The 255,400-nt window shown below is 46.4% G+C and overlaps 3 protein-coding genes and 2 non-coding genes across 8 annotated transcripts; 3 read left to right on the forward strand and 2 right to left on the reverse strand.

Annotated features, from left to right (window-relative positions):
* Positions 1 to 13,389: 13,389 nt before the first annotated feature.
* Positions 13,390 to 63,191, reverse strand: TRIM66 (tripartite motif containing 66). Its single transcript, XM_036258771.1, has 21 exons — positions 62,955 to 63,191; positions 54,810 to 55,116; positions 40,196 to 40,299; positions 38,386 to 38,533; positions 37,378 to 37,510; positions 36,962 to 37,078; positions 35,087 to 35,201; positions 34,360 to 34,506; positions 33,717 to 33,834; positions 31,274 to 32,157; positions 29,779 to 29,937; positions 19,346 to 19,871; positions 18,994 to 19,089; positions 17,548 to 17,608; positions 16,941 to 17,115; positions 16,347 to 16,636; positions 15,763 to 15,889; positions 15,359 to 15,433; positions 14,831 to 14,983; positions 14,193 to 14,411; positions 13,390 to 13,449 (listed from the first exon to the last, which is right to left on the reverse strand). Exons 2-21 carry the CDS (start codon positions 55,036 to 55,038, stop codon positions 13,390 to 13,392), a joined length of 3,936 nt encoding a protein of 1,311 aa, XP_036114664.1. The 5' UTR covers positions 55,039 to 55,116; positions 62,955 to 63,191.
* A 3,681-nt stretch (positions 63,192 to 66,872) lies between these two features.
* RPL27A (ribosomal protein L27a) lies at positions 66,873 to 69,881 on the forward strand. Its single transcript, XM_036259502.1, has 5 exons — positions 66,873 to 66,936; positions 67,242 to 67,305; positions 67,705 to 67,780; positions 68,421 to 68,595; positions 69,589 to 69,881. The coding sequence occupies exons 1-5, from the start codon at positions 66,934 to 66,936 to the stop codon at positions 69,715 to 69,717; spliced, it is 447 nt and encodes a 148-aa protein (XP_036115395.1). The 5' UTR covers positions 66,873 to 66,933; the 3' UTR covers positions 69,718 to 69,881.
* Positions 67,956 to 68,087, forward strand: LOC118629156. Its single transcript, XR_004959398.1, has one exon. It is a non-coding gene; the product is annotated as a small nucleolar RNA SNORA3/SNORA45 family (small nucleolar RNA).
* LOC118629155 lies at positions 69,353 to 69,481 on the forward strand. Its single transcript, XR_004959397.1, has one exon. It is a non-coding gene; the product is annotated as a small nucleolar RNA SNORA3/SNORA45 family (small nucleolar RNA).
* Positions 69,882 to 77,645: 7,764 nt separating the features above from the next.
* On the reverse strand, positions 77,646 to 236,787 carry DENND2B (DENN domain containing 2B). Of its 4 annotated transcripts, none has more exons than XM_036258639.1 (21): positions 236,664 to 236,787; positions 189,559 to 189,647; positions 127,166 to 127,270; positions 111,354 to 112,613; positions 108,327 to 108,463; positions 100,747 to 100,898; positions 98,985 to 99,200; positions 97,992 to 98,088; positions 97,459 to 97,503; positions 96,295 to 96,479; positions 95,217 to 95,326; positions 94,965 to 95,034; positions 91,551 to 91,628; positions 90,826 to 90,966; positions 86,823 to 86,971; positions 82,545 to 82,722; positions 82,208 to 82,249; positions 80,938 to 81,049; positions 79,973 to 80,212; positions 79,014 to 79,100; positions 77,646 to 78,412 (listed from the first exon to the last, which is right to left on the reverse strand). In XM_036258639.1, the coding sequence occupies exons 3-21, from the start codon at positions 127,243 to 127,245 to the stop codon at positions 78,378 to 78,380; spliced, it is 3,414 nt and encodes a 1,137-aa protein (XP_036114532.1). In that variant the 5' UTR covers positions 127,246 to 127,270; positions 189,559 to 189,647; positions 236,664 to 236,787; the 3' UTR covers positions 77,646 to 78,377. The 4 variants fall into 4 exon arrangements, with proteins under 4 accessions (XP_036114532.1, XP_036114533.1, XP_036114535.1 ...); XM_036258640.1 differs by lacking the exons at positions 189,559 to 189,647; positions 236,664 to 236,787 and adding an exon at positions 188,835 to 189,007 and having other exon boundaries at positions 111,354 to 112,024; positions 112,527 to 112,613; XM_036258642.1 differs by lacking the exons at positions 189,559 to 189,647; positions 236,664 to 236,787 and adding an exon at positions 188,835 to 189,046 and having other exon boundaries at positions 112,527 to 112,613.
* Positions 236,788 to 255,400: the final 18,613 nt, after the last annotated feature.

Genomic DNA, 255,400 nt, shown 5'->3' on the forward strand with positions numbered 1-255,400 from the left:
TCTCTCTCTCCCTCTCCCTTACTCTCTCTCTAAAATCAAAAAATAAATGTTTCTATCTCTCTCCCTCTCTCCCTTACTCTCTCTCTAAAATCAATAAAGGAAAAAAAAATTAAAAACAAACAAAACAGCAGTATAATCAGGTGGCTTTTTCTGGAAACTAACCCTGGATCTTCAGATAATGTAACTAGGCCACCTGGATACAGTCGATTGCTCCAACAATAAGTACCTGACTCAAGCCAAGCGGATCATGTCCCTCTCCCAGGAATTTGGAATTAGGACTGAGAAATTTCCTTTTTTCTCTAGGTAGCTAACATATTAACATAGAACATGGCAACACAGGCAGTCAGGAGCTGTCCACAGACATGTTTTCCTACTATGTGGTCTGGAGAAATGCAGAAAGCCAATTTGCAGGAAAAAATGTGAAAAGAACAGGAAGGATCCACAAAGAGGAGAGAAGAAACAAAAAGAGTTCTGACAGATTTCCATCTCTTTATCACAGTATTTTCTGAAATGAGCTACATTCCTGCCTTTGAATTCCATGTAATATTTCAAATCTTTATAATAAAGTGCCCTCTTTTGCTTAAGCTAGTTCAAATGGCCGTGTTACTGTTATTGCAACCAAAATGAATTTAATTACATTGGTTTTACATAGCTGTCATAACAAATTACCATAAATTTGGTGACTAATATAATCACTCTATGTCCCTTACAGAAAGGTCCATGCAAGAAATGTACTTCCATCCTAAGTGCCAGAAAGAAATCTTTTTCCTTTTGAAAAACTGACACTTTTCCTGCAGAAAAAAAGTAAACCATGAAATTCATCACATTTCCCTTTTCACTTTGGCTTCCAGGAAGAAAGGAACCAAATTTGCAGCTCAACTTCTTATAACTTTGTCAAACTCTATAGCTTGCATACAGGCATTACAACTTTCTCCCATTCTGTCTCTTCTATTTTTCCTTCCTTTCTATTTATCTTTTTGTATTTTTTTCATTGTGTATTTTAAGCTGCTTCAAGTATTTTGCACTTACTGCTTCCTCTGCCTGTAAGGCTCTGCCCCAATACCTCCACAAGGCTGGTTCTTTCTCATCATTCATATCTCAGCTCACTTGCCACCTCCTCAGAGAAGCCATCCCTGATTACCGTATCTAATGTAGTCCCACTCCACAGTCTATCACAATACCCTACTTTGTTGTCTTAGAGCACTTAAAACCATCTAAAAACAATCTTATTTTCTTTCTCTAAGCCAACAGGGACCCAGTCTGTTTATTGCTTATTCCCAGTGCCTGGCACTTAGTAGCTATTTAATAAAAATCATGACATTAGTAAATGAAAGAATGAATGGAAGAAAGGAAGGGAGGGAGAGAGGGAGGAGGGGAGAAAAGGAAGGAAGAAAGGGAAGGGGGGAGGGAGGAAGGAAGGGGGACAGACTTTGTAGAACATGGTGAGCCCTGGCTAGTATGGTTCAGTTTCATCATCCCACACACTATAAGGCTGTGGGTTTGATTCCTGGTAAGGGCACATACAAGGTTTTGGGTTTGTTCCCCAGTTGGGGTGCATGTGGGAGGCAACTGATGGATGCTTCACTCTCACATTGATGTTTCTCTCTTTCTCTCTCTCCCTCTCTCTCTCTCCCTCCCTCTCCCTCCCTCCCTCTCTCTCTCTCCCTCCCTCCCTCCTCAAATCAATAAAAGCATGTCCTTGGGTTAGAATTTTTTAAAAAAATGTATAGAACATGGTGATATATAGATGGATAGATAAATAGGTGGGTAAGTAGAATGTCATTAACATTTGTAACAAGAAATCAAAGAAACTACACAAAGAGGTAAAACACAACTCCCTAAATATACATAGAGGTACTGGGTTTTCTTGGGGAACCCTTGATGTAAAAGCCTTAAACAAAACTTTTTTTAAGTTTTCAAGCAGCTCAAGTATTAAATATTATGACTAGTTACCATAGCTAAAGCCATCAGTTCTCAGTGAGATAATGGATTGCAACCATGACTACCAATATGACAAACTCTTGATATTGCCAAGGAAACTCAATCTATTGCAGGGGTCATTACCACACAACAATCTGCTCTCTCATTCTATTCCTGTAATATTAATGTCACCATTAGCAACAAGCGTTATACGCTGTTGACTTAAATACTCTATGGTAACGTCATCATTACAATGCAATATCAAGTTGCCTGACATTTAAGGAAGAGAGAACAGAACTGAAGTTTGTCAATATAACAAAACATAGAAGCAATTAGTACAGTTTGTACCAGGGCTTGTTGACCTTGTTAGTAAAAATACCAGAGTTTGGAGGGGGGAGGAGAGAGATGGACCTCAGTTTTTGTTTTTTTTTAAGTCCAGAAGCAGTTGATTTATGCATTAATTAAAATTTACCTGCTATTCAAAAGATTTTTAAGAGACTCCACATCACAAAAAACCACCCATAATTTTTTCTGTTCTATAAGATAAAGTCAGAGATGTTTTATTAAGTATTATATTAGAATTTATTTTTCTTATTGATTTTAGACAGAGAGGGATATAGAAACATTGAGGAGAGAGAACATTGATTGGCCACCTCCTGTGTGCCCCCCCTACTGGGGATTTAGCCTACAACCTGGGCATGTGCCCTGACCAGAAATCAAACTGGCAACTTCTAGGTGCATGGGTAGACGCTCAACCACTGAGCCACACCAGCCAGGCTATGTTAGGATTTCTTAAATGGGGACATGTCTTTGAAAAGTATATAATGTAAAATGTAACTTTTTTCTAATGAGATCTATCTTTGACTACTGGTAGGCTTTACCAATTGATGCAAGTCTTTCTACTTTTCTTTTCTTCTACCTTGACAAAAGTAAAACTGTACCTTGCACCTGTAGCTCAAAATGAAATAAACATTTGGCAATTAATTCAGTGTGTCTGGTCGATTATAAATGTCTGCCCCAGCCTCGCTGTCAGATCAAACTACTTAGAGGTCAGGTTAGTGCACACCAGAACTAAATTAATATTTCATGGATTGAAAGACTTGCTGTTAAGATGGTAATACTGCCAATTTGATCTATATATTTAAGTATAACGGTAATATAACCTTTTAACACAGGGTTTGGAGGAAAGGCAGAAAAATTGCCCATAATGCCATCACCCTAATATATAACCACTGGCAACATTTTAGTGTATTTGTATTTGTATCTACTTTCTGTTCTTTTACATATAATTCTGTGCTCTGTTTCTTTTTCTTTTTTTATTTAGCATCATCTCCTAAGTATTTTCCATGTTGCTCTTATAAATGCAAAGATTGCATACCTCATATTTCACTTGTTAAAATTATTTGCTCTTTTCGCCCAGGCCGGTTTGGCTCAGTGGTTAGAGCATCGGCCTGCGGTCCAGAGAGACCCGGGTTCGGTTCCCACTAAGGGCACGTACCTTGGTTGCAGTTTGTCCCCAGCCCTGGTTGGTCGTGCGGGTGGCAGCCACTCGATGTGTCCCTTTCACGTTGATGTTTCTCTCTCTCTTTCTTCCTCTCTCTCCCTCCCACTCTATCTGAACAAAAAATGGAAAAAATGTCCTCAGGTGAGGATTAAAAAAAAAAAACATTATTTGCTCTTTTCCCTATAAGAATAATGCAATGAACATCCATATACCCTTCCTCCAGATCACCAACTGTTAAATTTTACCACATTTGTTTTACTTCTTTCTAATAACATAATACATAGTTTTCTTGAATCCTGGAGACTTAGTTGCAGGCATCATGACCCTTTATCCCTAAATACTGTTATGTATCACCTAAGAACAAGGACATTCTCCTCACAACCACAGTTCCAACTTACATGCTCAGGAAATTTAATACTGTGATATGAGTCGCCATACATGATCACTGGCCAGATTCATTAATTCCTTAAAGGCTAAAAAAATGGTGACATTAAAATCTATCAATCCTTCAATTATTAGCTGGAATACTTCTGAAAGAGACACTTTCCCTTATCAACTCTTTGGTTACCCAGAGATACATTTCATATAGGAAAGAGGATGAATGCTTCACGAAGCTAATAAACTGAAAAAGTCACAGAGGCACTGCCCTGGCACAGCCTTTGCTATGAAGTGGCACTGCCAGTGGGGTTCACTGGAACTGGTGGGGAGCAGAGCCCTCCATAAGGACAACAGCTTCCACCAGCACCAAGCCTTGGACCTTGGTCCTTAGGTCCTTGGTGTTCGTGTTTCCATGCACGGAGAGATCTTTCTTTTCTCCGTGAATGCTGAGCCTGCAGAGCTAGAGGCCAGGGGCACAGAAACTTCCAGGAAGCTGAAGAATATCCTCTCAGCCCAGTGGGCAAATAAAGCTGTTTTTGGAATATTAAAGAAGTGATTTTCAAACGGTATGTCACATGTTTTTAAAACATGCAATCCCTGACTATTCAGCCAGGGGCACTGACCTCTTTTCCTTAAGATTGTCACAAAAATGACAATAGCCAACACAACAAGAGCTGATTTGTGTGAATGCCCAATCTTGAACCATAAATATATAGGTCATATAATAGAGTTGCATCATATTAGTCATGTCACATAATAAGGTTGAATCTAATTGGTTAATTATTGGCACCAGAAATCCTTATACACAAATATAGGCACGTGACTTTTTTTATAAGTCACTCTGGAGCAAAAAGAGTAGGTAATTAATATATATATGTAAATCAATAAAAATAACCTATTTTTGTCAGATCAGCAAAAATACATTTTTTTTGGTGTGCCACAGAATTTGGTTATTAGTTTATGTATGCCATGAGATGAAAAAGGTTGAAAATCGCCATATTAGAGTACAGGTTTAACTGCTGGAACAACCAAAAACAGAAAGACCCCAAAATAAAGGGGCTTTAAAAAATAAAAATGTATTTCTTTCTTGGGTAACTGTCCAAGAAGTAAGCAAGCAGGCAGTTCAAGGTAGGTTCAAGCAGATGGTTCTGCTTCATGAGATTGTCAAAAAACCTAGGGTCTTTATTTAGGGTGTCTGCAGAAATGAAGTGGATGATCAGTAGCTTATCTATGTTCTTGTCTGTCTAAAGGATAAAGACAGAGGAAGTGGATGAGTGATTTCACTTAAAACCTGTGTCCTGGGCCCTGGCTGGTTTGGCTCAGCGGTTAGAGTGTAGATTCAAACCCCTGGAGGCCTCACACAGTATATGGTTTGGGAACTGGCTGGTTTGGCCTGCAGACCAGAGAGTCCCGAGTTCGGTTCCCGCTCAGATGCGGTTTGTCCCTGGCCCCCGTTGGGGTCGTGTGGATGGCAGCCGCTCGATGTGTCTCTCTCACACATCAATGTTTCTCTCTCTCTCTCCCTCCCACTCTATCTCAAGATAAATGCAAAAATGTCCTCAGGTGAGGATAAAAAAAAAAAAAGAAAGAAACCTTTGTCCTGGAAGTTGTATGCATCACTGTTTCTCACAATTGGCTGGCTAGAACTTACTCATAGACAACATCAGCTTGGGGGTGCTGGGGGACTAGGGGAAGGTGGGGAAGGGGATTATTACTGAAAATAAGGAGAAAATGGATACTGGCAACAATTAGCAGTCTCAACTGCAGTTGGAAAGTGGCCTCTAGGGACTGACTATACACTCTCTCAGTTCCCAAACCATATACTGTGTGAGGCATCCAGGGGTTTGAATCTACAGGAGGAGGTCCTCACCTCACAGCTCCAAGGCCCTTGGACAAGGGCTCTTCCCAGAACTAGGTATTCTTATTCTAAGAGGCCCTGCAACACACATCAAACGTTAAAATGCACCTACAGCCTATTGTTAATTTAGTTTTTACTGCAAATTTTTTAAATTGTCTTTATAATATTACCTTTTACATTATTTGGCTAGCAGTAATTCATTTAATTTGCCATTGGCTCAGGTTTCTTAGCAATCATCTTGTGTATGTAGAATTTTTTGTGAAGTGAAAAACCATAACCTTCAAAATGTTTTCAAGTATAATAATATTTTTATGAAGTTATTATAAAATTAACAATTAATGGGTTTAACATATGATAAGTTTGTAGACATTCAATTATATATTTGTTTACTTAGGTTTTAACATTTTTTAATTTTTTAGGATTCATTTTTATAGGCCCCTGAAAAACTCTAACCTACTAATTGTTTTCAAGTATAATAAATTTTTATGGAATTGTCATAAAATGAACAATTAATGGGTTTAACATAAGGTATAGTGCACAGACATTTAATTATGTTTATTTAGGTTTTGCCATTTAACATTTTTTTATAACTTATTTTTATCAGGCCCTGGATAGTCTGCCTATAGTGCCCAGGGGATAAAACATTCCAAAGGCCACACATGAAGGAAGAGGAGGTCTGCTTCAGACCTGTCTGCCAGGGCAGGGCTTGCCCTAGGGAGTGCTACTCCAGCAGCTTGCCATGGAACATGAGGACTGGGGAGCAGAGAGGCTGTATGTCCCTGGGGCCTAGAAAAGGATAGTGCTAATAAAATTAGAAAGCCCGGAGAAGGTGTGGGAAAGGTTTCAGGTATTAGGGCCAGTCTGAGAAGGGATGGGGGGTCAGAAATGATTTCCAGGTCTCATCTTAAGCATTAAAAGGAATGATCATCCTTCCTTGAAATACAAACTTCTCTGGCTTCTCTGACACCACATCCCCCTGATTTCCTTCTGAATGGTATATGGGAACATGGGGCCTTTCCCAAGCTCCAATTCCCCCTCTTACCCTGTGGGATATAGTGAAGGCCATCTGTAAGCAGACTGTAAGACCCTGGGAGCCTGGCTGGCTCCTCAGTCAAGAGAGAAACTGCCTCTAAATGTAAGGCCAGACTCTAGACAACTAGAGAGAAACAGTTTGTGCTTTGATTTCACACAGCCACCCTGCATGCCCTGTTTGCTTTGTTTTCTCTATATAACCCTGTACTTAGAAAGCTTGGGTTGCAGAAACTTTATTGGCCGACAACCCCACCCCCACACCTACATTTTAAATAGGCAGTTCACAGAATTGTTTACCTGGTATGGTGGTAAACTTCAGTGCACAATGGCCAACATCAGTGCAGCACATTAAGTCCTAATAAACCCATTTCTTTCACAGCCAGTCCTCCAGGTTATTTCTTTGGAATCAACAAGCAATATATGCTGAGGTTTTCACGCACCTCGGCTCTTTGCACAACACTTTCCCACATCCCTGTTTCTGAGATAGGGAATATGCAAGGAAAAACATGTGAAAGGCCCTGGAGGATGGCTAGTCTCTCAGGTGACATTAAGACAACCAAATGAAGATGCTCAATAGACCATAGGACAGGTGGGTCTGGAACTCAGATAGTGGGTCCAAGACTTTATCAGGCTCTCCGAGATTTCTGCATCAAGTAGGGTGCTAGGTTGTAAGAAAAAAAAGAAAAAAAACAATCCCAACTAACTTAAGCAGGAAATGAGTTTATGAAGATACTTTTTAGGTAGTTCACAGAATTGTTGGGAAGGCCAGAAAATTAAACTAAGAGTTAATGGGTCTGCTGAAGAAACTCTCACTGCCATCAAGACCAGGTGCTTCGACTTGTTCTGCTGCTACTGCTGCCGTGGAAACCCCACCTTGATGCCACCAACACTGCCACCAGAGAAGTCTCTGTGGTGCTGCTTTTTAAAAAATTTAATTACTACCACTAGCTTTGTGGTAGTACTACCATTATCCTGGCTGCAAGGGATGCTGGGAAATAAGGATTTTACAATATGTAGCTTCTGTAGTGAGACGTGAGCTCTGCCTCTCAAGACTCCTGAGGTGGAGAATCCCCTCTCCCCAGGAAAGGGGTTCAGGTTCCATGTAGTCAAAATGAATGAAAAATATCTGTTACAATGTCCTTACCGTAAATGGCTAGAAACCACTGGTGTAAAGTGGGCAGAGAGGAGAACTAAGGATAGATGACTGGGGAATATCACTACACAAAGCACATTCTTGAAATGGTTAGCACCTAGAAGTGGTAGGCATTCATAAGACGGTTTTCCCTAGCCCCACCTCAGACTTGCTGCCTTATTTTGAAGAATAGGCTGTGTTCGTGCAATAAGAAGCAGAGAGCTCAGTTCTTCCCTAGAAAGAAGGCTTCCCAGTTTATTCTTCCCTACCTTGTGTCCTTAATGATGTTGGTCTGGGGGCAAGAAGACCATGAAGTATGTTCGACCACCTTCACTGAAAAAACATTCCAGGACACAATTATTGGTAAATAAAAGTGCTATTTTTTATTTGTTCTTGAATGTGTAGGTCTTTTTAAGATCAGTAACACTTCCCCTTACATATTGCTCCCTCATGCCCCCAACCAAAACTTTGGATTCCAATGGCCACTTCTAAGAAAAGGCCTAGGAGGAACTCACCCTAGATATCCAAGAAAGGGGTGCAGCTTGAGGAATGGGCATGTAGCTCCAGAAGCAGCGCCAGCTACTGAAGACTCTCCTCAATCAGCTCAGTTTGGCCTGAGTCCCTTTGCCCTGCCTTGGCCAAGACACCCAGCTATGTCCTACTTCCATGTCCTCTTGTTACCCATGTGGCCTGGACTTTAAGAGTTAGAATCACCATTACCATCTTTAGAGCTGGAGAACCTGAGAGATCGCTGTTTTCAATACTCCTCCGATCCCACGGTTTACAGATGAGGAAACTGTACCCAAGGTCACACAGCTCATAATTGACAGAGACAAAATTTAGGTGTTCACCATCTCAAATCAGATATCCCTCTTCTGTATCTCCCTACTTCCAAGAAAACCACCCACATTTGCCTCCAGCCCTAGCAACTGGAGCAAGCAAGTGGTTATGATCAGTACAGATGGGACAGACCTGGTGAGAGGAGGCCAGGCTGACCTCAACTGAGCCCCAAGCAAGTGATAAATCACAGCACTTCTCAGTTTTTCCTCCATCAGACTGATCTCAGTGGCAGACACACACTGTGCCAGGATTCTCCTCCTGGATAGCAGCAATGAACCATGCATGGAAACATATTTTACCATGATCCTAAGCTCCTTACCAACCAGACAAGTTCTAACTGGTATGGGGATCATGGTAATAATCTACCCACTAGCCTGATAACCCTGTTTACCAAACTGCTTCTTGGTAAGACCCAGTCCACACTCTTGGGCTGATTTTAGATGGGCCTCTGAGCAAAATTGCTAAAATCCGTCTCTGTACTGTGCTGGAAGAGACACAGGGAAGGACTCACAGATGCTCTCCTCCCATCAGATCTCATAAACATGCTTGGCATGTGGAGAACTGAGTCCAGGGGGAGAAACAGGCCAAAGCGGCCAACAGAGGGGAGCAGAATAGCTGGGGAGCAGGAGCAGCTGTGCTTCCTCCTGCCTACCCAACTCCTGAAGTGAAGAGACCAAAGAAAGCTACAGATGTGTCCCCCTCAAGGTTTCAAAGGAGGCTCAGACTGTGTGGCTGAGAGGTGAGAGGAGAATCTAGAGACTTGTGGTGTCATGGAAGCCAAGTGAAGAGGGCGCTTCCACGAGGAAGCGGTGGGTGGTGCGAAATGCTGTAGAGAGTTCAACAGCTGAGGACTGAAAGTATTTGTTTAATTTGGCAACTAGGTGGTCACTGGTGACTTTTATGAAAAACCATAAAGGGCAAAGATTGAGAAGAATCTGTGAAAAAGATTCTTTTTAAAAGAAACTAGGCTGACAAGGTAAAAGTGTGAAGAGGAACAGACTCTAAGAAATTTTTTTTAAATCTTGGGGAGGCCCTTGCTTGTTTGTAGGCTGTGTGAGGGTAACCAATGGAGAGGGAGGATGAAGAAGCTGGAAAGTGGGAGAAGTGGGACAAGTGACAGAGCAATGTCTTGAAGGACAAATAGCATCAGGATTCAAGAAACAGAGCACCAAACAGGAGCAAGAGAAGGGACAGAGGCACAGAGAGATGGGTGTGGGACAGAAACATGTGGGCAAGGATGTTCTTGGTTAGGGCCTCTCTTCTGTGAAGTGGGCAATGAGGTCAGACATTTGCTGAGAGCAAAGATGAATGGCATGGACTGAAAGCAGAATAATAATAAGTCAGATATACCAATCAATACTGAGAGACCAGCTGAGGCTGTCAACTGTGAATCTGCCATGCTTAGCAGCCCAGGAAGAGGGGGAAAATAGGTTAATGCAAAAAATGGAGAATGGTTAATAGTTTCATCAAAAGTTGGAGGGGATGAGAAATTTCAGGATGCTGATCAAAATGTCAATGATGGGCCCAGGTTCAGGCTGGGGAGAGGAAGAGGTCCAGGAGAAGGCTGAAAGACTGGGAGAAAGCTGAGGTCATGGAAATAGGCTGAAGGAGCAGGCAATTTAAATAATCAGCAGTGAGGGAGTGGCAGAAGAGGAAGCACAACTGCAGTGATCCAAGAGGAGCAACTTCTCAGTTCTGGGGCTCAGAAAAGAAGACTCTAGGTGATACCATGGACTGAGAAATGAAACAGAGAAAGCTCAGGAACAAATAAGAAGGGGCCTTGGTTTTAGGTTTTAGGAGCGAGGCAACGACCTGATGCCAGAATGGGTACCAGGAGCCAGAGTGAGCTGGGGTTCATGGCAGGGCCTGCCTACAGCAAAGGCTACAGAGGGTCTGGTGGCTGCCACTCGGGATACCTGCAGAGGATGTGCAGTTGGCAACAGCTAGAAGTCAGGCAGGATCAACCTACCCGCATTCTGGAATAGTGCTCTGCAAGTTCATCCTGCATCAATGTTTGCACTAAAATATCCTTTGCATCAATTGAAGCCAGCTTCATGCTACTGTTTCTTGGCACACCCAAGTAGCCCAATTTTTTCTCTAGGATGCCATTTTGTACCATAAGAATGCAGAACTCATTGTGTTTCCATTTCATGACTTTGTCAAGGGCCAAAGGACTTGACTAACTTCAAAGGGGGGCCATTTAGAACTAAGTCAAAAGCAGGATCCCTCAAATGTTTGCAAAATGCCACTGAAGTCCATCACTCTGCTAGTAGCTTTAAAATTTTTTTATAAAAAGTCATGATGTGTTTTCTGCATGCAAAAACAACACAGAACCATGACTCATAACATTGATGCCAAGCACACAGGAAAAGCCAGGGAGTGGGCGGTGTTTTCAGGTAACCAGTGTAGGGATGGTATGGTGGGCCAGGGCCTCGAACCCTTGGAGGAAAGGACACCCTGCCTCCTGCCCTTCCCAGCTCAGGTGTCTAAAGGGGGAGCATCCCAGCATGCAGGGTCTCTGTAATTAGAAGGGAATATGTGACTCTAGTACAGTACTGAGGTCCCCTGGCCCAGCAGGCCCATCATGTTATACTCAGGCTGGAAGGAAAGCCAACATCTAACCAAGCACTTCTGCTTCATATTTGTGGTCTCCAACTGGTCCTGGGGAAGGAGCTCAATCAAGTTTGAGGTGGTCACAGCCTTCACCTGGCTGCCTAACACAAAGCACCATGAAGCTCTCAGGGGAGGTGGGAATGTGGGTCACATGAAGGAAAGATTACCAAGAACAGGAATTATTGAGGTAATTACAGAGGGAACCTTGCCAAGCCAACCAAACAGAGAAAAAGATTCAAAAATTGAAAGGGAAGTGGCCGGAGCCCAAACCAGAAAGTCATGTGAGCAGAGAGCTAAGTCCAAAGACTGCCTGGCTACGGGAGTATTAAAGACACAGTTACCCCAAACTAGAAAACAGGAAATGGAAGCCCACCTGCTTAGGAGAGCTTGGTAAGTGCTGGTGAAAGAATGGCAAGTCAATGGGCACAGTGTGCTGTGGAGTGAAGATGATTTTCCAGCCTGGGTGGAGAAGGAAGTGAGTACTACCATCAACACACAAGGAGAGAAGAAATGCTTTCTCTGATTAAAAGTTTCCTATCAGCAAAGACCCTAAAAACAAGAATGTCCTTAACCTGCATCTCTTAGCAAAAATAAAACCATGAAGTAAGGTTCCTTTGAAATTAGCCAAACCATGACAGGACCCAGGAGAGCTGTGTCTCCAGGCCACTGAAGTGCCAGGCCCACAGCTCCCCCACAACATCAGCAATAGGTTCTTTCCCAAGCAAGCCTTTGCTGGGGAGGTGGCCTGATCCCCAGTATCTGCCTATGCCGCTTCCTCCCAAACACCCTGAATGGACCATGAAGATCTGTCCCAATGCAGCCTGGAGCTCTGCTCTGCTTTCAAGGAGAAGTAAAGTCCTGAAGTGGCTTCAGGGTCACTGAAGGGCACTGGTTTTTTGCCCCTCATTGTTCCCTTCTCCATCATAAACAGAACTTCCTCATGAATGCTTAGGTCTGGCTCCTGCCAGTCACTCTGACCTTCTTCAACCTCCAATAAAAAAGAGCTACTGGTAGAGACTTGGCTTTTTCTGGGCTGTGGACAGCCGAGAGCAGGCAAGTCAGAGGACTCGTTCTGATCTTTGGCTCTATGGATGTGGACAGGTTGAGGACTAGAATCTCTAAGCAAGAGGAGAGGCCCAGCAGAGTGAGCTGGTTGTGGGTCACTCTCCTTGCCCAGGGAACTCTGTACCTGAAGCAGCTGCCTCACAGTTTCCCAAGCAGAACTCCGGATCCAAACCTCAAAATGGAGATAATGAAGGGGTGGCCACCAATAATCACATCTAGGAAGGCAGATTCTGATGCCAAAGAAGAGCTATTAGCCCACAGAAAGTGGCACAGAGGGCTGGCTGACACTGACACCCTCTTAAGCTCAGTACCCTGCCCAGGGCTCGTGCCTCTGAGCCTAAAGATGGAAGTGGTCTCTGCACAGCCCCCAAACCCATCAAGAATACCACTCAGAGCACTTCCACAGCAGCCACCTGATCAACGTCGGGGAGGGGGCATGTAAAGCAAATACCCTGGAAACCGTTAGAACCCAAATAGGCACCATTTGAGACCTCTGGCCTCCAGAAGTCTCCATTACCCTGCCCAGGGCTGGTGCCTCTGTCCCGGCAGGCCAAGCAAAGGCAAACAGTGACAGTCTTTGGCTGTGCTGGACCAGGGATCACAGGCCTGTCATATGTCAGAACCTCTCTCCCTTCCCTTACCCTCTTCTGAGCCCAAAAAAAGTTCAGATATATGCATTGCTCCTAAGTCCTGCACTCTGAAAGGTGAGGAAGGTCTGCTTTCCTCAGCGGGAAGAATTCATCAAGGAAGTTAGGTCCTCCCGAGCCCGACCAGGCTTGGTCTTGTCAAGTTACCCTATATATCTGATTATTCTGGTTATAGGCAACACCTCCCTCTTTGCAATTTATTACTGAAATCTTCTCTGTAGTGGATGCACTATGGCTTCCAAATAAATGCTGTAAGATGCAAATGGCAAAGAAGGGCACTACACCAGCTCGACAAGACTTGTCTCACATCCACAATCTGAAGAGAATGAGCTGAAAGGTGAGGAGGAGTGGTCAACAGGATGTGGTGCCATCTGCCAGAGTGCTCAGTCTCCTTCCAGATCTACACCTGGGAGATGCTGTTGGCCAGGCGGAAAGACATTCTTTTTGCTCTTTCATTCTCCTGAAAGAACAAAAATATATATGGAATTAGAATGGTCAAATGTAGGGTGAAAAGGCTGTAAGTGTCCAGATTGGGATTTGCCAGAGCCAAGATGTTTTTTCCTACCCTAGGAATGCAACAGCAAAATTCACTGAAACCACTAAACATTGTGTGAAACTATCGCAAACAAGTAGGGAAGGCTGGTCAGACACTGGCACATAGTAGGCAGGCCATACATTTTGGTAGAATTAAGTCGTTTCAAATTAATGTTTCAGATCTGCACAGGTGGAACCAGCCAAAAATGTCAGAGGAACTCTCTTTGTTGCAAGCAACACCTCTCCTTCCTTCTCCACACCAAGGGCTAAAAAGGTCCCTTCCTTTCTCCCAAACCCAAGTTGAGATCAGGCTCTGAGACCAGGCACTTCTCTTCTTATGGACATCCCAGTTTAGAATAACCAGCACTGAGCTGGGAATCTGCAGACCTCATTTCTCACCCTGAGTGACTCTAAGGAAGTATATCCACCTCTCTGAATTTTGAACCTGGGGTCGGGGGGGGGGGGGCACATAATTGGAGTTAATGAGCCCTGCACTGCAGTCCTTCCTCTTCAGCAAAGAGACTGGAAGTGAGGGTTCACTGTCACCACTCTCTTGTGCCACGTAAGCAGCTTCACTCCTGGCTGCTCTTGTACATATTGCTCAGGTGGCCCCTGCACGCCCAATCATCCAGCCACCCACCTGCCTGCCAGCTGGCAGCAAATCTTTACCATGTGTCGCCGCCGCCTCTTGGGTTGGATGCCCTCCTGCACGTAGGGGGGCCATGGGAAGCCCTGGGGAGTGGAACACCCACTCTCGCTAGACACCTCCTCGGAGTCTGAGTCCTCCTGCCTTGGCTGGGCGAAGTGTTTCTCTGGGTAGATCTCCTTCAGCCAGCCCTCAAAGAATACTTCCAGGCAGCGGCCAGCCTCTGCGACCTCAGAGTCAGGCTGAAGGGGGAGGAAAGCAGTGATGGTCTGGCCTCTTTCCACCAGCCCATCTCTTCCAGGCCTCTCAAGAGCTATAAAAAGACCACAAAGCCTAGCTGGGTCTCTTGGACGTCTGGAAATTTATGTTTTTCTCCTCAGGACTCAAAATAACCAGTAGGGTATCAGTTCTTAAAACAGAAATGACCCTGACTGTTACCCACAGATGGCCAGTCACTAGCACTCCCCCATCTTCCTCCTAAGTCCATGCTGAGACCCAAATGTGGAAGAGAGCTTTTAAACAATTACTACTACAGTAGGCCCCAGAGTTCTTCTCCCAAGTCCTCCTAGCAACCCAGGACCAAACCTGATACCCATCCAGCCATGACAATCTTGGGGACACTGGGGAATAATAGGGGAGAGGTAAGGCAGGCAAAGCGTACATAATTGAACTTAGCACAGTTCCAGAACATGAGGCGCACGTCTGACACCACCTCCTCCGGGGTGGTGTAGTGAGCTGGGTCCTTCTTCTGCAGCTTTCTCCGGATGATTGACAGGTCCATGGGTCTCTTGATAATCTGGTAGTAATGCCGGGCCTAGGCAAGAAGGAGGCAAAACAGGAGGAGAGAAGTGAAGATAAGAAAAAAGAGATGGAGAATGAGTTGGAATAAAAGTGAAAGAACATACAAAAGAGAAAAGCCATCAAGAAGAAATGTACAGAGAAAGAAGACAAAGAGCAGGGAAAAGGAGGAATGTTTTACTTGTCAAGTCAGGTCTGCTGCAGCAGCAGTTGGGGCGGGGAGGGGCAGTGGTGGCCCTGGCCCCCTGGTCTCCTGGACCATCCACAAATTAATATAATTCCAGTGGCTGTGCTCTGAGCCCACCTGGGTACCACCGTGATCTGCCCCCAGGCCTAGGGCCCTCTGAGCAGAAAGCACAGTGGCAGGCAGGAACAGCAAGGCCTTCCTTACCAGCGGGCTGACAGGTTCGTGGAAAGGCAGGCTGAGGCTATTGCAGCATAGGGACAGTACCAGCTTCTCACACTTCTGCAGAAATAAAAATTGGCGATAGTGTTACTTTGTTTTGCCCACCTCAATAAGAACTAAAGGTAGTGACCCTGATAACCTGAACAGGGTTGGTTCTGTTCCACAGGGTATGAGCCATCATACTAAGGCACAGTTCAGACTCCCAGGCCAGAAAAAAAAAGCTGGCAGAAGGAAAATTGTAGCAAACTCCCAATGGGCCAAACTGTCAGGCATAGCCCCATAGAGAGGCACTGGGAGAAGCTTCTCATCCCCTCAGAAAGACCTCAGCCCCTGTTGGCACTGGGGGCTGTCGCAGGCATGGAACCCTGATCCCAGATACCACACCCTACCTTCTGGTCAGATACGCTCAGGCCAGGAGGGGCGCGCACTCCAGGCTGGTTATAGCGGGCATTCTCGCAGTCATACTCCATCTCGGGCTGGGTCAGGTTTCGGCACAAGGTGCACACCCAGTCTCCCCTGCAGAGGTGAACGAGGCCAAGTTAGACCTCCACACACTGCCCAGAGCTCCCTGCCCTGTCCCTGTGCCACAAGACAGGCATGGGGGGGTGGGGTATGGAAAATTGAGTTCTTAGCCCTGCACTATAGGGAAATGCTTCCTAGCCATAAGCTTGAGAGAAATTCAGTACCTCAGGATTTAGTGACTGCAGGAAAAGAGAAGTTATGAAGGGGCTAAGACAGGAGTATAGGGACAATCTATGTGCAAGAGGAAGCAAGGAACCAAGAGGGAAAGGAAGCCACCTGAATTTCAAACACCCACCTTTCTGTGTGCCAAAGGAATACAGCTATAGGACCACTAAGACATTTATGCAGTCCCAGGAAGGAGAGGAAGCCCACCAAAGGGAGCTCTGAGGGCCTGGCCTGAAATAATCATCCTTGGAAGATCCCCCCACTAGCCTGGATTGGCATGACTCACCCTGGGAAACTGAGCAAGGCTGGCAAGTGGCAGGAAAGGTGGTACACTTTGGGGCAGCGGTCACAACACAGCAATTCTCCCCCATTGAGGCACACAGCACAGAAGTCCTCGTTCTCTATTGGTGCTGGAGGCCCCTTCTTGGCTCCAGGAGCTCGAGAAATGAGTCTGTGTTCTTCAGGAGATGCCCCCTCCACCTCTGGTGACTGCTGCCCAGCCACAGATGTAACAGTGACCTTTCTTCCCCCCAGACTTGGGGCCTGGATGGCATCAGGCAGGTTGTTCTGACTGACCTTGGAGAAGAAGTGAGTCTAAGCAGTGAGAGCACAGCACCAGTAGGGTGTTGAGGGAGGGCAGGAAGGGAGGGATTGACAAGCCTGAGCACCGTCTTATTCCAGGACCACAAGCCAGCCAAGCCCCATGAGTGCTGGCAGCTCACTGATAATGTGCATCTCCCAGGCCCACAACAGCGGGGAAGGGTCTAGCCATGGTGCAGCCCCACTAAGACTCAGGTCAGAGCCCAAGCCAGAATTCTGGCTGTAGCAAAAAGAAAAGAAAGGCTCCAAGGTTCAAGGCCAAAGCAGAGCAAAGTGGTACCTTAATGGACATGCTGGAGGATTCAGTGCCACACTCGATGATCAACAGGAAGCTCCCATCCTGATCACTCTTCTGTGGCTTCAGCTTGAACACAGGCATCTCTCCCGAGGAGGTAGCACAGATCTTGAGTCGCTCCAGTCTCACATAGGGAATCTTGGGCTCACTGTTGTAGGGTCTACGGAAAGAGAGATCCCCCTGGTTCTCAGTGGGAACTTCCTCTGGCCTCAACCTCTAATTAGGGCTCATCTAGGATCCCACAACTAAATTGCTGCTCAAGAGCTCCTCAGTCCAACCCTCGAAGAGCCCATATTCTGCCCTTCTGTCCAGCTCTGCATGGCCAGGCCCTGTCAGCCTCTGGGAAGCCCTTTGGCCAAAGAGAGGGGTCCGTGAAGAGGGAGAACTGCACACAAAGCACATGCTTCATGGTGCAGGAGCCATGACATCCACCCACACAGACCCTACTTGAGGGTCTAGGGGTTGAAGAAAACAGTTGCAGGCAAACTTCTGCTTCTAATGAAGTCATCAAGGATGCTTGCTTCCTGTGCCAACCTCCCAGGACATGAACTTGAGGGGGTGGGAGAAAGAGGTTGGGCCAAGAATCTGTTACCTGATGCTCTGGTTCTCTTTTGTATCCAGCTCTAGGGCTCCGTGTTCAAAATTCTCATACTCTAAGGCAAAAGACAAATACCCGTGACATATATTTATGACAACATATCCTGTCACCCACATTCATATCTGCTACTCATACTTTTGGCCACACACCTGTCACACAATTATTATACACACTGTCATCATTCATAGTGGTGACAATCCTGCTATGACTCTCCTTCCTGAGAAGGGAAGAAGGCCACCTTCTTTTAAAAAGATAAACACTGATAAGACTTGCCACCTAGGGGTGAGTGTTGGGTCAGGTGCTGAAAGCCGGCTTCTCACCTTCAGAATGAGCTCAGAAATCACTTGTTCTCTATGCACTGGTGTTACCTGCTCTCAGGTGTCTCTTGTCCGGCCTCTGCCTTTTCAGCCAAGTGCTGGAATCCCAGCACTGCCTGAGAACTCAACTCACACTCCATGGCCAAGAGGCTCCTGGGAGCCCTACCCTGAGCAGTGCAGTCTGTGTAGATGGGCGGGCGGCAGTGTGGAGAAAGAGGAGAAGACCAGCATATACTGAGCTCCCAACTCAGCACCTGGCACTGTCCTGGGCACTTTCCACAGGGAAACAGGACCCGAAAAGTTTAATTGCTTAAAATGTAGGATTACATTATTGTGCAGTTAAGAACCAATAAGTTTTCAATTGGTTATTTTGTCAGTGTGAGGGAAAAAGAATTGTTTCATATTCATTTATCAAATTTATAGGAAATAGACTAATCATTACAAACTAAATACACATCATACTAGCCCCCACCTTCCACAGAAGAAAGGAATGTTAGTCCAGCCCCACTGAGGAGGGGTGTGCATAGATGAGGACAGAAGCAATCTCCACTGGTCCAAATTCCCTTTACTATGAGGCACAGCATAAACCCATGTTACTGCTGGGTGCAAGACAGATTCTTGTTACTACAGAGTAAGTCCCCAAATGATTTCCCTTGTCCCAGCAGCCTGTGAGGCAGGTAAGATTAGTCCCATTTATAGAGGAAAAAATCAGATCAGGAAGGTTAGGTGTCTTGCCCAAGATCAAATATAGAGATAGCGCTGGTTTTCTAACTTAGATCTGACTACATGCTCTTTTCCCTAAAATAGCTTGCCAGGGCCAGCCCTTCTAGGGTGAGTTCTTCCTGTTACCCCTACCTATAACCCAGACCCCCAAAACGTTTTGCATTGGATTGTTACAAGGAGGCTAAGTCCTGGCCATGCCTGTATCAGCCATGGCCACAGCAAGGGAAACAGAGCAGAAGTCAACAAGTCAGTTCTGGAGGAGAGAGGGAAGTGAGCCTGAGAGAGAAACACTGCTGCCTCAGGCTCAGAGGTATCGGCTCCTTCTACCTCTCACCTGGAAATGTTGAGCCCATTTGCTCAGGTCTGTGGCCCACATGGAAGCTGCCCACTTAAGTCTTACCTTTTGGGTTCTGGTACTGCTGCACAGACACTGATGTGCTGACCACTGAGACCACAGGTGGTTTTTTCACAGAGAGATTAATTGGTTCCTCCAGTTCTGAGGGTATAGCCAAGTCCTTGGAAACATCTAGACCAGGGGCCATGGGGCCTTGTCCCAAAGAGTCATTGCAACGGGTGGAGTCTTCACTTTCCATCTTTCAAAAGTAAAAGACCAAGAAAGAAATTTTTTTAAATCAGACATTTTTACCATCAGCGGTCACAGAACTGTTAACTGAAAGCCAGGATAAGGCCTTCAGGGGGCATCCTTTTGCCCAGTGATGAGCACAGAAAGTTGAATGGAGTTTTTCCAGGACTTACCTTACACCGGGTGTTCCCCATGGAGGGGTCATCCCCATCACCAGGACACAGGCTCCCTGCAGCTTGGCCAGGGCCAGGGCTGCCATCAGCTCCAGTGTCCAACTGCATGTCAGAAGCTGGAGGCACACTCTGCAGAGGACAAGGTGTGAGACTGGGCACAGACTGGCTGGGACCAGACATCAGGTTGGGCCCGGACTGAGAATAATCACTTGCCAGGCTTGTGATGACCTGGGAGGAATCACTCATTAGGTTGGGCATGGACTGGGCTGCGCTGCGCATGAGGCTGGGCATTGTCTGCAGGTGACTGGCTGTCAGGCTGGACATAGCCTGGTTTTGGCCACTCATTAGGCTGGACACAGTTGGTGGGGGGCCACTCAGCAGGCTTGGTACTGCCTGTGGGGGGCCAGCTGTCAGGTTGCTCACACTCTGGATCTGTGGCTCCAGGGCCCTCGTCAGCCTCGTTGATGACAGCTCCATCTCCAGAGTGTTGGAAAAGCCCATAATGCTCACAGAGGCAGAGTGCTGCAGGAGCAAAGACAGGGTAAAGCCAGGCTGTTAGTGGGAGGTAGTGAGAGGGGTAGGGGAGATTCAACCCATACGAGTTCCCCTCCTTTATGCTCTCACAAATCCTTGTACTTTATTCTCAGAGCCCAATCTGTGACACCATTTGATTAATGTCTGCTTCCCCTACAAACTGTAATCTCCATTTAGGGCATGGATTTTGTCTATTTTGCTTACCTCTGTATTCTTGGACCCAGGAGCAGTGCCTGGCTGAATAAATGAATTAATGAGCTATTTAAAAAATTTTAAAAACAACAATAACGCATGACTTGTTTATTCTACAAATCTTAAGCCAAATGAATAGCAGCTTGGCTCTACTGACAACTGATTCTATGAGCCTCTCTAAAACAATTAATTGTTTTTATACTGCTAAAATTTATTAAGAATTTATAATATGCAAGGCAATTTGCTGAGTGTTTTACATACAATTTGTCATTTAATCCTCACAACAAACATTAAAGGGTTGTTGTGAAGGCCAAAAGAAAGAATCCATGTAAACATTTTGAACAAGTCTGGCGTATTTCAGGTACTCAATAAATCCCAGTGCTGCCATTATTATTGTGATTGTTGTTGTGACCCTAATTTTACACCGGAGTGAAAAGCTGCAGAATATTAAGAGTTACTCATTTTGGCCCTGGCCAGTTTGGCTCAGCAGTTAGAGCGTCAGCCTGTGGTCCAGAGAGACCCAGGTTCGGTTCCTGCTAAGGGCATGTACCTCGGTTATAGTTTGTCCCTGGCCCTGGTTGGGCCGTGTGGGTGGCAACCACTTGATGTGTCCCTTTCATATCGATGCTTTTTTTCCTCTCTCTCTCTTCCTCTCTCTCCCTCCCACTCTATCTGAACAAAAAATGAAAAATGTCCTCGGGTGAGGATAAAAAAAATAAATAAATAGTTACTCATTTTGTGTACAGAAAGAAACAGAGCCTCCATCCAGAAAGGCATCTGAAGATTTTTTGTTTTGTTTTTTTTTAAATACTCACCCAAGGATACTTTTTTTCCATTTATCTTCAGATATAGTGGGAGGGAGGGAGGGAGGGAGGGAGGGAAAGAGAGATACACATTGACTGGCTCCCTCCTGCATGACCCCAACCAGGGCTGGGGACGAAATAAAACCGAAGTACATGCCCTTGACAAGAATAAAACCTGTGGCTCTTTGGTCCGTGGCCAACCCTCTAACCGCTGAGCCAAATCAGCCAGGGCTAAAGTTTTTTTATTTAATGTTACTGGAAACCTAATTTTGTAAATTTCCATTTCTTTTTATTTGTGCTCACATATAGAAAATACAACTGATTTTTGTATATTGACCGTCAACCCAGAGTCACTTTGGGGTTTTTCTGTCAAATTGTATCATCTGTGAATAGTGAGTTTTATTTCTTCCTTTCCTTACATTTATTTTTCTTGCCTTATTCCACTAGCTCAGACCTCCAGCACCAGGTTAAATAGAAGTAGTAGCCATCCTAGTCTCATTCCTGATCTCACAGGGAATCCTTTCACTATTTCACCACTAACTAGGACTTTTGTAGATTCAGAATCCAGATCTCTTGCACAGAAGCCACACTTTCAATTCTGGCCTGTCTGCCTCATCCTTCTCTATGCTTACTCTCTCCCCCTATCTCCGCCATACTCCATTCTTCCCTCTCTTTGTCCTTCCCTCACCTGCTCTTTCCCTCTGCTGACTTTCTTTTCTTTCTTGCTCTCCTGTTTTTCTTTTATTATCTTTTTCTCTTCTCTCCAAACCTTTTTCCCTTATTGTTTTAGCAAAGCTTATATTTTCTATTCTTAATTCTCAATTTTAAAAGCACATGAGTTAAATACCCTTTATCTTTCCAAAGAAAAGTTTGCTTTTTATATGTTCCTTGGTAGTTAAATAGCCTTCAGTAAAAAGGGTTCAATTTGCCTCCAATCTATGTCCTAAGATAAGAAAGAATGAGGAGCCCGGCTGGCATGGCTCAGTGGTTGAACATCAACCCACATGCACCAAGAGGTGGTGGGTTTGATTCCTGGTCAGGTCATATGCCCAGGTTGAGGGCCAAATCCCCAGTGGGGGCCAATCAATGTTTTCTCTCATCAATGCTTCTATCTCTCTCTCCCTCTCTCTAAAGTCAATAAAGAAAAAAATTAATTGGAAAAAAAGAAAAGAAAAGAAAAAATGAGAAGGAAGAAAGGATGGGGAAATGCTCAAACCAAATTGGGCAGACTAGGCATGGAGCCCAGCCTCAGGGACTGCTCTCAGAAACCAGGGGCTATCTCAGACATCCCCTGGTTGTCCTGGTTATGGACTACCATAGCTTTCTAATAATAGTCTGTATTTCTTTATCTATGGACAAGAATATCCAGTGATGACTGCATTCCCTTTTGTTACATAGGGCAATCTAATACACTGAGCTGGATTCTTTCACCTTTTCCCTATGTGACATGTATATTTAATACAGTCTGGTGTTCATTTCATCTACAGATGACACAGATGGTTCTCAGTATCTCAGTGAGTTCCTTAGTGCCAAGCATTAAGAACACCAAAATCTACCTGGGCCCGTTCCAAGTAATAACAGTCAGGTACTATATGTCACAAAACATGCACACAATTAAATTCCCAAAGACAAAAGTTTCCAGATTAGGGATAGAGATCCTATTTGTAGGAAATCAACTCCCCTGTCCTGATTACTTATGGCATATCATCAAATGTGAGTTAATATAATAATAGAGGAGAAGAGGGCATGCAGACTGAACCATGGAATTGTAGAAATTCTGTCACAGTTTATTTTAACCTGGACCTGATGGACCTGCTCCCATAAATACCCATAACAGTATCATAATAGTTCAAGATCAGTAGCATGTCCTAAGACACTGATCTCAAGGAGGCCAAGGGTATCAGGAGGTGGTGTAAAGCGCTGGCAGTGTTAACAAGGACCTGGGAAACATCCATGGGGGAATTCTGAGAAGGGACTCAGAGAAAGTGCTACGAGGAAGTCAGCCCCAACTCCATTTCTACAGGCTATACAAACACAATGGCATTTCTGGATCCTATGTATGCTAAGTGTTAGTTATTTTTTAGATGCTTTATCTATCTCTCTGAAGTGAAAAACTACAAAATAGTAAAACAAAAGGTACTCATTTCATGTACAGGAAGAAAGAGGGGAGTTGAGAGCCTCCATCCTACTCTCCTGCCAGGGCTACCAGGTGAGTAGGGGTAAGGAGAGGGGCTACTTTCAGGGTCAGGAAAGCAGGCTGAGTCTCTAGGGCCTGCAAGGAAGGAAAGGGCTTCTGAAAAGCATGCTGGGATTGGAGAAGGGCTTGGGAATGTGGCCACACCTGACATTTGGTGCCTCACACACAGGAGGAACTCACCCACCTGTCAATAGAGATGATGCCACCTGCCCTCTCTAGCACCCAGGGTCATTCAGAGGTCAAATAAGAAAAGGTAAAAAGCTACAACCAACTGTAAAGTCTGTATAGGGCAATCACTGACATTTCCAAGTTGGCAGGTACATAACTGACACCTTGAGCTCATCTATACATACAAAATTTTCAGATCTTCATCGGGGGAAATGTATATTTGAGGTTTACAAGTGAAAATAACCATTTTCTAGTTTAGGGAGGAAAAGAAGTCGAAATGCCAAAAACATTCACTCTGATAATCTGCTCAGGTTACCTTTGGGTAAGATGGCAGACTGACCTGAGCCTAAAAGGCCCTTCTTATCTCTGGCCTAGCCTATCCTCACTTGCCCCTAATTTTCTCTCCTCTCCAAACTGTCTGTTCCCGTCCCTGTCCCTTTCCTCTTCTTGTCTCTTATCTCTGTTTGCACCTGCCTGACCTGTCACTTGTCAGAATCACCTCATCTAGAATGTATATAATCTACAACTTGCCTGGCCTGCTACTTCCCTGGATTGTTTGATTCTCACCCTCTTCTACTGGACACCTACGCAACCCTTCACCCATCTAACCTGTCTCCTGCTTGACCTGGGCTGCCACCTGCTGCCCTCCTTCCCTCTCCCCATCCTCACCACCTAGATCTTTTTCTGTAGTTCAATGTGTTAACATTATTATTGTAACTATCACTACATGGTGAGGTCAAATATCAGAGAAAGCAACGTCCTTTCATTTTAACAGGGAGGAAAATTGAGACACAGAGTGATTACCCAGATTTCCCAAGACCCTAAGGCCCAAGACTAGGAACCTGAGGAACCTGAGCCCAACCTTAAAATTCTGCTGGCTGGTCTTGATTTTGTGCCATTAGCTAGAAAGGTACTGCCCTAGAAAGAAGGAATTGAGAAGTCAAGAAACAGACACTTCGTGCAAATGCCCTGAGTTTAATATCAATTTCAGATTCTTACAGCAAGGTAATAGTGCTGGGGATAAAGTAGCCCAGATAGGGTGGTGTTCCACAGAAATTCATTTTTCCAGGTATCTGAAACATACCTTAAAAATATTATTTTGAATGGGAGTACTTCTGAAACACTTTACACACTACCCTGTCTTATTAAACGAAATCCATGGAGCCTAATGAGACCATTTCTTTAGTGACACAAAGGAACTTTGATGAACTTCTATTACTGGGGTGGACGGTAGTTCAGTGGTGCTTTAGGAAATTTCTAAGAATGCAGAGCTTCGCTTGTCCTTTTGGTCCTCACACCACACTTTTCCAGGTGAAGCTTCTTGCATTCTCCCTTGTTGTGAGCTGCCATTATCAAAGTCCCAACTCCCTTCTTCTGATCTGCTTACTGCTACAATGTAGGAAAACTAAAAATTTCCAAAGAAAACCATACAGCTAAGCTTTCTAGATTAAGACTGCTGACTAGACACCTGAGTGTGGGCTTACGATCTCATATAGAATACAATGCATGGAGTTCGTGACATCTGTTTTTGCTGCTGCTCCGAAGCTTTGACTGATCACTTCTGGTTTCAAGGTTTTGTTCCAGTAGTTAAAATTGTCCAAAACTAACCACACCATGTAAATGTGCAGTACAAGAAGGGACCAGTGACCTGGCAGTTGTGTCTTGAAAACACATTGAAGGCCTTCGCTCTGGCTGAAGGAAACAGATAAGGAGAAAAGGATAGCGGTCAATAGATTTGTGAATTAATTCCTTGGAATATTTGAATGCATCAACAGCTTCAGAGGAGGTAGACTGGTTTGCTGTAGCATAGCAGATCTTGAAACAGCTGAATCAGGTAGCAGAGGAAGGAACAAACTTTCCAGCAAGTGGTTTCACAAGCTGATTTTTAACAGTGAGGTCTTTGCTCTTGTTGGCAATCAGGGCTACTGCTGTGGCTGTAACTATGCTGATTTATGCTAAAAGACCAAAGCCAAATAAGAAAACATTCATGGGTGGTAAAGAGAGAACTAAAGAGTTCCCAGTGCTCTGATAGTTACACAACAGAAAAAGCAAAGAGGATCCCAGAGTCTGGTGGAAGGAAGAGGAAAAGAATCAATGGATTCCAGTACATCTGACGTGAAAGCCAGAATGAGTGGAACCCTCAGAATGCTTGGAGAGGCTCCAGCACTGGCGACTCAGGATAACTAGGCCAGAGGTACTTTGGCCAGGCTAGGGTAAGGACATTTAAGACCTACAGGCAAGGGCCTGTTTTCTCATGGACCAGGAGGCCTAAACAAAGAGTCTGAGTTTGGTCTGTGAATTAAACCAAGCTAAAGAGACAGGGTTCCTAGAAGGAGCTAAATTCAGGGAACCAGGCCTGGAGAGTATGTGACCTGATTCCTGAGTAGGACAGAGTGGATCTCTGTAGAAACCTATACACTCTAACACAGGCTGCACCCTAAGAAAGCCTTATCAGGCACTTTGTTCAGGAACATTCTGAGCAACAGCTGCTCTCAGGGCTAGGCAATAAGGAAAAAATCGTTGCTGAGGTTGAGAACCCATGATCTGATCTGTGGCAATAGCTTTGGAGACTAAAGACAGGATGCCTAGTATTTCCTCACTTGTGCCAGGGTTTAGGGAATGAGGTTAGGCAAGTCATTTCCCATCTCTGGACTTTAATTTCTACCTCCACAGGTCAATGTGAATCTCACTGAGATGGAAGAATCAAATTTAAAGCTCAGGCATCAGATGGTAATAAATGCTATCTGTATGAGTCATACTCCTTTACTTTCTCCATCACTCTTAATCTGGACCACAGGAATGCCTACTGCTTCAGTAACATTTACTGAAAATACATCCCAGACTCCTCTCGAGCCATAAACAGCATTCTGATGGCCTCACAGTCCTCTGTTAAAGATCTGGGGCCACGTTATAAGCAGAAGAGAGATCCCTTTTGCAGGTGAACGGAGCTCGGATAGGGCTCCCTGTGAGGCCTCCAGCCTTGACTCCAGGAGAGCTTTGCGTAAAGGGGTGTGTATATTTTTCAGCAGTCGACTAGCTCAGAAGTATGACATGAAGCCATCGAAACGTCCCAGTTTCACTTGGGAGGTGAGAGGGTTTTCTGTTGTAGAGCTGTAACCATGGTCTTTCTTCAGAGTGGCTAAACCAAGGCCAGGGAGCATAGGCAACAGCTAGTGTTAGACAAACTTCAAACTTCATTCAGAAACATCCTGGTGGATTCAGGGAAGGTGGTGGGATAAAATGCTCCTGAGGTTGCAGAGCTCAACCCCCTAGAAAGCTCACTCTAGGACTTCCACCGTGTGTTCATCTAGTACAGAGTTCTTGGGTCTTGTGCGCAGCTGCTCTGCTGTAACAACAATCTTCCTCATGGTGATGGAAAATTTGTGAGCGGCTCAGAGCATGGACAAGCCCCTGTGGAGCACACATACAGGTGCCCATTGCCACAGGTTCCTCTGATCTATGATTTTTAGATAGACTTCTGACTTCCTTGGCACCCAGGCCAGTACAGGCTGAGGAGTGGGCTGGAGGCTAAACAACCTTTACTGAATAAAGAAAACCAAGGCCAAACTAGCCTGGTTCCTAAGCCCTCTCCCCAGCAAGGCCTCAGGCTACTTCAAAGATTGCAAGGACAGGAAAACCTAGCATATGAGAGGCCAAATGGACTCCAACCTTTCCCACTGCAGTGCACAAAGATAGGCAATTCAACCTGGATACTAAATACAGGGCTGAGTCAGGAACCTGTGCTCTGGTCCTGACATTGCCAATAATCAACTGTATAATTCTTATACGGGTCACTTAGCCTCTCTGTGTCTCAGTTTCCACATCTTTCATAGGGGAGCAAGAAAGTGGCTTCCTCATAGTATTTCTAGGATAAACAAAGAGATAAAGTGGAATAATCTGTGCAAAAATGTATGGTAAAAGTAGAAAATGCTATATAAATATTATCATTCAATCATAAGATGCTCAAAATGTTACTTGGTATCTTCAAGCTTCACACCCTCACCGTGCTGATTCCAGGCTCAACACAATGAAAGCCCTCACAAAGCAAGCCCTTTTTCTTATTCAAATAGCTTTGTGTATAATTAGTACTCTCTCAGTCAGGTAGACCCACAGGGTACTCTGGGCCAGGATGGCAACCATGAGGTTCCTTTTTCTGCGAGTCCAAGCCATGAAGAAGCCTATAAAACATCTGAAAAATGCCAGGCCCACTGCCCTCTGTTTCTGCATAAGCCCGGGTTAATAAGGACTACGGCAGCTCAAAATGAGAGGCTAGAGTTTCTAGGACCTTTACTAAGCCCCTACCAACCTGCAGCCACACAGGAGGGCAGCATCTCCTTGTTGCTCAGACAGCACAGACTCCATGCTTGAGCCTGGCTCACCTTTCCTTCCTCTGTCCTGTGTTTAGGAATAAAACTGAGACTTGTTAAACAAGCAGTGACCCTTTCTGTATGGCTTCCACTACCACTTGAACACTGGCAAGGTCAGGGAACCAAACAGAGCTAGGTGTTAAGCCAAAAGACTTTCTTTCCCTCACTTCCCATCACCAAGCAGACTCTGAGTCCAAAAGCTCCTGTAATCGGGTCTCTTGAAGTCCTTGCTTCCTTTTTAGTCCCATCATTACTGATTTCATTCAACCTTTCCTATTTCTCCTCTGTACTATTTTGGTCTCCCTTACTTGCAGCTAAAGTGACTTTTCTAAAATTTACTTCAAACCAGGTCCCTCTTTGCTAGATTTTCTTCATTCATTCCTCACACCCCATAGGACTGGATGCCAACACCAAAGCTTCATTCGCAAGGCCTTCATCCTCTCTGGTTTCACTCCCATTCCCCAATACATCTCATGTTCCTACCAAGACAAATTACCTGAGACCCTCTAAGTGCTCGAAGCTTTCTCTCACTTCTGGGGCTTCCTACTTGCCATTCCCTTTGATTGTTTATTCTAGCTCCCTACCCCCACCCATTTCACTAGCCTAACTTTTCTTCAAATCTCAGCTCAAAATCATGTCTTCTAGGAATCTTCCCTGAACAGTCCCTTCTCCCAGGGTTAGGTGTTCCTTCTATATAACCCAATGACTATCACAGCACTTTACCCTACTTTACTGTAATGATCTCTCCCACCAGACTGTAAGTGCCAGTGTGAAACTATTCACCAATGTGTGCCTGACACCTAGAACAAATACTTAGCACATACTAGGAGATTAATATATATTTTTTGAATATTGAGTGAATAAACCTTTGGATGGATAGGCAGTTGGCCTAAGTAGAAGAATTTAAGGACCCAAGTATTAACCCCTAGGAGCCTCAAACGACCTATTTACAACATTTCTGTGGGCTCTTGGCCAAAGCATTTCCAGCAAGCAGGGAGGTGAGTGAACAGGTAGGACAGGACAGGCATAAACCAAAAGCCACTAATACTAGAGACCTAACCAAACTTCAAGACTCACCAGGGATTTCCAAGTTAACTTTCATTCTGACAATCCCTTACTTTTCTAAACTCTCTTCCCAAGTACGCTAAGATAGACTGACCTATGCATATAAGGCACTGGTGCTACTGGGGAAACATGTGAGGGGTAGGTACACAGAACAGTTTGTGAATGGGGGCTGAGGGTGCAGAATAGCTGACAGAGCTGCAGGTACAGGGCTGAGTGGAGGCATCAGAGAGCTGAGGGCACCAGACAAGAGAAGGCAATAGGACAATAGGAACAGGGCCAACGTACATAGGGAGGGATGAGTGGAGGGCATAACTGAGGTTCCAGCTAGGAGGATGGCAGAGGTAGGGGTAAAGGGTAGGGGTAAGAGCAGGACAGCTGAGGAATTGTGGGGTTCTGGGTTATCACCAGAGCCAATGAACATTTCCAACAAGCAGGGAGGTAGGCAGACAGAAAGGGCTCTAGTAGCTGATCTTCAAGAGATCTCAGTGCCCTCAGTGCTCAGGACATCCCTGCTCACCCAACAAATTCCACTGATTCTAATTCTAAAACCAACAAATTCCATTGATTCTAATTCTGAGGCCAACAAATTCCACTGATTCAAATTCCATTGTGGCTGTGGAGTCACATAAAATATTTTCCCCAATTTCATTGCAGAGAGGAAAAAGTCCAGGCTTTGGATTCTGACAGACCTCATTTTAAATAACCCTTGGCCCTTTCATCTACTAGTTATAGGGCCCTGGACCTCAGTTTGAATAGCTGTGACATGGGACTGCCCACCTCACAGAGCTGCTGGGAGGGTTGGCACACTTGTGAAGCACATGCACAGTTCTAGGCACAGACTAAGTGTTCAATAAACTGGCTCTTTCCCTTTCTAAATGAAGCTTAGCGGGTCCCATTTTCAGTATACATGTGGGAGTGGAAATGGGCATGAGGAGGACTTACTTGCTGACTCATTAGGACAGAAGGCATGAGTCAGAGTGGTGTAACACCCAGGGATGGAACAGGGACATGCCTCCCCCCGCCCAGTCCTCCTCATCCAGCTCCCTGGGGTCTTGGCTGGCAGCGGGTCCCATGTGGTTAGGAAAAGCAGGCTCCGGTAGTACCTTTCTCACCACATTTGGAGAGGAGTGCTGACTGGTGCTGTCCAGTGAGGGGACACTGTGAGGGGTTTCTTCCCCAGTTGACTGGGGCAAGTTAGCAGTATTCTTGTCAAGAGAGAGGGATGGCTTTGGGCCGTCAGATGCTGGGGGCTCATCTGTAGCCTGAAAAAGAAAATAAAAACTTGAGTGGGTTTCACTGCAAAGTAGCAGCAGCTGCAGCAAGGGTTAGTACCCACCCTGTACTCCCCATTATCACCACTGGGAACTGCTTAAAATTTTTTCAGAAAGATGTTCTTATCTAAATTCTTCCTAAGACTACATTCTAATAACAGTCTTAGGATAAAACCCCAACAGAGAATTCTGAACTAACTCTGTCTTATTTGCCTTGGCAGTCGTAACAGTTATGACTTACATTTAGCTTGTGGTCCTCTATGAACCCTACACCCTTTGCTGCCATTATGAGGATCATTGTATACCCCCTCATAGAAAATGAACCTCAAAGAAAAACACTGAAACATGATCTAAAGTTGTGAGTACTAAGCATACATGTGAGGCCTTATGTTTTGTAATAAAGTAAGTCCTCAGAGCTGCTTTGAAGATATCAATGTGATTACAGATCTAAAGGAGACACCGCTATGGGAAAGCGAGAAGCAGAGGAAAGGGACTAGAACAGGAAACTCCAGAAACAAAAAAAGCAAGAGTTAAGAATGAAGATGTAGAAGGCAGTAAAGATCCCAGAGGCACAAACTATATCTCTTCAATGGCTTTTAACTGAGAAAAGAGAGGAGAAGCCTCTCCTGGGATAGACCAAGGCCCATTCCGTGGCATTGCAGAGTCAGCAGGCCTGGACCCAAGCCTGGTTCTCAGTGTTTTATGATCTCAAGGCAAACTCCTCACCCTCTCTGACTTCCACTTCTGTACCTATGACATGCAGATGAAAAGGCCTCCCTAACGCTGTTGTTGATAGGATAAATAATAGAGTGTATATAAAACATACCTGGTTTAGTAGGCTTGAAATACATTTTAAGTCTATAGTTGTGCAGTGTTATAAGGATGCTGCCCACTAGCATCTAGTGCATACCCTCCCTCTGCTCCTTAAGTTTTCCCTTTCCCCTGTCTGAGATTCATAAGTTCCTAGGAAGGAAAGTAAGGAGGTTACAAAAATAAGAGACAGCCTCCCTCTGCATGGCACTGTAGGAGTCCAGCAGAGATCAGAAGGTTCTAGTCATGGACAAGGTTCCTGGTGACACAGAGGAGGACAGGGCTCAGCTAGGCCAATCTGGAGAGTATTGAGCCCAGTTCTGTGTTGGGATTAGGCACTATGTTCTCTGGAGCTTTCCTGAGATGGAACGTGGAGCCCAGGGAAGCCTTGAAATGTGAGAGCTGTGCTCAAGGCCACCCTAAGATGAAGAGACTGTGTTCCTGTACCACCCTGTGATTGGGAAGGCTGTGTTCCTAGGGTGGGGAGAATTGTGCCCCAAGCCACACTGCGGCTCACCTGCACGGTGTCCTCCTGGCTCTGGGACTGCACGGGTGCTGGCTGCCTCACGATGTAGTTGATCTGCCCCACAATGGTTTGCTGAAGATGCTGAGGTGATTTGGTCTGACTCAGTTGCAGGCTGGGTTGTTGAGCCTGAAGGAGAAGCTCCAGGTCCTTCTGCATTTCCTCCAGCTCAAACTTGTGGTGCATTATGTCCACGTTCTGGGAACAGGCAGGCCCAGGAGGGCTCTCATGCTGACCAGAAGCCAGATGCTGGGGTGGAGGTAGAAGTGGGGGTGGCTGCTGCTGGGGTGGAGGGGGGAGAGGGGGCAGCTGCTGCTGGAAGTGGCTAAGCTTTAGCTTCTGGTGGTGACCAAGCTGGACTTGGATAGAGGGTGTCTGTAAGGTGGGCTGGGCATGGGGTCCTGACTGAACATCCTGCGGGGGGACGATGCATACCGGCTGTGAAGTCAGCTGATGCCCCAGCCGCTGGGATGTGCTCTCCGGCTCCACGGAGGGCTGGGTTTCCAGCCAGGGCTGCAGCAGCTTTGGTGGGTGAGGATTGCAGGGCACCTCCTTCTCCCTGGGCAGCAGGGTAGAGCACTGCAGTGACCCTAGCTGTTGGGGCACCATCTCAGAAGGCTGCCTAAAGCTGTGGGCTTGGTGTATGCTGGGTGGGGGGAACTGGCCTTTGAGGGAGGGTGAGACTGGGGAGCAGTGGGAGCAGCACACAGACGAGGAACACAGTGCTGAAGAATGAAACTTGTGTGAGGGGTGGCTAAGAGTTTCTTGCTGAGCCACTGGAGACTGGTGGCTTTGATAGAAGGATGACGGTCCCTGTAAACTTCCATAAGCAGGGGTATCTGCCTGGGACAGCTGTCCACCTTCTGTAGTTATACAGCCTGGAAATTCAGAAGAGAGATGGTTTCCAAAGGTAACATGCAATTCTTCCCTACTTGCTACCTCCTGCTCCTGGGACCAATGGACATCATTCAACAAACCTGTGCTAGGCACAGAGATTAAGAAATTAAACTCCTGACCCCTAAGATTCAATCTTAAATGAGACCAGTATGAACCAGCATTGGGGACCTGGGACGTTTGAGGAATTAGCTCTGCTTTTTCCAGATGCTCAGTCCTGACACTGTATCCTATTAGAGAAACCACTGGCGCCCTCAAAGAGAACCCCATTCTTTATTTAACAGAGTAGCTCAACAGAGACTGAGACACAAACACACAAAATAAACATTGGATAAAGGAAGGGAACGTGTTGGAAAATAGCAAAGAAGAGACAGTCATCCCCTGGACAATGAGCAATATAGGCCTGGGGAACTGTATGTTGGGCAAATAGGGTGGAAGAAAGTGGGGAAGCGGGAATGCAGCTCAGTGCCAGGTACAGCACTGTCCTCTGAGGTCCTGGGCCTCGTGCATGCATAGATGACATCTATTGCTAGCTCAGTCTAATGGCTTCTTCAGCTCATTGCTGTCATGAGGCTTACTTCAGGGAAGACTGAGCAACTTGAGGGCAAGAGGTGTTTTATTCACCTTTGATCTCTTAGTGCCCAGAATAAGACCTGACCAAAAATAAAAGCCCACCAAAGGTCTGTTGAGTTAAATCAAAGGGGAGATGGCAGCAAAACAAAATCCTAAATATCATTCATTACTCTGTCAAGTTCAAAAAATTTCAATGAGATTAATAGCCCTAGATGAAGGCAACATTTGGCTGTTAGTTCAACAACCCTACCATTAGGTTGTCAACACAGACACAACTACAAGTCTATATTCTGCCTAAGCATGAATGGCAGCAAATGATTGCAGCAGGAAAGAAAAAGGCACGAGATCACAAATTATCTGCTTACATCTCAACTCCAAAGAGTGTGTGCAACATTCACACTCTCTCTCTCTCTCTCTCCCCTCTCTCTCTCCTCTCTCTCTTCTCTTCCTTCTCTCCTCTTTCCTTTCTCCTCTCTTCTTTTTTCTCTCTCTTCTTTTTCTCTGTTCTCTCTCTCTCCCTCCCTCTCCCCTTCTCTCCGCTCTCCCTCTCAGTTGCTGAGATACCCATTTGTGCCCACACACGTGTACACCTTGTTTAACCACAGACACATAGGTTCACCTTCACTGCCATATGACATGCTGTAGAGCAGGGCCACTGTCTTGTCTCCTCTCCAGCAATAAAACCAAGGTAACAGGGACACTCGTGCAGAATGGGAAGCTCAGATTTCAAATGGTTTTGTTACAAAAGTCCTGTATAGTCACTGATATTTAAGCTCTTCACTGTCTCACCCATACCCTAACCAGCCACCCTCCCAAAAAAAGAAAGTTTGCTGAATGATTCCATAACCTCAGGCAGTCTCAGGGAGTGCTTTCTTTTGGGCATATGCTGACCTATCCAGTAAGCTAAGCAGATGCTCTATATTTGTTCTTAGCAACTATGTAAAAGTCCACAGGGTAGGCTCTGGCTCACCAAGGGAAGCCAGCTGCTTGGTCCAGAAGTTAGGCTCCCAGGTGAATCTGATACTCCAAGGGGAGCCAGGATCTGTGTTACAATTTGTCTCCAGCAATCGCTGCATCTGAAACACAATCTGACAACAGCACCAAAGTCATTCTTTGGGCATTTTGCACCTGAATGACAACTCCCTCTCCCTCACTCTTTGGACAGGTTGAAGGGCTCAAAACCATGGCTCTTTAACCTCAGGTCCTCTGCCATATGTTCATTTCCTAGAACCTTAGTATCTTCATATCCTTCTCCTGTCTCCTCATCCAAATATGAACCCCACCAATGTCTCTCAAAAATCCTTGCTCCTTCTCCTAGGCATCCTCTTCCTTCAACCAAGCCCAACACTTCAACTTCATCCTCAACTTCTTTCCTCTTAGCCCCCACTTAAACCCAAGTAACTTTGTATGGGATGACCAGCACACCACTAGTGTCCAGGATAATTTCTAAATCCATGACCTAAGACAAATAACAACAGAATTTCCCAGTTGAATTGCCTAGAAGAAGGCAGGTTGATTTTAGCACCTGGCCCTTTGCACTGGGGGCTTGATAAAAAATAGCATTCACTTACTAACTCAAAAACAGTGATTAAGGAGTTAAGAGTTCTTCTTACCAGCTCTTTGCTGAAAAGGAAAGGGACACTGGTTTTGCTGCAGACAGCCCAATTGATGAAATTCTGCACATGCTCGAACTGACGGTTGAGAACCATGATGCTCTGCAGCTGCTGCTCCAGCTTCCGCTTTCTCTCATTAGTGATGCCCTGGGTACAGAGAGAGAAGATAGAGTCCCTGATCCTGTTCTTGGACTGCAGTCTACTTGCTTGGGAAATCTGGTGGCCTGTGTGTATCAGTGTGAACACTGGTGGAATCAGACGAGACTGCACCTGAAGAGGAGGACAGCAGGACAGAGCACTGCCAAGGGCTGCTGAGGGATGGAGAAAGGCAGGTAGAAAAGTGTGGGTGGATTTTATAGTGCAAATATGGAAGAGGTGATAAATGAGTGAGAAAATGAATGAATGTCTACATCTTAGGCATAACTTGATGAAGAGGGTGGGTTGTTTCATGACTCTCTTCCAAGGCTATAATGCTGCATAGTCCAGGAAGGCAGTTGTCTTAGAGCCATAGCACTGATGGGAGTTTGAACTAACTTTCTAGCTCTTAATGAGCCACCCTCCCAAAACTAGACTGGACATTTCAAATTACAGGGAGCAAGAAAGAGCACGCAAATTCCAACCCAAGGAGCTCTGAGCCCTGGAACCAGTTTCATATTTAAGGTGTGTCTAGTTTCTGACCTAAGGAGAGCACAGGACCCATCCACCTGATCCATCTGTGCACATATACCTCCAATTCTTCGATGAGCCCGTTGGCCTGTTTGTTCAGCTCATTCATTAGAACCATCTTGGCCATTTTGATCTGGTTTTCCACCTTCCTGTGTTGATGTTTCACCTCAAAAATCCTGTAAACATGATGAGACATTGCATGGTGAGTCCTTCCCTCCATTATGAGGGCCTAGGGATAGCAAACATAAGAGCCAACAAGTTGGGGGCAGCCTGTTGAGATCATGGCCCAGCAGGTACCATATATAAAGAAACAAGAACCTTCCTCCACCACCCCACCCTTTGTATAAGCCAGCCCACTTTATCTAAGTGGGCCAATGGCCCAAAGCTCAACCTGGTTTTCTCTAGGTAAACTTCAGGTCCACACCCAGGTATACCCAGCAGCTCAACAGTTCACACAGACTAGAGGCTGGACAGAGTGAATAAGTGTGGGTATGAGTTCATATAATCTGTTGTCTAAAAAGGAGAATGCACCACTAAACAGTGCCACACAGTAAAAAGAGCATGGGCAAAAACAGAAAGTAGACTAGTAGTTGCCAAGAACTGGGGATGTTGGGGAAATGGGGAATGACTGGTAATGTGTATGGGGTTTCTTTTTGGGGCAATTAAATGTTTCAAAAGTAGATAATAATAATGGTTGCACAACTCTATGACTATACTATAAACCACAGAGTTGTACATTTTTTTTTATCCTCATATTTTTCCTTTTTTGTTCAGAAAGAGTGGGAGGGAGAGAGAGGAAGAGAGAGAGCGAGAGAACCATCGACGTGAAAGGGACATATCAACTGGTTGCCACCCACATAACCAACCAGGGCTGGGGACAAACTGCAACCAAGGTACGCGCCCTTAGCGTGAACCAAACCCGGGTCTCTCTGGACCGCAGGCCGACACTCTAACCACTGAGCCAAACCAGCCAGGGCCAGAGTTGTACATTTTATTTTATTTATTTTTTTTATCCTCACCCGAGGACATTTTTGTTCAGGTAGAGTGGGAGGGAGAGAGAGGAACAGAGAGAGAGAAAGAAACATTGACGTGAAAGGATCACATCGAGTGGCCGCCACCCGCACGACCGACCAGGGCCGGGGACAAACTGCAACCGAGGTACGTGCCCTTAGCGGGAACCGAACCCGGGTCCCTCTGGACCGCAGACCGACGCTCTAACCGCTGAGCCAAACCGGCCAGGGCCAGAGTTGTACATTTTAAAAGGGAAATTTTATGGTATATAAATTATATCTCAGTAAAACTGTTAAAAAAAAAAGAACATAGGCTTCAAAGTCACACAGACCTAGCTTCCAAACTCAGCTCAGTCACTGACTGTGTGAACTCAAACAAATCACCTAACCTCTCTGGACTCAGTCTCCTCATCAGTAAAATGAAGATAACTCAACTCAAAGAACTGTAAAAATTGAGCAAAATAATGCATATATGATGTCCAACCCAATGCCTGCCACATGGTGAACTCTTAGTACCTAGTAATTCCTCTTTCTCCATAAAATACCAGTGATTTCATATTATTTATATATTTCCACTGAAAACACTGGGAAAGGGGTGCTAAGGACAGATTACCACTTTTTGTTGCGCCTGTAGGATAAACAGCACTCTGCTCCCCAGTTATCTACTCTGTGTCCTTGTTCTCAAGTACCAACCTCTGGCTACTTCATGGCCACTTTCAAAGGGCATGTACTTTGGCCTAGACTCACACTGATCATTCTGACCTAGTTTCGTCCAATTCACTAAGTGATGGCCCAAAACCCTTTCACTGGCCCTGAGACCTCTCAGGCCTTCTCGATCATATGCCCACATCTGCCTAATGGCATGTCCAGGATGGGAGGGAACAGAACATTTCCTGAGCTGGCAAGGGCTAGCCTGTGTGTGCTACCTGTCCTCAATTTGTTTTGCAGATGTCTGTAGACTGGATTTCTTATGAGCCACCTGTGCAGTCACACTTTCCAGAAGCATCCTCTGATTTTGCAGAACTTCTTCAAGATGTCTGCACCTAGAGGAGAAGGCAGAGAAAAAGCTGAGAAAAACTGAGTCTTATTCTGGGCATTTCAGCCAAGCAAGAATCCCCACAGTGTGTCTCAGCCAGGCTGACGGAAGCTGAGATTACATCTAGGAAAAGTCAGAGATACTGCAGGCTCTTGTTTTAGTCCTTATGCAAAGAAGCCCCACAACAGGAGCAGAGAAAACTTTAGCCCAAGGGCTGAAGGTTGGCTTAGGCAGGGAAAGAATTTTGATGCATTGGGAGCCAACACTCCCACAGGTAGGGAGTCCAGAGCAGCCAGCCAGCCCCACCTGTGTTCTTTGTGTTCCACCATGAGGCAGCTATGGCATGTGAGCACATCACAGGTCTCGCAGAATAGTTTGAGCACTTCCTGTGTGTGTAGAGGACAGTACAAGGCGAAGTCCCCGGAACCACCATTCACTCCTGCCAGACAAGATGGAGAAAGTGAGCTTCTCTTGCTCAGGAAGAACTCTCAGTTAAGCTCCACTGAGCAGCCCTTGGCCCTCAGTGGACAGAGGAGAGACAGAGAGCTTTAGGGATATGGGTGGTACAAACAGAAGAGGCCTCTTGTTGGGTCACTGAGGTTTCAGGAGCACAAGTAGGAATGAAGGCGTAGCCCAGCTAGCCAAAAATAACACACTGTCAGGCCCCAGGCATTCCCCCACCTGCCAGAGGCAGAGGAAGTTACTTGCTACTACCACAGCACATGGATCACCTGCAGGATAACGACTCCTCAAAATTCAACCTAAACCTCTGCATTAACCAGGATTCCGTATGGTGGGGCTGAAACAGCTACCCAGCCTCACCAGGCTCCAGGCCAGATCACATGGATCGTTAAATCTGGTTCCTGTGGGTATGACAAAGGTAAAAACCCTCCCATGGTTTAAGAGCCTTGGGAAAAGACTTTCAACAAAAACTGTCATTTAAAATAAAGGGTGTTAAATAGACAAATGGACAAGCCCTGATACAGGCTGTTTAAGTAAGTAACTAAATAGAAGTGAGGCATGATTGTTGTAAATAGAGGTGAAAATAAGGAACTCAGCTAGCTTCTATAATTCAAAACTATTCCTCCCTGTACCATCTCACCCACACTCACCCTCTCCCACCTGCCACAGGAAGAGCCCAGAGTGACTTACACTGTGACTGTGACTCTGGAGGAGACAGCTTCCTTTGGGAAAGGCTCTGAACCCACCCCTATTCCCAGCTGGGAAACAACATCAGAGAGCTCTTCTCTCAGGATTTTAGGGTTCAGCACTGCTTAAGGGCATGTGAGCTGGTGGGGAGTGGAAAAATGATACCTGGAGACCCCTTCTGGGCCCGGGAGAAGAGCGGCCCCCCAGGAGCAGGGCCATGCCGGTGCTCCTCGGTGCAGGAGCTGCACAGCCAGCGGTTGCAGTAGGTACAAAGGATGTGTGCCGCCCTCTTCTCCTTGCACTCAGAGCAGTTCTGGAAGCAGAGAGTTCCAAAGTTAATGACAATATCCTTTCTGGGATCTGCCTCTATGGGTGCTAAGTGCTCTAGTGACTGGGTCCTGCAGAGCTGTTCCTCCACTAGTTTGGAGTGCAGTCCATTTGGAGAGCTGCCTGGGAGTGACTGACATGTGGGGGCTTGTAAAGAAAAGCAACCTTTGTGACTAAAAGAATAGTGGCCTCAGGGGCTATTAACACATGTACTGTGCTGAAGATGAGGACACCCAAACAAATAAGGTACACAGCCTTGACAGGAGTAACGCTGTGATAAACTATGCACCAAGCACTAAGGAAACAAAGAGAAGAATCCAGGAGCTCAGTCTAGGAGAGGCCAGGAAAGGTTTCATAAAGAGGTGACATCTGAGTTGCATATGGAATGATCAGTAGTTTACCAGGCAGACAAGGGAGGAAAGTGGAAAAGCAGGAACAGAAAGTTCAACGTGCCTGCAGAGAGGAGGAAGCCAATGGTGTGGTGTACTACAGAGAGATGATTGTACACAGCCAGGAAAGACCAAGCATAGACCAACACTCAGAGCTGTTTCTACAACTGAAGCCTGCTGGGCCCAATAGTACCCAGTCCTCCCTAGGCCAAATGTCCATTCATTTTGGTCAGTAAATACCTTGCAGGGCTGATGTGAAGCACATGAAGAAGAGATTTGGAAAAAATTAGTCTGTCTGTTCCTGAATAATATAGGCCACTAAACTGATGTAGATTCTAACAGCTTTCTCCTCACACTGGCATCCAGAAAACACATTGGGGGTGGGGGGTGGGGAGGCGTATACAAGTTTTACTAATTAAACTGTGAATTCCTTGAGGGTAGAGAACATGGGTCTGTCTGCCTAGCACCAAGTACAGGGCCTAGCACAGGTAATATATTCAGTAAGACTCAGATACAGGAGCAAATAAGTAAAATGGCAAATGAATAAAATGTAGTGGTTAGGGTACCCTAGTGGAGAAAGGACTGGAGAGAGAACCAGTCAGTGAGTCAGGTGAAATTTCAGGAACTCGGGTTAAAGGTATTACTTGTTAAATTCAGGCAAGATTGATGAACCCATTTAACCCAGGCTGGTGCATGAGTTTCAACTCAGGGGGAGAAAAAAGAAAATGCAAGCTCAATACTGATATTTTTTGATAAGAACTGTAAGACAGCCCTGGCCGGTTTGGCTCAGCGGTTGGAGCGTTGGCCTGTGGTCTAGAGAGACCCGGGTTCGGTTCCCACTGGGGACGTGTGCCTCGGTTGCAGTTTGTCCTTGGCCCTGGTTGGCTGTGCAGGTGGCAGCCACTTGATGTGTCCCTTTCACATCAATGTTTCTCTCTTTCTCTCTCTCTTCCTCTCTCTCCCTCCCACTCTGTCTGAACAAAAGATGGGAAAATGTCCTCAGGTGAGGATAAAAATAAAAAAAAAGAACTGTAAGACAGAGGAAAACACTCCCATTTTGCTTTCTGAAACATTTTCATTCTTTTCTGGATAGATGCATAGAAGGACAGACGGACGGACGGATGGACGGATGATTAATTAGGCAGACTGACAGTGGGGTAACAAGTTTGATGGAATGATAAATAAATAGACAGACTTATGTACAGGGCCCCACAGATTTCTGAAAAGGATCAGCTGTTTCTTTGCTTGTCCTGACTTACCCTGGCCATCTTGAATTGCCCAGCAGAAAAGTACTGCAGAAAAAAATGTTCAGTTACATCCCTGGTAGGGTACACTCGCTTACACCCAGGACAGGAGATGAGCTCTGGGAAGGGGAAAAAAGACAGCAGAGTCAGGTCAACATGGCAGATTATACATAAGGCCTGGACATGAGGCTTTCTAATACACAACACCAAGGTATGTGCCAATACCATTTGTGCCAAATGAAGTATGTTTGACGCCATAGCCTGTACTTTCCATCTAGATATTGTAAACATGACCACCCGATTAGGCACGTGCCCTACACACCTCTTTACATCTTTATCTTTGCCTGATCCTACCTTCTTCCCCCTTCCACACACCATTCTACTACAGGCCCAACCCTACTCTGGTTCTGATAATTGGGTGCCTTCTGCTGTTCCCATTCCTCTTTCCACAACCCTAAGAGCCCAGTTCCCATTAATGGCTAAGCTCCAGGGAATCCGTGTAGCCTAGAGCACAGCTCCAGCCATTAAGGTTACCGGGTAGCAGAATTACTTTCAAGATCTTAAAACCAGAGCTTCCAAAAGGCCCTAACCAGAGAAAGGCAAGGCCTTCCTAACTGCTCATCTAGGAGGTATTTTTCTCTTGGTACTGTCAAGACCAAGTGGTCTGCCCCTGGGGCTTAGAGAGCTTTTATTGGGCCTTCTCCAGTTAGTCCATGTTGGGTGCATCACATATATGTATGTTTCACCTGTGAACATGAATATCTCGTCCTAACCCCCTCTTACCAGAGAAATGCAACCATCTCCAAAACGTTCCTCAGCATAACGGGCTCCTGAACTATATATACAGCATCAGACTGCCCCCCTGGAGACTATAGTGCTCTTCAGGCCCACCCCAAGCACAATCAGCTCACCAGGTTCAAGGAAATGAGCCTCATGAGCAAGACCAGGTGCCTGTGCCCGGATAAGAACGACATGAAAGGGGCTGCCTATGGCAGTGAATGCTGCAGTACCACCAGTCTTCTATCCTCAAATAATCAAAAGGGTACAATGGCAGTTGCTCTAGACTTACAGTTAGACAATGTAAGTTCGAACACCAGGTTTACCACCCCATGACCTTGGTTGGCAAGTCACTTAAACTCACTTAACTCCTCTGTGCCCAGTATCTTCGTATGTGAAATAGAAAGGGAAAACAAGAGTTGCTGTGGGAATCAAATTAGATAATACTTGAGAAAGCACATGATCATCTATGAATGTTGACTTTGAATTCAAAACATTTCTCATATTCCATTCATGATGGTAATGACTCTCCCAGATGATGAAAATCACATAGTCTGAGAGGTAAACTGAAAAATGGCCACAAACTCTTCCCCTCTGTGTGTCTGTGCCTTTGTAATCCCAACCACTAGAAGACTGAGTCTGGTCTCCACCCTTTGAAGCCAGGCTGGCTCCTGATCTTCTTTGACCAACAGAACGCAGCAAAAGTGACACTGGACAAGTTCTAAGCCTAAACCTCCCGTGGCTTTGTATGGCTTTGCTCTTGCTCTCAGAAACTCTAAGAGTGCCACATGAACAACCTCAGGTAAGACTGCTGGAAGATGAGAAGCCATTCGGAGAGGGCCTCAGCTGTCTCAGGTGTCCCACCTGAAGCCATCATAAGCCAGTTCACTCCCACTGACTCACCAGCTGAACCCAGACACAGGCGTGAGCACAGTTGAGATTAGCCAAGCCCAGCTCAACCCAGCTGAGAATCCCAGCCCAAATAGCAACCTGTAGAATCATAAATTAAAGTTTAATTGTTGTTTTAACCATGAAGTTTTGAAGTGGTTTATTATGAAGCAAAAATTAATGGATGGAGCTGGAAAAATTAAAATCCACAAAATCATGAAAAATAATAGTTTAATACTCTTTCTCCTTTCACTCCCCGCAACCCCCCAAAATTTAAAAACCTCCCCCAATCTTCACAGAACCATGGACAGAACTGGATATGGAATCTCCTAGTCTCCTGCCCATCAAGAACAGTGGCCAGAGTGGAGAAAGATGCTCCCCACAGGTGGCCTTGTCCAGGGGAATCAAGTGACTGTTCCTCCCTTCCATTTGTCTCACCCTGGGGAGACCCTACTCATCTACCCCTAGGTCAGAAATGCTGCTCTAATCATTGAAAATTTCCACAGGCTCCCAACTCCCTGGTACCAGAGGCCCACACATTAGTCATACTAACACAGCCTCATTAGCATCAGGAAAAAAGAGAAATAACTGAATAGATCAGAGAAGTCCTTATCACATATCCTCCACCTCCCTTTGCCTCAAAGGCCCAAATCCTCATCTTGGTTCACAGGTCCTTTCCAAGCTGGCCTTCTCTCTCTCTAGTTGCATCTCCAGCTTCATCTGCCACACACCCTATGTATGTCCTTGCCATGCCAAATCTCTGCTAGCTCCTGAATACACCAAATTTTGCATAACTGTAAAAGTGCTCTTCCCTCTCCCTGAAATACTCTTTCTTACTCGCCTCCTTTTCAGATAAACTCCTATTCATCCTCTCAAACCTGTTCCAATTGTTCTACCTTTGAGAAGCAGGGTTGATTTCCCTCCGGATAAGTTATTTATTCCCTCTTCTGAGTCCCCACACCATCATGAACATCCTTCTAGTGTAACAAATATCACCTTGCATTTTAATTATCTGTTTATATGTCTCTACACAAAAATAATCCACAATTGGTACTAAAAAACATTGCATGATTTTTAGCAAATTAGACAATTATGTTTCTTTTGGGTTTGAGTATTCCACCTGTATTCCTTGTACTCAAAGCCACTGAAAGTAGTAAGAAGCCATGTGGAAGTTTTAGGGTGATAGAAAAAATCCATCCCAAGAGGATAAATGAATCAGGTCTGACCCAGAGCAGGGCTGTGGTACTTGGGAAAGACTGGAAATTGGGAGATGTGGGTTCCAGGCCCAAGACTGGCACTATCTGTGTAACCTTAGGTACGTGACTCCCTTTCTCTGAACCGTACTTTCTACATGCTTAAAATGAGGGAAATGGGAATATCAGAGAAGTATGAATTATCCAACCCTCTTCTTCTGCCTATTTTAGCCAGGCTTCAGAAATATTCCCCTGGGCAAGATGGGAAGGCACAGACAGCCAAACAGCGTCCTGGCTATCAAGTCCGCAAGTCCAGAGACAAGCTTGTGGGCTTGGCCCATGTGAAGAAGGGCTGCTGCAGTAGACAACAGGAATGGAGAATCATGGCAGGGGTGCGAGCAGGTCCCCAGGAGACTGTGGGGCCCAGAGTGAACACACAGGGCATGTGTTCTCTGTGTCACAACACTTTGTCCAGAAGGTCCCTAACCCCATCAAGCTGTGTCGACCTTGAGCTTTTCTTTTTAAAGAGAATTCCTCATTTTTCAATGAAGATACCAAAACAAAAGTTTTAAAGACATGTGGAATACATGAACTCTTAGGGCTATGTTATATATGTAAAATGATCAAACATCTACTTATAATATTTAACATTAATTTAGCTATTAACACATGTTAAAATTACATGTTACATAAAATATTATTTAGATATATTGCTTTTTTCTATTCAAATTATTCAAGTAACTGCCTTGAGGTTCTATTTCATACACAGAAATATCAACTGTAAGAAATGGTCCAAAGGCCACACAACTATCCCCACAGGAGGTGGGGCTTCTGCTTCCAGAATGAAGAATGAAGAAGTCACAGGCACCAGGGGTCCTCCTGGAGACCTAGCAGCCTGGTAGAGTGGCTCTGAAATCCAAGGATATTCAGTCAGTCTATTGTGAAAGTGAGCACTTCTGGTCCCTGGGATATGTGGTACAAATTACTCTTTTATCACCACTTCCCGTGTTATCAGGCACTTTACTTGTGTTATCTCATTTAATCATCAAACCACCTCTGAGATGTAGGCAATATCCCCACTTCATAGTTGGAGGGACTGAGGCTCCAAGAAGTAGCCACTCATCAAAGATCATACAATGCAAGGGCAGAACTACAACTGAAACCCAAGTCTGGCCCTGGCTAGTTTGGCTCAGCGGTTAGAGTTTTGGCCCATGGACCAAAGAGTCACAGGTTCGATTCCAGTCAAGGGCACATACCTTGGTTGTGGTTCATCTACTGGCCCTGGTCAGGGTCGTGTGGGAGGCAACAAATTGATGTCTCTCTCTCACATCGGTGTTTCTTTCTTTATCCCTCTTCCTCTCCCTCTCTCTCTCTCCCCCCTCCCATTCTACCTGAAAATAAATAGAAAAATATCCTTGAGTAAGGATTTAAAAAAAAAAGAAACCCAAGTCTGTCTGTCTCTAAAGCCCAGCCCTTTTCACTATGCTAGGCTCCTCTCTAATCCAAGTGTAAATAAAAAAGGTAATTTTATGTTGATCAACTAAATACTTTAATTATAAGTAAAAGATTTCATAATAATGATCAGACTCTAATGATGGCATGGAATCAGCTCTCGACCTGGGAATCCAGAAGAAACTGAAAGCAGCCCCAGCTATGCTTAAAGTTTTAAGAAATATGATCTTTGAAAAAAGGCAAGTGAAGAGAGTTTTTCTGGAGAAAATAAATCTGAGGGCAGTTTCATTCTACAGACCAGTGTTTCCCACACTTTGTTATATATCTGAATCATACAAGGCACTTTTAAACATCCTGATGTCCAGTCCACATACCATATCAATTAAATCAGAGTTTCGAGTGATAGGATCCAGGCATCAGTACTTTTAAAAATTCCCTGGGTGACTGCAATATACAACCGAGTCTGAGGACCCCTTAGACAGAGTACCCCTTTCCCTGTGGCTGAACCTGATCGCTCTGTCTCCTCTACCTGGCAGCTGAGAAAGGCAGGCTCACCCAGTTTTAAAGAGGCTCCAAAATGCTAAAGAATCTGCAACTGTGATGCATTTACTTCTCTGACAGAGAAGAGCAAATGCCAGATGTTCAACATACAGAAGGGTATCCTGATACCTAGGTCCCCTGGGGGTTGGCAGTGAGTTGTCAGACATTTTGCCTCCCTAAGCCCCAGCTCCAAGGAAGCACCGATGAGCTGGCTTAGAGTACAGCCTGAGATTTGGCAATACAAGGCTACTACAGGGTCCTAGACTGTGTGCTGAGCCCAGGACTTAGTGAGGCAGCAAGGGAGGGGGCCAAGATGGGGTAGTCCACCCTTCAGACATGAACAGCAGAGTCAAGGCAACCTGAGCACCAGGGGGCTGGGGTGGACAGAAATGCCAAAGTGATCTCAGAAAGCTAGCATTGGGTCAGCTCAGCCCACCAGGTAGGGACAAATACCACAGGTGTATAAGCCTGAGCTCAGTGCTAAGTAACCAATCCTCTGAGGGTTAAGAAGTCCTTCATTCTACAGCTCTTATCTAGGGCTCCATGAAACTTTGTAGCTGGGGCCCAAGCTCTGACTCTAACAAGGCCAGTGGCATCCTCTGAAGCAGACAGGTCTCACCTGTAAAACCAAAGCTGGACAGACCTAGCTTTTTTCACTGCTCATCTTGCCCAGAGAAAGGAAGGAACTTAGCTAAATACCACAGAGCCCTTGTAAAACAAAGATGGTATGAGCAGTCCCTGATTACCTCTGTAACTACAAGTAAGACATTCTATCTCCCTATGCCTCTCTGAGACTGTACAAGGAGAAAAAACACTCTAGTTGTATCCTCTGGTGGGCTGGCCATCCTCACTAACCATTCCAGTCCTGCCACCCAAGGTCAGCTTCAGGGTACTGGGCATCAGCTAAGACCCCCACCACACAAGCCCCTGAAGGCTTCCTCTCTCTAGCTAGCCCATAGCTCAGAGCAGCACTCTGAGAAATATGTTGCATCCACTCCCCAGATGCCCAGTCCCTGCTAGAAAGACAGATTTGGATCCCGAGTGACTGCTGCTCCTGCCCCTGGCTGCCAGCAGGCTTACCTGTGGCCCTTGCTGCCCTGTGATTAGAGCAACACCTAGGAGAGAAGTCAGAAGAGCGACAGGTGAGCCCACCACAGGCCCCAGAGGATGGTGCTTACCAAGAGCCCAGGAACACCCACCCAGCATGCTGCAGCCAGCTGGGCTGCAGGGCCTAAGCCCCAGGGGGCTGGGTACTGGGTGGGGTAGGGGAGCAGCCTGGATCCTCTCCTCCTTTCTCTGATGCATCCTCAGCCAGGGTTGCATTTCTTCAGCTCACCTGAGATGCTGCTGCAAGAAAAGGCTTGGTTGGCTCCTCCTGTTCCTGTTTATCTCGAAGGCTCTGCAGCAATTTTCCCAAACTGAACAGCAAGAGGGAGACCTCAAAGAGGCGACTCTCTTCCTAGCTGCAGCTCCTTCCTAATCCTCTGGGTGCCTTGGAATAGAAGCTCAGAAGGAAGAAAAGGAGATTTTCAACTTTCAGGAACTAGCTCTGTCGCTCTCTGCTCAGCTCAGGAGGCCATCACTCTCAGCCTTTTAGGACTCGATCCAAAAATCCTTCAGCCCTCCATGTTCCCCAAAATGACAGTGCTCATGTATGGCTGGAACCTGCCCGGATCCGGCAGCTCATTTAAATAGAGCTCATCACAACAACAGTGTTGGTGGAGAAGTGAGTAGCTGCAGGGCCCTGGGGACCCCCTGTTTATACGTAGGAAGAATGATGCAATCTGGGTATCAAAATAGCAACCCAGAATGGAGTAACAGGCTCACGCAGCAGCGGTGCCTGCACAGCCAGAGCTCAAGTTGACACACTCTGTCAGCCCCACACTGCTGCAGCACGCAGATGCCAGGCACACACTCTCACCGCATCATTTTTAAAATCAGCAGGAGCCCGAGATATCCCTCTATGCCCCGAGCACTGAAGGAGGGTGGGGGTGGGGGGCTTCGACAGACATTAAAATCTGTCTCCTACACACTCACCTGCTCCTGCCACTTCACCTGAAGTCCTTATCCTGTGACGTCACAGTCAGTTGCCATAGTGACCAATTGTCCGTCACAAGTGGAGGATTAGGACTTCAGATGGAGAAGAAACATATTTTATGATGCACAAAGGTCCTGGGAGGTGTCCCTTGGCAGTTAACTCCACCCCCAAGGGAGATACAATCATACAGGAGCAGGGAGAAAAAAAGGAAGGAAAAACAGGATCAGGCTGGAGCAAAAAATATTAGAATGGGGCAAGACTACAAGTACAAGATAATTGCAAAAGTACAGAGTACGGGAAAATTTCAAAAGCACAGATGGGAGTGACACAGAATGAGCTTGGAAACTGGCAGAAGAGTAAGTTCCTGAAGGGAGCTAGGGAGCTTGGCCTTTGTACTAAAAGTAAAAGCAGCCCAAAAAGGTTCTGGAGAGAGACAGAGCTTGGCTTTATGACTACCTTGATGGACTAGAGAGAGAGGCAGTCAGGGAGAAGGCTTGGGCAGCTGAGCATTAATGGGATCCTGACCAAGGGTAGAAATGGAAAGAAAGGGACAGAAGAGTCATCTCAAAGAGAACCGACATAATATAACCAAAATAAGATATTGGGGGAGGGGGGGTATGTAAAGAAAAAGAAGTCAAATGGATGGGCTCGTAAACAGAGACAGGTAACAGGAGGACGAAGAGGGCAGCTGCCAAATCCTACCTGATTTGTGTCCTACTTTCTCTGGCACCCATAGCCATTGCCTTGATGGATCAGTGATTCACAAATCCAAAGGGTTTGTTAGAAATTCCAAAGCAACCAAATCCAATCTCTTAGGTATGGGTGTGGGACCAGAAATCTATATTTCTACAAAGTTTCACAAATAATTCTTAAGCATCCAGGACCAGCTCTGGTTCAAGACCAGTAATCTAGAACCAATGGCCTGGACAACTGGAGGAACCTCCTAGCAGGTCTTCTTGCATCCTGTCTTGTCTCCTCCAAGTCATTCTTGTGAGGCAAAATGACTTTTCAAAAATACAGATTTGACTATATTCCACTGACGAAGAACCTTCGATGGTTCCCCACTGTCTACAGAATAGTTTAAATTAGTTGAGATCCATCACAATGTGGCCCTAAATTTCCTTTCCAAAGTTCCCACTTCTCTCCATCAAGCAATCCTATATTCTAGCCAAAATTAACTCCCTCCTATTCCTCCTGGCCTCTCTGCCATGTGCCTCCTCCTAACACTACCCCTAACTGGGATTCGCTGCCATATTTATCTGGTTCTGCCTGGCTCCTACACAGCTATTCCTACTTGATGTCACCCACAGATCCAAATACCACCCAATTTCCCCAGGCAGAGCCTAAAACAGGGGTCAAAGCCTGAAACACTCCATGCAAAGCCACTGTCCCCATTTCCAACTGGGCCTGGACAGAAACACAGTAGGGGAACCAAGGACAGCAGAGTCCCTACTCTGGCTCTCCAGTTCCTATTGCCCTTCAAGCCAAGGCAAGCCCTGGACTGGCAGGGAAGGGAGCTGGATATTTTTTCTGATTCTGTAAGTGACCAGTTATATAACATTCAGCAGGTTCTAGCCCTTTCTGGACTCCTGATGCCCCAATTATGCAGCGAGGGGTTAGAGATAAGCTCCAAGAGTCTTTTCTGCTCTCCATCCTCCACAATATCAACCATGACTGATCTTCCTTGAATGAGAGAGTTCCAGCAAACAAGAGACCCCTCCAAGACTTGTCGTCCTTCAATCACAGCTACAATGAACTCCCTCCCTCACCAAATCTATTCTAGCTCTGACTTTCCCCAAAAACATAGCCTGCCTCCTTCCTACTGCCAAGGGAATTGCTCTCCCAGTAACAGGTACTGTTCTGAGGTGCACAGTGTGAGTCCCAGTGCCCCGTGTGAGTCCCAGTGCCCCAGAGAGCCAATTAAGTTGAGGAAACTGTTCATGAACTAAAAAGCCATCCTGCTGATAGGGTTCCGGAGCTCCAGCTTCTGTACCTGCTGCACATCCAGCTCAGCCCAGGTCCAGCCTGACCTCCACCTGGGAGACCTGGGTCACTGTCCACAACAGGCCCCACAAGGATGGACACTATTTAGCAAATAGCAGTTAGCCTGCCAGGCTCCTGGAGCTGAGATCTCACCCCTCCCACCTCCCACCCTCTCCCCAGGCCATTAGAGCCCCTCCAGCTGAGCCACTCATTAAGATAAGCATAATTTCCCACTCTGACTCTGAAGTTGTAGCACTTGCATCAGTTTCCTCTCTTTGGATCTTCCCAAAGCTCCAATGCTTGCCCACTGAGGGACAGAGATTGCTCCCCCTTTCAGCATTTATAATTTACAAGGAACATGCTGTCACCCATCACTAGCTTCAGGAATATGAGACTATGGTGGTTATTTGGAGTTCTTAGAGTTCTTCAAGTCCAGCCCTGAAAGCCAGAAAAGACTCAGGATCTCCCAGTCTATTAGTGTTAGAGTCCAGATAGAGCACTAGGGCTGTGATTGCTGGACCAGGGCTCTGGCCACATCTTGACTGCATCACCCACATTGACAATGGGGAAAGTAAGATACTAAACAAGTAGATTCTGGGCATTTAGATCTCAGAATCAAGGTCTCTAAGTTAGAATTTGTCTTTTAGTAGATCTGAAGAGAAAGAATAATGTTCCTTTTACTTTTATGGTGAAGAACATACCCAATTATTTGTCCCTTCTCCACTAAAACAACAAATAGAGCCATACATGCCTGAGAATTTTGAAAACAGACCCAGCACACAGTAAATGTCAGCTTCAGGAAAGCCAGCTCCCTCCAGACCTTGCTATATTTATTTAATATATCACTTTGGAACTCAATGGCCAACTTTTTCGATAGTATTTGACCAGGGACCATTTCAATTAGGCTTGAAATTGAATTGACCCAAGTAGGTATTCTCATTGACTGAGTAAATCCATTTCCAATATTCAGCCTTTCTGCACAGAGCCTGTAGCTCCAGTCATCCTGCTGCATGGCTAAGCCACTGTGTACTCTGCACACTACTGCCTTTGCTGGGTCCCCACCACTACTTTTGGAAGACTTTGCCTGCTAGTCTCCTCAGAGCCCTCAGACCTGATGCAGAGCCATTTCCCAGAGTGATGGAGTTGCTGGAGAGAATCTTAGCTAGGCTGTGGCTGCATTAATTAAAGATTTGCACCTGATGACTCAGGTTGCAGGGTTGGTTCTTTCCGCAAAGATTCTCCATGGAGTCTCCCATCAGTTCAGCGATTCCTGTATGCTTAGAATCTCCCTGAGCAAAGTGCTACAGTACAGATCACAAGCTTTGAGGATAGGTGAACTGGAATTTGACCTGATCTGATAATCAGCTACCTTCTCCCATATTTTACCTTTGAAAACTCCAGATTGGCAGAAATGAGATAAACCTTTTAGCAGGTCTATGCTCCTCATATGCTGGATAAAGTAGCCATAGTAAAAGCTCTTTCCAAAGATCCAGAGTCTCAAAGCATGGCTTCTCAAATTATGGACCAGAAATCTAAGTCCAGGTATTGGGTATCTCACCAGACTTACCAGAGATAGGTGACAGCTCTGCTTTTTATTAGACAGCTTGCTTGGGTGCCATTCTTTTAGTCCTTCAGAAAACATTCAGGAAGCAATTGACATTCACCAGTCCTGGTGCCTGAAGAACCTTTCAGAGATATTGTTCCTTTGCCTGAACTTGAAACAATCTTCTCTTCACATTCCTGCCACACTGTATGATTACCATCTGTTTAGGAATCTGCCCTTCAACAGTATGAGTTTGCTCAGCTGGTGTGGCTCAGTGGAATGAGTGCTGTCCCATGGACTGAGAGGTCCCGGTTTGTTTCCAGTTAGGACACATGCCCAGGTTGCAGGCTTGATCTCCAGTGGGGTGCCTGCAGGAGGCAGCCAATTGACATTTCTCCCTCACATTGATGTTTCTCTCTCTCTCTCCCTTCCTCTCTAAAAAAAATCAATAAAAACGTATTTAAAAATACATATAGTATGAGTTTCTTGAAGGCAAGAACCCTGTCTTTTCATTTCTGTACCCTAAATGCTTTACAGCCTAGTACACAAAAGTCAATAAATATCTGTGAAGGAGATAAACATAGAAACCAACAAATACCACACATCATATGGTTCTAAAACCTCCAAGCAGCAGAGGAAGATTATTCCACTCTTCACCCATAAATGCAAATATGGAAGGTAACAATGGCCTAGCCAGACCATAGGACATACTAAAGAATATAAGACACCCACATATTCAAGAAATTACCTCTCTGGTTCCAAAACAAACTTATTTGCATCTAACAGATTTTTTTCTACTTCAGTTTCACAGGTTCTAAATAATAGTATGGTTTTTCACATTTCTTGGTCTCTTACTATACCCTAGGCATAGTACAGAATGTTTTATGTGTATGCTCTCATTTAATCTTTATAACAATCCTCAGTTAATTACTACAATTATCACCCCCATTTTAAAGGCAAGCTATACAACTATTAAGTGGCAGGTATATTAGGACTCAGATTATATTGACACCAAAGTTAATGATTTTGATCTCCATTGCACTTAGAAAAAGTAGATAAGTTGGACGATCAAAATTAAAAACTTTTACGCATTGGCAACAAATATTATGATTCTGATGATTATCATTAGTATGAATTTAGTTTTCTGACTTTAGAGTCAAACAAAGCCTTGAGACATGCATATCAGTTTATGTTAAAAATCTTAGGAGAGATTATAGACCTAAACATAAGACCAAAAACTAAAACTTTTAGAAGAAAACAGAGTAAAAGTTTCATGGCAATGGATTTAACAGTTATTTCCTGGAGATGACACCAAAACCACAGGCAACAAAAGAAAAAGTAGGTAAGTTGGACTTGATCAAAATTAAAAACTTTTACAATCAAAGGACACTATCAACAGAACAAAAGGCACCCAAAGAACAGGAGACAATATATATGCAAATCATATATCTTACAAGGGTCTAGTATCCAGAATATATAAAGAACCCCTACAACTCAACAACAACAAAACAATAACTTCATTTTAAAATGGGCAAAATTAGCCCTGGCCGTTTTGGGTCAGCAGTTAGAGCGTCGGCCTGCGGTCCCGAGAGACCCGGGTTCGGTTCCCGCTAAGGGCATGTACCTCGGTTGCAGTTTGTCCCCGGTCCTGGTTGGGTTGTGCGGGTGGCAACTACTCGATGTGTCCCTTTCACATCGATGTTTCTCTCTCTCTCTCTCTCTCTCTCTCTCTCTCTCTCTCTCTCTCTCTCCCCCCCTCCCTCCCTCCTTCCCACTCTATCTGAACAAAATATCAAAAAAAAAAAAAAAATGTCCTTGGGTGAGGATAAATAAATAAATAAATAAAATGGGCAAAATTAGCCCGGCTGTTGTGGCTCAATGGATTGAGTATTGTACCGTGGACTGAGAGGTCCTGGTTCAATCCCCAGTCAGGGCACATGCCCAGGTTGCAGACTCAGTCCCCAGTAGGGGTCATGCAGGAGGCAGTTAATCAATGTTTCTTAATAGATGTTTCTGTCTCTCCCTAAAAAATCAATAAAAACATATCAAAAAAACTAATAACAAAAAAAAAGTAAAAATGGGCAAAACAAAAACCATACTATTAAACAATAACTCTTCATTTCCCCCTTCCCACAGCCCTTGGCAACTACCATTCTACTTTCTGTCTCTATGAATTTGACTACTCTAGGGTACCTCATGTAAGCAGAACCATAGAGTGATTGTTTTTTTGTGACTGGTTTATTTCATTTAGCATAATGTGCTCAAGATTCATTCATGTTTTGGAATGTGTCAGAGTTTCCTTCCTTATTAAGGTTGAATAATATTCCATTGTATGTACATACCACATTTTTTTTATCCATTCACCTACTGGGTTGCTTCCACCTAGTGGCTGTGACAAATAATGCTGCTATGAACATGGGTGTACAAATATCTGAGTCCCCACTTTTAATTCTTTTGGGTATATACCCAAAAGTGAAATTTCTGGATCATATGGTAATTCTACTTTTAAATTTTTTTAGGAAATACCATACTGTTTTCCACAGAGGCTGCAACATTTTATATTCTTATCAATAGTGTATAAGGATCCCAATTTCTCCACATCCTGGCTAACACTTATTTTCTGCTCTTTTTAATAGTAGCTAATAGAAGTGAGGTGGTATTTCATTAGGGTTTTGATTTGTATTTCCCTAAGATTAGTGATATCAAGAATCTTTTCACATGCTTAATGGCCATTTGTTTGTCTCATTCGGTGAAATGTCTATTCAAGTCCTTTACCACTTTTAACTGGGTTGTTTATATTTTATTATTGAGATTCAGGAGTTCTTTTTTTTTTTAATCTTCACCCAAGGATATTTTTCCATTTATCTTCAGAGAGAGAGAGAGAGAGAGAGAGAGAGAGAGAGAGAGAGAGAGAGAAACATCGATGTGAGAGAAACACATTAATTGGTTGCCTCCTGCAGGACCCCAACGAGGAGGGCTGGGGACTGAACCACAACCAAGTTACGTGCCCTTGACCAGAATCAAACCCATGACTCTTTGGTCCGCGGGCCAACGTTCTGACTGCTAAGCCAAACCGGCCAGGGCAGGAGTTCTTTATATAGTCTGGATATTAACCCAACAGTGCTAGAACTTTGAAGACATACTTAAGATTCACCATATTTATAAATTTCTAAGAGTTCTTTAAGTAATTAGAAATGCTTATTTGCTAGACAACTGCATTACTTAAAAATAAAATACACTTAATTTATAAAAGCAAATACTAAGTTTGTAAATATGTTCAAATGTTAATGAAAGGCCCTTAAAAATGATTGTTAAAAATTGCCACATTTATAAATAGAATAATACTTGTAAGCTAAAAATCAAGGTTAAGGAAAAACAAAGCTTAAATTATAAGTTCAAAAATTAGACATTAATTTAAAAATTCAAAGTAGACCACATCTTCTCTATGCTCCAAACTCTCAACAGAGACTCAGAAAGGTTAGGTAGCCTGCCCAAGAGTTTAGAGGGCTCAAAATTCAGATCTAAAGAGAGCCTACACTTGTACTACAAATCACTTTGAAAATACTGCCAATAGAAAAACAAACAAAAAAGATGTTTCTAAACACTGTCAACTTATTTGACTTTCTCATCCTATTAAGTTCATTCAACAAATATTCTTTGCACCTCTGTAAAGTGCCCTGTGCTACAATGCTGAGATGAAGGGACCTGATTCCTGTCTCCAAGGATTTCACAGTTCTCAAAGAGATTGTTTCCTAGGAAACCTGACATTCAGAAGCAAGATACAAGCTCCTCCTCCCTGCTGGGCAGCAGGTTAGATGGTGAATGGTTCACTAGTCAGTGTGTCTGTTCAAAATCTATTCCTGACCAACCCTAGGAGCCCAACCCATCTCCCCCTGCCTCAGAAGTTTAGTGAGTCAGGACACGTCTCTCCATCTGGGGAGTCAGCCAAATGTTGGATCAAAGCCTTCCCAGGTTTCTTAGTCTGCCACTAATTTAAGGAAACCCCAAACATTAAAAGTCCCAGCTTACAAAACAGATATATTAGGCACCAAGAGGATTTGCTTTGTCTCACAGATTCCCCAAAGACTAGCTTCAGCAATGAGTGTCCCTTGGGCATTTAAACTCTGATTCTTTCTACACATGAAATTCAGTTCCTATAAACAGGAGAGACCTGTTACACAGAAGGAGGTGAACCTGTGCTGCTTTTGTACTTACCATCTGGGACAATCCCATGAGCCTTGGCAATCTGCCCTAGCTCCTGGATCAAGCCCTGGAAGCAGTCTTTACAGAGTAAATGCTGGCAGGGTAGGAGCCAGGCACCCACATATTGCAGGTTCTGTTGGCACAATGAGCAAGTCAGTACCACGGCCTCCATCTGTCCACTCCTGTGTTTCTGGTCAACTAGTGGCAGCCCCATAAAGCTCATGCCCATATCCATGCCCATGCCTGTGCCTGGGACTGGGCTTTTCCACTGATATCCTCAGTCATGAAGCAGCACGTAGAGTGAGCAAGCTCTACTCCCCTGTAAGGGAAGCACAAAGCACAGTGATTTGCTCTGGCGGAGTAGCTCATTTGGTTGTGGGTTTGACCCCCAATCAAGGTATATATAAGAATCAATCAATGAAGGCATAAGTGGAACAACAAACTAATGTTTCTCTCTCTCTCTCTAGAAATCAATTTTTTTTTTTAAAGCAGAGTGATTTATTTTGGAAGGGGGATGTTCCAGAACAGGCCAGAGAGGACTCAGAGACCAAGGCCTCAGAAGTCCTCTCAGACTCAAAGAGAGAGCCCAGCCTCTCTGCTGTGGAAAACAAAGCCTGGGGAGGTCTGCCTGGTTGTGTGTTTCTCACAGGGTTTGTTTGGCTTCAAAAATGTCCCAGATTTACCTGTGCTTCTTTATTAGTGGACAAACTTGATCCAAGATTTTATTTTGGAAAAGAGGAGGAAATTTATTAAATGCCAAGTTTATGCCAAGTGCTTTATATACTTGTATCTCAATCCTCATAGCTACCCTTGGAATTAGAGATTATGATATTTTCACAAATTATATAAAACCATGAGGGCCCTGGCTGGTTTGGCTCTGCAGTTAGAGCGTCGGCCTGCGGTCCAGAGAGACCCGGGTTCGGTTCCTGCTAAGGGCACGTACCTCAGTTGAAGTTTGTCACTGGCCCTGGTTGGGTTGTGTGGGTGGCAGCCACTCAATGTGTCCCTTTCACGATGATGTTTCTCTCTCTCCCCCCTCTCCCTCCCACTCTATCTGAACAAAAAAATGAAAAAATGTCCTCGGGTGAGGATAAAAAACAAACAAACAAACAAAAAACCATGAGGGACAAGATGAGGAAACTGAGGCTCAGAGAGGTTGGGTAACAGCACAAAGACAGATGGTAAACAGCAGAGTTTAAATTCAATTAAAACCCAGGTCAGTCATTCCAGACTCCACACTCTTAACTACTAAAATTTTTTTCAAGCTGAGATCCACACATATATTTTCATGAGTTTCCCGCCAATATATTTTTTTAATTAGTGCTTCATTCTGGTAAGTGTTTTTTAAAATTTAAATATTCAGGCCCGGCTGGTGTGGCTCAGTGGTTGAGTGTCAACCCATGCACCAAGAGGTCTCCGGTTCGATTCCCAGTCAGGGCACATGCCCAGGTTATGGGCCCCATCCCCAGTGGGGGGCAGGCAGGAAGCGGCTGATGTTCTCTCTTATTGTTTCTATCTCTCTCTCCCTCTCCCTTCCTCTCTCTAAAATCAATAAAGGAAAAAATATATCTTTTTAATAAATAAAATAGAAATATTCTGATTCATCTATATACTGACGAATATGAGATTTTAGGGGCAGTGTTAAACAGTGGTTCTCAACCTGTGGATCATGACCCCTTTGGGAGTCGAACGACCCTTTCACAAGGGTCACCTAAGATATAACAGCAGCAAAATTACAGTTATGAAGTAGCAACAAAAATAATTTTATGGTTGGGGGTCACCACAACACGAAGAACTGTATTAAAACGTCGCGGCACTGGGAAGGTTGAGAACCACTGGTTTAGGATCTAGTTCACACCAAGTACTACTTTATCTCAGGCTAATGAGAAGAGAAATGGGGCAGACTTAACTAATATGTAAAGGATGAATTCCTGCCATATGAAGTATAAATGACAATGGGTACACAGTGATGAATATACATGACCGTACATACTTGGAATGGACGAAGGAGGTGGGGAAATTGGGCCATCATCACTAGGTAGGAGGGTAAATTAGCCAAACTTAGCTATACCAAGAGGTACCACATTTAAGTTACAGTGGCAATTCAGTTTTATAATTGTATGGGAACAAATGGAGTGTACCTAATTTTATATTTGTGCTTACTTAAGAAACAAAACAAAAGTCATTTAATTCAAATCTGAAGCTCTGTAATTATGCAAGTTTGAGAGAAGTTTCACTGAAGTCCACAGACTTTGGGAGACAAGTTCATTAAGAACAAAGGGTGATGGGGCTGGGAGAAGCCCAGCAAGATGCCACTAAATAAAGTAATGGGTAGATTTTCAACTCTAATTCATTGTGAGGCTGTAAGGGCAGTTATTTCCCAGAGAGCAGCCATAGTAGCAGCCCCAGTGGAGGTGAGGGCAGTCATTCCTAGAAGATTTAAGTGGCTGAGTTTATTTTGATAGACTTTGAGAATATAAAACTTTTTGGTCTTAGAACCCCTGAATATTTTTAAATTAAAGAAACCCCGAAGAGATTTTGTTTATGTGGGTTACAGCTATTACTATTTTCCATGATATAAATTAATACTGAGATAATATGAAAATATTATTGCATTAAAAAACAATAAACCTATTACATGTCAACATGAATAACATGTTAGGAAAAATTAACAATTTTCAAAAAATAAATTTAGCAAGAAGAGTGACAGTTTCCCCATTTTGCAAACCTCGGTAACATCTGGCTGAATAGCAGACAACTGGATTTGCATACTTGCTTCTGCAGTCAATCTGTTATATGTTGTTTTGTTTATTGTATATGAATAAAATCCAGCCTCACACAGCTATACAGTTGGAAAAGATAGGAGTATTTCAATAGAGCCTTATCAGATAATTGTGGATATTATTCTTTGATACTAAATCAAAATTCAACAAGGGGTCGTTTCTTAAAGGTTAGTTGTAATATGGACTCTGAAACTACATTAATGGACTTTTATTATTCTGTTACATTAAATTCTATTCCACTGGTCTAGTTTTGCACTACAAATTGCTCTTTCACCCAGGCATAATTTTATAACACCAAGCATAGGTCATTTGTAAAATACTGGTTCAACAACTTACATAGATGCTCCAAATATTGACACGTTTCATCATATAATAACAAAAAAAAATCACTCTCTTTATCAACTCTAATCTCAAGGAAAAGCTGTTAAACTCATAGAAGGAGCTATACTTTACCAGAATTCTAATTTTTGCCTGAAAACTAGAATTTTATCATTAGCAGCAAATACTGTCATGTATTCAAGGACTGAGATTTAATAAAATATTTACTACTTTATCATGGACATTCTTTTTTTCTATTCTCACTCAAGGATATGTTTATTGATTTGAGAGAGAAAGGAAGAAAGGGAGAGAGAGAGAGAAACATTAATGTGAAAGAAACATCGATGGGTTGCCTCTCCTATGCACTTCGAACAGGGATCGAACCCACAACCTAGGTATGTGCCCTGACCTTTTGGTGTACTGGACAATGCTCCAACCAACTGAACACAGGCCAGGGCATCATCATTGACATTCTTAAGTGAAACTGGCTTTTTTATTCTCTTTTTTAATGCAAATGCCCAGCAGTATACATGACTTGTACCAGCAGTTTTACACACCATCTTTGGCTTTTGCTTTGGCACCATCAACGCAAATGTCAACCCGGTGAAAGGGGCAAATAACATCTTAGTATTATGATGAAAATCGTTTTGACCTTGCAGACTCCCTGAAAGAGTCTCTAGGGCTCTTTAAAACAAAACAAGACAAGACAAAAAACCCGCTTTCCTTTATTGATTTTAGAGCAAGACGAAGGGAGAGGGAGAGATAGAAACATTGATGAGAGAGAACATGTATTGGCCACCTCCTGCATGCCCCCACTGGAGATTTGGCCCACAAGCTGGGCATGTGCCCTGGCTGGGAATCGAACCAGCGACCTCTTGGTGCATTGGTCAATGTTCAACCACTGAGCCACACCAGCTGGGCAAGGGTCTCTAGGTCTATAGACCATACTTTGAGAACTGTTGCGTTAAACCTTGAATAACAATTCTGAGAATAAGAAGAAGGGGCATGGCCTTCCAACACCAGTGGGCTCTACAGAGTAGAAATACAAAGAAATAAGTATTTAATTCCTGTCTTAGAAAAGCAACTGAAGTAACTCTGAGGATAAAGATTAAAATAAAGGCACAGCCAAGCAATGAGTCTATGATTTAAGGATAAGAGGAGAAGGTCAAATGACTTATTTTTTATCCTCTTCTCTGGCTGCTTTTCACCATAACTTAGTTCTTCTTATCTTCCCTGACCTGGGAAAGTGGAGAGAATAGAAGTTGGCAGAATGTACTTAAGCCAGGGGTAGCAAATTCAAATACCTACAGGGGCCAAGCATATTCACCTAAAGTAATGTGGGTCAGTGTTGCCAAACCTTAGTTTTTCAAAACTCTAGAAATCCAGATTTTTATTTAAATTTTAAAACATTGCCCTGGCTGGATAGCTCAGTTGGTTAGAGTATCATCCCGATATGCCAAGGTTGCAAATTCAATCCCTGGTCAAAGCACATACATGGGACAACCAATGAATGCATAAGTAAGTGGAATAACAAATTAATGTTTCTTTCTCTCTCTCTCTCTCAAATCAACCAATACATTAATTAAATTTTAAAGTATTTAATTTGAGATGTTTATACTTATATACTTATAGTTTGGCAACTAATTAAAAAACATAAGAAAACAGCATGAATCAAACAAAATATACTAGTAATTAGCTTGCGACCTCTGTTTTAAGTCACAGAGAAACCTGGACTAAATGAAACAACAGGTTGAAAGATGGCAAACTTCACATATAAGATTAGCTTGCTCACCAACCACCTCCCTTTTAATATCCCACATTTGGGGATCTGAGAGAAGGGAAATGTTTACCGATTTCTGTAACCTTACCAAGAAATGAAAGAACAAGTCATTCTATGACACAAATGGGAGTAATAATTTCAAAGATTGTTTGCAAGAGTATTACAGAATAATTTATCATTAAAATGTACTCATTTTAGGGAGAAAATGGGAGAGAGAACACTAGGTAATGAGAGAGCACCCATGCTATGCTAGGCTGTGTTGAATGTAGTATATTATTTATTTCTTTACTTGTTTACTATCTGTTTTAGACAGTCTTAAAGCAGGACTTTGTCTTTCTTGTTCACCAATGTACCTGCCATTCGCAGCCTGGAAAGTATATATAGTGCCTGAAAGTATATATAGCAAGTACTCAATATAATATTTCTAAAATGAATGAATGAATCTCAGTCATTTTTTCATTACAGAGACAAGAAAACTAAGCGTCAAAGAGTATTTGTTCAATAGCATTCAACTAGTAAAAACAGAGGTAGGAAATAAACCCAAGTTTTTTTCCAATGATTTTATAATCTGAAATGAAATTAATACCCAAATATTTAAGCTCCTCTTTGCTGTGCTAGTGGGGAAGGTGCTCTCAAAGATCCTAGAATTCCTCTCTTCACATTTTGCTATTCTGAGTTTAATGGCAGCAGGGTTTTCCATCCTAGCTTCCAACAAAGCTTCTAGGAATGCACTTACCATGGAGCACAATGAAATTAAAAAAAAAATATATATATATATATATATGTGTGTGTGTGTGTGTGTGTATCCAACACAGAAATGAAAGACTCCTATAAATTCCTAATCTTCAAATTAGATTATTTACTTTGTGGGCCTATGGAAACCCCTGTGGGGCTATGGATTTTCCCCTAGCTGCCATATTGCCATTTATCAAAAACTACTGATAAAAGTGGGAAAAAAAAAACTGAGCCTGGCATAGTTGAAAATGGAAACTATACATGCTGCAGATGCATAAATTGGTATAATCCATTTGGAAAAAAGATGTAACAACATAAAATGATTTATAAAAATGTTCATACCCTATAATCCAGCAATTTCACTCCTGGGGATTTATTTTAGACAAGTTATTCAACAGAAGAAAAAAACTACATCTACACTAATGTACATTGTATCATTGTCTCTAAAAGCAAAGAACACAAGAACAGAAAAATAAAAACAAAATATGTGAGAAAATAGCTTAGTAAATTACATATAGTACATGATAAAGATAATTTAATCTTTAGCTGTTAAAAATAATAATTAAGGCCCTGGCTGGGTGGCTCAGTTGGTTGGAGCATTGTCCCATACACCAAAAAGTTGCGGGTTTGATTCCCAGTAAGGGCACATACCAAGGTTGCAGGTTTGATCCCAGGTCTGGCACACACAGGAGGCAACTGATCAATGTTTCTCATATCAATGTTTCTCTTTCTCTCTCTCTCAAACCAATTAATAATAATGATAATGATAATAATAGTCATCATGAAGACTGGGTGGTGATACAGAAAAAGGTCACAGTATTAAATGAAAAGCAGAGGAATTTGTATACTGTGATCATCAGCTTTGCAGACAGCTATGTCTCCATGTAGATGGAGAGCTGAAAGGTAAAATTCAGACATGAAAACAGCACTGTAGGGTGTTGTGATTTGAGGTGTTTATACTTATATTTTTTTCCTCAAAAAACTGTTAAATGTTTTACTATCTTTTCTATCACATAAAATGTTTAAATTCTTTCTGAAACCAATTTGGATTTCTAAGTTTTTCTCTAATTCTCACTTAGAACAGAAATCTAGCTCTTCTATCTTAACAATCCTCTACTTGAAAAAGGAAAGCAATGTATCTCCAAATGTCCAAATCTAAAGATGAAGAGCCAAAAAACAAGGCTGAATCCATCCATGCTGCTGTTGCTGTCTGAAGGACTGCTGAACTCAGGAATCCAGAGAAGACAGGAAGAGAGAGGAACCACCAGGGCCCTCTTCAGAGTGGCAATATGATCACAAGGCCACCTGGAGAGAGGCAATGGGGTAACAAAAAGGTCAGTACCGCCCTGGCTGATGTGGCTCAGAGATTAGAACATTGGCCCATGCACGAAAGGGTTGTGAGTTCGATTTCCAGTCAAGGGCATGTACCTGGGTTGCAGGTTCAATTCCAAGCCCCAGTCCAGGCACATGCAGGAGGCAACCAACTGATGTGTCTCTCACATAGATGCCCCTCCCCCCCCATCTTCCACTCTCTGAAAAATCAATGGAAAAATATCCTTGGGTAAGGATAAAAAAGCTTTTAAAAAAGGTCAGTACCACCTTTACCTGCCTCACCAGACTGCTGCCTGGCATCATCTCCTTTCTGCTCATTTCACAGGTATTTTCTGAGGCCCTGACTCTCTGGAAAAGCCCAGATGCCTGAGATGTCACAATGTCATACTCTAGTTCAGAACAGATGTCACAGAGAAGGATGCCTCTCAGGGGTCATGTTCTGTGTGCCTGACAGGGCCGAACAGGTCACTTAATGCCTAATGTCTGGAGGTTGCTTAGCTTTGCAGACATAGAACTCAACTTTGTTTGCTCTCCCAGAGCTGGTTGGCTAGGGAAACTGACCCACACTGACAAGCCTTTTGATGAAGCTACATGACTACCTTGCAAAGAAGAGGAAGCTGGCTGGAAACCAGAGCCATACAACCACCCACAGGACTCCCTACCCTGGAGAAAAAATCCCATAAGAACGTTAGGTGAGCAAAGAACCCAACGTGTAGTGCTAGTCCACTCAAGGAGGCCTCCCATTCAGCCAGGTGGCCTGACAAACAGGATGTAGCTCTTCTATAACCAGTGACCCTGGCAAAACTATCCAGAAGCAGTATCCCACCATCCAAAACCCTACCTCCACCCCCTGGACAGTTTTTTTTGTGTGTGTGTGTGTGTGTGTGTATTTTTATCCTCACCAGAGGACATTTTTCCATTTTAAGTTCAGGTAGAGTGGGAAGGAGAGAAGGGAACAATGAGAGAGAAACATCGATGTGAAAGGAACACATCGAATGGCTGCCACCCGCACGACCAACCAGGGCCGGGGAAAAACTGCAACCAAGGTACGCGCCCTTAGTGGGAACCGAACATAGTTCTCTCTCGACCACAGGCTGACGCTTTAACCGCTGAGCCAAACCGGCCAGGGCCTCCTGGACAGTTTTGGTCCTTGCTTCAGGACACCTAGTTACAGGACACCTTTCATTCCCATAGCTCTACCCAGCTTACCTTAATTCATAAAGCATTGTCCCAGGGTAGTTTCCAGTTAGGTCAGCTCATCCCATGTACATTTATTGGCCAGTTTTGATGTCAAATATAGGGTGATCTCTTCTTAGACTTTGCCCTGCACCCTCAAGGCCCCTCTTTCTGCTGGTCATAGGCACTATGTGATTAAGGACTGAAGAGTGATGAAGACCATAATGCTGTGAGGTCAGAGAAGTTGTGGTCACTGAGTTAAAAGCAGGGGATCTGGAGAGAGAGAGAGAAGACTACTAAAGGCTAAGCTCTCTTTCTTAGCAGCTCCACAGCCTCTAGCAAGTCACTCAACTTTCTGTGCCTAAATTTTCTCATTCATAAAATGGGGTTGATGGCGTTTTCTCAGGCAGATGCATTTTGTAAATTGCAAGGGGTATTTGGCTATTATCACTGTGGACTGGAATGTTCTGGGAAGCAGATTATAAGGAGGGCTTAAAGGTTGAGGAACATTCAGGATACATGCTCAGGAAGGGGATAAGCACTGCAAGTTTGAGAAATGGAACATCAATCAGAAAGAATATATGCACCCTTATGTTCACAGCAGCACTAGTTACAATAGCTGAGATCTGGAAACAGCCCAAGGGTCCATCAACAGATGAGTGGACAAAAAAGCTGTGGTACATTTACACAATGGAATACTATGCAGCTGTAAGAAAGAAAGATCTCTTACCCTTTAAGATGACATGGAGGGACAGGAGAGTTTTATGCTAAGTGAAATAAGCCAGTCAGAGAAAGACAAGTATCACATGACCTCAATTATTTGTGGACTATAATGACTAAAATAAGATGACAAACAAAACAGATCCAAAGACATGGAAGTAGGGAACAGACTGACAAACCTCAGAGGGAAGGGGGATGGGAAGGACGGAAAAGAAATCAAAGAACTTATATGCATATATGCATAACCAATGAACATAGACAACAGTGTGGTGAAGGTGGGGGCAGGAGCAGGGAGGAGGCTGTCAATGGGGGGAAAAAGGAGGGACATCTGTAATACTTTTAACAATAAAGATAAATAATAATAATAATGAATACAGTATGGTATTGGCAGAAAAACAGACACACAGATCAATGGAACAGAATTGAGAGCCCAGAAATAAAACCATATGTATACGGGCAGATAATTTTTGACAAAGGAGCCGGAAACACACAATGGAAAAAAGAAATCCTCTTCAATAAATAGTGCTGAGAAAACTGGAAAGCCACATGCAAAAGAATGAAACTAGATTACAGTTTGTTCCATGTACAAAAATTGTTCAAAATGGATCAGACCTAAATATAAGATCTGAAATAATAGATTACATAGACGAAAACATAGGTACTAAACTTATGGACCCTGGTCACAGAGAACATTTTATGAATTTGACCCCAAAGGCAAGGGAAGTAAAGGCTAAAATAAATGAATGGGACTATATTAAACTAAAAAGCTTCTGCATAGCAAAAGAAACCAATAAAACACAAAGGCAACTGACACAATGGGAGATGATATTTGCAAACAACAGCTCCAAGAAAGGTTTAATATCCAAAATTCATAAAGAATTCATAAAACTCAACACCAAACAATCCAATTAAAAAACAGGCATTGGACCTGCACAAACACCTCTCCCAAGAAGACACACAAACAGCCAACAGTTCTAAGAAAAGACATTCAACTTCACTAGCTATTAGGGAAATGCAAATCAAAACTACAATGAGAGCCCTGGCTGGTTCGGCTCAGCAGATAGAACGTCAGCCTGCAGATCATAGGTTCATGAGTTCAATTCCTGATCAAGGGCACGTACCCCAGTATGGGTCATGTGAACAGCAACCAAGTGATGTCTCTCTTTCACGTTGATGTTTCTCTCCCTTTCTCTCTCTCTCTCTCTCTCTCTCTCTCTCTCCATTCCTTCCACTCTAAAATAAATCAATGGGAAAATATCCTCAGGTGAGGATTAACAACAAAAAAAACTACAGTGAGATACCACCTCATACCTGTTAGAATAGCTATTATCAACAAGGCAGGTAATAGCAAGTGCTGGAGAGGTTATGGAGAAAAGGAAACCCTCATTCACTGCTGGTAGGAAATGGAGACTGGTACAGCCACTGGTTCCTCAAAAAATTAAGAATAGAGTTACCATACAACCCAGCAATCCCTCACCTGGGTATCTACCCAAAACACTCTAAAAACGTATTCGCCAAGATATATGCACCTCTATGTTCATTACGGCACTATTCACAGTGGCCAAGACATGGAAACAACCAGTGTCCATAAGTAGATGATTGGATAAAGATGATGTGGCACATATACTCAGTGGAATACTCCTCAGCCATCAGGAAAGACAAAATACTGCCACTTGCGACAATATGGATGAACCTTGAGAATAGTACGCTAAGTGAAATAAATCAGTCAGAAAAAGCTAAGAACCACATGACTACCCTCACATGTGGGATAGAAAACTGCAATTCATGGGCACAGACAACAGTGTGGTGGTTACCAGAGGGTAGGGGGTGGTGGGGTGGTGGTGTTTGCAAGGGACCTAATATACACTGATGGAAAATGGTTTGACTTTGGGTGGTGGGCACACACTGCACTATACAGATTTTGTTATCATGGAAATGTATACTTGAAACCGATATGATCCTATTAGCCAATGTCACCCTAATAAATTTTTTTTTTTTTAATTTTAAGTGAAGAAAGAGAGGTGAAGGTAGGTGTATTCATTCACTTAATCATTTGTTGAACACATACTACATCCCAGTTCCTGGGAGTGCATGGATAAAATAAAATAATCCCTTGAGGCCTTAAGGCAGCGGTTCTTAACCTGTGGATCACAACCCCTTTGGGGGGTCCAACGTCCCTTTCGCAGGGGTCACCTAAGACATAACAGTAGCAAAATTACAGTTATGAAGTAGCAACAAAAATAATTTTATGGCCCTGGCCAGTTTGGCACAGCGGCTGAAGCATCGGCCTGTAGGCCAGACAGTCCCGGTTCCGTTCCTGCCAGGGGCACGTACCAAAAGAAAATAGTTTTACGGTTGGGGGTCACCTATAACATGAGGAACTGTATTAAAGAGTCTCTGGCGTTAGGAAGGTGGAGAACCACTGCTAAGGAATTTGGCCTAGTAGGGAAGCCAAAAGAGGACCAACAATTATGTAACAACTATGTACTAGATTTAGTGGTGGCACAAATGGAGTTAAGAGAGCAACTATGACTGAATGGGTCAAAGAAGTTTCACAAGACACTGTATTGGGTACAGGTTGAGCAGGGATTTGGGGGGAGGGGGTGTCACCGGTGTCATTACATGTGGCGGCTAGGAAATTCACAGGGTCTGCATTAAAAAAGACTGTAAAGCCACCAGGCACTCAAGTCCCTGAAGTATAGCAGGTTGAAACTGCCCATTCACGGCGGGGGGGGGGGGGGGGGGGGGGGGGCGGCTGGCAGGTCCCAGAGGGTGAGAGACTTCTAGGGACCGGCTGCGCACGCCCAGGGTCAAACATACTGCCTCACTGCTCCGCACCGGCCCGGGCAGGGAGGCGGCAAGGAAGCAATCTCTACCGCCCGGGCTGAGCGGACCGCGGGGAACAGAGCAGGGCGCGTGGCGCGCTCACGGCCGGGGCGTGTGGTGAGGAGCTGAGACGGCGGCCTACTGCGCTTCCTGGGCCCCGGCGCCAGAAAAGGGCCCGGCCCACGGCATCCCAAGTCTCAGATTCCGCAACAACTCTCGGCCTCCGAGCTTGTGCACACGGCGGGCGGCACAGAGAATCGCTCTTAGTCGCCATACCAGCAAGACAGCCAGGGACCACGGCGACAACCTACAGGAAGAGGAAGAGGTACAACCTGCAGCCGCGCAACACTCGAAGCGCACCCTAGGCGCGGCCTCCCTGGACGGAAGTGAGGTGGATTGGCTCCGCCCCCGTCCCATACCTCGCGAGAGTTCGTAAAGGCCTTCCTCTTGCGTCTCGGCCACCGACATGGTAGGTTATTCTTTTCGTTCCTCCCTTTTCCTGCTGGCGCAGGCCGCGAGCGCTACTCGCTTTGCACCCCAGCCACCTACCCTCGACCGTAGCCCGGTCTTCAGGTCGCGCATGGCGGGCCGCAGGGTAGAGGCCTGGCGTGGGCCAGGGTCCCTGGGCTGCGTGTTCGGCCTGGGTTTGGGATCTCAGACACGCGGGCCCGGGCACCGCCCGGATGAGGCCGCACGGGCCCCTCGCAATCCGGCAAGTTTCTACCCCTGCCCCATCTGTCTTAGTCCTTATCCCAAGCACCTTTTTACACACAGCCATCCAGACTGAGGAAGACCCGGAAACTTCGGGGCCACGTGAGCCACGGCCACGGCCGCATCGGTAAGTGCCGGCTTTCCAACCTGCTTGGCCTTGCACTCTCCCTGCCTGGTGCTTACCTGGTCAAGAGGTAGGTAGCTTAGAAATGGGTTAGTAAGAGCTTTCTGCAGTCGGGTCGGATTGAATCTGACTTTTTTCTTTGAGAATCCTCTAGTGCTTCAGTTACAGAGAATATCACATAAGTTGGGGAGCTGAAAATGGAACGGGGCACAGTATTGGTTAAAGTGATGCAATACTGTAGTAGTGCTACAAAGAGATGTTTAAGCCGTGTCTTGAAGGAGTAGCAATGCTGAAGGAGGTGGTGTAGACTGGGGACGGCATAAGCAAACGCAGAAGCGTGGGGGAATGCTTTTGGGAGAAGTATTGGACTGGGGAAGGCCATGTAACTTTGTAATGCTGCAGGCAAGCACAGGAAGCACCCGGGAGGCCGAGGTAATGCTGGTGGCTTGCATCATCACAGAATCAACTTCGACAAATAGTGAGTGTTTCTTGCACTGTATTTTGCTGACAGTTTTGGAGGTGGGGGTGGGGACTAGGGGAGGCTTCTTCCCAGCATCTTGAACGTGAAGCAAGCCTCTTAACCTCCACAAACCTTGTCTATTGTTGTTGGCTTTTACCAAGTTAACACTTGCTGTGTACTGAGAACATTTGTCCTTGAGGCTAGAGTCACGCTTGGGTATCTGCTATTGCCTTTGTGTGCTAGAGTCCTCGAAGAGTAACTACTGACCTTATTCACTGACTGTGGCCCCCCTATGACATAGTCAGTCACCAGGTTAGTGACATGCATCAGATTGATCTATACAACTGTTAGATTTATTTATTATGCCCACAAATTAGGGGATGGTATTTTAACTATTTGTTTAGAAGATCTCTATTATTCAGGGACTTAAAGAACCTGGTTTCATGAAATAAAGCTAGTCTTTTCCTTTTGAAAGTCTTTGGTGGCATTTTATAAATATTTGTTTTATTCAGCAAATGATGAGTGGAATATCTTTTATGCCATAGTTCTGCGCCTGCTAAAAATTTACAGTGTGTGGGGGGGAGATGGATAATAAAGATGATAAGCATAGATTCTTAATTGGAGGGAGGCTGTGAAAGTAGTTGCCTTCTCTTTCCAGTCACCCAGGTTACTTCGGAAAAGTTGGTATGAGGCATTACCACTTAAAGAGGAACCAGAGCTTCTGCCCAACTGTCAACCTTGATAAATTGTGGACCTTGGTCAGTGAACAGACACGGGTAAATGCTGCCAAAAACAAGACTGGAGCTGCTCCTATCATTGATGTGGTGCGATCGGTGAGTGAATGAATATTTTTACCTTTCTATGGATCCTTACCTCTCCTTGCAACCCTGAGTAATCTTATTTACTTGACCTCCCACCTGAAGTCTGTACCCAGTTACCTACTAGACAGTTCTACCTTTTGGTAGAATTTCCAGAGGTAATTCATTCACCAAAATTGAACTCCAGGTCAGTTGTGATTCAACAATATTTGAAGAGTAATGCCCTCTTCTCTTCATTCTTTCAGTTACTTTATTTTCATTTGAATGTTTTTCCAATCAGTAATCTCATTCCTACTGTTATTGCCTTGGTTTGTACAGGTTTGATTTCTTGCCTGAGTTACTGGCAATATCTTAGCTCAACTGGCTCTGGTGTGTTTTACACAGGTTTGCATTAGGCACAGGTGTTGACCCTTCATGTTCCCTACAGAATAAAATTCTGATATGTTTGATTGGTATTTAAGGCCCCACGTTACCTGAAGAGCCACCCCCTTCTCCCTAAAAACCCCATCCAAGCTTGCCCTTTTTTTGTTTGTTTGTTTTTATTATTTGACATTCTGATCCTTGTATCTGTCATACCCTCCCATGAGTATAGAAGTAGTCTTAAGCCTTGAGGGGGGCTTTCAGTTAAGCATTAAATTCCCTTTCCCAGCCTATTTACCATCCCTTGAGAAATTCTGATAGTCAAGACTTCTTGGAACATTTCTGGGACTGTGGTTTTCCTTTTTTTGCTTATTAGATGGTAACTGAGTAGAAAAGGGAGGATTGTGATTTACCCGAGACTAGAGTCACATCCTGACAGCTGTTGTCCTGGTGTGCTAGAGTTCTCGGAGAGAATCTTCTGGTCTTGATTCACTGGCGAGGGCAGTCAGTGTCCCCGGTAGTGCCCAGGTCAGAAACATACCCTCGCCAGCTCCTAGATGGAATGGGTTGTCTGGCATGTTTCCTCATACCCATTAGGGAGTTGGTACCTGCCACAGTGTGTGATAACCCTTTTTTCTGTTATTCTAGGGCTACTACAAAGTTCTGGGGAAGGGAAAGCTCCCAAAGCAGCCTGTCATTGTGAAGGCCAAATTCTTCAGCAGAAGAGCTGAAGAGAAGATTAAGGGTGTCGGTGGGGCCTGTGTCCTGGTAGCTTGAAGCCACATGGAGGGAAGTTCCCAAAAGCAGCTTGTAAATTCTTCAGCAGAAATGCTGAGGAGGATATGAAGGGTATTGGCAAGGCTGAAGAGCTGAGAAGATTGATGGTGCTGGTGGAGTCACATGGAGAGGAGCTCATTAAAATGTCCACAAGTGCTTTTGTCTTCTGGTCTGAGTGTAGATCCTTTGGCATCTATCTCTTCTTCCCTACCTGTGCTTCAGAAACCTCCCTAACAAGTTCTAGGATTTAAGGGTATCAGGGCCTGGGTTCTTCTGCCAACCACCCTGAAAAAGTGTGCGAGAGATAACACCCACACTTAGAGGCCCTGGTCTGTTACCTGACTTGAACTTTTCATTTATAAAGTAAGAATGATACCTGTTGGTGATGTGTAAGAGAGTGTGTGTGTGTGTAGATAAACATAAAACAGTTGAAAGGCCTGTTTGCATTGTATACTCAGATTTTACAATGAGTGGAAGACTGTCCTTAACTGTCCCATGGGGCTCAAAAGGGAAAGACTCGGTTTTGATGGGGCATGGTCTTTACAGGAATTTGATGGGACGTGTTCTAAGGAAGAGTGAAAGAATTAAGGCAGTTCTTAAGGACAAAATTCCTTAATCAAAGGAATTGATTGCCGGGGCCCAGGTTTTCTACCTGGCTCCCTCATCTTGGACTTTGGACTAAACTGTTCTAGTCATAACCAAAATCTTGACCTGGGCCCCGGCAATCTGAATTTTAAACACCAGGACTTTACATATCAAAGTGAATTATAGAAAGCAGTTATCAGGATTTAGGAGTCCTTGTGAATAGGAGGCTTAATGTTCAAAGAAGTAGATCAAGAAATGCTAACAATTTTTCTTCTAGTTTGTAGTCTATGTTGTAGACATTTGGGATAACCTAAAGGCCAGAAACTGGGTTTTTGTATATCCTACAAAAATCTCATGATAAGGCTTGTGTGCGCACAGGACCCCCTTGATCCTGGGGGTAAATTATAATTTGCTACAGTGTTCAGATTTCTTTGAAAATTTTTTAAATTTTGGCCCAAAATAAAACTTTGCAGTCTGGAATCCTAGCCAAAAAAGCAGTTAAGATAACACTTAAAACTCAACTGTTTGGTTTGGTGGATAGTTTCCTTCTGAGTGCTCTATGGGATCATGCATGGGCTGGGAACCATCAAATAAAAGGAAGGGTGGGGGGAGGCTTGATTGGTTTAAATAATGGGAAATAAGGCTTTATTCAGTTTGGACAAACTAAGAACTAGATTGTTTGGTTTTGCATCTTACATAACAGTGCTGAAGGAGAAAGGTGAAGTGATGAGTTTTCCCTTAATGTCTTTGTGAGGACTTATGGAAGCTAAGGCCATGGATCTAAAACAGGTGGTCAGTAGTTAAGGATTGCAGGATGATTTTAACATTTGAGTTCTGACACTGAAGGTACAAAACTAGAGTCTGAAATATAGATCCAAACCTAATTGTTGGGTGACTTAGGGTTAGTCCCAATTAACTAAAATGGAAAGCATTTATTAAAACTTGCTGACTCTTGCCAGGCTGGTGTGGTTAAGTGGTTGAGCATCCACCCATGCAGCAAGAGGTCACTGGTTCGATTCTCAGGGCACATGCCCAAGTTGTTAGCCAAATCCCGGGTGGGGGGCATGCAGGAGGCAGCCAATTCATGCTCTCCCTCCTTGATGTGTCTTTCCCTCTCCCTAAAATCAATAAAAAAATATATCAAAATTGTTGACTCTTAGTAACAATTATGTAAGTGGATTATGGGAGCAGATGAGAAGTCAATTAACCTTGGGTCCAAGCAGAGGGGAAAACATTTAGGAAACCAACTTGGAAAGGTTAGGCAAGTAACCTGTTACATGGAACATAAACCTGGAGAAATGGGTCTGGGCTACAGTGGGAAGGGTGGAGGGTGGCACCGACCAAGAAAAGGAATGGGGTTCTCAAGACAAAATGGGCAAGACTGAGTTACCTATTTGGGTTGGAGACTGACAGCAATAATGGTGAGGCCTGGAATAGTGGGGTTTAAGGGAAGAAAGATGATTGCTTATCCCTTAGTGGTCAGCTTCAACCCTAGCAGTTGGCAACCTAGAAACAGTACAGAATAATGCTTATCCCAGTCCTGTATGAAGGTGCAGGTGAACATGCTAAAATTTAAGTCTAGTACAGCCATCCCATTTCTTGGCCTAGGAAGAGCAGCTACTGATCTCTTTGTTCCAGCTTGGGCACTCACCAGAATCTACAGCTAACAGCTGGGCAGATTTTCTGATTCCTCTCTGGGTAGTAACGCCTGCGGAAGCTAGGTGACTGCAAAGCCAAACGTTCATGTCCCAAATAAATGAAGGACACAGACCTAGAGGGGCTGGAACCAAAGGCAACCCTTAGGTTTTTATTTTATATTTCAGTTGAGGGTAACAGGTGTCACAGCTGAGAGATAAAATATACTCAGTGCACAGTTATCTGTTCATGAGACCCAAGCTTCAATGAACATGTCCTGTAGGCACAAACTCATAATGCCACCCTTCAGTGGCAGTAGGCATCAGAGCTCTGGCAGAAGCTCTTTTCGACCTTTTGTTCATGTATATGAAAACTGCAAAAAATGATATTGCCTAGCACACTGGGATGACAGCTAAATTTCCTATAAACTAATTAGTACGGATATCACTACTGGCCTAACATACATGCTTAAAAGTTTTTTTTTTTTCATTCTCACCTGAGGACATTTTTCCATATTTTGTTCAGATAAGAGTGGGAGGGGGAGAGAGAGAGACATCTATGTGAAAGGGACACATCGAGTGGCTGCCACCCACACAACCCCAACCAGGGCTGGGGACAAACTGCAACCGAGGTACCTGCCCTTAGCGGGAACCGAACTCGGGTCTCTCGGGACCGCAGGCCCACACTCTAACCGCTGAGCAAACCCGGCCAGGGCAATGCCTAGTTTTCATACAAACCTCGGAGCTGCAGCTATAACATAATTTATGGGGAACGTCTGCCATATATTTGGCAAAATCAGCTAAGTCGGACTTGAGTTTTCAATTCTATCTCTATTTGATGGCCAGCCCGACCCATGAGAACAAACGGGCGGTGCGCACCCCGGCGGACGACGTGTGGAACCCGCCTACACCAGAAGGCGGCAAACTACGGGGCTCCCGGCCGCACTCCGCAGCCACCGTTGGTCCGTGTCGCCGGACTCGCACGGCTTCCTCACGACACCCAAAGCCCTTTCCAGGGTGAGAGTCTGGTTCCGGGGTCACGTTGGCCTCCGCCGCGCGACCGGAAGCACAGTCGGCGCCGGCTCCATCCCTCGGCTCAGCCTGTCGGGCGGGGGCGGGGCCTGCGCGCGGGGCCTGGCGCCCGTTCTGCCCGCCCGCGAGGCGGGAGGTTTAATCCCGGCCCCGGGCGCGTGGGCCGCCTGCAGAGCAGAAGTCTCCGCCGACCGGCTCGCTTCCCAAGTCCCGTTCGCGCGGCGCTGAACAGGGGGCATGGTCTTCGTTTCCAGGCGGGAATTTCCAAACCTGTCAGAATTCACTGGTGCGGTTTGTCAAGACCGCGAGCACGCCTATGTGCAAGGCACCTGGGGCTAAACAAGTACCGGCACACACACGGGATGTGCTGGAAGAACGAAACACACGGGGTTTCCGGTGAGGGGGAAACGCATAGTACTTCCCTATTAAAAGGCGATATAAACGGACAAAAATAACTTTTTTTTTTTTTTTTATCCTCACCCGAGGACATTTTTCCATTTTTTACTCAGATAGAGCGGGAAGGAGAGAGAGGAAGAGAGAGAAACATCTATGTGAAAGGGACACATCGAGTGGCCGCCACCCACATGACCCAACCAGGGCCGGGGACAAACTGCAGCCGAGGTACATGCCCCTAGCGGGAACGAACCCGGGTCTCTGTGGACCGCAGGCTGACGCTCTAACCGCTGAGCCAAACTGGCCAGGGCCGGACAAAAATAACTTTAAAACTTGCCAAGAGCCCTGGCTGGTTTGGCTCAGCGGTTAGAGCGTCGGCCTGCGGTCCGGAGAGACCCGGGTTCGGTTCCCACTAAGGGCGCGTACCTTGGTTGCAGTTTGTCCCCGGCCCTGGTTGGGTCGTGTGGATGGCAACCACTCGATGTGTCGCTTTCACGTCGATGTTTCTCTCTCTCTCTCCCTCCCACTCTATCTGAACAACATATCAAAAAATGTCCTCGGGTGAGGATTAAAAAAAAAAAAAAAAAAAAAAAAAAAAAAAAAAAAACTTGCCAAGAACTTGCCAGTGCTGAGAAGTAATGATTTCTCCCATTCCGGAGGTGTCACGACCTTTGAGGTTGCCCCGCCCACCGCCGTAAATGAAGACGTTCTGGAATGCTAGCCCCGCCCGGCGTGGCTCCCTGCTGTCCGAACGGAAGGGGTGTTCCCTCTGGCCCCGCTCAGGCCAGTTTTGTTTTACTCTTATTCCTATTGTAAGTTGTTGTTGTTTGGGGAAACAAGGTAGGTTTCAAGTCCACATGTGAAATACATTGTTTTTAGCAAAAATTTAACTGAGCTGTGATTGCAATTAGAATGATTTTCTTGGGGCCCTAATTACACAGACCATCCAACGTGAACCACACTTGGAGTAATAATGCTTTCCAAGGGCACTCCTTCAAAACACTGCCTAAATTTAAAAAACCCAGACTCCTCATTTCAACACTACAGTTTACGGGAACGTGATTACTGACTGAAAAGAGCATTTAGGAAGACCCAATGGAGTAGCCTGCCCTTCTTGCAAAGTGACCAGACTGATTACAGGAGAAAACCAAGGGCCTTTCTGAACTCTAGAATAGATGAGGGCCGACACCCCATAGGCACTGGGACTTCTAGTAGAGGAGACAGCATTGCCTTGTCCGAGTAGTTGCCCCAGGGTTGTCAGGCTGGCACTGTTAAAGGACACCTGTTCTCAAAGGTGGCAGTACCATGGGGCTGGGGTCACAGTCATGGAGGGGAAGCAAGCAGGGATGCTAGCTGTCCTGCAGTGGATGGGTGGATTCTTCTTAACGAAGGACAAAATCTACCTTAGAACCTAACTCCATTTACATGTAATCAATACGTGTTGTGGGGTTTTTTGGTTTTGTTTTCAACCTACTTCTCAGTTTTCCAGGATCCAAATACTGTTTAAGTCAGGGGAAGCCCACATAGTGTTTTGTTCAGAATATTAACAGAAATTGTTCATTCCAGAAAACTTGCCAGTGGTAACACCTACTCAATAGAAGATGAGTTTCTAATACAGCACACTTTTATCTGCCTGCAGCTATTCAGTCCGTTATTCTGTGTATCAAGTGTAAACATCTGACACCACTGTATTTTCTAGTACAGTTGTGCCCAAGCATTTAGTTATTTAAATGTATGGTGTTTTTTTTAATAAAGTACTTCCCTTTATTTTTCCTTTTATATTATAATTAAGATGTGTTGCCCAGCCGGTGTGGCTCAGTGGTCGAATGTCGACCCATGCACCAAGAGGTCGCCAGTTCGATTCCCAGGTCAGGGCATATGCCCAGGTTGTGGGTCCAATCCCCAGTGGGAGGCATGCAGGAGGCAGCCAATTGATGTTCTCTCTCATCAATGTTTCTGTCTCTCTCTCCCTCTCCCTTTCTCTAAAATCAGTAAAAAGAAGGAAAAAAAAAGTTAAAGATGTGTTTAGGTACATTATATTATCTGTGAATTTCATTTCAGGATAATGAAGGAGTTATAGTATTTGCTATGGAAAAGGCGAGTGTTGGATCTGACATGGTTGCGAACCATCTGTGTAGGGGTTCAGAGATCTGATGAAAGCAGAATGTGGAAATAAGCCCTGAACACTTTTTTGTCAACCCCAAACCAGGTCCCCTGGATACACCAAATTCGATTCCCATAAGACTTCTGGGCCTTGTCCATAGCAATCACTGTATGGGTCCTTGCAGCTCATTCTAAACCATTATGTGCCAGTATTGGTTTTCTGAATTGAGATGAGAGTTGTGGACCATAGGAGGAGGAAGAAATCCCTAGAGTTAATCATAAGTCTTTTAAAATTATTGTTTGTTTGTTTGTTTCCTCACCCGGGGATATTTTTCCATTGATTCTTAGATACAGTGGGAGGGAGAGAGAGAGAGAGAGAGAGAAACATGGATGTAAGAGAGACACATCACATCGATTGGCTGGGGATCAAACCTGCAACCCAGGTATGTGCCCTTGACTGGCAGTCGAACCCAGAACCCTTCAGCCCTTGGGCTGATGCTCTAACCTCGAAGCCAAACCAGTCAGGACTTTTTAAGATTTTAAAGATACATAAATGTATCTAACCTTCCACCCAAAAAATTTACACCTATATATCCTGTGATCTGATCACATCTTGTGGATTCTTTGAAGCCACATTTAAAAACAGATGGAAAGGCCCTGGCCGGTTTGGCTCAGCCATTAGAGCGTCAGCCTGCGGTCCCGAGAGACCCATGTTCGGTTCCTGCTGAGGGCATGTACCTCGGTTGCAGTTTGTCCCCGGCCCTGGTTGGGTTGTGCGGGTGGCAGCCACTCGATGTGTCCCTTTTACATCGATGTTTCTCTCTCTCTCTCTGTTCCTCTCTCTCCCTCCCACTCTATCTGAACAAAATATCAAAAAATGTCCTCGGGTGAGGATTAAAAAAACAGACGGAAAGGAGAGGAAAAAAAGCACTTTTTGGAAACTGTATTATTTATTATTAAGGAATCCACTTCTATGACTGTCACAAATCTCAGGCTGTGTTAATAGTGACACATCCTGGAGGTAACTACACCCCATTTTGGACTTTCTGATTATAACCACGGTCTTTTCTCTACCTCAACTGGAAACCCAGACTCATGAGGCCTCAACTTCTGCCCTCCTATTCCTGGAAGATGCCGAGGCCAACTATGTAGGAGGTTTTTCAGAGGAGGAGACAATCCTCTACTTTGCTTTATGAGGCAGGCAGCAACCCCAAATCGTAGACAGGTTGGGATCTGCACAGGCCTCATTGGAGATGTAGAGAAGGAGGAAAGGGAGCTAAGAATGGGATTGTCTCCTATTTAAGTAGGCTAGGGTGGAAGAATAGGAAAACTTGACTTCACAGTTCAAATCCTTCCAGATCCAGACCCAATACTAATGTACAGAATTCCAGCTCAATGCCTCATCTTGGGAATTTTCAAGGTCTGTGCTCTGCAAAGGCCTTGGGTAGGTAGAAAGCCTAACCCACCCATATTCCCCACCCTGCTTCTCTCCTTGTTCTTCCATGGCAGGGAGCAGGACTTTCTGTATTCAGTCCTAGGGTTCCAACAGAAATAACTTCACAGAGTGACATGGAGGAGCCACAGGCTCTCCGCAGGGCTATCAGCAAGCCCTAGGTTGGCTTTAGCAGGGCTTCTTTCCACCAATGTCAGGATACTCAATGATGTCTTGAGGGCTTCATACCGAACAGGAAAATGTTAAGATTCACCTAATAGTAGAGCCTAAGGGCAATGAGAAAGAATTTTCCTTCACTGGAAACACTGACATAGAGTCTGAACAGTTGGCTATTAGAGAGGGAAGCTGAACCAGAATGATGATTAGGTATTTTCTAACTCTTAAGACTAGTCATATTTTCTGGCCAGGTAGTTCAGTTAGTTAGAGGATCATCCCGATATACCAAGGTTGTGGGTTTGATCCTTGGTCAGGGCACATGCAAGAATCAGCCAATGAATGCATAAATAAATGGAACAACAAATCGATGTCTGTGTCTCTCTCCCTTCCTCTAAAATCAATTAAAAAAAAACTAGTCATACAAGTCAGACCACAGAACCCTATTTCTGAAGCTAAACTTGTAATCAAGTACTCAATTTCCTGCATGATGGTGTTTCACCCTTGAATGGCCTATCTCAGTCCATCCCCCAGGAGAGAAAATTATAGATAATGAAACCAAGGAACACATGGGGCTCTGGGCCCAAACAACTGTACACTGTTTATTGAGAACACCCGTAGATGGTGGGAAGGAGGGATGCCCTGTACCGCATCATGGCCATCACTGACTGGGAGCCGGGCCCGGAGAGCACTGGCAGAGCTGGGGGGTGGGCTTCCCATGACTCACTGACCATCACCAAGGTGGGAGGAACAAGAGAAGGCCAAGCCCAAGAGCCTGGTGTCATGCTGCAAATGGGGATTGATTGACCTTTGCCTTTGAAAAACAGGGTTAGGGGAGGGGGGACTACTAGAAAAAAATAAAAACTCTAAAAAATTTTTTTTAAAAATAGTCCCCCTGTACATAACAAGACAGCATCTGCTCTCCATGGCCCGAGACTGGCAGCAGGGGCCTCAGGCAGGCAGGCCTTTAGGGGAAGATCAGTGGTTTGGCTGAGACAGTCAGCTGCACATAATTGGCCAGTCACCAGCACCCAGCAAAACTTCATCCATGCTCAGGGCAGGGCAGGAAAGCACCCAGCCTCTCGGGAATATACAAATATTTACCAGATTCTCTTTGCTTGTTACAAAAACAGATAAGAAAGCTTACAGCAGATTATTTACAAACAGTATCTGGGATATGAAGGCAGAGGTGGGCTGGCTTGGAGGGTGGGGTCTGTGGGGACAGAGCAGCCACAGCAGCCCAGAAGGTCCCAGGCTGGGCCCCCTCCCCAGGCTCCAGGTTCTACAAGGCACTGTGGGAAAGGGGCTTAATTCTTCTTGTGGAGGAACTTCATTTTGTTGCCTGTGGGCCAGAAAGGGCAAGAGTGAGAATACTTCAATGACATCTCTTCTGACAGCCCTAACCCGCTCGGTTGGAGAGAGGATTAGACAGACTGGCTTATGACAGATCTGATCCATGGAAGGGAAAACACTCTGGAGCTCTAATGAAGACACTGGTTAATAATCACTGTTTGACTTTGGGCAAGCATTTAACTTCTTTGGCTTCAATTTCCCTTTAAACTGAGACATTTTATGGTCTAACTGGCTGAGCTCTTTGAAAAGAGTGGAGGTTTTCAGACACAGCACTCTGGCACTGCTAGTTTTGCAGACCCCTCGTGGCCTAGAGGAAAGCTTTCTGGTCCTAGTGGCCCTCCTATTCACCCAGACCTGACTCCGGTGAGGATCTGGGGTTTCTCTTGGTTCTGCAATTTGGTAAATACTGTGCTAAATGCCCCTGAAGCACTGGGCTGGGAACCTTCTCTTCACCAAGGGCTGTCTTCCTGTTCTGTCTGTAGCCCAGTATAAATACCCTTTGACATTGGTTTAGAGCAGTCTGGGGTACAGATCCCCTCAGACCCTCCCTTGCTGGTGAACATCTATCCATCAATGATAAGGCTACTTACCCAAACCTCGGAGAAACTTATTCATTCCACTCTGCTCAGTGTCTGGGAGTTCCTCTAAATACTGCTCTACTCGCTGCTCAAAGAGGCCTGGGGAAGAGGAGAAACAGAAGCAGGGAAAAGAATGGTCACAGGAGGAAGGGAAGAGGAGGCCAACAACAGGGCCCAGATCCCAAAAATGTAGAAACCAGTGATCTGCAATTATAATTTACAGCGGCATCTTAGGATTCAGACTGGCTTATCATAACAGTCATTAGTGACATCTCACTGGTGTTCACTGATCACGGCTGGAGGCCCTCCTTACCTTGCTCTGAGGTGCACATAGTGAGCTGCATTATGACAAAGATGCTACTCCTCGTTTCAAAGCTGCTCCTGGGTAGACACCTTCTCTAGTTCCCTTAGACCACTCTACCATGTTGTTTCAAAAAGGTTTGTTAGGCTAAGTGGACAGTATTAGTGGGCAGAATAATAACCCTGATTTTCGGCAGAAAGATGTTGATGAGGTGAAAAAGCCCTAGAGTGAACAGAGCTAATGAAGTAACTAGAGAGAAGAGGACCTTCTGCTCTGAATGCCTTCTGCCACCAACCTAAGACAGAGAGCTAGCTAGCTCATTTCTCTCGGAGGGCCTTCGCAACTCTGGATTCTCAGATCGCCCAACTTGCTCAGTCAGGTCTTTCTGAACAAGAAGGATGTTTGAGGAGGGGATGGGCAACCAATGGCATACTGTTCTTGGAGGAGATGATCCCCTCTCTAGCCACATGGCAGCAGCCTGTGGGTGTGTACTGAAACAGGAGGAGAAGAAAGCTCCATTAGGAGTTTCTATCAGAAGAAAAGGGACTTTAGGAGGCATGGCCCCAGCCAATACCCAAGAGCTTCCATTAGTGCTGAGTTATTCAGCCCTGCTGGTAACAAACATTAGAGAAGGGCCACGGACCCCAGCCCCAAGCTCTTCTAACCTTACCCTTTGCCCGACACTTTCTTAGTTCCCTGTCTTGGATGAAGCCAGCAAACATCTGAGACTCCATAAAAACCTCAAGAAAACGGCGGATGCTTTTGGAGGCCACAGACTTGCGGAAGGCTTCTCGCTGAAAGGCCCTCTCCCCCTTCTCACTCTGGGTCAGGAAGAGGGAGTAGTGCCCAACAGTCTCCACAAAGAATCGGATGAACACCTCCGACACCAGCCCATTGAGGGTATTACATTCTGGAAGAGAAAACAAAATCTATGAGGTTCAGGTCAAGAGCCTGCATCTTCGACCTCCAGCTAGTGGTGTCTCCCTCTCCCCAACAAAATTCCCAGCCAGAACCACTTATCTGTTCTTGAAAAGACCTCCTGTGCTCCTAGGCTTATAAGTAGCCCAAAGCTTGGAGGCTGGAAACTGCGCTGAACATGGAAGCTGGCAATACTTGCCACATGATTGAAGTTGAAATCAGAGACCAGAGGACCCCTTTCCCCACACCCCATGCCCTTGGTGGTTTTCCTGGCTTCACTGGGAGAGCTTGCCCTCCATCTCCCAAGGGGAAGGACTGACTAGTTTCCTGTCATCAAGAAGAGTCTTTGTAGCTGTTACAGGTCTGGGTTCTCTTTCCCAAGCCTCCTGAGGTAGAGAAGACTCAGAGGGAAGAGGGTAGCTCTGTTGCCTGGGCCACCCAAGAAGCAGCCTCAGTACTGTTATGTTCCTGAACTCCCTCTGATAAAATACCACAATACTTCTCTCCCCTCAGACCTAGTCAAGACGTAACTCCCTGAACCCCACTGGTGAGGGGGTAGAGAATTCTAGGCTAGAGTGAGATCAAAGTCCTACAACTGGAACCACATCAGCCTGAAGGGCCTGGTGCATAGAAACAGTCCCGCCACACGAGGCCCAGACCCGGAGCAGAGGGAGTCTGGAGCCAGAGCTGGCTGCGCTGTAGCAAAGCCTCACTCACCATCGTCGGAGTCGCTGTCAGAGTCCTGGGAGATCAGTTCATTCTTCCTCTCTAGAGCCTGCTCCAGAGCCGCCTGTAACTTCCTAGGTAACAACGTGTCCTCATCATCCATCTGCAGGGGAAGGAAAATACTCAGTGATAATGATCATAGCCGACACTGACTGAGCACTTACTATGTGCCAGGCCCTGTTTGAATCACTTAAATATACTATCTCATTCAATTCTCCCAATAACCCTGATACTATTTATCAACCTCACTTCAAGATGAGAAGCTGAGGCCCAGAAATGTTAAGAAACTTGTCCAAGGTCACATGGATAAGAAGTGGTACAGGGGGTGGCATTCACAGGACCAGCTAAGGGTAGACTGGCATCCTGATGCAGTCTCCCCAATTCCTCCATCTTCAGCTCCAGGTGGGAAGTGCAGTTGGCTTGGGGTGGGGAGACTGTGGCCCAGCCTGTGTCTCAGGCATGAGGTTAGGTTGTCATCCCTGTCTCTACATTCAGTGTCTACAACGATGCCTGTACCTGGAGTTGTAGCTCTGTGGATGCTGTGTAACAGACTGCACACTCCCAGGGGTACAGCATCAGGCTGTACTTTTTTTTTTTATCCTCACCCGAGGACATTTTTCCATTTTTTGTTCAGGTAGAGTGGGAGGGAGAGAGAGGAACAGAGAGAGAGAAACATTGATGCGAAAGGAACACATCAAGTGGCTGCCACCTGCACGACCAGCCAGGGCCGGGGACAAACTGCAACCGAGGTACATGCCCTTAGCGGGAACCGAACCCGGGTCTCTCTGGACTGCAGGCCGACACTCTAACCGCTGAGCCAAACCGGCCAGGGCTAGGCTGTACTCTTTGTAGAAGAAAGCCAGTAGGATCTCCATCACCAAAAAATGCTTTTCGAAGTTGACAACAATAAATGCAAACCTACATTCCATGGCAGTCTATGTGTCATGTGTGATCAATCCCCCAGCAACATTTCAAGGCAGGTGCTATCACCGTGCCTGGTTTAGAGACGAGAACTTGGCTCAGAGCAGTTCAGAGGCCTGTGCAAAATCATGTGGCTCAAAGGTGGCAGAGCCCAGAGGTCTAGACTTCCCAGATGACCTTCTCCCACCCTTGTCTGTTCTGTGGCTGTGGAACCCAGACAGCTCAACAAACAGGCGGTGAAGGTCGGGCAGTGTGTGCAACAGGGCTGGCTGCTCTGCCGTCTGTGTCAAATAAGCACCCACCCGAGGGCAGGCCACGTTCTGCGGCGTCCCACTCTTACCTGTCGGATGAATCGGTCAGATCCCAGATTCACCATCAGTGCCTGAGGAACAGAGTCATTAGCAACAGTGATTCAGGTATGAATCCCTGCAATGCCCTCCCCAGGCCTCCACACCCCCTGATTCCCAGGGTCAGACAACAGGAATAACTCCAGCTGGGAACAGTCGTCCCAGGGAGAAAGGGCAAGAGCTAGGTAGAAAGGCCCAGAGGTCACAGATGAGAAGATCCCAGGGCTTTTCTCGCCTCCACTCCCCCTCTGCCCTTCCCTCCTGGGGGTTTCTGTTCCTTCAGTCCCTTCCTTCTTCCCGCCCCACCAGCTGGTTCCCCAGGTGGCCTACCTCCTCCACAGGCAGCTCCTTCAGCTTGGGAAGGGAGCTGGAGAGCAAGCCAACCAGGAAGGGGGTGGGGCAGCAGACGATGTCAATCATGGAAGCCGGGAGGACAGGAATGAAGGTGTGCTGCCAGGAGAAGGGGTAGAGCAAGGCCACCACCGCGTGGGAGCAGCTGGAGAGGGTACTGGTAGACAGAGAGAGAGAAAGTGCCTGAAGCCAGGTCCAGAACCTTCAAGGAAGGGGAGTTAGAGCCTGCTGGGGGCTCAGAACATCCTTTTATGTTAAACCTCCCAGTGCAACACAAATAAATGCTAATGGGGTTTACACCTGAGTCTGACCCTACAAGCCAGTGAAGCCCCCACGTTCCCACTGGTCAGAGCCCCAGTGACACGAGTACTACCTTCTTTGGTGACTCTATCTAGAAAATAACCAGGAAGGTATGTAGCAATGCTAGAACACACAAAGGACTCAACCCCACCCCCACCAAAGGGCCACTCAAATGCACAGGCAGGCCTGGCTCGTGCAGGGGTACCAGCTCAGGCTGGGAAGCACAAAGGTAAAGTGAGTAAGAGTTGATCACAAATTCACAGCATGTAAGAGCTGGAAGGTCCTACATAGGTCATCTCATCAGTTCAATCTTACAGCTGGGGCCACCGATACCCAGGGTCAGTTTAATCACAAGTGCAGACCTGCAACACAGTCAGACTTCCTGTCTCCCAGCCCAGCGTTACTTCTGCTGTTCTGCCCTCTCTCCATCCCTTCTTCTCCTGGATTGGAAAGCGTGGTCTGACTGAGGTGAGGGGGCTGGCACCATTCTTACCATCTTTCCTCTCAGGCTCCAAAAAATAGCCACAGGTCTCAGTGGGGTCATCCCTCTCTTTGCCTAGAGGGGGCTCCAGGCCTCTATGCCCAGGTGCACTACAGGGCCAGCTGTGCAAGCAGAATGACCAATGGGAGCTGAGGACAACCTCTAGGATGCTAGCTGGAAGGTACAAGTGAGCGCACACGCCCTGGGTGCGTTGAGGGCTGGGGAAAGGCACAGGAGACACCCCGGCCTGAACTTTCCATCTGTCAGGAGCAAAGTCAAAGGCCCTCCTCTAGGGACCACATTACAGATAAGGAGACAGAGGCCCACAGTCAAGATCACTTTCAAGCTTGACTGTCCCACCCTTTCCTTCACATCTATTCGTCCCACCTATTCGCCACCGAAGTTTGGTCCCTACATGATCAGCTCCAGTGTGACTCTTGCCCTTTCACAACTAATGTCCTGCTAGTCAGAGGACATGGTTCTGATCCACGACAGAAACAAAACCCCTCTTCTAGAAGGATCTCTGGATGGTCACGAGTGTTTTGTTAGCCAGTGCCTTGCTTGGCTGCCCTGCCACCCTGTGGACACCCAAAATACTGCTGGGCCTTGAGACAGAGACACAGGTGTCCTGGCCCTGACAGCCCTTCCCCTGGGGACCACAGCTCTCCCACCCCAAGGAGAGCCATCTGAAAAAGATCTGGAGAAAGGTGATCACAGGGCCTGGGGACACACTGACTTCCACAATCTCCTCCAGTGGGACTTGGGAGGCTAAAGGCTTTGTATACTCCCTAGGTCTGATCGCTGCAAAGCTTGTGCACGCACGTACGTACACACACACACACACACACACACACACGGACATCAGAACCAAGTCAAGGGTCAAAGGACTTGTGGAATACCTAAATCATGAGCACCGGACAGGGGCTGGCTGCACTGAGCCCTGACCACATTCCAGGCCTGTGTCCATCACTGGGCTCCCTACCCCTCTCCAGTGAGAGGCAGGCCCAGGGCAACACATCTTTTCCAAGATCCAAGACTGGCAGAATTTGAATGCCCAGCCAGGCCAAGAACAGGACCCTGGGGCATTTTCCTCCCTGAATGGTTCAGAATGTGCTCAGAGGCAGCTGCAGCCGCAAGAAACAATAGTTGTTTTCATAGCCATACTGGAGCTGGGCTAAGGGTGGGGTGGCAAAGCGGACACTCTGCCCCCAGTGAGGGAACAGAACCTCTCAGAATAAAGGCCTCAGGGTCCAGGTTCTGTTAGGGGCACCAAGGTCTGGCCAGACCAGAGCCTCACAGCTGGGCAGCTGGGGTTTTGCTGGTGGACAGTGAACGTGGATGGCAGAGAGGCACCAGGGCGGGCAGGGCCCATGGAGCTGTCGTATCTGGCCAGCTCCAGCTGCCGGCCTGGGGGGCCCACAAAATACACAGGACAGTGGGACAGAGAAACACTAAGGCTACGAGGAGGAGTAAGGGGAAGTTTTCATTTTTAAACTTAGAATTTCCTGGAAAAGTCACAGCTTTGGTTTTTCCTCCTTTCCTTCTCCTGGGCTAAGGGTGGGCCGGGGGTCCTGCCCCGGTGGCACTGGGAAGTCCATTCCTCCTGCTCCCCTCGCCAGCCCCTCACACATAGACAGAAACAGCTCAGGGATCCTGGGTTTCCCGGGACAAACCCGAAGGAGGACTTTTCCTTTCTGCCTCCCACATCAGCACCTGGCACGGGTATGGCACACAGCAGGCAGCTTAATGCCTGGACGAATGAACTCACCCCTTAGAGAAAGCACTGCTTCCTGTGGTGGATTCTCTGATAAAAAAAATAGCCCTGGCCAGTTTGGCTCAGCGGTTAGAGCGTCGGTCTGCAGTCCAAAGAGACCCGGGTTCAATTCCTGCTAAGGGCACGTATCTCCGTTGCAGTTTGTCCCCGGCCCTGGTTGGGTCAGTTGGGTCATGTGGGTGGCAACCACTCGATGTGTTCCTTTCACATCGATGTTTCTCTCTCTCTCCTTCCCATTCCATCTGAACAAAAAATGGAAAAATGTCCTCAGGTGAGGAAAAAAAATAAAAAATAGACAATGTGCTGCCAAGATCTCGTCCTCTCTCTGACTGTCCCACCCCCCACATACATGCTTTGCTATGGTCTCCCCTAAATGTTTGTGTCTCCCCAAATCCATATGTTGAAATCCTAACCCCCAAAATATATTAGGAGGTAGGGCTTTGGAAGGCACTTAGGTCATGAGAAAGGAGCCCTTGTAAATGGGATCAGTGTTCTTACAACAGAGACCCAGAGAGATCTCTAGCCCCTTCCACCACATGGGGACACAGGGAGAAGGCACTGGCCGTGGACCAGAACGCAGGCCCGCACCACAGTGCAACCGTGTCAGTGCCTTGATCTTGGACTTCCAGCATACAGGACTGTAAGAAATGAATTTATGTTGTTTATAAGCTACCAGTCTATACTATTGTGCTATAGCAGCAAGACTAAGCTCTTTAAAAAAAAAAAACATTGGTGGCCTAGAAGAGCTTGGCATCTTCCAGAATGCCTCATGTCCAGTGACACTCCTGTCACCCTTCCCATGGCCACCACCAGACCCTGGCATCTGGAACTCCTCTAAAATCGTCAGAGCCAATGCTTCAGACCAAGACTTGTGAGCATCCAGCTCTTCTCTCATTCCTCCTGAACCAGCCTCCCAGCCTCCCTGAGGCTCCAGTTCCGTACCTCTCCTTGTTCCCTGTGCCAGTGTGGCCAACGTTCCTGAACCACGCCCCTCCCCAGCGCCTTCAGCACCTTCTCCACAAATCCCCAAGTGCCTGGCCCCGGGTCACAGTGATCAATTACCTACTCCAAGTGACACCCTCGGCTGGCCCCTCAGTGGCTGGCCCAGCACTCCTCGTACGTCCCCTACCCCTAGTCAGTGCCCTGGCCCCTTCCTCGTGGGGACTCTTCCTAGGGTTTGTCACTCCTCAAACTCAGCATCCCACAGAGATGGCCTTGCCTCCCCTTCGGGCGGAAATGCGGCCCTCAGCCAGAAATCGCCTGACTTTCTTACCTCTCCATAGACATATACAGGAGTGGGCAAGAGTAGGTTTACAGTTGCTTGTATGAAAAACAATACAATTAATAAATACCAATACAAGAATAAACTGTGTTCTGCGTACTCACAACTGTACACCTACTTTTGCACATCCTGTATAAGCATCTGCACAGTCTTGGCTGTTGCAAAAGAAGTGTCCCTCCTCTTCCTCAGGCCAAGCCCTCCACTGGGGTCTCGATCCTGCCACTGTGTGTGCTCCCGAGCACTGCTCCTCAACCACCTCTCTTCCCAGGCTTGCCAACCTTTCCCTCTCCACTGGATCTTCACCTCACCACACGCACACGCACACACGTGCGCAGGGGCTGGCCGACTGGGGCTCGTAAATACATGCTGCACGAATCAGTGATGTGCCTTCCCCTCGTCACCCTGCCCTGCTGGCCCTACCTGAGCTTATCTGCCACAAAGATGACCCGGCGCTCCAGCAGCAGAGAGGCGAAGATCCGGATCAGCTGGCGCACACTGAGGCAGGTGAACAGGCACTCGAAGTCCACGTGCTCCAGCCGGGAGTCCATGGGCCGCCGCAGCTCTAACACCTGTAGGACAGCGGCGGGAAAGGGGTCGCAGCAGGCCAGGTGGGTGCACTCCCAGGTCCTTCACGGTGACTGGATGCTGCTTTCCCTTCCCACTCTCTTCTCCAGGGTCTCCTTGGCCCCTGTGCAGTAAGACCCAGTCTCTTCCTCCCCTCAGACCATGGCTCTGTGCCCCATCAGACACCTCGGTGAATGTGGGGAGGCTCCAGAAGGGGCCGAGGGGCCACCCATCAGGCTCTCAGGAAAGGGAGGAGGAGAGCTGACTGCTCTCACAGGTAAGGAGAATGAGGCAACAGCAGAGCTTGATCTGTGGGGTCCTCCCCGCCCTCTTGCCCATCTCCCCAAGCAAACACCTTGGCCCCCACACGGACCAGACCCCACAATGGATGGCCATAGGAAGAGCATCTCGCACCCCGGGCTCTGTTCTCACCCACCTCGGGAAAGGCAAAGCTAGTGTCTTTGTCGCCATGCCCCCCACTTCCTTTCCTGCTAGAAGAATTTCCTTCCAGAGGCTGTCTGTCCTGCTGTCCTCACCTCTCTACCTGTCCACCTGTCTAGTCAGGGACAAGAAAGACATGAGGAAAGGCTGCCTATCCTATAACCTTGCCAGGAGGCCGGCTTCCTTCCTCAGGCCCAGGCCCAGCAATCTCTCCTCCCAAGGGGTGGCAAGGGCACATCCATGGGCAGTGCCACCGCGCAGAGCCACTTCCCCAGGCGCAGTTCTGAGGGTGGAGGGTGGCGGTGGGCCCTAGCAGTGTGAGTCAGGGAACCGCTGGCCTCAGGCCACACCTAAGTGCTGTCACTGCTGTTGCCCAGTCTCACCCTGGGTCCCTCGGCGAAATGTGCACACGGCATGGACGTGCAGGTCGCCCAAGAACCGAGAGACGACAAGCGCCCTCTCACAGCCTGTGGTGCCAGAGCTCTCTTCAAGGGCCTTCACCCCACATCATCCCATTGGTGCCTCGGGGTCTAAGCAAGTGAAGTTTAAGTCCTAGCTCAGTATTCATCCCTCTGGGCCCCAGAGAAGCAGCAAAATGGGCACACGTCCCCCTAATGATCTGTTTATGCCCCATCTCTGCCTCCGATGGTGTACTCCCACAGAGCCCATGCTGGGTACCCCAAAATGCTCAGTGAATGTGGGCTGAAGGAATCCCACACCACAATTATGCCGGAGACCTTTGCACCCCTCCTGTCTCGACCAGAAGTCACAGTGAAGTGCCTCCACCCTGCTCCCGAGAGCCTGTGTGCTGTCCCAGAGGCTCTGCCCCGTAGCACACAGCCCTGTGCTCCTGCCGCCCTCGGGCACCCTCCGGGGAGCGAGGATCCACCCGGAAGCTCCGGATCTGGGCCTCTAGTCCTTCATCCCTGCCCTCAGGAGCGCACAGCCCAGTAGGCCCGGAAGAGCCTAATCACATCCCTGGAGACTGGTGTCAGGACAGAGAAAACATGACGAACACCTGCAGAGGGGCTGAGAGGGCTCTGAGGAAGGGTGCCCACCTCATCGGGGGCAGCAGCTCGGCACAAGGTGCTGAACTTGGAGAGAAGGGAAGTGTCTTCTAGGCAAAAAGAAGCAGGCTTCACGGACAGGAAGCAACTCAAGTCACAGTGACCACATCCTGAAGATCTCCCAGCATGCTGTGGGGCTCTGGGGCAGAGTCGCCTGTCCCAACCAGACCACTCATGAAGCCTAAAGTCCCTCCAAACAACGGTGGGTGAAGGGAGGCTAAGAGAAAGGCCTTAAATGGTATTCGCCACTCCCCGCAAACCCAACATTTCTCTCCTTAGTGCCTCTCCCCTCTCTGCAATCATGGATTTATTTCTTCTTCCCTCTCCTAGAACCCAGCACCCAGCTCTCACTCTCAGAAGATGACCTTCTCTATTTTGAGAAAACAGAAGCCATCAGATGAGGATCCACACTCTACAAGCCATCGCCCTTCCCTGGCTTCACACAAAGATGTGCCCTTCTCCCCTAATAAAGGCCGTTCCCTCCCTGGATCCCACCACCAGGGCCTTTCAATGACAGCAGGATCACCCCCTCCCTTCTGCATCCCCTGAGGGGCCACTCCTACCAGCATCCACACAACCATCCTCAAAAAACTCTCCTGGCCCACACCTCCTTCCAACCACTGTCCCCTTCCCTAGTTTTCTCCACCGCCAAGCCTCTGGAAAAAATGTCCACACAGGCTGTTTCCACTTGCTCACCCCCATCCATTCACTTCTCAATTCATACAGCTCTGGCTTCTGGCCCCCAAGCCCCCACTCTTCTGCAGTCCACCCTTGTCAAGGCATCTTGCCATCCTCACGCTGACTCGTGGCAGTATTGATCAGTCCTTCCTTCCTTCCTTTTTTTTTTTTTTTAATCCTCACCTGAGGACATTTTTCCATTTTTTCTTCAGACAGAGTGGGAGGGAGAGAGGGAGAGAAACAGCGATGTGAAAGGGACACATCAAGTGGTTGCCACCCTCATGACCAACCAGGACTGGGGACAAACCGCAACCGAGGTACATGCCCTTAGCAGTAACCGAACCCAGGTCTCTCTGGACCGCAGGCTGACGTTCCAACCGCTGAGCCAAACTGGCCAGGGCAGTCCTTCCTTCTTGACATGCCCCCTCCTTGGCTTCCGAGCCCTGCCCTCTCCCGGCATGCCTCCTACCTTCTCAATCCAGGGCTGCTGCTCCACCACGGACCTCTCAGCGTCCGAGCCCCTCAGGACTGAGCAGCCCCGGGGCCTGCTCTTGTCTCTCCCCTATGTGCACTCTGCTACCACACCTTCTCTTGGAGTCTCACAGGCATCTTAGAGGCAACTTGTACGAAATCAAACTCTTCCTCCTCTTAACCTACTCCTCCAGCAGGGGCTCCGTCAGCTACCTGCTGCTCAAGCCAGAAGGCTGGGAGGTAGCCTTAAAATCTCCCTAACCTTATTCCCTATGTCTAATCAAGCACAAAGTGCTCATGATCCTAATTCTAAAATGCATCTCATCCATCTACTTCTCGTCATCTTTTCTAGCACACTTAATCCAAGCTACTATCATGCCATGCCTACACTGTGCAGCAGTGGCCTACCCGGTATCTCTCCTTTCACCCCAATTCGTTATCTATGTAACAGCCAGAGTGAGATTTTAAAAACATATCTCACTCTTATAGCCCTGCTTTGAATAAAATTCAAAATCCTCGCCTTGGCCTAGCAGGCACATTGTGCTTTGGCCTCTCCACCCTGTCAGCCACCTGGCCTTCTTCCAGTCCCTTGACGAGCACTCACACAGTTCCCCAGCGCCTGCCTTCGTGTGCGCTGGAATACCCTTCTCTTCCGTCTCCCTCCTCCCACTTCACGGAGTGGACGCCTCACCTTGGGCCCCAGCTGAAACGTCCCTTCCTCAGAGGAGGCCCCTCCTGGCCCCGAGTCTAAGGCAGGTCCCTTGTCACGCACGCTCACACCTGTGCTTTCAGCTGGCACCTAACACGTGTAGGGATCACGTTTACATGTAGAAGCATGTCCTTAGTGTCAGTCTCTCCCACTGGACAATCGACTCCGCACGGACAGACCTGCGCCCCTCTTTAACGTTAGGACGCTGACTTTGCGGTCTGGCCTGACCCTGTCTGTGAGAGAACACACAGCCACCACGTGATGAAGGAGTGAGAGGAGGGCAGGCGGGGTGCAGGGTCGTCCAAACAGGCCAGGGGCACCCCGAGGAGCTGCAGAGAGTTGGGCAGAGAGTTCGGTGCCTACTGAGGGGGTGCACAAACCTGGAGAGCGAGGACGGGGCCATGCTCTGTGCCTCCCGGAGACTGCACCCTTGGCGGGGCAGGCCTTACAGCCACAGCCCTAGTCTGAGAGAAGAGGCAGCACAAATCCCTACCTCGTTGCCAGCGCCGGGCAGGAATGTCTTCACTTTGATGGTCTTCCCTGGAGCAGGGAAGGGTGACTCCATGAGACTTCTCATGAAGGGATAGACCAGCGCAGCGGAGATCCCACGCCGTCGTTCCACCTCATCTAGGACCTGTGCCCGCCACCAGCAGCCCAAAAAGGAAGGGTGTCAGGGCACTGCCCTTCCCGACCTCCTGGGCAGAGAAGAGGGCAGCCTGGCATCTGACCAGCTCAGGCCAAAAGTTGGGAGACAGGAAGACTGTCTTTCCGGGAGCTTCACATTCCCACCATTCCCATTGCCCTTGGCACCCAGTGACTGCTGTGCCCCTACTCAGTCCTTGCCTCAGGCGCCAAGAGCTGAGTAGCTGGGCAAAGGAAATACCACTTGAGAGTCTGGTCTCTGGGCACTTGGCTTCCCCATGGTGGTCTCTGTCCCCAAGAAGCCTGTCTCCACCCAAGGCCCAGGGGGGCTGTGACACAAGCAGACATGGCTGGTGCGGGAGCTGGGACAGGCCCGCTGGCTGCATGAGGAGCCAGGCTGGCGGTCAGGAGGCGGCAGAGCACTTGCCTGCCCTTGTTCCTTTCTCGCTTGCATTCCCTCTTTCTCTCCCCGCTCCCCCCCACACACAGGTGGTTTTCTCATCTCAGCTGGCTGCAGATACTCCTATGGGAGCTGTCAGCGGGGGGAGGGGAAGGAAGGAAGCCAGAGCCTCTTACCTTGGAAAACAAGCCGAAGCAGCCAAGGCGGCTGATGACACAGTATACCTCTGGCAACCGAGGCCCTTTCCCACTTGGCTGGGCCGGGACAGGGAGGAGAGACACAGACAGAGAGAATGCATGATTACCTCTGGCTCCTTTTCCTTGGGAACTGCGAACTAAGGACTACTCTTCCAGTGGAAGAAGGCTCCAAGCTGCTAAACCTCTCCTCGACCAGGCCCCAAAGGAGAGGCTGCTACTCTTGTGGGGCAGGCTTCAGCCTCTGGTAGGCCTTCCAGCCCAAGGTGCCAGGCTCCTGCAAAGCTCTACCCAGGCTCTACCCTGCCTTCCAGGAGGTCGCCGGCGGGGCTGGCAAAGGACACAGCAGTCTGGCAGAGGCTATAATAGGATGTGTGGGTTTACATCCTAAGGCTGGGACCCCCAAGAGTGCAATGAGAGGAACTTGTGTACATTCTTAGCAGCAAGCCACAGAGTCTTCTGCCCTCTCAACAGGGGACATTCTGCAAAACATTCCTTTCCTCGGTTGCTCTTTCCTTCCTCACGTCCTTGATCCATCCCCATTCTAGGAAGACTCATGGAAATAGATAAGGGGAGCGAGCTGCTACTTATTATATGTTTACCATATCTGAGTCCTGGGCTTGGTACGTTACTGAACTAAACTTGTGAGATAAGCACTATTATCCCCATTTTATAGATGAGTAAACTGAGTGAAAAATATGAAGCCATTGCCCAAGATCATGCACCTAAAAGTCATGGAACCAGGGGTCTGTTTTGGCCTCCAATTTGCTGTTTTACCTCTAAAGCATGCTATTTTCTGACAAGAAGGAAGAGAATAGGATGTAAAAAGCCACAGAACAGAGGAAAGCTACAGAGTAGAGGAAAATAAAGGAAAAAAGTGGATTTGAAAGGTGGGCAGCTGCAGAGGATGTGCACTGAGAGCTCCCCATGTCAGGGGCCCTGAAATACAGGCTGGGGTGAGTCCACAGGAGTCTACTGCTGCAGCCAGGGGCTGGCAGGGCTCTGTGGCCGCCTCTGGCTTAGAGACCTGGAGTGCCTGGCAAGGCCTGGTGGGGAGGGAGGAGAGCAGCAGGTGCTGGCCCCTCATGCAGGCTGCTAAGCAAATGCAGATGGGGCTATTTCAGTCTCCAAACCTGCTGGCCACACGTCACAGATCTAAAGAGAAGGCAGAATCTGTTTTTGTCCATATTAGGTCTGAAACTCACTCCTCAATCCTTCCCTCTCCCCCGCCTCCCCTAAAGCCCAAGTGATTAAATCAAGTATGTGGGATTTGGGTTAGAATCATTGTGTCCAATCTGCAGGAATGCCGAGCTAGTGCCAGCCCCCTTGGCAGGGACCCAGCCCAGGCCCTCTCTGAGCTCGCCAGGACAAACATGCTCTTCCCTGGGGGCAGCAGGCCCACTGCAAAGGAGCAGCTCTGATCCGTCTCTGCTCCTGCAAAGGGAGCCTTCCGAGTGCTCCCCTTCAGGCCCAGATGAACCCGGGGCATGCAGGCCTCCGCCTGGCTCACCACCTGCATCTCTACTGCTCCACACCCCCTTAGCCCCATGCCCTGGGCATTCTATATCCATATATCACTCCTCCCCAGACTACCCTTGGGGTGGTCCAAGAGCACCAGGCTTGGTGGTAAAGGACTTGGGAATAAATGTGGCTCTGTCCCTCACTGCCTGTTTGACTTTGGAAAGTCAGTCAACTCTGAGTCTGCTTCTTAATCTACAGAATGGACATAATGCTACCTTATGGGTTATTTTGAGGATTGAAGAAAATGACATACTGAAAGCATCTAGCCTGGAACATAATAGGTCCTACATAATAGTTTATTTCCGCCCTGGCCGGTTTGGCTCAGCGGTTAGAGCGTTGGCCTGTGGTCTGGAGAGACCCAGGTTCAGTTCCCGCTAAGGGCGCGTACCTGGGTTGCGGTTTGTCCCCGGCCCTTGTTGGTCATGCAGGTGGCAGCCACTCGATGTGTCCCTTTCACGTCGATGTTTCTCTCTCTCTCTCTGTTCCTCTCTCTCCCTCCCACTCTACCTGAACGGAAAATGGAAAAATGTCCTCCGGTGAGGATAAAAAAAAAAAAAATAGTTTATTTCCTTTGTCTCCCCTTCTACACTGCAAGTCCTGCCCCTCTGCTCTACTATCTAAAGGGAGGGTCCATGTCTAACATATCTTTTTTTTTCTTTATTGATTTTAGAGAGAGAGGAAGGGCGAGGGAGAGACAGACAGAAACATCAATGAGGGAGAACATCGATTGGCCACCTCCTGCTTGCCCGCTCTGGAAATCGGGCGCACAACCTGAGCATGTGCCCTGACCGGGAATTGAACCAGTGACCTCTTGGTGTGTGGGTCGACGCTCAACCACGGAGCCACACTGGCCAGGCATGTCTAACATATCTTGATATGTGCCTTTAGCATGTTACTTGACCCTCAAGAGGTGTATGATACCTGTTTCTGAAAGAATGAATGGCCCCGAATCCTTCATTTGGGGTCCCTGCTATACATTACCCTTGCTGAGGACCCCCCTCATCTGCCCCTAGACTGGCATCTACTAAGGCCTTCTCCTACTAAGGCTTGGGAACCCCAAAACATAGCCAACAACACTCCTGGTGAGTTCCAGGGGACAGTGCAACTGGACTCTTACCATCACCTCGATCTATTTCCCAGGACTAATGGGAAGAGAGGTAGGAAAAGGGCTTCTCTCTCCACAACATAGCTTCTGTTTTCAAAACCTTCCCTTTCCCGTAAGTTCGAGGCATCTCTCCCAGAACCCAGAGAAGGTACTGCTCTGTTCCTGTTCGGCCTCCAGTCCTACCAGACGGTGGACAAGATGCCTCCCCACATCAGACTGGCTAGGAATGGGGGCTTTTCCTCTACTCCAATCTGTTTCACACACACCCACACGGCTGGGATGACACAGTCCTGCCTTCAGAATTAGCAATCAGAGCTCAGAAGCCCAAGGCAAATGAATGAAAAGAAAAAGTATAGGTAAGCTAAAAACATATGGCAGCCCAGTAGAAGGCAATCCATTCTCTCCTCTTATTACACATAATCTTAGATCCCAGGGCCAGTCAGAGCAGCCACTTTGAGTCCTGCCATCCCAGGAGTACCTCATCTATGAGACTGTGTGTGTGTGTGTGTGTGTGTGTGAGTGTATATGTGTGTGTAAGAGTGTGTGTTGTGTATGAGTATATGTGGTGCATGTGAGTGTGTGAGTGTATGTGTGTGAGTGTGTGTTGTACGTGAGTACATGTGTGCGCATGCGTGTGTGTATGTATGTAGGGGTGACCCCGGGAACAAAGGACAAAGCAGAACATAGGACACGTACAAACTGAAGTTGCAGAAGGGCACATAAACATACAAACCCTGGCCCAGTCCTGAGGACTGAATGGCCCTACTTACCAGTAAGCGCCTGCAGTAGCCAAAGCGTCTGCTGCCATCCTCCCCAGTCAGCATGAAAGAAAAAGTCTCACTGGAACAGGGAGAGGTCTGGCATCAGGGAAGCATCAGAGGACCCAAGAGACAGCCCCCAAGAAGAGGGCCTGCCATCCCAGGGAAGGGTGAAGGGCCAGGCTGCTGCAGGAGAGGAGGGTGGGACTAGGGTGGGCTCTGCCCTTCTCCTCCTCCCTCCGGCCAGCCCAGGCCAGGCCTCACCTGGTATACTCTGACACGGGGAGCCAGTCCTTAGCATCAGGGAAGCAAAACTGGGGAATAGCCTTGAGCCTCTCCTCTGCCTCGCGCATCTGCTTGGTGGGTCGGTCCAGCTGCAGGGAAGAGGAATGGGGAGAAATAGACAAGGGAAGGCACAGAACCTGGGGTGGCGAGAAGCATCTCCCCCCCGAGAGCCCTAGATGGCATCCTACCAACTGGCATGCTTCTCAGCAAACCCTGTCCCCACTCCCAATTTTTACAAAGGGGTCTGTGGGCTGAGTCATCATTCATCCATTCCATGTGTGTCAAATGAGCACTTTGCCTGTGGCACCTGGCACTGTGCCATGCACTAGGGTATGGAGGAGACAAGTGGACAGGTCCCTGTCCCTGCACGTTCCGGTCAGGAGAGGGAGAAACAACAACAGTTCAGAGTGTCACAAGGGTGATATGACAGAGAGAACTGGGCAGGGCAGCGGCTACTGTAGGGTATCTGGAAAGATCTGGAAAAGGAACTATCTGAGCAGCGAAGGAAGAATGAAAAAAAGAGCCAGCAGCCATGAGATGAGCTGAGAAAGAACATTCCAGGCAGATGCTATGGCAGAGAGAAAGGCTTGCGTGTTAAAGGAAGGGAATGGAGGCCAGGGCATGGTGACAGGCAGAGAAGGAGAGGTAAGCGGTAAGGTCGATGGGGAAAGGGGGGTGACTGCTGATGGGCACAGAGTTTTTTTTTCAGGCTGATAAAAATGTTCTAAAGCTGACTGTACAACTCTGTGGATATACTAAAAGTCACTGAGTTGCACACTTAAAGTAGGTGAATTATATAGTATGTGAATTAGAGAGAAAGCAGCCGGGGGCCCTTCCTCAGGAAACTTGTAATCCTTGTCGTTTTACTCTAAGCACACCGGGAGGGGTTCTCCCTGCCCTCACCCTCTGCACAAACACCCACAGCCCCTGAAGGCCCGTCTCCCCTCCCGGCAGCCAGGTGGTGCTATGGCGGGAACAGGGTCTCTCTCCTTGCCCAGAAGGGCCAGGCAGAGAAAACATGGTAGAGGAGGGGCGCCAGGGATGGGGATGGCCTCACCTTGGGAAACTGGTAGGAGACTTCAGGGAGGTAGGTGTTTCGGGACGGCTTCTTCTTGAGGGACACCACCACGAAGTACTCAAAGAGCTCCCGCTCCTGCCACTCGAGCAGCTCCAGCTCCAGCGTCCGGTAGCTGGGGGCGCGCTTCAGCATCGACTGGATGTGGACCAGGCGCTGTGTGTGGGCTGGGGGTAGGTCACACATGAGGGGACAGACCCCACATGAGGCCCCCTCCACACCAGACTCAGGGCTCAGTCTCTGTGGGTCACCTCGAAGTGCATGAGCCTCATCGACACCCTCACCCAGCTGGGTCTGGGGAGAAGCAGCAGGAGCATGGTGTCTGCCCCAGCACAGGGACCTACTGTTCTGGCCCTCCTGGAGCCTGAGCTGGGCCAGTAGGACTGCCCACGCCAGGCATGTATCACTGGCACCCACCCAACCCTGCCCCTGAACCAACAGGACTAAAAGATATGAACACCCACAAAGGCTGCATCCTTGGGCCTCTATGAGTCCTTGGACTGAACCCTTTGTTCCTGTCCCCAGGCCCAGAGTCCACCTGCCGACTAGCCTGGGGCCAGCAGAGGCAGGCGGGAGGGGACTAGCTCCCACCTATTTCCATCTTCCGGGAAGGTCTAGGCAGGGTTTCCCAGTAGAGAAAGAAAAGATTTGTCCAAGGTCCCTGGAATGTGAAGGTCCCAGAACCTTTCCAGGGAGGTGCCCGTCCTCCGCTCTAGGGAAAGGGGACATGAGTGGCCTCAGAGGACCAGTTTCCTCAGACTATGGCACATTCTTTATAACCAGAAGAGGTCCTTGTAATCTCTGAACCCATCTATAACCATCCAGATGCACATTTACCAGGGAGATTTAGTACCCAAGTCCCACAGACAGCAGCCTGGGGAAGTGTGGGCAAGGACACCAGCCTGAAATTTGGGCAAAAGGAGACATCTAAAGTTAACCTCACGAGGCGGAGTTCACCTGACTGCAGACACGGACGCCCCTCCCCACAGCGCCTCACCCTGCTAGCCCGGCATCCTGCCTGCCTGCTGCCGCTCCAAACCAGGCCAATTTGGGATACGGGAAGTACACGTGCAGAGGGAGGGAAGGCTTATTCCCTAGAGCCAGGGCTGGGAAAGGGGTCCGTGCTCTTGGGGAGCCACACCTCACCTTTGAACCTGTCGTCAGAGTCGCTCTCACTCTCGCTATTTTCATCTGGAAGAGAAACAGCAGGAGCACATGCTTGCTGAGCCCCTGCCCACAGCAAACGTTTCCTGTGCCCCCTCCCAACTCTTCCCACAAGGGACGGTCTGGAATCCTGGGGGTCCATGGCCAGGCTCTGAGTGGCCGGAGGCCACGGTCCCTCAGAGCTCAAACCGCAGGTGCTTACCTATACACAAACCCTTATCCATCCTGTCCTGACCTGGGGGAAGCTGAGGACCTGAGTAAGTCTGGACTTCCTTTTGCCGAAAGTATATTCCCACAGCCACCTCCCTACTCAGGGCCTCACAGACCAAATCCTCAACCACCCCATCCAGGGCTTTCTTCTCTCCTTGGCGTTCCCCTCTTATGTGACCACTTCCTGGCAGGGCTCCAGCCTCCTAGAAGGCAGGAGGATCCCCATGATTGGCCCACCAAAGGGTAAACTGAGGCTGATCCATGCCTCTCCTGTTTTAATGCCCAATTCAGGTATCAAGGCCTACCTCTCAGTGATGCTGTCTCAATGCTGGACATAGACAACTTTTTTAATCTCTTCTTTCCTCTCTTGGCATTGTAGATGGAGTTAATTCTTTGGACAAGCTGGGCAAGAAAAGCAGGGAGGGTGAGCTAACCCTAATACCATCTGCCGCAACTTCCAAGACGGCTGATTAGTAACCCACCTGTTCCCTCCCCGGTGCAGGCTCCGGGCCCTCCCCGCTCCTGGCTCAGCGCCGGTCTCCTGGCTGCACTGAGACCACATGCAGACTGCCCGGCAGCTCTCCATCTACCCAGCCCCCTAGGTAGACTCCTGCCCCAAGGCAAGGACATTAAACTTAGCTCCCCAGAGGAAGGAACTGCGGTCCAACTGGACAGGATGGGAACTCTTGGGTCCCGAGAGTCACTGACCCAACTGAGACAAAGAGCTCCTCAGATGTAATAACAGGAACAGGGATTCCAGCCTTTCCCCTCTGGGCTATAACCTAGAGCCCTGACAGGAAGGAGCTAAAGTCCCAATATACCCAAGCATTGTTTGCAGGCTAAAAATACCATTTAGCTAAATCCTGCTGCACTGGGCTGAGGGTTTGGGCCTGGTCGCCTGGTGTACGAACGATTTGCTGAAAACTCAATTCTGAGTTAAAGAAAGAAAGACCCGTGCTTGAATCCGAGGCCCTTCAAAGCCTGGCAATGTGTATGCACAGAGCCCTCAAGATGCATACCCCACGTGCACAAATGGGAGCCTCCAAAGGACTGGTGTGCACCCATCCAGGGGCATGAGCGCTCCCTGGGGGCAGAGGCTGGCCTGTTCTTCCCCTAACATCCGCCCACCACTAATCACTTCGTGCATTTTTATTGGGAAGAAAGAGGGATTAACCAGAAAGGCCAATGCAGGGACCCAGAATATACTCAAGGAGAACTGAGGAAGCAGCCTCAGATTAGGGGAAGGAAGGGACAGAAGAGCCACCTGCCTGCCCGCCTGCTCCTTCCGGGGAGGCTACCTTGGGAATGCGGCGGGCCCGGCGGCTAGACAGCAGCTCACTGGTGGTGCTGAGGCTGTCCTCATTGAGGCTGGAGGGCGATGATGGCAGGCTCAGCTGAGCCAGGAGCAGCATGTCATCATGGCTGTGCCTCTTGGGTAATCGTGGCAGCCGGTGGCTCTTCCTCTCTGACCAGTTCCCACTGCGCAGGGTCTGGCTGCCGGGTTTCAGGGAGAGCTGGCATGGGGGAGAGAACGTGGAGGGACTCGCCACAGAAGCCATGGCTGGCACCATCTGCTGGGGCCACGTGCCGGCATCACTGGCTCCCAGAATCCCACCCTGGCATTTCCATCCGCCAGGGTTTCCTCTCTCAAGACCTTAGCTGCTAATCAGCAGGTCAGGGCTAGATCAGAGACTTGCTTCCACAGAGGAAGCTTAACTGCTTCATCCAGAATAAAGAAAGCAGAGGCTAAGAAAACTGGGCTGTCATCTGAGTGGAAAGAGAAGGCCAGCCGGGGACTCTGGGGGCTCCTCCTGAGCTTTGGGACAAGGCTTAGACTTAGACTTTGCTCATGACTGAGCCTGGCCACTGCAGCCAGCCTTTCCCACCACAGCCCCTGGTCCAGACCTAAAAGGCTGCTTCCATGCAGTAATCGACATGCCAGCCTGGCCCTGCTCCTGTATTCCAGGGCCAACACAGCGCTCTGGCTCTCACCACCAAAGCCCAGCAAGGCAGGCCGCATAGCCAGTTGGCTCCCTCACCCACACGGTCCTAGGCTGCCCCCAGCCCCAACCCTGATCCACTCTCTGCTTCCCTCCGTCCAGGCAGCCACCCTACAGTACAGGGCACCTTCCTCTCAGCGGATTCTGCTCGTGGCTGCAAACTCAGCATGCCCACCCGCCACCCGGGCCTAGCACTGCCTCTCATCACTCTTCACCACGTCCTCCTTCTCCCTGTCTGTCAGCTTCCTCTTCCCACCCAGTCAGTCTGGCAATGCAGCCAGTGGGAGCCTGTCTGAACAGAACACATCAGGAAGGTAAATCTTTTATAAAAACAATCACACTATTCCAAAGTCGGGAGAAATCATTTTTATATTCTCTGGCCAATGTTACAAATATCCAGGTCCCCTCCATTTGCATAAAGAACTAGAGTTACCTGGGTAGGTCCAAGAAAGCATCTCGACTGTCCTGCCTCCTGTCCACTAACCTGGACAAGGCCAGAAGGAGCTGAAGTCTAAGGGCCTCCTCTGACCCTTCACCTGTCTTCTCATTCTGCCTTCTATCAGTCTATTCCTTGGAGATTCATCCTTCTTCCCTCCGACAGGAGTGGCTCCAGGTTGCGTGGACACCTGGCTAGTTCTCAAATCTGGTTCTTGGGCCTATGCCTGGTCTCCCAAGCACCAGAGCTGAGATCATTTCTGCCAGTGCTGCAGAAATACCAAGATCCACCCAGGGCCCCGTCTTCCTCTTTCCCACAGAAGGGGGGAACAAGGATAAGACAGCAGACTACAGGGACTCCTGCCTTGGTCTGGCAGCTCAGAACTCCAGTAGAGAAAAGAAGACAGTTGGATAGGATGCCCCAAAGAGCGTGTTTTGATTGCCCCTAAGGGCTTCACCATGCCACAAGTCCCTGACTGCAGAGCTCTTTCCTGACTGAGGTCACCTCCTTTGCCAAGCACTAGTGAAGGGAGAAAGCCTGAGTGGAAGCTGGCCCACGCCTTGGTTGGCCAGGCCCCCATAGTGACCCGCAGGCAGACGCAGGTCCGAGTCTGGCTGCTGTTACCTGAGTGGGTGGGTTGTTGTATTTCCTGTCCTGAGGACTCCACATCCTGTGCAAAGAGTCCAAGGAATTCTCTGACAGTTGCTGGGATTTTCGTCCTGCTCTTCGGCTCTTTAAGTCCACATCCTCATATGGATTCTCCTTGGGCAGATCTCCTGCAGAGAAGGAAAGGTTAAAGTAGGGGGAGAAGGGAAGGAGGAAACACACACGAGCTCCCTCACACACACACAAATAAACAAGCAGAATTCCTGTGAACCAAAGAGAATGGCTTCTGCCTGGCCCTTCGGCTCATGAGTCACGCAGCAGCCCGTCTGCAGTGGGAGGCTACAAACAGATCCTGGCTCCCAGTGCAGAAGCTGAACCCCCCACCCCCAGTTCAGCTCAGCCTTGTCTGGCCTCTGCTTTATAAATTCAGGGATTGCACAAGACTGGCTCAGCCACCCCTGCCTGTGCCCAGCCAGAGGACAAAGCCAACACCAGGCGTCTTTCCTTGGCTCCAGTCCCCCTGCTGCAAAAGCCCCAGAGATACACAGTTCAAGGTGGCAGGGGCTTCCAGAGGTCACAACGCTGTCCCTTTCCTGACTGCTCCCAAGGACTGACTTTTGGGGGATGAGCCTTGAGAAACTCTAAAGAACTCTGGGGTGCAGGGCTTTCCCAGGCCTCGCTCTCACCTGTCACACTGCAGTTCTTCTGTCTGGTCCATGCGGGAACCCCAGCCAGCACAGACAATAGCAAGTAGTGAGCGTTCAGTAATTATCTGTTCAATGAACAGCTCTTACACTGTGTCGCTCTACTTCCTCTACTGCTGAGCTCAGCAGACAAGAGAATGACCCCGCTCCCCTTTTGGAATGAACTCTCCGGCTGGGTCACAGGGGAGGTGTGAAAGGCTTGAAAGGAGTCGGGGCCCAGTCCCTGTTAGCAAACACGGTAGTGCCAGGCCCAGGGAATCTCGGAGTCCAAAGCACAGACCCTGCCCGTGAAGAGCCACCCCTGCCCATAAGCAATACCCTCCTACCCCTTTCCTTCCAACACATGCCTGGGCTTTTCTAAAACGCAGTGATATCATCCAGGTCAGTTCGGCCAGAATCGTGGTGGTGCTAAGGTCCATGGGGACTGTGCGTGAAGACAGCCTCGCCTCCCCTCTCCCTTGTCTCTCCATATCCCCCTCCACATCAACACCCCTCTGTGGGACTTGGGACCTGGGCACCAGTGACCAGAATAAGGTGCTGCTGGAAGTAGCACATGTGGGAGAGCAGCGGGATTGAGCCTGGGTGACCCGCGAGCCCAACAGATGCCTGGACGTGCCTCACACCCCAGAGGAGGTCAGAGGCCACTTCTCGGGGGAGCAGGCAGAAGAGGGAGCTGTAGGGCTAGAAACAAAGGCCACTGGGAACTGAAGTTTTTCTAGGATAGGACACAGGAGAAACACTAATCCCCATATGCTTCTACATTTCTCAGTTTCCAAAGCCAAGATGCCTCCTAATTGTGGAAGCTACTCATTACTAGCAAGAAAAACTAGTGACTTTAGGAAATGCCTTTACGGAGGAGGTGCCGGGGCAGGGGATGGGGGAGGTGTGAATGGAAGGTTTCAGTCAGAGCTGATAAGACTGCCTTGGGAGCAATTCTCTGTAATATGAGTCAAAGATGGGTCAAGAAAGGCTTGGGGACTGGATTAAGTGATTCCCAACACCAGCAGAGTCCCCAGCAACTGAGCAGCCGTTTTCCTGTAACACAGTCATGGTATGAAAATGACTTGTCTCCATTCCAGAGCCCTGACTAAGCAGAGCTGGCCCGGCAACCCTGCCACAGGAGCCAAATATTAAACCTGGCATGCCCTGCATGTTGTCTCCAGCTGAGCTCACTGTGGGCAGGTAGCTGGAGTCAGGACAGACTACCTGTGGCAGGGAGGCGCGGGGACCAGGGTCAGAGCAGGCCAGGACAGCCTTCCTGGCCTGGAGAAACGGGACCAGCGCACCACTGTTGAGATGGGGGCAGGAAGAGCACTTATTCCGAGCTCATCAAATCCAAACTGCCTTGGGCCAGACAATCAACCAGAATCCCTGTCGTCATCCCCCAACCTACAGCATGACCTGTCTCATGCTTTAGATCAGAGCTTCTCCAAACTACTGATGTTTTGGGCTGGATAATTCTTGTCCTGTACATTTGTAGGATGTTTAGCAGCAGCCCTGGCCTCAATCCACTAGAGGACAGTAGCATCCCCTCAGTTGCAACAACCAAAAAAGTCTCCTAAGCAGATGGATGGGTGGGTGATGAATGGATGATGGAAAGAAGGGAGGAAGGAAGGAGGGGAGGAAAGGAGGGAGGGAGGGAGGGAGGGAGGAAGAGAGGGAGAGCCCCCCACCCCCCAGTTAAGGACCACTGCTTTAATAGGGAATATAGTCAATAATATAGTATTAACTAGGTATGGTGTCAGATGAATACTAGACTTACTGGGGTGAGTACTTCGTAAGGGCTAATCACTACGTTGCATACCTGAAACTAATATAATCTTGTATGTAACAGTAATTGAAAAATAAGTTTTGTTTTTAAAGAACCACTGCTTTAGATAGATGTTTCTGAATTTCCTAATCGTTTCTGAGTGACATGACGTGTGTCCCAAATTAAACCCTCTTTTTCTCCATCCTTCCCTTCTCCTCCTGCCCTTCCCTCCTTCTCTCCCTTCTTTCATTCCCCAGATTCAGAGCTTTGAACATTGTAACAAAATCCAAACCTAAAAAAAAAAAGACTAAAGTCCAGGGAAGTTAACAGGTGTACAATGTTGCTGCATATCAGTGACAACCCAGGAGAAACAGCTGGGAACACCAGGTACCCAACAGTAGTCTTGCCTCTGGAAATGAAATTTCAGGAGAGCCTCCAATGCCTGCTCCTCCTGCCTGCCTAACCCCAATATCAGCCTCTCTTCTCCAGCAATGTTTGTCGTCCTGTCTGGTATAACCGGGCCACTAATCATCTCCCCAGGAAATGACTGCTGGCCCCAGCCCAAGCCCTGCTTCCCCAGCCTCAGCGGGGGCCCTTCACAGCTCTCGTTCACCTGCGACTCTCAGCGTCCCAGCCTGTCCCTGCCTGCCCTTTCGGAGCTCTCTCACAGGGACTCCAGTCATCTGTCCAGGTATAAGGGTGCCGAGGGGATGGGGATATGCAGAGACCCTGAATCCTAGAGCCACTCGTGTGAACCTGCTGAGAGCAAAGGAACACCAAAACAATAGCCCAGAGCTTGGAGAGGAGGAGGCTGGAGAAAAAGGCTCAGCACGTCCCCTGGGGGAGCAGAGCGACAGCAAGGCTGGAGATGCTAGAGCTGAGTGGAGGAGGGACCTGGACAGGAGACAGGAAGCTGGACAGAGCGCAAGACTTCCACCTGCATTCCTGCCCACGCGACTTCCCCGAGGTGGCCCCACTCTGCCCTGGGAGAGGGAGAGGAGGAAGGCCCTCTTCCCTGGAGGCCTGGCCCTGAGCAACCCCATCTCATTTCACCAAGCCCAGCTGGGGAAGCCAGAGGTCTCAACCCTTCCCAGCTTTGCTGATGAGATAAGGGACAAGGGCATCGCCAAGAATTTCTGCTTTGCACTCTTTTAAAGAGGCTCGTCAGAGCCCAAACTTATCGCAGTGATCCTCTGAAGGAGAACCCAGCCCCAGCCAGCCCTGCCCCACTCCTCCCCATAGCTCCTTTGGTCATTAACCACATGTGCCAACACCCCCTCCCAACACACACCCAACTGGAAGAACCAGTTAGGGAAAGTGTGTGTGTGTGTGCACGCATGTATGTATGTATGTGCACACACACTAGGAATTTCTCCAAACAGAATCCCAAACTTCCTGGACCACACCCATGGCTAGGGCCCTGGGTCTGTTGTTCCCCTCCCCATCCATCCCTCTCTGGGTTCCAACCAGCTGTTTCTTCTGGTTCTTGGTTTCTCCGCCCCCCAACCTCTCTTGTGCATACACGCGGTGGAGAGAGAGCCAGGATAAGGGCCCATTCTCCCCACAATGCATAGCACATCAGATGGGGAGTCTAAGGGGCCAGTTGTTACCCACCCTCCAAGCCTGGACACCATTTCCCAACCGCCTGGGCACACTGTTCCCTGGGCTTTGCCTGGGGCTGCAGCCTCTACACTGCCAGGTGCTCTGGGGTTCTTACTGGTTCCCAGTCTGGGGACAAAGGAAGGAACAGGGCAGAGAGAGCTCAAACAGCTTTGCAGTCAGGCTGACTGGCCTGTCCCCCGCTCCCAGCCCACTCAAGTTCCTGGAAACTCTCCCTCAGCCCGCGAGCTGACAGGAGTGGGAATCTCTGCAGGAATGCAGCCCGGCTCCCTGGTCAGGCGCCGAGGCCACTCCACATAACTCCCTAACAAGCTGCTTCCTTGGGTGCATTTTTAAGTGTCGGGCTCAGAATGCAGACGACTATAAGGCTTACAGTCTTTGCAGAAGAGCAGCACCTTCCAGGGCAGATGTCAGGTTGGAGAGGTGAGAATTAACAGCTCCAGGAAGCAGCAAGGCAGTTGCTTTGCTTTTGAACCCCTCTGTAGGTCAGCAGGATAGACCTCAGTCTGCTTTGGAGAACCCTACCCCAGTTCCCAGGCATCCTGCCTGGTGTGGGTGAGAGGCCAGCCATCTCCCAAGGCCCCTTGTTCAACTCCACTGCTCACAGAACAGACATACAGTCTCTGGGTCCATGGCCCTCAGTCTCTGACAGACCAGAAACTGCAGTCCCATCGGCTGGTCCCCAAGATGAAGATTTAGCCTGGGTGCTCTCCCCTTCCAGCCCCATTACCATACACCCCAAACAGAGCTTCAGGCATCCCAAAAGTCCCTCCTCAGGTGGGGCAGCCCAAGTGCTGGGTAATCCAAACGGAAGCAGAAACGACCAGACCCTCACCTCACAGAGCACAGGCTGGGCCAAGAACAGAGAGACAGGCTCCCGAGACGTCAGAGGCACTGGTCAATCCCAGGCAAAAAGTGAAACTGACATTCAGAGTTCAGAAACAACCCCCCACCCCCACCCCAAGCCTCTGGAGGAGGGTCCAAATTCTTGGGCCTGTCTCCAGGGATAGAGAAAGGAATAAATCGACCAGAGTCCAAGAGAGAGAGAGATTCTCCCTCTAACCTCCCTGGTCATGTCTACAAATTCAGACTGGGCTGCGGAGGGAGCTACAAAGAAGTAAAAGGTGCCCTGGGCACTGAACTAACTACAGACCTGAAACCTACCCTTCCCCCACAGGCAGAGTAAAACCCAGGTGCCTGGGTCACTCCCCTGCCCTGCCCCCTACACCACCTCCCCCCACTCTCTACACAGGCACTGAAGACCCAAAAGCTAGTGAGCAGCTAAGGAACATGTCCTCACTCAATGTCACCCATCTGGCCCTTACACCTGGTTCTAAATCATCCCTCCAAGGCCGCTCCTGTTGTTTACTTGCCTCCTCATGCCATTTCCCAAAGTGGCAGAAAGTCCCCTCTACTGAGTGAGGCGGCTGAACCCCAGACCCGCCTGCCTCCCCCTTCCTCTTCCTAACCTGACCCAAGGCGGCCCAGGGAACAATTCTGTTGCTCGGAGAAGTGGCTGCAAAATTCTCACACACACACCCCACCAGACACTGCCCCAAACAACCCCAAACGGAGTCCGAGAACCATGGAACTCTGGACACTTCAAGGGGCGAGAGCATCCCTCTCCCTTACTTCAGTTCAGTTGCTACAAGAATACCCCCACCCCCCAAAATCCCTGGGCGGCACTGAAGGGCTGCTGAAGCTTCAGAGAGAGAGAACAGTGAGGACCCATGTGGCAAGTGCCTCTTCTGCGCAGCCTCATTACAGCTTCTTCCCAACGAGAGGAAATCGGAGTTCACCCTGCAGCTGGGGTGGGGGGAGATGGGGTTGTGCCTGCAATTCCCACAGCTCTTGACCTCGACGTTGGGTGACCCGTGGCACAAAGCTTTTTCCCAGTGGTAAGGGACGAGGCCTCCTTCCCCAAGCACTTCGGTTGTTCAAGGGATTTCACTGCCACAGTCTTCCTCTGTGACCTAACTCTGGATGGCTACCTTCCGGCCCTGGGAAAGCAGTCCCCGTGTGGATCCGAGCATGGCGGCTGTCGCCCCAGAAATATTGGCCCAGCCAAGTTCCCGGGAGAAAACGAGTCTCCTGGTGGCTCGGATCGCAGGAGGGGACAGGTGGTTCTCTTCTCCGAAGAGTCCACAGTCTTAGGAGAACCGAGGGGTCCTCCACCAGGGCCACCTCGCTCTACTGCCAACTTGGACTGTCCTCCAGCCTCAAGGCCTCAGACAGACAGACAGAGACGACAGAGGAGAGGAGAGCGGGCAAGCAAACAGGCACACGGCTTCTCTTCAGCCCCTACCGTAGGACACACTTTACTTGAGCAGAATTAAAGCTCCCCTGAGCCCTGGCCGATTTGGCTCAGCAGCTGGAACTTTGGCCTGCGGACTGGAGAGTCCCAGGTTCAGTTTCCGCTAGGGGCACGTACAAAAAAAAAAAGCTCCCCCTGAAAAAAAATGAGGCCAGAATTAAAGTGAAAGCCAAAAATAAGCCCAACCCAGCCTAGATTATTGGTTTTTTATTGACCCTCACACACAAGTTTGCCAACACCAAGCCCTCCCAGCAATTCGCCCTGTTGTCTTACATTTCTGACCTTCTGAGCAGGAGAAATCAATGGTTCCAGACGACCTGCTCACAGATTTTTATATAGCAAACAGCCTTGGAAGACAGGAATCGTGTCTCCCTCCAGGGCAGAGGCAGCTCTGATTCCTGACCGAGTGATAAGGATAATGTCTCCTATGGGCAGGTCTGCTAGCAGCCCCTTGAAAAGACGGGTTTCCTGAGCCGTGAGTGTAGCCTTGACCTGGCCCTCCGTCCACTGCCCCCTGGGACTGGGGAGCAAGGAGACCGACCCCATGAGAACACACAGCTCCTGACGCCTGCTTCGCCCTGAGGAACAAAGTCCTGTGTCTGTGACCAGGAGTCTTGTGTCTGCTGCCAGCTTCGGGGAACCTGGGTCAGGCTGCACTTGTTAGCTTGCGGGCCGAGGAAAACCTCAGACACTTTCCAACAGTTCCTCACACCACTTCTCCAAGGGGAGGGGACGGGAGGTGCATATGAAGAAACCATGCACTATGCTGGGTCTCAGGTATATTTTTCATCTCATTTAATCATAACAACAATCCCATGAAGTAGTATTACTAGTATTTTTGTTATCATATCATCATCATTTGAGAGAATAGAAGCCTCAGACAAGTGATTTGCCTAAGGACAAACAGCTAAGGAAGGGCACCTGTTGGACTCCAAGGCCTTCTAAGAATAAAAGAAAGGGATGAGGTGGTTTCCCCCTTTGTGGTCCCGGAGCCCTCCGGGTTTCAGTGCATTCAAGGCCGGGCTTTCATCTCCTAGCTGCCCAGTCGCTGCTAAGCTGCTCCCTCTGATGACCATTTCCTTGACAGGTTCCAGAAGCTGGGCTGTGGCTGCCCACGGAGAATGAAGTGGAACCTGGGGTGTCTCCCTCCTATTCCTGTTCTGCTGCAGCCCCCAGAGATACCGCGCCCGCCACCTCGGCCACGGCTTACCCACAATGTCTTCATAGGCATTCTCTTCTAAAGTGCTTTTGGATCCAAACTTGGGTTGGCTCTCAGTACCATTCTCAGTGGGAGAAGAGGGGTACAGGGACTGGAGACTGGATGCATCCTCAAACTCAAAGGATTTTCTGTGGGTAACAAGAACAAGAGTCATTTCAGCGGAACTAGCTTCCCGCTGCCTTGTGGGGAACGGCCAGAGGCACCAGCAAAGACCAGGAGTCCTCCTCATGAGACCAGCTGCTGAGCAAATCACCAGGATGGATCCAAACTTACCACCCAAATGGAGAACTAGGTGGTCTGAGAGGCCCCAGCCTGGGGGACTGCAGATGCCACGTGACAGCTACCACCAGCGGAAAGGGTGCCACGTGTCAGACGCAGTGTCAAGTGCTCTGAGTTATCTCATTCACCTTCACAATGTGGACTGTGCCATTTTACCAATGAGGAGATGGAGGCTCAGGGCGACAAAGTGACAGAGGCAGGACTCGCCCAGGCTGTCTGACTCCAGGGTCTGAGCTTCTGACTCAGGCCTGCCAGCCTGCAGAGGGTCCTCCTTGGGAAGCACCTGCCGTTAGCACAGGAACCAAGCACCTGCTCTGCCCTCGGAGTCTCACGCCACCTGCGCATCCCAGCGAGGGCTCCTGCACTGAGCAGGTGGGAAGGGCTCAACACCATGAGTGACTCTGGGGTTGTTTGGGGGTCGGGCAAACGGTTGGTGGTGGGTGGTTCGTTGGAATGGGAAGGGCTGAGCCCTCAAAACCAATCACAGCACTTCTGAGGCTGAACGAGAAGGGCAACCTGCAGCCAAAAGCTACTTCCAAGACCCAGCTTCCCTTCGGTTAGTCGCTGGCTTCTTTTAACCCCTAACTCACCTTCCCCTCTCCTGCAGAAGTTCAAAACCACAGCCTGTTCACTCCCCAGACACCCTGAGCCACAGTACCCTCTGCTCTCCTTCACTGGGGGGCACTGCCCTCACCTAAGGCTGGACTCCCTCTGCATCCTCTGCCTCTCCAAGGCAGATCCCCAGCAGGCTCCCAAGAGGGAGATGGCGGGGCACTGACTGAACCCCTCCCCTCACCCCGAACACCTCCCTCTTCTTCTGGGTCCCGTTAGACCTTTCAGTCAATGAAGTCCTTTCTCTCTTGTTTAGTGAACTCCTGCTAGGAATCTTGGGGTGCAAGTCAAGGACTAAAAGTGTCCTAACACCCACATCTCGTTCTCAGCTTGCCTGGCTCCTCTGCCGCACCTGCCACGGCCTCCCCACCTCTATGACACTGTCCTCGGGTTTCAACAGCCTCGCTGGTGACTGCTTTCCAGGCTCTGGTGAGGGATCCCGTCCCCCACTTGCTTTTCAAATGCCAGCGTCTCTATGAGTTCTATTTTCAGGACTCTCACTAACTCGGCACTCTCTGGGGGCCAGATACTGATGGCCATCACCATGATTACCACTTCTACCAGGATGACTCCCAAATCTCTGTTCCTGGCCCAGATTTCTCAACCAGTTCAATATCCAATGGCTGAGGGCAGTGGTCACTGCTGGTCTGAGACCAAGCTTTCACTAATATCTACAGTGGCGTCAACACCTTAGGCAGGTAGTTAAATAAGACACAAATCATGTTCAGCCAAAGTATCCTTGAAAATCCCTTTGGAAGGTCCCGTGTCAAGGATCAACACACTGTCTTTCATTAAGACTAATATAGTCAGTTTTCCCCCAGATTTCTTTTTCTTTGGTTGACTACCAGAAGAAATATTTGGCTTATATTTTTTTAACTTAGAAGTATGTTAAATATGAGAATCATACCTGGCACCACAGATACACACCTACCATCTCACGCTCCTCAGTGGAACATGCTCCCTGTGCGGAAAGGCTGACGAAACAGCTGCACTGTCCGGGCCATTTCTCTTTTTTCCCCAAGAGCACAGATTTAAATTTGCCAAGTTAATTCCTTTTTCCTTTTTGCTAATCCTCACTCAAGGATATTTTTCCACTAATTTTTTTAGACAGAGAGGAAGAGCGAGAGGGTGGGAGGGAGAGGAACATCGATGTGACAGAGAGAAACGCTGATTTCCTCCAGCACGATCCGGACCAGGGCCAGGATCGAACCTATAACTCAGGAACGTGCCCCTTGAGTGGGAATCGAACCCGAGACTCTTCGGGGTCCTCGGGCTGACCAACCCTCTGACCACTGAGCCAAACAGACCAAGGCACCAAGTTAATTCTTATATGAAGTGAGTCCACCATGTACGGGGGTGTGTGTGTGTGTGTGTGTGTGTGTGTGTGTGTGTGTGTAGACTACATACAAATGTAATGTGTGGAAGTACATGTAAAACCTTCAGGCTGATCTCCTGTCTCCCCACCCCCTCTCACCTAGCTCACTGCTTTTTGCTGTTCTAAATTTAGCTCAGCAGTTCCATGAGGAGCTTCCCTCACTCCCCAGTCTAATGTAGACACCTCTCCGTCTAGGTCTCTGCAGGGTCCTACACTGACATGGACCAATGATTTATTTGTGCTTCTGTCTCCGGCACTGGACCGTGAACTCCCAATGGAAGAACGTTGTCTGGTTTGCCCTGGTGCCCTCTTGACCAGCACAAGGCTTGGTGCACAGCAGGCTCTATCTAGGTAGGCATTCAGAGAATGCTGCAGGGGACTCAATTTTGAATGCTGGCACTTCAGGTAGTCAGGCGACTAAAATCCTACTTGTCTTCTCGGGCCTGTCTATTCTATCTAACAGTAACATGACCCTACCCTTCCCAAAGAAGACCAAGGAAGCTCCAGTGCGTGGGAGCACTCCCAGCTCTCCTAAGGCCACACCCAGGCAACAGGTTCAGTCCACAGCATCCGGAGGAAGCACTTCACCCCCCCCTCCGGTTATCTCTGTTTTGCCTAACTCACGCTACCCCCTGACGACAACTTGTGCTTCAGAACTTACAAAGCACCATGGTGACCCATGACTACAGTCTGCTTCTGCATCCTCCCTTGACAAGAAAGCCCAGCTAGGACATGGGAGGATCCTTTGTTACCTGCTCTGGGACTTGCGGTGACCACGCAGGTCCTTCTTGGGTCTCCGGGTGACTGGTGGGGCTGGGGTGGAGGGCAGGGGAGGTGGAGCAGCAGGTGTGGGCGAAGGAGGTAGACCATTGCTTGGCTTACTCTTAGGATTCTTGTCAGCCTCATATTCAAAGGTGCGCTTGGGTTTGGGGACAGGATTCACAGCGGAATCGGGGGAGCTCTTTGATGGCAGCAGCTGGGAACTTGGGCTATTTCCAGGGGTCCCTGGTTTAGTGGAGCCACTGCCTTCTCTCTCCAGGGGTGGGCCCGCCTCCCCCCCAACTCCAGCCACTCCTCCTGCCCGGCTGCCAGCGCTCACACTCGCGCTCCCCGTCAGTTCCTCCAAGGTACCCAAGGTCCCAATCTTCCTTCTTCCTCGGTCTACACTGTAGCAGCTGCTGGGGAGCTGGGGGAGTCCCCGGCCTGGCTGCTCCTTCAGGGCCTGTTCAATCTTCTGGATGCGACTCAGCACGGCTGAGCTCTCCTTCCTGCTGCCATGCCCCCTGAGGAAGGCACTGGGCTCACTCCGGCCTGGCCATTTCTCCGGCCGGTAGAAAGAGTCCCGGACAGGGAGTGCCTCTCCTTCCTCCTCGGTCTCAGGGTAGGAACACTCAGAGAAGGTCCTGCTCATCCTCCGGAGGCCCTTGAAATCAAAGGTCTTTTCTGAGCTGCAGGGGGACGGCACAATGCTGGGACAGCCCACGCTGGGGCAGCCCTCACTGACCGCACACTCGCCCCCAGCGCCCTCCCGCTTCTCCCCACACGTGCTCATCCTGGGCAAAGTCTCTCGGCGACCCTCCCATGCTGAAATCTTCTCCCGGATGCCCAGGCTGTGGGCACGGGTGCCAATGCGGTTCTGAAAGATGCTCCGTGGGCTGGACGCTGGCCCCAGGGATGGAGTGCTGTGGGCAAGGGGGAGGCAAGCAGCGACTCCCTCTACATCCTGGGCTGCCCCTTGGACATTCTCTTTCTGGTCCCCTCTCTTGCACACTGAAGGGCTTCCGTCCAGATAACTGAAGCTGGTGGTCTTAAGGGGACAAATGGGTGGGGAAGTGTCTGGGGAGGAAGCTTGAGGATTTGGGGGTGAAGGCTCACGGGGGTGCCAGTCCTTGAGGAACAGCCGGGAGCTGGAACGGCTCGGGTACCTGCAGGCTGACGTCTCACTGTCACTGAGGGGATAGATGGGACTCCTTGGCGGGGAGAGAACTGGAGGTGGAGAGACTGACTGAGACCTAGGGGCAAAACAAGAAAGAGAAGAGAAACGACAGTGAGTGGCCTGGCAATCGAGGCGTTGTGTGTCATCCCCACAGGGCTCAGTAACTCCTTCCGTGAGACCGACAAGAGCACTCTGTGCAAGTAATACACCTTCAAAGCTGTCCCCGAGGAAAGAAACGGCTGGTCGTCCACAGCAGGCCTCCCTGCCCACTTCAACCCCAGAGACGCTGAGCACTGCCTGCAACAGAAGCCGGTTCTGTGCATCCCGGGAGCTCACATCTGCCAAGCAGCCAACAGTAAGACCAGTGGTGTGCAAGAGTTGGACCAGCGGCTATGGGGAGAAAGCGTAGACTGGTAGCATTCGCCAAGTTCCGCAGTATAAACATTCCTACCAAAGCTGGTTTCAAGCTATCAACATGATGTCGCTGAGTGTGGCGTTAGGAAGTGATGCTAACGGTCAGTGCTCATGAGCTGGTGCAAAGCAGCTTGCAAACAGTCCCTGAAGTGGCCCCCAAATACGCCCTCTGACCTGTCTCCTTAACAAGCCCCGTCTCGCCCGAGACTTCTGCTACTGGACACAGATCCTGCTCCTCAGCATGGGTCTTGATCAGAATTCAGATCCCTACAAGTCTTGAAAGAACCAGGAGGACCCCTCCTTTCCTCTCAGTGAGGAGGCGAATGGGGAGGGGAACCCCTCCGCAGGCAGCTCTGCCCTCCGGCAGGGGCACCCCATCGAGCGAGCACAGCTATTCCCAGCTCCAAACCCACAGGCAGATCTCAGCGAAGACTGGGAATAGTTCTGAATAAGTGCTTTTGCATAGATTAACTCATTCAATCTTCATAAAAACTCTATAGTGTTATTATCATTTATCAGTAGCCTCATATTACACCTGAGAAACACTAAGGCATAGAAAGGTTAACTATCTCATTCAAGGTCACTCAGCCGGTAAGTGGGAAGCCAAGGCATGAACTCACTACACTATGCTGCCTCAGTGGAGGAAGCAGACGGCCACCTCTGTGACCGTCCAGCCTCCAGACAGAGCTCAGCAGGAGCTCCCACCTCAGTGGGCGCAGCCCTGTCTGGAATGCAGCATGTGTAAGTATCAGAGGACCTCCCGGGCTTCCCTACCCGGCAGTGATTTCGCCCAGGTGGAGGAACACACACTCAGTGTCTGGAAAGTACTCAGTGAATGATAAATCAAAAAAGAAAAAAAGTAAAGGTGAGCTTACTGAAGACAACCATGAGGATACTTGCTTTTCAGTCCACTTTTCTAGCTGTCTGCTCGGGTAATCACTGTCAACTTTCAAAGTTCTTTCCAAACAGTTTTAGCTCAAAGACAGCAGGGTTCTGCCAAGACGGCATGCCACAGAGGCCTACCTGACCCTAACGCCATGGCCCTCAAAGCTGGGCAGTCCAGCTCGCGGGCCCCAGAGTGGCATGCCATCCACAGGACCGCAGCCAGCTGCCCGAGCCAGGCTGCTGTCACTGCCTGCTCACATACAGAAAACTGGAGCTTGGGTGAGTCAGGGATTGGCCGACAATTCCCAGTTGGGTCACAGCCTCTGGCTGCCCCCGATCAACAGGAAACCTCAACATGCTTAAGTTGTTTTTAAAAGGGCAAGTCAAACAAGGGCCATCCCACGTGTACACGGGCACAGATGAGAGAAATTCGGTGCCTAGCCAATTCGATGACCAAAGAGACTCCGCTCAGCGAGGGGGTGTGAATAGAATAGACCTCTGCACTCCCTAAGGCAGGAGCAGCAGGACACCGTGCCAGGCTTGAGCCTCCTCACAGCTGAGAGAGGCCTCGGGTCCCTCACTCATTTTACGGAACCACGGATGTTAGGGTCTTCAGTCCAGCCCTATAAGCCAGTGGGTGTCTGGGCTATACAAAAGACTCTATGTTTCAGCTATTCTCCGTTGGAGGTGGGAGGCGATGCCTTTAATACACGGTGAGTTTATCATTTGTTTATTCATTCAACCAATATTTAGTGCGCGCATACTACGTGCCAGGCCCTGCCCTAGGAGCTAGATACAAGACTAAATAAGAGATAAGAATTCAGGTCATCGTGAAGCTTCAATTCTAGGGGGAGATGACCGGCACCTAATGAGACTCGATCTGTTCGGAAGCCTTTTCAGACTCATCTCTCCTGACATTTTGATATATGCTCCCTAGAGATATGTCTCCTCACCTCCCAAGGTAAGAATTCAGCAGTCCACAAAGCCACTGTCACTTATGGAAAGCTGAGGTGGCAGGACGCCCATAGGTGGGACAGAAAAGATGGTGATGACCTCTGTCTCTAATTCCAGCACGCTTTCCGAAAGAATCAGTCTTAACTTCCTTTAGTAGTTCCAGCACAGAGAAATCCCAAGTTACGAAAGTCTCTCACTGCCTAAGTCTGTTTCCGCAAAGGTTCAGTTCCTCTGCTCTCATGACGGTAAGACAGAGAAGAGACTGGCCTTTTCCTTTCAAGGCCCTGGTCTCCGTGTCCCTGCTGCGCTGGGGCCAGAGCTCCAAGGGCTCCTTGCCCGGCCGCCCACACAGGCAGGTCCAATGCGCTCCAGCAACTCAGGCCGGGAAAGGGGCTATGCATGCGGACCTGGGGCGCAGCCCTGGCTTCTCACACAGAGGCAGCATTCACTCACTCCAAGGTCCCAGGATGAGTCTGTAAACAATACAGATAAGGCCCCGCCCTTCCCTCATGGGGCTGCAATTCCCACTTGAGGGTCGAACTCGCTGCTCTCTCTCCATATTTCTGATTTTACCCCTCATTAGGAATATGACCATCGGCAAAGCCACTCACTGTTCCAGTTTCAATACATCACCGGGTTGTCGTAATGGGCAAATGAAACTATGGGTGTGAAATGCTGTCAAACACTGGAACCCACGGTGACACACTGAGTCTTCCAGCAGGTTGTGTTAGGCCAGCTGTTCTCAGTAGAGAGTAAGAACATCATGGCCTTAGGTTCAAGTTTCAGCATGCCACTGACAAGTTACTGGCTTTGAGCAAACAACCTAATCTCTCTAAACCTTAGTTTCCTTATCTGTCAAATGGAAGTTAAAAGAACCAAAGAACTTATATGCATATATGCATAACCCATGGACACAGACAATAGTGCAGTGAAGGCCTGGGGGGGGGGGGTGGGGTGAAGGAGAACAATGTGAGAGAAAGGGGGGGACATCTGTAATACTTTCAACAATAAAGATAAATTTAAAATAAATAATAAAAGAATGTATCTCAGAGGACTGTGATAAGGAATAGAGACAATACATCTCAAGGGTTGGACTCAGTCTTGGCTTGATCATTCGTAATATTCACAAGGAGCTGACCCTGCAGAATAATCACTTGGCAAACTTGTTCAAACAGCTTACCTCTCTGTCCTTAGATTCTAATTGTCCAGGGTGGGAGCGGAAGGGAATACATTCAATATAGCCATACAGTCTTTTCAGTTTACACTATCAAAAGGTAGAATCTATTTTTCTGCCCCTTGAATCTAGATGATCTTGAGATTTGCATTGGCCAATAGGATGTGGTGGACATTAAGCTGTCCACATTCCAAACCTGAGGTCTCCAGTGGTCTTGCCGTTTCCCCCTCACACACTTGGCACGCTGCCCTGAGACTGTCACGTCAGGAAGCCAGGCCAGCCTTTCAGGGGATGGAAAGCCACGTGGAGCGTAACCACGGTACCTCAGCCAGCAGCCAGCCACCACATGAGCCTGACACAGGAGTGAGGTCATCTTGGACCCAAATGACCCCAGCTAATGAGTGAGCCCAGGGGAAACCAGGAGAGGAACTGCCCAGTGAATTCATAGAAATGTGAGAAATAATAAACTGTTCTAAGCCACTGTGTTTTAGGGTGGATTGCTGCAATGTAATAAGAAAGTGAGGCAGGTAGGAAAGGCCAGGCTTGTGTGTAATTGGCCAGCCCACCCCCAGGCCTCCCTCCTCCACTCCCCATCCACACCTGGGCTGTGTGTCTTCTCGGTGGTCCATCCCTGTGTTGCTCTCTGCTTCCTTCACCCCTGATGTTTACTTCTGCATGTATTTCCAACTCATTCCACGCAGGAAAGAAAATGTCCAGGTTTCTTTTATCAAGCATCCGGACCTAGCTCCCTCCCCCAAAACACTGACCTGCTTGATTACAAAATCATGTCAATTCTCCATCCTTCACACCTCCCAGGTCTGTCCCCCTTCTCCCCATCCCCACTGTTCCTGCTACTTCCTTGATTCAGATAATTCTTTCTCACCAAGACTATTAAAACAATCTCTTCTCTCTCTGCCTTCAGTCTTAACCCAGTTCAAGTCCATCCTCTCATTTTCTGACGTCTTTGTAAAATACAACGCTCATCATGCTGGGAAATCTCCATTATCTATAGAATGAAACACAAATTCACTGGCACGGATGGCAAGTGCCCCGTGATCTGGTCAGCACCTGCCTTCCTTTGTCAGCTCATGCTGTCTTTTCCTCCATGCAAGCCCACATCCCACCCGGGGCCAACCAAACTCCTTGCTTTTCACACCACTAGGCCCCCACACATTCCCTCCCTTTGCCTGGAAGGACGGCCCGTCCACTGCGTATCTCTAGTTCCTCCATGGAGTTTCTCTTGACCCCACCCCCCTCACCCAGGTGGAGATGGGCATTTTTAATTCCTCCACTGTGCCTGGAAAAATGTCTATTAAGGTACTTGTGACATGTCATTGTTTCCCCACCTGCCTCCCTTACTAGGCTGTAAGTGCACCTACTTGAGGGTGGCAGTGTCTTGTTAATCTTGACATCCCCTGTTCTGTGCACTGCACGTAGGATTTCATAGGAATTAATTATCTGTGTTGAATGACTGAATGAACAAGTAAAAACAGACGGTTAAAACCTGCCTGCCCAGGACACTGTTAGACTTCCTCGCCCCCTTCTGTGCCATGTGACCTGTGGAACAACACAGAAAGGTGCGCAAAGCACTGAGTGCAGCCCAGCATGGCTGTCAGTCCCCAAAGCCCGTGGGGCAAAATCCGAAGGCTGGACCAAGAGTCTAGAGACCTGGGTATTCCTCTCGTCCCGGTTCCATCATTTCCTGGGTGTGCTCCTAGGCAAGTCACCTAAAACTTCTCTGAGCCTCAGGTTCTATACCTAAAAATCAGGGGAAAATACTTGCTCTGAGTATCCTGATATTCTAGCCGGGTGACTAAGGTGATATAAATTTTAAAAGTGTTTGAGCAGCCCAGCAGGAGTGGTTAGTTAGTTGAGCATCATCCCATGCACTCAGAGTTCCCAGTTCAATTCCCAGTTGGGCACATGCCTAGGTTGTGAGTTCGGTCTCCAGGACGGGGCCTGCAGGAGGCAGCCAATCGATGTTTTCTCTCTTACATTGATATTTCTCTCTCTCTCTCTCTCTTTCCCTTCCTCTCACTCTAAAATCAATTTAAAAAAACTATTTAGGCACCATCAATAGTTGCATGAAGGTAGAAGAAATATGAAAGAAAAGTCTAAAGCGGCTACAAGACACCTAAGACTCCACTCTTACCATTTCTCACTCTTTATTCTAAAATTCCAGAGTTGCCCCTAGGGAGGCAGAAATTGTGAAACTGGGCACTCATGCCTTGCCAGCAGGCAGCTAGTCATGCCATTCAGCACAGGCGTGGATGCCAACACTGCAGCACACGACGGGCCAAAACTAACACTGCAGGAGAGGGAGCAAGATAAACAGCTGAAAGGAGAAAGAGAGAAGAAAGGAGGCAGAATGTAAAGGAAATTTAAAAGAAACAGAGGAGCATAAACACACACAGACAAATGCCTAAGACAAGTGGGTAGGGTAGAAAGGTATGAACTAAGGTTAGAAAAACAAATTTAAAAAGAAAACAGTGTGTGAGTGTGTGCGTGCGCACGCACAGACAGAAAGTAGGAGTTAAAATGCAAAATGCATGCCCTTCCCTCCGGTATTATTTCATAAAAACAAGCCTGGGCCATTGTCAATAACATAGCAGGAAGCATTCATGCCAAGGGATGCCCCATATATTGTCAAATGCACCCAGGGGCTTTTTTGGAGGAAAGGCTGTCATTTGTCCTTGATGACAAGATGGTTCTGAACTCAGCCTGTTCTGGACACAGGGCTTCTGGAAGTATCAGTATTGGGAAGAGGACCAAGTTGGGGTCAGCTAGGGAAGGTTCCTGGGAGTCCAGCAAATAGCCCAGGGGCATCAGGATGGGCTGTAGGTGCCATGAAGTGAGTCTGTTTGCAGGTTAAGGGTACACAGGGCCCAGCTTCCAATATGCTTAGTCTCTACTAAACAGGTATATAGCTCACGTCCAAATGAAAGTCCTGGGTGTCTGCCATTCACCATTCTAGGCTGCTCAACTAAGGTGGGTTCTGTTGGCCCGGTGGGCATCAACATCCTCCCACCACTCCATCCTCCCTCCAACTTTGCGGATGGCATTCTCGCCGAGTTCCCCAAGACCATTCTTTGAGGCACACAGGAGGAGAAAGGGGAGGAAGGCTGCCGCAGTCCTATCAGTAAGTCCAGAGCACAGGCTCAGCCCAGTACCTCCCACCGACATTCCACTCTGGGACGGTCCTGATACAAAGCCACAGGACAGGGTGACACGCACAGTCTGGCCTTCCTGCTCCTAGAGCAACCTCTTCTCGAATGGTTAGATGTCTGCAGCAGGGTCCAGGACAGCCTCATCCTCCAAGTGGGCTACCCCTGGCCCACCAGATGCAGAGACTCTTGAGGTCAATCACAGCTTGTTAGGGTCAATAGAACGGTAGCTAACTAGGGTCAGAGCAGAAACAGAGTCAACTTTTCACCTCAGGAAGACTCATCTAAGAGCCCACCAATGCCTTACCTGCCTGCTCCCATGCTGACTTCTAGCAAAGCACAGAGAAGACGGATGAGGTCCTCTCTGGGTGGGAACCCCAAGTCCTCTGAGAAAGAGCGGCAATGAGCACAGAGAATGTATGACAGGGGCCCTCTCTGAGGCAGGGAAACTTTGGTGGCTTATAAGAGCACCCCCAATGTCCTAGTCCCGTAAAGAGGGGACTGCTATATGGAGTAGAGCCAGGCACAATGCAAAGCCGGGAGGGACAGAGATGCAACTCTGTGAAACCATGTGAAAGACACTGGTGATGGTTTTATAGCATGGTCCCCGACTCCCTGACATCTCCCGTCTCTTGAATCAAAGCTTTGTGACTACCTGACCAATAGAATAGAGCAGAAATGAATCGGTGCCACTTTTCCAGACCTACACCGCAAGTAGCCAGCAGCTTCTACTTCGGGTCTCCCATGCTGTGAGGAAGCCCAGGCCACGTGGAGAGGGCACGCGCAGGTGATCTGACAACAGCTGTTAAGTCGTAGGAGCCTTGTTATTTACAAAGGATCTACAAGGCACCTGTGACCCTCAGGAGGCCTTTGTGAGAGTCTATGAGGCAATACTTTAAATCTTTTTTTAGGTCTTAACAAAGAATCTCTCAGTCCCACTCCAGATTTTTAAAAGATTTATTGAGGGCTCATTAAAGCACAATAAACTGTGCAATTTAAAGTCTACAGTTTGATGAGCTCACACACACACAAACACACTCACACACTATAAAACTGTCACTATAATCTGGAAGCCAGTTCTTTTTTTTTCTTCTTTTTTTATTTTTAAATTACACTTTACTTTCAATATTACTTTGTATTATTTTCAGGTGTACAGCGTAGTGGTTACACAAATCGTATACTTTACAAAGTGTTCCCACTGATTTTTCCGGTACCCACCTGGCAGCACACATAGTTATTACAATATTATTGACTATATTCCCTTGCTGTACTTTACATGCCAATTTGTACTTCTTAATCCCTTCACCTCTTTCACCCGGCCCCCAACCCCCACCCCTCTCCCAACCACCCGACCGCTCTCTGGGTCTGTGAGTCTGTTTCAATTGTCTGTTCGTTTATTTTGTTTTCTTTAGATTCTACATGTAAGTGAAATCATATGGTATTTGTCTTTCTCTAACTTTTTTCACTGTTGCAAATGGTAAGGTTTCATCCTTTTTTATGTGGAAGCCATTTCTTGATTTGAGAATTGTTTTCCTGCCTAGAGACAATGAGAATGAAAGAGTTTCATTTTCCAATCCAGAAAGCCCTCTCTCATTTATGTTTCCTTTCAATTGTGTTTGAAAACCAAACAATACCTTTTTTTTAATTTGCTCATCTCTTTTCTCTTTTACTACTGGCAGCTAGAGTAAGTTTTTAGGTCTTCAGCGCACGAGGAACAGTATTCAAGGACCTGCACACAACAAAAAAGACTGCACCCAAGAGGCACAGCTGTGCCTGGACCTGCTTTAGATAACAAGGTCTTGGATGTCAAGCTGACACCATTAACAGGGTGAGATGGGATCTGAAGGGAGAGAGTGAGTGTACTTTGCATTTGGGAGGGATGTGAATTTTTGTGACCAGAGAGCAGACTGTGGCAGATGGATCTCCCAAAGACAGAGGCCACAATACTCTACCTCAAATGGCTTTCCCACAGGGCGATGATGATACTCCTCTCATCAAGTAGGAACTACTGTCCTTCCCCTCGTGCGAGGCTGTGACTTATAATAAATACATATTTGATCTTCATCCCTGTTTCTGGCACAGAGCTCCTGAAACCCTCGGAATTTCTTAAGAAATGACAGGGATCATGGTGTCTTCTGTTTTGTTAATGAAGTGACTTTTGGGCTTCAACTAAGGTTGGGAGCTGATTTCCAGAAGAACCAACCTTATGATAAGAGGGTTGGAATATTCAGTCCACCCCCTGACCTCTGGGGAGGAAAGAAGGGCTGGAGGTTGAATGAACTGCCAATGGCCAATGATTTAATCAGTCACGCTGATGCAACAAAGCCTCCATAAAAACCCAAAAGCACAAGGCAGAAGAGCTTCCAGGCTGGTGAAGCAGAACGCTTCCATGCTGGTTCCAAGCTCCATGGGGACAGAAGTTCCCCTGCTTGGGACTTCGCGCTACGTACCTCTTCATGTGGTTGTTAATTCTTATCCTTTACTGTATCCTTTGTAATAAACTGGTAATCTAGTGAGCAAACAGTTTCCTCAGTTCTGTGAGCGGCTCTAGCAAACTAAGCCCAAGGAGGGGGTCATGGGAGCCTCTAATTTACTGTCAGTCAGTCCGAAGCCCAGGTGACAACCTAGACTTGCAATAAGCACCTGAAGTGGATGGCAGGCTTATGGGGCTGAGCCCTTAACTGGTAGAATCTGATAACAGATTGTGTCAAAACTGAGATGAATTGTAGAACACCCAGCCAGTGTAGGAAAATTGCTTAGTGGTATGGGGGAACCCCACACTCCCACATTGGAAATTTGATGCTTTACCTTGAACTTAGGCAAACCTTTATTAATGACTTTATCAATTAGCATAAAATCAAAAAACACTATGCGATTTCTGAGGCTAGGTCATTAAAAGGCCATACATTTCTGACTTGTTCTCTTGAGATGCTCACTCTTAGACCCCCATGAAAGCACACGGCCGAACGCAGAGGCACGTGTAAGTGCCCCCAGCTGAGGGCCCATCTGACTGCAGCATCAACAGCCAAGGCCTGTACGTGAACAAGCCTTCAGATGATTCCAGCCCCTAGCCATTGAGTCACCCCCAACCTTCGAGACACCCCAACGGATGCTGCATCAAATAGAGATGAGCTTTCCCTAATGAGCCCTACCCGAATTGCAGTTTGCTAGCTAAATAAATGACTGTTATGTGTTAAGCCACTAACACAATGTTTTAAGGCACTAATGTTGAAGCCATCCTTAGTTTAGGGGTGTTTGTTTTGCAACAGCAAGTAATCAAGCTAACACAGATGACATCACGGTTGGATTTTTAGGATGCATCTCAGGAAACGGGAGCTAAGGCACAGGTTTAGCTCCTGACAGATGGCCTGCCATGGCCAGGGTAGGTTCTGCAATACTACCTTTTACCACGGTCACTACTCTCAGAACATCTCCTTCCCTGTAAGCTCTTACCCTCTTCCTGCAATCGAAGGCACAGGGTCCAAATCTGTACCCACTTTGGCGGTGGGATTTGAAGACCTCTCTGGACTTCCCTATATCACAAACCAAGTCCTCCTTTGCATAGACACCTGCACAGGTGAGCTGAAATTATGGATCCACTGTCAATTAGCCACATGGGGTTTAGCTTCCTGGTACATAACATCAAGCAACTGAGCCCACAGAATCCCAAGATTCCCCTCCAACTCTAACATTCCCAAGAGTGTGCTGTGCTGCGAGGCGCTCCGATGGAGGGGGAACGAGACCCACACAAGTACCCACTCTACAGGGCACTGTCTGACAGGGCCACGTGGAGGCTCCGGACTGAGGCTTCTAGGAGTGAGCACTGAGGGGAGAGGAATCCTTCCTGGCTGGAGGCCAAGAAAAGCACTGAGAGGAAAACGACTACCATCTCTTGCACCCAGACGGGCAGAAATGCAAGGTTTGCATTAAGAGCAGTAAGATAAGGGTAGAAAGAATGACCAAGGCTTTTTATGAAAGCCTTACAGGCCAGGCCACATTTGACCGTATCGCAGACGACAGTAGTTTTTGAGCAGAGAGATTCCAGTCATGTTTACAGGGAGGTGAATGGAGTGGTACATTAAAAAATAAGAGATAAACCAAAGGACTGACATGCATATATGCACAACCAATGGACACAGACCACAGTGTGGTGAAGGCGGAGGGTGGGGGGAGCGGGGAAGAGAGTGTCAATGGAGGGAAAAAGGAGGGATATCTGTAATACTTTCAACAATAAAGAAAAAAAATAACAGAAGGATCAAGCAAGCTAGCCTTAAGTTCTTCCTCCCATTAGCGGTGCATCCTTCGAACTCCCTTCCCTGCGTCTGTTGCCCAGGCTACAGAACAGGTGGATTTGACTGAATGAACTCTAAGGTTCCTTGTCAGCTCTGCCTTTCTCAGGGTCTATGGACTAAATGGAAAGGGAGCTCAGAGTTAACGAGACTCATTAGGAAGGTACTACAAGGACTCATAGTTCAGTAGTAGCCTTTGCTCTAAGAAGCTGATTTCCCAGCCATCTAGTTAACTGGTCAATAAACAGTTACTGTTTTCTACATACTGGGCATTGTTCAAGGCTCAAGGGAGAGGGCAAGTGACCCCCAAGAAGTCTACACTGTTGCAAGCACCCAGGTTCCCCACACCTACATCCAGAGGCAAGTTCCCAAACACAATCCTGACAGCCTGTAGTTCCAAGTCACAATGACCCCGGTGCTGGAGTCGCACAGTGACAAAGCGGTACAGGCAATCAGCAGGCATGACGAGTCTGCCGAGAACAGCCCCTGCTGCCTGCCGAGTCTTACAGCACATGGAAAACCTCCTGAGACCAAATGGCAAAGTTCACACCATCTAGGTGGCTGGATTTGAGCTAAACATAACACTTCCTTGTTTGCATGTCACCAAGATGCTTCTAGCCCCACCCCAGCTCATCAACACCAACATCGTAATTCAGAGGAGCTTTGAGAGTCCCCCCCGAACACACACCCAGAATCGGATGCCACCAAATCTTCTGAGCTGGAGTAGGAACAGCCTGTGGAGAGGGTGTATCTGGCAACTAAGGGTGAAGTCTCATCAACAGAAAGAAAGGAAACCTACTCCAAGAGACCAAAACCGAGCAAAGACCAAGGCTTTGGTGGTCAAATGAAAAGGCTTAGATTTCCTCCTCCTACGTATATATCTTGCCAAATCAAGACTGGGCTACAAAGTAAAAGGAAAACTATAAATTAGCAAAACACCCATAAAAACCTAATAATGGAATGGAATTCAGGATCTTTAATCCATATTGGCTTAGTGGTAGCAACAGGTGAAGTCTTATTCAAATTAAGGATACAGCCTTGCAAATTCATATCTTGCCAGTTCCACAGGGTCCCATCAACCCTTCCCCATCAGCTTCCCGTGCCCCAGAGGACACTCTGTCCCCAAATCGAGATGTAAGTGCCTGTTAGTACATTGGGTTCCTCTGCCCCCATGTGGATGATGTGGAGGATTCCAAGGCAGCCAGGGGGTCAGAGGCCCCACTTCCCAGGCCCTAGGGCCCTTGCACTCCCCAAAGTTTCTGTCAGTCATGCCAGGGAGTCTTTCCCACTGGGACTCCTGGGCTGGCAATGATAAAAGGGCCCCGGGTTACTGCCAAACATCTATTGAGAGGTCAGACTAAGAAATTCAGGTGCCAAAGGTCACCAATCCAAGTTGTAAAAGCCTTGAAGAAAGGGAATGGATATCCCTCTTTGTCCCCTACTATCCACCACAGAGCCTGGTACCTAGGGGAGCCCTCAGAGTTCACTGACAACGACTTCCTCCATGGACTGGTGACTCACTGCCCTACTCAGCCCAAAGAACACGCCCAGCGTGGCCGGGGGTGAGGCAGCCAGAGAAACCACCAGATGACAATTTCAAAAGGACACCTCCAGCCCAGCAGCAGCCTGAGAGAAGGGTGTAGCTAGCCACGGAGGCCTGTGACTCCATGCCAAAAGCTCAGGAAAGGAGGGAGGGAGGGAAGGAAGCGGAAATGTGACAGGAAGGAAGGAAGGGAAGGGAAGACTTAGAAGGGAGGCTGGAAAAATGCTTTTTTTAGGCACATCAGAAGCTCAGATATTTACAAACACCATCCATCTTGTTATGATATCAAGCAAGCAGATGATGCTAAAAAAAGAGCAACTTCTAAAAACATTTAAAACAGGTAGATATGTATTCCACACAGAAACCGAGGAACCTCAGCAGTCCCAATTCCTCTCCCCTCCCTGCAGAGTGAAAATTAGAAGATAAAATGAATATTTAAAGGAGTTAAGGGCTACCGGGTATGATAATTTCTAATTCAGGTTCTAAATATACTACTTTTTTAAAATTAAGAATAAAACCACACAATCTCATATAATGTGTATTTCACCTCGACAGTCTCCCATTAAGAATATGAGAACTGATTCAATCCCCAATCTCCATTGGCTATCAGCGAAGTTCCCCTGAAGTAGACAATAAGCTGAAGACTCAGATCTAGACCTGTCTCCCCTTAGCCATTATATGCCCTGGAAGATTCAATTTTTCTATCTGTTTTACCCACAAAGTTGATGGTCCCTGCTAGTCTCAGCCTCACCCAGTTCAGGGAAGCAAGTGTGCAAGCAACTCTAGGCTGGGTTAGGAAGGGTGCGTGGGCAGAGGGCAGGCTGTTCTCATTGGTTGTGTTGCCATAGCGAGGATATTCAATTTGTCTAAGTACCAAGCTCTCAGGTACTTAACAAGTCAGAACCTACCAATCTCTGTTCGTTCAGTTGGCACAGCCCATCCAGGCCATTTCCCCTGGGTTCAAACCCTGCGTGTGTGGTATAGGGAACTCCTCCTGCTTCGCTCGCTCATGCCAGTGACTCCCAGGGGCTAAGCCCTGCACCCCATTCTACCAACCACCTCCAAGCGCCAGCTCTGTCTACCACCGCCACGTCGGGCCAGACCTGAAGGTGCTACACCCCACTGGACTCAGCCTGGCACTGCACAGCCCAGACATCCAGGAAGGAACAGCCCGATCCCACCCTAAGCTGAGCGTCCTTCTCATAGCTAATTATCCATTCGAGGGGCTGAGTTACCAAAAGCCAAATGTGTCCACCCGAGATTCAGCAGAAGGAGCGATGAAAGGTACGTGGCTTTCATAAAAGAGCCTGGAGGTTCTTCTAGGACACTGGCATCCAGGCTTGGCCAAGACCTGAGCGGCCCTGGCGAGAGCTGGCCTTCCACCTGGCAGCTCTGGGAGCTTTGATCCCATCACAGAGAGGGAGCTAACACCGACTGGCGGTGTGCCCGGCACTATGCTATGCACTGACATATATCATGTCAGTTAATCCTCACGGCAACTCTGTGACACAAGTACTATTACTACTTTATAGAGGAGTAATCAAGACTGTAGAGGACATAAGAAAACACCCTGAGATCTCACTAATTGGTAAGTAGTTATAACTTGGATTGAAAGCCAATTCTATGAGTCCAAACTCGTGGCTTTTCTATGGTCCAACATCCCCACTTTTAAAAAGAAGACAAAACCAGCAAAGTGGATTATAGGTTACGCTGCTCTGTTTGCAGCCCAGCCTAAATTCTTGTAGACCTAGACTTCTGCTCGGAACTTGTACTAATATGCATAACTGCCTCCCCCTCCCCACTGTGGTCAGCCTTCCTCGCTACAGCACAGCCTAGCTCAGGGCAGCCCCCAAGCTCTCCCCACCTTGGGAAAAAAATACATCCAGAAGAACATCAGCTGCTTCTTGCTGGCTCGATTCCTGGAGCGTGAGGCTCCCCCAGCAACACAAAGCAAAGTCTGTTTCCCGTTTGCTCTCTCCTATGGAGACTTACAAAACTAGAAAATGATACACGTATTAAAGACGACTTTTGCCATGAATGGTCAGCGTGAGCTGGGCCCAGATTATTTACCTGGATGATGATCAGAGTAATGATGATAAGCATGGATATTTCGGCAGGGATCCTACCCAGGACCTAGGCCATTTGGCTGTCCCTTGATGACCCCTCCAGTGAGCCGCAGTTCCCCAGCAGTGCTCCCCTACTCACCTGCTCAGAGTCCCCCGAGGGGCCTTAGTGCCTCCAGCTCCGTGGGTGATGCTGGAATTCTTGTTGGCAGTCATGGTCATTTCGGCTCTCTGCAAATCCAGAGCCCTGCAAAGACAAGGCCTATAAGCCAAGTTTCCACGGGCAGCCCAAAGCACCTCAAACATTTCCAGATGACCTCCAAAACTGCCAAGAGGGTTTCTGTGGCGGGTGGTAGGAACCACTTTCCCACATATATTGAATCCCATGTATTACAGCTTAAGCGCCTCAAATGACCCCTGACATGGGTTGGGAAAGAGTCTAACAGATAACTTATCTGTTCACAGAAAATGGTAAAAACTCCATCTCCGTCCTACCTCTTCCCATTTAAGTTAGAGTTTCCCAAATTCCTAGCATGCCATACAGCCTCTATAAACTTTGCCATATTTGTCTACCTCGTGAACAACTATTTATCCAGCATTTTTCTTGAATCAACTTGAAATTGACTTGCTTTTTTAAAAATGTTCTAAATAATTAATCATTTATTCAACAAATATTTCCTGAGCACCCGTGTCCTAGGTACTGCCATCCAGCAAAGAAAGAAACAAAGTTCCTGCCCTCATGGAGCTTACATACATCCTAGTGGGGAGAAACAGACTGTGAGCATGCATGTGTCACAGGGGTATGGCGCACAGTGTACATTTGTACATAATACAGGTGGTGATGATAAGAGGGATGAGGAAAAAATGAAGCAAGAGAGAGGGAGAGTAAAAAAGGTCTGTTATTTTATTTTTTTGTTAATCCTCACCCAAGGATATTTTTCCATTGATTTTTTAAGAAAGAGTGGAAGGGAGGGAGGGAGAAGGAGAGAGAGAAGGAGGGAGAGAGAGAGAAGGAGGGAGGGGGAGAGAGAGAGAGAAGGAGGGAGGGGGAGAGAGAGAGAGAGAGAGAAACATCAATGTGAGAGAGACACATCAACCCCAACTGAGACCAGGATTGAACCTGCAACCCAGGTACATGCCCTTGAATGGGTATTAAATCCGCAACTCTTCAGTCCACAGGCCAATGTTCTAACGGCTGAGCCAAACCAGCCAGGGCAAAAGGTCTGTTATTTTAAATAGGATGTTCAGGGAAGAACATTCTGATAATGTGACATTTGAGCCAACACCACAGAATCATAAACTATCACATTTTTTTCTAATAGTTGTAAGAATAAAATTAACATCCATTTAGGTTTTTAAGTACTTATAAAATGGAAAAAGTCCATTCACGTACCATATACAGTTAGCTAATATATTTAGGGAATACTATTTTATGTTAAAATAATGAAAGAGAAAAAATGGTTAAAATTTAAGGGTACATCCAGATTGAAAAGGAAGAAGTAAAATTGTCTCGTATTTGAAGATGGTATGATCTTGTATGTAGAAAACCCTAAGAATTCCACTAAAAAAACACTTAAACTAATATATGAAGTCAAACAAGTTTGCAGGATACAAAGTAATATTTTTAAAAATCTATTAGATGTCTATACATTCATTAGCAGTGAACAACAGGAAAATAAACATCAAGAAAAACATTTCCATTAATAGCAGCAAAAAGGATAAAATATTTAGGAATAAATTTAACAAAAGAAGTGCAAGACTTGTATACTACAAACTCTAGAACATCACTGAAATTAAACAACACATAAACAGAAAGACATCCTATGTTCATAAATCAGAAAACTCAAAATTGTTAAGATAGTAATATTTACCAAATTGGTCTAATGGTTAAAGAGAATACTCATCAACTGCAGAAACTGACAAGGTGATCCTAAAATTTCATGGCAAAGAAAAGGACCCAAAGCAGCCAAAACAATCTTGAAAAAGAATAAAGTTGGAGGCCTCACCCAGACCTACCAATTTCAAAGCATATTATAAAGTCAGAACAATCAAGACATAAGAATAGAAATAGAGATCAAAGGAACAGAACTGAGTCCAGAAATAAACCCATACATTTATGGTCAACTGACTTTCACAAGGATGCCTAGACAATTCAACAGGGAAAGAAGTCTTTTCAATAATTGGTGCCAGGACAGACAACTGGGTATTCACATGTGCAAGAATAAAGTAGAACCCTTACCTCATACCATACCAAAAATAATTAACTAAAAATGGATCACAGACCTAACTTTAAGAGTTAAAACTGCAAAAGCAAAGCCTAGAAAAAAATATTGAGGTAAATCTCGTACCACTGGTTTCTTCCTTATGATACAAGCAACAATAATCATAAAAATAAATTAACTATATTAAATCAAAATAAAAAACCTTCGTGTTGCTAAAAAAATAAAATACCATCCAGGAAGTAAAAGGATGCCCACAGAATAGAAGAAATTATTATTATTATTATTTAAAATATGCTTTTATTGATTTTTTAGAGAGAGAGAGAGAGAAACATCGATGTGAGAGAAAAACATTGGTCAGATGCCTCCTGCTCGCCCCCTTACTGGGGATTGAGCCTGTACCGGGAACTCTCAGTCCATGGGATGATGCTCAATCCACTGAGCCACACCAGCCAGGCGTGAATAGGAGAAATTATTTGCAAATCATATATCTGCTACATACATATACATACATATTTATGTATCTAGAACACATAAAGAACTCCTAACAACTTGATAGAAAGACAACCCAATTTAAAAGCAGATAAAGGATTTGAATAGACATTTCTTTGAAGAAATAAAATTGGCCAATAAGCACGCGGAACAACGTTCAACATCACTGATCATCAGGGAAATACGAATCAAAACCACATTAAGGAATTACTTCACATGCACTGCGGTGACTATAATCAAAAAGACAGATAAAAACAAGTCCTAGTGAGGCTGTGCGAAACTGGAAACTTTATTCAAAATGTGCAGCCGCTTTGGAAGTTCCTCAAAAAATAAAAGAGAGCTACCACACGACCCATCACCATCCACTCCTAGGTATATACCCAAGAGAAATGGAAACGTGTCCACACAAAGACATGTTGTACACACAGATGTTCATAACACCAAAGTGGAAACAACCCAATGTCCACCAATGGATGAACATGTCAACAAAATGTAGTATTTATATAACATGCAATATTATTCAGTCATAAAAAGGAATAAAGCACATTGATCCATTCCCTGATGCCATTTTTTTTAAATGTCCAAAATAGGGAAAACCTACAGAGACAGCAAGTAAAGCATTGGTGGTTGAGGGATGGGTTGAGGGTAGACTGAATGAGTATAGGGGTTACTTTTTGAGGTGAAAAAAAAGTTCTAGAATTAGATAATGGTGATGGTTGCATGATTCTGTGAATACAGTAAAAACAACTGAGTTATATGCTTTCTAAGCATATAACGTTTATATGTGAATAAACGTTATGGTTGTTGAATATTTCAACCAAGATATTAAAATAAAACTTAAAGGCAAAAAAAAATGTTTTTAAGTGCCTTGGAGAGCAGATGTCCAGTCTGGGTGGGATGACACCACCTTCATAGAGGCTGATGATTCAGGAACAGTCCTTCTCTCCCTCTGATTGGCATTCTCATCACACTGACCAATATCAAGCATGTTTGGAAAGTTAAACATATGTATTTATGGCCACTAATGACCTTAATCCCAGAGGCCATCAATTTATTACCTTAGTGCAAAGAAGTGATGGTCAGTCTCAATGACAGAAACAAGCCAGACCCTAATTTTTTATATCATTTATACTTCTTTCCGAATTTCAACATGAAATGCACTCTGTCTAATTTCTTTAACTTCATGGAAGCTGCCAGGGTTGTGGTTTTGGTGATGGTGGAGTGGGTGTTGGAAAAGGAAGAAGCAGCCAGCAGGAATATGGGAGACTGTCTAACGGTGATAGAGATGAAACATCTCTCCAAGGTGAACACTACAGATGCTTTAGGGAAAAGGAAACCAACCCTGAGCTTCACTTTTATCCTTCATAAAGTAGAGAAAAGCCACCCCCACCTGTTGGGGAAAAGTGTTTGTAAACTGAAGTATACAGCATAATGTTAGTGAGGAGGAGGAGGAGGGCGAGGAGGAGGAGGAGTCAGTCCTGCTGCCAGGGCATCTATGCCCACTGGCTCTGGAGGGATATTCTTCACTTGCAACAGCCCAGTGCCAAGTTAAGAGCTTGACATATGGCTGTGTGTGTAACAGAAAGAAGGACAGAAGAGGCAGCCTCTGGAAGCTTTCCCAGGCCAGTTTTCAGGGTCTTCAGGGGAACACAGTGTTACAAGGAATCAACTTGCTGAGCATGAGCTTTCAGCTGTGCCCATGGTAACAATGGTAGCAATAACCATGTAAACCCATCAAAACAACATTGGACGTGCTCGAGCAGCTCCAGGGCGAGCCCCCAGGGAAAGGGCAGAAGACTTGTGGAAAGATGGAACACCGAAATATCTGAAAAGAACATGATGAAAAATATATTCTCTTTCCCTGAAAGGAGGGTGAACCCACTGCTCCGAAATGCTATTATGTAATTGAATATGAGAACAGAACCAACTTAGTAAGAAGAAAACATGTCGAGGACTCTGACATTTACTTGAACCACGAAGAAATATTCTGGGAAGATGTAACCAAGCAAGGAGCGAATCAAAATTGCTACCAGGCCCCTGGCAGGGACCCTTGGTCACACTTCTGCAAGGGCCTAGCTGCTATTCTCAGAAGTGGCCTAGGAGTTAAGGCATTTGGGGCAGACACTGCTGAGAACCCCAGAGAGCCCATTAAATCAGAAGAACAGATGAAAATATATTCTCTTCACTGTCCTCCCTCCCACCTGCTCTCTACAGGCTGGGTCTCTCAGGGTCAGGGGATAACCTAGGGCGTCCAGGAACTGAGGCCCTGGCTAATGCTTGACACCTGCAGCTCAGACTGGAGCATCCTGCATGGCTGGCTTCCTAGGCGACACTGCTTCTGCCAGGGTCCGAAGGGCAACCCCAGGCTCTCCTGTGTGCTTTCAGCCTGACACCCTGGCTAGTCAGGCTGCAAAGAGAGAAGACGCCCCCAAGCAGATGAAATAACCTCTGGGAATGGAGCAGAGAAGCAAGGGATGCCAGGCTGTTTTGCTAGTTCCCAGGCCCACCAATGGCAAAGTCCAGGCAAAAACTGCATGTTTGGAAACATGGAATTGTTGAATTAGCATCTACCACCAATCACGAGTTGCTCAAAACCCCAGCTCTGACAAATGAGAAACTATCTGAAGAGTTACAACCCAGAGAAAGGAACACAATTAGGCACCGCTGGAATTCTTCTACAAAATGCAGTGACAGAGACCCCAGTCCCAGACACTCCCGATGCAGTGGGAAGAATGCCTAACTTGGAGTTAGATGACTGAGTCCAACCCTGCCTCTCTCAACTACTACTAAAGTGACACTGCACGAGTGATTTTCAAAGACAACTTTTCCATAGTAAGAGCAATAATAAGAACATGACCTGCCTCACATGATTGTTATGTCTGGCACACAGAGGCTTAACAGTAAATGGTTTTTCTTCCAGCTTATGCTTCTCTAGGTATTTGGAAGGCAACCTCTCCATTCACGAGCTTGAGTCATTTCTCAGAGTCCCTGGCACTGCAAGTCAATACATTTACTCTATGCTAGGCACACACAGGGTCCAAGACACAAAAATGGACAGACACGGTCCCTGCCCTGGAGGAGCTCACTGTAAAAGGAGAAAAGTCGAGTCAATGGTCAAGTAAATGCAAGGCCTCCTAGGGAGGCAACATTTGAAGTAAGCAGCCTTAACCTGTTACCCACAGTCATTGGATCCAAGGAAAAGCAAAGGTACATTTACTATGAGACACACTACTAGATTCGTTATGTAACTATAATAGCTAAAGTTATATAGCACTTCATATGTACTGAATCATTCAATCCTTGTCCCAACCTTATGAAGTAGGTTCTGTTATTATTTGCACATTACAGAGGAAACCAAAGTACAGAGCAGTCGAACGGCTTGCCCAAGTCCCACGGCTAGAGTGCCAGGCAGGACTCTGAGCCCAGGCGGCCCACACCAGTGCCCCAGCTCTGAGCCAGGACGTGCATGGCCTCTGACCATCTTCCACTTCAGCTCTCACCATTCTCTGAGGTAGTAGATGACACAGACCCCTTTTTCCAATCAGGAAGTTTAAGTTCCGAAAGAATGAATGACTGGCTGAAGGTCACTCACCTAGTGAAGGAACAGAGCAGGCATGTGGACTCAGCTCTGCCTGACTCCCCTGTCCACGTCTCTCCTTGACATTGGTGGGGGTGCTTATTAAAAATGCAGACTCCCAGGCCCCATCTGCCCTCCTGAATGGGGATCTGTGGGGACAGGGCCTAGGAATCTGCATGTTCAGAAAGCTCTTTAGGCCAGTGTTACATACCGGTACGTATGAAAACATGCCCTACAGCATGCTTGCTGAGGACTCGGAAAGGCATGAAGGGTCACTATGACCATCTTCTCAAGAGCTTGGCCAGCTGTGAGCAAATAAAGATGGACACTTGGTTCCTCTTCCTCCCCCACCCTCGGTGACAAAGGAGCAGGTATACACTGGATCCAGGGGAAGCATTTCCATGGCCTCCTCTCAACATTTCCGCAGCCTTCAGGGGTGCTCAGGGTTCTTGTATCTCAAAACCACTCCTCACCACCTCTGGCAGCTAACAACAGCTTTCCTCACGGTTCCTCCTGGGGAAAGTTTATACCCAAGGACCTAAACCGTTGTTTGCAAGAGCAAAAACATATCTCAGTTGGTCTTCCCTTTATTTATAAAAACTTTGAATCAGTTCTCAAACATTTTTAAAATTGGGTCTGTACAAATAAAATACAAATAAAAATTCAGATTTGGGCTGCTCTTGAAAAATCAGAAAACCTGCCCTTCCTGTCTCCATTTCTACACAGGGGTGGCGAACACAGGTTTACAGTTGTCCGTACGGAAAAAGACCTGCAGGTTATGATTATTACAATAGCTTTATTAACTGTTTCACACAGTCACAAGTATAAACCTGCTTTTGCCCCGCTCCCCATGGCCACAGGTGGCCAGACCTGAGAAGTTGTCCATTTACATGCAGCATGCTCTGGCCAATTTACCACTCACTGTCCCTCCCAGCCAATGCCTGCAGCCGGCCAGCCCTCTGCACATCTGTCCCCGACTCTCCCATCAGCAGGTGAGTACTGCAGCCCCCGCAGGGAAGGGTTAGGAGGTGCTGCGCTGTGGGCAGCCACTCAAAGCCTCCCGGGTGGCTGGGCCTGAGCAGTGCAGTGAAGTCTTTTCCAGTTCAGGGCACCACCTCTTGGCCACTTAAAACCCCACATCTATCCCGTCAAGTGCCATTGGAAGAAAGAGCCTCTGGAAGGCTCCCTGCTTTTGCTCCGGCCAGCCTTCATCTTGCAAAGCTCTCTCCAGCTTTCTGAGTGCCCCTTGTCCCCACCGTGCCATCCCATCACCGGATCCAGATGCTCTCCCCAAAGTCCATGACGGGCCCCACTGGAGGTCAGTCTCTGAAGGGAGCGCCTTCTGAGGGGTACCCAGCCTCGAAGAATGAACCTTCTCATCCTACAGCAAGAAACCAATGCCCCTTGTTCATTTATTTTATTTTTTAAATATGTTTTTATTGTTTGTTTTTAGAAAGGAAGGGAGAGAGAGAGACTGAAACATCGATGTGAGAAGGAAATATTGATCGGCTGCCTCCTGCACGCCCCGCACCGAGGATGGAGCCTGAAACCCAGGCCTGTGCCCTGACCGAGAATCGAGCCAGGACCTCTGCGCCCATGGGACGACACTCAACCCACTGAGCCACACCGGCCCAGCTTGATGCCCCTTGTTTAGGTGACATTTCTAGATGTCTATGTGGTACTTTTCCACCAGCCTAACTGGACAGGACGGTAGGCCTTGCAGCTGAAGAAGGAGACATCTGGACCCTGGGAGAGACGAGGAACAGATGCAAGCATTTGGAGGGAGCCTCCCACTCGCTGGGGCTGAAGTCTCCACCGGGAGGACGCGCACTGCAGGGCATCCCGCTTTCCTCGTCCAGGCGAGAAGTCCAGACACCCGGCAAAGGAAACCTCAGAACCACACTGAGAATTTCTGCCGACATCTACGTCCCACTAATTTCTTAGCAATCTCTCATGTGGAAGTAATAACTTAGGAAACAGCCTAAAGGAAAGGAAGAACAGGTGGGAAAGGGAGCGCCCAGGGCCTGGTTTCAGCCCACAGACCAGAGCTCAGCACAGCTGTAGTGTGGCTGCCCTGAGGCCCACCTGCCTGCTCACCCTGCCCAGGGAATGCCCACTCAGACCATCCTGATTATTTTACTGTCTCCTACATCCTGTCTGCAACCCTAGGCGCTGGTCAAAGAGATAATGAACAGGCTGCAGCTCCCCACAGCAGGGCCTAGCTCTTTAATTTCTTCCTCCAAGAGTCTCAGCAAGCCTCTGCAAGCTTCAGGGAGGGTCGTCATTAGAATGCGTTCCTTGTAAGTACCCAAACCAGCGCTCTTAGGTCTGAGAGCCCTGGCCTGTGTGGCTCAGTTGGTTGGGCATTGCCCCATGCACCCAGAGGTTGCTGGTTTGATTCGGTCAGGGCACATGCCCAGGTAGCAGGCTCGATCCCCAGTAGGGGGTAGTGTGCATACAGGAGGCGGCCTATCAATGTTTCGCTCTCACATGGATGTTTCTCTTTCTCTCTCCCTCTCCCTTCCTCTCTCTCTAAAAAATTTTTAAAATCTTAAAAAAGCATGAGAGCTCGATTGTTCCGTTCTCTCCTGCAGGTGTCCCTGGATTGGGCTAAGGTGGGAAGGGCTTTGATTACCTTCCATATCTCTGCCTGGACTAACAGCCCAGGCCTAGCTGGAGCAGCTCACCTGCACGGCCTCTCTGTTCTCCGGCATTCCCAGGAAGTTCAGTCATCCCACTGGTCTGTCACCCTGACCCCTCCTGTCCCCACAAGTCCCCACATGGCTGAGAAAGCTGTAGGGCAGTGCTAGCTAGTTCTCCAATTACTGAACAATCCTCCGTACTTAGCAGAGTTCCGCACACACAAAAATGTGCTCAAATAAATGTCAACTGACTTGCTAACTGATGACAAAAAGGGCCCCGAGGAGTCAAAGGCAAGGATGACGGATGGCCCTGGAAATTCTAGCACTGGCCACACCCCTTCAGGCGCGCTCCTCGTCTAAAATCGGTTGCTAGAAAACCAGTAAGAGTTTTCCAACGGTATGCCATCCAGGAGGACAGTCGGGCAGGCCTCCCCCACCCCACCCCACCCACCCCAGCCAATCTTGAGCTTCACAAGTGTCCCTGTTATCTTCAAGGACCCTGCTGCAGTACCAGGTGTTCACCCAGCAGACCCGTGAGGAAAGGCTGTTCCTGGGAAATCTGCCTTCATCTCATTCATGTTGGTTTCCTCCTCCCTCTTTTCCTCCTCTCTTTTGCATCCCCTCCTGAGGCGTTTCTCACAGGTTCACCTGCCCACAACCTTGTGTTTGGCTCTGCTGTGCCTAAAAACAAGGGGCACCAAGGGGAAGCAGAGAACGTAGGCTTGAGGTCAGGTGGGTGGGCAACTAAAGCTTTAGAAAGGGAGCCAGGAAGGGTTTTCTCAAGTTTATTCCAGAATTCCCTCAGAAATGCAAGATGCCTTTTCTCCATCACTACTTCTACATACCTCGTACCCTGGATATTTTCCATTCCTGCCCCAGGTTCTGGGACTCTAGGCCCAGAAAGCCCTTCCAGCAACAACGCCAGGGGGTTATGAGCTCAGTCAAGTGGAGAGGAACCAAGATCTGTTTTTCTGGAGGTCAGAAGAATAGCCGGGTATGCTGACAGGTCCCTGTGATGGTGGAATCCTCCTCAACAGCCACAGGAAAAGATGATTTTGTTGTTGCTGTTGCTGAATAATAACGCCCCCAAAATTAAGCTCTCTTCCCATCTCTTCACCGTCCATGTATCGCTCCCACATCCTCTTTCCCAACCCTCCTCCTCAAAAAGCCCTTTAAGTTTGGGTTTTCAGCCTCAACCATGTTTAATTCCTTTTCCTGCCAGATGGTCCTTCTCCACTTCAGTACAGAGTCGTGGAGGTTTGAAGCTGGTTTTAAACATTTCCTGAAAGCCTGAAATGGGGTGAGGGTTTGTTAGGCAATTCCAGGCCAAAGAAAATCTGGTTGCTTCCAAGTGTGTTTTAAAAACCTAGACACAGCTGTCTCTGCCAGTCTGGAAACTCAGCCTCCCAGCAAGTGGCTCAGCCCAGCTCTGCCAGGACGATGGAGCCCACTAGGCCCAGTGACTTAGAAAAAGAAATCAGCCCTGGCTGGTTTGGCTCAGCAGTTAGAGCGTCGGCCTGCGGTCCGGAGAGACCCGGGTTCGGTTCCCGCTAAGGGCATGTACCTCGGTTGCAGATTGTCCCCGGCCCTGGTTGGGTTATGCGGGTGGCTGCCACTCGATGTGTCCCTTTCATGTCGATGTCTCTCTCTCTCTCTTCCTCTCTCTCCCTTCCGCTCTAGCTGAATAAAAAATGGGAAAATGTCCTCGAGTGAGGATAAAAAAAGAAAAAGAAATCAGCATGAAGGCTTGCCCCACTAAGAGCCTTGCTCCCGGGGGCTGACCACTGCTTTCACTTTGGCAAGAAGAACCTGGTGGGTCCCATAATCACGATGGTGATTCAAAGGCCACAGACCTGTCTGGCACCAGCACCTTCCTTCTGGCCAGCCACAGCAGACTGGTTGCCATTTCCTGCACGTGCTAGGAAAGTCATGCCCCAAGCTTTTCCGTTCAACCAATTCCTTCCACGATGTCCTCCACCTCCATTCTCTCTTAAACGTCAGTTCAAATACCAGTCAACTACTTTCTGAAGCCTTTTCCTGATCTTAAATCAACCTCATTCTCACCCCTCCCATGCTCTCTGGTCTAGCTGAACTCAACCTAAGCGATGGCAAATGCCTCCCCTGCTCTAGAAAAAACACGCCACCCACAAGCCAGCTTTCTCAGAAGACTAGGAAACAGTAAAGGGACTGAGTGAGTCTCGATACCTCCATTTTCCTACCTGTGGCACAGGAAGAATACCCATCTCTGTAATGAGGAATGAAGATTAATGTGACACCATCAATAAAAAATAGAGGATACGCAGAACCAAGAGGGACTACACTTGAAGTCTCTGGGCCAAGGGGGTAGCTTTCTCCTAGCTCTCGTCCTTAAGACCTCTTCCCTCATCCTCATTCTTCTTTTTAATATGTTTTTATTGATTTTTTTTCCCTTTTTTTATTTTAGACAGGGAGGAAGTCAGAGGGAGAGAAAAATAGAAACAGAAACATCGATGAGAGAGAACATCGAATGGCCGACCCCTGCATGCCCCCTCACCGGGGATCAGGCCCACAACCTGGGCATGTGTCCTGACCGGGAATTGAACCGGTGACCTCTTGGTGCATGGGTTGATGCTCAAACACTGAGCCACACCGGACTTTACTGATTTTTTAGAGAGAAAGGAAGGGAGAGGAAGAGAGAGAAACATCGATGAGAGAGAACCATCAATCGGCTGCCTCCTGCACGACCCCTACTGGGGATCAAGCCTGAAACCTGGGCATGTGCCCTAACTGGGAATCAGACCAGTGACCACTGGGTGTAGGACACCCAACCAACTGAGCCACGCCGGCCGGTGCTGTCCTTCCCTCTTTTAGCTGACTTTGCTTCCTACTTCACTGAGAAAATAGACACCATCAGAACAGACCCTCAATAGCTACCACCATCAATCAATCACCTTTACCCACCACCAGCATCATCTCATTTCTGTGCTCAAAATCCTTACAGGGCTCCCAATCACTCAAAGTAAAAGCCAAAATCTTTACAATGATTTACAAGGCCCTTCATCCTCCTCCCTGACATCTTTGACTTCATTTAATCTACACTTTACTCTTACTCCTCCACACCAACCACAGCATCTCCTTGTTTCCCCAAACACATCACACACATTCCTGCCTCAGGGCCTTCGCACCTGCTAGGCCCTGTAGCTAGAACATTCTCCTCTGAGAGAACATGCTCCCTCATGGCCCAGGTCTTTGATCTGATATCATTTTCTCAGTGAGGCCTTCCCTGACTACACTACAAGAAAATTAGTATTAAAACACTATTAAAAACCTTCTTCCACCCTACTATCCCTCACCACCCCATTCCCCGTTTCATTTTTTTCTTTTTCTCCATAGCATGTATCACCATCTAACATACTACTTTTCTTTTCCACTTATTATGTTTATATAAGCTCCCCAAGGCTAGAGACTTTTGTTTGTCCACAGCTACATCCTCAGTGCCTACAACAGTCCCTGGGGCATGGTAGAACCTCAGTAAATATTTTTTGAATGAAAAAACATTTGCCACCAGCTCAGAGTGGTCCTCCCTGGACAGAAAAGGCAGCTTCGGGCTCCATTATCCAGGCCCATCTTCCAACCCCACCAACCTTCCCAGTCCAGTCTGACTTACCTGTAGCAATCACACCCACTCGGAAAATTCAACAGGGGGCCATGCCCTCTGAGCACCCTAAAGATTCAGGGCAGGAATGGTTTCAGCCCACGAATTCAACTGAAATTGTTTTTGTGCAAAGATGACCATCACTTTCCTACTGGGAAAGGCAAAGGTCCGTTCTCTGGGGCCTAATGAATTACAGGGTCTCCCTTTCCTGGCTTCCACTGTTTGGGACACTATCGATTGAAGCAGCATTGTGAAATCCGCCTGGGAGCTCTTTATGCTCATCAGAAGGGGACACGGTTAAGGATGGCTGGGGAACACTGCCGGCAAAGTAGAGAGAGACAGGTGTGGGCGGTTAGGGCTTTCATTTGTTTACTCATTCAAACTCTGTGAGGGCAACTTCCCCCTGCTACTGGACTACACTCTGGACCTTGCCCTTGAGCAGCTCCCCATCCTGGCCTGAGAAAAAAGAGTAAAGAAAAGATTCTGGTTCAGTGTAACAGTAGCTATGATAGAGGCATGAACACAGAACTCTGGGAGCAAGGAGAAAGACACCTGATTAGGTGGACAGCAGGGATGTGGGGGAGGGCTTCTGGAGGAGCAGGAGGTAACACTGGGCTGAGTCTTGCAGGACTTGTGGAAGATAAAGCAGGCAGAACATTGCAAGCAGAAGAAAAACCATGAGCAAAAGCCAAGGAGACCTTGAAGTAAATTGAGATTTTTTTTTGAACAGGACATAAAAAGCGATAACCATAATAGAAAACATTGATAAAGCAGACCACATTAAACAAGAACTCTGTTCATTAAAAAATGCCATGTAGAGAGTGGAAAAGGAACTTACAGAGCAGGTGCACAGGCTACAGGGCTCAGCAGACTTGGGAACATTAAATACACGGAGCAAAGTAATCAGGAAGAAATGGAGTAACCCTCAAACTGCAGAGGTTGGCCAGATCCTGAGGGCTGAATTTCCCTTTGGGGAAAAGCCCATTTTCCTCGATTTTAGAGGAAATAGAAAAAAGTGCACATGTACCCCAGTCTCTCCCGGTCCTATCCATGTATTTGTCTCATTTACTCTAGTTGTGACGGTCTCTATTTTATGAAGAAACTGAGGCTCAGGTTGAGTAATTTGCCCAGGGTTTCATCATCAGTGCAGACCCCAGAGTCTGGAGAAATGGGTGCTGAACTATATAAGTGATGCCAGAGGACATCAGTCCTTTGGTCTCTGTCATATCTTGTGGCAAGACACCATCCTCCATCCCAAGTAAACCCCTGCAGCCCAGCTCTGTCTGGGTAGAGTCAGAAAATAATATTGGTAGAGATCCCATGCCTGGACCCCCAAATTCTTGGTGTAAAAATCCCATTTTTCTTTAAGCCATCTATCACAGAGCCCTGAATCAACACCAAGTAAATACAAGAGATGCTCCTCACCTGCAGTTCTTCAGACCTTTCTCTCCATCATCCCTCCCCACCTCGGGACAGAGGCCCTCCGACACACAGACCCTGGTCAAAGAAAGGCCCCACCTAACAATGCAGTTCAGCTGGAGCCGAGACGGCAGATGAGGGGAGTCTGTCCCTCCATCCACCCAACTTCTTTGAGGATCATGAGAGAGACACAACTTGCCTCTTTTTCCTCCTTTAAACAAAATAAGCACTACTGGGCAATGCCAGGTCTGTGGCTCTCCAGCGGGGTGCTGAGGGCCCCAGAGCCCTGCAGTGGCCTCGCAGGGGTGCTGCAAGGTATTTGAAATTTTTGAGGGAAACAGCACAATACTCAACATTTTTCGGTCACCCTGTGAGCTCCCAGCTTTAACATCAGACTGCACTACATGCTTTCAATGGTGTCATTTTTGTGAAACTAGGTTTTCCAGCAGCTGCTGTGATACAAAACAAAACAAAAACAAAGACCACGTGGAAAGCAACGTGGAACAGGAAACGAGGATGGCAGCATTCGACCTGATTCTAAGATGTGAGATGCTGCGCAGCGCCCGGTACATCCCATTCGTTAGTGGCTGCGGTTATTGCAGAAGGAAATAGCGTTTTTCCTATGACTCTGTGTATAATTTTTTCAAACGGCTGCTCAGTTGTTAGGAGACAAACACTTACTACACTGTTTAGACCTAAGTACTCTGTAAATGAAACTCGGGTTTTCTTCTGGCCTATGAGCACTGTGAAAAAAAAAAATCACAGAAATGCTAAGGGCCCATGAACTGAGAAAGTCTGGAAACATCCACGGCAGGTGTGTTTAAGTCTGCATCCAGGAGCCAAGGAGTTCCCAGGACAGGCCCAGCCCTGCCCCAGACGCAGGCGGGCAGTGAGCCTCAGGACTCTGGATGGCGCACTCCAGCTTCCCAGAGCGGCCGCCAGACCACGGCCCCTCTGCCAGGACAGGAGGGCTCGGCTCCGGCGCCCTCTCCGCCCAGGGGCTGTGCACATCTGCTGCAGCTTCGCCCCAGGCTCCCAGCCTCTCCTCTGAACTCCCTCCTTGAAAAGCTCTATTCAACAAGACCTCATGAATAAAACCCAAAGCCAGCCCAGAAGCCAGCCAGCAGGGGACTTCCACACATGCTCAGACTTGGGTAATGTCCACAAACCAAATCATGAGTCCACAGAGGGAGGGAGCTGCGGGAATCTGGGAGAGGGTTTCCACTGGCAGCCCAACCACTGAAAGGCCAAGTGGGCCTTTTGGGTGAAGATTTGCATGAAAATAACTCCTTTGTTCCTAAGGGGCGTCTTGCCCACATCCTCCCTCCCTCCATTCTTCCCTGAAGTCATACTAATGGTGACATCACAGCTGTTGATACAATAGCCAACTGTTGTGATGTCACAAGACTCAACTTTGGTCGATTTCAGTGGGGGCTGGGGAGGTGAATGTGACAAAGGGCTGGAATAGAACCAAGTTATAGAACCGGAATTGCATTTTCATGATAATATCCCTGTTGATAAAGGGCAGTGGTTCAGAAGAGGAAGTGCAAGCATCTGGAGGCAAGGCTGCAGAGAGACTGTCTGTGCCAAGGGCGAGGGGCAGGGAGGGCAGGCAGGGCAGGCGAGGGCAGAAAGGAGACAAAAGACAGGAGTTCTCAATTCCAAGATTAGCCCAATGTGAAGATGTCCGCGGTGTGGTCCAGTCCAGACCCTCTCTCTCCATCACTCACTGTCCGAGCCCAGAGTAATGGGAGAAGAGCTGAAATGTGCACAAGGCTCTGGGCTGAAACATGCTGTGGAAGTTGTTCTCCACACTGCGCAGACTCAGTTTGGACTGCAACCTGAGGACGGTGACCAGGGTGGAGAAGGCACTCAGGAGCCCATCAAGGAGAAGGGACTAAAGGAACTGAGAACGTTCACTGGGGAGAAGAGACGTGGACAGGGGGGCTGGCAGTTGCCTTGAGTATTCTGAAAGGCTCTCAAGTGAAAAGGGGACGACGTGTGTTTTCCATGGTCCCCCAAAGAGACTGCAGACAATGAGATCAGAATGGCCAACATGAGGGAGAACTTTTTATCCTTAAATTCCAAACAGAGTCTATAATTTTTAAACATTCCTTACTTCTCTATTACAGGCTATGCTCCTAAGGACAAGGACTATCTTGTTCGCTATAGCATATCCCAGAACCTGACGTGGCACTAGAAGGGGCTTATTAATACTGGCTAAATAAAGGAACAAATGAAGCAATGACACTGGTCTGCTGAGGTTGCTGGTGTAAGGGGCTCACTCCTTTGCTAAGTATTTTTTTCATCCCTACCAAAAGCCACTCACTCCGTTAAGATGCTGGGGATACTGCAGCGAAAGAGGCAGAGAAGGTTAGACTGTCTCACACCCCCTGCCCCTCCTCCAGCTTTGTGAACTAGCACAGGTGGTATGTAAGGTCCCTTCCAATAATGAGATACCTTGATTCTTAGAGTTAAGTAAAAATGTTTAAGCTGAGAGAAAAGACGATCCCAAAGGCCACAGAAATCCTACCCAGCGACCACTATTCAGAAGCCTGGAAATCTAGACCAAGCTAAGGCTGCCTTCTCGGCTGGAGAGAGACCTCATGCTAGGAGAGCATTGTGCTGGACCACACCAGACCGGAGCAACCAGCCAGGCATTGATCAAAGCCACCCCTCCACCACCACCAAAGTAGGCTCCTATGCAAACCCGGCCCCCTCAGCCCAGCAATAAATAACTATGGTCCAGTCAGGTAATAGGAGGTATTTCAGATACCCTCACTTCTCTCAAGGAACTTAAAATTTCCCCATCAGCCTCAAGTAATTATTCTCTAGGGGTCATCTGAACGACAACATAGTTACTACAGAGCAATTTTCAAAGAAGTAATTCCAAGGTCTTCTTTGCCTAGTTTGTGTTAGGGCCACAGGCTTGATTCTACCTGAGGAGGGCTTGAAAGTACACCTACAGTTAATGAAACAGATCATTTAACAATAACAATAAAGTAGCTGCTCCTTATCTGCGGACGATACATTCCAAGATCCCTAGTGGATGCCTGAAACCGAGGATAGTACCAAACCCTGTATATACTGTATTTTCCCCCCATACAGTCATACCTATAATAAAGTTTAATTTATAAACTAGGCACAGTAAGAGATGAACAACAATAATTAATAATAAAATAGAACAATTATAACAATATATTATCATAAAAGTTATGTGAATGTGATCTCTCTCAAAATATCTTGTGGTACTGTTGTGCTCACTCACCCTTCTTGTGATGATGTGAGATGACACAATGCCCAGGCTAGGAGATGAGAAGAAGTGAGGTAAATGATGTAGGCATTGTGACGTAGTGCAAGGCTACTACTGACCTTTGTATAACAAGGGTTACTTGAACACAAGCACTGTGACACCTCAACTATAGATCTGATTAGTGACTGATGAGCGGAGAGTATGCAGTTGGCCCCTGTATCCACAGGTTCTGCATCTGCAGATTCAACCTACTGCCAATCAAAAATATATTTTTAAATTTACATTGTTGCTGACATGGACTAAGATGGTAGCATCTGTACCAAAAATGTACAGACTTTCTTTCTTGTCACTATTCCCTAAATAATACAGTATAACAACTATTAACGCAGCATTTACATTGCATTAGGTATTATAAGTAATCCAGAGATGATTTAAAGAATATGGGAAGATGTGCATAGGTTATATGCAAATACTATGCTATTTATATAAAGGACTTGAGCCTCCAAGGATTTTGGTTTCCACAGGGGATCCTGGAACCAGTCCCGTGGATACTAAGGGACAACTGTATACAGCGTGGATACAATGGACAAAGCAATGATTATCGTCCTGGGTAGGACAGAGCGGGATGGCACGAGATTTTATCATGCTACTCAGAACAGTGTGCTATTTAAAAGTTATTAATTGTTTATCTCTGGAATTTTCCATTTAACATTTTCAGACCACAGTGGATCACAGGTAACTAAAAGCACAGAAAGTGAAACCGTGGACAAGGGGAGACTACTGTACACAATATACCAGATGTCTCCTTTTCAAAGTAGTCCTTAGGGGCCTGCGCTTCTATTCCCACATGGTCTCAAAGCATTCTGAGATTCCTGTTTGCAATATGACCTTGAAACATTTGAGTGTCTCTGAAGGAACATCCTTCAAGGGTGCTAACTCATTCAGAGCCATACGACAAAAACGAGAGAAATCCATCTTAGATCAGAAAAAGCAGTAACTGCCAAGTACACTGTATAGCCTTGAGATCGAGGGGGGAAACACACTGAGACTGTCCCAAACCCCCACCCTAGAGTACAGTCGTGGTCACTCTCTCTGAGATCACAGAGCCCTGCGAGTATGTAATAAACCCCAGAAACCTCCACAGAAAATTTATATGCACATAAATTTCTATCTACTATTTTAGGGCGTTCATAAGCTCCCAAAGTTCCTCCAAAGACTCGTTTTAAGAATCCTTGTTCTAAAAATAATAATAATGCAAAGGCAAAGAGGACGTGAGATGAGGCACCTACCAAAATGTTTTCTGTTGTTGAAACCTCAAAAACAAAAAAGAATCCTTGTCCGAAGCCATTCCACCTGCCCCAACAACGAACAGGTACTGAATGGAGTCTACGGAGCTCAGCAGACACACCAACGCTGGGCGCTGGAGAAGCCCACTTGCAGCCGGCACCCTGCTCCCGAGTCCTTGCAGCACTGGTTCTAACTTGGAAGACAGTGATTTACAACTATACTACATATCACAGGCCTTCAGGAGGGTTAGAAATAGTTAAATCCAAAAACATCAGACTCACAAATGCCAAGGGGCCTGAGACTCAAATGTGACATTTTCTAATGTGTTTTGTAAACCAGTGGTAGAGACAATTCCAAAGAAAGGTCAACTCTCCCTTCAGATAGCCTCATGCATTAGCTGTGCAAGCGCAGAGAGGAAGAGCAAGCTCTGGCCACAGCAGGCATTTGTTTGCTCCCCTCAGTCCCCGTGTCCTTGAGGGAGGCGTGAGGAGCATGCCTCCTCCCTGCTCCTGGGCCAGCCAGCATGCTCCCCACGCAGCTCCCAACACACGAAAAGCCACCCAAGTCACATCTGACTCACGCCATCGCTCTTTGTAATGAGCTATGCCATGTATCTAAGCCCTTGTATATTTTCATATTTGTAGCCTACAATTAGGCATTTTTGAGGGATGTAGCTGACTAGTGGTTCTGTTCGGGGACCTGTAATTACTCACACAGGCACCACGGCCAAGCCAGGCAACTATCAGGCTGGAGGTGCTCTGTGCTCAGCCCTCATGGAGGAAGCCGCTGGCTCTGGGAGGTCTCAGGAGGACCATCCTGCTCTCCCTTGGCTGCACAAGGTACACGCCCCTCTCCGTCCCCTTCACCCCTTTCTCATCCACCGCCTGGTCAGCATACTCCCCAAGCCCAAGTGTTGGCACATTTGTGGGCCCGATGCCCACACAAATGGACCAGTTTGTTGGGCACAGTCTCCCTTACCAAGGCAACAGCCATGTAAAGCAACTTCTACAACTCCCCACAGACTTGTCCCCTGGGGAAACGCGGGTCACACCCACCAAGCCACGGAACCCTGCAGTCCACAGCTGTGCACCTGGACTTTGGGAGCTGACACGGGCCTCAGCTCTGAGCTGGCCTCTCTGCCACCCACTGCAGTGGCCTCGCTGCTCCCAAAGGCCCAACAGAGCAATTCTCCCCCATACAAACGCCCGCCACCCTGCTCGCCCATGTCCCTGGCTAGAAGGGAAAGGCTGGTTGGCCCTAACGATCTGTCCCTATTGGCATTTCACATGTACATTTGGCTCCAATAAAAATGGGTTTCTTTAGCCCTGGCTGGTTTGGCTCAGTGTTTGAATGTCGGCCTGCAGTCCAGAGAGACCTGGGTTCAGTTCCCACTAGGGGCACGTACCTCAGTTGCGGTTTGTCACCGGCCCTGGTTGGGTCATGTGGGAGGCAGCCACTCGATGTGTCCCTTTCACGTTGATGTTTCTCTCTCTCTTCCTCTCTCTCCCTCCCACTCTATCTGAACAAAAAATGGAAAAATGTCCTCAGGTGAGGATTAAAAAAAAAAAAAAAATGGGTTTCTTTAAAGGCATCTCAAATCTTGATTCTAAATACAATCAAAGCTACGGCACCAGCCAGCCCAGTGCGGCTGTGAAACAGTGTGGCCGGCACTCAGAGCAGCACGTACGTTAAGTATGAGCCCAATATCCAAACCATCTAATGCAAGTTCCTCTCTTCCCCAGTGCTGGCTCCAAAGTACTTCAGAGTACATCCTACTTCTCAAAAACACTTTCACACGTTATCTCATGAGAGTCTCCCAAATAAGCCCGGGGGGGCGGGGGGGGGAATGCAATAGGTATTTTCTTCATTTTCCAATGGAGGCTGAGGCTCAGGGAGGCATTCTTGCCCTCAAGGTCCCTCAACTACTACATGCAGACCCAGGCCAAGAACACTTGGTAGCTGTGTGACCTCAGTTCTTCATATGGCAACAATTAATGCAGCTACTACATAGGCTTATCGTAAGGGCAGATGGGCTAGAAACCCAAAAGTGCTTGGAATGGTGTCTGGTCCATAGTGAGGACTAAGTTATTGTTGTTATTGTTATACCACCAGCCCCAGAATCCCTGATTCTAACTCCAGAGCACTTTCCTCTCCATCCTGCTGCAGTTTTGAAAAGATTCCTCAGGAAGTCATTTCATCTAAGCTTGAATAAATCCACACCTAATCCCAGTACTGTGTCTATGGAACCTAGAACCCCGTGGGCTCTCTACCTTAGCACTCCACAAACCTCTTCACACTCTCGTGTGCACACACATGCACGCATGCACACACACCCCACCTTTGCTGCAGGTCTGACTCTGGTCTCCTGGCCTGTGTCACTCGGGCCCCGTCAGCCAGCACGCTGTGGCTGCCCTGCCTGCCGCGCCCAACTCATCCTTCATTCAGTTCCTTCCTTCAACAATCATTTCATGGGCACCTGCTGTTTACCAAGCACCGTACTGGGTACTGGGAGACATAGTCCTTGCCCCCAAGTACATCACGGGAGCAGTGCAGGGAGAGGGGGGTGAACAGAGGAGCGGCAGCACGGAGGTGCTGGAACAACTGTCGCAGGGTGACACCACAGATTTCAGAGAAGGCATCACCAACAGAAGTTACACAGAGTGACTCGAATTTTCGAGGCAGAGGGCGAGAAGGGCATTCGGAGCTAAGGGAACAGCATTTACCCCGGGATACAGGGCGGAATCACACCCAGCATGATTGTCTCACACTGCCAGCACGGAGGGGCTGTGTGTGTGTTTCAGAGTCAGAAAGAGACCCAGACGGAAACAAAGAGAAGGGAGAAAAATTGGATGTGGGAGCGTGAGCCCATACTGCCTGGGGGCGGCAGGCTGTTGGGACAACAAACATCCCGCCTGCCTTTCCATGGGCTGAGTGGCAATCACGACTCCCTGGCTGAGCTTACTGTGGACCAATTTTAAATGCAAAATCCTTTAACAACTGTTTTCTCTCTCCTTCTGTCTTCCCCTTCTCCTCAATAAGAGCTGTTTATCCCTACTCTCATTTCTGCCCCATTCTGCACCCTGAGTGTTAGTGCCAATGCTTTAACACAAATCCAGCTTCACGTCCTGAGTGAAATATAATTTCATAGGAATGTAATTCTGGAATGATCTCATTGAAAAAGCACATCCAGCAAAGGCCATGAGCAAACTTCAGGCCAGCCCATTCACACCCAGAGCCAAGGAGATCACAGACCCCTTTCCCTTAAATGGAGAATGTTCCTGGGGCCCAAAGCAAAGCACAATCACTGCCTACAGATAGGATTCTGCCCACAGCAAGCCTGCCTGCTTGCAGACTGGGGCCTAGCCCACAGCAGCGACCACCACACGCCGCTCTGCACCATACAAGGATAAGCTCAAGCGAGCATCTAAACAAACAGGCTTCACCACATAGCTGCTCCCTGTGTCGCTAGGAGGGCTCTGGCTCCAGGCCAGGAAACACCCGCTGAAATTATTAACACTCCCGGGACTGCCCCATCAGACATAAGAATGTCCAGAAGCCACGCTGCTAAGGATCCTCCCAGAGCTACCTGCCTTCCCTAACTCTCTAAAACTCAGCTGCTATCCCACCCTATTGACAGTCAGAAAATAGGGTGTTCAACTGTGAAACAAGAGGTCACAGCCTGCTCTAGCTCAGCACAGCAGAGCTGAGACAAAGTGGGACTGGGGAAGAAATAATATACTCTGATGGACTTTCAAAAACCCTAGATGAGCCCTGGCTGGTTTGGCTCAGTGCTTAGTGTCATCCTGTGGTCCAAAGGGTCTCTGGGTTCAATTCCTGGTCAAGGGCATGTACCTGGGTTGCAGGTTCGATCCCTGGCCCCAGTTGGGGTCATTCAGGAGGCAGCCAATCAATGTGTCTCTCTCACAGTGATGTTTCTCTCTCCCCCTCTCTCTCCCTCCCTTCCACTTTCTCTAAAAAAAAATCAATGGAAAAAAATATCCTCAGGTACAGATTAACAAAAAAAGGGGGAAAAAAAGTTCTCACTCCAAATCTGTACCCCCACCCCTAATGAATCCTCATAAAATGAACCAGAAGAGGAAGAAGAAGAAAAAAAATGAATGGCTTGCAGGGCCTACGGGAACTCTCTGTACTATCTTTGCAACTTTTCTGTACATCAAAAACTATTTTAAAATAAACAGTTTTCTAAAAATAATGGCTTGGTTTCTTCTATAAGGAATAATGGGGAAAGAGTGGTCTGGGGACACATTCCAACTCTGCCTCTACTAGCTGTGAAGCATGGAGGAGTCACCTGACCTTTCTAAGCCTCAGCGTCCTCATCTGTAAAGTGGAGATGACAGTTCCAACCACAAATGTTGTTGCGCAGATTAAATAAGATATTGCACGCAAAGGACTACTGCCAAAGCACCTTCCTCCTGGGCAGGAGCAGTTTCTCCGCTCCGTCAGCCTTTACCTGGGGTTCCTGGCAACGGCTGCTGCAGGCCCTGCCTCCACTCCACAGCCCGGGCTCGATGACTTATGGCCTCTCCCACACACCACATTGTACTTTAAGCCCACAGCAATCACCAAAAAGGGCTAAAGGCCTCCTGACAGCAAGTTCCAACTAGTGAAAGCACACCTTTATTGACAGAAACGTTCTCCTTCCTGCTTCCCCTTCTTCCACTAGCATCCAACGTCACTGCCATGAGCTGAATTGCTTTCCTGAGGTTGGCAGGGTCAACCAAAAGGAAAGCCAGAGATTGACAGAGCCGGGCTCGCAGTGTGATGAGCTGTCCACAGCGCGGTGTGGGCAGGGGAAAGGTGCTCTGAGTCGCCACCAAAGGTTCTCCACCCTCAGCACCACCACCCACACCGCCCTCTGACCCTCCTTGGCCTCACACGCATCTGGGCTGAGCAAATGCAAATCCATCAAGTCGATGGGCACAATATGTTCCCCAAAGCCAAGAGACAAGCCCCAAGGCTGAGCATGAGGTCGCCACGCCCTTGGGGCCACACTCTCGAACCTCAGCCACCTTGACTCCTGGCTCCATGATGGGTTGTCCATCTCTCCCCCGGGGAAGACTGAGGGGAGGGGGACATGGGCCCATCGTGTAAGTGGATGGGCTAGACACCAAGAAAAGAATCAGGCGAAGAAAGGGATGGCTCTGATGTCACATTACCTCTGAAAATCACCCACAAGGATATCAGATCCTTAAAACACTCTCCTAAACCACAGGGGAAGTCCAATCTCACCCTGAAAATTTAGTGTCCAAATAAGGGATCAGACCGTGCTAGAAGAAGTTCGCCTGTTCCAACTTTGAAAAGCCCTGCGAGAGAAGCAGTTCCCAGGCTTAGGATTCCACTGACAGGTTGTAACCCCTCAAAGCACTAATGGGCACATTCTAGTGGCTAATGTCTCTGACCTTCCAGATGGCTGGACTGGGGACACACCCCAGCTGAGGCCCAAGGACATTAGTTCCTGGCAGGGAGCATGCGAAAGCTCAGCAGCCACGCCAGATAACAGCTCCAGCTTCAAGGACAAGTTTTGGGAAGCACAGCCCAGGAAGATGATGTCCTTGGAGCCATTTCTTACTTAACCACCTACGAGCCAAATACAGCCAAATAGGAAGAAACTAACTATATCATCTTTTGTGAAGTTTTTTCCCCAGCTCATCGCCTCATACCTAGTTTAGTACAATGCTCTGGTTATATATGGAGCACTCTATCAAGTGCCAGCCCATGGGAGGCACTAAATAAATGTAAAGTGTTACTGTTATCATTCTTAGTTCCCTTTATTCTTCCATCTCCAGTCCTCCCTGCTCAGAAATGACAGACTCAGCATCCTGGCACATCAACAGCATAATGTCATTCCTCTGGGATCCTCAGCCAATCACACCAGATCCAGGTTCCTCCGGAACCTTGTCAAATGCTACCTCTCTTCACTCTTCTTCCTCCTCCTCAACCACCCTCCACCCTCCGCCACACCCTTCATTCTCCTCCACACACAGACACACACAAAGGCACTTCTCTCTCCAGACAGGACACCTCCTGCTCCCAAAATGTCCACTGCTGCCTTCATGTTTCTGTGCTCCAGCCATTCCCAGCCTAGAGTACTCTCCTTCTTCTCTGCTCTTCCAAATCCTATCTGTGCTCCAAGGCCGAGTCTAAGTCCCTCTTAAACACAGGAAACCTCTCCACCCCCAAACAATGACCAAGTACTTTCTCTGCCAGGCACCAGGCCAGGCACTGAGGACACAGTACGGGAAACAACACAGTCCTGCAGGCTCCCACCTGGTGGGGGTGGGGGGCTCCAGCATACACCTCCCTGCTCACCTGATCACAGGGAGGGGAGTCAACCACCAGACCTCACAGGCAGCTCACTGTGATACTTTGGGGATTGAGTCACATGAGAGATAAAGTCCAGTTGGAGGAGGTCTTCTTGCCTCTCCCTCAACCTTCCCAAGAAGCCATCCAGACCTGGTGGTTTAGAGCATATTCTGACAAGAACCATCATTCTCTGACCAACGAGAGTAGCACTGCCTCCTGCCCGGCTTTAAGGTTTTATTAGCTTCACAACTAGGCTGGGTCCAACCCCATTCAATAATAGCCCTAGTCAACTCCTCCTCCTGAGGACCAGGCACAGCACCTCACACTCCTGCCGAAGCCAGAGAATGGAGAGAAAGTGACCAATGCTTTCCTCAGGAGTCCCCAGACTTGGCGCCACCTCACTGCACAGATGATGGGGGTCACCGGGGAGGTGACTCCCTTAGGCCTCCCCAGGGTCATATGCCGTTCTCAGACCCTAATAGTAATGGCACTCCTCTGTCCTACCCAAGAAAAGTTATCAGAACATGAGTCAGGTTGCTGTTACTATAGGGATAATCTTGCATACCTCCTGAATTATAGAAATAGGTAACCCATTCACATGTACCTTGATCCTTTAACTCCCATAGCAACAAATGCAGTCACTGTGACAAAATGACATATCAACACAGTTCCTTTCTCCTCCTAAATCGGAAACTGAAGAGGTTTTCCAGACGTAATCTTAGATACCTTTGAGCACCAGGGAAGAAGGGAGAACACCTAACCTGTCCCTATTTATGTTTCCAGCAATGGAGACTCACAGTCTTCCTCATCACTCATCCTCATCACAATCTATCTAAATAAGCTCACCTCACATACTTCTTAGAGCACTAACTATTCAGCCTCCTGCTAGTCAGACCACCCTTCTCAGCAGGCTGAATCAGTCTCAGTCCATGCTTAGGAAGCTCACAGCTTTCAGGAGCTTACCCAAACCACCAGCCATATGTTCAGGTGTGCAGACCTCAGGGGGCTTTTACAGGGTCACCAGAAAGGCCACAGCTGCTGCTGACCAGTGGACACCACCTGTGAGCACTCCAATGCCTCAAAGAAAGGGCAGGACAGAAGGGAGGAGGCTGCCATCAGCCCTGAGATCACTAGCATCTAGCGTGGAGAAGTGTGTCTGAGCAAAGCTTTGCATCCAACTGAATCAAGCAGCTAGTCTTTGAAGCCTGTGGCATCCAGACAGAATCATCTCCTTCCCGACTACCCAGGCTCCCGCACTCAGTTACCCCTCACGGGAGGCCTATGGCCAAAGAAAGGCTGGAGGGAGGACCCAGGGGCACACCAAGTATCCTCAGACTTAGCTACCCATTTTCAGTCCCCTTCCTCCTCAGCCCCTCCCCCTGACGACTCCAGTGTTCAGTCTCCTCATGCTCTGTGTGCCTGTGTTCCTGTGCGTCTGTGTTCTGTTTACATTACCCATGCCTGTTGCTAACAACAGAAACAAAGTACTTTAAGGCAGAAAAGGCAAGTCAGCCAACTGGCTCACTGCTCCCCATCCTGCTTCCAGCTCAGGGAAGAGGCTGGTAAAGGATGAGTCAAGCTCCAACCTCTCATGGGTGCCGACAGCTGGTCCCTGCCCTGTGGGCCCCAGCCACCAGCTTCCCTTGAAGCCACACCCTGAACACCTCATTCCCTCACCTGCCCAGGTGCCGAGACTGTTGGACACCAGGAGACTGTACAGATGAACAAGGCATTGCCTCCCAGACCCAGACGCCAGAGAACCAGCCTACGGCTGTGTTTTACCTTTCTGTCCTTTCCCATCTTCAGCTCTTCTGCTACTGATAATCTTCTGAGTTCTAGTATCAGGCTCCTCAATAGAATCGATAGTAATGACTGCTTCGTTTTCAGCAGAGAGAAGAAAACATGACATGTGATTCTTGCACTCAGGAGCTCACAGACTAACTCAGGGAAATGAGACGCATTAGGAAATAATTCAAATGTGAGACGCAGACTAAAAGTATGTAAAGTACGGTGGGTGGGCGTGGGGGGCTAGAGTAGCTCGGGACAGGATTTCTGTGGGGGAGGAAATGCGAGCCAGACCTTCAAGACAAGCAGTGGTTAGACAGAATGAGACAGGAGGCTGTTGAGATGAAGAGTTAGTTAGACGCTGACTTGAGGTCCCAGGGCAGGAAGAACGGCAGTAGGGTCTCCCCTGATCCACCCGAGGCTCAGCCCCGGCAGGGAAGGAGAGACCTCGGAGTTGCCATGCTCTCCTGTGCTCCTGCTCCTACCTCTGCCGAGAGCCGTCTCAGTGTGTCCTTTTCCCATGCTACTTTGCAGTGCCCTCCCCTACAGTGCACAGAACGCGGGCAGCCTGACTCCGAAAACCCACAAACATCTTGATGGAACTCCTGGTACTCAAGGTTCCTGCTCTCGCGGGAGGACCAGCTTCCGCACGGCTCTCCCAGTAGCAAGGTGGGTCAGAAGCTTGGCCTATTCTTCTGCTGGTCTAGGCCAAGCTGAGTCTGGTTCTTCACTCACGAGAGCAGGAGAAAGGGTACAAAATTGTAAGTAGAGTCTCTGGGAAACCAAGTCAACAGTCTCTCCTCTTTCCATTCACACATATGGTCACGCGTGCATTCAACTAAAACATACCAAACACCAACTGTGTGTGAAGTAACATGCTCAGTACTGGTCTAACACCACGATGCATCAGACCTGAGTCCATCCTCAAAGAGCATACATTCTAGTCAGGTGGACACAACAGACACACAGATATAACAAATACCAGGAAGGGGGTCACTTCCAACTGGAAGAAGCAGGAAGGTTTCATAGAGAGGGTGCCCCTGCTCTGGGCCCAGAAGATCAAATGGCAAAAGGATAAAGGGGCCCAGCCGGTGTGGCTCAGTGGACTGAGCATCGTCCCATGAACTGAGAGGTCCCGGTTCAATTCCCGGTCAGGGCACATGCCCAGGTTGAGGGCTCCATCCCCAGTGGGGGGCACGCAGGAGGCAGCTGATCAGTGTTTCCCTCTCACATTGATGTTTCTCTCTCTCTCTCTCTCTCTCTCTCTCTCTCTCTCTCTCTCTCTCTCTCCCCCTCATCTCTCAAAAAAAAATCAATGAAAACATTTTTTTTTTTTTTTTAAGGATAAAGGGGCAACCCTGGGCAGGTGAAACTACAAGAGCAGAGCCCTGGAGAGAGACACATGGAAGACATGAAGAACAGCAGACGCTCAGTCAAGGGGACTTTAACTGAAGTAGACCAGGAGAAGGAAGTGCTGGAAAGACAGAGATGTCAGATCTTAGAATCAAATCAAGGATCTCGTCTTTTCTCTGGGAAATCATTGACATTTCCTGAGGAAGGAACAATGGGTCAGGAACTATCATGCTTCTGAAAAATGAAGTAGTACTCAGAAATTTAGGGGATATAGCAGAAAAATCCGATCATGTAATCTACCAGGACTGAGTCATGGGAAGCCTAAGAGAAGGAGGAAACTCAGGTAATCCACGTTCCTGACTGGAATTCTCATCTTCGAGATTCAGGCTGAACAGAAAAATAAAAGGGCGGTCCCCAGGGCAGCAGGGGTGCACAAGCCAGGGGAAGGCAGGAGAACCAGCTCCCAGGAGCAGGGACGAAGGCATCGAAGGCATCGGAGGTATCAACGCTCGGGAGATTGGGGAGGGAAGGGAACTGCAAAGTTTAGGATCCTGAAAATGGAAAAGCACCAAGTGATGAGGCCAAAGGTATGGCCAAGCTCTGAGTCCCTGGAGAGGAATGAGGATGAAGTCCTGGAGTGGAAAAGGGTGAGAGGCTGTGAGGCAGAACACTGACGGGGTCTCGGCGTCAGATCTCAAGTCCTTGTCATGCTGGAAAGGGCGCACAGGAAGAAGGTGTAAGCCATGAACATGGAAGTCGAGAGGGAGCCAGCACCAAGGATGAGGAGGGGAGATATATGTGAAGGGAGAGACTGACTTCAAATGCGAAAGGCTGCCAGGCAGGGCTAGAAACAAGGTCAGGGAGTGAGAGGCAGGGAGAGGAGATGACGTTGCCTCATTAGAGTGGGTCACAGGGAAGTGAGATCTTCTCCAAAAAGCCAGGTTTTGGCTATAACAAAGAGGTAGGAATACTCAAGGAAAAGGTAGAAAACAGGGAGCAATACCACTCTTGTCTATCAGGTGAAGCAAGATGATAAGACTCTGATGAGAGAAAAGCAAGGTGTGGCGAGAGGGGCATTCTCATACACTGGTGGAGGGACTATAAACCAGCGCAACTTTTAAAAGACAAGGCACAGCCCTGGCCGGTTTGGCTCAGCGGTTAGAGCACTGGCCTGCGGTCTGGAGAGACCCGGGTTCGGTTCCCGCTAAGGGCATGTACCTCGGTTGCAGTTTGTCCCCGGCCCTGGTTGGGTCGTGTGGGAGGCAGCCACTCGATGTGTACCTTTCACATCGATGTTTCTCTCTCTCTCTCTCCCTCCCACTCTATCTGAACAAAATATCAAAAATAAATAAATAAATAAAAGACAAGCCACAGACCTGGCTGGTGTGGCTCAGTTGGTTGAGACTGGTCCTGTGCACCAAAAGGTCACAGGTTTGATTCCTGGTCAGGTCACATGCCCAGCTTGCAGCTTGATCCCAAGAAGGGGCGTGCAGGAGGGGGCCAACCTTGGAAACAATGTTTCTCTCTTTTTCTTTCTCGCTTTCTCTTTCTCTCTCCCTCCCTTTCCCCTCCCCTCTCTCTAAAATCAATTAAAACATATATTCTTTTAAAAAAACAAGCCAAAGACAAGAAGAAAATAATTGCAAAGCACATAACTGACAAATGATTTAAAATCAGAATACATTAAGAACTTTGAAAATCAATAGGAAAAAGATAAAACATAATTTTAAAACCACCTGAAAAACACACAAAAGAATATGAACAGATAATTCAAAGAAAAGAAATCCCAGGTATTCAATCACGGATGAAACAAGGCTCAAGCTCTCTGGTAAATCAGAAAAATTCAAATTAAAGCAATGAGATATTTCATATTCATCAGATTTGAAAATACTAAGAAGCATAGAATCTCTACGTGTTAGCAAAAATTGGGGGAACTAAAAACCCATATACACTGCTGGTAAATATACACAAGCATTATAGAGAGCAACCTGGTGTGACCGAGGAAAGCTGGAGAACATGCTCCCCCTCCAGGTACCTGGAGTATGTAAACTCTTGCACATTCTTTGTCCAAGGATGCTCATCACAGCATTGTTTTATTTTGTTGTTGTTTTTAATCCTCACCTGAGGATTTTTTTCTTTTTTCAAATAGAGTGGGAGGGAGGGGGAAAGAGAGAGAGAGAGAACAGCAATGTGAGAGAGACACATGACTGGTTGCCTTCTACTCGACCCAAACCAGGGCCGGGGATTGAACCCACGAACGAGTTACGTGTCCCTAACCAAGAATCGAATCTGAGACTCTCTGGCCCTTGAGCTGATGCTCTAACTACCGAGCCAAACCGGCCAGGGCACAGCATTGTTTTTAATATACAAAAAGTAGAAATACTTCCACTATCTCTCTGGTAGAAAAATATGTGATTTTTTTTTTTTTTTTACTATTATACAATGGTGCAACACAGATCAATTAACTGGAATGATTTTACACATGTATACTTTTCAAAAATGACACTGAGTGAAACAAATCCAGCTCAACAGGAATGGTGTCGTGTGTGAAATTTTAAAATGCATAATACTATATACTAGTTATGGACAAGATATACGTGACAATGAAGCATATCAACTGCAGGAAGAAAAGAACTGGGGAAAGCTTTAGTCATATCTGTCATATTAAAAAACCTTTTTAAATAAGAGCTCTGAAGCAAATATGGTAAAATGTTAATACTTAGTTAATTTGGGTGACAGGAACATAGATTTTTATTACATTTTTTTTCTTTTCCATATATTTAAATTTTAAGGTACTAATAAATAATTTACATTATATACTTTTTTTTAAATCCTCACCCGAGGATATTTTCCCATTTATCTTCAGATAGAGTGGAAGGGAGGGAGGGAAAGAGAGAGAGAAAGAGAAAGAGGGAGAGAGAGAGAAAGAAACATCGATGTGAGAGAGACACACGGACTGGTTGCCTCCCGCACACCCCGACCAGAGCCGGGGATTGAACCTCAACCAAGGTACGTGCCCTTGACTGGAATCAAACCCGCAACTCTTTGGCCTGCAGGCCAACACTCTAACCCCTGAGCCAAACTGGCCAGGGCTACATTACATACCTTTTGATTTGCCAATTCCATTTCTAGAAATTTATCTTGAATTTATACAGGTAGGGATAGAACTATAGTTATATAGATATATACCACATAGCTTTTAATAGCAAAATAATAGAAATAACCTAAAAATCCATCATCAGAAGATTAATTAAATAAATAATGACTCATCAATACAATGGAATTCTATGCAGCATTAAACACTGCAAAGTAGCTCTATCAGTAAGTACTGTGCATGGAGGATATCCATGTAATATTAGTCAAAAAAGTAACTTACAAAACAATGTTATGCTCGTGTGTGTGTGTGTGTGTGTGTGTGTGTGTTAAAGCATATATAGAACATATATGAAAAGAGATCCTAAATAATATATACCAAAAAGTTAACAGTAATTATGCTGTCTCTGGTAGAAAAATATGTGATTTTTTTTTTTTTACTTTCCTAATATTTTTGTTATGTAAATATTCTGCAATGATCATATGTTTCTTTTATCATTAAAATAAATCAATACATTTAGTTAATTTTGCACGAAAAGAATAGAAACAGGAAAAAGGGGGAGCTGGTCTGCCAATAGCAGAAGTGTTTTACCTGGAATAATGCAAGAGGTTAGCAACAAAGAGAGATGCTGTAGACAGAAATGTAACAACAGCTCTGCAACAATTAGAGAGCCAGCGGTTTTCACCTGGGGTGAAAATCTTCAGAAACAATGTGAAGACAGCAAGACATAGGAGGTCAGCTGGGGATAGTTGTCCCTGACTGATGGGTAGAGAGTATGAGTCAGAGAGAACTACACAGTCCCAAATTCCACACAAAATGTCAATAATAATTCATACTCCATTTCATATTCTGAACCTGCCATGGAGACCAGCTTCTTCTGGTAAAGCTTGAGTAATAGGAAGCAGACTCTTGGTTAAGTTTCTTGGTATAAAGTCCATCAAAAGAACAGCGTCCAGGAGAGCGGACTTTTCAGCCCAAACTTTCTCCTCACCCCCAACCCTCATACACCTTCAGAAGCCCTAAGACAATGCCAGTCATGACTGGATTATCTGTGATCAAAAGGGCGACTGGGGCAACAAAAGCAACGGCCTTGCCCTTGCCCACGTGTTTCATTTGGCTGACTGTTGTTCAATGCACCAAGAGGCCATCCGTTCGATTTCCAATCTGGGCACATGCCTGGGTTGTGGGCTCGATTCCCAGTAGGGGGCGTGCAGGAGGCAGCTGATAGATGTTTCTCTCTCATTGATGTTTCTCTCTCTCCTCCTCTCCCTTCCTCTCTCTCTCTAAAATCAGTAAAAACGTATTTATATATATATATATTTTTTTTTAAAAACAAGCAATGTCCTCACCAGTGGCCTAGGTCTCGACTACAGAACCAGCAATTCCATTTCTCTAGAATTAGTGAGATAAAGGCTAGGAAGCTCAACGAACAGAGTGAGAACAGAGGACTGGCACTGCACGGTGGTAATCAAAAGGCAGTCTTGCATACAGGTAAATGTGAACCATCTAAAATCTGAAACCAACCAAGAAAGTACTAGCTGTGTGGCATCTATGAACCAGTACAGATATCCTCTTGGCATGTGCATCTTCCTTCTAGGTATGGTACCCCCACTACATAAGCCCCAAGAGGGCTGACGGTTGTTAAGAGAGCATAGGCACATATGCCATCTGAGATTCCACGAGTATCCACTGAAATTAAGCCACTCTCTGCACTTACAGACTGTGGCTCTCATCCAAGGAGCCAGCTACCTGCACTTCCATAGTCAGCTTCATCCCAGGCCCCAGAGCTTGAATTTGCCCTATGTCCGTGAAAAAGCACCATCACTTTCTCTTTGCATTAAACGTTGATTGTGATCGCAGCAGTTTTTCCTGTTTTCTGAGATCACTGCTGCAAACAGGAAAAGGTAGGTACAGGATGATAAAAGCACACACATGCAAATTCTTCAGTGGCTCAAATTCCCCTCATTCCACCTGCTTCTGACCAACGGGATGACAGAGAGCAAGGGGCACTTCTGCGTTTTGAAGGCAGTCACCTCCCTGCCCTGTCATTTTTTTTTTGTCTTCTGGAAAAGTCACCCATTCCCAACTAGGATCTCTCCCTAGGTCACTATAATCCCATGATTTGCTAGTGATGTGGGTGTCACTCGGCAACTGGCCAGGGCTGGTATTATCTAGAAGTGATGATAATCATTTCCAGATCAGAAACAGTCACACAGAGAAATCAAAGGGCAATCCCTGCGTGGCATTTATGACCCAAGAGATGGAGGAGAAGAGAGGGGAGGAATGCGATAGGCTTGTTCATTGATCTCTCATCTCTGAGTCACCCTCCTGTATGGAAATGAAGGAAAACACCAATGCCTGGGACTTCAAAACATATTTTCATTTGGTCAGTCTCCTTCCCTCCCAGGGCTACTATGAAAATTAAACAAAATACACAATGTTTTAATACAGGCAAGAACACAAGTTACAGGGCTCTAACTCTCTAGGAGAAAGTCAACCCTTCCACCTGTTTTCCAAAGTCTGCAGATCTGTTTCAGTTGGAAATACAGAATACAGAGTTAGGGAATAGAGAACTCAGGACTTCTGGATGGATTACTGTCCAACTCTTACATAATTCCAACTGAAAAAGTGATATTTAAAGGAGACCATCTAAGGAGTGTGATGAATATCCATGCCCCTGGGTATTTTAAGCCCCATTTTTCTACCAGTTAGGTCATTAGAAAGCTATACAGACACACCACTAGCTCAGCTCCTTACAGGGTGGTTTTCACTAAGTTGCAACTTCATGTAATACATTTGTATTTTATTAGCAATCCCCACAAGAGAGCTATAGGAAATCGAAATCGCTTAAGCATTTGCTGTAAAAATAGTAAAGAATATCCTTGTGGTTGTAAAAACAAGAAAAAAACTCTTGATTAAAAAATGGTAAGGATAACTATCTACTATGTCATTCAACGTCTCCAACAAAGACATCGTCTAAGAAATCTCATTAAAACATAACACTAAAACACAAACTTTGTCTGCCTTGAGAAAATGGTATGTTTCCTCTTTCCTAGAAGTGAGCCATCAGAAGGTCAGTTTCCAGGACTTCCAAGGGACTCTAAGTCCAAGGCCATTCTTAGAAGCCACCTTAATTAGCTAGATGAGGACATTTGCATGCTCTTCTTTTCTTTGGTGTTGATGATCTGTTTCTATGTTATTAACACGATTAAGGCCTTTCTTTGCCAGTTAGCAACTGTATACCAAGCATTGTTCCTAGGTGTTAATTATGTTAATTCATTTAATACTCTAAAACTATCCTATGAGGTAAATGTTATCAATTCTATTTTACCAAATAAGAAAACTAAAACCAAAGGTCATACAGCTAGTAGAAGGAGAAGCCAGAATTCAAACTAGGTCTGACGCTGAAGCTCCTGCCCCTTCCAGCACAGTAAGGTGCTGTCTTTATTGTGTCTTCTGTAGCCGGTCACCTCCGGTCCTCTTCTGAAAGGACACAATGTAAAACTGATGAAATAATGTATGTACAAGTATTTTATGTGTTATAAGTTATTACTCATATCCAAATAACTATCATTATCTTCCAGGAAGAGAGGGATAAAGCAGAGCTGACATTTCTGTTCACACACACACACACACACACACACACACGCAAAGTCAGCAGGAAACGAACTCCAAATAAAGCCTAACAGAAACATTTTTCTTTCAACATTAAAACTCATAAAACCGCCCTGGCCGGTTTGGTTCAGTGGTTAGAGCGTCAGCCTGCAGACCAATGAGTAGCGGGTTTGATTCCAGTCAAGGGCATGTACCTCGGTTGCAGTTCGTCCACAGCCCTGGTCAGGTCGTGTGGGAGGCAACCAGTCGATGTGTCTCTCTCACATTGATGCTTCTCTCTTTCCCGCTATGTCTCTCTCCCTCCTTCCCACTCTATCTGATGATAAATAGAAAAATATCCTCAGGTGAGGATAAGAAAAAAAAATTTAAAACCACGTAAGCCTGTGGGTCAGTCACTCCCTTAAACATAGGTGTTTGGCAAGACAGTGAGAAACATCCCACTTGCAGACTCCATTGGGCACTAACCCTGTTTGCGCTGGAATCATGGAGATGCTGGTATTAAGCCAGGTTGGCCTTCTTTTCTCCCATCTCCCTTTTAACCTCTTCTCCTTCAACAACGATCATCTGAAAGTATCATTTTTAGAGATATTGTAGGAGGAGGAATTTTCATCTCAAGTTTTATTTCTGGATCATCCACAAGTCCATGACTTTAGCTCAAGGTTCTTAAAAACTACAAAACCTACAATATGCTTCTTTCCTATAGGCTTGATAACAATGACCCAGATGATGATAGATAGATAGATAGATAGATAGATAGATAGATAGATAGATAGATAGATAGATAGATGGATGATAGATAGACACACAGAGTGGGGCAAAAAGTAGGTTTATAGTTGTATGTAAAATAATACAATCATTAAACAAATAATAATACAAGGATAAACTCTGTTTCACATACTCATCAATGGATTTCTACAAGTTTAAGAGTCAAGTGGTCACCAGCAATAAGAAAATGATAGGAGGGACCTGGAAAGTATTATCCTAAGTGAAACAAGCCAACCAGAAAAAGACAAATACCACATGATCTCACTTATTTGTGGAATATAATGAACATAACAGTCTGAGGAATGGGGTAGTCCCAGAGACGTGGAAGTGAGGTACAGACTGACAATCCCCAGAAGAGGGGGTGGTGGGGGAGAGATAAACCACAGAATTTATATGCATGTATGCATGAACAATGGACATGGACAACAAAGCTGGGGACAGGGCGGGGAGGGAGGGGGAGGAGGAATCAGTGGGGGGAAAAGGAGAAACATCTGTAACAAAAATAAATTTTTAAAAAAAAGAAAAAGAAAATGATAGGAGTTCTCTGGACCAAGCTTTATCCAGGGACAGGCACCCCCTCTACCTGCCCCTACCCAAATCCTTTAAGCAAAGCGTAAAGAATGCAACAGAAATCCTCACAAAGACTGGCTGGCAAAACAAACCTCAATCAAAGGGCACCCAGGGCTACTACACAAAAGGATCCCTTAGGGGAAAAACAGTGAGCGGGGACTCCCTGGCCAATTCCTCTAACACCACAGGGCACAACTTAGGTGATCAAGTGTGTCTCCTCTAGGGGGTTCCTGCTTCAACCCCACCCACATATCACAATTCTTCTCCTGTTTCGCACTAATCCCCTACGCATGGGTTTCCTCCCACCCCAACCTGCGGACAGCAATGTCTACTAGGGCACAACAGGCTTAAAAGCTGTTTAAAATGTTTTGTATTTTCTTCACCTTGCCTTCTCCCACCCTGACTATGCTTCCAACCTACTCCCCAGTGCTACAGCTCTGCTGGAAACTACCCCACAGCTTCAAACTCTTCACAGGTGCAGGTACCGGCCCCTGCCCTCACGTTCATCAGGCTCTCCCTGACAGCTCTCTGCATCCTGGCAACTCCAATACCTATGTGCATGGGTCCACTCATGTCACGATCGATTCCCTGACTTCAATGTTACTTCAGTCACCCACCTATGGACATGCCTTGGAACTCTGACATTGCCCGGGACTACACATCTCAATCTTGTCTACAAAATCCTACTCTCGGACCAGTTCCCCTTCCCGCCTGCCTCTTGACCTTTTCACTACCCAGTAGCTGCTTTTTTACCTTGGCCAAGTCTCTTCCCTAGTTTACATCAGCGACCACCTTTCTGTCCTTCCAGGCAAGAATCCAGGATCCATCACACCCTCAGTCGCTAGCCCCCTTCTCCTTCCACTGGACCTGCGTGTAAAGCCCTCATTCTGGATCAGTTCAAGCACCAGTATACTCCATTCCCTGGGAAAGCAACTAAAAATTGCTGGTCAGAAATCAACACATCTAAAACATGTCTGAAAGCTCTTTTGGAGATACATTCTGAAGTATTTATGGATGAAATAGAAATAGTATGATGCTTTCTTTGCTTCCAAAAATATAATGGGGAAAAAAGGGGTAGTGGACAAAGATAAAAAGAAGCTAGTCCACTTGTTGATAATAGTTGAGGCTAGACTGGATCTATGGGTAGTCATCTTCTATCCCGTCTAATTTTGTGTATGCTTGATAGCTTCCATAATAAAAAGTTTAAAAAATAAAGCCACTTAAGTGAAAGATTGATGGGGAAGAGTGCCAAAGGTTACCCACAGATTATCTGCTAGTTATAAAATGAAAACTATAATTTACAACGGAAAAGTTGGCTGCCCCTTCCTTTAGTAGTGACCAAGTTTAGCATCAATAATAGTGGGAAAACCAGACATTAGGTGCCTCTGATCTGCTGCATCATTTATAAAGGATTTCTGTCCCCTCAAAAATTCTTAAATCTAAATCTAAGCAAGCCTCTATATCTAATTTACAGTTTACAGGAGAGAAAGGGAGAGCCTGAAAAATACTCAATACTCCAAACAAACAAACAAAACCCACAATCAGATAAATCCATAACATGGCAAATAAATTGATGTTTAAAAATTTAAGAAAAAGGAATGTCTAAAACAACTCATCATCTCCCACTTCACTCGTAATATAACACTTTCTTCCCTTCTTGCACTTTTTCTACAAGTTTCTACAACTCATGCGTGACTTTTCTTCTCCTGACTCTGGTTCAGTCCATCACCAAGTCCTGCAAATTCTACCTCCTTAATGTCTCATAGTCACCTCCTCCAATCCCCAGCCACTCTAACTCAGATTTTATTCTTGGTCGTTTGACTTACTGCAATAAATCTCCTGAAAACCACCTCCTTGCTCCTACTTTTACTTTCTTCAGATCTGCTCGCTACACTTCAGCCACAATGATCTCGCAAATTTAACCATCTCACTCCAGTGCTCAAATTCTTCTAGGAGCTCCTCTGCCCACAGCGTGCTTCCCAAATGTGAGGAATCGCATGGCAGGCACTCAGTGTCACATTACACAGCACTAAATGGCACAAAACCACAAGGTGATGGAGTCCTTCACTTTTTAATTATTTCTCACTACTTTAAAAAGAACGTCTCCACTTGCTGCTGTCTTTAAAACTGTTAATCTCTTAAGCGAGACAGGAGGATCATGCGGGAGGCAACCAATCGATTTGTCTCTCTCACGTCAATGTTTCTCTCTCTCTCTCTCTCCCCCTCCCACCTGAAAATAATCCATGGGGAAAAATATCCTTGGGTGAGGATTTTTTTTAATTGTATCAATATTTCATTCCTATTTATTTATTTATTTTAATTAATTTTTTTGTTACAGATGTTTCTCCTTTTTTACCCCACTGGCAACCCCCTCCCCACCCCACCCCCACCCCGTTCCCGGCTTTGTTGTCCATGTCTATTGGTTATGTATACATCCATATAAGTTCTGTGATTTATCTCTTCCCACCCCCCACCCCCACCACCTCTTCTGAGGGATGTCAGACTGTGCCCTACTTCCATGTTTCTGGGTCTACCATATTCCTCAGACTGTTATGTTCATTATATTCCATATATAAGTGAGATCATGTGGTATTTGTTTTTTTCTGGATGGCTTATTTCACTTAGGATAATACTTTCCAGGTCCCTCCATGTCATCCCAAAGAATAAGAGATCTTTCTTTCTTACAGCTGCGTAGTACTCCATTGTGTATATGTACCACTGCTTTTTTATCCATTCGTCTACTGATGGACACTTGGGCTGTTTCCATATCTTAGCTATTGTAAATAGTGCTGCTACAAACATGGGGGTACATATATTCTTCCTGATTGGTGTTTCAGGCTTCTTAGGGTATATTCCTAGAAGTGGGATCACTGGGTCAAATGGAAGTACAATTTTTAATTTTTTGAGGTAACACCATATTGTTTTCCATAGTGGCTGTACCAGTCTGCATTCCCACCAGCAGTGTACTAGAGTCCCCTTTTCTCCACACCCTTGCCAACACTTGTTGTTTGATGATTTGTTGATGGCAGCCATTCTGACAGGTGTGAGGTGAAACCTCATTGTTGTTTTAATTTGCATCTCTCTGATGATTAGTGATGTTGAGCACATGTTGAGCATGTGTCTCTTGGCCATTTGTATGTCCTGTTTGGAGAGGTGTCTATTCAGCTCCTCTGCCCATTTTTAATTGGGTTCTTTGTCTTCCTTTTGTTGAGTTGCATGAGCACTCTATATATATTGGGAATTAACCCCTTATCTGATATATTATTGGCAATAATGCTCTCCCATACAGTGGGTTGCCTTTCCATTTTGATTATAGTTTCTTTTGCTGTGCAGAAGCTTTTTAGTTTGATGTAGTTCCATTTGTTCATTTTTTTTCTTTGTTTCTGTTGCCTTAGGTGATGTATCAGTGAAAATTCTGCTCCGTATGATGTCCAAAATTTTGTTGCCTACATTTTCTTCTAGGATTTTTATGGATTCACGGGTCACATTTAAGTCTTTTATCCATTTTGAGTTTATTTTTGTGTATGGTGTAAGTTGATGGTCTAGTTTCATTTTTTTTGCATGTAGCCGTCCAATTTTCAAACACCATTTATTAAAGAGGCTGTCTTTACTCCACTGTATGCTCTTGCCACCTTTGTCAAATATTAATTGAGCATATTGCCTTGGGTCCATTTCTGGATTCTCAGTTCTGTTCCACTGGTCTATATGCCTGTTCTTGTGCCAGTACCAGGCTGTTTTGATTACAGTCGCTTTGTAGTATAACCTGATATCTGGTATTGTGATCCCACCTACTTTGTCCTTCTTTTTCAAAATTGCTGTGGCTATTCGGGGACTTTTTTGGTTCCATGTGAACTTTTGTAGTATTTGTTCTAGTTCTGTGAAATATGTCGTTGGTATTTTGATGGGGATTGCATTGAATCTATAGATTGCTTTGGGTAGTATGGACATTTTAATGATGTTAATTCTTCCAATCCATGAACAAGGTATGTGCTTCCACTTTTTTATATGTTCCTCTATTTCCTTTTTCAATGTCCTGTAGTTTTCTGCAAATAGGTCCTTTACTTCTTTGGTTAAGTTTACTCCTAGGTATGTTAATTTTTTTGCTGCGATGGTAAATGGGATTGTTTTTTCAGTTTCTCTTTCTGTGAGTTCATCATTGGTGTATAAGAATGCCGTCGATTTCTTGACATTAATTTTGTATACTACTACTTTTCCAAATTCATTTTTTAGGTCTAGTAGATATTTGATGGAGTCTTTAGGGTTTTCTATGTATAATATCATGTCATCTGCAAATAATGACAGTTTCACTTCCTCTTTTCCCATTTGGATCCCTTTTATTTTTTCCTCATGTCTGATTGCTGTGGCTAACACTTCCAGTACTATGTTAAATAAGAATGGCGAAAGTGGACATCCCTGTCTTGTTCCTGTTCTTAATGGAAATGTTTTTAGTTTCTGCCCATTGAGTATGATGTTGGTTGTAAGTCTTTCATATATGGTCTTTATTATGTTGAGATATGATCCCTCTATTCCCACATTGCAGAGCGTTTTTATCAGAAATGGATGCTGGATTTTGTCGAATGCTTTTTCAGCATCTATTGATATAATCATGTGGTTTTTATTCTTCATTTTGTTTATGTGGTGTATCACATTTATTGATTTGCAAATATTGTACCAGCCTTGCATCCCTGGAATGAATCCCACTTGGTCATGGTGAATAATTTTTTTGATGTATTGCTAAATCCAATTTGCTAGTATTTTGTTCCAGGATTTTGGCATCTATGTTCATCAGGGATATTGGCCTGTAGTTTTCTTTCTTTGTAGTGTCTTTTTCTGGTTTTGGAATTAGAATTATGGTGGCCTCATAGAACGTGTTTGGAAGTCTTCCTTCTTCTTCAATTTTTTGAAATAGTTTGTGGAGAATGGGTGTTAATTCTTTTTTAAATGTTCGGTAAAACTCGCCCATGAAGCCATCTGGGCCTGGGCTTTTGTTTGCTGGGAGAGTCTTGATTACCTCTTCAATTTCCTTAGTTGTTATTGGTCTGTTCAAGTTTTCTCTCTCTTCCCGGTCCAGTTTTTGGAGACTGTGTATTTCTAGAAATTTGTCCATTTCGCGTAGATTGTCGAATTTGTTGCCATATAGTTGTTCATAGTAGCTGTTAACGATCTTTTGTATTTCTGTGGTGTCGCTGTTACTTCTCCTGTTTCATTTCTGATTTTGTGTATTTGGGTTCTCTCTCTTTGTTTCTTGGTGAGTCTAGCTAAGGGTCCATCAATCTTGTTTATCTTTTTGAAAAACCAGCTCTTTGTTTCATTGATCCTTTGAATTGTTTTTTTGGCCTCTATGTCATTTATTTCTGCTCTGATCTTTACCATTTCCTTCCTTCTACTTGCTCTGGGGTTTTCTTTTTGTTTGCTTTCTAATTCTTTAAGTTGTGAGGTTAGACAGGCAATTAGAAATTTTTCTTGTTTCTTGAGGTAAGCCTGTAGTGCTATGAACTTCCCTCTCAGAACTGCTTTCGCTGCATCCCATAGCTTTTGTGTTATTGTGTGTTCATTTCCATTGGTTTCCAGGAAGTTTTGAAATTTCTTCCTTGATCTCCTCGGTAACCCATTCATTGTTTAATAACATGCTATTTAGCCTCCATGTGTTCAAATGTTTTTGCATGTTCTTGTTGCAATTGATTTCTAGTTTCATGCCATTGTGATCTGAGAAGATGCTTGATATGATTTCAATCTTCTTGAAATTGTAGAGACTTAGTTTGTGTCCCAACATGTGGTCTATCTTTGAGAATGTCCCATGTGCACTTGAGAAGAATGTGTATTCTGTAGTTTTGGGGTATAATTCTTTGTAGATATCTATTAAATCCATTTGGTCTAGTGCTTCATTTAGAGTCTCTGTTTCCTTGCTCATTTTTTATCTAGAGTATCTATCCAGTGGTGTCAACGGGGTGTTGAAGTCCCCTGCTATGATTGTATTGCTGTCGATTTCTCCTTTGAAGTGCTCCAGAAGATTTTTAATATATTTTGGTGCTCCTATATTGGGTGCATATATATTTATCAAGGTTATATCTTCCTGTTGGATAGATTCTTTCAATATTATGTAGTGGCCTTCTTTGTCTCTAGTTCTGGCCTTCATTTTGAAATCTATTTTATCAGATATGAGCATTGCTAGCCCAGATTTTTTTTTTTTTGCTTTCCATTTGCTTGGAAAATTTCCATCCCTTCACTTTCAACCTATGTGAGTCTTTTGTTGTGAGGTGGGTCTCTTGTAAACGACATATAAATGAGTCATGCTTTCTTATCCAATCAACTACTCTGTGTCTTTTTATGGGAGTATTCAATCCATTTACATTTAAGGTGATTTCTGATATGTACTTATTTATTGCCATTTTTGTTTAGTGTGGTTCTATTTTTCTTCCCATGTCTCCTGCTCATTACAGCAGTCCTTTTAACATTTCTTGCAGTGCTGGTTTGGTGCTAATGTATTCCCTTAGTCTTTTTTCGTCTGGGAAGCTCTTTATTTGACCTTCTATTTTGAATGGTAGCCTTGCTGGGTAGAGTAGTCTTGGATTCAGATCCTTGTTTTACATGACTTTGATTACTTCATGCCATTTCCTTCTGGCCTAAAGTGTTTCTTGTGAGAAGTCAGCTGAGAGCCTTATGGGGTTTCCTTTGTAGGTAACCTGTTGCTTATCTCTTGCTGCTTTAAGTATTCTCTCTTTGTCTTTAATTTTTGGCATTTTAATTACTATGTGTCTTGGTGTGGGCCTGTTTGGGTTCTTCTTACTTGGGACTCTCTGTACTTCTTGAAATTGAATAACTTCTTCCTTCACCAAATTAGGGAAGTTTTCTGTCCCTATTTTTTTGAATATATTCTCTATCCCTTGCTCATTTTCTTCTTCTTCGGGGACTCCTATGATGCGAATATTGTTACGTTGCCAGTTGTCCCACAGTTCTCTTAAGCTGTCTTCCTGTTTTTTAATCATTTTTTCCTTTTGATTTTCTGATTGGTTGATTTTTTTCTACCCTGTCTTCTAATTCACTGATCCAGTCCTCAGCTTCCTCTACTCTGCTTTTTAAACCTTCCAATATGTTTTTCATTTCTGATATGTCATTCTTTATCTCTTCTTGATGGTTTTTAATTTCCAATTGGCTTATTTTCAGCGTCTCTATGTCCTTATTCATGCTGTTGAGCTTCCTCAAGATCATGACTCTGAATTCTAGCTCTGTTAACATGCCTAACTGCTCCACATTGATCTCATCTTCCATGGAGGTCTCTTGCTCTTTCATTTGGCTTCTATTTGTGTTTCACCATTTTGGCTATCACAGTGGGCTTTGGAGCCTGTCAAGTTTTCCCTATGGGTGTTGGTGTTCTGCTCTTTGTGGCTCCCTCTCCTGGGTTTAGATGAGTGAGGGAGGACCCACATTAAACACCACTGTCAAGTCTTACTTTCCTGGTTAAAGTTGTTAGCCCAGGAAAGGTACTGTTATCCTCTAGCTTTTTGCCTGGAGGCTAGCAGTCGAGGTTACTTGATGAGTTTTGGGTTGTCAGTTGATTGAAAAACTCCCTCAGTTGCTCAGCATAAGGGGCTTTCACGAGGGTGGGGCAGATGCTGGTTGTTAATGAGCTTCAATTAGCACATCAATGGCCCACAGGGTGGGGTTGGATCTCCGAAGGATGGGCTGCTGCCTCTCCCCAGAGCCCTGGGAAGGAGCAATATGGCCACCGTCCTCTGTGGTAGCCACTCAGCAAAAGCTCTGAGTGCCTTCCAAATCCCGAGTGTCCCGACACAGTTCCAGTCCAGTCTGCCCTCCCTCTGCCGGAGCCCAAGGTGAGTGGCCGTGGCTTTTTTAGCCTCTGTCCCGGCTCTGCGCTGTGGAGCCACTTGGGAGTGTAACCCGAGGGCGCCGCTCCCAGCGAAGGCCGCTGCCGAGCTGCTGACTATGGCCTCCCAGCCCCCATCTCGCACCTTCGTAAGCCTACCAGGATGGAGTCAGTGTCCCTCGTTGTATGGTCCTCGCAAGCTGCTTTTCTGTTGGTTTTTCCCGTCGATTTGTCTGTGTTATAGTTGTAATTCCAGTTTGGTTCTGGGAGACAGTCTGTGTAGCTTCCGTTCACTCTGCGCCATTTTGGAATACTTGGGTGAGGATTTTGAAAAAACTATTCATAGTGGTCAAAAGGTACCAACTTTTTTTTTCTTAATCTACTCCTGCCCTGGCCAGTTTGGCTCAGCAGTGAGAGGGTCCACCCACAGACCAGAGAGTCGTGAGTTCGGTTCCCGTCAAGGGCACATAGCTCGGTTTCAGTTCGGTCCCGGGCCCTGGTCAGGGTCATGTGGGAGGCAGCCGATCAATGTGTCTCTCTCACATCAATGTTTCTCTCTCTCTCCTTCCCACTCAGTCTGAAAATGAATGGAAAAATCCTCGGGTGAGGATTAAAAATAAATCTATTCCTCTTTCAAAATCTGAACTGGCACCCTGTCCTCCATGAAACTTTGCCCTCATCTTCCTCTCTCTCTTCCGATTGGTGACTGGATCAACCCTTTCCTCCCAGTGCCACTTGTATGGGGCACGAGTCACACTTCAGTGTACCCAACTTTTATATGTCTTGTCCACGAGACTATTACATTCTTTATGGGTAGGGACTGGATGTCTATGCAGCAGGTTTGGTCCCCAGCATATGGAAGGCAACAGATCAGTGTTTCTCACATTGATGTTTCTCTCTCTCCCTTCTTCTTTCTAAGCATGTCCTCAGGTGAGGATTTTTGAAAAAAAAGAAAGGAAATTTCTTTTCTTTTATCCTCACCAGAGGACATTTTTCCATTTTTTTGTTCAGACAGAGTGGGAGGGAGAGAGAGGAAGAGACAGAGAGAGAAACATCAACGTGAAAGGGACACATCAAGTGGCTGCCACCCGCACAAACACCCAGGGCCGGGGACAAACCGCAACCGAGTACGCGCCCCTAGTGGGAACCGAACCTGGGTCTCCTGGACCACAGGCTGATGCTCTAACCACTGAGCCAAACTGGCCAGGGCAAAAGGAAATTTCTTCCCACTTCTTCCTGCTGCTTCCCTCCCACAGAATCACAACTTCCTGCATCTTAACATCCCTTCAGACTTTGGCCCTTGAATCTCCTCAGCACCAAACCACGCATCTTCAACATGCAATTGCCTCCCTGCTCCCACTGCATCAAACCAGGCGTAATCTAAGAGCAAGGCCTTTATACCACAATAGCTAAATCTAGCGTGTCAAAGGGGAGTTATGCAATTTCCCCAAACATTAAGAAAAGGAATCTGGCTGCATCGTTAAGAATAACAGAAAACAGCCCAACCAGTGTGGCTTCAGTGGACTGAGCATCGTCCCATGGACTAAGAGGTCCCGGTTCAACTCCCAGTCAGGGCACATGCCCAGGTTTCGGGCTCGATCCCCAGTGAGGGGCATGCAGGAGGCAGCCAAGCGATGATTCTCTCATCAATGTTTCTATCTCTCTCTCCTTTCTTCTCTCTCTTAAAAAAAATAAAAAAAAAAACGTATTTTTTAAAATAATAAATAACAGAAAACAAATAAGAAATAGGACTGGGAATCAGAAGATGTGGATACAATTTCTTGATCTACCTCTCTCACTAAAGGCTTTTTTTGGTAAACTGAGTTAGAAATCTTCCTCTATAAATGCTGCAGATAATGTTTGCAATGGTTATAGCACAACATAAATAAGAAGTATAACAAGAATTTTAAGAAAGAAAGCCTCACTCACTAAAAACACAAAAGTGGACACATTTACAAATTTTATGTAAAGAGCAAATTAACAGGAAAAAAGTTATTATTGGTTTTTATCAATTACTAACTTACAGTTTAAATGTAAAAACTGAAACCATAAAAGCATAAATTATTTTTATAATTCTGAGTGAAGAAAAAATTTCAAAATATGACATAAAATTCAACTCAAAAGCCGTGGGGGGGAGGAGGAAACATGAAGCTGAATATCATGTACTTTACCTCCACAAAAATTAAAAACATGTGGCCCTGGCCGGTTTGGCTCAGTGGTTAGAGCGTCAGCCTGTGGTCCAGAGAGACCCGGGTTCGGTTCCCGCTAAGGGTGTGTACCTCAGTTGCGGTTTGTCCCTGGCCCTGGTTGGGTGGTGCGGGTGGCAACCACTTGATGTGTCCCTTTCACGTCGATGTCTCTCTCTCTCTCTCTCCCTCCCACTCTATCTGAACAAAATATCGAACAATGTCCTCGGGTGAGAATAAAAAAAAATTAAAAACATGTGAAAGACAATTAATTAGCATAAACAAAGTCTAAAATTAAAGAGAAATAAACTAGGGGGGAAATATCAGCAACAAGTAAGGCAAAGAGTTCTAATGTAATGTGTATGTAAAGGTTCTCACAAATCCACAAGACAAAATACTGACCAAACAGAAATTTTAAAAATATTCAAATAGAAAATTCACATAAAAATAAGTGCAACTTCCAGTGAGCATAAAGGATATTCAAGTTCACTAATAAGTAAGGAAATCCTAAATAAAGTAACAATAATAAATCATTTTTCATCTATCCATTTGACAAAGATTAGTAACACCCACGTTGCCAAGGGTGTGGTGGAAACAGACACCTTTATATACTGTTGATGAGAACTAAGTTGATGCAACTTCTTTCGAAAGCAGTTTGGCAATATTTATTAACATTTTAAATGAGCATGCTACCCTTTGATCAGCAGATCTTCCCTTCTAGGAATTTTGCCTAAGGTAATACAAACACTGGAACACTCGGGGAACATAGCTGTATTCTGCTGTTTATTGTAGCACTGTTTATTAAAAAAATTGGAAGCAATGCAAATGTCCACCAATAGAGCTCAATCAAAGGATGACACATCCATCTGAAGAAACAGTGCTGCCGTTAAAAGTAATGACTGATGCCCATGCACTGTGGCTCAGTGGTTGAGCATCGACCATGGACTAAGAGGTTGCTGGTTCGATTCCCAGTCAGGGCACATGCCTAGGTTGTGGGCTCAGTTCCCATTGTGGGTATGCAGGAGGTGGCCATTTGATGTGTCTCTCTTATCGATGATTCTATCTCTCCCTCTCACTTCCTCTCTCTAAAACTCAATTAAAAAAATAATAAAATGATGACTGACATGGGAAAATAGCCTAGGCAAATTACCAAGTGAAAAAATTTCCAGTAGAGTATAATCTTTTTTTTTTAATTTTTATGTGGTAAAATTGCCACTTTAAGCATTTTTAAGTTTACAATCCAGTGGCATTTACAATGTTGTGCAACCATCACTATTTCCAAAACGTTTTCATCACCCCAAAACAGATACCCTATAACCATTAAGCAATAAGTCCTCATTCCCCTCTCTCCCTAAGCTCCTAGTAGCCTCTAATCTACTTTCTGTCTTTATAAATGTGCCTATTACAGATATTTCATATAAGCAGAATCACACAATACGTATCCTTTTGCGTCGGGCTTATTTCACTTAACCCAATGATTTCAAGGTTCATCCACATGGATCAGAACTTCATCCCTTTTTCAGGCTGAATAACCACTGCATATACCACATTTTGTTTATTCCTTCATCTGCAGGTGAACACTTGGGTTGTTTCCACCTTGGCTACTGAGAATAATGCTTCTGTGAACAGTGGCATACAAGTATCCAAGTCCCTGTTTTCAATTATTTGGGGTTTATACCTAGGTAAGTGGATGCTGGGCCATATGGCAAGTGTTAGCTTTCTGAGGAATTTGGTTCCACAACAGCTGCACCATTTACATGTCCACCAGCAACATAGGGGGGTTCTAATTTCTCTACATCCTCTCCAACATTCTTTATTTTTCATTTTTTATTAGAGGATAGTCTTTTATTCTAAATATAAAATAAATGTATACATAAATCTTTTGTAGAAAAAACGATCCATTGTTACCCAACTGTTTACAATAATTACATTTCTGGGGCATGGGGTTATAGGAGAGGCTCACATTCTGAGAGATGCTTTTCTATTTTGTAAACATTTTTAAAACAAATGTATTGCTTTTGAATTAAAAAAGAAAAATAATCTAAACGAAAACTTCACCTGAGACCGTTTCCTGCACACTTGCTAGTCTGAAACTGTAACACATTACAGTCCTCGTGTTCCGCAAACAGCAAGGCCCTGAATCAGCAGAAGTGGAAAAGACCTGAGCCCATGTCCCAGCCTGGCCAACTGGACACTCAATTTTCTCACCTCCAAACTCTGAGGCACCTGGGACTGGATCAGAGTTCCCAACCGACATGCCAGGAGTGGGTTCCAGCTGTGCAGGCAGTGACTTGTCCAAGCCCAGGGGCGGCACTGGGCTCGGTGCCACCAGGACCCTCCTCTCACCCCAGTGTGCCTTACAAAAGTGATCCTTTTCTGCGTGTGCAGGGCCGTGAAAAAGACTGGCCAGTGCTAGGCCAGGTAACCTTCACTACCCCACCCACAGAGAAACAGAATGCTACAACTGTGCTGAACTAACGAGGAAAGCTTAAGAACAGGAGGGAGAGCCTTTAGGGGAAATCAGTCACTGACCACAAAGGACAAATGAAGATCCTCTCCCCACGGGGAGCAGCAAGCACAGAAGAGGATTCAAGAAATGAGATGCCACGGGAGAGAGGTCAGCTGACATTCACTAACTCAAGCGTGTCACCTGAAGCCACAGGTCCTGAAATCAACAGCAAGGGGCAGTGCCTGGAGCCACGCTGCTCTGGGAGAAGCGTCCCCAAGTTCCCTGCTGGGGCAGCAGACAAGCGGAAAACCTGACCTCTGTGGGAAGAGGCACCAAGGCCTGGCTGAGTGAAAACCAAGTGAAATCCTCTCTTCCAGGTGTTCTCAGCCTATCAACGGCCACCAGTGGACTTTGCCCTTGAAACTGTACTCTGGAGCTAAAGAGATAATCTCCCAGACATGCCTTGTGTAAACCTGGCTAGTCAACAGAACACACCATGCTGAGCCTGCCACAGCCCCTGACTCAGTCTGCTGAAAAAAGGCTAGGTTAAGGGCGGGGGTGGGGAGGGAGCTTATCCCAGCATGAGTGTCGTCTCTCCTAATAGAATCAAGTGTCCAGCTGGGCATGTTCCAAAAATTAGTCAAACAGCTGTTTACAGACAAACATATAGCTGGAAACCTCATCCGGAAGTGACATGGATAGGAAGTGACATGGATATCGTGAGAAGACTCATTGTGACCGGGGGCAGCAGCTTTGCTGATGTTCTAGGGTAAGCGCCCCAGGAGATTCTAACATATAGACCTGAAATTCTAGGCTAATGAAAGAAGGCAAACCAATTAGCATCTGGCCCTCACACCCTTACTTGAAGCTCAGCGGCCAGTATATTAAGCAGCAGTTCCCAGGCCACAGCAGGAGCAGCAGCACTAAGAAAGTTTGTTAAAAAAGCAAATTCTCAGGCCCACTTCAGAGCTACTGAATTGGAAACAAGGTCTCCAGGTGAGTCTGGGGCATACTCAAGTCTGCAAACCGCTGCTCCACAGCTCCAGAGAGCTCTGCAACCCAGACTTCCCTTAATTTTGAGGGACTGGAATATCACCTCTCAGTTACACCCAATAAGAGAAAGAAGTTTCCTCCCATTCCAGTTCTGTCTTCCACATGGTGTTTTTTTTCTACCAACCAAATCCTCTTATGCTTTCAGAAGGACCACGTGCAATCCCCAATTCCTGGAGGCTTCAAGCCCTTCAAGATCTGACCTTGACCAATCTCTTCAGCTTCGTCCCCCAGCTCATCTGTGTGTCCCAGCTCATGGTGGGTGACCATCTACTGCCTGCTAAGTGAATCAGTGCTAAAGACAAAAAACACTGTCTGCGGAATCTTTCCTAACCACAGATATTTTTCTTCAGAAGCATAGTAGTTACTAAAACAGACAGGGATGGGGAAGACGAGAACGGAGAATCCCATTACAAAAGAAATTCTGTGTGTGTGAGGAATCCGCTGAATCTGAAATTCAATCTCACTCCGCTCTGTCTGTCAAAACTACTGTCTAAGCCAGCTGACTGGGCTGAACACAGATCTCATGAACACTGAGGAAGAAGCGTTTATACATACCCTACACATTTTCATTTCAGAGTCCTAACCCTTATTTCACAGAATCCAAACAGGAGTCAACCCTTGAAAAAGAAGTATGCACCAACAGAAATTAGTCACTGTTAAATTTCCAGCCGGCGAAAAGTTGTGGCCTGCCTGATAAATTTCTTTCTCAAACGTTTCCAACAAACCTAGAGAGTCTAAAAGAGACCTGTAAACTAGGGAATCAGGATTTATTTACAAGTGCTAGTTAACGGACACAGTTTTGGATTTTCCATCTTCTTACCTAAAATAGGAGAAACCAGAATCCCCGACATCTGACTACCTGTGAAATATTCATGAGAAATCACCACTCCTCCTACCCAGGTAAAGACAGGTGGTTTGGGTTATCTGTTTTCAAGTCTTGACACACACACACTGGCTCTCCCCCGTCTTAGATACTGGATGGCATTCTCAGTATCTAACCAGGGAATCCTTTCAGAGAAAGACAGAAAAAATCTCATTCAACTCCACCCATATCCAAAAGCCATCCCAGTTACCAGTAAAGAAAGGAAAACATGGCAGTAAACAACACGTAACAATTCAGGGAAAAAATGTTCCTTAAATATTTTAGGTAACTACTTGGAGGTGCAGCTGGCATGCAGATCAGAGTGGAGACATATAAAGGGCACATCCTTCAGGATCACGCTGACTTACAGTCTAAGCATGTTGGCCACTCGCAGGTGCTCATCTGTAGACACCAGAACATCCACAAATTCACTCACAGACTGTGGTGAGAATTTACTAAAATGATGCCAGTGGAAATGCCTGGTGTAGCACTCTACTAACGATACATCACTAACTTAAAATCTACAGAAAGCTTTAAAACACATATTTGCTTGATCCCAAGAAATATGCAGAACTGAATATTCCTTCAACTTACTTTAGCTAATTAGCCTCGTGCCTATACCCCTCCAGGACCTTTCCATCTGCCCATATTTTATCTTCGTTCTTTTCAGACAATCAATGTTCCTCTTTGCCAACCATCTCTCTCAAATAGAATATATACTCCTCACACTGGTTCTTCAAACCCCTTACCACAGCCAAAAGGCTCTGTCTGAACTAGCCTTGACCAACATCGTATACCTTACATTTGGGGGCTCCTGTATTCTAACAACGATACTCAATGTTCTTTCAACAGGCCAAGCTCTCCCCTACCTCAGGGACTTTGCATCTGCTGTTCCCTCTCCCAGCAGCATACCTTCCCCAAACCTTCTTCTCGTCCTGGAACTTGCAGCTCAAACGTCATGTTCTCAGAGAGGCCTGCCCTAATGTTTCTATTGGAAATAGCTTCCAATATATGTACCCCCATGTTTGTAGCAGCTAAGATCTGGAAACAGCCCAAGTGTCCATCAGTAGACGAATGGATAAAAAAGCTGAGGTACATATACACAATGGAGTACTACGCAGCTGTAAGAAAGAAAGATCTCTTATCCTTTGAGACGACATGGAGGGACCTGGAAAGTATCATCCTAAGTGAAACAAGCCGACCAGAAAAAGACAAATACCACATGATCTCACTTATTTGTGGAATATAATGAACATAACAGTCTGAAGAATGGGGTAGTCCCAGAGACGTGGAAGTGGGGTACAGACTGACAACCCCAGAAGAGGGGGTGGTGGGGGAGAGATAAACCACAGAACTTAGATGCACGTATGCATGAACAGTGGACATGGACAACAAACTGGGGACAGGGCAGGGAGGGAATCAGTGGGGGAAAAAGGAGAAACATCTGTAACAAAAATTAATTAATTTAAAAAAAAAGAAAATAGCTTCCAAGTTCCTGTTTCTCTCTTTTACACCACCATTATTTCCTTCATAGCTCACATCACGATCTTATCTCATTTATTGATTTGCTCACTTGTTTACTGACTGCTCCCCCACTAAACTTTAAGCTCCGTGACACAAAGGACCTTGCTGTCTTAGTTATCGCTACATCCCCAGCAGTTACAGTGCCTAGATTCTACGCCCTAGAACAAAATGGATACTCAGAACTCTGCATCGAATGAATAAATTCAGTTTCTAAACAAGAGTCCTGGCTGGTTTAGCTCAGTGGTTAGAGCACTGGCCCGCGGACCCGAGAGTCTTGGGTTCAGGTCCCACTAATGGCACGTATCTCAGTTGCAGCTTGTCCCCAGCCCTAGTTGGGGTTGTGTGGTTGGCGACCACTTAATGTGTTGCTCTCACATCGATGTTTCTCTCTCTACCTGCCTCTCTTTCTGAAGATAAATGCAAAAATGTCCTCAGGTGAGGATAAAAAAATAAATAAAATAAAATAAGCAAGAGAGGCAGAGTTGGACAGCCCCCATCCCCCTTCTTTCTCCAACTAACTGGTGGCAAAAGATGGGCTCTCAGGGGAGGACTAAATTAAAAAGAGAAAAGGCTGAGGAGAAAGAAACCCCTGGGGAACAGGAAAGGTTATCTGGACTCTCCTGCTGACAAAACGTTAACTGCCATCGGGAGCTGGGCAGGTGTCACGGGTGCTGCGGGTGTCGTGGGTGCTGCGGTCTCCGGGGTTTTTTTTGTCCCCACCGATTTTTCTCATTGTGACGAAATACACGTAACTCCACGGGTTTCTCCGTCAGTGTCTACAGCTTCCCAGGGCTCCATGTCTTCCAGCAAAGCTATGCAGACATCTGACCGTGAGTGTTTTCCAGGTAAAAAGAAGCCTGGGGTTTTGAAACCCACCTGGGTTTACCAAACACATGTGGGTTTTGAAATTGAAAAAAAAAAAAAAAAGCTTTTCTGTTTCCATTTAATGAGATTTAAATAAAACAAACGTTTCCAGTTGTCCCTCGCTGTTGTCTTTTTAACTTGATCCTTGCCACTTCCTTTGGGCACTTACTCAGAGTCCACAAAACCCACCGCCCTCCGTACCAGCAGCATCCTCACGGGCTCTCCCAACAGCTGCGCAGGAGGAGCTCAGTCCTCCTCAGCTGGCAGAGACAGGGGCCCAGGGAGGCCAGCGCTGCCCGTTCCACTTCAAAATCAGCCACTTCTCTGCAGTCTTCCCATGTACGTGTGAACCCAAAGGGGTGAGTGAGTCGGGGGTTAGAAGAAGCAGAGAAAATAAGGAACTTCTGTGCTTTTTAAAAGCCTCAATCCTCTGACCACAGCAGCTGAGTCAGTCAGGTCACAAACCGCAAACCGCGGCTACTGCCCTTGCCAAGTTCATCCCGGCGGCCCCAGGTAATTTCCTCTCATTCAAGTACCACACGGCTTTATGGTCGCCAGGGTCAGTCAGGTTCTTTCATCATCTTTCCTATTTGCACCCATTTTGCTGAGTGACAAATGTATACACACCTGGGTGTGACCTTCTTATCCTCAGAGGTGGACAAGCGAGTACAAAACCCCATGTCTTCACCGCTTTTAATCACTCCTTCAAAACACACGGCAGCTCAACAACTGGTAACAAACTAAATGGAGTGGGGGATCCCGGCACAACTTTGTGCCAGGAACACTCGCCTGCAATAAAGAGCGTAGGGCAGTGTACGTACTAGCAAGGCTGAGCTGCAGCTTGTACAGGAGCTGCTACGGAGTCTGAGCTCCTGCCTGGGGGAGCCTCCAGAAGTAAAACAGGAGAAATAAAATGTTTGACCCTAATCTGCAGAGTTTGGTCTTTTCGAGCAAAAGGAACTTTAAATTATAAACAGCCTCACTCAAAGGGAAAATCTGTGAAGCACCTACTCCCAGGAACTCCCCATTCTGCCCTAAGCCCGCCTGGGTTCAGCAGGCCCATAAATTGGCACTGTTGATATGACCTTCCCAGGCTGTATTTCAACAAGAGATAACAACAAAGCTGAGAGCTTTGGTAGCACTCAAAGGAGATTTGAGGGACTTAAAACACGCTGCTAAGTTTGGCAGCAAAAGTTCCTGCTTCTTGCAGTTGGAGGAGGAAATCTCTTCATAATTACACTTGTAGATAAGATGCATCAAGCTGTGCATGCTGCTCATTCTTGTTAGCAACAGATTAGGCCCTCCTCTCAATCCACTGCTCCTCTGATGGTTTGTGATGCTGCTTACTGTCTTAGCCACAGCCACCTGCCCACCTTCATACCCAGCTCTCTCTTTCTGAATGTACACCCTCCTGTAGCCCAATTCCCATCTTGCTCTTTTACACAGGGTTCTGCCATGTCCCCACCCCAGAGCCATATGACACACGACTCATCAGAGAGGGGCCTTTCACCGGGCATGCTCCAGTGGTTCAGCCAGCTTCCCCCTCTGGTATGTGTATGTCTCACCACAGCAAGGTGCAGGAGCTATGGCCTCGGTACTGACTGGGGGAAATTAGGACTGCTCCGCTGATACCAGGTATCTGCCCCAGACACAGAGGAAGGGGATGTCGCCTCGCATTTCTCAGCTGAGCAAACCCGACAGGCTAGCCACTCAGAAACAAACCCTGCTCGGCTGACAATAAAATCATAACTACAACTGCTCACGTTTCATCCAGCACTAGGTACGAGGTACTATTATCCTAAGCACCTGACACTTGGGCCTCACGACCCCATGACCTTTTACAGAAGAGGCCCGGGGGCAGGGACAGGCTAAGGAACGCATCCGCAGTTGCACAGCTAGGAAGAGGCAGAGCCAGAATCTGACCCCCAACAGTCCGGAGCCCAGGCTCTAAACATGGCGCTTTCACTGGATGACTCCTCCCCCTCACACACGGGTTTGTCTTTGAGCACCACTGGATCACTCAAAACTCTAGAGAGAGGGCAGTCCCAGAACACGGCCATTTTCTTCCGCTGAGAGAAGGAAGCAGGCATGGCTGTATTCATTCACAGAGCTGGTCCGAGTCTGCACAGCAGAACAAGTAAGTATTTATTCCACACATATGCTGACCCAATCTTCCCTAGTGGCACCAAGTGAAACCCACCTCCTGTCTTACGGACTTGGGGGGCTTTCTAGCTCCCGAAGGGCTGTAGCCAAATCCTGTGCATCTGAGGACAAGTTCCCAGCTCTCAAGTTATGAGCACCAAGTGGAAATGCTTCCTCGAATCTGGCTGCTGGGGTTAAAAAAAAAAAGTTACTCAAATATTTTTAAAACTTAAACTATGTATGTTGGCCAGTTTGGGGAAATAAAATATATAGAATATTATACTTAATTTCATAGAACTTTAGGGAATCTAGTTGGAAAAATAACTCAGAATGTCAATGGCAAAACTCAACTCAAACCTCCTACTTTCTAGAAGTGGAAACTGAAGTCTAGAGAAGCCAAGTTACTTCCCCAGGGTCGCCCAGAAAGTCACAGATGGAGCCAGGATTAAAGCTCAGGTACCTGGCCAGGGCTCTTTCTACTGCTGTATGCAGGCAGAGAAATTCCTAGGTGGGAGAGATCTCAGCAGCAGCAGCAGCTAACATTTATTGAGAACATATTCGAGCCAGGAACCTTCGTTCTAAGTGCTTTATATACATTAACTCATTTAACCATTACAACAAACCTTTGAGATGGGTAACAATACTACCGATTTACCTATGAAGACACGAAGATTTATAGAGGTTAACTTGCCAGAGGTCCCCAGATAGTAAGAGCCAGATTACGAACTTCCAGAGCTGGCTGCAAAGCCTGTGCTCTAAGCTGGGTCCTGAAGGACACACGGATGGAAGTCAGGCGTGGAGAGAGGGGTGCTGGGGTAGCCTATGTCCAGAGCACGAAGAGCAGCTGCTAAAGGGCCTCCACGGCTGGGTTAAGGAGGACCTCAGGAGCCACGTGGGCTGGCCTTCAGGGAAAGGGCGGCAAGAGGCAGTGCTAGCCTCCCCTGACCATGAAGGGTAAACATCCTACAGGAAGAGAAAGCTGAGCCTGGGAAGGTGGGCTGAGAAGGGCCCTCAGAGACTCTCCTGGGGTCTTGACAGAAAGACGAAGGAACTACAAAGTGGAGAATCTGGCTTGACTTTCCTTGCATCGTAACCCCAGCCTGATGAAGAGGTACCAGCCTTACTCTCTTGAAGATGCTGCTCTAAGTTGACAGTAATAATGGAAAACATTGAACACTTACTATGTGCCAGGCTCTGGGCTGAGAGCTTTACAGATGTCATTTCATTTCGTCCTCACCACAACTCTAGCAAGCTAAGTGCTGTTGTCAGATCCATCTTACAGACGCCTCGCAGAAAACTGAGGCTCAGAGAGAATAAATAACTTGCCCAAGGTCACAAGGCCACTCGGCTAGTAAACAGTAATGTCAGGTTCTAAATGTAGGCTTATAAGACCCTTGAGCTCCAGCTCTTCATCACTGCGCTGCACTGAATGTAAAATACTCATAGTACGTGCAAAGGGTTCTGACAGAGCTGCTCTGAGGCCGGACCATACACTCACTGGACATCCAGTTGGACGAACACATCACAGACCGACTCACTGAAAAGTAATCCACACCACTCAGGTATCAGAACTCCAGGAGGAGACAAGTGAGCACACCAAAATTCAGTTCCTCAAGCAGAGTGAAGTTCCAAAACCTAGCCGACTTCATAGTTTTCTTTCCCATTTTCCCAGTTCCCTTTTCCTATTGCCCCCCGCCCTCAGACCCCATCCTCTGACACTCTCAGAGAAGCTCTGACAGAGGCCGAGAACCCTCACCCTTCTCATATTTCCAGTCCTTTAGCTGGCTGTCTTCCACCATTCAAACAGTGCTTTACATCAGCATCGAGGAGTTGGACCCTCCTCCTTTTCCCCAACCTAAAGCACGAGATGGTCACTAACCCTAACACCAGAACCCCAACCTTCAGCAGATCCATGGCTCTTCTCTCTTCATCGCACAGAGGCTCACACTGGGGAGGAAATAACTACACCTAACACAACATATATGGGGTAAGTCCCACACTTGATACTTTTTTAGATCCTGCCCAGTTCTTGGCCCAGATCCTTTGAGTTCATGACTAAATGAGTGAACAGACCAAGACAGCATATGGGCCCCAGAGATGCTGCCAAGCCCAAGGGTAAATGAACAGGGGTGTCAACCCAGTGCCAGCCACCCCCACCCACCATGTCCTCCGGTGCTTGTTAGAACCTACACAGCACTGTCTCCGTGAGTGCCATGGGGGCAGGCCAGCCTTCTGCTCAGTGGTGAAGGCCTCCTAGGTCCAGCCAGGTACCCCTTTCTGTCTATCAGCACTGCTGCCTCAAGAACTACCTTCTGTCCAACCCTCTTCCCCAGGGCCCCGCCCCTTTCCTTCTAGCAGTCTTCCTCCTGTTTTGGACCACGATTCCCATAACCTCCCCTTCATCTCGTTTCCCCCAAACAGTCCTGCCTTCACTGCGCGGCTTCCTATGCGTGAATCTCCGACTCACATGCAAACCCCTTCAGGGGCAAGTCATCCAGACAAGAGTCTGAAGCTTTGAAAAAGCGGGGTGGTTTCGCAACAAACCCTTAGCGACAGGTCAGCTTTGGTTGAGGAGGCCTCATACCCTGACTGCATATAATTCACCCTTTATAGGGAAAGTACAATCAACATTCAGGCGGTTTTTAGATGAGAAGAATACTGTGATAATTTCAACAGCCCCTCAACAACAGTTCATCAGAGCCAAGAAAAATAAGAGAAGGGATCCTTGGAAAAATCCTTCAATAATGTAGTCTAGACTCAATTAACATCTTCCTCTCCCCTGCGCGCACGTGCACACACACACACACACACACACACACACACACACACAGGAGTTTTCTAGGGCCTATGGCTAGAAACAGAGACCCCAGGTTTTTTCAATCAGACAACATTACGTGGCATGTTCCGGTAAGACAGATGTACCCAGTATTTCCCCCCACCCACTCTGAGACACATGTACACAGTGTCTCTTCCCCAGCATAAAATAGATGCCCAGAGTCGCCCTCCCACCCCTAGAAGAAGGCACTCACTAACTCAAGTTTTCCCACAGGCTTTAAAGAGAAATCCCTGCAGACTATGCCAGATGGTCTCTCCCCTCCCCTCCCCCTTCATGCCCTCCTGGCCCTTTCTCCACTTTCCACGGTTCCTCCAACTCAAAGAACTCAATTATCTGTAAGCAGATTTCCCCTCCCCCTGCCCCAGCCTGTCTTCAACATCCTCTCCTCCCCAGCCAATGCAGAACACAGAAGGGAGGCCCATCCAGAGCTCTGCAGGGCTTCGGCCTCAGATACATGTTCCCTTGGCGTGGCTGCCTCAGAAAACTCTCTTAGGCCCAACACTGGAAATCAGGAGTCTCTAGGGAACAGCTAAGAGAAACAAAAGGAAGACAAGCTCTTCAGTCTCAGTCCCACTGGCCTGCAGGGAGGGACATGGAAGGCCCGGGACCCAGACCCTCCCACCACCCTCAGGTGCCAGGCAGACCTCCCCGAAACAGTTCTTAGAACCAGCTGGGGTGGGGGATGGAGCACAGCCTCTCTTAGTCCAGGCCAGCAGTTGGCCATGACATCTGGAGTCTGGGCCCCTCCACCTGTACACCCGAGCCCTTCATTCCAGGGACAGGAGCACAGCCAAAAGAATCAAGGATGCTCTTGGCCTGTCCTCCGATGTATTTCCAAGTTTCAGCTTCCTTGGGTAACTGATCATTCTAATTTTAGAGAGAGGAGGGAGCCCGGGGGAGAGCGTGCATGGAAGAGAGTAGAGGAGGGGGAGCAAGAGTGAGAACAGGAATGTTGCTTTTTAATCCTTAAGGAACATGGAGGGATCCAATTTGTGACTCAGCTCTGGGAATCCAGATTGACAAGGAGTGGAGAACAGCCGCAGCCCCAGTCTGGGCTGACAACGTCTCCTGCAGGCCTCAGAAGCTGCTGTGACGTGATTCACCTGGGAACTGGGCTCTGTTATTTATTTTAATCTGCCTATTCTGGGTCTGTTCAGGGCTTCTTCCCAGACACCACTCCAGGGCAAGGCTGGAAGGTTTCCCATCTGACAACAAAAGCTGAGGCCCCCAGGAGTGCCCGGCCCTGCCCTGTGTTCCCACCTAGTACACCATGAGCCCTACAGATTCCCGAGGACAGATCTGGGATGCCCTTGCCGGAGTCTCCCCACCCCCTGCAACTCTGTTCCTTGGCAGAGCCCCATGGCATATCAAGTATCTCTGCCCTTGGAATTCCCACTTCCTTGTTTCTTTCTTTCTTGTTTCCCTCTAAGCTGCAGCCACACAAGTTCCTGAAAGAGCTGCCCAGCCCCCAAGGGACCTTCCTGCCAGTTAGAACCCTGCCTTTCAAACCCAGAACAGAGGAGAAAGGCCTCTCTGCCCCTGCAGAACAGTCTCCCCAGCAGAACCAGCAGGATGAGGGAAGCAGCCTTGGCAAGCTGCAGCCTCTCCTCCAGGTGCTGAACTTTAGGACATCATACCTGCCAGACAGCTGTGGGACTAGGAAAGCCAAGGGTCTCTTGGAATTTCTCCCCTGGTACCAATATACCTGAGTCAAGTGACCCAAGGGAAGGGTCATCTCTGAAGGGTCAGTCATGAGATTCAAAGTCTGCAGGAACACCATTCTCTAAACTTCCCAGCCCGAGAGAGCACTACTCTTTAAGTCTTCTAAGGTTTCTCTCTCTCTCTCTTTTTTTTTTTTATATAAATGCAGAAGAGAAGAGGGCACTTTATAAAAGAGGAGACCAGAGCAAAGAGGCGAAGTGACCTTCCAGAAGGGAGCTGGGCTATCTTTCATTCCTCTTACACTATATAGGACTTCACTTGTTTAAAATTACTTTCCTGGGAATTATCTCATGTGTTCCTCCCAACAATCCTGTGAAATAGTTTTATCATTAGCTCCATCCCACAGCTAATAAATCGGAAGGTCAGAGAGGTTGCGGGATTTGCCCATGTCCACCTTGAGAACCTGGCGAAGGACTCAAGTCTCCTAACCCCAAATCCATTCTTTGTCTGCAACACCAAAAGATCATCTGCTAGCCTTTTCCCACATGTGGGGTGATAGAATTAGGGGCGCCCACCCACAATCATATGAGTAAAGGAGAACTGAAATCCTGGGTCTGCACTACCCACGGAAGGGCCCACTGACTCAGAGAGGCCTCCACCTCACATGCTCCCCTTCAATCCCAACCAACAGTGCAATGCCACATGCCCCAGTGACACACAAGCAGAGGATCCCTGAAGTGCAGTCAAAAGAGGCCTCACTGAAGTGGCCCATCTGCGGCCCAGGGCCACTGACTCCACCCTTGCGGACCCTCAGGCCACAGCCTTCATCCACACACGGAGGCTTCCAGGGAGCCCGCGCTGAAGGCCAGTGCGTTCATTGGCGAGCTGACCCAGAGGGAACCAGAAGGCCCCCTCATTGTTTGCCAGAATACAAAAGACATTCTGTTCAGAAAGTTCAAGAAGAAAAACCGAAGGGCCAGGACAGCAGCTGTTCCTTCATCCCACAGAGAAACCCAAGTTGCCTGAGGTCCAGGAGTGCGTTTAAGATGCAGCATGGCAGAAGCGGGAGCAGGTCTCCTGATGGGTCTCCACTTCGGGGAGTGTCCACTGCCTTACTCCTCCTAGCAAGGCCACTGACAACCCAGCTGCCTCGTCACCTACGGAAGTGCCCTTCCGGATGGGTGTCCCCTCCCAGGCCACACTGAGCTCACCACACACCACTCCGCGAGGTCAGAGTGCATTTTACCAAAACAGAGAACAAACAGGACAGGAGCACACTGCATGCCCTGAGATCTGGTTAAAAAATTAACCTGAGAGCCCTGGCCAGTTTTCTCAGTGGTTAGAGCATCGGTCCGCAGACCAAAAAGTCTCGGGTTCAACTCCAGTCAAGGGCATGTACCTCGGCTGTGGTTCAGTCCCCAGCCCTGGTCGGGGTCGTCCAGGAGGCAAACAATCAATGTGTCTCTCTCCCTTCGATGTCTGTCTGTCTGTCTGTCTCTCTCTCCCCCTCCCACTCTGTCTGAAGATAAATGGAAAAATATCCTCAGGTGAGGATTTTAACTTGAGGAATCCATTGGCACAACCCCAGCACCTCATGTCTCCTCTGGCAGCCTTGCTCTAGCAGCTGCCACTGAGGGCTCACTCTGAAATATCTGGTTAGGAAGCCTCTTTGCAGGCCTCCAACCCCAACCATCCCCCTCATATATCTTTACGGAAAGCCTGTGATGGACCTTATTAAAGAGGGAGGACAGCTTGCTTCTGACCAAGCTACCTGGGAGAAAGACAGACAGGCAGGCACGCGTGCGGACACACACACACACACACACACCCCTCCGGTCCCAGTTTACATATCCCTAAGACAGTCCCTCTGTCCCAATAACTGCTCCAGAGAGACGGGACTCACCACAGGCTCCTAGCTGAGTTAATTAGCATTTTTTTCATTACAGGTCAGACATAGCAGCATCAAGAGACAAAACAGACAGTGTTCACTAGAACAACCGAGCCACTCAAAGGCACCGGAGTGTCCATGTAGGAACGACAAACACAATGCCGGAGTGAGGATAACTCACTTTTCTATATAAGATTCTTCCTGTAAAATATCCTGAGCCTTTGTTCTAAACAAAAGTAAGATGATTTCTACAGCGAAGTCTAAACACTTCAGGTTCAGCAAGAGTGAGATTAGCTAGACTTGCAAAGTCAAGAATATTGGCTGTCTCCCTCCTCCTTAAGCTAATAGAATCCAACTGCTGGAGCATGACATCATTCCCAAGCCCCCAACCCTGAGCAGAGAGTACAGACACCCGCCTGCCGCCCAGAAAGCAGCCCGAGCCTATGGTCAGGACAGGAGGAAAAACAGCCCGAGCCCAGAGCTAACCTTACCTGAAAGTCCCGGTGCTTTCCTGCCCACTCCATTCTCAGCAGAGTCTGGCTCACACCACAGGCTGTTAGGGAGCCCAGGGCCCCCAGATCCACTCACTTGAACTCTGATACCTGCTGCGAGCTTCCCACAGCTCCTTCCTCTGACCTTTCGGGGAGCTCCTTCCAGCCAAATGAGCAGAGCTCTGCTAGCCGGCCAGGCCAGTTGTCATGGAGACCCTGTTCTCGCCAGCGCTCACTCACTCGCTCTCTCTCCCTCTCTCCTTCTCTCTCCCTCCCTCTCTCTCCCTCTCTTTTCCCCTCTCTCTCTCCCTCTCTCTCAGCTCTGGGAGGCTTCCATAAAACAGCACTGTCTTTTGATCAGCTCGGTTTTTGCACGCATTCCACTCCTCCTACCTCCCTTCCAGTCAAACAAGGGCTCTGGCTGCTCCTGGGAACTTGCTTAAACAGCTCAGAGGGGAGAAGGGAGAAGACAGTGAGTGGACTTGTTTTCCTCCCCTCCAGTGTCTCATTTTTTATAACTTGGAAGAATCCTGGCCAGGGAGGAGGGAGCTAGCCGGAGCACTTGGAGGGGAAGCAAGCCCTTCCTCTGGGTCCTGGAGCCTGGGTAGGAGGACCCAGATGCATTGCCTTGACTTGTTTGTGCACTTGGGATTTTCCGGGCAGCAGCTGAGGCGGAAATGCATTCACATCCCAGGAGCTCGCCTAGACTGGCCTCTCTGCTTACCTTGCTGCCTGCCCAGGTGATGACGATGGCTTTAACCAGTGCAGGGACTCATGGTACTAGTGCTGGTGCCCAAGCAGCCTCTCATCTTCCTGCAATGGAGAGGAAAGACACTAGGTCAGGACCAATAAGAGTCCTGGGCAAGTTGAGTCATAGCCCAAGCAACAAAGGTGAGACAACTACATCCTCCTCTCTTCCCTGCTCTGGGCCTGCAGCTAGAGCCCAGGCTTCCTGTGAGCTGGTGCCATAGCCAGTAACAGTATCGCTCCTGTCTAAGAGCTAGCAGAGTACCTGGGACACAGAAGGCCCTCTACGCCTAATCCCCCTGTGCACATTTGTGCTTTGTGACATTCTTTTACGTGCACTGTTTTGTCTGATCTCAAAACCTTTTGAAATACACTGTGCAGATATTATTGCCATTTCATAGATGGGAAAACTGAGGCTCGGAAAGATCAAATGTGTAGTCCACAGTTACAAAGCTAGTTGTGCAGTCAAAGAACTAAAAGTAGAGACCAGTCCCCTGCCCCCTAGTCCAGTGCACTTCCCGCTAAAGGACACTGCCATGTGATCTTACAGACTAAGAACATTTTGGATAACCAGTTATAAAATACAAGGCCAGGTTCCTAGGGGAAGGTGGAGAATCTTTCTGAGTGACAGTGAGGTAGGCCTGAAGACTCTAAGATAGCATCTGTGAGATGTGAAGTACTGGTGCACATTTTAGAGGGGAAAAATGCTGCCCTATAGCTATAAATTATCTTACACTTTTCCAAAATACTCTCACAAATTTGGCTCATCTGTTCACACAGCAGACCTGAAAGTTAGGGCTAGTATGATCATACTAATTTAACAGATTTTTTTTTTTTTTTGAAATCTAAAAGAGAGGCCAAATGACTTGCCTCAGGTCACAGAACCAGAAAACAGACCTAGACATCGTATCCGTATGTATTAAGCAGGATAATTCCAAGAGCACCAGGCCAAGCAGGAATGAAAAGACCTTGGCAGTGCCTAGCTCCCCCACTAGCCATGTGCCCATGGGCAAGTCATCTAACCCTCCAGTTTCAATCCATAAAATCTCCCATCCATAAAACCTATCTTGGGTGACAGGGCTGAAATGAGCACAAAAAGATAATGTGTGAAAGCATTCTCCTTAAATCAGGCACTGAGTTGAGAACTTCACTCATCCCAGCTGCTCATCACCACAAAAAACAAAAACCTGGCACAGTTATTTTCCCCCCAAGAAAAGAACACAGAGCCTCAAAGGGGGTACACACCCAATCACCCACTGAAATGGCCAATCTGACCCAAGTACCAGCTCAGGAATCCCTCATAGACCCTAGTGTCCCAAGTCTGCAAAAGAAGACAGAATGAAACAGCAAGTTCAAGACATGAAATCACTAAGGTTTTTCCCTCCTCCTACTCCCAACAGGCATCCCTCTGCTCTTCTCCTGACCCTCAAAATGCACATTCCATTTGCCCAGTCGCCACACTGAGAAAGAAGAGGTGATGCCCATCCATTTCTAAAATAAGGTATTATTCACAGTTTTACTATTATCACCAAGATTTCTTGAGCATCCACCACGTCAGGCATTTTCCCAAGTATGAGTGGGCAGGGGCCAGGGCCGGGTACTGAAGCTGACAGAAGTCAGTTTTTAAAGCAAACTGATAGAAGTCAGTTTTTAAACTTCAAAAAACCCTCCAGACCAGACACAGAATGCAGGCCGTGCTCCCCCTAGTGGCACGCTGCAGTCAAACAGGTTCCTTGGGGCCTGTCCACAGCCAGGAGAGACATAGGAAGGACCCCATGGGGAGAACTGGAAACCCTGCGTGGGTGCTACAGCCAGAGGACAACTGAATCCCTCTGCTGCTTCTTCGAGGCTGGATTCAGGTCAGTCCTACCAGACCTGTCCTGAAGGGTAGGGCTTTTACAGCCGCAAAGGGCCTAGTGCCTGTTGAGAAGCCCACAGGTACACTTGTGCCAGAAACCTGGGAGACATCCATCTCTCTACCTCTCTCTCCCCCCACATCCAATCCACTTACCACTTCCAAATAATTCTACTTCCGAAATGTCTTTTATCTGTCCATTTTCCTGCATCCTCACTGCCTCCCCAGTCACCTCCCTTAATTATGGCCAAAAATTCCCAGCTACCCCAGCTTCCACTCTTGCCCTCACAGCTCCCTTCTCTGCGGAGCTGTCTGAATTATCTTTAAACCAGATCGTGTCATTTCCCACCGCACTTAGGATAAAATAACAATTCTTACCAGGACCGATGAGGCTCAGCATGATCCTTCTCCAGCCTCCTCTAAATACGTTTTCTGCCCTCCCCCTCTCTGTGCTAGCAACACAGGCCTTCTTATAGTTCCCCAAAACTCCCAGAATTTTTCCAGGCTGTTCCCCTTTGCACAGGACACTCCCCCACCCTTAGTCCTTGCCTGGCTGACGCTTATTCACCATGCCCTAACTTGTCGCTCACCTCCTCAGAGGACTCCTCCACGCTCCTCCAGTCTAAACGAGAACTGACCTTCACAGCACCACCATGTGTTATTGCGCATCTGTGCAATCTCGGTCTTCCCCATGATTCCGTAGGATCAGGAACCTGGGCTGTTTTTTGGTAACCACCATATCCCCTGCATTAAGTCTGGGGCCCACCTCCCAGCTGGCACTCAATAGATATCTGCGTATATGAACGCATAAAATGCCATTTCTTCCTGTCCTATAGGAAAAAGAAACTTGGAACAGCTATTTCGTGTCACTCACTGTATCTTTTTTTTTTTATCCTCACCCGAGGATATTTTTCCATTTTTTGTACAGATAGAGTGGGAGGGAGAGAGAGGAAGGGGGAGAGAGAGAGAGAAACATCGACGTGAAGGGACACATCGAGTGGCTGCCACCTGCACGACCAACCAGGGCCGGGGACAAACTGCAACCGAAGTACATGCCCTTAGCGGGAACCGAACCCGGGTCTCTCCGGACCGCAGGCCGACGCTCTAACCGCTGAGCCAAACCGGCCAGGGCCTCACTGTATCTTTTGGTAGACTAACAAACATAATTATATCTCCTTTCCTCGTGTGCCTTGCCTATGGGCTCAAGAGAAAATTCCCGTAAAGTCTCCCTGTGGTTTGTTTCCCAGAACTTTCCTCGTAAGGTCACTCTTCTGGGGACGCGCTCCTGGGTTTGACAGCCTCTCCCATCACCAGAGTGCCCATCACAGGCCCTCTACCACCAGTGTCGCTGCCAAGCCAAACAGACGCAGGGACAGGCCCACATCCCAGGGATGAAAAGGTTCTCTCAGTTCAGCTCCATTCAGGGACAAAAATACGTTCACCTCCACTGTGCAGGTCACTGTGCTTACAGTAAATACATGTTTACTTGAAAAAAGAAAAAAAGTCATCCTATGTTTTAAAACTTGGATATGAGTATACAAGGCTTGCAAAAATGTTTTCCAGCCCTGGCCGGTTTGGCTCAGCGGTTAGAGCGTCGGCCTGCGGACCAGAAAGTCCCGGGTTCGGTACCTGCTGAGGGCACGTACCTTGGTTGCAGTTTGTCCCCGGCCCTGGTTGGGGTTGTATGGGTGGTAACCAGTTGATGTCTCTCTCTAACATCGATGTTTCTCCCTCTCTCCCTCCCGCTCTATCTGAAGATAAATGCAAAAATGTCCTCAAGTGAGGATAAAAAAAAAATGTTTTCCATTATGAAAAAAATTTTTTCAAACTATTGTCTGGTGGGGGCACAGGAGGGTAATGAGACCTAAATAACAGCAAGAGCAGTGTGACTAAGTCCAACCCCATCCCCACCAGCTACATCACCACCAAAATCTGAAATCCTTCCTGGCTTCATTTCCTGCCCACCACCCCTTTATAGGCACAAACACAGCACAACACCTAGTGCTCTGAGGACAGTTTCCCTCCCCTTCCCCCACCTCTCACACTGTTACCTTTATCTGAGTTCCTCTCCTTCCCCAATTAGCAACATCGGGTTGCCCTCAAAGCCCAACTCAGTTAACCCTCCTCTGTGAAACATGTCTTGATCTCCTGGCAGAATCTGTTTGTCTACTCTGCGTGCCCACAGCAGTTTGAAAATGCCTTTATTGTGATATTTACATCACTTTATCACTGCTACTTGTCCCCGTCTCCCTCACAGTCATGAGCCTCTTGAGATCTATCCACTTTAGTGTTTCATTCACAGTGGACAATCAATCAATGTGTGTGGGGTAAATGAATTACTGTAAAAGACTGAAAAAAACAAAACAAAAAACAGAAAGAGTTGTCCCCTCCATAAGACGAGGGAATTTAAGGGATAGATTTACACTGTACCAAGAGAATATATATGTATATAATAATTAGACTCTAGACTTGGTTCTAGAAGAATTTATCATATTTTCTTGTCTCTTTAAAAACAACTGAGCTCTGCCCTGGCCGGTTTGGCTCAGCGGTAAGAGCGTCGGCCTGCGGTCCCGAGAGACCCGGGTTCGGTTCCCGCTAAGGGCGCGTACCTTGGTTGCAGTTTGTCCCCGGCCCTGGTTGGTCGTGCGGGTGGCAGCCACTCGATGTGTCCCTTTCACATCGATGTTTCTCTCTCTCTCTCTTCCTCTCTCTCCCTCCCACTCTACCTGAACAAAAAAAAAAAAAATGTCCTCGGGTGAGGATAAAAAAATAAAAAATAAAAATATAAAAAAATAAATAAAAACAACTGAGCCCTGCCCTGGCCAGTATGGCTCAGCAGTTAGAGCGTCGGCCCACGGACCAGAGAGTGCCAGGTTCAGTTCCTGCTGAGGGCATGTACTTCAGTTGCAGTTTGTCCCAGGCCCCGGTTGGGGTTGTGTGGGTGGCAACCAGTCGGTGTGTCTCTCTCTAACATCAATGTTTCTCTCTCTCTCTTCCTCCCTCTCTCCCTCCCACTCTATTTGAAGATAATTGCAAAACTGTCCTCTGGTAAGGATAACAAATAAATAAATAATATAAATAAAAACAACTGAGCTCTTGCTGGGTGGCTCAGTTGGTTGGAGCGTTTTCCTGTACACCAAAAGGTGGTGGGTTCGATTCCTGGTCAGGGCACATACCTGGGTTGCACGTTAGATCCCAGTTCAGGTGTGCACAGGAGGCAGTCAATCACATCGATGTTTCTCTCTCCCTCCCTTCCTCTCTCTAAAATCAATAAACATATCCTTGGGTGAGGATAAAAAAACAACAACAACAAATCCTGTCCCTGAAAACACAGCGGCAGAGTAAATCTTTTAAAGTCACTCCTTACTTTGGGGATCAAAGGAAGATTCAAGGAAAGTGAACTGTTGGTTGGATCTCAGAATGCCTAGGAGCTGCAATAAAACTGCAGAGGCCTCTGGGGAGCCCAGCTCCCAGTTCCCGCCTGATTGGGGTCCAGCAGCATCTCCCCGGAAGACATCCAATCTGCCCAAGTAACAGAGAACCGGCATATGTCCTGCCCAGTTCCCCTACCTGGGCTCTGGCTGCCACGTGAGCGGGCAGCTTTTGCACAAGAACCTTTAATGGCTTCACGATTTTCCTTTTCTGCCTCTGAGAGGCCATACGGGGCAGGGGGATTAAAAATCCAGGAGTAGAGAGTCAGCACACTGGAACTCAGGTCCTGCTTCTAGGGTGGTGAGATCCTGAGCAAGCCCCTGTCCCCCACAGGGCCTCAGCTTTGTCCTGCGTATAATGAGAGGGTTGCTGCAACTAACTGTGCTCCAAGGCTCCTTCCAGCGTGAATGTTCTGCTGCAGTCACCTAGTCCCACTGCTTTCCGAATGAGTCCAAAGCAGCAGAAAGAGCTTGTTTTAGGGGCTACAGAGTCTCCACCTAAACCCTTTCAGCACCGCCCCTGGCTTGGGGCTCTGGAGTCATCTGCCTGGGATCAGACAGAAGACTGTCACCAACAAAGGGCAGCCTTTCCTGGGAGAAAAGGTGGGAGAGTCAGGCTTCCCGCCTAGGGAAGACTGGAGAGAAGCAAGGTGCCCGAGAATTGGCGATATGGAACTAAGGTATCTTGGAAGCCAGTCTGCCTCCTGCAATTCAAGCAGTCTCTTCATGGGCCCTACTAGGGCCTTTGAATCAACAAAATAAATGTCTCCTTCCAGATGTCAATCCCAGCGCTCCTCTGAGAGCCACATCTGGCAGGACCTCCAGTGTGCTGGCCACTGCTACACATACTTGCTTGCACAGCCTTCCCGAGAAAACAGAAAAATGCCCATTCGTGTGCACATCCTAGCATTTATGGAAGAGAATTCTCCCAGGTCCTTATTCCTGCCCTACTCCCACCTGACTCCTACCCATCGCCCTCTCCTCCCCCTCCCAACTCCCTACTCCCCAAACTACCCTAAGGCTCTGAACTAGAAAAGTGTGGGATTCGGCCCTGGCCGGTTTGGCTCAGCGGTTAGAGCGTCAGCCTGCGGTCCAGAGAGACCCGGGTTCGGTTCCCGCTAAGGGCACGTACCTCAATTGCAGTTTATCCCTGGCCCTGGTTGGTTGTGCGGGTGGCAGCCACTCGATGTGTCCCTTTCATGTCGATGTTTCTCTCTCTCTCTCTCTCTTCCTCTCCCTCCCTCCCACTCTATCTGTACAAAAAATGGAAAAATATCCTCGGGTGAGGATAAAAAAAAAAAGTGTGGGATTCAGCCTGTAATTATCCTATAATCGATCCCACTGCCCTGTGATGAAACAATTCCTGGACATCTCCATGCTGGGTTGAGCACACCCTCCTTCGGTCTGCCAGCCTTCCACAGCCCTAGTTCACCTCCACTCAGCTCACAACCCTCAATGTGAAACTCGGAGTTCAGCTCCCCAGGGCACAAGGTGCTCAGTGGCTTGATCCAGTCTCTTGGAGTATGTCACAATGCTCATCTATAGGCTAACTTCCTGGAATTTCTCAAATCCATAGGCCCCAACCACCGCCCCTTGTTAAGTTCAACCATTTTAACACTGGGCCACATAAACAGTCTTGGGCCAGGAAAGACTTTCTCAAGGAAGCACTATCCCAGGCCCCCTCAAAGCACCATGTTACCCCTTCAGAACAGGCTTCTCTTGCTTACTTGGCTTAGAACTGAGCTCAACCAAGATCCTAATCTGTCACGACTGAAGCTTCAGGGTGGGGAGGTAGGGTACCAAGTGGGGGGAAAAGAGATGAGGAATAAGAGAAGGTGGATGCGAATGGCTCTTCCATGATATAACCAGGAAGATACCATGAGCCTGGGAAAGGAATGCCCTGCAGATAAGTTCTGGGTGGAGCTGGGGAATGTGGGCGCAGACAGTCACCTGCCCTGTGCTCTCTCCTGAGTCTTCCTGTCTGCACTGGATTCCCATCCCACCCCCTGTCCTCAGAATAGTCTACTCCTCCAGGGGAGCAGTGCTCACTGCCTTGCATTCTGGTGCACCAAGGCTGATCCAGCTTAATTCTTCTGCTGCTGTACAGTACTAGTCTTTAGGAAGAACCATGTCTTAACTCTGAATCCCAGTTTAGGGCTCTGTAACAAGAACAATTAATAAATTTTTAATATATAAATTAATGATACCAACTAACCAGCTAATCAATCTAACTAATAAGAAATCAACAATATCTACATAGAACCTAAACCATTTGGTGCTTAGCACCTCAGAGTGGTCCGGGGTTTTCAAGGTGTAGTGTGTAGACAAGATGACTATAAGTAATAGATGGACAAACATTTTTAAAATTTTCAGTATTTTTATATTTATCTTAATGTGCATAAGAAAAAAGAGAACCAGCTGTTAACCCCTGTTTCCACTGATCTCACCGATGAGACCAATGCTAAGGAAGGTATATAAGTTTTTTGTTTGCTTTTAGTTTTGTTTTGCCAAAATTAGTGGGTAAAAGTTTAAAGAGAAATGGGATACTTGCAAAGTATCCCTCCCAGAATATTTACGAACTGCAATAGCAGAAACAGTCAACTGGATAGTGGAGAAACCTAGCACATGTGATCTTAACCAAGCGATCAAAGCCAACATTACTAGTACTGAGACATGTTGACGTCAGGCACCCCTGACATGATGCACTCAGAAGGGCATCTCATCTCTGTGGTGTTCTTCCCAGATCCATAACCTCCACCTAATTATGACGAAACATCAAACAAACCTAACTTGAGGGACTTATATAAAGTACCTGACCAGCATTCCTCAAGTGTCAAGGTCATAAAAGACAAGGACAGACTAAAGAACTAGCATAGACTGGAGGAGACTAAAAGACACACCTACCAAATGCCATGTGAGATCCTGAATTAGATCCTGGAACAGTAAAAAGGACCTCAGTGGGATAAACTAATGAAATCCAAATTAAGTCAGTATATAGTTTGCATTATACCCATTGATAATTGTACCATAGTTACATAAGATTAGAAAAAGTATCTTTGCAACTTTTCTGCAAGTCTAAAATTATTTTAAAATAAAAAGCTTTTCCCTGGCCAGTCTTGCTCAGTGGCTAGAACACTGGCCCACAGATCAAAGAGTCATGGATGCAATTCCAGTCAAGGGCATGTACCTCAGTTGCAGTTAGATCCCCGGTCCTGGTTGGGGTCGTGCAGGAGATAACCAATCGATGTGTCTCACATCAATGTCTCTCTCTCCCTCCATCCCTCCCTCCTACTCTATCTGAAAATCAATGGAAAAATAGCCTCAGGTGAGGATTAAAAAAATAAAAATAAAAAGCTTTCAAAGAGCCAATTTAAAGATAAATAAAAATATATATGGTATAAATCATAAAGGTGGGTGAGAATTGCTAGAGTAGCCACCCTTCACACCCTTCATCTAAGAAAAGCTGCCCCCAGATTGAGAATTGTGGCTGTGGAAGAATATTTAGTAAATAAGGGAAGTATTCACTTTATGTTACTTGGGAAAAAATAAATTACCCCATTTTGTTAAAAAATATGTACCACATATATAATGCACAGAAAAAAATGTCTGCATTAAAAATAACCTATGCTGAACAAAGTACAGATGACATTTATTAAATAGAAAATGGGACAGCTTTTGAAAAATAACTTGGCTAGATCAATTAAAATGCTCATATTCTTTGACTCAACATCCTCACTTCTAGGAAGTTATACCAAGAAAAAATTCCAAATAAGAGGGGAAAATGCATGTTCCCCACATTATTTATAATAATAAAAATACAGAAATAATTTCCATGTCAATCATCACTAGACTGGTAAATATCACGTTTTTAACTATGACTCATAGTAAAAAATATACTTCATATTGTAATATACTATGTGTATGTGTGAGAGAACCTGTGTGTGTGTGTGTGCGTGTGTATAAAACTGAATTGAGCCCTGGCCGGTTTGGCTCAGCGGTTAGAGCGTTAGCCTGCAGACCAAAGAGTCTCGGGTTCGATTCCGGTCAAGGGCACATACCTCAGTTGCGGTTCATCTCTGGCCCTGGTCAAGGTTGTGCAACCAGTCAATGTGTCCCTCTCATGTCAATAGTTTTCTCTCTCTGTCTATCTCTCTCCCTCCCTCCAACTCTATCTGAAGATAAATAGAAAAATATCCTCGGGTGAGGATTAAAAAACAAAAAAAAGCGAACCAAAAAGGTTTCTCAAAGTAATACTTATCTTTACTATGTGTGATGCTTGCTACTTTCTATACTAATCTATTTCATTAAGAAAACAAACAGAGCTTGTTAGAGCCCCATTAAACTGATTTCCCAACCTGCTAGTGACGACTGCAGTCTGAAAAACACTGTGCTCGGTGGACTATTGTGCAGCCATTAAAAAGATGTCTATAATCCACCAACGGGTAAGGGTGATTGGCCCTAGGGAAACAAAAGAGAAGATGGAACGAAGATTTGCTTTTCACTACACATTGTTTTGTACATTTTGAATTTACAACACATACATGTATTACCTATTTAAAAAGTAATGTTATGTGATGACTCTGAAGACTTAAACAGCATCAGCAATGCTAATTATGCATAACAAAGCTATAACTGCACTAAAAATATAAAAACACATACAAGCGAAAAAGAAACTTATACCAAAACAATAACCACATGCTAGCCATTTTTTCCTTTTTACTAAGTTCTAAATATTTGACACTGTTATTATTTTACTTCTACAATTTAACATACAGGATGAGGCAAAAGTAGGTTTACAGTTGTTTGTATGGAAAATAATACAATTAATAAATAATAATACAAGAATAAACTCTGTGTTTCACATACCCACAATTCTAAACCTACTTTTGCCCTGCCTTGTATATGTCTTTCTTAAATTAATGCATTGTTCACATAGAAGATTTCAAAGCTAATAGTAATGTTTAACTGGGTAATAGGTACATGAACGTTCGCATTTAAACAGTACGTATAAAAATACACTCTCTCTATATTTTTTAATGTCTTGATTGATTTTTGTAAAGAGAGAAGGGAGAGATAGAAACATCAATGTGAGAGAGAAACATCGATCAGCTGCCTCCTGCCCGCCCCCTACTGGGGATCCAGCCAGAAATCTAGGCATGTGCCCTGACAGGGAATCCACCCGGAACCTCCCAGTCCCTGGGACAATGCTCAATCCACCGAGCCACATCGGCCAGGATACTCTCTATATATTTAAGTGAAAGATTTCAAAATTGGACACTCTTTCCAGGTCTGCCTCTTTTCACCCTCAAACTCAGGAAGATACTCCCAACAAAGTGCTGGGATGGGACTTAAACCCATCAGTCAGGTGGATGCCTTTTGTCTTTGCAAAGAGGATCTAACACGAAACACACCACCATTGTGGCCCCCGGAGATTCCCACTCAGGACTGTGAGGTGGGCTAGTTTCAGCCATCCACACTCAGGACTCTCTTTTGTGTCCTTTAGCTTTCCCTCTCCCCCCACCAAACCACTGTTCATTCCTTCATATTTTTAATCACATATGACCTCTTCTGAGCAAAGGAACCATTTCTTATTCATCTTCACATTTCCAACAGGCTGCAATGTGGTGCTTTCTTTAAACATAGCCAAGTGCTCAATAAGTATTTATTAAATTAGCAATATCACAGGCAAAACTCCAGAGCAGAGTACGTGAACTGTGAGAAGTGGCAAGCACGCAGAAGGAAGCCCTGATCACTGGAGATTAAATACAAGCCCTACTAAAAAAAAATAAAAAGATAATTACTTTTATTTAATTAAATTAATATAGAATGATTATAAAGAATAAAGGAGATAACATATGTAAAACACTCAGCAACAGAGAGCAAGTGGTCCATAAATAACAGTTGGGGTTTTAAGAATAATATGCATATTTACATATATATTTATATATGGTATATGTTATGCATCACATAAACACAGACGTATGCACACACATATATCAAAGAATGCAAGAATGCCAGGGACACAATTTGTCTGGACTTCAGAAAAACCTCTCTGGGCCTTATGGATATAACAGAAGTACACTGGCAGCTGGATGGTCTGGAAACTCAGGACAGCGGGGCCCAGGCAGGGCAGCAAAACGAATCAGTACTAACTAGGAAGACGTGCTCTGGATCTCCCAGAAGTCCAGACACTTCCCATCTGTTCTAGATCCCGTCATGGCCACCCTTTCTACCAATGACTTAGGTAAGACTTGCATATCAAAACTGCCTATGACAAACTAATTGGGAGGGATAATGAAAATGCTAGAGATATAATCGGAAAAAAAGGCCTCTAAAAACTAGAACCATAACAACATGACATTTTAAAAGGATGAAAGATACCACTTTACACAAGAGGAAAAAATGCACGACAACATAATGAAAATGGCATACATGTAAGAGACTTGAGCAATGGCTCAACATGAGTCAACTGAGGGTCAGTGTAACTTTGAGTTTCATTGACTGAAATACAGAGCACAGGTCAAATGAGGTTCATGTCTTACTCGGCTCCATTCTAATTAGAACAATAACAACAGCGAATCCAGGGGAGACACACACTATATTTGCAAACCCAGAGGGAAATGGAGTCTTAATAACATCTCAGGCAAGCACGCTGAAGGAAAAACAGAAAATCCAATCTGTGTAGCCCCTTAAACTGGGAAATAAGATAACATGCCTGGTTCATGAAGCTCTTACATCCTCCTGCAGAAGAGGAAATAGAAAACTACCACTTTTAGCCCCATGGAGTCATCTCTGGGGACTCGTGGCTAGAAAGCTTACAGGAAAAAGAGACAGCTGAGCCCTGCCTAATCTGCCCTTTGTCCCTCCTGCTACTCACATCAGAACCTCCCATTTGGGGGTCTGACCACCCAAGCTTTAGCAAGGACACAGAGAAGCTCAGGAATCCAAACAATTCTTACCCATTATCTCCCCCAAACCATGGTTAACCATGATCAGAGTTACAAAGTGATATTTTTACTATCAGAGTGAATTCTTGTGGATCTTTAACCTCCTATACTAAGCTGTCATCTGATAGCTGTTTGTGAGCAAGGGCTCTGGTTTGTCTGTTGTAACTGAAACATTAGACACGAGGAATGCAGCTCGTCAGCTCTGTCAGGCAGTCCTGGGATATAGACACACCAGGTCATCTCCCAGAATGGGAAACTATGATGCTTCTTCTAAGGACTCAAGAAGAATCAGGAAGAGAGAAGAGCAGCAGTCCCTCAAAATCCAGTTCTTAGCCTCGGAACATGGAGGCGGCCCTGGTGTGCAGGTGAGTATCATACCAAATAAACATCCGTGTCCTAGAGCAGAAGATGCCATTTTTTATCCATTCTCTCCTTCTTTTCCCCAAGGGTGGGAACCTAGAAGTTTCTAATTTATGTAAGGATTTGCTCCTTTCTTGCCAATACATGTACTAGATGTATCTATCCCATTTTCATGTAGAAGAGAGCTAGTTTGACTTCCATATACACACAAAAAAAGTGCTTATAAACATTCATTCACTTAGGGATCAACACAGAGGAATCAGGGAACACTATGTAAAGTATACGATTGTCCAATCAGTAAGCTGTACACCCAAACCAATACAAAATAAAAAAAAAATTAAAACAGCCCTGGACTGTGTTGCTCAGTTGTTTGAGCATCATCCTGTGCACCAAAAGGTCACCAGTTCAGTTCCCAGTCAGGGCACATGCCTGGGTTTCAGGCTCGATTCCCAGCAGGGGGCATGCAGGGGGCAGCTGATGGATGGTTCTCTCTCACATAAATGTTTCTCTCTCCTCCTTTCCCTTCCTCTCTCTCTAAAGTCAATAAAAACATATTTTTTAAAATGTAGAGGAATCTATGCAATGGGGGGAAAAAACAGACCCGAGGTTGCTAGGCAGGGAAGATGGATGAAATGATAAGAGGAAAATCAAAGGAATGTGGAGGGAGAAGAGAGAGTGATTTAAGATCCTGAAGGACGGACACAGAAGGATGCCTGTTTGGAAGTCTGAGAACAGCATATTTGGGGGAATTCCTGAGTGTTACTCCCGGGATGTCAAGGAACATATCTGAGTACCACTTAGCCTTTGGCAGGAAAGAAAAAACTTCAGAAAGCCTATGGTTCCCTCAGTGCCAGGGTTCCTTACCCTGGGTTCATGTGCTTGTCCATACCCCATGTCACGGGCTGCCAGTGACTGCGCGGAGGGAGGCAGAGCGAAAAGAACAAAGGGTCAAGGACTACTGACCCCAGCACCGCAGATACCAGCAGAGGACTTCTTTCTCACAAGCTGTGGGACTCAGAGGCTGTAACTGGGAGACCCTGGCCCTCCTCAAAGCAAGGAAGTCAGCATTTGAGGGTCCTGAGGGCATGACAGACTGCAGCCACGCATCATCGATGCGGGTGCCATCTGCTGCCAGTAACGCGTGGACACACCTCTTCTAAGGCAAAGGCCCACAGGCGCCGAGCAGGGAAGTCCACTTGGGAGAGCTTGGCAAGATGAGGCTTGACTCTGTGTACTCCCAAAAGAGTGACCCCTGCTTATTAATTCTTGTTCCTTTTCAGACGTGGAATTTCTCCAAACAGCCGGCAGAGGCACAGCTACCAGGCAGTCACAGAAGGTCAGAGGCCCAGAGAGGGCTGTGAGAGTGTGGGAGGCAAAGACGGAGACTCGCGATTGGGGTCTGGAGGTTTGCAGAGTGCCTCAGGATGCTGAGGGCGACCCTCCTCTCTTCTCCCTTCGACGTCTCCCTCCCTCCCGCTGTACGGGGCAATACGCATGAGCACGAGGAGGGAAGACCAAGAGTTATTTCAACAGAAAACAAGAACTTGAAGATGACCAGCTGTGGAGGCGAGGAAGGGTCCAGAATGACTCCCAGGTTCTGGCTGGGATCGCTGGGCGCCAGTCACCACCGCAGGACACGTAGACAAAACAGAAAGTTAAAGGTGCTTCACTCGTGGTCATGTCTGAGTTTACCCAAGAGAGGAGGTGGCTCAACACAGGAAGTTACTTAGACAAGATATACAAGAGTGGAGAGGACAGGCATGGCGGAAGCAGAAGGAGACAAGAAAAACAGTGAAGGAAAAAGAATAAAAGAGGAATGGAAGGAGTGGGGGGAAGGGGTGTGTGTGTGTGTGTGTGTGTGTGTGTGTGTGTGTGTGAAGCTGATAAAAACAGAGCCAGAATTCTGAGTTCCTCGCTACTGATCACCACCGGCCACAGTCCGCCAACAGCGGAGCTGTCCTCCCAGTAGTTAGGTCTGTGGTCAGCACATAAGGTGAAAACCATTTGGAGTCACATTACTCTTGAAATCCCCTCAGAAAAGCACCACATTGGACACCAGCCACAGTCTCCCAGGAAACCAAACTCAACGCTAGTCATGTACATTCTTTCCTGTACCCCTGAGAAATCTCAGAACTAGAAGAAACCGAGGAATCCATCTTCCTTGCCTAGTGCTTTTCAGGGGGCGGGAAAATCTTAGCAGTAAAACCAATGACCTGATCTGAAAGCTTCTGAATATGTTTCATTTTGCTCAGAGAAACTGGTCATCACCTAATGTCACCACCAGACAGGACTTTTCTCTGACCCCACACTCCTCCTGCCGAGCTACTTGTGCCCTAAAATTTCCCTAGGAGATAGAAGGCCAAGACTGGAGGTCCCGCTCTAGCACTAGCTGGCTGTGCGCGTTGGGAACATTACCTTCCCCTTTCTTGGCTCTAATCTCCCCATCAGGAAAATGATGCCAGACACGATGAACTCAAAGAGCCCAGACAACTGTGAGATAGTTACTGAATGATAAGTGCTTTGAAAAGTGCCATGCACTTCATAAGCATACTCTCACTGGGCAGAAATTTTAGCATCCTCTGTCTCCCCCCCAGCTGCATCCTTAATCTCCCACGTCTAGGTCCTACCTATTCCACTTTGGAATATTCTCTAGGATTCACTCCCTTCTCTATTTCTGTTGCTGACGTTCCATACTCTTAAGTGGGCCTCCTTCCTGCCAGTCTCTGTCCTCTCCAAAATGATCCTACTTTCTTAAAGAGTGATTTCCACAAGTCCCACCGGCCCTGCATCACCTCCCGTCTCCCAGGGGCCCGCCAAAGCAGAGCGTGCAGAGTTCAGGTCTGCAGACTGGGCACCCCCAAGGCAGAGCGCACGGTGACCCGGAGCGCCACGTGCTCTCCGCGTCCTTGCTGTTGTCCATCCAGCACACTTCCCACCCCGCCTCTGCTTACATCAAGTCCAGCTAACTTTCCAAGGCCAGAAAGGAGCCTGCCTCCTCCTAGAAAGTTTTCCTACACTTTTAAGATACAACTTTGTTTCTGAACTACAAACATATTCAGTTAGTGATCAGTTAAAATCTTCATTATTCTCTAATTCTTCAACCAATTTTGTCTCTCCCAATAGAGTATACATTCCCTCGGTCAGAAAAGAAACTTATATCTGAGTCACAATGTTGCCTCAGCTGAAAAATACAGTAAGTGTTGACTGCCTAATGGCTGAAAAGCAAGATCTCAGTTTTCTCTCCTGCCCTTGACCATTCACAGGAAATGCTGAGCGGGAGAAGTGAAATCAGTACCCTGACAACTCCTTAAGTACCTTCCCCCTTTTCCTCCTGCTCTCACTCACTCTGTTCGAGGTGGAAAGGCCTTCTCTAGCACAGATTCAAATCCACCTCTTCTCCAAGGGTGCACCTGAGCACCTCAGGGCAGCATGTGCAGGCCGTTATATTTAGCTCCATTGTTTGTTTTTAAATATGTTTTTACTGATTTTTTAGAAGGGGGGGAGAGAAAGAGAGAGAGACATCGATGTGAGAGAGAAACATCCATCAGCTGCCTCCTGCACGGCCCCCTACTGGGGACAGAGCCCGAAACCTGGGCACGTGCCCTGACTGGGAATGGATCCGGGACCTCTCAGTCCATGGGATGCCGCTCAATCCACTGGGCCACACCAGCCGGGCTTTAGCTCCATTCCTGATGTCCTGATCAGTCTGTGTTACAGCAGCGGCTGCTCACCACCTGACAGTGACAGGAAGATACAGGAAAGAAAGATGCGGAGGGAAGAAGACACAAGAACAGCTGTGTTTCAAAATACACCTTTCAGATTTGGGCCCTTAAAGTTAGGTCTGCTTCAAAATAAGCCACCTCTGCTCTCAAGCCCTAAAGAGGCAGGGCACAGACACCTCTACTGACCACACCAGTGAGGGCTGGCGGCTGCAAAGATGCTTCTCATCCTTAGGGAGTCAGCAGACAGAGGTGGGGACCCTAGCCGGTCAGCCCACTCTCAGAGCCAGGGCCTCTGCCCCAGAACACTCCAGGCCAGGACCCAACAGGCATAAATCACACAGCTACAGCTGACCCTTGAATAACGCAGGGGTCATCGTTGCCAAGCCCCATGCAGTTATAAATCTGTGTATAACTTCTGACTCCCCCAAAACTTAACTATTAATAGCCTACTGCTGACTGCCTTACCAATGCGTACATAGTTGATTAGCACACTTTTGTATGTTATATGTATCATATGCTATATTCTTTCAATAAAGTTAGAGGGGGGAAAAAGCTAAAGAAAAGCAAATGCTACTAAGAAAATCATAAGGAAGAGAAAATACATTTACAGTTTTGTTTTGTTTTTTAACCCACTTATAAGTGGACCAGCACAGTTCAAACCCGTGTTGTTTAAGGGTGGGGAGGGCTGTCATGGGACCAGCCCTCCACCCAGAGGAAGGCACTCATGGCCATCACACCCAGAGTACCCCACAGTGCAAGCACAGGCAGGCATGCCCAGACCCAGCTCCCCACTACTCTGGCCTCCAGCCACGCTGAAACACATCTCTGCAAAACTTCCCGGCTCTCCGCTCCCTCTCCAGATTTACTACCCCTTTCTGTTCCTTAGAAGTTTCTCTCTCTCCCTCTCTCTCTCTCTCTCTCTCTCTCTCACACACACACACACACACACACACACACGCTTGGGTAGTACCTAGAGCAAGAAAGCTCACCTGCTCAGTATGTTCATTCTTCATAATGCTCTATTGGGCCATTTCTACTTTGCAGGAGCTGCTGATGCCGCCCTCTAGATTTTAAACTAGGTAAAGGTGGCGGCACCTGCCTTCAAGATCCAGAGGATGCCAACATAAGACTGGGAAGACACCCAGTTGGACGGCCACCCAAAGACGGATTCTCTCACCTGCCTCTAAGCTCCATCCTCCCAAAAGGTATCTTCTGCACCCATCTCCAGGGCCAAACAAGGACCGGAGGAAACGGAGTTCTAATCTTCCTTCTCACTCCGTTCCAGAGCGGCAAGGAGACAGGGAAGCAAGTGGGAAAAAACTTGAAGAAGACTCAACACCACACCACACCCTATGAAAAGCTAGCTCCTGGTTCCAGAATTGCAAGAAAGGGAAATTCCACCTTCCAGCTCCTGGTGCTCTCCAGTGGTTCCCCTGGTCCCAGGGACACTGCCTTAGCATTCCTGTTCACAGGGGCATGAAGCAACCGCACTCCCCAGAGCCCCAGGGGCAGGGAGCTGGGCAGAAAGGAATGCAGACGGCTTCCCAGAAGTGCCGGCTGAGAAGGAAACCAAGGGCTCACCACAGCTTCCTGGGCCCAGGAAAGGAGAACCAGCTCTCAGACGAAGGCCTGTGACAGCTCAGAGACCCTGAAGGTGAAAGCCCCAAAGAAAAGAACAGCACAATGGCCGTAAGACACCCGAATAGAACAAGACCGGGCTGGCCCCATATGGCATCAAGTAAGCCGTGGCTGTACCTGGCTGTGAGCAAGAGTCTCAGAGACACCCCAAACCATCGACAGCCCCAGAGAAACCCAAGGCGGGCCTGGGATGAGGATGTCTGAGCCTCTTCGCGTCAGTATAAGCTTAGTATAATTCTGCCGGTGGCTTTCCACGAAGAGGCTTCATTTTCTTCTCCCACGTCTTGGGGGAGGAGGGCGGAACCAGAGTGAGTGGCCAACATCTGACGGGAACGCAAAGCTGGAAGCAGAAGGGCTTCGCGGGCTCCAGCCCCTCACAGCTCCGATCTCTCTAACATGCTTCGGAGGTCACAGCGCTCTTCCCATCCCACCACGGCTCCCAGATCCCAGGCACGAGGCTGAGGAAAGAGGAAGACCCTCCCTGCAGATGTGCTTTCTCCAATCTGTCACATATGACAGCTTCGGAAGGCTCTGGTCTAGGATAAGCCCAGGGAAGGAGCAGAACATGGAAAGGAAGTTATTAGACATGCCTTCCCCTTGTATACTAGGTGTCCACACTCCGCGTATCAAAAGAAAATATTCAAGTAATTTTAATAAAAATGAGTTAAATCATAAACTGCTTTCCATTCCAAGAAAAGGGCAACTCCTAATATAGATTCCAAAACACCCAGACCAGGCTTCCCCTTCCATCGCATATCCAACTCCCAGCTTGGAACCCTCACCAGTCGTTAGTATCAACACAAAATACACAGAGAGACACAGAAACACACACGTCTGTTCATTCCTCTAAGCTTTGTTCCCACAGCCAAAGCTGTAAGGCGCTTTCCAATGTCAGGTCCCTGTGGAGACAGCAGGAGGCAAGAATGAGATGTAGGCTTTTCCCAAGCAAAGGCCTTGGCCGCCAACAGGCTGGGGGTGGCTTTGGACACCCCCACGGGCAGGAAGGAGGCCGAGCACCTGGAATCTCCCATCCTCCACAACACCACTGGCTGATGTCAGCTCTCTGGTAGCCACATGTCTGCCTCCCAGCCGCTGGGTTTTTGCCCATCCTCACCTCAAAATTGCACAAGACATGTCTGTAACCGGCTAGGTCAGTTACTTACAGCTTGGTACCAATGAAGCAAAGGTAAGAGGTTTGCTACTTAAAAGAACCATTAGTTCTACCCTGGCCTGTGGCCACAGGTTTTATTCCCAAACCCTGGTCCACGTGCATGATGCTTCTTTCAGAGACGAGACCCAAGGTGAGCTCACACCATCTCTGGGCACCAGAAAAAGAAGGACGAAGAAAGAGGTAGTCAGGTGTGGACATACTTCTGTGGAACTACATAATGCACACATCCTCAGGCAAAGACATACGGACAAGTCATCCCATGCTAACAGGAAATTCTCAGCCACTTGGAACTAGTAGAGGTTGGAATTTTATCCAAAAGAACGGTTTCGTTTTTCTGAACTGTTCATTCTACAATGAGCTTCTTTCTACACAGAGCACAGGGACGTCTTCGGTTTTCATAACCTGGCAGATTTGTCCCACCAGTAATGTCCGTGGCTTCAAACAAGAAGCTTTCCACTTACGGCCTGACACGGCATCGCAACAAGAATGTATGATTTCCTACTCCAAAATAGGAAGGCATAATTCAATAAACTCCACAAAACAACATGTTTAAACAATGTGGTCTGGTCATAATTAGATCATGACTTTCAAAGTGGGAGAACTTCTTCAGGCTTTACATGAAATTATTTCCCCAAAGAGATACCCACTGCACAGGGAAATGGCACACATCGGCACCCCCACCTCCCACCTGCCTAGAGACACAGGCGAGAGGGGACGGAGCTTTCCAGAGCCAGCCCCAGGCCTTCCTGGGGAGCACGCTTCTTCCCCTCCGCGTGGCAAGAGCGGAGTCGGCCCCTTCCCTGGCTACATCGCCAACAGGGGAGAGAGGGTGAAGACCGTGTTTTGTTTTGTTTTGTTTTTTAAACTTTTTTTTTTTTTATCCTCACCTGAGGACATTTTTTTTGTTGTTGTTCAAATAGAGGGGGAGAGAGAGAGAGAGAGAGAGAGAGAGAGAAACATCGACGTGAAAGGTACACCTCGAGAGGCTGCCACCCACACGACCTAACCAAGGCCGGGGACAAACTGCAACCAAGGTACATGCCCTTAGTGGGAACCGAACCCGGGTCTCTCTGGACCTGAGGTCAACGCTCTAACCGCTGAGCCAAACCGGCCAGGGCAAGACTGTGTTTTCATTAAACTCTCTTTTATCAGTCAGTCATTTTTTTTTTTATTCTCACTCGAGGACATTTTTTTTTTTGCATTTATCTTCAGATAGAATGGGAAGAAGAGAGGGGGGAAGAGAGAGAGAGAAACATCAATGTGAGAGAGACACATCGACTGGTTTCCACCCACACAAGCCCAACCAGGGCGGGGACAAACTGCAACCAAGGTGCATGCCCTTAGCAGGGACCGAACCCAGTACACTCTAGTCCACAGTCCAACGCTCTAACTGCTGAGCCAAACCAGCCAGGGCTCAGTCAGTCACTTTTATAAGTTGAAGACATTTTCCCAAAGAAATAATATTAGACACATTAGCTGGATGTCCAGATAAGCTCATGACTGAATAGCATGGCTAAAATACTGTTTATATCTAATAAACATAAAAAACATACCTGTGTGACTACTAGCAGTAAAACAAAACACAGAGGAATAAAATTAAATAATTTTTACATATCTCAAAATTGTAGTCCTGGAAGAACAGGCCCATTAAGAGACGGGTGTTTTTAGGGATCTCGAAAGGTATTCACAAGAACAGACTGACAGCACCAGCTCTTCACACCACCTCACTTCAGTCCCAAATGTCTGACTTGCCTTTCGGAAGATTCTCGGTGGCGTGCTGATCAGCAATGAGTAGGGCTAGCTTTTGCTCCACAGTCCACGAAGGAAGGGGATAAGGAAGGCATTTCCTGAGGTAACCAAGCAAAATAGGTAGAAGAGAAAGAGAATGGAAGAAGAGGGTTACAGAGGATGTGAAGGATTTGCAGAACACCCGCCTGAGGGGGACCTGGAAGAGCTATGGTTGTAAGAGACATAGAAACCCCAAGTTCATGATACTCAGAACTGGAGTGGCAGAGAGGACACATTAGGCATTATCTGACAGTGACCAATTGGGCCATCTGCCTGGGAAAACTTGGTTGAAGACAAAATGGGATGGGGAAGAGCACCAAATAGAAAGACCTGAGTTCACAACTCTCATCAAGCCCCGAGTGGAACCATGACTTTGCGGACGATTTTGGCCTCCACAAGAACGTCTACAGAGCCCACAGGAACGCTCCCTGCCGGTTCTCTTGGCACTGGATGAACTGGAGAGTACTTAGCTACCTAAAGAAAACGAACCATCCCAGAGTTCTACGTCACCATGCAGAACCATGACGGAACCGGGGCTTGTGGAGTACAAAAATGTATGGAATGAGCATTGTGGTTTACGTCACGGGGACTTAAAGATCAGTAAGAATATTGCAGAATAGCAAAGAAGGCCCATTGGAAAGTATACAGAGTTGATTACATAGCTCTTCTCCCCAGAACTACTGAGTTCCATGACTTTCTCTAGCAAGTTTCAACAGCCCAAGAGCCTCCCAGAGTCAGGCACAGCAATAATGAGTGCAGGTCCTCATCACTAACCCCGCAGAAATGGGTATCCCCCGGCACGCCTTTACAAAAGTTCCTGCCCATTATCCCTGACAAACGATGACAGGGCAGCAAAAGACTCTGTAGACTGTCTTCGTCCAACTTATTCTGCACTGCTGGAAACCAAAGCAGATCTTTAGCGGGAAAGACAAAGTATAAACTAGCCAAGATTTGATGAAACCTCAGAACCCTTTCAGAGGGGACAGAGAGGGATAAGGAAGAAACTGAGTTCTGCCTGTCTGAGCATGTGTATGTACATGGAGGCTATGGCTTCCGTGGGCAGACGTTAGACCACTTTGTTTCTTCTTCAAAGAATTGCCTGTCATGAACACCAAAGGGGCAGCTCTCAGTCCTTCTGTCTACTTTTATGTCCTAGTTCCTGTGGATAGAATCCCCAAATATTACCCCTATTCCTTGCTAGAACCAAATCATACCACCTCCAGGCACAAGAACTGGAACACAGCCATGTACAGAAGGAGGGACCAACAAAGGCGGAAGTTGGACATGTTAGCAAACATTTACAATTTCTGGAAACTGCAGCTTCTAAGGGCTGTTTTCCACATGATGGGGAAATCAAAGCCAGGTGAGGGTCTTGGCTGAGTTTCAAGTGTTCCTGGGTTTCTGAAGGAGGTGGAAGGTGGGAGGCAGTTCTGAAACTGACCCCACAGAAGATCATACGGCCCACCTCCAAGGGTGACAGCAAACAGGTGGGGACCCCGAGCAAGCCCAGGGTGGACAGGCAGTTATCTCCTGAAGTCATCCTTCTCCGAGAATTTCCACCCAAACTAATGAAAACCCCATTTACACCAAACTAATGGAAACCCCATTTTGTTATCCCGTTTTATACTTTTTCCAAGTGACTATATATATCAATTTCATCTGTAATTGGATTTGCGTGCCCTTCTAGTTCCACTGATAGTACCTGTGAGAATGGTGCTCTGCCTCTGGACTATGTCCTCTCTCCTCAGTCCCCCAGCTCACCTCTGGGTTCCCATTCATACCCATAGATTCCTATCTTCTCTATCATAAGGTCCCTCTGTCAAAAGGAAATTGAGACACAATGTGCCTTATGCAAGATCACACCACAAATTAGCAGCACAGCCGGGATTAGAATCCAATTCTCCCCTCTGGTCCAGCACTCTTTCCAACTGACCACAATACCTCCGGTATAGGAGAAACATCTGCCCCAGAGCACCAAGACCAAAAATCAAAACAGTTTATCTGCATGTCTTCTTAAGCAAAACAACACAGCCGGAATGTTTGGCAGAGACTAAGTAAATATTTCATCTGGGATCTGTGCTGGAGGGGAGACGGCGGGAGTGAGGTAGACAGAGTACACAGGGAGACTGAAGAGAGGACCCTCACGAAGCAGAAGGGTGACAAGGAGGAAGAAGATAATCTTAAACTGAAGACCAGCTAGGTGCAAAGGGATCGATGTTTTAATTGCTGGGGTTTAAAAAGAGGATTCTAGATCTAAATGCGGATAGACCGCCACCTGAGAGCTGAACACACAGAAGCCAGAAGAAGACGTTAAAATGTCAAGTAGTGTAGACAGGACTCGGTGCGTGAAGTCCAGAAGAAGGCAGATGGGCTAGACTCGCAAAGAACCACCGCCTCAGAGCATCATTAGCGGAACTGGAAGGGAACTCAAGGGACCCAAAGTAGGGTCTCCCCCCTTGGAAAAGTACCAAGATCAATCAGCTGGAGGAAGGCTGGGGAACAGAAGTCCCTATACAGAACTAGATCCACTGGTTTAAAAAAATAAAATCCTACCTGAAATTATCCCAGACAGAAACCTTCCAAAAAGTATGAGAGCTATGAAGAGAGTAGAAAAGTTATTACCACCAAGTAAAAGTCATCTGCACTTTCCAGTGACCTTTAAGAAAGAAAAGTCTTCAAAGGACAGACAGGGTCGCTCAGTTGTATCAGAGCCTCTGGTATCAGGACTGGTCAAAGGAACAAGAAAAACAAAGAGGTCAGAGGCAGGCCTGGGGGCAAAAGGGTTTTCTCCGGTACTTGTAAGAAGCCATGTCTGAGACAGCATACAGTGAAGTCAGCCTCCGAGAAGGCTGGCACTGTGAACACGGTGACAAAACCTCACCTGCAAAGTCAGCCACAGGTGGTCACCCTCCTCACAGGGTCCAGCTCTCCTCTCCCGCCATGCTTACCACGGACTGGCGGGGGAGGACCCTGGAGCTCTGAACCTCGAAGGGTTTACGCTCTACTTGGGCAGCCAAAACACACATTCCAAAGCACTGGAAACAGTGCACCAAAACCAGCTCCACCGCACGAAGAAGCAGTCCAGCCTCTGGTGTGGAAGCCTTTTCCTTGTCTTCGGGGAGAGTACTGTCAACCAAGGCAGTGCAGCAAACGAGGAAAGGTCTGATAGTCACCGACTTCAGCAAAAGAGGATTTAGGAGACAAATGAATTGCTTCCTGAGTGTGAACTGATCCACTCCCCAGGCAAAGTGTACGAGGCTAGAGGTTAAGCCAAGGAAAGTATTTCAAAGAAAAGAAAAGAAAAAGGCAGCTCTTCCCCAGGTAGCAAAGCTGAGAAAGCAGACAAAAGGAAGAAGTGACCTCCGTGGAAGCAGGGAAATCCCCCACCCAAGGCCTCATTTGTAAGCAAAGGCAGAAAGGACCAAACTAATGTAAACAGGCCCTGGAAGCTAATGTGCCCTTCTTCAGAGAGGCCAAAACACACACTTCCCCCAGCAGGGCCCTGGAAATGCAGAAGGTTCCTTGTACCAGAGAAGCAGGCTAGGAGAGTTGGGAAATTCCCAAGCTACTTTAAGGCTTTTTTTTTTCTTTTTGTTCCCAAGCACTCAGCCGTCACAAAAACTCCCGGGCACCGAGACAGAGTGGAAGGTGAAGCTAAGACTTGGCTTCTTGGAGGAAAATGCAGTTTGCCCAAAGTTCCCATAAAAGAGACTCAGAAGAAAAGAACCAGGCAGCAGGACCAGCCCCAAATCTGAGCACCTAGGCCACAGTCCTGCGGCTTCCCACACCCTCCTTAGCACCAATGCAGTAAACAGCTGCCCTGGAGAAACAATGGGCCTTTGTCTGCGCCTTTGCCTTTAGACAGTTTTGGAGAACCAAACAGGATAATTCCTTTGGAGGAACGGTTCTCTTAAATATCGGTCCAGGCCATGATAAAGGCATCTATGGTATCCCTCTCAAATAAATTTCTACCTGATCATATTGTGCAGTAAGGGTCCTGTGCAGTCCTCGCCCCCACCTGCATGACACTCAGCCACAGCAGGTCCTCCCCAGGAGACACCAGAGCTGCTACTTCTGCTGTCTTTTTGGCCTGGCCACAGAAAGCCACAGAGCTGTTCTTGTTCGCCTCCTCTCCCTTCACCAAAGTATCCCATATTGCGTGAATTACACAGATTGGTGATACTGTGTTCATCAACATACCTGTCGCAACGGACTTGTCAATAGTAACTGTGATTAAGAAATGAAGTATGAAACAAGCTGGACAGTCACGCTGCTCCTATTGTTGCACTAGCAAATAAAAATTCCCGAACCGACAAACACATCAATAAATGTTATGCTGTCATCCTTCTCGACTCTGAATATTTTAACGGTAACCTACTTTTGTAATAGATGAGCATAACGTGCTCTCTTGGACAGGGCTGTCCTGTTATCCTATTTGTTTGTTTGTTTTTCATTGATGTTATTCCGGCTTTCAAATTTCCTTTCTAATGTGATATGAAGATGACAATAGGTTTGGAGTCTTTGTTTATTTTTAGTCTCTTTCCTTGGGAAAAAACATTTAAAATCTGAGAATCCTATGTGGTCTCAAACAAACAAAAATGTGTTTTGTGATGTCCCTTATCCCTGAAGTAGTATGCTAGGCTTCTCCCATTATCTTTTTTCTTTTTTAATCATCAGCCAAAAACATTTTTTTTTTATCCTCACCAGAGAACAATTTTTTGTTTTTTGTTCAGATAGAGTGGGAGGGAGAGAGAGGAAGAGAGAGAGAGAGAAACGTCAACGTGAAAGGGACACATCGAGTGGCTGCCTCCCATACCACCCCAACCGGGGCTGGGGACAAACTGCAACCAAGGTACGGGCCCCTAGTGGGAACCGAACCCAGGTCTCTCTGGACCGCAGGCCGGCGCTCTAAGCGCTGGGCCAAACCAGCCAGGGCAGCCAAGGATTTTTTAAATTGATTTTGAAAGAGAGAGAGAGAGAAAGACTGAATTCAGGAGCCACTTCCTCCAAACCACCATCACCAAGGACTAGATGCCTCAGCACATGAAACAGACCGTCTGAAGCTCCCAGTCCTTCCCCCTCGATTCCTCTCCTAGCCAGCATTACTCCTCTCCCTAAATGCCTCCAAACAGAGCACACTTGGAGTTTTTCAGAACACTTAGCATGGTTACCACGAGTTCCCAAATCCAACCCAGAAGATCACTCACTTTCCATGATTTCAGCACAAGGAGGCATCACGATGTATTGGGCAGAGCTTTGGAATCCAATGAACCTGGGTTCAAATTCTGGATCTTAGACAAGTTATTTGATTTCTCTGAGTCATGATTTCCTCCTCTTTGAGACACTCAGTGAGATTTATGAACGCAATGAACGGCACATAGTAGGTCTCCTGTACTGACTCAGTATTTCCTTGACAACGTTCTCTACTACTGTCCCCCAAGAGCTAGGCTTTCCTAAAACTTTTTTTGAAAACAGCTGGAAATTATGAAACCAAATATGTTTCCCATAAGAAATCAGTCACGAAGCCTTCCTTACCTTGCCTTACTTGTCCCGTTCCCATGGCTGTCCTCAATGCCTTTCCGGGCTCTCCCAGAAAAGGCCCAGGGTGTCTATCTAATGGCGCAAACCTCCCAGTTCGCCCTCTCACGAGCCCGAGAGAATGAGTTATTAGGTGGCTCAGGGTTCTCTCAGGGCAAGGCTGCCAGTGTCATCCTGGAAAATATTAAAATGTGGAAAAACCGCTCATCTCACCAACTCATGTTTCTGCGTGGTTTCGAGTCAAACCCTTGACGCTGGCCTTTTGGAGTTCGCTCAATCTGCTCTATGCAAACACTGAATCACCGCTCTATCACACCCTGCCGAACAAATGTTCCAAATCAGCACAAAAAGCAGTCAGTTTCTCAGGGCGACGCGGTCTTACTTACAGCACTCCTGCTTTGGTCCCTAGTCACAGAAGCCTGTCTACCACGAAAGTCAAGGAATCTCAGTACCAGATGGACCAGAAGAGGGACCTACATGCTACCTTTCCTGGGACTGTGGAAGTTTTATACAGATGAATTCTTTACAGTAGGGTGATTTAGTAAATGTACATGTTAAGTTTGATTTCACTAGCAGAATTTTGTAAAAGCTTTTCATGCAAACAAATGCACAAATTAGAGGGGGTAAAATCTTTTATTGGTCCAACGATCTAAAATTTTGGTTTTGAAGTGGTAGTCACCCTTTTTAATGACGAACTGTGGGCCACAACCAAGCATGTGGCCAATGTGTGGTAAGATCCCCTGCCTCCAGCACTAACCTCAGTGTGTGTGCTGCTACTAAGGTACAAAACCTGTAAGAGGAATAGACCCTTGCTGGTCCTCACTATTCTCCTATAGCAGAATGTAAACAAAGTCTCTACATTTGTAAGAATGTCCAGAAGATTATTCATGAATAAGTACTGCTCTATTTTAACAGAAAGAGACTGAAAATACTTAAAAGGTACTTCAACATGGGTTAAATAAACCATGGAGCACCCCAAAATGGAAACCATACTACGTGGTTCCCCTCAGGGAGTGAACTGCGTCCCTCCAACATCAGGGCCCACACCTATCATCCCAGCCCTGACTACTACTATCCCTTCTACAGTCTCCATGACATCATCCTCCATTCTATATGATAGTTTCTGGACTCCAGTAAGGAAATCCACAGCCCACTGAGCAACGCAGACGAGGAAGTACCAGAGAACCAAGGGTAATAAGGCTGCTTTGAACATTTATGGAACTGCAACCCGGAAGCCTCAGTCTGGAGGAGGTAGGAAGTTTCTAAGCTGAGAAGGCAGGTAGCAAGGACCCACATGGTGTGACGGAATCCAGTACTTAAGAGGTTGGTGATGTTGGAAAGATTTCTCCACAAGTTTCTGGCCCCACAGAACAGGCCTCTGTCCTTGGAAAAAGGCAAGTGGAGGGCAGTGTTGTCAGAACCAAAGCAGCACCCAGACTGGAGAGCCACCCCTGGGCAGAGCACGGCTCCTCAGCCAAGACTCAGCAACTTGGTGAGGGTCACAGAACCTACAGATGGGAGCAAATGAACCTAGTTTTATAAAACATTTTCCTACCTTTGTGCTTCAGGATATTCTTCCCAGTTAAAGTTCCCCTCTTCCTCTTCACCAAGTCAAATCCAGCCAACCCTTCTGGGGCTAAGATTATGCCCCTTGCTCTCCCGATGCAACCTCCTCAAACCCTTGTGCTCTTAGTAAGTTCTTGTATCTCTAAATGCTTGTCAACCAGATGCTTTCCAATGACTTCTAACCTGCCTTATGAATCTTATATTTTGGTTTCAACTGTTAGCTCTTTACTGAAGGTGTTTTATGCCCCTCTGAGGGCAGGGTCTGTGACTTATTAGCCTTAAAAGTCTGTGATTTTTCTGTCTCACAGAATCGGCCCTCGATGCTTTTACCATGCAGGATACCTACTTGCTTACAGTTTCAATGGGCACATTGTCTCCCGTGTCTTATCCCAAATATCTACCTCTTTTACACGATTAAAGATCCCCTACACACATGTGAACTCTTCTTGGGTCCTTTACAGTCTCTGACTTAGGGCCGCACACTTGCTAAGCACTCAGTGAAACTCTGCCCCGTCAGTCTCTCAGGTGCCACCCTACACGGAGGCCGTGACGCCAATCAGCCTCTCCAGAGACATGCCCAAATGGTGCCTCCTTCAGGCACAAACCACATCCTCTGAAAGGAGGGTCAGCAAGTCAATGCAGAAGAATGAGTAAATAGAAAAAAGATACAAGCAAAAGAAAAACTTATGGTAGGAAAGAAGAGCAAGGCTAATCCCAGTAATGGAATGCTTTCCTCACTATAAGTACTCAACAAATAGTAAATAAAATTTACAAAATGGCAGACATTGATTTTCAAGAAGATGAAACAGACCATCACAATGGCTATGCAAGTACAGGTTGCGAAAGAAATAATAAAAACATAAGGTTCACACTAAATCAATGAAGAGATGAATACAAGTAAATTTGCAGGAGAACTAACAGTGTCTATGTCGCAGGATTGGTGAAAGTATTAGAGTCAGTAGATGTAAAGTATGTATCTGCATGCACTCGAAAATATTAGCTATTATCATATTATCATTTCATAACAGTAAATGCCAGATTGAGTAAAGACAGAAGTAAAACTAGGACATCATAAAAGAGGTAGAAGACCACATAATGGGTATTTATCTCAATCTTGCTGAGAGAAGACTGTCCTAAGAATGGCACAACAGGTAAATAAAAATGGTTTAAGGCTGATACATTTCACCACATTAAATTATTAAAAATGTTTACATGTGGAAAACAATAAAGTAAAAAAGTAAATGACAGTCCAGCTGGTATGGCTCAGTTGGTTGAGCATCATCTCATGTACCAGGAGGTCACCAGTTCGATTCCCTGTCAGGGCACATACCTGGGTTATGGGCTCAATCACTATACGGGCGTGCAAGAGGCAGCCGATAGATGGCTCTCTCTCATCGATGTTTCTTTCTCTCTCCCTCTCCCTTCCTCTCTCTCTCTGTCTCTCTAAAATCAGTAAAAACATATTAAAAAAAAGAGATAAATGACAAACTGAGGGAAATATATGTAGTATATACCATGAGTTAATATCCTTAATATTGCCCAGCCAGTGTGACTCAGTGGATCGAGCGTCATCCCATGGACTGAGAGGTACCAGTTCGATTCCAGGTCCGGACACATGCCCAGGTTTCCATCTCAATCCCCAGTAGGAGGCATGAAGGAGGCAGCCAATTGATGTTTCTCACATTGAAGTTTCTCTCTCTCTCCCATCCGCTCTTTCTAAAAAAAAAATCAACAAAAACATATTTTAGAAAAATAATAATAATAAAATATCCTTAATATTAAAAGAATTGGTAAAGTCAGTAAAAGTAAAATATGAAAATCCACGAGCATGTAAATCACAAAAGAAATACAAATTAAGTCACATTAAACATAGGAAAAAATATTAAATCTCAGTAGTAATCAAAGAAATGCAAATTAAAACAGCAATGCAATACCATTTTTATCTTATCAGATTTGCAAATATTATTTCCATTCTTTTTAGTTTGGCAAGATTAGCAAAAATCAGGCGCGCTCACTCACCCTAGCAGCAGTGTACGCAAGTTAAAGACTTTCTGGAGGGCAATTTGACCAAGTACATTAAAAGCCCTTGAAAATGTTCTTATCTTTCATCTATCCATTTTACTTCCATGAATGCATCCTCCAAAAACAATCAGGGAACTGCACTAAAATATAGGTATAAGGAAGTTCATCACAGTGTTTTTATGATAGCAAGGGGGGCGGGGACTAAACATAAATAATAAAGCAGTTCATTTTTTTTGTGAATGTATGTTTTACAGTGTTGGTATATATTCTAGTCTATATGTAAAACTTGGTCATCTCGGTATAGTGGGATTATGGGTGATTTTTGTTTGTTTCTGTTTTCTATTTTTCTAGAAAAAATACAAATTACTTGGGTAAAATTCAACTAACTAAGGAGGGAAATGCCTCATCCATGGTCTCTTAAATATGATGAGAGAGGAGAAAAACACTTAAATGAGTAACTTCTATAATAATCATGCCCCCAGAAGGGCCCGATTCAGCCTGGAGCTGAGTTCTGAAGGATGAATTTACCAAAGAATAAAGTCAGAAGGCCAAGAGAATATCAAGTGCAAAAGAAAAAGAAAGGGAAAGAGCCTATTGTGTTGGTAAACTGCATGGTTTCAGCAGGGCAGGGAGGGCAGGCTATATGTGAAGGGCTGGAAGTAAAAGAGAGATGACAAAGATTTTTGAATGTCAACTAAGTTTGGACTTACCCAGTGAAAGAAGATTCGATAAAGAGCTTTTGTGATTCACTTACATAAAGATCAAGAAAAGGCAGAACAAAAGGTAAGGGAAGAGTGGTTAGGGACAAGGCTGCAGATACTGTCTGGGAAGAGACGTAAGGCAACCTCCTGGGGCGCTGGAAATGTTCTACACCTTGATCTGCGTGGTGGTTGCACGGGTGGATACGAATGCTGAAATCCTCTTAAGATACATGCTGCATAGTTGTGCACTTTACTGTATGTTATTTCTAAGAAGAAGAAAAGAAGTATAGTAATGAAACTATATTTTAGAAAGCTCACTCTTGGGAGCAGCCTGGGAGATTGACGGAACAACATCCAGAGGCGGACAGGCTGACACATTAAAGCTGCATTTCAGGAAAAGGATGGTCAAGGCTATAACTGGGTAGGAGGCAGCAAGACAGAAAGGAGGACTTGGGGAAATGAAACTGGCGGGACTTTATGAGTGTAATTACTAAGCGAGAAGGAGACTCTGATATTGTTAAGGGAGCTGATGAAGACAGGAGAAGAAAAAGCAGCTTTATTGAACACGGAAAGTCTGAGGCGCCTGGGGGTCATCCAGCTGTCCAACAGCAATAATTATATACACTAACAATAGGCCGGGTCGTCTTCTAAGTACTTTACAAATACTATTTCATTTACCCTCACAAAGACCTCACCATTTTATTGAGAAAATTGATGCACAGAAAGGTTAAGCAACTTGTCCGGGATCACACATAATAAGTGGTGGCAAAAGGATTTGAACCTAGGCCATTTGGCTCAAGAGTTCATGTGTGAAGGTGACTACCATGATACAGGTGATGTATCTGACATAAAGGAAATAGTTGAAGCTCTGGGGATACCTGAGATCCCACAGGAAGAGAATATACAAAGATAAAGAACACTAAAGCATTTTTCTCAGTGTTGTTGCAAGGACATGTATAAACACATGCAGTACACAAGTCTCAGAGTCAGCACTCAATTCACCATACCTATTACAGATAATTCTTCAACAAGACCGTATCATACAAAAGGAACTGGGTTAGACTGAAAGCAGTTTAAGGTGCATGGTTGTAGGTTCAATGTTGGTATGAAAAAAAAATAATAATAATAATAAGGACACTTGGGGGTTATTGGGAAATCTGAAATATGGTTACAATAAAAATTTACTGAACTGGAAAAGTGGAGATAATTGTAAAAGATAGAATGAAAAACAGTATGCATAGTATGGTCTTGCTTTGGTAAATGAGAGTACAAATGTGCATATAAATATGACTAGAGCGCCCAGCCGATGTGGCTCAGAGGTTCCAGCTGGATTCCTGGTCAGGGCACATGCCCAGGTTGCAGGCTCAATCCCCAATAGGGGGCATACAGGAGGGAGCCGATCAATGTTTCTCTCTCAAATAGATGTTTCCTTTCTATCTCTTCCTTCCTCTCTCTCTAAAAAAATCAATAAAAACCTATTTTTAAAAAATATGACTAGAGAAGGATCTAGAAGAGGGTGCACTAAGATATGAAAGTGAACATTGACCTCTGGGTGTTGGGAGAGTGAAGCTTTTTATTTTTTTATAGGGTACTACAGTGCATAAATTAAAATCTCAAAAGAATCAATTTAAAGTTGAAGTTGAACATAAAGATAATTTTGTATTTTGCAGTTTTCTATTAAAGGAGCTCACAGACACAAAGAAAGCAGAGTAAACTCAAACTGTGTACAAGCTGGCTCCAGGTGCCCAGCAGAAACCACCTCACTCCAGGTGGTAATCCCCCGGCTCCCTAAAATACTCCCCCTCTGCGTATCTTCTTTTGCCTCTTTTGTTCTAAGTAGCTGCCTATTCAAACGATGGGAGAATTTACTCTGATTGCCTCCCTCTCATTTGTGTCATTCATTCTGAGAACTAGAAGCCCTGCCCCTCCCAGCATCCCCCGTGCCCCTCCCAGCATCCCCCCAGAGAGCCAGGGAAGCAGCAGAAATGAAGAGCCAGAGAAACACAGAACACTGCACGCCCCGTATCCATACTGTAGGCAAAGCAGCTTCCAGAGGAAGGAGGACAGATCTCATGGAGAAGTCTTCTTTGGGATTAAACAGGCAGGACAGAGTCTCCTGGAAAGATTTCTAACTTAAAGGTTTCATCAGGGAAATGCTGCCCTAATGGAACCTCCCAAATGTAATGCAAAGGAGCTGATTTTCATTTCTCTAAAATTTAAATATGGACAGGGGTGAGGGGGAGAGGGGAGGGCTCAGTATGGGCAGAAGAAGTAAAGGAGAATACATTACTGCTGACCACACTGTCCTCTTGGCTCAACTGGAAAGCTGCCACATCTGCCTGGTAAATTCCAGTCACCAATCCTTATTCATCTTCAAAACCACCTCATCATATGGTCTGCTACGCAGTGAACACATTGGACAGGTGAACAGTCTGACCTGAGGATTTATGGACCGAGCTATGCGACCTCTGGGGCCAAAAAACCTTAACATGGAAAAGAACCAAATGTTAATAACCTATTAAAACCTTCTGCTGTGATATAATCAAAAGATTAAGTTCCATCCTGGTCAGTGTGGCTCAGTTGGTTGAGCATCACTGGTGCAATGAAAGGTCACTGGATAGATTCCTGGTCAGGGCACGTGCCCAGGTTGCGGGTTCAATCCCAGTCAGGATGCCTATGGGAGGCAAATGATCGATGCTTCTCTCTCATGTCAGTGTGTGTGTCTCTCTCTCTCCCTTCCTCTCTCTAAAATCAATAAAAACATATTTATAAAAAAACAAAGACTAAAGTTCCAGTACTCAATAATACAGTAAGTACCTGGTACTTAGCAGGTCCTGCTCAATAAGCATTTGCTGAATGCTCCAGGAACTTTTCTGCAACTCAAACTTTCAGATCCAGTATGAGATATTCCTTAAAGGTCTATGTTCTCACTTTCATGCTGACCTTTAAAGACTTTCCTTGGATAGGAAAAGATTTCTGAGGATGAAAAAAAACCTTTAAATGATCATACCCTGTGCCAGTTAACTGGCCTGGCAAGGGCTATAGCAATCCGTTCTCAGCAACGCTGGCTGAAAATGTACGTGGATCACATCAACTGCCCTGGGCTTTAGCACAACCCATCCATCCAAAGCATTTATGGGCCCAGGAGACAGGTTTTACTTACTTCCATAGGCCTCGAGTCCTTAAAAAAAAAAAAAGCCAGTGCAATGGGGTCCTGGATGCTGGACTCCCAGCCATCATGCACCTCCTCTGACAGAGAGGTGCAGGCCTCCCAGAAGCTGCTCCGATTCATTCTCCACCTGCTCCTCTGGCCCCCCTTCCCATCACTATTGTCACACTAATATGGTGTTATCTTCTATCTTACTTTCCTAATCTGGCTCAGGTTAGTAAAATCCAGGAATTAACATGAGGACACTGAAATGTCATTTACAGCCACATGCAGAATTAAGGCAAAATACCAGTTCTCCAGCTTCATCCTCCAAAACTCTCTTAGAAATCTGGGACATGCCCTGGCCAGTTTGGCTCAGCGGTTAGAGCAGACTGGAGAGTCGCGGGTTCGGTTCCCGCTAAGGGCACGTACCTCAGTTGCAGTTTGTCCCCGGCCCTGTTTGGGGTCGTGTGGGTAGCAGCCACTCCATGTGTCTCTCTCACATTGATGTTTCTCTCTCTCTGTTCCACCCTCTCTCCCTCCTGCTCTATCTGAAGTTAAATGCAAAAAAGAAAGAAAGAAATCTGGGACACACCTCTTACCAGAGAATTATATGTCATCTTTAAAATCACCAGAAATTGGACTTCCGGTCAAGATGGCGGGTAGGTAAACGCAGTATCGCGTCCTCCCACAACCACATCAAAGTTACAACTAAACTACAGAACAACCATCATTCAAAACCGCCTGAAATCAAGCTGAATGGAAGTCCTACAACTACGGAATTAAAGCAGCAGCCACATCCAGACTGGTAGGAGGGGCAGAGGCGGACAGGCTGTCCCACGCCCACGTGTGGTGGATAAAAATCAGGAGGACACCTCGGCTGGGAAGGTCCTCCGTGAGGACTGAGGGGTCCCCGTTCAATACCAGGCGCCCCACTCAGGGTTCCAGTGCCAGGAAGAGAAGTCCCCATAACTTCTGGCTGGAAAAACCAGCAGGAACTGAGGCTCAGGGAAGCTGAAGCGGCTGGAGCCCCAGGCAGCTCCTTAAAGGGCCCGCACACGAACTTATAGGACTCTCTCCCTCTAAGCTTGGAGGGGAGGCAGCTCGAGGGGGGGCCAGAAACATACAGGGAAACACTGAGCTGTTTGACACTGGAGCGAGGGCTGGAGAGGGGGCTTTCTCTGGGACAAACGTGCTGTCAGAGGCCTTTGTTCCTTTGGTGAGCCCTTCCCTGGGGCGGCAGATGGCCACCACATCTGGGTCTCCAGCAACCTGGTTCACACTGTTTGCCCCACCCTGGTGATGCCCTGAGGCCCTGCCCCACCCAACTTTCAGGCCCACCCAAGCTGTTGCCAGTTGCTTTACCATAGGATTGGCCTGTCTTGGATCCTGCTTCAGGTTTTCCTAAATTCTTTCAAACAAGCAGCATCAGCTAGCCCCATACCTCTCGTTAAGTAATACATAGAAACAAACACAGGGAGGCAGCCAAAATGAGGAGACAAAGAAACAGGTCCCAAATGAAAGAACAGAACAAAACCCCAAGAAAAGAACTAAGCGAAATGGAGATAAGCAACCTAACAGATGCTGAGTTCAAAATACTGCTTATAGGATGCTCAATGAACTTAGTGAGAACCTCAGCAAACCTAGTGAGGGCCTCAAGAGCATAAAAAAGGACCAGTCAGAAATGAAGGATGCACAGTCAGAAATGAAGGAGGCACTAACTGAAATAAAGAATAATTTACACAGATTCAATAGTAGTCTAGGTAAAGCCAAGAAGCAAACCATCGATTTGGAATATAAGGAAGCAAAAAACACCCAATCAGAACAGCAAAAAGAAAAAGAATCCAAAAAAATGAGGATAGTGTAAGGAGCCTCTGGGACAACTTCAAGCGTGCCAACATTCACATCTTGGGGGTGCCAGAAGGAGAAGAGAGAGAACAAGAAATTGAAAACCTATTTGAAACAATAATGGCAGAAAACTTCCCTAATTTGAGGAAGAAAACAGGCATACAAGTCCAGGAAGCACAGAGAGTCCAAAAGCACAGTGAACCCCAAGAGACCCACACCAAGACACATCATCATCAAAATGCAAAAGGTTCAAGATAAAGAGAAAATCTTAAAAGCAGCAAGAGAAAAGCAGTTAGTTACCTACAAGGGAGTTCCCATAAGACAGATGATTTCTCAAAAGAAACTTTGCAGGCCAAAAGGGAGGGGCAAGAAATATTCAGAGTGATGAAAAGCAAGAACCTACAACCAAGATTACTCTATCCTGCAAAGCTGTCATTTAGAATCGATGGCCATATAAAGACTTTCCCAGACAAGAAAAAGTTAAAGGAGTTCATCACCACCAAACCATTATATGAAATGCTGAAGGGTCTTTTTGAAGAAAAAAATAAAATATATGAACAAACAAAATGGCAATGAATACATATCTACCGACAATGGAATCTACAAACAAAATGAACAGGCAGAACAGAAACATTCTCATAGATACAGAGAACATTTTGTTGGTTGCCAGATGAGGGGAAGGGTAGGGGAATGGGTGAAAAAGGTGAAGGGATTACGAAGAACAAATTGGTTGCTAGACTGACAAACCTTCAAGAGAAGGGGGTTAGAGGGTGGGAAGAAATAAACCAAAGAATTTATATGCATAACCAATGGACACAGACAACAGTGTGGAAAAAGGCAGGAGGGGGGCGGGAGTGGAGAGGAGGGGGTCAATGGGGGGAAAAATGAGGAACATCTGTAATACATTCAAAAATAAAGATAAAAAAGAAAAGAAAAAATAATAATAAAATAAAATCACCAGAAATTCCTAAAGAATAAAAAACAAGCCCTGGCCGGTTTGGCTCAGCGGTTAAGAGCTTCAGCCTGCGGTCCAGAGAGACCCGGGTTTGGTTCCCGCTAAGGGCACGTACCTCGGTTGCAGTTTGTCCTCGGCCCTGGTTGGTCACGCGGGTGGCAGCCACTCGATGTGTCCCTTTCACGTCGATGTTTCTCTCTCTCTCTCTTCCTCTCTCTCCCTCCCACTCTATCTGAACAAAAAATGGAAAGGTGTCCTTGGGTGAGGATAAAAAATTAAAAAAAGAATAAAAAACAAAAACAAACAAATGCTACTAGGCCCCTAACTACACTAATACCTAGATTGTTACAAGAGCGTCCTTACTCCTCCAAGGCTTCAGATTCTTCCTCAATTCCAATCCATTTTCTGAATTATATGCCACCTTCACTGGAGAGAAAAGCTAGAACAATATTTCAAGCATTTTCATATGGGTCCCTGTCATTACAAATTTAAAGTCTTCAAGATAATACTCAAGATCCCTCAGGACCTGGCCCTCGCCTCGCACAGCCCACTGTGTCTCCCATGGGTCTTTCACTAACCTGCTAATTTAGTTAGAACAGCCTTGTTCCCATCTGTTTCTATCCCACACAAGCCAACATCTTTGCCTCTGAGCCTTTGCTCATGCTATTCCTAGTCAATCCCCATGCCCCAAAGTATCCTCCTCTTCTGAAGGCAGCATTGTACGACCAGAACTGACTTCGGGATCAAAATGCCTGAATTCTAGACACGATGCTGACAAACACTACCTGTATGCCTTTGGACAAGTCCTCCGCCTCTCAGTTTCCCCATCTATAAACAGAAAGACTAAACTAGATCATCATTTTAAAAATTATTTTCTTTATTGATTTTAGAGAGATAGGAAGGCAGAGAGTGAGAGATAGAAACATCGATGAGAAAGAACATTTTTTGGCCACCTCCTGCATGCCCCACACTGGAGATTGGGCCCACAACCTGGGCATGTGCCCTGACCAGGAATCAAACTGGTGACCTCTAGGTGCATGGGTCAACACTCAACCACTGAGCCACACCAGCCAGGCTGAACTAGATCATCTTTATAGTCCTTCCAGTTTAAAAAAAAAATTAGCCTTGGCTGGTTTGGCTCAGCAGTTAGAGCGTCGGCCTGCGGTCCAGAGAGTCCCGGGTTCGGTTCCCACTAAGGGCACGTATCTCAGTTGCAGTTTGTCCCCAGCCCTGGTTGGGTCGTGCGGGTGGCAACCACTCGATGTGTCTCTCTCACATCGATGTTTCTTTCTCTCTCTCTCTCCCTCCCACTCTATCTGAACAAAAAATGGAAAAATGTCCTTGGGTGAGGATTAAAAAAATAAATAAAAATAAATAAATAAATAATTACTCTATGATTCCTATATGCCAAACAAATCCAATCTCTCTTTCAAGATCTATAAGTTTTCCACAAATTTTCTCTAAGTGTTCCAGCCTACACTATACTAACCCTTTTCTGAACTCCTAGGTCGGGAACCCAGAACAAATCACATAGTGCATTGATTCAACTAAAATTTTCTGAGTATTTTCTTGGCCAGTTGTTGTGGCAAAGCCTTGGTAATAAACATAAAGCCAGTAAGACCCAGACTTGTATATATCTGCTGTATATCCCTTTCCTCTCCACTATTTTTATCTAAGTAAAGTCACGTGAAATATGAACATCAGATGCAAATGATATCATTTATTCACTTAACAAATATTTAAAGAAAACTTTCCACATACTCTTCAAAAGAGTAAAGATACCAATAAACAGATGGACGACTTCCCTACTCTTCATAGAGTTAATTTATTCAGGAAAGCAGACAGGAAAAACACAAAAATACGTATATAATTTTAGCAAGAAAAACAAAGCAAGGATTAAAGACTGACGAAGAGCCCTGGCCGGTTTGGCTCAGAGGTTAGAGTGTTGGCCTGCGGTCCGGAGAGACCCGGGTTCGGTTCCCGCTAAGAGCATGTACCTCGGTTGCAGTTTGTCCCCGGCCCTGGTTGGTCGTGCAGGTGGCAGCCACTCGATGTGTCCCTTCACGTCGATGTTTCTCTCTCTCTCTCTCTTTTCCTCTCTCTCCCTCCCACTCTATCTGTACAAAAAATGGAAAAATGTCCTCGGGTGAGGATAAAAAAAAAAAGACTGACGAAGAGTGGTTATTTTACATAGAATGGTTGGGGAAAGCCTCCCTAGGGAGGTGCATTTGAGCTGCCACCTGAATGAAGTGAGTACAAACTACCAATATTCATGAAAAGCATCCCAGGTGCAGGGCAAAGGCTCTGGAACCAGAGAGTTGGGGAAGAAGGTGGAGAGCAACTGGGAGGGTTAAAGGTTAGAGCACTTAAGGACTAGGTAGTAGATTTGGATTCTAAGTATGATGGGTGGGATTCCATATGAGGGTTAAAGTAGGGGACACATGTAAAACTTTGGTTACTATGTGGAGCGAAGCCTGTGACGGGACAGGGGTGGAGGAGTCAGGACCCATGAGAGGGCTATACAGAACCATTGAGAACTTGGCATCCGTTCTCCAACATCCTGACTCTTCAGCTTAGGAGCCATGTGATCTCAAGAAAGTTCATTTCACTGTACTTCAGTTTCGACATATTTAAGTGAGGATAACAGAACCCAAATCATACACATGTCTGGAAGATTAGGTAGTGCACTAAAGCCCCTAGAATGGAGTCTGGCACAGAGCAAACACTCCATGAATGCTAATACTTTCAAAACATGAGACCACCTAAGAAAAGAGCAGACAGAAAAGAAGGGGGCAGACACCTGGACCCCGGGACACTCCACCATCTTCAGAGGCCCCCATTCTGCCCAAGACTGTACCATAAGCCTGCACGTCTTAAGCCTCATCTGGGACTCCAAACCCCTATGTCACTCACAGCTGAAAGTTTGATAACGTAATAGTTTATATAGTTCTTCGGGCAACAATTACACATCCTAAGTTCAGGTTATTTTTTTCACGTACTTGTCTTGAATATCCACTACCATGCTTGGCACAGAGTAAAACACACTCGGTGTCCACGAACACTCACTTGTGGATGTGTCATGTAAATTTTTCTACAAAACCAACATAATGAGCTACGATTTCCCTTCAGAAAAAAACAATCTCTGCTGTATAGAATAGTGTGGATTATAAGATATCAGTCCCATCCTGACAGAGATAGTCACACTGGTCAGAGCAGTTACACCATAAGCCATTTCTCCTTCTGACTTCCCAATCTGATGCTTTGTGTGTAAACTTTGCCGTCTCTTCTTTCCTGGAGGTTTGTCTAACTGCAAAAGTCTCTCACATCTGGCAACATGTCACACTCAGTCCCCCGCCCCCAGTCCTTATAGCCCTAAAAGAATCAAGACACTGAAGCCAGAATCTTCCTTAGAAAAACAACAGCAGCCCAGTCGGTGTGGTTCAGTGGTTAAGCATCGACCCCACTCAACAAGAGGTCGCTGGTTCAATTCCTGGTCAGGGCACATGCCCAGGTTGTGGGCCTGGTCCCCAGTGGGGGGCATGCAGGAGGCAGCCAATCAACGTCCTCTTGTATCGATGTTTCTCTCTCTCCCTCCCTCTCCCTATTTCTATCTTTCTCTCCCTCTAAAAATCAATAAAGAGCCCTGGCCAGTTTGGCTCAGCGGTTAGAGCATCGGCCTGCGGTCCAGAGAGACCCGGGTTCGGTTCCCGCTAAGGGCATGTACTTCGGTTGCAGTTTGTCCCCGGCCCTGGTTGGTCGTGCGGGTGGCGGCCACTCGATGTGTCCCTTTCACGTCGATGTTTCTCACTCTCTCTCCCTTCCTCTCTCTCCCTCCCACTCTATCTGTACAAAAAATGGAAAAATATCCTCGGGTGAGGATAAAAAAAAAAAAAATCAATAAAGAAAAAAAAATTTTAAACAAAAACAACAGCAGTAATAGTATCAAAACTTAGGAGGAAATGCGGAAAACAAAATGGGAGGAACCCAAACACAGGTCCAAAGGGTTACCTAGGACGGTTCCTCCCACCAGTGTAGAGATGTCTCGGTGCCTTCAGTGAGTTACTGTAAGGATTTACAACACGACCTCGAGAGATAAGAGCATTTCCAACAGAACAAAAGTCCCAGTCAGTGAGGGGGGAAAGAAGAGTGCTAACTTTTTCATTTTTCACTCAATTTCCACAGAGCTATAGGCCCTTCAGTTTTTTTCTTCCCTGCTCCACCCACCCATCTCCCCACACCCCCAATCCTGGTGATGATAAACCACAGAAAGTAACACTGACTACCACGACCAGCTCTTGATGTGGCTTCAACCAAGTCTGAGCCTCATATCATGAGATCTACCCTAGCCCTCCAGGGACCAGCAACAGTGACACACACATGGGAAGTATGTAGGCGACTCGAGCGTGGGCAGAACTGGACACATGGCAATGCTCCCAAATTAGCTTATTGCTCAAATCTAACCCTGGAACAGACAGAGGCCGCGAGGCACTATTTCACCAATGCCTTCCAGCAAAGTTATTTCTGACTCATTCCGACCACTGATCTACTTACAAGGGTCTTAAAAATGGTCCATCTGAAATAAGGTATAAAGTGACCTCTGTTAATCTCCCATGACTCCACCATTACTTCCTTATAAACACTTTGGTCCTAAATACTCCTCTAATTCAAGACAGTGACCTGTCAAAACACAGATGTGGGGGGAAATAGCAAAACAGAACCCTTACAACTGATATCTCTGATTAACTGGACATTAAGGATCCAAATAAACACTCTGACCTTAAATCCCATTTTTCCATGCACTCCCATGGTACTAGTGTTAGGATCACTCTGGCTTGTTCAGAAGCCTCTGGGGTCTAAGCACCTACAATCCATCCATCCCTGGCTCAAGTGACAAGACCAGACTTCTGGGAAAAACCTCTCCAGGCAGTCCTTACTACTAACCATGGGGCACTTTCAAAATGCAGGGCATATTATGTGAAGTGGAGGTCCTGGCAACAGTAAATGTAATCTAACACAACTAACAGGAAAAATAACTAGGAAATGTATCTCCACATGTTGAGCCTTATCAGGGGTCATCTCAGCACCTAAAGCAAAAGCCAGAGTGATGTATAAACAGCCACTTCCCAACAGCAGTGTGTGAGTCAAGTGGTAAACAACACCCATATCCAAAAATAATGTTCCATCTAATTTCTTTCCTTTATTGATTTTAGAAAGAGAGGTAGGGAGAAGGAGAGAGAGAGAAAAACATCGACTGGCTGCCTCCTGCATGCCTGTACTTGAAGGGGAAGGGGAAGGGGGAGGGGGAGGGGGAGGGGGAGGGAGGGGGAGGGGGAGGGAAGAGGGAGGGGGAGGAGAGGGGAGGGGGGAAGGGAAGGGAAGGGAAGGGAAGGGAAGGGAAGGGAAGGGAAGGGAAGGGAAGGGAAGGGAAGGGAAAGGAAGGGAAGGGAAGGGAAGGGAAGGGAAGGGAAGGGAAGGGAAGGGAAGGGAAGGGAAGGGAAGGGAAGGGAAGGGAAGGGAAGGGGAAGGGGAAGAGGAAGAGTGCATAAGTAAGAGTAACACAGAGTGCTACCTTGGAGACCAGCATCTGACAGAACATCCCAGGACACTGACTCCTTGATTAGAGGCTCCTTCTATCCAGTTCCAGTTAGTCTTGGGGAAGAGGAAGAACAGGGAGAAGGTGAAAAAATATCCACAAATATCTAGATTCAAACTTGTCTTTAGTTAAATTAACATCCAAGAGCCCAACTTCACATCAAAGAGAGACAAAAAGCCACCAATATTGACACTTGCCCATTCAAAGTGGTCTCCAGAACAGTGACAACCAGGGTATGTCTAAGCAGCATATTCTAACCTCGATGGCCCTTTACCACAAGAGGTCCATTTAAAAAGGTTTTATTTCTTACGCTACTAACGAAGGTTAAGCAGTCTATTTTGATCCTATTTGCTTGGGGGTCCTCAAGTCCTGTTTAAACAAATGATCCCCACACTTCTGAAAGGCCTTACTGGGGCCAGCCTGTTACTCTCAGCGCAGTGTCGCGAAGGCTGGATTCTTTTGAAGCCCTACAAGGACCTAGGCAAATTTCTTTCGATGATAACTTTTTAAAATAAATCATGTCCAGAGTTTACACATGTTCCACAATTAATCATGCTGACGGGGGGGGGGGGGGGGGGACGTCACACATTGTATTCCAAAATGTCTCCTTTTGATCTAAACGCACTAATTGCCAGCATAGCTGATACTGACTTCCAGTATAAAACAAAACACAAAATAAGAAGTAAACAAGTATCGCCATAGGTCTAAAAGTAAGAAAATCAGAGAAAGCTCTGTTTGTGTAGCCAGAAGAAGGGAAGGAAAGTGTGAGAATGGAAAGGGACAATCTGTACATGTGGTGGGGACACTGGGATCAAGGGGACAGTGTGTTCACGCTGTGAACATCGGTGCATGGAAGAGGGATGGGAAAACAGTAAAAGAAATACTAAAAGAAAACTTAGGCTAACTACAAGGAGAAAATCGATGCTCATCAGTCTGGAAAGCTCTGAAAACGTTTCTTAGGCAGGCTGTGTCTCTTGAGAGAGGTTTAAGGGTATCTGGAGGAAGAGTGCGTTGGAATAGTCAAATACTAGGAGAATACATCTGACTATCAAAAGGATTTTCTAGTTCTGTTTTTCTAAGCTATCTTTTCGCTATCTTAGAAAATCTAAATCAATGCTTAATAAATTATAAAAATGACAAGTACTTAGCAAATATAAAAACATTAACAACTGTGTGAGTAAGCTATGAGCCAAAAATGCAACCAAACATCTCTGACATTTAAATAAGAGAACTGTGAAAGTCTCTTTTTGAGACCCCCCCAACTTTCAAAACTAACCTCAAGAGCATTCTCACGGGAACCCATACCAAAATATCCCCAACGGGCTGACTATGAGCTGTACCATCCTAGATGGTTTTCCTTCCTGATCTATAACTAGAGGCTACAGAAAAAACATAATGGCTTTTAGATGGGAGAAGGAACCAGGGGACTAATCAGGGCATGAACCCCATGTGGTCCCAGGGGATTACCCTGTTCTAGAAGAACTAGGAAAACTGAGCTAAGAGAGTCCTCCAACATCAAACTCCAACAACTTCTAAAGAAATGGCAAAGCTGGAACTGTAACCCATATCTTTGGACTTCACATTCCTCAGAGGTCCAAAACCCAAACTGGGTTGTCCTGACACATTTAGAGATGCTGGTGAGAATTTCACAGATCAAAGCAACATTCACTAGGGCAAGCTCTCCAGTTAGAAGCTCTTAAAAGTACAATGGGTATAAAAAGCTGGGGTCAGATTTTGGTTTTGCATTTTTTTTATTTAAAAAAAAAAAATTGTTGACTCTAACATTAATTAGAATAAAACTTCTCAAGTAGAACTTTATTTTTCTGCCAGTCCCTTTTTGTGTGCAACCTTCTACTACCTGCCACTCCTTGGCCTAACAACCAAGTCTTCAGAGCTCTCACGAGCTCAGAGGAAAAGGCCTAGAGGTTGCACAAGGAAGAGCAAGAAATCCAGACTGTACACAAAGTGGGAGACAATTCTAGCAAAATGGCTCCACCCACTGCTGCCCTTCCTGAGCCCATTATCTGGCGAGAATCAAAGGGCTTGGCTATAAACTTGGTTATTCAACAGTCCTGGAAGCTCCCTAGCTGTGTATATGAACATCACAATCAAATGGCAAGAAATGTGGAGGGGTAGGAAGAGCTTTGTGCATCTCTGAATCCTGGCTTTCAGATCCCTTCCAAATTCCCACACAGTAACTCTCCAAAGGCACCCATCCTATTGGCTCTTCATAATAAAAAATGAATAAATGTACATTTTATCTCAATTATTAAGAAAGGTAATCTCAATTCATTTTTACCTTGCCAGTACCGTGTGTGTGTGTGTGTGTGTGTGTGTGTGTGTGTGTGTGTTTAGCATTTTTAAAAAACAAGGGAATCGGGGGTACCTCAACTTAAATCTTTAGGGCAGAGACTCTGGTTTGGAGCTCCACTTTGCCACTTAGTAAAAGTTCTTGAGCAAATTATAACATTGATCTGCATCCCAGGGGTCTCTGGGTAGTCGTGAAAGAAAATAACTTTCACCAAAGCATTGGGGAACCTAAAGGATGGACCACCAGTTGTGTGGCTCCACAAACACGCTCCAGTTCAGGGTTGCCCGGGCACATCCAACTCTGCTCTGATCCCCAAAAGCCCTGTGGTCAGTGTGACTAGTTCTTACCCTGTGAACTAAGCTACTGAGAAATAAATGGGGCAGGAATTTAAACACCCAGATATCTCAGCTACATTCACTTTGTCTTTAACCTCCTAATTAAGAACTACATCTTACCTGTGATGAGTATGTCACATTCCTGAACACAGATGTCACATTATTCTTCTAAAAACAGTGCTTTGCCCATCACTCCTCTCCAAAATCTTTAAAAGCTAGACAATGCGTGTAGGATCAAGTCCCGGCTCCTGAGCCAGAATTCAAGCTGACCCCAGTCAGTTTCCACTGGACCCCCACTGCCCGTTGTGGACGGCAGCTGTGGGAGCACAAGCTTTCCAGTCAGACAACGGCTCGACTACTTACTTACAGGAGTGTGATCTTCAGCAGGTTACTTATCTTTCTGATCTCCTTTAAAACAAGAATCCCCTCTGTTTTAAACAAGAATAACAATTCCTACTTCACAATACTGGAGATGAAAGAGAGAGCATGCGGCACAGCACATGTTCAGTATTAATTTTTCTCCCTAGCTCCAATCCAAGTTGTCTTCTCTCTCTTCTCTTGAAAACTCTCCCCAGCAACTCTCCACTCATTTCTGGACCACACTTTGCTTCAAGGCCGGAAGGAAATCCCTTCTCTTCTGTGAAGTCACCCTGGCTCATAAGTGTTTTCTCCCCTGAGCTTCTATAATCTGAAACTCTTCTTCTCTTGTGTGTCATTCCTCTTCCCCCAATGAGTCCACAAACCCAAGAGCAAAATTTGTACTAATTATCAAGCCAATCACAATCGAAGTGTTCAATAAAAAGTACTCTGAAACAGAGTTGCCTCAGAGTTGTCTATCAAGGGTGCAGAAAGCCTTGGCTTCACTTCATGCATTCAACAGGTTCTTGAGCTCACGCTTTGCACTGTCCTTGATTCGACATGGAAGACGGACTATGAGCAATTTGGTCTGTATCTCTGATTAGCTTTCTAGAGCCTAGACTATTTCTGATCCTTTATAAAGCCCTACTTCCGAAAAATCCCATCAATGAAGGGATTTGCCTTTTTAAGGGGGAAAAAAAAACACCAATAATGCAGCCACTTGGGTTTTAACCTTGTGGTCCTATCCAACGATAGCCAGCTAAAGTGTGTGCCTGTAAGAGATAGCTCAAAACAGTCCTGGAGATGGGATAATGACCTCTGTCCCAAGCTACTGCTGTCCAAACAGCAGAAACACCTGCATGGGGATACAAGCAAAAGCTGGACTCAGGCAGCAACAAGACGAATTCTCTCACTAAGTGAAGAGGTGGCTTTATTCATATTCAAGTAATATAAGCCATGTTCATATAAAGATCCCAGGAAATGCAATAATCTCTCTTTGGAAACACTTGAAAATGTTCAGTCTCTTGAACTCTACTAAATTACTAAATTCTTGGATAAGGTAGCATAAACGTTGGCTGAAGTGTGTTCCTTTAGTCTTGGGTCACTTAAAAAAATATATATCTTCAATACTTAGTACACTTAAAAAGAAAGCACAAAAAGGAAAGCTAATCCTTCCCAATAAACACAGTTTAATTTGTTTAGAGTACAAAGTTAATTTTCCTTTGTTTGAGTTCCGTGAGTGTGTGTGTGTGTGTGTGTGTGTGTTTTCTATACAGAGCCTGCATTCAAGCTACCACAGCCGCTGCAGAGCAGCTTGGGCATGTCCAGGGGACAAGGCGGCTTGCGGAGCCCACTTCCAGGGCCGCCCGACTGCAGTCATCTCTTGGCACACCACAGCTCTGCACTGCCCCAGACCCTCGTGTGCATGGCCCCCACCCCCCACCGCAGCCCCGGCCGCCGGAAGGCAGAGCCGGCCCGGACCCCCGGAGGGCAGTCCCCTCCAGCGCAGGCGAGCTTCCCACCCGTCCTGCTCCTCGGTGCCTACAGAGGCCCCCCAGAGTCTGGGCGCCAGGATGCAAATACTCACAGAGCTGGAACGCCGCCGGGGGCAAGGAGTGGTGAATAGCGGGAAACCGGCTGGGGCTGCAGCAGCGGGCGGGCAGCGCCGGAACCGGCACCCCTCCTGCCCGCCACCCGGCCGGCAGCAAGGGCAGGGGGCAAGCAGGCGACCTCCCTGCCGGCTGGCGGGCGGGCAGGAAAAGCCGGGGCCGGGGGGGAGGGGGGGGCGCACTTACCTCTGCGCTTCCCAGCCTGGCTGGGCGCTTGCAATGATGGGGACTTGACTGGAGCCCTGCAGCCCGGAGGAGGAGCCGCTCCGGGAGAGGGCGGGCGGCCGGCAGGCATCCGCACCCGGCTGGGCTGCAGGGAGAGACGGGGGGGAGCGCAGATTTGAGTGGAGGGGGCGTGGAGGACGTGTGCCTCCACCCCAGACAGAGAGGGTGGGCTGCCGGAGCCCGGCGGAGGAGTGTGCTCCGAGGCAACGAGAAAACCGCGCTGAGAGCGCGCAAGGGGCGGGGCGGGGAGTGGGGGGCACCGGGATGAGGAAGATGGGGGTGGGGTGGGGGAGGGCAGGATGAGGAATTGGCCCTCAAACTGAACGGACCTCACCTCGGCACCATCCAACCAAGAATTGTCTGGATCTGGAGCAAAGCACAAGGGGGTCTAAAACTTTATGTCATTTTCTCATACACACGTGACCTCCCTGCAGTCCAGATGGTTTCAATCACTGGAGGAAAAAAGCGGCTCTGCTGGTATGCATGAAAAGCCGGAGCTGGGAGAGTCTGGGAAAAGCTGCCTGGACGACCCGAGGAGCTTTTCCCTTCTCCCAGCCCTCGGCCTGGGGGAGCGCAGCAAAACCCAAAAAGACATTAAAAGAAGCTCCACTTGGTACTACAGCAGCAGCAGAGAAACTCTGAACGCTCTGGGGTTCCAAGGAGTCTGGGCCGAAACGAAAGTTCCAAGGGCATTCTGAGAATTTGTTTTAAATACTCCATTAGCTTGCAAACCAAAAACTAAAAAAGGGTGTCACTAAATAATAGGTAATAGAATACCTCATAGCAGTGAGAATCTGTGACTTATTAGTGGAATTCTGAAAGAAAATTTTAACCTAATATGACAATCCACTTGGAAAAGAATAATACAAAACACTTAAAATCTAAACCCATACATACTTAATGGGATATTAGGAAGCCATGTAACCCAGGTTCTCCTCCCAAAGTCAGTATAAATAGACCTTGATATTGAAATGCACAAAACTGACTTTCACAAACCCAGTTACATTTTGAAGGAACAAATGTGTATGAATGAACATAGACTGGCTCTAAGGCCAAAACATGTTTAAAAGCCCAAGTCAATTCAGTTGTCACTATCCTAAGGAGGTATTTACTCATCTGCAGGGCAAGCATCAAAAATCATGGGGAGTTTAAGATACATCCTGGAAATAATTTAACTTGTTTATGATCGAACAGAAATAGTGGCAAGAACCAAACTGATAGTCTCAAGTTCCTTTGCCAATAAAGAATATTAACATGGCCCTGGCCGGTTTGGTTCAGCGGTTAGAGCATCAGCCTGCGGTCCAGAGAGACCCGGGTTTGGTTCCCGTCAGGGACACTTACCTCCCGTTGCAGTTTGTCCCGGCCCTGGTTGGGTCATGTGGGTGGCGGCCACTCGATGTGTCCCTTTCACTTTGATGTTTCTCTCTCTCCCTCCCTCCCACTCTATCTGAAGATAGAATAAAAATATCCTCAGGGTGAAGATTGAAAAAAAACATCAGTTCTTGGTAAAGTGAATTGGTCAACATTAGAAAAACCCAAGATTTCAGTTGTTGTTGAGACACTGGAAAGCACAGGTGACAACTTGCCACTAGACAAATTGGAACATGTTTTGCTTCACATTCAAAATCCAGCAGTGAGTTTCTACCCTAGTTCATTGATGTACTTATATCCTTCAGGAGACAGAGGCCGTATCTGGATGGATTTAGCCTTCTCCAATCTTCTCCAATCTCAACTTCCAAGCCACAACAGAATTCATGTACAAGAATCCTTGGGGGACAGAGCCACAGAATCTAACAGTGCTCCAGGCATATTCCACCTGCAGCTTCCTCAGCTCTGTAAGGAGATTTCTGAAGTTCCCCACTTCCAAAACTATTACAATTTCTACTACTAAAGGCCTGTTTTTCTTGTGAGTGGCATCTGTAAAGAAAACCAATTCAACAGAAAGCATCAGGATTTTTCTCTGTTCAGACCCAGGACAATAATTGTTTTCCTCTCTGGCAGCTGCTGCCGCTGCTGCAATATAAGAGAACAATAAAATACACATAGTTCTTTTGTTTGCCAATTCCACTGCAAGTTATGCATGGAACTTTTTTAATTCCCTAGAAAAAAAATCTTAATTAGATTAACATCCATTAAGTTTGCTAAATACAGTCTAAATATATCTTGAGTCTAAATTCCACTGATGTCAGTATTAATCGTAATACTAGCCAAAGATTTATTAGAGACACTAACATCTGAAATGTTTTTAATGCTATTTTAAACGGTGCTAATTTAGTATTTTGCATTAACCTAATGTCCACATTCATTGACAAATAAAGCTAACTATGTATAAAGTGCCAAGGGAGATGTAAGCTCTATGAGGACAGGATCCAGGTCTATCTTGCTAATAATTACATCATATGTGCCCAGCACAGTGCTCAGCATGCAGTAGGTACACACACAAAATACGCTGTCTGAGTAAATGAAAAATAAATAAAATCCCTCCCCATTAGGTTACAATTCTGTGGGGGCATGTGACTTGCAAACAACAGGATGAACTAACAGCTTTAGGAAGGATACTAGCAACAAAAAAGAGGAAGCGGTAATTAGGATTAGCTGGTTTGGGACTTTAATCACGGTATATATTCAGAAAGGTGCAGAGATTGCTGCAAATAAGAAGTGTTCATAGGAAAAATTTGGTATATTTAGTGCTGAATTTAGGCATCTCAGAGATACACTTTCTCACGTCCCTGTTATTCAGTCCCCTCAACACAGAGCCAAGACAAGATTTGAGCATAAACATCCTGACTCTAATTTGGATAGCATGAATACTGTTCCTTTCATCCCCTCTCATACGTCTTCTCCACCCCCATGCCATTTCCTCCCTACTGTTCTCTGTCAGTCTAAGGCAAGTTTCCTAACTGTTAGAAGAAGTGGCTTTGGTTCTCTTCGTGTGGAGAAGTGTAATGCACTCTGATTACATGGTTATATTCCATTCAAATGCCAGGCAACATATCTTATAGCTTAGGGTCTGCTTAACATTTTCACTGGGAGGGACTTACAATTCAACTACTTTGTTATATACCAAAATAGCACTTGACATCAGAGATGGGCTTTACTTCCTTTTGCTATTTTAAATCCTGCACTTCAGCGTGGTGAGTAGTTTGGGTTTTCTGGTTCATGGATTTTCCTTTGCATGTTTTTTACGTTGAGGGACGAAGGGGTTAAGATTTTCAAGGAAGTCTTTCAGGTTTGTAGGTCTAGTACTCATGAAGCAGTTATTTCCTCCTAACATAATGTTATATGTGGTCATTAAAGGGGCTTACTTATGCCTCAGGATCCAAGTAACAAGGTTCTTCTAAGGCAGGCGACAGGGAGAGATGGTTGGCCCAGATGACTGTGAAGTTTCCTAGGTTATGCTTTTCCACATATCAGGTCTTCTTAAAATTTTAAAACAAGAATAGTATGTTTTGTTTATTTTTTTTTTCTCTTTTATCCTCACTCGAGGACATTTTTCGATATTTTGTTCAGATAGAGTGGGAGGGAGAGAGAGAGAAACATCGACGTGAAAGGGACACATCGAGTGGTTGCCACCCACACGACCCAATCAGGGCCGGGGACGAACTGCAACCGAGGTACATGCCCTTAGTGGGAACCAAACCCGGGACTCTCTGGTCTGCAAGCCTGACACTCTAACCGCTGAGCCAAACTGGCCAGGGCCTAAAACATTTTTAAAAAATAATTCTTAATTGCTAATCCATAACTTCAACAAGTACTATTTAATCCAATTCTGCTTTCCATTCTCCCTAGATCTGAGTAAAACCTCATTTCTAACACCCCACCCCACCCCCGCCCATATTCGCTCAAAGTTTTTCCATGAGCTTTAAGACTTTGGGCCAGTTTTGACATAAAATGCCTCTGATCTGTAATCTCCAGGAGCCTAGTGTACCCTGACAGGGTCATCCCTTTACTTCTGAAATAGCTATCCGGCGTGCAAAGGGATGACCTTGTCACTCCTTTTGACTTTTTACTTTCCTCTTTTTCAAGTCCCTCAAAAGGCAAATAGGGCTTCCATTCACACAGATGTAACTAAGTCAGTAGTGTGAATCTTTGTGACTCATTTTTACAGTCAGTAAAACATGTACTACATCATTCTAAATCGAAATCTCTGGTTCAGAATCATCTAAGTAGCCTGTCAGAAATACAGATTTTGGCCCTGGCGGGTTTGGCTCAGCAGTTAGAGCGACTGCCCGCCCACCGGAGAGTCCTGGTTCAGCCCCACTAGGGGCACAGACCTCGGTTGCGGTTGGTCCCCTGCCCCTGTTGGGGTCGTGTGGGTGGCAACCACTCAATGTGTCTCTCTCAGATCGATGTTTCTCTCTCTCTCTTCCCCGCTCTATCTAAAGATAAATGCAAGAATGTCCTCAAGTGAGGATAAAAAAAGTTAAAAAAAGAAACAGATTTGGCCCCAATTCCAGACCCACTAAATTAGAACGTCCAAGTTAAGAAACACTAGACTAGCCCTGGCCAGTTTGGCTCTGTGGTTGGAGCGTCGGCCCGTGGTCCAGAGAGACCCGGGTTCGGTTCCCGCTAGAGGCGCGTACTTCGGTTGCAGTTTGTCCCCGGCCCTGATTGGTCGTGCGGGTGGCAGCCACTCGGTGTGTCCCTTCACGTCGATGTTTCTCTCTCTCTCTCCCTTCCTCTCTCTCCCTCCCACTCTATCTGTACAAAAAATGGAAAAATATCCTCGGGTGAGGATAAAAAAAAAAAAAAAAGAAACACTAGACTACATTAATAGTATTATCTTTACTTTGTCAGTTCTACATATGGCAATTTTCTCTTGGAGGAAGCCCATGATCTCCACACACTCACACAGGCTTCCCAAATGGAATCAAGCAGACACGTGAACTGAAACAATGTAGTTCTTCCTTTCACAATACCCAGCTTATGGGGGCACAACCACCTTTACAGCCTACCTCCGGAAAAAAAATTCTTAATCTGAATGTTTAAAAAATTTATCCTATGCTACTTAAAGTTTAATAATATATTAAAATAGATAATTGAGGAATCAGCAATGTTTTGTTATACAAACATGCTAGCACTAATTGGCCACTGAAACTATTGACTAAATTTCTCTCTTTTGTGATCAAGTAAAATAATCCATAATAATAACTGCCTAATTGTTATATTCTGTTATTGCTATTGTCTATTAAAATGTCTTATGTTCTGTTAAGAGCTACTTATTTTAAAAAATTGTATGGGGTAAAAAGCACAGAACCCAAAATGTGCGTGCAAAAATTTTTGACATTGTGACTTTAAAAAAATATAAATATAAATATATAAATATAGATATGACATATACACCTGGTTAAAATTTTCAAAACCTGTATGAAAGAATATACAGAGAAGAGGAAGTCTTCCTTCCCACTCTTGCCCTCCAGGTGCTCTAACTTCAGGTAATCACGGTGGTTTCTTGTATATCCTTCCAGAGATGTTCAAATGGAATGCAAAATTATTTATGTGTGCATAATGCATTTTTGGGAGAAGAGGTCTATAGCCTGTAACAAATTCTCAGAGGGGTTTGTGATCTCAAAAAGGGTAAGAATCACCATTCTAGGGCAAGGGTAAGGGTTCATGCTCTATCCCTAGTGCTTTGGTAAGATTAATAGAATTGCAATCTTGTTTGCTTTTGAGTATTACTATGCATCATTCCAGACTACAAAATAGCTTCAGTAAGCAATGTTGGTTAACTGCACATGTGGTTATATTACATCTGTTTGTAAATAACTTTCTAATTTTTATATTTTTTTCCTCAAACAATCCATCCAGTGAATAGTTCTTTCTGTTACTGTTTTGACTGGCTAAAGATGAAAACCTGTAGGAAATTTCTGGTACATACTTATATATATACCAAGACAGTAGATGTTTTTCTCTCACAACCTGAAATTTTTCTATTGGGATAAAAAAATACTTTATTTATATCTAAACAGAATATAAGGGGCAAAATTAACTTAATACTCCTGGTATCAATAAACATCTTAAGAATCATATCCTTTAAGATATACGTTAATTTTGTCATGATGGTAAATCTCATTTGGACTTCAGTGATTAAAAAGTGCTAAAACTGCCCTGGCCGGTTTGGCTCAGCGGTTAGAGCGTCGGCCTGCGGTCTGGAGAGACCCGGGTTCGGTTTCCGCTAAGGGCATGTACCTTGGTTGCAGTTTGTCCCCGGCCCTGGTTGGTCGTGCGGGTGGCAGCCACTCGATGTGTCCCTTTCACATCGATGTTTCTCTCTCTCTCTCTCTCTCTCTCTCTCTCTCTCTCCCTCCCTCCCACTCTATCTGTACAAAAAAAATGGAAAAATGTCCTCAGGTGAGGATGAAAAAAAAAAAAAAGTGCTAAAACTGCCCTGACCAGTTGGCTAAGTGGTTAGAGCATCAGCCCAAGGACCCAAGGATCTCGGGTTTGATTCCCGATCAAGGGCATGTACCTGGGTTGCAGGTTCAATCCCCAGCCCTGGTTGTGGTTGTGTGGAAGGCAACCAATAAATGTGTCTCTGTCACATCGATATTTCTCTCTCTCTCTTTCCCTCTCGCCCACCCCCACCTTCCACTAAAAAAATCAATGGAGAAATATCCTCAGGTGAGGAGTAACAACAACAACAAAAGTTTTATAATTGGGATTTTAACAAAATGATAAATGTTAGTTTTAAAAGATAACTGAACCACTTAACTTATCCCCTTTTTCACAGTAGAATCTATTTCCTTGCCTGAATATCATGTAGTGACTGCCTTTCATTCTCCCCTTCCAAAGTGCATGGAAGATATAATACATAAAACCAAGGTTCTTTTTCTATAACCAGCTTACAAAATGTTCTGTCTGACCTAGGTCCATTTACTTTATTGCTCTGTAATGTTGTTTGGGGTTTTAGTCCACATACCAGGCTATTTACTATTTAAAGAAAATACTAGGATAGTTTGATGTTGCTGGGTGGGATGGACCTGGGAGAAAATGAGATGCCAGGTGCTCCTTCAATGGCCAGGAGACAAGAGCAGGCTGAGAAAGGCTCACTAAGCCTGGGAGGTCTCCTCACTCGTTCACTTTGCTGAATGGTCTTTTTTCCTCCTCTCATCGGTTTGAAAGTAATTTTTGATTGGGAGAAATTAAAATCTAAAAATTTACTAATTTGAAACTAGTTACCAATCATTGTTCCAATGGTATCAGTTTTAGCTCTAATCAAATATCTCTGGATTAAAGAATGATTTACCCCTTGTCACTAAGTTGACTGAATTTTGCCCACGCATCTCTGAAATAAGAATTATGAGAATTAATATATTCTAGCTATTTTCTAGATTAATAGCAAAAACAAAAAATGAACTTATAGCAAATAAGAAAAAGATGATTATATATCTGTAGCTATTAATTCATTTCTTTATTCACAAAACAAGCATTTATTTTTTATAAATATTTTTTTTTATTTTTCAATTATACTTGACATACATATTACATCAGTTTTAAGCATTTATTAAATACCTGCAAAAGAACTGTTTTTGACGTCATTGGAAGTAAAAGAGAAATAAGTCCTATAAGCAAATTTAAAATCTAGCGAGGAAGGTATATATAAACAATGAGAGAGAATAAAATAAGTGGTATAAAAGAGATAAAAAGGAGGAAATATAGGACTTTGCAGAAGTAGTAGAGATTCTTACTGAGAACTGAGGGAGAGTTGAAACCAAACTTAAATGATTGTTAGAATTTCTATTTCAATAAATAGAAAAGAAGGCAAGATCATTCAAAACCAAAGGAATTGCCTGAGCTCCGAAAGTGAAATACTCGCTTTAAGAACAATGACTGGTCCTAATTTGATGAGCAACAGAGGCTAAAAAAGGTAGATTAGGTGGAAAACAGTCTGGCAGTTCCTCAAAAAGTTCAGCATAGAATTACCACATGGCCCAGCAATTCCACTCCTAGGTATATACCCCAAAGACTGAAAACAGGTGTTCAAATAAATACTGTTTATAGCAGCACTATTCACAATAACCAAAAGGTAGAAGCAACCCAGTATCTATCAAGAGATGAATTGATAAACAAAATGTAGTAGATTTACTTAATGGAATATTATCTGGCCACAAAAAGGAATGAAGTACTGATACATGCTATAATGTTGATGAACATTGAAAATATTGTATAAGTGAAAGAAGCCAGACAAAAATCAAATTTGGTATAATTCCACTTATATGAACTACCCAAAGTAGGTATATCTACACGGAAAGATTAGTGATGGATAGAGGCCAGGGAGAGGGAGAAATGCTTATGGGATCTCCTCTAGGGGTGATGAAAATGCACTGGAACTACATAGAAGTGATAGTTGCATAACATTTTGAATGGAATTAATGCCACTAAATTTTACATTGTTAAGTTATTTTTATGTTGTATGAATTACACCTCAGTTTTTTTGAAAAAGGTAGACTGCAGGTCTGTGGTAGATACTACTAATGCTTGATAATAACCCTCCCAGTCCCTAGAAGTTTTTATGTTCCAGCCATCCTGCAGCTGGGCACGGCCCCATGACTGTTCTAGACAACAGGCTGTGAGTAGAATGGATAGATGTCACCTCCTGGTCACAGTCTTGAAGAATGGGTGAGAGATATCTGTCCATGCTTCTCCTCTCTGCCACATGGATCCAAAGTCATGTGAGACAACGGAGCAGACTGTGGCCCTGAATAAACTAGCACCTGCCTGCTGACCCATGCTGGACACGCTGTGTGAATAAGAAATATTCTTTTGTTGTCTAAAGCCACTGAAGCGTAAGGGTTGTTATTGCAGCAGAAGCTAAGCCTACTCTGACTGATATAGGGTCAGATCTAGAAAGGCCATGAAAGCAATACTAAGAAATTTGAATTTATTCTGAAGGGTGTGGAAAGACAATGTTTTTGAGAAAAAAGGCAACATGATGCGCATTTGCCAAAAATAATTCGAAATGCAACATGCAGAGCAAATTTAGAAACGTGCATTCTTTAATGCATGTTAGAAATCACCTGAGGACTGTAGTCATCTTCCAATTCCTTTATATTGCTTTAAAGAATAAAATATTTGTCCTCTCGGGGAAAAATCATCTGAAGAGCTTTTCAAAACGCAATGCTGTGGTCCAGGATGTCTTTAGATATTATGAATCAGAATCTGTAGGGGTAGGGTCTAGGCACCTATAATTTTAAACACTCTGAGAAGTTCTAGACTACAGGTTAGAGTCAAGGAGATGTTTAGTTCAGAGATAACCAAATTTACATGCTTAATAGATTCAAATAAACAGTACAATAAAATAACGAGTTTTTTGACAAATGGAATCATAAATGCTTAGGGAGTTGTTAAAATAGTAAGTTATGAAAAAGTTACTGGTATTAACACATGTACAGTCATAGTTATGATTTTGAAATTTTAAATACCAGTACAATGAGGGTGGCAGAGTGCATGCATCTACTTTATTGCTAAGTGGTAGGCTTCCCTAACATTTCTGTTATGCTAGGAAATGTGGCTGATACACAAGAGTCAGAGGACAGAGCTGTCCTCAGTCTCCTGAAAGGCCAAGCTCTTCCCGGCACTTACATCTATCTCATTTCCTCCTCTCTTTCCCCCTTTCTTTTCTTTTAGGGTACTAGCATTCCATTCTGTCCTTAGTTCCTTCCTCCTGAGTATCTAATTCATCAGCCAACTTGCAATTCATCAAGACTTGAAGATGCAAAATTTAAGGGTTCAAAAAGTCTAGGTTATAGATGCATTGGAAGCTGTCACTCTAAACTTCATGTGTGGGTGTGGGTGTGGTTTTTACTACCAAATATGATTTATTAAATGCAATTGTTAAGAGCCCCAGCTGTCCAGCATAGAGATTCTAATACCGTGAAGAAATAAATCATTTGCTGACTATAATTCAGTTTGTGTTGCAAAAACAAATCTTCAGAGCATCTCAAAAAAAGGTTTTGTGTGTGTTTTATTTTTTTCATTGAGTTTTTAGAGAGAGAGGACAGGAGAGAGAGATAGAAACATTGATCTGCTGTCTCCTGAACATCCGCCACCAGGGATCAAGCAACCCCGGCATGTGCCCTGCCCAGGAATTGAACCAGGACCTCTCAGTCCATGGGATGACGCGCAATGCACTGAGCCACAACGGCTGGGCTTGATTCAGGTTTTAGAAGGTGTTGCTTTACTGCTCATATACTTTCCGATATTGCAGCTGAGGAACATAATACTTTTTTTTGCTGTTGTTGTCTCTAGAATCTTGTACAATCTTTTCTGAAATTTCATGATACTGTGCTTTGGGATGGGTACTTTTTCAAACACTAGTCTAAGGCACATGGTGAGCCCTTTTAATCTGGAGGCTCAGATCCTCGTTTCAATAAATGCTCCTGTATTGCTTTTAAAATAAATTTCCACCCCTGCATTTTCTTTAATTTCTCTTTCTGGAACTCCTATTATTTATATGTTGGACCCCCTATTTTGATCTCAATTATCCATCTCATTGTCTTTTTGTTCTACTTTTTGGGGAATTTTGTAAATTTTTCCTTCTAATTCTTCAATCACTTTTTAAATTTAACCTATTATATTTTTACTCTCCAAATGCTCTTTCTTGTTCTGATCCTTTTTCTATAGCATCTTGAGCTTCCTTCTTGACATTCCCCACAGCCCCAGCTTTACTATCAACTCCTCCTCTTATTTCTAGGACCACTATTTTCCAAGGTCTTTCATTAATACCTCTTCTTCTGCATACCCTTTAATTGGAAGTTTTTCTTTTGGCTCTTTTCTACATAGAGCCTCTCCCTAGGCACCTTATCTGCTTGCATGGTTTGAATGAAATATGCTGATAATTCCAAACTATTATCTCTAGCTCCAATCTTTTCTCTTGAGTTCTAGACCTGAACTTCCATCCACCTGGTAGATAGTAGCACCAAGAACTCCCCAAATTTTACACCTTATTGCTGGCTTCAGGCAGTCTATGCTCCAATCTCGTAAATAACTTGTCATTCCCAGAAAATATCAAGAAAGTTGCCCTGGCCAGTTTGCTCAGTGGTTAGAGTGTCGGCCTGCGGTCCAGAGAGACCCAAGTTCGGTTCCCGCTAAGGGCACGTACCTCGGTTGCAGTTTGTCCCCGGCCCTGGTTGGGTTGTGCGGGTGGCAGCCACTTGAGGTGTCCCTTTCACGTCCATGTTTCTCTCTCTCTTTCTCTTCCTCTCTCTCCCTCCCACTCTATTTGAACAAAAACTGGAAAAATGTCCTCAGGTGAGGATAAAAAAAGAAAGTTAACATCTTTGCCCTGGCTGGTGTAGGTCAGTGGTTACGGCATCTGCCTCCCATGCAACTGAAGGGTCACAGTTTTGATTCTCAGTCAAGGGCACATACGTGGGTTGCAGGTTCAGTCCCCAGCCCTGATCAGAGGTGTGTGTGGGAGGCAATCAATGGATGTCTCTCTCTCATAGCAATGTTTCTCTCTCTTTCTCTCTCTCCCCCTCCCTTCCTCCCTCCTTCCTTTTACCTCTCTCTAAAAATCAATGGAAAAAATATCCTCGGGTGAGGATTAACAAAACAAAACAAAAAAGTTAACATCTTTGATAGACACAACTCTAATGTCACCTGTTCAGTAAAGCCTTCTATGACTTCTTCCTGTCCCTAAGCAGAATGCATTGCTCCCCCTCTTTGTACCCAAGGCCCAGTTCATAGCCTATAACAGCTGTTCACAACTACTGTCCACCATGACCCAATCTGCTGACTCTGCTAGAACGTGCATCTCTTGAGGGTGTATCTGTCTTTTTTTTTTTAATACTCACCTGAGGATATTTTGCCTTTTTTTTTCTTTTTAGATTACAGTGGTGGAGAGGAGAGAGAAAAAAACATCAATGTGAGAGAGACACATTGATTGGTTGCCTTCTGCATGACCCTGGCTGGGGCCAGGGATCAAACCTGCAACCCAGGTACATGCCCTTGACTGGGAATCGAATCCGTGACTCGACATTCTAACCACTGAGCCAAACCAGCCAGGACCAGATATGTCTTTAACGTCTAGCAAATGGCAGTTAATAAATAGCTGTTGAATTATAGTAATTTCAAATAAATATACAGTGTAAATATTTGACTACACAATCATTAAATGAGCAAAGAAATCTAACCAGCAACCTAGCCCTCTAGAAAAAATTACATGAGGAGATTATTATTTTTTAACCAAACATTTCCAGTCTTATCTAAAGGCACGTTCTTCACAGTCACCTACACATGTGTACATTTAGAATTTAAAAAGCTGCCATGGCCAGTGTTGCTCAGTGGTTGGAGTGTCAGCTTGTACATGGAAGGGTCATGGGTTCAATTCCCAGCAAGGGCACGTACCTGGGTTGCAAGTTCGATCCCGCACGTGAGGGAGGCCACCAATCAATGTGTCTTTTTCACACCAATGTTTCTTTCTCTCTCTCTCTCTCTCTCTCTCTCTCTCTCTCTCTCTCTCTCCCCCTCCCTCCCTCCCTTCCACTCTCTCTAAAAATATCAATGGAAAAAATATCTTCTGGTGAGGATTAAAAAAAAAAAGAATATAAAAAGCTAACTGCTTTTAAATTATCTGCTCACCCAAACAGGCACCTGAACAGTTTCTTTAGAATACTGAACACAGTTTTGTTGTTGTTTGGAAAAACAAAAACAAAAAAGGGCAGAAAGAGATTTCTTATCACCCATATAAAGATGTTAGTAACAAGTAGCCAGCTCCTCTGTTAATTTTTTTTTTTATCCTCACCACCCAAGGACATTTTTCCATTTTTGGTTCAGATAGAGTAGGAGGGAGAGAGAGAGAAAAACATCGACGTGAAAGGGACGCATCGAGTGGCTGCCACCCACAAGACCAACCAGGGCCGGGGACAAACTACCACCAAGGTACACGCCCTTAGCGGGAACCGAACCTGGGTCTCTCTGGACCCCAGGCCGACACTCCAACCGCTGAGCCAAATTGGCCAGGGCCTCTGTTAATTTTTTTCAGAAATATTAAGTGATTAGAGAGTAAGGAGGAGACGGTTGTGAACCCTAACCAGTGCACTGCTCCTGAGGGCATCACAAGGCTGAATAAAATGTTCCTTCTTATGCGTGGATTTAAGCATTTTTGTGGGCTGTTTGTTTTAGTTTGGGTTTGATTTTCTTTTTAAAACTATGCCCTAATGCCAAATCTTACGTGTGTATATGTTTTTTTTTTCCCCCTTTTTCCTGTTGAACTGATGTTATGTTAAGATATAAGCACAAACATCTCATAAGTGTTTTAAATCCATCCAGTTGTGTGAGAAGGCATACGTGCTGGGCCAGTGAAGCCAAAACATTAGAGCTAGGAATTTTGATGAAGATAATAATTGCTTACAGACCAGCTTGTTTTAACTTGCTGAACAAAGAACACAATTTTATACCACATTTTCATCACAGGCTTTTTCTCTGCATAATCACTACTGTAATGAGCACTTTAAAAGGGGAGATTATGTACAGGTTAAACAGTAAGGAAGTTATCAATTAGATTCCATCATCTTCAAAATTTCACTTACTCAAACTTCATATTAATTAAAAAACATTTTTTGTTGGCCTAAGCACTGTTTTGACTCCTTACAAACCATTTGTTTAGTGTACGCAGCATAAATCTAGGAACGAAGATACTCAGTTGATTTCCAGTGCTGCCCTGAATGGTTGCAGTGGTTCTCAACCTTCCTAATGCCAGGACTCTTTAGTACAGTTCCTCATGTTGTCTGTAGGCGTATCTGCATGCGGGCGGACCCGCCTGGAGACGGACAGAGGAGCCGGGTCTCAGTTCCTAGGACCATCGGAAATATGTGTTTTCCAATGGTCTTAGGCGACCCCTGTGAAAGGGTCGTTCAACCCCCAAAGGGGTCGTGACCCACAGGTTGAGAACTACTGTGTCTACAGCCTTAGGTAGGTCAGTAACTTCTTTGTGCCAGCGCTTTAATTCTAGGACGTTCCTGCATAGCAGCACAGTTCCATCTTTCCCACATCTGGAAGCTGCATGCAGGCTCCGTGCCTGTCAGGAGTCACTCTCTCGCTCCTTCTCCCACTCCGTAGCTTCCATCACTTACAGACCCATAATTCAATATTCAACCAGTATTTACTAGGGCCTACTCCATGACAGACAACACAGTGAGTGTGGAGATGCGCTTGATCCCCAAGAGGACAGTGGTATTAGTTTCCTAACAGAGAGGATTGTCTCACTTATTCTTCTTTCACCCTGACTCTAGATTTCCTATTCTTTACTTCCTCTGGAATATGTCGCTGGAAGTCCTAAAAATGAAGGTGGTGCAGGTTCACAGGATTGCCATTCAGTGATCAGAGGGTTACAGGGCCAGGCAGTCCAGGAATCAATATGATTTTCAACAGTCATGGAAGGGACCAAAGTCACCAATTCGCAAGAGAAGGACACTCTACGCATGGTGCCAGTGCTGACCCTAGTCTGCTGCATCTTGTAGCCCTTACAACTCCAGCCTGTGAGGCAGAACTCCCCAGATGTCAGCACACTCGATTGACTTCTGATTCCTTTAAGGCCGGAGTCACTCATCTCTGTACTTACGCCTTCCGTATCAGGTTGTGAGGAAGGCAATGAAGTCTGAAAGTTTGTAAATTACAGAGGCAGGGAGGTGCTATAGACCTATGTTGCACAGAAGAATTAAGGGGCCAGACTCTAATGGCAGACCTTAAATTTGAGACTCCAAACTCTGGACATATTCTCATCATTCCCCATGTACCCATCCCATTGGTGCTTGTATGCCAGTCTTCTGTAGTCTTTGTTTCTGATCTGTTCTTTGCCCTGATCCTTGCCATTCGGGGGTATTCTGGTTCGGATCCATAGCTGCGTTCTGATCTTGTATAATGGATATGCTCCCAATCCGAAATACTTACCTGGCTCCAGATCCCTGGCCCAGGTCTGATCCCAAACTATTCTTTCCATCTGTTCCGATGCCATTGTCAGACTATCACGGCTTCTGGTCCTGCCTCCCCACCCACTGCCGTCTGTAAGTCTGCTGCTGGCTGGTATTTTAGACCCTTTGAGGCTCACTCTAAACTGGCAGGACAAAGGAAGTGTGTAATAATTAGCTTATTTATTCAGAGCGTACTTAACTTTGCTCATGTTTAACTGTACTATGTACATCAAATTATTCTATTTTTGTGTATCTCAAGTTTCTCATCTTTAAAGTAATACATTTGCCACATTCCCTCAAAGATCTAGTTATACTTAGTTAAAATAACATGGATTCTAGGGTTACAATAGAGCTATAATATGCTTCTGCATTCCTAATTTTGAATGAGTTTTGAGTATTAAAAATATTTAGAAACAAAATTAGCTCCCTAAAAGGAATAAAAATTTTGAGTTATTTTTAAAAAATATTTCTGAACTGTTATGTAAAAAAGTATTATAAATCAATTAAGTAGATCACACTCTTCATAAGAAACTAAATGGTGGGTTCTTTTTCTTAGTAAAGAAGGATTTTTGAAATGTTAACAATTATCCCATAATTAGTAAGTTTTATATATTCAGATATAATTTCACTGAGTTTTCTGAAAGAGACTTATCTTAACAATCTTATGGGAAAGGAATATTCTAAGTGCATTGTATTGGGTTAATTCACTTTAAGGCTTTGATTTTTCTACTAGAGAATTACACTACTAAAAGATGCATTCTTCTTTTAAAAACACAATAGAAAGAGTAGGTCCTAAAGTGTTATATAAAGGATGCTTCTAAAATGTAAGAGTTCAAGGAGATTCTTGATCTCAATTACTCGGAGATACTGTAGGGAAAGGGTAAACAGAAGCAAACAGTTTCCTGAAATTGTGCCAAGGCTACATGTCAACTGCCTGGCAGGAAATGCTTTGGGAGGGCTTAGATAAACAGACTATCTTCTCTTTATTTAAAAAAAAGAAAAATCCCCTTTGGCTTCTTACAAAGCAAATGTACTGGGTTTAGCATCGTGAACATAGTAAGTAGAAAAGGGCACATAGGATTTTTAAGTGATGATACCTGTAGGTTCTATATGACAATGACATGATCTGTCCTTCATTTTTAACTCCCATGAACCTCACTGCTCAACAAGCACATACTCAATACATGCATGTTGAGATTTTGTCTTATTTTTCCATTAGTTTTCATCATGATTTTGGTAAGGTGTTATCTTACAATGAATTTTCATTTAGCAGCAGCTTTTGATATTTTAGCATTATACAATGATGACATTTTCTTGCATTTATATAGCAACAAAATTTTCAAAATAATTTATATCCATTAACTTAATTTTTGTTATTTACAAGTGCTAGCTTAGCACCAATGCTAGCACTTATAAAATGAGATGTTAGTACAAAAATTAAGTCAAAGATCAAGTTAGTCAGAGAACCAGACCTAAAACGAATTGGTCTGAAACATTTTCTAGTACATTTCCTTCTATCCCCACTAGGTTATTACATAACAGATAGAAAAATCCTACTATCATATCTACTACAATAATCCTTCAACCTCATCTCACTTTTACTTTCTTAAACTGCAAAAGGGATGATGAGGATCTGGATGTTGACTCAGATACTCACTGTCGTCCAGAGAAATAATCTGCCTTGCGTAAAGCCTGGTCAGCCTTTTCGCACGTCCTCGCTCCACCAGCCCACCTGTTCTCACTACAGTCCCAATCACCCGTCTTCTCTTCCTCCTTTCTCACCATGAAAGCTTCCTTTGCCTCACTCACCTTGTGCCCATCTTGCCCAGTCCACAGTGGAAAGCAGAATTTCCCTGGCCCAAGGAACAACTACAAAAGATGGTGTACGTCTCCACCTGCCATGTCTCGGATAACACTTTGAGCCACTTCAACTTTGGGGTCCTTCTCCATAGTCCACCAGCCATTACTTCCAATGTCCACCCAATCTGCTCCCTTCCTTCCAACAGGGCATCATTGCCTTCACCACTATTAGGCCTTAAGAGGGGTCGGGGTGGGGAGAACTTTGGGTGTAGAACATCTTATGTTCTCTCCACAAAATGTAAAGGGGATGGCATGAGACTGGGGGAAAAAATCACAAAACTTAAGAATATAAATATTTCAGTGCAAACAGCATATTTTAAAAGGTATAACCACCCTGTTATTTCTTTTTTTTTTTTTTATCCTCACCCGAGGATATTTTTCCATTTTTTGTACAGATAGAGTGGGAGGGAGAGAGAGGAAGGGAGAGAGAGAGAGAAACATCGACGTGAAGGGACACATCGAGTGGCTGCCACCCGCACAACCAACCAGGGCCGGGGACAAACTGCAACCGAAGTACGTGCCCTTAGCGGGAACCGAACCCGGGTCTCTCCGAACTGCAGGCCGACGCTCTAACCGCTGAGCCAAACTGGCCAGGGCCACCCTGTTATTTCTTAAATTGTATTTCTATTATTTCTTAAAATGGGGTATACCTATCATTATAATTAGGTAAACTTAGCACAGACTGGGAGGGACAATACAGTCTTCTCTAGAACTGGTATAATTCTAATGCTGGAAATCTGGCTTCCTTCTCCACTCCTTAGAGCTTCCTGGAGTGAAAACACATTCCAACATAGTACAGAACAGAAGCTTAATAAATGAACAAATAACAAAATATTGATGGAAGGAGTAAATGTACACTTCATCCTAAAAGAATATATAAAAGTGAACCTTATAAGAGAGTCAAGGATTGTGTTTTAAAAGGTTAGTACGGGACATAAAATTGGAAGGGAACAGGAAGATCAATATATTAATTGTTTAAAGCTGCTGGACCTGTTAGGATATATTGTGTCAGTTTTCAGGACATTAAAACTCTACATAGGAAACACTTCCAAAATGATGGAGTAAGGAGGTTGGCAAATCATCTATCCAAAAGCCACAATAAAACTATACAAAATTGCCCTGGCCGGTTTGGCTCAGGGGTTAGAGTGTTGGCCTATGGACCAGAGAGTCCTGGGTTCGGTTCCCGCTAAGTGCATGTACCTCGGTTGCAGTTTGACCCTGCCCCACTTGGGGTCGTGTGGGTGGCAACCACTCCATGTGTCTCTCTCACATCCATGTTTCTCTCTCTCATTTCATTTCTCTCTCCCTCCCACTCTATCTGAAGATAAATGCAAAAATGTCCTCGGGTGAGGAAAAAAAAACACAACTATACAAAATTGTCAAAATAATCATTTCAGGGTTTGTTTTTTGTTGTTGGAAATTGACCAGAGGTACACAACAAATTGAAAACCATTTATTAAAAACAAACAAACAAAAAAATTCTAAAACTCTATTTTTAAAAAGTGGGAAACTGGGGCATCAGAGGCTGTTCCATGCCCTTTCCCCCTCCCCCCGCTCCCCACGGCAGGTGGTTCTTTCAGGACAGGACAAGCTATGAAAGCCAGCAGCTCTGCTGCTGGAGGGTGTTTGATGACTTGATTTGGTGCCCAGGATATTGTCAGAAACAAGTGACCTTAGAAAACAAGTGGTAAACAATCAGAGGAAAGTGGACCTCACAGCTGGCTGAGACTGCAGCACCAGTTGCGGCCACAGAGCAGCCAGAAACTTCACAGTGAGCACCAAGAACAGGACGGCCACAGTGGACCGGGATAAGCTCTCACAGATCCTTGGTGATCTGGAAGGTATGCACACGTGCAAGGTTACACACAAGCTGAATATGAAGCCTTGCACACACAGAAAACTAGTCATGGCAGACTTAACTGAACT

This window comes from Molossus molossus, unplaced genomic scaffold (genome assembly GCF_014108415.1).
Source record: "Molossus molossus isolate mMolMol1 unplaced genomic scaffold, mMolMol1.p scaffold_m16_p_13, whole genome shotgun sequence".
In the NCBI taxonomy this organism is placed as follows: Eukaryota; Metazoa; Chordata; class Mammalia; order Chiroptera; family Molossidae; genus Molossus; species Molossus molossus.

Excerpts from the sequence above, each read along its gene's own strand:
- TRIM66 (XM_036258771.1), bottom strand. The coding sequence starts at position 55,038 with ATGGGCATGGATATGGGCATGAGCTTTATGGGGCTGCCACTAGTTGAC. Across the intron at positions 38,534-40,195 it reads GGCAATTCAAGATGGCCAGG|AACTGCTCTGAGTGCAAGGA; the intron begins GTAAGTCAGGAC and ends CTCTGCTTCCAG. Across the intron at positions 19,090-19,345 it reads GAACACCCGGTGTAAGGTAA|AACTGGAGGAACCAATTAAT; the intron begins GTCCTGGAAAAA and ends CTATACCCTCAG.
- DENND2B (XM_036258639.1), bottom strand. The coding sequence starts at position 127,245 with ATGACCATGACTGCCAACAAGAATTCCAGCATCACCCACGGAGCTGGA. Across the intron at positions 112,614-127,165 it reads CCTCGGGGGACTCTGAGCAG|GTCTCAGTCAGTCTCTCCAC; the intron begins GTGAGTAGGGGA and ends TTTTGCCCCTAG. Across the intron at positions 100,899-108,326 it reads TGCCTATGAAGACATTGTGG|GAGATCTGCCCAAGGAGAAT; the intron begins GTAAGCCGTGGC and ends CCTTCTCTGCAG.
- RPL27A (XM_036259502.1), top strand. Across the intron at positions 67,306-67,704 it reads CCACGGCCACGGCCGCATCG|GCAAGCACAGGAAGCACCCG; the intron begins GTAAGTGCCGGC and ends GTAATGCTGCAG. Across the intron at positions 67,781-68,420 it reads AGAATCAACTTCGACAAATA|TCACCCAGGTTACTTCGGAA; the intron begins GTGAGTGTTTCT and ends TTCTCTTTCCAG.